The following is a 261,861-nucleotide window of genomic DNA, read 5'->3' as shown; positions in this document are numbered from 1 at the left end:
ATGCGCTCTGGTTTGGTTGTTCCAACCTCATAACTACGATTCTGAGATCCTGATGTTCTATTTTGATCACTGTTAGGACCAATTGGTCGAGCTGTTTTAGGCTTAGCTCGACGTGCTACCATTGCAGATGTCTCAACACAATCAACTTCACTATTTAAAGTATTTCTACGAACAGAGTCACGGCGTACATAAACATAGGTTTCTTCAAGATCCAATATCGGGTCTTTTATGAGAATTTCGCCACGGACTTGTTCGAATTCTGCATCCAATCCGTTTAAGAAAATATGAACACGCAGTCTTTCAACGGATTTTCTATAAGCAATCACATCATCAGGATCTTTCATTATAGTCCTGTCACGATGATCAAGTTCTTGAAAAATTTCCACAAGATCACCATAATACGTTGATAAAGGGTGACCAGTTTGTTTGGTGGAGAAATCTCTCTGATTCAATGAAAATAATTGTGATTCATCTGACCCATCATAGAAAGCTTTTTCCAGAGCATTCCATATTTCGCCCGCGGTACGCAGCCGAATATAGCGCTTCATAATATCTGGTGACATAGAGGTTAACAACCACCCCTTGACTTTTTGATTTTTAGCATACCATTTCGCATAACAGGCATCCGTTTCTTGTGGGAATGGTGTTTTTCCCATAATATATTCGAGTTTTTCTCGTCCTGCAATTTGCATCTCCATGATCTAGGACCATACATCATAGTTGACTTCGGTAAGAGTGACGCTGGTTGTAAAACCAGAGTTTTCGGATTGCACATGAATAATCGGTGTTGATTCCTTCGACATGATGGAAAAAAAGATCGGCGGGGACCAAAAAAAATATTAGTCCTATCCGTAGACTGATTCGGTCTGGTCCGCTTTGCTTTCTAAACAGCAAAATTGGTCCGGTCCGTAGACCGATTTGGTATGGTCCGGTTCACGTTATTGCGTTGGGCTGATCTTGGTCTCGGACGGACCGGGTCGCTCGGCAAATAAATAACCCGGACCTAAGTTTAAACGAACAAATTTTTTTTTTTACTGTACCTCTTCTTCGCCGAGACGCTCGACAGTGTTGCGCTGCGTCTCTTCCCCTTCGTCGACGTCGATTGGGCTGACGGTTGTTGGGAAGGCCGCCGTCAGTGCAAATTTTCTTCGTCGAGACGCACGTTGGACCGGCGCCGGTGAGGCTTTTCTCCTTCTTGTTTTTTTTTTCTTCTTCGTCGGTCGGCGAAGCTTTCTAATGGAAGGCCGAGCACTGGCTCGGCTACGATCGTCGGCGGCCTGCGGAACTTCCGAACAACTCCTTTTTTTTCGCGGTGATTCGTCGGTTGGAAGTTTTTTGATGGAAGACCGAGCAGTGGCTCGACTACGGTCATCGGCGTAAAGCTTTGTTTCGCTGCGAAACAGAGTACGTCGACTGAGATTACGGAACAGAGCTTTCGCTCTGCTCTTCGGCGATGAGAAGGAGAAGGAGATGATTCTCCCGCTCTGATACCAACTCGAAAATAATACTTCACTTTCAATCTTGATTTCTCATTCACATTATCGGCTTAAATAGCCGTTATACAAAATATACATGGAAGAATTTGAGTGATTAACAGGATTACCCCAATCACCGGATTTACAGAATATTACATGATTTCTCCTTAAGGGAAGAAATCTCTGAGTAAATCTTAACAATTAAGACTTCAAAAATTACGACGTTGGTTTCTTGATTGTACCAAATCTTCAGATCTGGATTAACCATGAACATAGCATCTACCCTAATTATAGTCTCTCTATTTATTAATGATGGGTGGGGAGGCAGGGAAAGAGGTGCCCCAGTTCCGTTTTGACACCTTTTTTGAATTAATGACAACTATTTACCAAAAATACTTCTGGGCTGGATGTTACTTCTTTCTACTGTCAAATTTGTAGTCTTCGATTAAGGACGTGATAATGTGCTAATGAAGAGTCGTAGCGCTTTCTTAATTTCACTTAACAGAGTTTATTTGAAATATGGTCGTATTTAAGACAAGGCAGCTTGATTTATGCATGAGTTGCCCGTTTATTTCTTTATCCTCTCAACTATTGCAATTTTAGAACTGGTGCAGAATCTTATAAACATCACGGTGCATACTCTGTCTTCGGGAAGAGATTGGGAATCGGAGGTAGAGATTGCTCTGGGCATCAGTCGCGAAAACAAGACCGAGGCCGATCGATTTAGAACTAAGAGATTTCTAGATTTATCACCTTAATTAACTTGGTAAATCATGTATCAGCCAAATATTTATGAAGTCCTTTGTTGTATATCCAAGAATGAAACGGTAAAAGTCGTAGTTGCCGGCCACATTGGAAGACACGAGTACATGCAAATTTTGGGGAAGAAAAGAAAAAAGGGAACAAAAGTTTGAGAAAACAGTATTTTTTATATCGATTATGTACAAGAAACAGATACAATTATGCCTGTAAATTAGGTCCGAATCAAATTCTACGATCTTAACAAAATATTTACGCTCCTATTCTACAAAAGTTTCTTTTCAATGATCGTAAGAAAAATTTTACTTTCCTATTCTTCAAGGTTGCTTTTAAGACTCTCCCTCAAGTTGGAGTGTATGTTAATCATACCTAATTTATAGTAATGTCTCAAATTGGGATGAATTCAACACATTAGTGAATAAGTCTATATAGTTTGATTGTTAGTTTATATGTATGTGATCTTAATCAAGCCTGTTTGAATTTTTTCATGAACTAAGTGACAATCAATTTCGATGTGTTAGGTTCGTTTATGAAAGACTGGGTTTGAGGCAATATATAGAGCAACTTAGTTGTCATAGTACAACATGATCGACTGAGTATGTTTAATTTTCAAGTCTTTCAAAACATTATTCAACCAAGTAATCTCACATGTAGTAGCCATAAAATGATACTTTGCTTTGTAGTTGATCGAGCTACCATTGTTTACTTCTTCGTTTTCCAAGAAATAGATTCTCCAAGAATTATACAATACTTTGTTACTGATTTTCTTATATCCTTACAACGAACCCAATATGCATCACAAAATACATTTAATTTGAGTATACTTATGGAGGATAGAAGAATACCCTGTCCTGGTGTTTGTTTCAAATATCTAAGGAGTCCATGTGCTGCTTTAGGTGCGGTGTTAGTGGGTTTTCCACAAATTTGCTTAAAACATGGATGACGTAGACCAAATCTGATCTAGTAAAGGCCAAGTAGATCAATCTTCCCACAAGACGCCTGTAAGATAAATGATCATTTTGGATGTCTCCATTAGATTGTGTAAAAGCCAAGTCTTGCTCCGTTGGGAACCTTGTAAGTTTAACTCCTAGAAATTTAGCATCTTTTAATATCTCTAAAACATATTTCTTTGGGGAGAGGGAAATCCCCTTCGAAGACCTTCCTACTTCTATGCCCAAGAAGTATTTGAGTTTACCAAGATCCTTAAGTTTGAACTGTTTGGATAATAATTGTTTCACATATTCAGTATGTTACAGATTGTTACCTGCCAAAATCATGTTATTGACATACACAATTATTGTTGTAAAACTTCATTTGTGGGATTGGACGAATAATGAATAGCCTGCCATTGATTGGTGAAAACCAACAACTTTTGGGGCTATTGAAAGGTTTAAAAAACACTGTTTAGAAATATGTTACAAGTCGTATAATGACTTGTTGAGTTTGCACACATGTATGGTTAGCTTGTAGTGTTTGAATTTCATCATGCATGGTTTTACACCATTTAGGATCCTTCAAGGCCTGCAAGAATCTAATTGGTTATTTGGTAAAGGTTAATGAGTTGGGAAAATCTTTATGAGAGGTGAATAACTGGACATAAGAATTTAATTTGAAAGAGTTCACACGGTGTGCCTGATTTTGTGATCACGCTAGAGACAAATGATTGTCTAGACCATGACGGTATGGTCGCTTAATTGGATTGATGGATAGGCGACGAGCATGAGGTGGCGTAGGAGTGGGAGAAACTATGTGATAGGAAGGAGCATTATCAACATTTGTAGGTTCATGACTTTCTAATTAAAGTGTGTTTGTGATAAGATCATCATAAAAAAAATGGAGTCTATGGGAGGAAGAATCATGTGAGTCTCATTGGCAATAGAAATGTGTTTAAAAGGGAATTCTTTTTCGACATCTTAGGATACAAACATTCAAGTTCAAGATCATATACTCTATATCTCTTTTTTCCATAAGGGTACCCAAGAAAAATGCAACGGGTTGCACACGCATCAAATTTGGATACATTTTGGGCATGAGTAGAGGCAAAACATAAATATCCAAATACTCGTAAATGTGAGTAAATAGTTATGATATTAAACAATTAGTCATAAGTATTTTACCTTGCAAAATTGGTGTAGGTATTCGATATATAAAATAAGTAGCAGTTAAAATGACTTGAAAAAACAAGGCTCGTGTCATGTTTATCAGGTGTCTATGTTTGCATTTGACTACCCCATTTTGTTGTGAGGTGTTAACACAACTCGTTTGGTGGACAACACCTTTGGACAAGTAATAGGCCTCAAGAGTGAATTCAGAACCTTGACTTTGGAAGAGAATTGGGTTTCTATCATACTAATAAAATTAGTAAGGCAAGTTTAAGTTTCATATTTGAGGTTAATCAAATAAACCCATGTACACCTAGTAAAATCATCAACTATGGTGAGAAAATATTGGGACCCAGAAATAGATGCAACTTGGTAACCCCCCAAAATATCAACATGCAACATTTCAAAAGATGATTTGGTAGAAGTTTTGCTGGAAAGAAAATGGCAATCTAGATTGTTTAGCTAAAGGGCAAACTATACAATTGTTTGTACTACAAGAGTTTTTATTTTAAAAAGGAAACAAAATAAATACTTTATTTGAAGGATACCCAAGATATTGATGCCAAAGACCAGAGGGAAAATGGACTAAATTACAAGATGATTTTTTTGGTTGATCAAGGTAGTAGAGATCCTCCCGCTCAATTCCCTTCCCAATCATCTTCCGTACATGTAACTCCTATATTGTACAAAATGAGTAAGGAACACGGTGACACAGAGAGAATGATAGGTAAATTTTCTTATGAAAATGAGGTTTAATTGAAAATTTGGGACACAAAACATTCTTAAAAACCAAACTAAAAGAGAACACCACTTGACCAACATGTGTAACATTGGCATGATAACCAATTGGTGATTCCATTGTTTTGTACTTAATAGTTTTCCAAGTTGTAAGTAATTCAAGGCAACAAACAATATGATTAGTTGCTCCAATATCGAGGATCATGTGGCTTTCTTACCTTGAGAGAAGAAGTAAAGGGTTTTACCTAAAAGTTCGTCATGGGTTGTGGAGTTATCCCCATGATTTGCCATGGAGGACTTGTTATTACTGAGCATTTGATTTGTTGTAATTGCTCCTGACAAAATGGGAAAAAGAGTTGGAGATGTCCTTCTTCTCGATTTGTTTAGTTGATTTTGCATTCTTGAACTTTCAACAAAAATCATTAGTGTGACCCTTCCACATGCAATAAGTGCACTTCAAGTGTGCCCGACAATTTGTAGCATTGTGACTATCTTTGTTACATTTTGCACACTTATAAATACCACATTTCTTGCTTGAATTCTTGACTACAAAAGTTGTTGCCTTAGGCTAAACTATGTTCCTTTTAGAGGATACATATTTTTGGCGTTAATGTTTGAGCACGAGGGAATAAACCTTGCCAATATTCAAAAATGATTCATCGTCAATATCTGTCCACGTACCGCAACTAAGGGTTTAATTAATCCCATGAGAAACTTGATCGTTTTATGTGTTTGTCGATAGGATAATTCCTTTTCATAGTTCCACAACTACAGTTTGAGATAGGACAAAGAGCATCCCTCTCGTCCGACAATCCTATGAGTTTGGTGAAATATGAGTCAACAAATATATTATTTTCAATAAAAAATAATTAGATGTTGTTTACCTGAGAAATACATTCTCACAATTCATTCCAAATTGTTTATGTTCCATCACAATAGAACACACTCGTTGCAATACCCTTGGAGATTGAACTCAATAACTAGGTTTTGACAAGATTGTCACAACGAATCCATTGTTCCAATTCATTGTTTGTATCCTTGTTTAGTCGCTTTATTGATCCATTAACAAAACCATATTTGTTCATGACTATTAGAATCATAGTCATGAAATGACTCCACGTACTATAGTTCTCCTTAGTGAGGAATTGTGAACCAACCCAGGCTGATCTGAATGGTGAAGATACAGTAGTTGATTGAGATTAGCAAGTTTAGATGTCATGCTCAAATGAGTTGGCTTTTTTGAGTTGCTATTGTTAAGTTGTAAAGCCTAATCAATTCCTTACGTTTAATCGGTACGCGGATCGACCTTTGTGGTAAGGTCGCCATGGGATTGGAAGGGGGGCAGAGCCCCCGAAAGGTCCACAATATATTGGTTGTTGTTTCATTAACGGTAGTTAGGGAATTTCACTCTTGTAAAATGATTGCTTTAGTTTTCTCTTTATAATTGGGGGTGCGTGTTATAGTCCTGGGTTAAGTACTTATGTCTTCCGCTCCTAACAGGCCGGTCTTTTGGGTAGTATTGGCTAAGTACTTAACATTTGGTATCAGAGCTAGCGCTGCATCCCGACTTCGAATCCCGACGCCCCCAAGGCGGATGCGGGTGGTCACGCGCCTGGATTGACCCAGGTTCAACCTAGCTCCGGTTGCTCTGTTGTGGTAGCCTCCGCGGTCATCGGCTTGGGGAAGGGCGGGGTACTGTTATGGTTCTGGGTTAAGTACCTATGCCTTCCGCTCCTAACAGGCCGGTCTTTTGGGTAGTATTGGCTAGGTGTTTAACAGTGTGCACCGCTATTAGGGTTTCATCATCATCACAGAGAAGCACTTTGAGTTTTAGCTTGAGAGGTTAGAAAAAAACACTTGTAAGTATGTACGATTTTTCTTTATAAACTATTTCATCTTTATAGTGGATTATTGCAGCGGTGGAAGATAGGACGTAGTCTTACCTTAAGGCGAACCTGTATAAATCTTATTGTATTTTCGTGGTTGTTTTTTCCTTTCTTCAACAATTATTATTATTGATCTCATTAGTTTGTAATTAGGGTGTATGATTTCTAACAGCTTTCATCTCCCATGGTGGGATTTTGAACGTCTGGTGCAAAGGCGAAGTAGACGAGAGAAAGAGAGGCCCAAAGCGTTGAGTTCATCTAGGGAACTAATAATGCCACTTTTATGAGCACGAATAGTCTCTCTGAAAATCCCATTAGCCTTCCTATTTATGGATTCTGGCTTCTATGCTCCATTAAAAGAGTTGTTGAAAGGTCATACAATTCTTAAGCAGCAAATGTTGAATCTTATGCTGGAACTAAGAAATGGATCGACATCGTAGATTGCAACAGTGCATCCTCGGAGCTGGAAACAAGATTATGAGGAAAGAGTCATGACAACGCCTAACCCAGGTTCATTCCCCAACAATGACACGAGAGTGATTTCTTTGTTGATCGAGAGGTTGTAGACCTTGATGGTACCATTGGTGGAGCTGAAAGCAACGACAAGGTTTGCCACAACAACAAATTTGATGGGCTAAAAAAGGGTTCAAAAGACGTGATGTCAAGGATCAATCTTTTGTGTATGATAAAGGGATAAAAAGGACGATACCCAAAACCGGCTCTGATACCATGAGACAATAGTATTTTCAATATTGATTATTTAACAAAGTTACATATTTTTCAATATTGATTATTTAACAAAGTTACATATTTTTCAATATTGATTATTTAACAAAGTTACATATTTTTCAATATTGATTATTTAACAAAGTTACATATTTATGCATGAAACAAATACAATTACACCTATAAATCAGGTCCGAATCAAATCCTCCCAATCTTAACAAAATATTGATTTTTTTTCCGACAACCTTAACAGAATTTTTACTTTCCTATTTTTCAAGATTGTCTTTAACAAAGTTGGAGAGGAAATTGTGTTAGTCTATTTTACGAGACGAGAACAAACCGCAATCAACACACGCCACTAAAAAGAGCCTTGCGCTTCGCACAAGGGAAGCATGCTGAACCTACCACTAACACAGGTAGCGTTGGTTCCGGTTGCCAAAATGTTTAATCGATACAGACGCAGCTATTTGCTTCATCCACAATGTTAAAATCTATAAAATATTGCAGTCAGATCACTGGGAAGAGTCGAGTAATTTTAACATCAATTCGGTAAAGTGAGAGTATAATACTCAGATAAAAGTCGAGTCAAGAGTCTCATGCTAAAATTAAGAATCAAGCTGCCGCACCAGCGATCAGCGGTAATAGGACGTGCCTGCAAACGCGCGTCGAGGCAGAGAATCCAACTCAGGAGGACTACCTCTTGAGAGAGTCCGTCTCCTGTCATACTCGGTGGGGATGTACCTGTCAACTTCATCAACCCTGGATTGGGTATCATACGCAGTCCGTGCCCTGCCTGCATATAGTAAATCATTTCTATCAACTACAGCACCCCTGCCTAGCTCTCCATCCAAAGGCAGCCCCCTGTTCATGCCATATCCATATATACGGCCAGTAGCAGCAGGAGATGGCTGAGCAGGCACTCTCCAAGACACTGCTTCTCCAAGACCTATGTAATCTCTATCAACTGCATGCGTCTCCCTCCGTGGGGATGGAGGATAACGTTCAGGTGAAATGGTTTCTCTCCTAGTTTGCCGAGGATATGGATCTGAAGAAGTAACACCAGGTCGGTATTGATAGTGATAACTAGGGTCCAAGCCTAGAGGAGGAGACACTTGAGGAGGTGGATGTTGACTTGGAGCAGTTGGTTCACGTCCAAGACCAAAAGCTCGATATTCTTTCTCACTCAGGACAAGTGGATTACGGGGGCGCATCACTTCTCTGTGTGATGGACCTACCTCACCTTGCACTCGAATTGATTCATGGCGGGTTGAACGATTATGCTCCATTGGATATTCTGGTGCAGTATTATAATACCTCCAGACCTCATTGACAGAATTTCCTTCCCAGGCCATTAACTCCCTGGGTAGTACTGGGTATTGGGCTTCCCCTGGTGGTCCTTGATACAGGGTTACTCTTCTGCTCTCTATCTCCGGAGGGGGCAAATGGCTTCGAGTTTGAGGTGCTTTTGAATGAATTCTTGGTACAGGCCTGAAGAGTTTGGTCAGCTTCTTCACCTGTAAGTACAATCGTATGAGGAGACTGAAATTAAAAGGTAATAGCTTTGCATGTCACTCGGGAAACGCAATCTTTGTGGATTTAGTCCGACACACCTGGTCAAACGTAAGTACGGTCCTGAATTTCTGCTTCTCATCATAGTTTTCTCTAATAGCCTTCTTAAACACACTTTCCGGCAGTGGCAAACAATCATCATGCACCTTAAACCGGACCTGCCAACACATTGCCACATATTTATACCTAAAAAAATATAAAATCAACACTAGATAAGGAAACGGGTTCCAGAAGCTTTTAAACCTGTGCAGGAAAGGATCCTTTGAAAGCCTTTGGCTCAACTTTAATACCACCAGCACCTGATGCCTTATAAATCCCATACAGCAGCTTGAGATCAAAATCATATAGGAAAAGCTTCATACCAGGTTTGATGTTCTCTACAAGTTCTTTTTGGTTCATAGGAAGACCCATGACCATATATTGGAAACAATCCGGCTTGGTCTTCCCGTTGCACATGAAAATCAATCCACCTAGTTTTTCTTTACCCTGATGCCTCTCTCCATTAGATAACTTATGGTCAGTACTACTTTGTTTCCTGCGTTCATGTGCAGTCCCAGCCTCATCCCTAGCTTTTCTCTTAGATGACATGGTATTACTGGTTTCTCGGGTCTTGTACGACCCTAGATTTTGTAAGTTCGATTTCTCTTTCATTTTCCTCCTCTTTGTGAACTTTTTGGATCTTGTGTCAGAAGCTACTACAATTTTTGAGGAGCTTTTGCCTTCTGATTTTTTTTCAATTTCTTCTTTCGCAGTATTACCTTCATCTGTCTTTGATGGACCACCATCTTTAGCTGGAATACTTTGGGTTTCTTCATTGTTTGCAGGCTTGTGGTTTTCAGAATTTGGAGCAGCCTTGGGTTCCACAGTTTCTGCATTGTTCTTCTCCTTTTTCTTTTTTAAAATTTTTTGCTTGGGCTTCAATGAGTTGGGAGTACTTTCAGATGATATGGGCTTTGGGACTTCAGTAACATGTCCAACCTTCTTCTTGCGGATTCCCTTACCCATGATTTACTTAGCTCCTAAAGAAAATGTATTTTCTGGAAGAATGGAATGAGTTGTATCAGCTATTAGTTCAAGCAACAACTGAACTAGGACATCAAAGAGATTGTTGCAATGACTGCACCTGGTTCAAGCAATGCCAATCACACAGTTGACATTAACATACTAGGATTATACCATGAAACAATACAATCGACTAAGAAAAACTCTGAATGGATGTCCAACATGACATAATCACTACAAATGAAGGCTAATATTTGCTTGTCTCAATTGATCATGTTGGCATCTGCTTAAGAACAACTCTCCCGCTTGAGAAAAGAAAGAGCCATAACACGTACAAGTAGTATCCACATGATAAAGTTAGCTAAGTAAGAACTTAGAAGAATTTGAAGCAGAATAATAAAAATATAAGATATGGCTCAAGGGGTCACACAGCCAAAATGAGGCAATATATGAATGGAACATTTGTTTGCGTTTTATGAGGAAAGGGTTCTGTCTTAATCAGTGGATAGTATGGACTTACACATCCAAGTAACATAAACTCGAAATGGAAGATAAAAAAGCTAAGAGGAAATCATGAAGCATTTTAGCAGAGCCAGCGGCTAAAACATGGGACTATATGAAACAGATGAGATAATAGCAACAATCTACCCCATATTATCAGTTCTACCAAAGCACCTTCATTAAGCGCAACAAAACCCATATTTTGCTTTTGCTACTATAAGCTTAATGAATATTTTATAAGGCAAAATCAGCCTTGGAGGTTACTAAGTTTGACATAAAGAGATGAGTTTAGCTGGGAATATCATGTTATGAAAGAATGGTTTTTGCAATTGATTGAGATTTTGGATTAAGAACTGCCTTTTGTCCACCTCCTCTGTTCTCTTCGATGGGACACGTAAAGCTCTATAGCACTTGGTCAAAGAGACCCACTTTGCTTCCTCTTCTTCAATATTGTGAAGGAAGCTATACACTTGCTATTTAAGATGGGAAAAGAGCTGGACTGGCTTAATCCAATTGCTGATCATGCTAACTCAGATGTTCTCATCCTTCAGTTCCTTAAAATAAAATCTGCTTTGTGTTTGAAGTGTGATGCAAGTAGTGAATTTGAAGGTCTTTTCACCTTTTTTGTCTCAGGGCAAAAAGTTAAGTGGGCGAAATTTTCTTTGTTTGGTTTGTTGCTCAACCCCCAACTCCTACCTTGAGCTATCTCTCTTTCACCACATTAACAACCAGGACTGTAGAAAATACTGTTTTTGAAAGATGAAGAGCAGTTTTCCTCCTCAAAAGGAAAACTAGAACCAAAAAGTAAGCTCCTTTCTCAAAAGTTTGGTGAACCCCATATCCTTTGCAGTTTATTATATCCGCCTTTGGTGTCCTTGGGTAGCAGACTACATGGAAGTTGAGCTAATATCCCGGCTGAAAATTTTCAAAGTTAGGTTCTTGGGGCCCCTTCCTATTGAATGTGATTCAATGGTGTTTCATAGGACCCCAATCTTACGGGTATACAGCAGAAAAAGAAGGACAAATCAGGTAGAAGGGGGGAATGGGACAACTCAGCACCCAGTGTGGCAGATCCATCTAGCAGCAGCAGCAACGGGACTGTCCCTTAAGGAAAATTAGTTATGGGAATAAGGAATAAAGGGGAAGAAGTTGGCAGAGAGAAGAAAGGGACAGAATAATCTGCAGAGAGGGAAGCTCCCAGACGCTCGAAGTCTGGAGAGGATCATCTTCATTGGCTCGGTGACAACAGGTAGGCCCACTGTAGCTTTGGTCTCCAACACTCTGGTATCAGAGCAAGGTCAGGCTGGGTATGGTAAGATCGAAAGATGGAAGGCCACATGGAATCAGTGGAAAAGGAGGTTTCGAAATTGAAGGGTGGAATGGAAGAACTCAAAATCGACATGAAGTCGATACGAGAGCTTCTGATGGACCTCCGGGAAGGGATGAGAACCAAGGATAAGTTATAGATGGGAGAGACATCGGCAGCTCAAGATGAGCGACGCTTCGAAGGAGGCAATCGAAGAAAAACAACCATAGAATAGAGAGGAAGGAGATTGGAGTAACCTTTTTTATTCCAATGAAGACCCATATGGCTGGTTCTACCGTGTCGACTGGTATCTTGCCGTCAACGCCATTAAAGACGAAGATAAGATCCCATCAGTCATCATTGGCCTGGAGGGAAGAGCTCTGAACTGGTTTTAGATGGTAGAAACCAGAGCTCCGATGCATACCTGGTCACGGTTCCAGTCAGCCCACCTTCAACACTTCAATCCATCGCAAGCTAAAGGTATAGAGGTTCTCCTCGCACTCTGGCAGGATGACACCGTCGCCACCTACAGGAAGCAGTCCGAGCTCCTATTAGCCTTGCTTGTTGAAGCCTCAAACAAACTTTTTATGACAACATTCATCAACAGCCTTCGAGACGATGCGCGGGCCAAGCTCTAAGTCAACCCGCCCGAATCTCTCATCTCGCTGATGGAAGCCGCCTACCAAATCAACAAGTGCAACTCGGTTTTGGGCCACACGCGTGAGTTTAAGTGGCATGGGCCTGGGCATGCAGAGACAAGGTCGATCGTGGGAAAGATTGGTCGGTCTTCATCCTGGATCTTGCTTGGCCCCGAACCGATGGGGTTTTCCCCTTCCACTCCGGCGACGACGTCCATAAGGCCCAACCACCGTTGGAAAGACATCCAACGGTGACGGCACGACGAGACTTCTCATACCGATGAGTTTCCGACACTGAAGTGCATGAGAAGAGGGAGAAGAGGCTATGCTTTCGCTGCGACGAGGAGTTCTCTCCTGGACATCATTGCAAGTTGCGACAACACCACATAATGATCGTCGCCGACAAAGAGGACCCTCTACTGGACCGTGACAATGCCCCTACCGAGGATTTGGAACCCCTATTCACAAATTGGTCACACTATCCCTCAAAGCACTTCACGGAGGCATTGCTTCCAGCCAGACATTGAAGCTAAGGGGTACTATAGGGCAGCATGACATCATCATTCTGATTAACAACTAGGCACCCCACAATTTCATCAATGCCTCCCTTGTCCAAGAGTTGTGACTCCCAATCACCCAGAGCAGACCGTTTGGAGTCAAGGTCGTCGATAGGTATTGTACTAAAGGTGAGGGGATGTGCCCAAACTTAGTCTTGAACATCCAGGGAGTGGCCATTAAATAGCATTTCCACCTGTTTGTTATGGAAGTTGTTGACATCGTTCTACGAGTGGCCTAATTGCGGTTACTAGAAGATGTCTATCTCAATTGGAAAGATCTCTCCATGACGTTCATCTTCCAGGGGAAGATGGTCTGATTTCAGGGAGACCTTGCCCTGAACAGTGTAGGGTATCGACGGAGGTCATGATCAAGATTCTGGAGAAGGAAAGACAAGGATGCCTTGTAGAGTTCTATGGTCTTTCCCATGAAACCATGGTGCGGACAGAAGCGGTGACACCAGAGTTGACCTCTCTCCTAGAGGAATTCTCATAGGCGTCCGACCCCCTCCCCCCCCCCCCCCCCCCTTGGACCAATGCCGCCCAGATAGCTTTCGAGGAGCTAAAGCAGGCCATAACCACAATGCTGGTGCTACCACTACCCGATTTCTCCAAGCCATTTGTCTTGGAGACCGATGCCTCTAGCAAGGGTATTGGGGCTGTCCTCATGCAAGAAGGGTGCCCCTTGGCATTCTTGATCAGGCCTTTTCACCCAGAGCCTGCCTGAAATCAGTTTACGAGTGGGAACTGATGGCAATCGTTTTCATTGTCCAAAAATGGAGACACAACCTTCTTGGTCGACACTTCATCATGCACACCAACCAAAAGTGCTTACGTTTCCTAACAGACCAGCGACTCATGGGGGAGGAACAACAGAAGTGGATCACCAAGCTCCTGGGGTTTGATTTCAAGATCATATACAAACCTGGTATCGACAACAAGGTTGATGATGCATTGTCACGAAAGGAGGAAACTATGGAGGTATTAGCCATATCCTTAGTTTGTTCCTCTAGACTAGAAGAGTTGGAGCAAGAAATCCACAAGGATAACGGGCTTTGCAAAATTCAGTAAGAGCAGCTACTTGACAGCAAAAGCCTCTCACCTGATCATATCGCTTGGTGTATAAGAACTGCGTGGCGTTGCCTTCCTCTGCTACTTGTATACCCTGAATCCTTGAAGAATTCCACTCTACCCCTTCTAGGGGACATTCAGGCTACTACCAGACCTACAAACGGTTGGCCAACATGGTCTACTGGATAGGCCTCAAACATGATGTGCAGAAATTCGTTACTAGCTCTAAGGTATGCCAACGAAACAAGTACAACATGCTCACTCCAGCCTCGCCCCCGTCCCCAACCAGGTATGGGAAGACATTTCCATGGACTTCCTTGGTGGACTACCAAGGGCTCACGGGGTCAACACTATCTTCATGGTTGTGGACCGGTTGACCAAGTATGGCCATTTTCTCCTCAATCACCCCTACACCGCTGTCCAAGATGCTTCATTGTTTGTCTGAGAAATCATACATCTACATGGGTTTTTGTGGGTCCATTATCTCGAATCGAGACAGGGTATTCATTAGCACCTTTTGGAAAGAGCTCTTTAAGCGATCAGGTACCCAGCTACGCATTAGCTCCGCCTACCACCCTCAAACAGACGGCCAAACCGAAGATGTCTATCCACATACCTCTGTTGTTTTCTAAAAAGTCACTCTGGACATTGGCCTAAATGGATAGCTTGGGCAGAATTCTGGTACAACACCACCTTCCACCAAGCCACAGGTATGACACCTTTTCGAGTTTTATATGGTAGGGACCCACTAACACTACTTCAGTACTCCCTTGGCACATTCACGATAAACGAAGCTGACCAACAAGTTCAAGACGACGAATGCCATCCTAGAGGAACTGAGCTCAATTTACACAAAGCTCAAGCTAGAATGAAGATACAAGTCGATACTAAATGAAGGGACATACACTTTCAAGTAGAAGATCTTGTCTATCTTAAGCTATAGCCCTACCGCCTCCGCTCCTTGGCCCGCAAACCCAATGAGAAACTCAGCCCTTGTTTCTATGGACCCTTCGAAATTCTGGCAAAAATTGGTGAACTGGCCTACCACGTTGACCTCCCATCATATGCTCGCATCCACCCCATCTTCCACATCAGCCAACTAAAAAAGCCAGCTCATCCTCCCATTTCCAGCAACCCTTGCCTCAGTGCCTCACAGATGACATGGTACTCTTTGTCCAACCCGCTCCTATCCTCAGCACCCGGCAACTCCAAGATGGCACCAATGAGGTACTTGCCCAGTGGAAGAACCTTCCTGAATTTGAGGCCACATGGGCACCTTACACCACCATTCTGACCCAGTTTCCTTCCTTCTACTTTGAGGACAAAGTGCCTCTCAATCGGGGGTGGGAATGATAGGCCCCCAATCTTACAAGTATACAACAGAAAAAGAAAGACAAAAACAGGTAGAAGATGGGGAATGGGACAACTCAGCACCCAACATGGCAAATCCACCTAGCAGCAACAAGGCAATCATTTTGTACTGATTTCGAGATCATATACAAACCCGTTACCAACAACAAGGTTGTTGATGGGTTGAAACTATGGAGGTATTAGTCATATCCTTAGTTTGTTCTTCTGGACTAGAAGAGTTGGAGCAAGATATCCATAAGGATGACGGGCTTCGCAAATTTCAGCAAGAGCCACTACTTGACAACAACAGCCACCCACCTTATCATATCGTCAAGGGGTACTTGATGTATAAGAACTACATGGTGCTGCCATCCTCCACTACTTGTATTCCCCGACTCCTTGAAGAATTCCACTCTACCCCCTCCTAGGGGCATTCAGACTACTATCAGACCTACAAATGGTTGGCCAACATGGTCTACTGGACAGGCCTCAAACGCGATGTGCTCATTGCTAGTTGTGAGGTATGCCGACGGAACAAGTACAACATGCTCAGTCTAGCCGAATTACTCCAGCCTCTCCCCGTCCCCAACCAAGTATTGGAAGACATCTTCATGGACTTCCATGGAGGACTACCAAGGGCTCATGGGGTCAACACTATCCTTGTGGTCGTGAACAGGTTGACCAAGTACAGCCATTTTCTCCTCCTCAGTCACCCCTACATCGCCATCCAGGTTGGTTCATTGTTTGTCTGAGAGGTCATACATCTACATGGGTTTTTGCAGTCCATTATCTCAGATTAAGACAAAAAATTCATTAGCACCATTTGGAAAGAGCTCTTTAAGCAATCAGGTACCCAACTACGCATGAGCATCGCCTACCACCCTCAAACAGATGGCAAGACCGAAGTGGTCAACAAATATCTATCCACATACCTCCATTGTTTTGTGAGCAGCCACCCTTGACATTGGCCTAAATGGATAGCTTGGGCGGAATTCTGGTATAACACCACCTTCCACCCAGCCATGGGCATGACACCTTTTCGAGCCTTATATGGTTGGAACTCATCGACACTACTTCGGTACTCCCTCGGCACATCACCGATATATGAAGTTGACCAAGAACTTCAAGACGGCGATGCCATCCTAGAGGAACTCAAGCTCAATTTACACAAAACTCAAGCTAGAATGAAGATACAAGTCGATATTAAACAAAGGAACTTCCAATTAGGAGATCTTGTCTATCTTAAACTACAAGCCTACCACCTTCGCTCCTCAGCCTACAAACCCAATGATAAACTCAGCCCTCGTTTCTATGGGCCCTTCAAAATTCTGGCCAAAATTGGTGAAGTGGCCTACCGCCTTGACCTCACCATCATTTGCTCGTATCCACCCCATCTTCCACGTCAGCTAACTAAAAAAGCCAGCTCATCATCCCATTTCCAGCCAACCCTTGCCTCAGTGCCTCACAGATAACATGGTACTCTCCATCCAACCCACTCATATCCTCAATACCCGACAACTCCAAGATGGCACCTATGAGGTACTTGTCCAGTGGAAGGACCTTCTTGAATTTGAGGCCACATGGGAACCTTACACCACCATTCTAACCCAGTCTCCTTCCTTCCACCTTGAGGAGAAGGTGCCTCTCAAATAAGGGGGGGATAGGCCCCCCAATCTTACGGGTATACAGCTAGAAAAAGAAGGACAAATCAGGTAGAAGAAGGGGAGGTGGGGAGGAGATTGGGGCAACTCTGCACCCAGCGTGGCAGATCCACCTAGCAACAGCAGCAACGGGACTATCCCTTATGAACAGTAAGTTAGGGGAATAAGGAATAAAGGGGGAAGAGCTGGCAGAGAGAAGAAAGGGACAGAAAAAATTGCAGAGAGGGAGGCTTCCAGACCCTCAAAGTCTGGAGAGGATCATCTTCATTGACTCAGTGACAGCAGGTAGGCCTACTGTAGCTTTAGTCTCCAACAGTGTTCAATGGTAAAAAAATTCTGTTTCAAAAACAGGTAATAAGGTACAATGGCAAGCACTAGAGAAGACAAAGAAGGTTGAGTGAGTCATCTATCAAGTTTCACTATACTTGGCCTATAATTTCCCAGATATCAGCTACCTCCATACCTTTATTATCAAGACAATCAGAGATTGAGAGCTCCTTTAGAGGATGTAATAATAGCAACTCTCCACCAATTGGCCAAGCCACTCATCACTGAAGCTACATCAGTGGCTTGTAGGGGAGATCTATTTTAGGAGAGTCTTAGTTTGGTACACTTTTTTCTTTCAACACTAACTTCACCAAGAGTGTGCTAGAGGCTCTTCTGGAGAGCCTCAAAGTCTACATTTGACAATTCTCCAAGCATCCTCTTATTGAAGGGGATTAAGCAGTCTTTATCAACTGGCTGTGTATGCCAATCAATTTCTTCAAATCTTTCATGAGATTTGAAGGTTTGTCCCATAAGAGGAAGAAGTGGACAAGACATGTTTCTCTGTTGTGCTTCTTCATAGCTTTATCCCACAATAGTAGGGTCAACCACATGAATCTCCTTTAGTGCTTAATTAGATGGCCTATTTCCCTTTCTTCAGATCTTTCTCCCCATCTCCAAGTCATTTTCAACCTTTTCTTTCCTTGTTCATCCACAACCTGAAGGTTTCTGCTTTAGGTGCACTAAGCACTCAAATGAATACACCCTGAGCCATCTCAAAAACCTCTTTTTCACCTGTTCGTGCCATACCTACATGTTCTCTTGCCACTTTGTCATGATTTCTTAGAGTATAGTTCAACTAAGGGCTTCCCTTTTTTTCAGAATAATGGCAATTCATTTTGATTACGAAAAAAGAAGAATTGAGAAAAGATATAAAGCAAGATTTTGAAAAATGAATAAAGCTAGAAAGCATAACAGAAAATAAAATAAACTACAAGCCAGAACAGAAGTAACAAAAAATCAACCTACTCAATCTATTCCATGATAATAGGAAAAGTATCACTCGCAACAAAATTTTGGAGAGAAACACCTATTCTAAGGATCCTATTAGCACTTCTGACAGCGTGAAACCACTTTTACTGGACACGCACAAAAGATGTCATAACCTCATCATAAATGACCAAAATCTCCTAGGTCGGGGTCATCCTGTTGGTACTAAATTGTCCTCTTCTAGAATTAGAGAATCATACTTTTGCCTAAAGATCCACAGACCATAAGAAAAGGACGAAAAATTCTGATGGAATGCAGTATTTTGTAGAATCAATGAACTAGAGTAGGAATAAAATATTCATTTTAAGAAATAAGAATATATTCAAAAGATAACATACATCTGTTCCGCCCTTTCTTTGAGCCAAGCCTGAAAATATTTATCTCAAAGAATTCCTACCCGAACCATCTCTAACATGGAAAGATAGCAAAAAAACACAAAAACACATCTAACCAGAAAAAATCACATGCAAGGAATGACAACAGCAACATTCTAAAACACCAGGGTAAAAACAACAGCATAAAAAAGGCAAGATTAATGACTCACTCCAAGCCAGCTCTCTTTACTAAGTTGAAATAAACACACTTCATCCATCAATCTTTTTTTTTTTTTCGAATGGCACTTTATCCATCATTCTACTTCCACTAATAGCCATAGATAAGCATATCACTTAAACACGAATAGTAAGGCAAAACTTCAACAGATCCAAATGACAGGCACCATCTCAAGACAGTACACACAGCCAAATACACTACCAACCTGCTCTCCTTTCCCAGAAACACGGACAGAAGCCTAGTTTCCAGAAGCTCCTAACCACCCATGAAAAAAAAAAAAAAAAAAAACATTCCAGTATCACTCTTACAGTAACAGGACCAAGTAAAGGCAAAGAAAAAAAAATCGCTACAAAAATTCAACAACTATAGTAAAATGCAACTATCGAACTCCATAAAAAATAAATCTACTGGGACAGCCGGCGAAGTCCAGCAAAGATAAAAGATTTAGGGTTACAACCTGAGCCGATACCTTGAACAGCAGCAAAGGGCGAAAGTTTGGCGTCAGAGAGGAACAGGGGGAGTGAATAGGAAGCTGAAGGAGAAATAGCCAAGAGGCTCGAAAACTGCAGCAGCTTAGCGAATGTTCATGGAGGAGAAATGTTCCTCTCGACGGCAGCGAACCCCGTTGGGCAGGTTCATGACTTTTATCGTTTTCGTTTTTTCTCTTATGTAGGCGCACTTAGGACCCTACTTTGAAAAGAGCTCTCCGTATTATCTCAAGAGCATGTTACTCTTCGGTTTTTGGAAGAGCCCTGCTTGAATTTATTGAAAGGACCGGCCCGGCCATCAATTCTGGTTCAGGTTCAATTAGCTTTAACTAAAATGGTTGAACCAATTGAACTTGTATTGCATTGTGGCACATAATGATTAAGATAACTTTTATGAGATTGTCATTTGAAACATATGTGGGTTTTCTTCTTGTTATTATATTAGTTTCAAAATAGGTGCAAAGGGTAAAAGACATATAACTTATGAAACCACACCATAATGTGACTTTGTTAATTTGAAAATTATATTTTCATTAACTAGAAGAACATACCCGTCTCGTTATTTCATATGCACTTCTTCATCAAGATCATCATTTAAAAATTTTCATTTTTACATTTCATGTGGTGAATATGTAAATGAAATTTCAAAGACAGAAAGGCTTTAATAGAAGCAATTCTTGTTACAAGGGCACAATTATCAAATCAATTCAATTCCTTCTTTTTGTTGGCCTAGGTGACAACTTAATAGGGGGTTTTGATTCTAAAAATTTGTGTTCATTTTAAATTAAAAAACTTTAGTCTCTTTTAAGGGGAACAAAAATGTAAAAGTATTAGTTTACTATCGATGTTCCCCTAGTCATCCTCATCACCCAATAACTCTTGTTTGAAAATTTCCCAATAACTTGGAAATTATACAAGGAATAAATGGCTCCTCTAATTGATACTTTTTAACTCAATTTTTTTTGGCAAATGAATTAATGAAAATCACATTTTGGTTATCAATTAATTAGTGAAATTGAAAAACTCAAAATAACCTAGCTAATTGTTTATTTGGCATTTTGGTTTAATCGATTAAAGGTACTTTAATTGATTAATTCCCTTGTCAATTAATTAATCTACTTTGGAAAACAAACTTTAACTTTTAAAAAGATTTCAAATCAAGTCCAGAAGGTTAACGATCTACGATAATCCATGGAGAGTTTTTGACATTTTTCAAAATCATTTAGACCTAAGACTCCTTTGCTATTCGGACTTGAATGAGTTTATTTACCTTTGATTTTAGTTGATCTCTTATGTTCTATAAAGTTCTTGAGTTCTAAATTAGACTAAGAATAAAATCTCTAGTCTTCAAATTTAGTGCAATCCACTTACCTTTCTTCTTCAAGTGGACATGTTCATTTTAGGCTTAGTAGTCTTCTTCTTGACTAGTTTTAGATTTTGTCTTTTCTCTGTACCTTTCTTTGAGCCACTTGAAGGATAAACAATTGAATTGCTTATGTACATATATTACTAGCAAAAAGTTAATGCGTTGTTATGTTCAAAACCAAGGAATTCTAGGGAATTGACTTAATTCAACACTTATTATTAAAAATGTGCCTAAAAATCAAAGCTTACAAGCTTGCAAGGTTCCATTTGGTTATGTCTTTTCTTGTGTACCCGCTTACAACCTATTAGGTCTTGTAAGACACAAACTTGAGGGGACAAGGGTGAGTGCACGGGGGCGAATAGGTTTGTGTACTTTGTTGTCAATTTTTTAATCCTTTTTGTTGGGTTATGTTTGATTCTTGTTGAAAAGAAAATATGGAAGAGTCTTACATAACTTTCATAATAAGAAGTCTTACAGAGACATAATTAATATGGTGGAGTCTTACAGGAGGAGGTCTCACAGAAAGTCATACTTAGAGGAGTTTTAGTTATATTAGGACTTATCTTTTAGTCTATATACATATTGAGGAAATCTCTATATGGTCTGAAATAATCTCCTCATGTGTGATTTGATAAATTTAGCCAAGCTCTAATACGGGTTGGATTTCATCTATGCTCAGTAGATTACTTTGTATTTATTAAAGATACACCCAAAGGGAAAGTACTTCTCGCAGTCTGTGTAGATGATATTGTCTTAACTGGCAGTGGTTCAAATGGTATTGAAAAGGCCAAAAATAATATATGTGAAGAGTTCAAAACAAAGGACCTTGGATTACTTAAATACTTTCTAGGTATTGAGGTGTTATAGTCCCAAGTATGGGATCATACTATCTCAAAGAAAATATGTCTTTGATATACTTGAGGAAACAAGAATGATTGGGTGTAGACCAACATATACCCCTATGGATTCAAATACCAAGCTATCTACAGGTTCTGGAGAAGATGTGGATATCGGAAAATATCAAAGACTTGTAGGAAAACTTATTTACCTCAATGTAACAAGACCAGATATATAATATGCAGTAAGTGTGGTAAGACAATACATGCACAAACCACAACTTACTCATTGGCAAGCTTTGGAAAAAATATTACAATATTTAAAAGGAGCTTCGATAAGAGGGCTTCTCTATAAAAACCATGGTCACTTCATCATAAAAGGGTTCTCAGATACAGACTAGGTCGGATCTTCAATTGATAGAAAATCCACTTCTAGATACTGTACAATGGTTGGAAGAAACTTTGTTACATGGAGAAGCGAGAAGCAGAATGTGGTGGCAAGGTCAAGTGCAGAAGTAGAATACAGAGCCATGACACACGCAATCAATGAGCTTCTATGGATCATATCTTTTTTTACAAAAATGGGATTCTATAAAGGAGCTTCTATGGATATACCTTGTGATAATCAAGCTGATATCCATATCACTTTGAATCCGGTCTTCCATGAAAGAAAACAAATATTGAGGTGGACTTTCACTTTATAAAGGAAAAATTCCAAGCCGACATATTATCCATCAGACATATGTCCTCACAAGGACAAGTTGCAAATATCCTTACAAAGTCAGTCACTCACAAGATCTTATCCACAATTTGTAGCAAGATGGCATTTATGATGTTTTCTTACCCCCAACTTGAGGGGGAGTGTTAGAAGATGGGCTCAAGCCCACAAGACCAAGGAGAAGGCCCACACTGTCAGAGTGGTTTCATCCACTCTTGCAGGCGGTAGCTTTTCGCACCAAACAGATCAATTTTTTGGGTGTATTGGCTAGCCGCTGTCATGGTATCAGAGTTAGACACGCCATGTCCCGCGTTCGAATCCCGTTAGAGGAGGTCAAGAATGGGCGAGGTGGGTGTCAGAGTGGTTTTGTCCACTCTTGTAGGTAGTAGCTTTCTGCACCAAATAGATCGGTCTGTTGGGTTGTATTGGATAGACGTTGTAACACAAATCCAAGAGAGGTGGCATACTGGTAAATAAGAAGTCATCTCATAAAGATGGCACAAGGATGTTAGGAATTAGACGTCATAATTCAAAACTAGCAAGAGCGATAATAATAGTCATAGAAGAAGGAAAAAAACATGAAAAAGCTTACAAGATTTATACAGGTTCGCCTCAAGGTGAAACTATGTTCTGTCTTTCGCCGTTGTAGTAATTCACTATGAAGATGAAATAGTTTACAAGAGAAATCACACACTTGAACGTATTTTTGCTCTAAACTCTCATAGTCATAACTGATGATGCTCCTTCAAATCATAAAACCCTAATAGCGGCGCCCCAAATATAAAGAGAAAACTAAGGCAACCCCCATACAAGAGTAAAATTCTCAAACTGCCCTTAATGAAACAACAATTAATATATCGTGGACCTGGCTGGGGCTCCGCCCCCCTTCCAACCCCCACGACGACCTTATCACGAAGGTCGATAAGCGTGTCGACTCAGCGTAAGACATTAATTAGGCTCCACAAATTAACAAGATTTTATCCACCATTTGTAGCAAGCTGAGCATTTATGATGTTTTAGCTTGAGGGGGAGTGTTAGAAGATGGGCTCAAGCAGATTTTATCCACCATTTGCAGCAAGCTCAGCATTTATGATGTTTTCTCACCCCTAGCTTGAGGGGGAGTGTTAGAAGATGGGCTCAAGCAGATTTTATCCACCATTTGCAGTAAGCTCAGCATTTATGATGTTTTCTCACCCCTAGCTTGAGGGGGAGTGTTAGAAGATGGGCTCAAGCCCAAACGTCCAAGATATGTGGCATGATGGTAAATAAGAAGTCATCTTATAAAGATGACACAAAGATGTAATTAGTCAAGAAAAACATGTCTATTTATGTATTTTCTTATGTAAAGTTTATAGCCCTAAGGGTATTATAGACATTGTAACATTCTCTCAAAAACTATAAATAGAGGCCCTAGGCTTGGGGTAGAGCATCAAACTCTCTCCCCTTCTCACAATTCATCCAGGCTCTCTCAGCCTATAGGTTCTCTCTCTCTCCCTTTCTTTCTTCTCTACCCGAGCTTTTTCTATTTGCCTTCTCTTCCCTTATTCTCTTTTCTTCTTCTTTTATTCTCCTCTTCCTCTTTTACTTTGTTCAAGGTTCTATTCATGGGATCCTAAATTCAACGCTAGAGAAATAGGTGATTCTAAATATCTGGAATGTGATTTTCTCCTGATAGCATCTAGATATTTAGAAGTGTTTCCTATTTCAGCCGCCATGGTCTTCAACTTCTTTAGTTTCTTCCTCTCTTTATCGAATTTGGGTTGCCAACGGAAGCCACAAAATAGACAAGTAAGTCATCTCTGATTTGTTAGCTGTTTAAAAACCTAAATTTCTCCATGATTAGCAAGGGGAAAAATCTGATCTATTAGTTGTTCAAAAACCTAAATTTATCCATGATTAGTGAAGGGGTGAAATAGCGAAAGGGAGAAATAACCCTCTGTTAAAAAAAAATCTCCATTAGACATTTATCCCTTTCTATGAGTTGTGAAGAAATTGGTGTGCGACGTTTCTGACTTTCCTATGGCAATGAGTGGTAAATATCATCTTTGTTATTATGTTCTCTGTTTTATATTAAAATTTACTTTTTTCCGTATTCTTAATATTGTGGGAGATGCTTTCCCTCTTCGAATACAATAATGGATCAATTTTCCTTTATTTTATGTATTTTATCTTAGTATTTCTTTTTGTTCATTTTTATTTTTTCTATATGCTGTGATGTAATTCTTTTTATTTTCCCTCTTCTTTCTTAATGTTATTCTCATTGTTTTCCAAAAAATGTTTAATGACTATTAATTACTGGGATTAAGATGAGGGAAGAAGAAAGATAAGAGAAGAATAAGGGAAAGAAAGGAGACTTGAGAGGAAAAAAAGCAAGGGACGCTCAACCTGTCTGCTCTACCCTCCTATTTCTTCTTATTCGTTAACTAATATTGCAACTAGACAATACATTTATGCTCTTGATTATAAAATAAATTATATAGTTATAAATACTCTTTGAGCAAAATGCCCTTACTACTTCACTACCTAATATAAACTATTTCTGGACTGTATAAGTTACAATAAGCATTATGTACTACAATGTCACAAATAACCATCTAAAATTGGATAACACCATGACACGAGTGTAGATATATTTTTTTATGCATGAAATAGAAAAACTGTTGGGTCTGGTGCAATAATGTCATCTACAAATTTGCATGATTACACACTTCAATGCAAATTGGGAGGAAACATAGGGGCCAAATACAGGATTGAACTATTTCTCCTTTTTGGGTATGAATTTATGGCATGAAAGAAGTTCTGTATGAGGCAACTTACATGGTTGAAATTTCGAGTATTATTTAAGATGACAATAGGCATTCTTGTAATTCTCATATGTACAGTAACCTCAAAGTCTACCTTTAGTACTAGTGGTAGGATAATAGACCCATATTGTTCTTCCTTGGCACCAAATATAATTCAAGTTTTGGTTTGTGGCGGTGATTGGGTTCGGGCTCTTCACGGTATCAAGAAAAATCAAAAGGTTAACTACTATTGAATAATTATTTATTATGATATTTTTGAGTAAATTTTTTAGTTCTATTTATTAAATTTTTGTTTGATGATTACAACCTAAGAAGAAGATTGTGGAGATAATTCTACCATTTACATGATTTTTTATTTTTTTTTCTCATCTTATCAATTTTAATATTTTTCATTACATTAATTAATTAGCAGTGGAAGAGTTTTTTTTTATCAGACAATAATAAGTTTTATTTTTTTGTTTTTGTCATAGGTGAAAATTTTGCTCATGCAAACAGGTACTTAGAATATTGTTTTCTAGCATGAAGAGAAAGAGGTAGAATTTATAAATTTATACTAGATTTATAGTTTTTCTTTGGGTGATTGTAAATTTGATATTGATATTTCATTTAAATTTTTGTGTTTGATTATTGAATAAAGTTTATGCATAATATTATGCAGTGTTTATGAATAATTTTATGCAAGGTTTATGTACAAAGGTCATGTCTAATTTTAAGTAAAATTTATGTATAATTTTATATAAAATTTATTTGACGTATATGTAATACAAGTTTTAAATATAAGTTGGAGCTCGAACCCAACTCAAACTCGAGTTCAAACTCAGTTAATATTATTGGGTTTGAACTTTATTTCAATTTTAAACTTGATGTTCGGTTCAGCTCAGCTCGAACTCGAATTCAAAATATTTAAATCAGAACGAGGTGTGAGTTCCTCCTACCCCCGTATGTGATAACCTCACATGGGCTAAAGTTTTTGGGGCATTAGGAGTTTTAAGCTATATTTTATGTCTGATATTTTTCAGATGGTAGCCTGATCCATCGATTCTTCCCAGCTATGGAGACCCTCTGTTCTTGGATTCATTCAGAAAGAGAGAATGGGAGTAATGCTGTCGGGCAGGCATCAAATGGGTTAAAATGATGAGCGAAAGCATGTTCCCGAAGGAGCTCAAAAGACACCTCGATGAGCGCAAGCATGTTCCCGAAGGAGCTCAAAAGACACCTCCAGGCTCCAGCTGCCGCAACTGCACGCCATTGGGAAATTCCTGGTCTTTGGCATCGGAATCATGTGGCTACGCATTGCTCTGATTGATGCCCTTGCCCATGATACCCATCTGAGACCTCTCTCTGGCTTGTTAAATCAATCAATCTTATGTAAAGGCGGCAGAGATTGAAAGAAGTGGGTTAAGAAACTCACTCCTCGTTACCTACCAGCTGTTAATTTCAGACCACGATGTTTTTAGGTGTGGAAAAGGGTGAGAGGAATGGAAAATTTTGGTTTTACCTTTTCAAATGTGTCGATCAAAATGATAATTCAGGCACGAAAAAGCATCCCTAGAGTGCTAACTAAACCCAATTTAGGAGGCACATGAAAAATTAATATTCTAATTTTTATGTAAATAATTTGCTCATTTCCATCTACCCAAAATCCTCTTCTATGGAAATCGGCATTGCGGAAAAACGGGAAAGGAAATCCGCTGAGAAGCAAATGGGGATTCAAATGGATTGGATTTTAGCCGGAGAGGAAATCAGGATTGAGAAAAACAAGGTAGAGCAACGGGAAACGGATATGAATTGTTTGGCAGTGGAAAGATGCTCCCTCTGCGACTCCGTACGTTGTTCTTCCTCTTGAATTCTTTTTTTTTCTTTTCTATTTCTGTTCTTTCTTTTATGCATCTTCCTTCTTATTCGTCTGTTGTTTTTTCTTTCTTTTCTACATCCTTCCTTCTTCCCCTTTTCTTGTTTGTTCTTGATTTTCTGTATCTCACTTCTTTCGTCGTCCCTTTTTTTAGGTGCTTTGTTTTTCCTGTTTCTCTCTATGGTGCCTTCGTCAATGCTCTCTTGATCAGATTTTATGTTCGTTTCCCTCCGGTTTTCGATTGCAACCTGAAAAAGTGGATCAAAATGGACCTTCTACTTTTACCCTCTTTCCTATTTTATATCTATTGTTCGTTGTTGTTGGCTGAATCAAATACGTTCGCCTTCATGTTCATCTGGGCAGTTTTAAATTTTTTCTTTAATAGCGAAAGAGTTTTGGGTCTCTATTTAAATTCATGTTGTTTGGAAATCGGGGATGATTGAATGAAATTGAAAAATCTTTCCTTCCTCCCTACTCTCTGCTCCTCTCTCTCTTTCTCTTCCTCCTCTCTTCTTCTTCCTTCTTCTTTTTCTCATTCCCTTTTACTCTCTTTACAATCACTACAGCAGTTTCACCCTGTCACATATCAACTCTGCTATCAGAGCCGAAGACCCTTCGATGCACCACTCCTACACCGGCCACCGGCCGATGAACCTGCCTCGACACTCATAACAGTCACCGACCACTCCGGTGTCAACCCCTTCTCTTTCTCCATTCTTCATCATTTGTCTGCGCTCATAATTGTCGTCAACGACCCCTTCCTCGGCAACCAGTTTGTCCTTGCCGAGAAAAGAGAGACGAGAGCAGTGGGAGTGCCTGAGTTGAACTCGCAATGAAAAAACACAAAAGAGGAGAAAAAAGAGAAGGTTTTGTCGTTACTGACCTTTGTTGTGCCATGCACAGCGGCCACCACGATTAGGGGTGAGTATTAGGTAGGGTTTTACGAGGAACCAAACCCCACCTGACCCGAAAAAACTGGGTTCGGATTTCTAATTTCAATTGCGGGTCGGGTGGGGAAAAAAATTCACCAGGGGGTTTGGGTCGAGAATGGGTTTTCTCAAACCCGACCCAAATCTGATCGACATATGAGAGAGATATAAAATGGGGTTGAAATGGGTCAAGTTTTATGAGGATGGGGTGGGATTGGTTCAGGTTTAAGTTAGGTTTTGGGTCGAGAATGGGTTTTCCCAAACCCGACCAAAATCTGACCCACATATGAGAGAGATGTAAAATGGGGTTGAAATGGGTCAAGTTTTATGAGGATGGGTGGGATTAGGTCAGGTTTAAGTTGGGTTTACATGGGTGGATTGCGAGGATGGTGATTAGGTGGGAGTCGGGGATCAGGTTTAGGTTCGGGTTTTGATAAACCCCATCCTTGACTTGACTTGTGTCCACCCCTAGCCACCATCGACCTGTGATGCCACCACCATCACATTTTCCACTGGTAACCCTTCTTCCCCTTCAGCAGAAGGGGACCCTCTATCACTTGCATCAAGCATCTATTTTTGTGTTGATAGCTAGCTAATTGATCAAACGCCTGATTTAACAATATTTCAATTACCACTATTAAATCACTAATATAATATAGTAATTAAAAAATAAATATAATCAACAAATAACGTCGATTTATTTTTTCCTAACTTAAGAAAAATTAAATCAATAGCATTGCCTTCCTCATGACGTCGATAAAGTACAAGGAGACAATGGCGGGCCAGCAGGCAACGACGATGGAGGTTGTGCTCCGACGGTACCCCAAAGGCAATGGTACGCCGGAGGCAACAACAACAGTATGCCGAAGGCGCTGCAACAAAGATGCTCCGACTGGATGCTTTGCGACGCGTCTCTCGTCGTCGGCCTTCGTCTCTCATTCCTCGTTTCTCGTCGCCGGCCTCCATCGCTCATCGCTCGACGAACGAAGGGATGGTGTCCCTCGTCACAGGCCGAGAGGGAGAAGAGTGCGGGAGAAGGAGACTGAGAGAGGGAAGAGTGTGGAAGAGAAAAAAAAAATCGACGAGGTTTCCACGCGTCGCTTCATCCGGATGGTTCAGAATATACTGCAAAATCCGGATTCCCGGAATTAAACCGTGGGTGTTATCTTCGGATTCATCTTATTCATCAACATGAATCGGGAGTTGGTACTTTACTAACGATGTCATGAGATGAACTGAATAATGCGGTTGAAGTTTATCTTCTAATTCAAGTTGACTAACCACCACTTAGTGGTGTCTGAACTCTTACTTGAAATTTTATTGATTTGAATCTTGACTGGTCACTAACAAGCTAATAAATAATTAACCTTAACGTATATTGAATTTGTTTGGGCTTTACTTGCTAGGATCCACTAGTACATGCATTTGTGTAGCAGGCGCATCATGTCAGGTGTTGCTTCATCTTCCGTTGTAGAAAACAAGGATGACACACTCAAGCAAATCCTAGAAAAATTAGGCACCATCAATGATAGACTCATTGCCCTAGAGACTCGGTCCTCAAAAGGGGAAAGTCATATAAGAGTTATTCTCTCCTTTTAGAAACCACACACCCTATATTCCCCTCCATGAGGGGCCTAAAGACAAAATGTTGAAACATATAAAGGTTGATGCTCCTATATTTTGATGGTCACTTAGACCCCTAGGTATTCTCCACATGGGTTTGTGAGGGACTGATTTTTTTAGTGGTACGAGCTATTTGAGGATAGAAAAGTTAGGCTCATGAAAATTAAATTGACAAGCACCACTCAACTTTTATGGGAAAATGTTAAAAGGGACATTATGAGAAGACGTGAGCCTCCTATTACTCACTGGGAGGAAAAGAAACTTAAACTCCAAACAAAATACCTTCCCCCCTCGTATTGAACCACCCTTCTAGATAAGTGGCACAATCTTAAACATGAGAATAAGTCAATCGTCGAGTACATTGCTCAATTTGATGAGTTCCAAATGTGGTGTTCAGTTATCGAGGAAAGGGCCTAAATGATGACCTTAGACGACAAATGATACTTCAGGGTGTTACTACCATGGAGGATGCTTACATACTTGCCCATAATTACGAGTTAGCTTCCAAATTTCAACCCACATGAGGGCTTGACACCCATATTATGCCTTTTAGGTCTCCATCATCAGTTTTCAAGTGCCAGGAAAGTTAATTTTAGGAGCTCCTCTTCAGAGACTTGAGTCACAATCAAGACCCTCCTACATCAGGGGTAGGAAAAGAATGGTCAAAATTCAATTCAAGGATTTAGTGCTATAAGTGTCGAGGATTTGGGCACATCACGTCCAATTGTAGCACTCGAGCCTTTCTTATCGAGATTAGGAGTATCCACTGGAAGAATAGGGAAACGTGGAGTATAAGCCCAATCCCACCGGCATTAATCTCTTAGTGAGGAGAGCATGTGACAGACCTACTCACCCCCTCTCTCACACACACATACACATACACATACACAGAGACACACAAATTGAATGTTGTCTGATGTGCGCTAACTAAACCCAAGGAATCTAACTACTAGAATTGACCTATTATCTTTCACGCTAACATCAAACATGGAGATAAGGGCTACAAAGTCATCATTGATAGCGGTAGTTGCAACAATATCATCTCATCATCTTGCATCATTGCCCACCTTGGCTTTAAGATCATTCCCCATCCTAGACTTTATCGAGTTTCATGGGTCAATAACACTTCCATTTCAGTTGAGGGTAGGTGTCTCGTTCCCCATTAAATTCCTCGAATACAAAAAAGATATCTGGCGTGATGTAATTACTATGGATGCGAGTTATATCATTTTGTGTAGGCCCTGGTTGTATGATTGAGATGCACCATTCATGGGCACTATAATATTTGCTCCTTGTTCAAAGGAAAGACCATCCACCTTAAATCACCACCACCAAAACCTGATATGTAAAATAAAGCACAATCAAGTTACCAAAGAAAATCTTGCAGTTTTTGCAATGCTAGCCCACGAAACACCGGTGAATTCCTCAATTGATTCCCCACTAGAGGTTAAGTCCATTTTATAGGAATTCTTGAATGTCTTTCCTAACGAGCTTCTAGATACACTGCCACCTATGTGTGACATCCAACACACCATAGATTTAGTGCCAAGAGCTACATTGTCGAACCTATCACATTAACAGATTAATCCCACTGAGCATGGAGAATTACAGTAGCAGAAGAATGAACTCCTTCAGAAGGGATTCATCATAGAGAACTTAGGTCCTTGTGTAGTACATGTCCTGCTCATATCGATGAAGGATGACACCAGACAAATATGTACCAAATTAAAATTCTCTACTTCCTACCACCCCCAAATTGATGGTCAAACTGAATTCGTTGATCGGAGCTTGGGGAACCTCCTTCGTTGCCTCTGCACTTGGGATTTAATTCTCCCAACAACCCAATTTACCTACAATAACTTGGTCAATTGGTCCATAGGTACGAGCTTATTTCAAGTTGTCCATGGTTATCAGTATAGGAAACCTTTGGATCTCATACTCATGTCATCTCATGCTAGGGTTTCAGAGTATGCCATTGCATTTGCATGTAGGGTTCAAGACCTACATGTTGAAACCACTAAACAAATTCAACCAAGTAAGTTCCAACATAAACTTCAGGCCAATGTGCATAAACATGATAAACAATTTAATATGAGTGACTATATCATGGTTTGGATTAGGTTTGAGTGGTTTCCTACATGATTTGCTCGAAAATTATAAGTTTGTAGTGCGAGACTTTTTAAAGTGCTAAAAAGTGTAGGTCAAAATACTTACGTTGTTGATTTGTCATTACATTAACACCAATTTTAACATTGAAAACTTGATGGCATATAAGATCACCCTCTATTTTTTATGACCCATTTTTATCACCTTTTGACTCTGCCTCATTGCCAAATACTCCTCCTCCCTTGCTTCATACCTTTTTGGATCTTGTTCCATTACCCATAGCATCAACACATAGAGAAAACATATTGATGTTATTTTGGATCGACAAGTTATATTTACCAAGAGTTGATTTATTGGAATACTATCAGCATCATCAGAAGTCTTACTTGATAGAGTCAAGTTTTCCCCAAACCAAGAAAGTTGGTGAGGACGCCCCTCATGTACCGCCGATTACGCGAGTCTATACTCGAAGACACCAGACTACAACAAGACTCACCATTTTGTGGTTGGGAAGTGAAGCATTTAATACAAATTAGTTGTTATTTTAGTTATTTATATTTTGTATTCTTTAGAAATAATTATTTTATTTGTCCAGGCTCATTTTGGTCATCAAGGGTATTTTGATATGTCCCTGGGGTTTTGGGTTTGTATTTAAACTCATGATGTTTGGAAGACTCCCTCTCTTTGTATTCCTCCTCCCCTCTTCTTCCTTCATTCTTTTTCTCCTTCCCTTTTACTCACTTCACCATGAGTACAATAGTTTCGCCCGGTCCCCCACTCATAGAGGCAATTTGGAGGATGTTTCACCTTTCATCTCCCCCACTCATAGAGGCAATTTGGGACTCTTTTACTATCAAAGTATTTTGGGCTCTTTCCCAAATAAAAAAGAAATTTATGATTAGTGTGCTTTGTAACTTAGTCACATCAAGCTTGCTTTCCTATTACAAAGACTATCAAAAAGGCTGTATTAGACTTAAAAAAAGGTTGATTAGTTTACATACTGTTTTGCACAAGTTGCTAGAAATAACTTTGTTACCCATGAGAAATCTTCATAATTCAGGTAGAAGAAACTGATATTCACAAGGTTTTGCTTATGGGCATTCCCAATCTACAATCATTAACTCAAGGTTTGGGTCAGAGAGCGATCTTTATCAAGGTATGCATCAACTAAAGCAGCTGTGAAGAAAGCCAGCAAGATTATATGTGATTAAGAGCTTCCTGTTTAGTTCTTCATGTGAAAATGGACAGTAGTTTTCATTACAATTTTTTTTTCTTTTTTCACCTTCCTACTTGTTCAAATAAAGAAACTGAGATTGAAATTGTATAGGAGAGATTTTGCAGAGTTGAGATGCATTTCTTGTAGAGACTTTTTGGCAGGTAAACCTGCGAGATGTAGAAATCATGGTTTGACAAGTAAACCTGTACTCAGCCGGCAAGTAGAAAATCACTAAGAACATCTTCCGCAAGCACTGGAAAACCCTATACATATCTTTGCAAAGGACCATCATAAACAGACATAAACACAGAAAAGGAATAAAAGCAGAAAAAAATGTACTGCAGCAAAATTTAAGTATTTTTAGCCACGGGATGAAACCGATGATCCTGTTCATTCCTGAGCCAAAGAGTAGAACGAGTTCTTTTAACGTGATCGACAAAAAGTCGATGCCTGGTATCCATGAAACAGGGAGTACACACAGAAAGGTGTTAAATAAGATTAAAAACCATATTTTGCAGCAACATGTTTCAGGTTTTCAAGTTTATTGATACGAACCTGTGGTACTCCAGCTTTTGAATGACCATTCCATTTAGCAACAACTCTGAACTATACACCTCTGCCCCTATAAAATTCAAGTCGTGCACAACTTTAGTTGCCTGACACCGATCGCATGCAGTAATAAGATATTAGTCCATATTCACCTTTCTCAAGAAGAGTCACACATGTGGTATAATCTTCTTCACATGAAACAACCAAAAGATCATCTGGCATTTTATCACATGCCATTATAGACCTTCCAATTCTTTCCACAGCCTGCTAAAGCATCGTTGGTTAAAACTTGTTCAAGGACTCTTACATGATATCATGAAGGAACAACAGGAGCTAATACTCTCATGAAAAACATAATTTCCTTTTTTATATTGAAAAGCTTGAATATGCCTAAAGTGGAGAATAGAACTAATATCACATTCTAATAAATTCGTATGCTATATATATATATATATATACAAGGGAAAGAAGGCTAGACTCAAGTCCAGCCAGGGGTGGCTGCACCCAACTTTTTCCTTTTTTAAAAGGAGAAGTTATTTACAAAATTGCTGCTAATTCTAATTTATTTGCAAGGATGCCATTATTTCACTTTTATCATATAAAATTCTAAAAAATAGACACTTGTTTAAAATCAATATCAACTATAATATATAAGACAAAAACTATATAAAATAAAAATAATTAAAATTTAAGCCTTTAATTGTTATTGTGAAATTAAAAAATGGGTGCACCAAACTTGACTTGAGTCCAGATACCATTTTCCCTATATGTGTGTGTATATAAGTATATATCTGACAGAGAGAGAGAGAGAAATGCCTGTCCACAAGCAGCTAAAACCAAGGCTGTAACAACGGCTCTGCTAGGTTTCACATTCGTTGTGATGAAAACCTTTTTACCCTGCAGCAAGGTTTTAGAATCATGAATGAAAGCAGATAAGAGATTGAGCCAATGATTAAACAAGGATTAGAGCTGTCATATCATCAGCAATACAAGTTCTGGTACTTGGCTCGAAAATGATATTGATTACCTGTAAGAGTGGACCTTGACGTGCACGGGCCAATGAAACAGACATGTTGAACCCAATTTCTCTTTCCTTTTTCTGATCTCTTAGAATGTACTTTTGTTCATCAATATAACAGCTGGCCTGTGCACAGCTCTCAAGCCACAAGTGAGTCACCACTGGTTTACCTAGGGCCATAGTTTCTAGCATGTTTCTTGTACGTACAAATTCATCTGCAATGAAGTGCGTTGCCTCTGAAGGAGAGGAAGCGACCTTAACACGCAGCCGTGCTAAAACCTACAAACAACAAATTTTCTCTGTCACCACATTTTGCATACACTGCAAAAGCAATGTAATAAATGTTGAGGAATGATTACGAACAGTTTTGCAAAAATTTAGGTCAGAATTTTGATAATCACACCTTGTACCACTCAAAGTAGGACAGGATTTGCCATCAATCTCTAGAGTTTGGGGAATTCTTTCCCCTTCCACTTGAAGCTTGAGCTACTACCTCTTCCTTATTATTTATGAATTCTTTATTCTTAATAGAAATCCTCATATGTTTAGTTCGTAACGATCATTTATTAGAGTCAAATTTGATGAATGGTTCTCATTAACAATTTGATCATCCATATTACTTTACTTGTACTGTCGTAAGATAAGACAAAACAGTAATAATCATTGCTTTTGGTGAGAAGTGTCATGTTGATCAACTAGCATTAGCAATTGGTAATTTATGTGGACAAAAAATAGGATTCCAATTTAATAAGAACCAAAATCTTTTGGTCTGCCAATGCTTGCAAAGTCTATAGCAACAGGCCACATAAGTCTCTCTTCATGATGTTTAGACTGTTAGGATGCAACATTGAGTTCGTGTGTGTGAATCTATGAATCATTACTTTTTAGCCAGTGCTCTCTAAAAGCTTATTCAATCAATGAGAGAGGGAGAAAAAAAGAAAACCTTTTTCTGCTGCTTAATTATGTCTCCTCCCAAGTGATTGCTGAACAAAACACAAACGCTACTCATTTCTCTCCTTCTCCGCACTTCTTTAAATGCAGGAACTGGTCCTACCTCATCAGTATGTAATCTGTTGAGTTCCCTCAGAAAAGGTGATTTTGATAAACCATGCTTATGCAATTGTTTTGTCGAATTATCACTTGTACAAATGGGTGAAACTGCATTTGATGAACTAGAGACTTTTTCTTTTGGAGATCTCTCAGTGTGGTCATTTTGCTTTTCATCTTTTCTGTCTTTCAGTGATCGACGAGTCCTCTTGCCTTTCGGATAGATCACTGCTTTTGAGGTCAGAAAGCTTGTATGCTGCTCATTCTTTTCCTGTGCCTCAATAGTCTGCATATCTTGGATCTTCAATATATTGGTTGCAATACTGACATCCATCAAGCAACCAATATCCTTCCCACAGTTAATATGAGAATTTTTACCCCTTTTCCCCTGATTTTTTGCTGTAGATTGCCTGGTCTGCCGCACAGCTGGTACCGTTGTCTCATTTGATGTCACTGAAGCATGACATGTAGCCATCTCTTTATTGTGGATCACTCCATCAGCTTGCCTCCTATTTTCGCCAGTAGACTTGGAGGATTTTACAGCTGATCTGGTCAAGTGCACTTTTTGCATTCCCCTCGCTTTAGTTTTTTCAGCAGGTTCCAGTTGCATATGTTTCAATCTAGAGTTGCTTGATATTGCATCATGTATCTTCCTTTGCTTTGACGGTTTCATACGTCCTTCAAAATCAGTAGTTGGTGAAGCCCTCTTCCTAACTATCCGTTTGGAACAAATCGTCTTCCTTCGTTGATCTATAATAGTGTTCCTTCTGTCTTCATCACAGTGCTCAGCAGAGGGGGCACAACATAAGGCCTCCATTGCTTCGGCAGCCAATTGCGTATCAAAACCAACTACATATGTGGCCTGTGAACCAACCACATCACAGATAGGATCTTCACTACATTGCTTATCTAGCACCTTAGATATACTCTTCTTTGCTTTTGTTTCAGTTGGCAGAACTTTATCCCCTTTTCTTGACCTGTCCAATACAAATCTCGAATCTGAACAAACTAAACCTACCAGCTTTTGATGAATTTGAGGGTCATTTCCTTCTCTCTCTTCAAAATTTAAACCAAAATCTCCTTTACCTCTGAAAGTCAGATGTTTCGATTTTCTAGGCTCAGTCTTTGATATGCGCAAGTGATCTCTGCTTCCAAGTAAAACATCTTTTCGTTTAGTGAAGAAGTCTCCTCCTCCTTCATCTTCATGACTATCAACCCAATCAAAGATTCCTGCCTCGACAACTGAGACCCCAGGATTGGCCTTTTGAGCCAAAGTTACTCGGCCCTTTAATACAGACATTGGAGACGATTTGCCCTTTACAGATTCTCTCCTAACAAGTTCACCTTCTTCAAATAACTCAATGTCATTAATTTTCAAATATTTATCCACAATATTTAACGCATTAGCTTTTGAAAGTTCTCCTGGTTCTTGTGAATCCACATAACTCAACCCTGCAAGATCATGATCACCCCTTTCTGTGTCATCCATTTCTCCAGATGGGTCCATGGCAAAGAGTTTTCTGACTGTTCCAGTTCTTGTCCTATTTCTGGGATCTTCACTAAATCTGTCCTCACTGTCCTGCCCCAATTCGCCACCCTCTGTCCCAGAAAAAGGAGGCACACCCCTTGAACTAATAACCATATTATTATTGTTAACCGTATTAAAACCGCATGGAGGGGTTTTATTATTTTCTTCAATAGGATTTGAGCCTGTGTTAGCACTTTTAGGGGTCATACTTCGAGCAGCAGCAAGACCAGAGAACCGTAGTGATGCTGAACGAACTGAAGTGAAGCTCTTTCTTGAGCATCCTAGATAAACAATGAAGGGTAGACAAACTCTTTCATTATGAACCGCCAAAAATTACAAAACAATACAGATAACATTTATAAGCACCAGTTTATGTAAAATTCACCAACATTCCACAACACGGAAATTGCATACCTTTTTTTTGTCCTGGTGACTTTTTGCATTGTAATGAAGAGGTTTGAAGTCCACCTATGAACAACAATGGCTGTACATGGTTAGTAAAATGGCATGAACCTAAGATCTTTTAAGACTTCAAACAAACATTTAGAGACTGAATCTCAATTTACTAAGCTCAAAAGCTACTTATTTAACTGGATAAAATAATCATTGCTTTTAGTTCCTTATAAGAGTACCAATTTGCAGATTCAGAAACCACAGAACATCTGATGCAGAGGGGAGGCCACAAACACTTTAGTTTCACCATTTTCATCAAAATCTGGAAATTCCCCTCGCACACCATCAAGTTCGGATATGTGTAGTCATCTTCATAAAAGCCCTGATCCACTGTAACTTATATAACAAAGACAAAATGATACATTTAAAAACCACTGGACAATGGAAGGGTTCTCAAACAAGTTGGATAGGCTCTTAAATTTCTTAAAGCATTTTTTTTTTTTTGAATGGTAATTTCTTAATGCAAATTCATGAAAGATCTGAAGGTAGTCTGGGGTATCTTTATATTAGTTTATTGTCTGGTTCTGGTTGCAGCAGCTACCCCATTCTTTCATAGTAGTCATAATGGGATAGCAACTGTTGTGCAGAATATAGATAATGATGAGACCAAGAATGAACAAAGAAAGAGTCAAGGACACCAAATCAACTTGCAGCCACGTATGGAGATGAAGAATTATGGTTCAGATATCAAATGACGACTCTGAGAATACTCCACCCTTTTATTTTGTACAGGACCAGTTCCAAAAGAAAAGGAAGGGAAAATCCTCTTCTTTAGTTTCTGCTTATTCTCTCTTTTTTCTTTTTTTCAACTGTGATAGGAGAATCCTCTTCTCTAATTATACCTAACACATATTTTGTGCAACAACATACACTTGCAGTATAGAAGCAACATTGCAAGACAATCACTGTGCCTCACCCAAATAGGAGATTCGTTAATTCATGACAACTGTTAAACTAGACAGAGTTATAAGGTAAATAACTGTAACATTTGGAGGCATAAAACTTTTAAAAGAAATGAGAGAGAGAGTGGGGGCTTGGAAGGAGTATATTCACCATCATAAATTTCAAAGAAAGTAAAATTCACGTAAGCAGTATAGCTACAACAATTGTTAATGGAGATGCACAATAAGCAGAATAGACCCAGAGCAGTCAGGTCTGACAGTAGATCAGCCATTGCATTATCCAAAATTCCAATGTTTCATAGAAAGAACCAGCGTATAGACATTAAGTATCAATATATTAGAGATGTACAGAAAGAGGAGGAATTGGCGCTTGAGTTTTTGCAAGATTGATGAGCAAATTCAGATATTTTACCAAGCCACTAAGGGCAGAAATTTTTCTAAAGTTCAAGAAAATGCTCAGCATGGTTAACTTGGTATAGTGGGCTTAGCTCAAGGAGGCTGTTAGAAGTTGTGCACTAAGCAAATTGCAATTATGGAGTCTTATTAGGATTTGCAATAGAGGAGATGTGTTAGGAGTCATACTGGCATGGTGGTGTCAAGTTTTGATCAAAACAGGAAACGTGGAGTTGTGGAGTAAAAAAAGGAGTTGCGCTTCTATTTTTGGTAGAGTCCTTATTTAGTGGAAGATTAATTCTAGGAATTATAGTTTCAATAGAAGTAATCTATTGTACCTATCATTGTATGTGTGTTTTTTAATACCAGAATGTGCAATAGAAAAACCAGAGTAAGTTTTCTCTATGTCGTGCACATTCTTTCCCCTTCTCTCTTTTCCTCTTGATCGCTCTTCCTCTTTTCATTCTTCTTCCATTTCTGCTATTGCTGGGCCAATCAATCCAGCACACACAAGCTTAGTGTCTATACACATAGGAAGACATGAGCCAAGTCAAGGTTGCATCCAACAACTTGTAATGAGTCATCAGTGGTTCTATGCCCATTTCTTTACTTGAACTTTCACCGACATAAGTAAATAGTTAACCTTGAATACGCTAGAGTACGATGTCCAAGACATTTGAATAAATTACAGTGTAAAATCATGCGAAATACCTAAACTGCAGATAAGGCAAGTAATAACATCTTGCATGACTCTTACGTATGCACACAATTTGATCATCAAGGTTACATATAGAACTGAAAATAATTGATGGCTGACAAATTAGTGATTACAATAAGTACCAGGAAGTATTTAACATGCTTAATGATCTTTGTTAAGGAATAATCCCACATGGATTAGTGACTACAAAGATCTTGAATTTATTAGTTGGGAAAGAGGTTTCCTAAGTTGATTAGTCATTTTGGGATAGGCATAGGACCCAATTTAACATGGTATCAGAGCAGGTACTCATATGTGGGCCTGCACCTAAAAACTATCTACTTGTAGAGCCACAAAAGATGACCTACACCTAAAACTATCCACTTGTAGAACCACAAAAGAGAGCCTACACCTAAACTGCCTACTCCTAAATTATTCACTTGTAGAGCCACAAAAGATGGTCTACACATGAGGGGGAGTGTTAAGGAATAGTCCCACATGGATTAGTGAGTACAAAGATCTTGAATTTATTAGTTGGGAAAGAAGTTTCCTAAGTTGACTAGTCATTTTGGAATAGGCCTTGGACCCAATTTAACAATCTTAAACAGAAAAAGGTAAAGGATTCAAACAAATAACTGAATTAATGAAGATCCTTGATAGATTTGAGGCTAACCTGAAATGTACTCTTCCTCTGCTGATGCATCAGAATCCACCAAAAAATTCTTTCTTTCTTCTTCATGCAAGCAAAGAGGAGAAATAGAACACCTTTCTAGCGAGCTGACTTCCTCACATATGTTTGTTCCGTCATAAAAATCTTTCATTATAGAAGAGGCAGCCATATCAACAGAAACCTCTTCACGTGCACTCAGCACTTCAGTTGTTCCTGTTTCTTCTTGGTCACAGTCGATGGGTACTATTTGGTTGCACTCATCTGCATAGGTCTCAAGATCTTCAACCACTTGAGTCTCGAAATCTTCCAAGACTTGGGTAGCACCTTCTAGATTATTGACTTCACCCACCAACTCAGTTTCAAATTTAAGATCTCCATCATCAAGTGGAAATGTTTCACTATATTGCACGGTAGTTTGGAATGTACCAAGATCATCAGGGTCCAGAAAGTTGGCTTCCGTCGCTACTTGCAGGACATTACATAAAGAAAGCAAGACAAAATAAGTTCACAAGGTGTGAAAAGGAGCAAAGCATCAAACACTTGCAGACTAGAATGAAGACCACCCAAATATCACGAAACGTAGACGTTGTCTTCGGTTAGAGCACACTTACAGGCATTTTTTTCATAACACCGCTAATTTGAAAGAAGATACAATTTTTTTTAAGTCAACAAATAAAAGACAATAACGGGTGCCCCAGAATGCAGACATGTACAGGGGCCATAAAAGGTCAGGATTTTATTCTATTGAAAATTTTCCTCAAGAGAAACCGAAAAGAACAAACACAGCAAGAAACGATAAGAATGTAAAAACAATAATACCTGATGGAGAATCACACTCTAAGATCTGAGTATCACCCTCTGCCTCAAGAAGAGAATTTTCAGTTTTACCATTTCTGTTCTTCTCATCCGCGATACCCATCCTTAACAAGAGCCCGCTACATTCAATGGATACGCATAAAACCCACGTTTTTGTCTAATATAATGTGGATAGAAGATAAAAAGCAGAACCCTACGGAGGAAGGAGTAGCGAAGACAATAGTGATCTCGCAAGCACAGGTCGACGAGCCGCTGAATTCGTCTGAAAAGATCGTTTTCGTTTTTGGAGGGAAAAAAACGCGGGTATGTGGAAGAGTCGTGGGAGGAACTTCGCGATACCATCGCTGAAGGGTCTCTTAGAGGAGGAAAAAAAGAAAAAAACGAAAAAAGAAAATCATTTAAAAAGAATTGCAAAACTCCACCCTGTACTTCTTGTGGCGTTAACCCACGAATGACGTGTATATAAATGATTGGCTTATTTTCTTTGATATTCTGAATCTCATTTTTCTCTGGCTTGTCATTTATCGAGAGTTATAGGAGGGGAGGGGTCCCAAATTCGAAAGGAATCCCACCCCCACACACGGGGTAGAAGCCCTTGACAACATAAGGAATAGGGAGGGACAATGCTTGACTCATCCCTAACAATGAAAGTTGGTCGTTTTTATATAACAATGTCACCCTAATTCATAATTAATAAAATTTAAATCAAAGTCTGTAACTTAGGGTTCACATTGTCCATCCACAATTTGAACCCAATTCTGAACCCCAAGTCTCACAATTTAAATATATGATAATATGTACTTATCTAATACAAAAAATCATTTGGTACAAAATATAAGAAACGGTTATCTCAACCGTTTGATCATGATCAACAATTATCAGAGCCGTTTCGCATATTTTACACCAAATAACTTTTCATATTGGATCAACCGTCTGATCATGATCAACAACTATCAGAACTGTTTCGTATATTTTACACCAAGTAATTTTTCGTATTGGATCAACCATGCATACATTCTTAACAAAAACTATAACGTATAATTTTATATACAACTTTGTTATATATCATATTTTCAAATGTGCAACTAAATAAATGTTATATTTTAAACACAATCAATAAATTTGGGTAAAAAAATATTTTTTTTAAATTACTTATTTTAATTAAAAAATAAATAACTATGATTGAGGGGGAAACCCTCTCCTTTGGCACCTTTTTTCTCTCTCAAATAATGGAGGCACCTCCCCACCCCTTAAAATGGGAGGGGAGGGCTGACCCTCTAATCCTCTTTGGTATCTCCGTTCATTACACCTAATTATTACCAACAGAGCTAGTCCCCTCAAATCAAATAGGAATTATCCCTACATGATTGGAGGAGATCTGACCCACCAAGCAGAAGAAATCAATGCTTTATATATATACTAAGAATTTGTAACCCTTACGAGAACGTGGATCCTTCCAAGCACCCAAACTCAATTGGTTCCGGTGCTCAGGAGGATAGATGAAAACATTAAAAATAAAATAAAAGAAGAACAAAGTCACCAAATGACCTAATTGATTACCATTTTCACATAAGAGCACTGGGGTTAGAGCTCCAACTATGCCAGGTTACAAAGGCATATCAAGTCAAATATGGTTGGCATGCAAAATATGACAAAATGGTCGCACCATTTCAGTTTGAGGATCTACATAATAAAGAAATAGGCAAAGATGCAGGATCAAGTTCTAAATAGCCTCTCAATTTTCCACCCCTTTCCTCTGTTAAATGAAATGCAGGAACCTGATGGGAGAATCTAAGCAATTGGCTTCGTGCTATCTCCTGTGTAGAACCAAGTTTTTTAAACACAGATCTATAACCATCCACTTTCCCCAAAACTTCAATTCTGAAACCTTCTCCAGTTTTCGCAAGGACTTGCACAAATTCAAATTCACATCCAATCAAATCAGCAAGTGACAAAACCAATCTCCAGTTTTTGTAAATGGCCCATACCTCATCTTTCCTTGGGTAAATGTTGAACCTACCTCTTTTACTGGTAGACTCGGGATGAATAAGATGGGAGAAAGTTTCTGCTGTAGTGAAGTCTCCTGAAGACTTAGTTAGCTTAAAAGTGCCGCAGCCAACTGGTAGCCCTTCTTCAGACCATCGAATCTCCTCCTCTGCCACAGGGCAAGCTTCAAACCACAGAGCCCTCACATGGAATGGTTCATCATCAACTTTCTCTATCTTAGCATAATACTTTGGAAAGCCATCTTCATCACCGTACAGTGCCCAAAATTGACCCCTCTTAAACCTATCAGCAGACCTATCTGTCTCAAAATTATGAAATTCAGAATCAGGCAAGTGGTAGATATCACCACCTTGACCAGGAGAAGAGGGACCTTCCAAGTTGTTTTCAACCTTGTTGTCAACCTGATGTTTTGGCCCATTTGCTTTACCACATCCTTTATCACCAGATGCACGATCAAAATTAACACGATCAGAATTGCGACCTCTCTTGGTGCTAGATGGACTTTCATCCACTAAAATTGGTTTCTTGTCACAGACCCCATTCACTCTCCTAGGAGAATAAACTTTTACCCCATCAGTCCCTGTTTCTTGCCTGTTCTTCTCAATTGATTCTTTCTTCCGAGGAGTCTTGGAGTTACTACACTCAGTTGAGTGTATCTTTTCTTCCAACGGTGATTTAGAGCACAAGTGCTCATCTTTGTCAGCCAAATCTTGAACCTTCTCTTTAAAACCTCTGTATAGTTCGAATTCCTTCAGACCAAGAGGCATTGAAGCAGGATCCAGTTCAAAACATCCTCCAGGAATATCTTTACCTTCCTTTCCAGTCATTCTATACGAAGGAATCTTGTGCGAAAACCTGAGGAGTTCCTGTGGTGGTATTTTAAATGATTCTGCTTTAACTGTAATTCTCTGAAACAGACTTACAAAGTCTTTCACTTTAACCAAGTATATGACTTCAACTCCAGTCTCCTCGTCAAAATCAGAAATGACTTCCACAATCTCATACTTAAATTTCTTGTGCTTTCCAGGATCAGAACTCCAGCTAATGTCCCAATCCTTATACAAAGCCCAAACATCACCCTTTCTTGGGAAAATTTTGTAGCTACCTCTGGCAACTTTCTCCCATGAAACCACATATGAGAACATGCTTTGCACGACACTGGTGTCAGAATCTCCATGTTTAAATATTCCACAAGCAATGGGCAACTCCACCTCATTCCAAGCAATTTCATCTTTATTTGTAGGATTGGGCTCCAACCATGTAAATTGGACCTTGAAATTTGGCAAAAAAACTTTCTTGATGCGTGCATAGAATCTAGGCATGCCATCATTAGTATCATAAAGGGCCCACACCTGATTAGCCTCAAATTTGCTTTCCACTCTATCCAGCTCAAAATCATAAAATTCTGGCTCTGGGTAGTCCAAAGTTTCATCTGTTTCAGCATCAGAGCTCAGTTCAATATGAGAAGTCCCTTCAGCCTTCTCTCTGAATTTCACACTTTTCCTTGTTTCTACAACTTTTTCCTCCTTTAGATTCTTCTCAACATGCTCCACATGCTCTTTTCCCTTTGAGAAAACTTCTTCAGAAGCCATGCTTAATTCCTCCTTTCCTTCCATCTTATCTCCAGAACCTGTTGAGCCGATAGGATGATTCTTGCTTGTACCCGAGTCCCCAGTTGAAGATACTCCATTACTCCTGATACCTGTCTTTGACCTTTTGGAGTTTGAAGGTTCCACAAAATCATCATCATCACTCAATTCTTCCTTATATACGACTTCCTGCTTTTGTCTTGTGGATCTACGTGGATAGTGTGTGTCACTATTTGTTGCCGAAAAATCATTCAATTCTGTAGTCTCAACTTCATTGTCTGTGCTATTAGTCTCACAGCTTTCACTAGATTCCATTGTTGCCTTCCTGCCCCTCTTTTTATTTACATTCTTTTCAGATTTCTGAGTACATGCACCAACATCAGCTTCTTGAACTTTCTTCCCATCTTTCTTGTTAGCACAGCCATCTTCTGCTACATGAGTTGTGGATGCACCTTCAGGTTCCATACTCCCTGTTTTCTTTGGGACAGGTACTGGCTCTGTAGTAACTCCAACATTTCCTTGAAGTCCCTGAGCAGGTGCGTTCCATTGATAAAAAGAATTATTTCCAGGGGGACCACCTTGGGCATTCATATCATATGCAATGAAAGGCCTCATGCAATTTTGGCAGCGCAGAGCTCGATTCAATATATTTTTGTAGTACTGATACCTAATATTACAAAAAGGACAGGCCGTCCAGAAAGCATCCAAACCTTGTTGCTGTTGTGGGGCTGCACCAGGGTACTGGCTGGGATTTAAGAATTGGTTTTGGCTGCCCGCTTGGTTAGTAAATTTGTCCTGCATACCAGATCTATTGTAAGAATTTCTGTTCGAGGGTGCAGGAGGATGGCTTGCAGCAGCAGTTCTAACACCACTTCTTCTTTTCATGTTATGTTCAGTCCTTTTTCGGGGATCCAGAAGCACTCTATGCGCTTCCCCAATTAGCTTAAAGGCAGCCTCAGCACCAGGAAAATTGTTTTTATCAGGATGAAGCAGAAGTGCAAGCTTCCGGAACTGCCTTCGAATAGTAGATTCATCAGCTGTGAGTTCTACTTGAAGTATTCCATACCAATCCATTTCATTTCCACCAGCTTTTAGCTCGGCAGAACAATGGACGTCACAGACAGAGAGCATCTGAGAAATGTTTTCAAGGTCAGGAAACAGCTGTTGTGCCTTATGTGCGATTTTGCGTGCCCCAGCAAAATCCTTGCTCTGCATCTTTCTCTCAGCTAATTCCTTAGCCCGAACTGCCTCTTCCTTGTTGCACTCCATTACCAATACAGCCCTGAATAAATTTGCCCTTACCTTCACGTGAAGAACATGAACACCAGAAGTGTCACCCTTTCACCTTTTTCTCCTAAACAAAATAGCACATTGGTGAAAGAGCACACGTTATCTGCTACCCCTTTCAAGGGTTGTAGTAACACTGGACACAAATGCAGGTTCTGTAAATTTTAAATAAGAAAAAAAATAACTATATTAGTAACTCAATGCTTCTATCAAGTAATTATTTTTTTAGTGCAAGCAAAAGTCAATATACAATAAAAGCATTACAATTTCAAGCAAAAGAAAAGGACTCAAGGTCTGGACTCAGTAACTAAACCATTTCTTCCACAAGAACCAACAGGCTTCAACCATTATCTTTTTTCTTTTTTCTTTTTTCTTTTTTTGTTTATTGAATAGTGAATTGATTTGCAATCATTTGAGGCAATAAGCAGTGAACCTCAACAACTTGGCAGACTTGAAGAGCAAATATTTTACAATGTGGCCACTAGACAGGTTGGTGTATTACATATAAGAGAATCGCTGCTACTACATTCAAAACAAGAGCTCACAGAAAGAAAGAATCAGGTAGTCCCAAGGGTAATAGGAAATTATTAGTCCAAACATTGGCAGCTAAAATTGATTGAGTGAAGAACATCAACTTCTTTTGAACCTAATAAAAGAAGCATTGTCATCCAATTCAATAAAATCCATTAAGGATTAATTCGAATAAAGTAAAAAAATATATATTAATAAAAAAAAGTGAAGATTATGATGTCTCCGTTGAGCTGACAAAGTCGATCACGTTCAAATGAAAATGTAAAGCTTTTCCAACGATAAAACAGCTTTGACGTAACAACAAGTCCAAATTCAAAATCAAAGATGCCTATCAATTTCTGACGATAGAATCGACAGCTTCAGTTACAAGAGAAATGTTTCATAGGCTCGCGGATCGAGAAAAAAACAACACTTGAAGAATGAGTAAACCCTAATCTTTTAACCTAGCTCACCTACCAAAGAGCCCACGACAAAGCAAATAATAGCTACCCTAATCTCACACGATATCACCACCCTAAACCACAACTCAAATCCCTCAAACGGGATTACGGGAAACACGTAGAATTTTCGAAATACGGAAATAACACTGCAGCCCACTGCAATACAAGCAAAACAGAAGACAAAAACAAAGCGCATACACATGCAAGCGACTCCGACACTTCCGAAACACTCTCTGGGTCCCATAAACCCTAAACGGAAACTTTAAATTTTAGAAAACCAGAAAACAGATAGAGCGAGAGAGCAGATAAATGCATATATGCAGCAACTGAGAGAAGCGAGAGTGCGTGAGAGAGCAGAATGGGAGACAGTGAGAGAGAGAGAGAGAGAGAGAGATAGATAGATAGAGAGAGAGAGAGAGAGACTTACAGGTTCAGCGAGATGGCGCGGGTTTTTTGAGTGGGAGCAGACGAACCTCCTTTTAAGAGAGGCAAAAACTGGGGGGAGAGCCAAAATTCTAGCGCGAACAATTGAGTAGATGTCGAGAAAGAAAATAACCAACGGGAAAACAAAAACAAAAAAAAGAACGAAAATAAAAGAGCGAGGGACTGACTGAGGGAGCTGTCTCTTCCTTTTTCATTAATAAATCCGCTCAAACAGTTCTTTCTTCCTGGCTTCCAGCAATGGCGAGTCGGGGAGACTTGCTAATCGCAATTTGCGAAATATGTAACCGCTTCATATCGAGTTTCATTACTGGCACCTCCCACTGGTTCCACCTCCGATTCAATAATCGTAGCCGTCTATTTTATAATCTTTTTATTCACGATCAGGATAATTTACTGCTCGATATTCGGGCCCATCAATCGATGATTAGATCATTTTATCTGGGAAACGAGCATCCCAATCAACCGATTAAGGAGTGATTAGCAATAAAATTTATGCATTTCCTTCACAAAATTTACTACATCCACAGAATAAAATGTGTATTACCTAATACATGTTTTGAACTGCATGGGATTCGCTTGAAATTGAATCGCCTTTGGCGCCGTCTGTGCAGAAGAATAAACGCTCTCGAGTATGAACTGATTAAATTTGACTATCCTGTTCACAGAACACACCTGGGCATTTTGATGTGAACACACCTGGGCATTTCATCAAACAGTTGGTGGGCAAGGTAAGTGTTAAGCGCATTTCCATGGCTAGTGCATCAAATTGCTTGTGATCTCAAGCTCTATTGAGATTGGAAAATACACAGAAGGCACTGTCTCTGAAACTTTTTACTAGGCATTGCTCACATATACATGTTAAAAAAAAAAAAAAAAAAGTGAGAACTGTGAGATAAACAAGATGTGGAATAACTAAAAGTTTTGCATGCTCTCGTGGGCATTTTTCACAGACACTTAAATGTCACTGACTGCAAGTGCACAAGGGTACAGTGTCTACAGATATGATTTTACCTCTACTTCAACAGCTTTTGTTTAGGTTAATAAAAATACATTTGGTTGGTCTTATTCAATGTAAATGGTGGGTTTGAAAATATGCCATCTAAATGGGTCCTTTATAAAAATTATCAGTTTATAAAATAGGTATTTTTGAATGTGATTTTTCTAGATAGAGTTAAATATTAAAAATATAAAATGATATATTCCAAAATGCAAAAGATAATTTACTCCTCTATCAGGAAAGAAAGCTTAATGAAAGACAAGGAGAGGATGGCTACCTCCACCAAGACCTCTCCATGCTTTCTTTGAAAGGGTATGGAACATCTAAGTACTATTCTTCAAAAAATATGGTATCTGAGAGGATGGTATTTGAAATTTATTTATTATAAATACAAGTATATATATTTTAATTTATTTTCAGTTTTATATTTTATCTTCAGTTACCATGGGTTCATCAAATCACTAAACAAGTGCCCTTGTTTAAAAGAAAAAAAAAAAAAAAGGAATAGTTATAAGGTTAATTGTAATGGATTTCAGATTCTAACTCAACGAGATAAGAACATGGTTGACTAGAAAACACTGAAAATTCAGGGTGAGGACGGTTCTGACAGGGATGACTCCACGCGTTGAACTGATTAAATTAGAGTGTTCTGTTCAAAAAGCACTTTTGTTGGGTATTTTATCAAACACTTGGTGGACATCGTAACTGTTAAGTGCATTTCCATGTCTTATGCATCAAATTGCTTCCCATCCATTGAGAAAACACAGAAAGCACTGCCTAGAAATATTTTTACAGGACATGGTTCACAAATACTTCAAGAAAAAAGTGATGACACTCTATGATTCATAAGATGTGAACGATTAAAAGTTCTGAAGCTCCCTTTGGCATTTTCACAAACACTTCTGTTACACACCCTTAAAATAACAAACTAGGACAGAGGAAACGAAACATCTTTCAGTCAATGAACACTGCAAGCGTATGAGGGTACAGAGTCTACGGTAGATCTTGAGATAAAAAAAACATTCAAATAGTTGGGTATCAACAGGTAGAAATGTAAGCAGGAAAGTTCCAAGATCAACATACCTTTGAGCCCTTGGGAGGGCTTGAAAAGCTTCCTAATGGTGACATAGGCTCAACTAATAGCCACACTTTCTTTAGTATTGCTTTGGGCTTTCCAAAGTTTATGGCTCCCAAAAAGGAACTTAAGATTGGCATTTTTTACAAAGATGATAAATTAGGGTTTTTGTCATATCTATGTTCATTAGGGAAAGGACTACTTTCGTATGACAACTAATAATTTGGACATTTTTTATGTTTCAATACAACCCTCTTATATGTTGTACATAGGGTGTCAACTTTATCCTATTTCCTGTTTTCCCCTTATCATTTATTAAATAAAATGACAATGGAACAAAAAAAATTACCAGTGATATGATATGTGTGGATTGATTTGGCTAGTAACTCTCATGAATCCCCAAAGGGTAAGTGAGAGTACTAGATGACTGAGATGATTGTATAATTACGTATGTTATCCCAAATATTGAAATATTTTCTGGATGACAGGAACATCCAATAGTGGACATAATTTTACTGAGTCCCTAAAGAAAAATATACTTGATGGGACTAATTATGTGAACTGGTCACAACGGGTTGACTTAATGCTACGAGGCTATAGGTTTGATAAAATTATTAAAATTAATTCAATAATTTTTTTGTGTAAGTTAAGGTATGTTTGATATAAAACACGAATCGAGTGTCTTTTTTAAGTATTTTGTAGTATTCTTTTAATGATTTTTTTATATATTAGAATGACATATGATTATAGAGTTTTTATAATTTTTCTTGATTTAATTAATTTTTATTTAAATTTACTTTTATTCCATTTATATACTCAGACTACTCGTTTTACCTTTTGACAAATAGGTAAATAGTATATAGAATAACTTAGTTCGTATACTAATATACCATATTAAATAAGTTATGTATAAAAGAAATGATAAATGGAATAACCTAGTCCTTTTATCAATTGGATTATATCCAAAGTTAATGGAATTATTGAACATTAGTAAATTTATATTATTTTATTAGTTCTCCTCTTCCAATTTAGATAAGGGGGGTAAACCTCCTATGTTTGTGCCTTCTTAGCTCCATTGTTTCCTGTAAAAGCAACATGAACCTTATTTAATCTACACCCTTCAACATTTTGTGGGACAAGAATTAAAGGCTAAAAAACCAGCACAAACACTAAGAAAATAGATTTTTAGCTTGGAATTTTTTTATTATGGTTTTCTATTCGTAAAAAATACACTTAAATAATTAGGTGACCAGATATTACAGTAATTTACTTTGTTATGGATGCTTTAGGATTAAAAGCACCAACATTACACAGTTTAAAACCTAAGTACTGCTGAAAACTGAATTTACTCAAGGTGCTTTGCAAAATAAAGTCTTCCTTCCTATACGATCAATAATGTGTTTCCCTGATATGATAATTGAATATTTTTCTCATTCTTCGGTTCTCAAAATTCCTTTCACTGAAGATAACTGTTGTTCCTACTATCCTAGCTATCAGGGAACACAATTCTGAGAGACTGAACTAAACCACGTCTTTGCATTGATTTAAGAGTGATACTTATACACAATTTACAACAAAAATCTCCTAATCCGAAGGGATAAATACAATTTGAAATAAAAATCTTATCTCCTAATCCGAAGGGAAGACAAGATAATCTCTTTAACAATAAATGTATTACTCTATTCTTGCATATAACCAGAAAACCTTATCAAAGGCAAAATAGCTTGACTTCTCATTTCATATCTTGGCAATTGTAATAATTTACACACAACTTCCATGCAAGGATAGGAAAGATCCTTGACTACAAATATTATGACAGAGTATTTGACTTGAATCAAATAATTTTTTGTATATTCCGATAATAAGATACAAATCACGTTTAAATATTTATAAGCAGTTTGATCGTTGGTTCGTATAAATGTCTTAATCATGCTTGCTTGAATCTTTTCACTAACTAAGTGACAATCAATTTCGATGTGCTTGGTTTGCTCATGAAAAAACGGATTTGAGGCGATGTAAAGAGCAACTTGGTTGTCACATTACAACATGACCGACTGAGTATGTATGATTTCTAAGCCCTTCAAATCATTTTTCAACCAAGTAATTTCGCAACATGTAGTAGCCATAGAACGATACTCTGCCTCGGCTATTGATCGTGTCACCGTTGTTTGCTTCTTTGTTTTCCAAGAAATGGGTAATTGTCCAAGAAATATACAATTCATTGTTACTGACCTTCTTGTGTCCCTGCAGCGAGCCCAATCTGCATCACAAAATGCATTTAATTGGAGTGTATTTGTGGAGGATAATAGAATACTGTCCTGGAGTTTGTTTCAAGTATCGAAAGACTCTATGTGTGGCCTCAAGGTGTGGTGTACGTGATTTTTCCATAAATTGACTTAGAACATGGACGACGTAGACCAGATCTGGTCTAGTAATTGTCAAGTAGATCAATCTTCTCACAAAACGCCTGTATGATGAAGGATTATTTAAGAGTTCTCTATCAGATTGTGTAAGAGCCAAATTTTGCTCCATTGGGAACCTTGTAGGTTTCGCTCTTAGAAATCCAACATCGTCTAGTATCTCTAAGGCATATTTCATTTGGGAAAGGGAAATTCCCTTTGAAGACCTTGCTACTTATGTCCAAGAAGTATTTGAGCTGACAAAGATTCTTAAGTTTGAATTGCTTGGATAATAATTGTTTTACATATTCAATTTGTTGTACATTGTTACCTGCCAAAACCATGTCATCAACATACACAAGTATTGCCGTAAAACTTCCCTAGTGGGATTGGACGAATAAAGAAAAATCTGCCTTTGATTGATGAAACCAAGTAATCTTTAGGGTTGTGCAAAACTTTAAAAAACCACTGTGTAGAGCTTCTCCGTCGTAGCGCCCACTCTATTGCAACACATCCGTTGAAGCACCTTAGTCGTAGAGCCCCGAGGTATTTTCATCTATTCAACATATGTGCACACACCCCAAGGTTTAGCCATCAACGGTTTTACATTTCAAAATTGAAATGTGTGCACACGTCGAGGCTTAGCTATCACATTTCGAAATTGAAATGTGCACATTCACCGAGGCCAAAAATTTAAACAGGGTGCCTCTATCTAAAAAATAAAAGTCGTAGTCACTTGAGGAAAATTTAAGTAATGGAGACCCCCTTTTTCATAGCCTCTACCAATCACCTGTTTCGTTACCGAATCTTGAAAAACACTAGAATCAAGGGAAAAGGTAATGGAATAATTAAACTTTTTGGTTAATTGGCTTACTTACAATAAGTTCAATGGAAACTGAGGAACAAAGAGGACATCATTAAGCTGAAGTGTAGGAGTGGTGGAGGTGGATCCCATCCACATACCTTGGTTTGGGATCCATATGCTATGGTAACAAATTTATCCAGTAAATATGGAGACAAAGAATGTAAAAGACTTACATTACTTGTGAGATGCTTGGAAGCCTTATAGTCAATTATCCAAAACGAGGAAGTGGAAGTGACAAAAATCAGACCTAAGATAGTAGTAGCAATAGTAGTAGTGGAGGAAGATGTGGATGTGGATACCATCAAAGTTTTCAATCTTGACAATAGCTCAAAATCATCCGTAGAGATTGTTTTCTTTCCTTTTTGTGACTCAATTTTCTCTTTATTTTTCCATCATTATTGACCGAGGATTGATTAGCAATAGCCCAATTCAGTTTGCCATAAAGTTTCCAACAAGTATCAACCAGATGATTTAAACCTTCACAATAAGTACACACTCTATTATCAGTCATCGAAAAGCTTGAACCAACTCTACCACCTCTAGAATTTCTACCGTGATCGCCATTGGTTGAATTTGTACCCCTATTACGAGAGTACATAGTTGAAGATATCTCAACCTGAGGTGTGGAAGAGGGGTTTGGAATATGAAGTAATGTGACACTTATATCATCAAAAGATGAAAGTATTGTAGAACTGAGAAGATGTGATTTAGCCGCCTCTAATTATGGTTTAATATTAACCAAACAAATGGTAGCTGCTAAAGTGTCCCATTGTTTTTCCTGAATTGAGATATAAATAGAGTACGACTGAGCAATTTTGCACACTTGAATGAGCCCTTTAAACCATGTCAAATGCTCATGCAAATTCTCCCCCTATTTTGTATTAAACATTGTCTGATAGACATCATATATTTTTGTCAAGTTCTCGGTACTAGAGTATGATTTGGCACAAGTGTCCCATATTTGCTTCGTTGTTTCAAGGTGGACAATATTTCATACTGATTATTAACCAACTGATAACAAGGGTGTCATCTTTGAGCCTTTTAGTATAAGAACCCTCTTCCTCATCTACAGGTGGAGACAGTTTGGTCAAATGTCCGAAGAGATCCCTAATGATAAGGAATTTCTTAACCGATTGAGACCAACTCAAATAGTTTGATAATACTCTTAAGGGTATAGTAGTGATCTTAAGCAAGTCACTCTTACCAGCCTTACTCACATAATCCTCAACCATAAATCAAATCAACTACTCAATGTCCAAAGGTAACAACCAACTTTGCATGTGAAGTGTCAAACCGAGAGAGAAGGAAGTCAAACGGAAAGTAAAAAAGTAATTTAATTCATATATGCACTTAAAACATAGATAGATCACGCCACGTGTTGGCCAATATAATCTGGAATGAATACCATATCATTCTTAATTAAGAAAGGATCTCCAAATCAAATCAAATCACTAAATATCTTGCTTAAAAATCAAGGTTTATCTAATGAAGGAAACTTTCCTTAAACGTTGCATAGTCCAACAACTTTCCTTTCCAAAAAATACTTGTGTCAATTCAAGAAGCCATCAATGAGTTCAATGGAGAAAGAACAAGAAAATCAACAATGAACAACAATCTTCTAGGAGATTTAATAAGTGCAGGTATGGCTTTGATCATTAAAAAACACGATTACAACAAAAAGATAATAAGGTTTGATCTATAAAAATGATTTTCCAAGGCTTCATAGTAGCATCAAAACATAAATTTGATCCTTTATCGAAGCTTGAATGAGTTCGAAAAAACCAAAACTAGAATGAATCATGCTCAGTCACCATCTTTTTTTTCGAGAACAGAGATCAATAATCTGATTGGAAAAAATAAAGAAAAAACTTATCTTTTGCATGAGCACGATTTGGTCAATCACGATCCTTGCTCAATAACAAACCTCCACCAAGAAGTTTGATGAAAACTTGATTTATCAACAACTTAACCTCGGGATCCTAAACTTATAGCTCTGATACCATGTTGGATTTAGGATCCCATAATGATTAATGTAAAATAACTAGGCTAGGAGAAGAAAAAATTGAAGAAGAAAAAGAAAAGAAAAGAGAGAAGAAAGAGAGAAAGAGAAGGAAAGAAAGCAGACGGTTGTGTGAGAGGGTTTGAAAAAGAGGTAAAGAGGTTTGGAGTTGTAAGTGACCTGCTTAATCCTCCCCCTTAATATCTATTTATAATAGTAAAAAGTCTCATAATTATATCAATACCCTTTACCCTAAGAAGGGTGAAAAGGGGACAAAAAAAAAAGAGATTTTTCATCAATACCACTACTTGCATATTACATCTTCCAACAAACTATATGGGAAAGACAATTGCGCTTAGGTCTTCCCATGTGAGTTTTATTCCTATATGTTAGTGGGGTTTGGAAGATTTGATAAGGGTATGAATTTTTATAGGGTTGTAATGCTATTCCAATATATATTTTTTTTGTCATTCTCAATATCTTACAAGCCTAGTTATAGGGGTACGACACGTCAACGAGAGCCTTTTCTTTACTTTTTGCTCAATGAAAATTTTTATGTTATAGGCTTTTGTTGCCAACTTTTGAAAATCCTTGGGTTTCTAAGTCTACAAGAAGTAGAGTAAGCCCCAATGTATCCCTCCAATGCCTATGTAGATCTCAGTTTTTTTTTACCAAATTGGTGCTCTATTTGAAATTAGAGCTTAAATTTCTCCAACAATTGAAGTAATCAATTACTTTTCCCCTTTTTCCCGCTTTTTGTTGGTAAGCTCGATCAAGGTAACGATAAAATATAAAACCAGTTCAAGAACTCCAGATCCCGCTATCCACTCTCAACTACCAGTTGACTCGTAATGATACTCGAACAACATCTTGAGTAGAGTTAATTATAGAGATGAGATAGAATGATATTAACAATGATTTTATTAAGAGTTTACTTAATAATAGAGCCACCAACGTCAACACTTATAACTCAAATTTAAGAAAAAAAGGTATAATTTTATATTCATACCCACCCCTTTGTATGGGTTGACTTCCTCATCTCTAAGCTCTAGAACTGAGATTTGGGTTGCACCAGTCGGTTTCAAACTCCATGTCCGGGAGTGACGTGGTAAAGGAGGAGGATAACAAATTAACAGTACGATGACAGTGAAAGGGTTCCACTTTCAACGAAAGTGAGCCTTTCACTTCCTAAATAATATTATAAAATCTGAGGTTAGGTATCTCGCAGACCCGAGTTGCTTACGAAGATTTACAGTAAATGCCACCTGAATCTCTGAAACATCTAATAAATCAGTTTGGACTTTTCGTAAATGATGCAAATCGAGAGCATTTTATGAGGCTCAAAAGATGCTCTCCTCTGATTATTAAAGCAGAGGGCGGGCGGACGAGTCCGAGGCGAAGCAAACTCATCGGAGCAAACGGCTGGTTGAAGGGAATCTCCGTGTGCTCCTTCAGCGATTCTTTTTCCGTTTCGAAATGGCGCAGATTTTCCGCAAGAACATGTTTAAACTCTCATCCGGGTCCAGGTGGGTTGATGTTGAACTTTTAAGAGTAAATAACGATTCGTAGTTTGCTTTTCTCGACTGATTTCAGCCTGTGTTCGAATGCTGAGTGGAGTCGGAATTTTGTTATCACTTCATAGTTTCCTTGCGAGGTCTTCCAAATTGTTGTCTGGGTTTGGTGTGATGTCTTAACCGTTTTCAATTCTACCTTAATTTGATTTCCTTGTCGGATTACTTACTTTTTTCACAAATGGGTTCTCTATCTTTTATCTTTTTGCCTGCATTTACTGTGAATGTCTTTTCGTCCCCTTTCTCTTTTCAACTGGTTGTGCAGCTGTTGCTGCTATCCACTTTCTCTATAAAACGTTCCCACAAAATTTCTTCGAGAGTGATTATTGAGAACTGCAAATCTCGAGACATTCAGTTTGAACAGACTGGCAAAGAATCAAACGTTTAGGAGAAGTCCAATTTCTGTACCGCTCGCTTTTGCAATCATTTCCAGAACCATTATTCATGAACTCCTGGACACGAACGATGGTGGTGGGCGCTGAAAGGCTGCGTCTTGAACAACGAGAAAGCAGCTAATATCAATTCCCGTCGTCGTTTTTCTGAGGTCGATTTTCATTTTTCATGGAGGCTGCACAGAACTTCATTGTCATATGGAATCATGAAAGTCGCCATGAAATCGGTAAACCGACCGAATAATTTAATGTTAGCATCGTTGTCGCTATCCATGTTGTATTATTTATGTATCAGTACTTCGAACAACTTCAACAACACTGACTGTTTAAAGATGACAGCGTTTGAGATATTTTATAGCCAATAATAGTAGCAAATTGTCAATCTTAAGTTCTTTAACTGTTATTTTGCTATGTCGGTTTAATTGTTAATTTTCACCAGCAGAAGTGGTTTGTTGAGGATGACACACTGCGCAGAAAATTATATGACGAGGTCGCTGACCACAAATTCCGGACGGTTGGCCGGCAAAATTGCACTGATCACCGGAGCAGCCAGCGGCATCGGAAAAGCGACAGCGACGGAATTCATTCTTAATGGAGCGAAGGTAATCATAGCCGACGTTCAGCGCGATCTTGGTGAACAAACGGCCAGAGAGCTTGGTCCAGACGCCGCCTTCTTCCACTGCGACGTCAGCAAAGAAGCTTCTGTCTCGTCAGCCATCGACTTCGCTGTCTCAAAGCACGGCCGCCTCGACATAGCCTACAACAATGCCGGGATCGGCGGTTCCACCTCGGCCGACGTCCACAACCTTGACATGTCGGATTTCGATAAAGTGATGAGCATCAACGTCCGAGGCGTGGCTGCTGGGATCAAACACGCTGCACGAGTTATGGCGCCCCGACAGTCCGGCAGCATCATATGCACGGCGAGCGTCACTGGTATCTTGGGCGGCATGGGGCCACTGCCCTATTCGACGTCCAAGTTCGCGGTGGTGGGGATGGTGAAGAATTCGGCGCCAGGCCTCGGCAGGTTTGGAATTCGAGTGAACTGCATCTCGCCGTCCGCTATCCCGACGGCCTTGGTATTGGAAGGGATGTCGGAGCTATATCCGGGTTTGGACGCCGACAAGATAAGGGAGATCGTTCACAACGCCGGAGTGCTGAAGGGGGCAGATTGCGAAGAGACTGACATAGCCAAAGCGGCGCTGTTTCTGGCATCGGATGATGCCAAGTACATCAGCGGCCATAACCTGGTGGTGGATGGTGGATTTACTTCGTTCAAGCGGCTTGCCTTCCCCTCTCCGAGTGAACTGAAGTAAGCGCTTCCGTTGCTGGTTCGAGGATCTGTACCCTGAAATACCCTTTCACAGGGTAAACTATGTCTATTCCAGTATTGTTGTTTCCCTGTTCGCAAAGAATACATGAACAGTGCACATTTGCTTCTTAACCCGTCACGAACCTGCGCTATTAATTCATCACCATTCAAATCCTGAACTGTATATATCATCATGATAGAAGATAACCATCAATTGATACACTTTTGTGCTAATCAATTTGGGAGAAGGATTACACAATACAACAAACGAGGCTGATGATTCCAGTCCAGCAATTCTTAACAATGGGATTACTAGTACAACAACAATGAACCAAGAGAAAATTTATTTTATATACCTCAAGTATTAATGGGGACTAAAATCTCTCTGGGTCCCAACATGATGGATTCCGCTTGAGTTTGCTTGTGACCGACGTGGATAGCTCAAGAAAAAACCCACCCTGTGGAATCAGGATCCAGTGTCGATGAGTGAAAGTAAACCACCTATGTGTTTCTTGTCATAATCTCTCGAATGATTTTTTCTGGTGCTGCTTGGACAAAACAATAAAAGATAGTTTTTACATATTATATTGGAAATTGGAGCATGAATAAAGGAAAATATGACACCGGTTGATAATGGCCATTGCTTATACCTGGCAAACCTGTGAATAATTCAAACTGACCCATGGCCTGCCTAATGAACATCTCCAACCCACTAACTACAGAAGCTCCAGACTCCTCTGCTTCATACAGGAGTTTAGTTACCTTTGGGGTGTAAACAGCATCGAAGACCAGAGAGTATGACTTTAGAGCATGCTGCATAAACATATCCAGAGATTTACAACGAATAGAAAAATAGGAAAAAAATATGCTGTGTCAGCAAGTGAACCAGATATAGGTTTGATAAGTCAAAGTTATGCATATGCAAGCAATTTGAGCTTGAACCCTTAAATGCTGGGAATTAAATCTACCGCAACAACCATGCTAACCTAAGTAATTCAAAAGCATTATGTAAAAAGAGTATTAGCTACCAAGTGCATGCATTTTCTAAAGTATAGTTGATCGGGGAGTGAGCCAGACCTTTGATATCGGTGACTCGTTCACATTTGGATGCATGCCTATAGATGTAGTATTTGCCAGTATCATCCCTTCTTCTGGATGGAAATCATGTAGGTCGGCAATGGAAAGAGCATCACCTCCGACCAAATCTGCTAGGGCTCTTGCTCGATCTATTAAAACCAGAAAAAAAAAAGGATTACAATCACTAGAAGCAACAATAAATATAAATAGTTCTGCACCATACTACCCATGGTTTTCTGACCTGGTGGGTCAACCCGCAATTCAATTGGGTTGAGCCGCAGCAATTTGCAATAAAGCTGGGTGGACCAGAATTTTCATAGCCCAGGAGGTGGGGTCGGATCAGGTCAGACTTGCCCCTTTCGTTTTGGGCGAGTCCCACCCCAAGTCCAGCTGACTTGGGTTGAGCTGACCAGACACAGGTTTTGACGAACCTGGGTCAGGCCCCATCCTAGGTCGGAAAGCCTTGATTCTACCCAGGGATCAAATTTGAGTAGGACTAGGACAAGCAACAGTTTGAAGCCAATGTTTAAGGTGCATCAGTAAGGCAGCAGTAGATGATGGAACTTAATTAAATACATATCAAATTTACCATAAGTACGATTTGCAATTACAACTCTTGCTCCCTTTTCTTTTGCACCATAAGCAAGCGCCTTTCCAGCCCCACCAGCTCCAATGACCACAAACAGTTTACCAGCTAAAGGTGAACCAGCAATGTCCTTGTCTGTAACCTTTGCATCTGATAAAGGATACACACATGAACAAATATCATTGTATGAATTCCGGTTAACATTTATTGCCATCATATATAGAGATATTAACAAGGTTTCAAGATATAAACCTCTTAATCCATCCTCAATGGCAGAAATAGCACCCACGTAGTCAGTGTTATAACCAATTAACTTTCCGTCACTTGGCCTCCTAATAATTGTATTCACAGCTCCTATAGACTGTACGGTTTATAAAAAGAAATTATACAAGGAAAAGAGTTGCAACATCAGACAGGACTCCCAACTCCTGCAAAAAAATAAATCAGGTCTACCTTTGCAATTGGTTCAACCTCATCACAGCATTTGGCAGCTGCCTCTTTATGAGGAATTGTGCAACTGTTGCCAAACCAAACAAGGTTATTTAGTTAAAAATACCAAAGAATAACCCTGCAACTAAATAAAAGAAAAGAGTTGTTCTCCTCAGGCTCCCTATCATATGACGGATGTGATTTAGACAACGTTCGTGGTATCATGGAAATGTAGGGTATTGGTCTCTATGGAAACAGAAACGTATGGTGAATAAGCATGGAAACTCCAACAAATCGCTGATTGTTAGGGATCGGCTCTCTCTTCTGTAATTTCTCTTGTTTATATAAATATATTTTTTTCAAAAAAAAAAAAATGGAAACTCCAACAAACAAGAGGGAAAACACACATAAACATAATGGAAACGCAAGAAACTTGAGGAAACTTATCATGAATCATTAATATCACCTAAAAGTCAATGTTATTGTATGTAGAAATTATTTGAATGTGGATCACTTAAAAATAAGGACAATATAAAATGCTTAAAAGAAACTAGTCTTTATAAATTAGTTGCATCATGATCAGAATCTTGTATAGTTCCTGAACAGAGAAAACATGACTCCCATGCACCACCTACATTATCACCGTCCTTAGCATCATCATATAAAGATCAGCCCCTTAGTAGCTTCTAAAGCCTGTTGATGACTAATTCTTGGTTTGCTTTCTCTTGGCTAACATATTAGAATCACTCACAACATCATCATCCTCATCAACATCTACATGTACATATTCCCCCTCTCCAACACTGCCTCAAATGGGCAAAAACTCCTTCCTTTCCTTGCTTCTTAATTTGGTCATTCTTTAGACCTCAAAAATGTTCCTTCATAGCCATTTTTATTTCTTTCAGACATCATTTACAAGATTTGCAATTTTTTTGGGAGTGATTCAAGCTTTGCAATTACTAAAGCCTTTTCCCATGTGTGGCTTCAATTGGGTTATATCTCCACTATTCATTATGTGGTCATACAACTTATGCTATGTTCCATTATTCATTATTCTCTTTCATATAGTTACATACCAATGTTCATCTAATCACTGATGCTGATTTTTTTTGGGTTTTAGTTTTTTTTTTTTTAATGACCACATAATGGGGGGAAGGGGGGGAGAGAGAGAGAGAGCGACGGAAAAATAGAATTATCCAGAAAAAAAAAGTAGAGGCATATAGAGAAAAATAGAAAGATGTAGAGAGAGATAATAGAGAGAAGACAGCAAACAGAAAGATAAAGAGAGAGAAAGAAGAAAGATGAGATGCAAATCATATTGTTCTATGATTCCAGTATCCATTTTATCTAAACTTTTCTACCATTCTATTGCACACTAAAATATCAATCATATTTCAGGTCCTGACTGAAAGAGAGATTGTTATAAGGATTACAAGGGTCCTTTGAAGAGATTCACCAAAAATGGGTAAAAGGGTTCCATGAAGAGATTTAAGAGTCTTCGATGTCTTAAATTTCTGATGACATTTCATCCGAGAAGCGGATTAATTTAGTTGAATTAACTGATATATTTATGTTTCAGAAAAGATAAGATGGCAATATTAAAAAAAGCACATCTAACCTAAGATCCTTCTAAAAATGAGTTGGTGAAACATTTAATCCTAGCTTATCCTATCCCAAAAGATACTGAAACTTTCATACCATCTTCTTAACCAAGCAAAAAATGAAACTTCAATTCCAACACTCAAAGAACTAGTTCAGTTTCATAGACATACTCTTTTAATTATAAGTAATTAAGTAATCTAAGAAAAATTAAAGATTATATAAATTTGGCTACTATTAATTTTGGCTACAATCTGGTTTTGACCAATCCGACTGGAACCATGTGAGCAATACAATCTGAGAAAGAGTTGTACCTGAATCCAGCAAAATCTGGAGAGGAATAGACGTTGAGAAAATTAGCTAGATCATCCACCAAGAAAGGAACATAAACAGCATTTAAACCGACTGCCCTTAGTGCTTCATTATGTAAGATTGGTCCTTTGCTATGGCCCACAGGATTTCCAATAATTCCAAATACTTTAGTCTCAGCACCAATGTGCCTGATATTATATACATTAAGCAAATCCTTGATAGTTGGTTGGCCAGGTGCTGATTCTTTTCCGGCATCTAGTGTTCCAAATGTGAGATACCCACCAAACTTCGAAGAGAGTAGTCGTGAAATCAGACCCCTCTCACTCATAACTAATCCAATCATGGGAACCTGAAAATCAAGTTGAAGTCATATGGTAAAGAAGTGGTAAAGAATTATAGAAACTGATAATACATAACCTACTGGATAATCTTTTTGCAAATATAACTGTTTCTTACTTGGCAATGCAAGTTAACAAAATTAACTTTGCTGGAAAAAAAGGATGAAATAGAATAACTTACTTGACAATGTACAATTACTTCAAACATGCGTACAACATCTGTGATGTCTGTGGCATATGTTGCAATCTTTACTATGTCAGCTCCAGTAGATTGAATCTTCACAACAAGATTGCCAATCTCCTCAACTGATGGAGTGAACTGATAGTTATGAGAGGATACAATGACCTTGACATTTTCAGGTTTCTCAGAAATTGAACCCATGAATTCATGAGCAACCTACAAGCTTGAAGAATTTGAGTTCTTAAAATATTTCTCTTGAGATTTTAGAGCATGCACTTCCAAGAACATACTGTATTAAGCGAAGACCACAATTTACATATACAAATAACAAAAGATATGCATATTAACAAGAAAAGAGCAACCTTGAGCTCAATATCAATGTAATCTGCTCCAAGCTCTATAGCTAAACGAAGCACATCAAATCTTTTAGAATCATCACCTTCATATTGACCGCCTTCCCATTTTGGCCTGGAACAATTGAAAATACAACTTAGAACACTTCATAAAAGATCAATAAGATTTGTGGGTGTTGTCTCTTGTGAATGTACTATTTCTTTAACAACTTACAAACATTCAACTCGTTGGTTGGTATGAATTCCATCAGAGTCCTAAAGCATATACCTCATTTGACACTACGTCAGGAGACACATATTTACCTGTTCAGGTTGTTTTCCTGGATAGGCTTTTAATGTAAGCAAAACTTCATCGCTAGTCTTTGTTGAAAATTTGTATAGGACAATGAGACTCCAAAGGAGGATTTAGGAAGCTCCAATTGGGTGTAAAAATATCAGATAACTATATATAAAGCTTATTAATGTAAACTCCAGAACTCGAAACTACGAATCGTTAGAAGCACAGGAAAAAAAAAATGCAAACTTAATGGAAGACATCCTAAGACATGGTTAAAAGAAATTGTACCGGAAAACAGAATTAGAGGTTACACTATCAGAAAATGACCACACTACGTACAAGGTGGCTCTCAAAACATTTCGTTCTAAATGTTCCAAATAATTGCTGTTAGAGGAACCTTAAGAACTGAAAAAGATCAGCAAACACAATGTACAAATTGAGCACAAGAAGGAAGCTGGCATTCGCATTGCCGCAGTCAGTCTCGCATCACAAAATATGGGAGTTTACCATGAAAAAATACGGAGAGTCACACTTTTTGTCACCGTCTTCAAAGCACAAATCGATGAAACGAACGAAAAATCTAAATTGATCTCAGAACTTAATCTGTAGCTATAGCGAACATCAAGTAATCGCGTTTGAAAAAATTAGCTAATCACCACATACCTGTAGGTAACCAGCGCCGGCAAAGGCCTGTCTTTGAGAAGAATTTCCAAATCTGTTGAAGGATTGAAACCAGAGAGATGATCGAGTCTGATCTCGACTATGTCGGCACCGCTGATCTTAGCGCGACCCATTTCGAGAAGCATTTTGTCAACGGTTTTCGAGATTAACGGCACACAAAGAAGGGTCGGAGTTTGCGACATCTCGTTGCTTCACACGTGAAAGTTTGAAGCTAACTGCAGCATAGAGAAATCAAAACGAAAAAAAAAATCAGAAACGAGCAAAACAGATAAGTATTCACGGAGGAACAGAAAGTACAGATTACCGAAAGACTATCCAGCGTCCTGCTGCCGAGTGGATGAGCAAGATCACCTTGAAGAAGAAAGAGGATGTAGTTGGTGAAGCGCCGCCAGCTGTGGACTCGCCTATTGCGGTGTGCATAGTATGTGATTCGCAGGCTCGCAGCCAGCTTGTCCTCCTCGGTACCGTGGACCTCCGACGGGCTGAGAGAAAGGGCGACCCAGCCTGTTGAGAAAAGTTTCACTCCTGATTTGTCATAAAAAAATTCCGAAAAACCCAAGCCCATTTGTCACTCTGACCCATTTTAATAAATTTTTTATACTTTATAAAATTTTAATTTTAATTTGAGCAGAAATTAAAATCTAAGTCATTCAATTTAAATTTAATAATTAAATACAAGTGAATGCAATAACTTAGATAGAATAAGTCCGTATTTTATATTATATTTATTGAAAAGTCGATAAATAAATACTACTCTTTTTTATTTATGTTATATTCATAGGAGAGCAATTTCATAAATAAAAACTTATTTTTAAAATAAATATTGGCTTTTTATATAAAATTAAATTTCATAAATAAATAATAAAATTGACAAGTGAAAATATCTCTTTTACGACTTTCCTTTAGCACACAGTATACATCGAAATGTTTATTCTACCTACATTCCTTCCGCTGGCATTGATTTCGACCCCTTCAACGATAAACCAGCTGGAAGTTGATGAGCAGCTGTTACTCCATTATTATCAACATCCAGTTCTTGAGAAGAAAGGAGGCTTCCTTCAGCCGAAGCTCTTCAATGGGGGAGACTCTGATCTGGGAGAAACATGCTAGGGACCATCCAGCTCTATACGCTCAGCAATTAGATTAATAGCTGCGTTTGCTGATGAGAACGCCCCGTGAAAGCTTTCCTGGTAAGAGATTGATTCTAAATCGCTCGCCATTTTCAACAGAATCTCACCTATGTCAGTTCGTCCGCCCACCAAGGATTCGTGAAAGGACTTCGCTGCAACTTTACTGATTTCTATGTTCGTCGGCTCAGGGCAGTATTCATCATCCAACCATTTGTGCAAAGTTACTCTAAGCCACTCAGATTGCTCCAGAGGCAGCAGAAACAAGGAAATAAGTGCACGTCAGAACTTGGTAATTTTCAGCTGCTAAATTGAATGTCTGGACACAAATGGAACCTATGAGAGCTCCCTTAAAAATTCAGAAACTAGTTATTACAGTTGAAGATGGTTACAACAAGTACCTCCTTTAACCCACCCATAAATCTCCAACAAAAGACTCACATCTGAACTAGCTTTTAAAAATTCTACTGGTATTGGTTCTCTTAGACAAATTCAGTTAGCCATGTCAATTGAAATTTTGCAAACAAATACTAATCAGCATAAACATAATTTTCTCAAACAGATTTCAGTAGCTCTGCCAAGTTATGAAGTAAACTTACCAATTGAAGCCATCCCCAATCCCATATTCCCAAGTATGTCTTTGGCAAGGTAATATGCTCATGACTGATGTGCATGCCAAGATGTGCTAAAACCTAAGCAAGACCTGGGCCTCAGTTTGAGGGGAAAAACAACAGAACTTCACACCGGCCTTGTGAAATCAATTACAATAGAGTGCTCCATAGAATGCTTCAGCCAGAGTCATTCTCCAGACTTGGGATTTTATTCAATGTAGAGGGTTGCCTGACTTAGCACCAGGTCTTGTCTTGGGCAGCTGATGCACCACAGTGGTTTAGATTTATGGAGTAACAAAGTAGCATGCTTCTTCTAGAGTTCGAGTAACTTTGATTTCAGCAACAACTAAGAAAACCATAATTTGAGTTCAAGGGTAAAACCTGAAGGACAGAAAGAACATGGCGAGTAGAAATTCTTTCCATTGTTCTAACCTTCTACACCATTTCAAAAAAAGAAAAAAAAGACAGAGAGAACTTGTTCTACACCAAGAAAGAGTAATAAACAAGCAAATTTTTCCAACCTAGACAAGTCCAACCTATGGAAGGAGCTAGCAAATGATAACAGGAAGAAGGAGATTCCCGATCCTAACATCATTAGGATAAAGATATCTTTAGGAGAAAGATATGGTGGTGAAGATGGAAACTTCCTCTTGATATTTATTCACTGAAACTAAATATTTATGTAAACATTTCAGTGAGCTTTGGCATCCATCGTCTTCTCATGAACTCTGGCAAAATTCTGTGGGACTGTCAATATTATCCTCACAAGCGTTTTATTGAAGTTATGCATCCAGGTTCCTCTTTAAGCTTAAACATACACACAGAGACACACCAAAAAGAAAAAAAGTTATTTATTGCTGAAAGCAATCTCCCCTCTGCCACACCTGGATCCACTATATCCAATTCCAATTTCGTTTATCTTCTGTCATATGCCTAAAAAAAAAAAAAAAAATCTGCAAGCAAAGGTGGCAGAAAGCCCTTAAAAATTTTCTCTCAAAAGCCACATAATGGATGCTTTTTTTCCAGACGAAATAGATTCTTAAAAATGTTCTTGCTTATCTAGATGAAGTAGTAAAAGAACATCCCAAGGACACGCTCTAATTCGGTTCTATTTCTGGGATAATGGGAAAGTTTTGTTGATGGATACTTGAAGAAATTTTCACTCGAGAATGTGTAAACAACAGAAATTTAAAGTACATTAGTTTAGAACCAAACATCGCAATGCAGCCTATAGCAAGTAAATGACCTCTAAATTTACTACTAAGCACGAATACCTCGAGAGCCCGAGATGGAACCAACCACTGGTTTGGCACCCTAAGATCCACAATTGGGGTTTGATGCTCTTCCTCGAAGCTCTGCGCTTTACAGCGAGCGAAATATTCCAGGATTACAGAGCGGTTCACTGCTCTACGGAAGCTGGGGAACGAAAGAGTCGGTCTCCTAGGCAGAGGTGCAATTTTACCCCTGGGAGGGAGAGGAGAAGCATTTCTGTTCGCGACGATTGCGTGCGAGAAGGCGGTTATCTGAGCTTCTGTTGCCATTATTTCCTTCCAGTGAAAAAAAGTGCGAGAAAATGTAAGAAGCAGTAACGGGAAGGGCAGCCGGGCGGCATGGATGAGCTTAGCCAATTTGCAGGGCTGTTAATGGGCGTTACATGTTTCGGATTTTCACGTCCGTTTGGAGATCAGATGATTCGATTCAAATGTCCGACCGGATATCTTAGCGGTACGAGAACCCGACACAAGTAGCATCTAAGGTGAGATCGAAATCTTGCCCCTTCAAATTGTTCAAGCATTGAATTTTGTTGCTTCCTTATAATATTAGCTAACATAGTGCAATTTGCATTGATTGATTAGTGGTGGTATGGATCATTGACATTCATCAATCATCAAATTAAAGATTGAAAGAACTTGATCACCAAATGATTGATGGCCAAGTCGAACCTCCTAATGGCTAAAGCACAGAAGTTCAGTCAAATTGTATCACAATTTCCAAAACCAAATTTTCTGTCAAAATCTGGATTGGTTATCAAGATAGATGTCTGATCTATGATCAAGATGAAGTCAATTGTATCAGGCCACCACCAAAATCAAATTAAGGAAAATGTCATTTAGATGTCATTTAAGCGCCAAGATGAAGTCAATTGTATCAGGCCACCACCAAAATCAAATTAAGGAAAATATCATTTAAATGTCATTTAAGCGCCACACATGCAGAAGAGTTGGCACATAAGTGACACATAGTGCCAACAAGAACTCCACATGGCAAAAGATTGGTCTTTCTACTTGCTACAATCTCATGGAATAAAAACTTGACTTTGTTACCTATCACAATCTCATGAAATAAGGATTTGGTTGGTCATATGTCAAAATCTCATCAAATGATGACTTGGTAAAGAGGGATTGAGAGAGAGAAAGGTAGGGTGGTTGAACCATCCTCACCCTTAAAAAAAAAATTGAATAGTAGTGTGAGAACTGGGAGGAGTATTTTCACTAACCATGTGAATTTGGACATTATGGGTTTGGATTTGATTTAAACACGTCAGCCTTGGGCACTGGACTGGTCAATTTCTAGACAGAAAGAGGTAGATTTTTTATGGAAGAGATATTTTTGCAGGACAGAACTGGTCCAAGGCTTCTGACAGAGTCGTCCCCGAGTGGTCCATCTCTAGAGGTTCCCCAGTAAATGCGTAATTTGCAGAATTCCCCGGAGATCGAGATGGGCTCGACGTCACAATCCAAGATTGAGAAATGCAATGAATAGCATCTACCGTTTATGCCGGCCGGCTCTGGATCGAGACAAGAACTTGCAAGCAAACAAACCTGAGACGAACCTTGTCTAGTAATAACTGGAACCATTCGATCAGAAAGCAGAACAATAATTTAAGCTTGAGACCAATCCATCCCCACGACCGTCTTTTGCTATGGCTCAGCTCTCTTCTGCTCTCCTCCAGGAGAGAATTTCTCGCAAGAACTCTCTCAGGAGAGTCTGCGATCTAGCCATCTTCTTCCTTCTTCTCTCCCTCCTCCTCTACCGCTACGTACACCTGGGGAGTAATGGCTACACTTGGCTCCTGGCGTTCCGATGCGAGTTGTGGTTCGCATTCATGTGGCTCTTGAACATGAATATCAACTGGAGCCCTGTTGTTTACAAAACACACCCAGAACGACTCTTGGGCAGGTAACTCAAGCGACTGTAATTTATTCCGTTTTTTTTGGCTTTTCTTTGCATATTCAAACTGTGCTTAAACCGATGTTCCATTTTTTCTCTGTTAATTGATGATACGAATTGAAAAGAGTTTCGGAGCTTCCTCCGGTGGACATGTTTGTGACCACGGCAGATGCTGCTCTCGAACCTCCCATCATCACTATCGACACTGTACTTTCTTTGTTGGCCGTGGATTACCCAGCGAACAAGCTAGCTTGCTATGTCTCAGACGACGGTGGCTCGCCGGTCACTTTTTACTCGTTACTCCAAGCAGCAGAGTTCGCCAAGCAGTGGATCCCCTTCTGCAAGAAATACAAGGTCGAGGTTCGAGCTCCTTCCGTGTACTTCTCCAGACACTCCCAGCCACCTAGAGGATGTTCAACAGATTTTTCTGGAGAATGGAGAGAAATGAAGGTGAACTCGTGTAGCTCTTCAAATCCCAGTCTGTTTACGTTTTCTTAAGAGAATCTGCAATTATGCATTAAATTTCATTAACGGGTCCTTTTTCCTATCCACGCAGGAGCAATATTATGAACTTCGCCAAAAAATTGAGGAGGCCGGCAGAAATTCAGAAGCTCTCTTGCATTTAACAAGAGAAGAACCAGAGTTCTCTAGAATTGAACGCGGCAACCACCCAAGTATCATTAAGGTACATAACTCGAGAGTTCTACGCCTAATTTGTGAATAACCTGTCGAATTGAGGGTCATGTAGGTTTTTACCAAATTTTTTAAACATAATTAGACAAATGATAAATTTTTAAACTAATTTAGAAAAATATCCAATGACATATGTGTATAGTCAAAATTAATAAATTAACTTTAACCGATTACGTCACCATGCATCATTAGACATTAGCACTCAATGTATCGATCAACACATACTCTTACACATCATCTTATAGACATACACATATTCTTACACATCATCTTATAGACATGTCATCACCCATATAAGATGCCACAACATTGTATGACAAATCATCATCCATATAGTACCATTTATTATTTATTTAAAATAAAAAAATCAAATATAATTATAGATTTTAAAAATTAAATTCATCGAAACATTTAAGGTATACAGGTGATCGTGTTTGTAAGATGACATGTCAGTTGATGTGTTGTTTGACTCAATGAGTGCGGAAATGTTATGATGAGGCGGTGATACATAATTACCGTGGGTATTTTTGTAAATATATTAAAAATTCGTTATTTGTATAATTATATTTAAAAAATTGGGTAAAAACCTAAAATTCTCAATTGAATATTCATGAGGCTGCTATCATTGCTGACGCAGGTAGTCAGAGAGAACACGGAGAATCTTCCGGACGGTGTTCCTCACTTGATTTACGTCTCGAGAGAGAAGCGGCCAAAAATCCCACATCACCACAAAGCAGGAGCCATGAATGTCCTGGTAACAACCGCCCTCTCCTGAATGTGATCATGAACTGCAAATTGCTTCGCCCAGAAATCGTTCCTAATTTAGATGATTAATTTGGTTTTTTGGATGATCAGACGAGAGTATCTGGGATCATGACGAATGCTCCGTTTATGCTGAATGTGGACTGCGACATGTTTGTCAATAATCCACAGATTATCCTCCATGCGATGTGTCTGCTGCTGGGCACCTACACTGAAACAGAGAGCGGATTTGTGCAGTGCTTTCAGGGCATCGAAGGAGCTCCCAAAGATGACCCCTTGGGGAATCAGTTCATTGTTTTGCAGGAAGTAAGTTTTTGCCTAGAACATTTGTTAGAACAGGTTCTTATGAATCGACAACTTGATAAAACAAGACATTGGTCAGATTTTTTATCAATAAAGTTTTGATAATTGAAATTCGTGTATTATCCTCAGACAAACCTGACAGGATTTGCAGGCATTCAAGGGCCATTTTACGGAGGAACTGGTTGTTTCCATAGAAGAAAAATCATTTACGGACAGCATCCTCAAAACCCAGAAAAAAATACGACAAAACTTGATTATGTGAACGGTAGACTCCAACAGTCTTTTTGGTTTTTTTCTTTTGGCAGATAGATTCTTTGTATTTCTCTCCGTTCTTAACTGAAAGCGTTTCATAGGATCAGATAAGAAAGGTGTAGCCAGAAAGTTTGGGCAATCGCCGTCATTTATGGCTTCAACAAACCAGACAATAAGTGGAATTATCGAGAAAACAAATCCACCAGACATTTCGAGCTGCATTGAAGCCGCCGTCGAGGTCGCCGATTGCCGCTACGAGTTGGGTACCAGCTGGGGAGATGAGGTGCGTAGAGTACTGCAACTGTCAATATTGAGAGCGAAATCCTTATATATAATTTTTTGTTTTTTACTTCTAATCATATTTACTCCATTTTTTTATAGGTGGGATTGGTTTACGGAGCTGCTTCTGAGGATATTTTGACAGGAATTAAGATCCACTCGATGGGTTGGAGAACAGTGGTCGTAAAGCCGAATCCCACGGCCTTTCTGTGTTGTGCTCCAACTAGTTTCGCCACTTTCATGTTGCAGCAGAAGAGATGGGCGACTGGCTTTCTGGAGACTTTCTTCCACAAGCATAGCCCAGTCCTAGGAACACTCACCAAGAAGCTCAAAGTCCGGCAATGCATAGCGTATCTGGTTATTCTGCTGTGGGCCGCTCGCTCTGTTCCAGAGCTCTGCTACTCATTGCTATCGGCATATTGTCTCCTGTGCGGCACTTCTTTCCTCCCCAAGGTGAGTCAGTATTGCGACTGTTTTAAACCAAGAGGGTTCTCGGATCTTTTAGACCTTATCTTCCTCTCTTTTGAACCAGATCACGGAGCCGGCAGTGATAATCCCGATCACTCTCTTCTTGCTTTACCAGCTCTACACGCTAGTAGAGTTCATCGCAAGCGGGCAGTCAGTCCGAGCATGGTGGAACAACGAACGCATGAGACGGATAACGTCGGCGACGTCTTGGTTGTATGGATTACTGAGCGTTTTACTCAAGCTCGTGGGTTTGTCGGAGACCCTCTTCGAACTCACGAGAAAGGAAAAGAACGATTCCGACGAGGATTCGAACGGAAATGCAGTGAAGTGGACGTTCGACTCGTCGCCGCTGTTCGTCAGTGGGACGGCGTTGGTGCTGGTGCATATAGGAGCACTGTTGGTGGCCTTGTCAAGAGTAATGGTGGGAGAAGACGTTTTAGGGACGCAGCCAGGCGAGCTATTTTGCAGTGTTTGGGTGGTGGTGAGCTTCCTGCCATTCGTGAAAGGGTTCTTTCGTGGAGGGAATTATGGGATTCCATGGTCTGTCCTCTTCAAAGCAGCAGCTTTGGCTCTTCTCTTCTTCTACTTCAGCAGAGGTCTCAAATTGTGAATGGAATTGCTTTATATCAGCATTGGTGAGCAAAAGAAATAAGCCAAGCAAAATGAAATGTGCTTAGAATTAAATGATTGTTTCCTGTGAATTTTTTTAAGTTTCGGATTTCAAGTGTGATAACGGCTGATGGATAATAATTATGTTCAGACCACTAGTTGATAGTATCCAAACTTCAATTAATGTACTAGCAAATATTTATTAATAAATTTAACATTAAGGCCCTGTTAGTGTGCAGAGATAAGTGAAACGTATTTCACTTTTGTTAGGTAAATGGAGCCAAAATGCGTTAGCATGCAACGTAAGTGCAAGGGGGAAGCGAAATACAACTTTTTAGGCATAAAGCGATGGTAAGTGAATTCAGAGGGGTCCAGCTCTGAATTCACTTACCATCTCTCAATTACATCTCGGGCTCAGGCTGTCTGGAAGGAACCTCTGTCGAACAAGGGTTTAGGAGAAAAACCATTTTCTCTCATGCTCGCTCGTGACCTTCAGCGATTTCAATCACCCTCTGTTGTGAGACTTTCGGCTTCTCTTCTCTATCGGCCTCCCTCTCGACCTCCGTCGATGAGCACGAGAGGTCGAGCCTCTGTCACAGAGCCTCTTGGCCTCCCTCTCTTCTCCCTCTCGACGTACCATCGGAGCGCCCATTGCTATAATAGTCATAATTTATATTTTTTTATATTTTAATAATTTATATTTTTTTATTTATAAAATAAATATTTTTATTTATTTAATATATTTATTTTATAATTACTATATTAAATTAGTTATTTAATAGTCATAATTAAAATATTATTAAAATAAATATTTGATAAATTATTTTGGTTTAATTATCCCATTGCTATAATTAATTAAACCAATGGTTTTAAATTTTGTGACAATATATTTTTAATTAATAATACATAAAAATATATTATGTTATTGATAAACATATATTTATTTATTATATTAAAATTTTAATTATTGTAGTAAATTAGTGGTTTTTAATGTTAAAACATATCTTACGTTATTAAAAAATAATTTATTTATTTATTATATTCACTTATGTTATTTTTTATTTTTATTTATTTATTTTTAATAATTTATTCTAGTCGCACGTAATTATTGTATTAATTTATAATAAACTATAATCAATAAGTAATATAATATAGTTTTCATTAATTAGGATATTAATATATTCTAATACTACACGTTAAATCACTTATAGGCCCTGTTAGTGCGCAACGTAAGTGAAATGTATTAACTAATATTACTTTAATTTTTTGAAAGTCAGATATATCAAAATATTTTATTTAATAAATAATCTATATGCACTTTACACCACACTTTCCATTGTGCACACTAACACAAACAAGTAATGTACATTGTACTTTACATTGTGAACACTAACACAAACAAGTATTTTACACTGCATTTTCCATTGCTCACACTAACACAAACATGTACTTTACATTCCCTCTCACTTTCCCCAGGGAAAGTACTTTACAATGTAATCCACTTTCCCTTTGCACTTACAATGTGCACTGAACGCGCACACCACCCCCCCCCCCCCCCCCCCCCAAGGTGCCAAAAGTATTGGAAAAAATGTCATAGAAGCGTTTTCTTGTTGATCAAAATTTTCTCGCATTAAGTGTCATTTTTTGGGAACTGAAAATATTTTCCTCTTGATTTATCTTACATTTAAAAAATAATTTAAAATAGGAAAATGAGTTTCCTATAGGAAAAATAAACCAAGAAGTATGGAAGTGGTTCTTCATCACTTATCTTTTACTTTTAAAATTCTTTTCAATATTTATAAGAATTAATTTATATCTAGTGTAAATACAAATATTATAACTAGTTTTCTTGTTGTTTCTTATGGGAACTCAAATATAAGAAAACTGGTCAAAGGGAAAAAAAAATTCCCATCATTTTGTTTTCCTATGGCTGCACAAATGGTCCCTTGGAAAAGTAAGTTTATTGTCTATTTCTTCTTAAATAAGAAATTCGGGTACATTTTCATTAGGGAATGGGAAACAAAGTTAGACATTAGTATCAATTATGGAAAGATCTACAAAACCCTTTTACCAAGGGAAATTAAATTTCAAGTGAATTGATAATTTGTCTCATGGACTTAATTAACACATATATAAGCTTTCTCCATTCGGATGGCATGCTAAAGAGTAGGGAAGCAACAAATTGAAGATCGTAACATCAAATTAACATTTTCATCTATTGGGTAGGGTTTTAAATTGTTCGGGCAAGAGAGAGGGTGGGATTTGGTGATGCATATAAATCCAATTTTTTTATGGCAAAATTGGATTTTTGCAAGAAGACATCCCCTCTCTCACTTTGGATGGCAAGTTGTAGGGCAAGGAGGTAGTGGATTGCATAAGACATATGTGATAATAAAATCATGTCAATATATAAAAAATGTAATAATATACAAACCATTGATTTTGAAACTAACTTAATTGAAGTCTAAAGAACATAGTTTCGTCAGAATGATTTCAAGTGATTAGCTTGCTCCCCTTCAACAAGACTGGGTCTAATAGCACGTCTCACTTGTAAGATTATGGAGGTATTTATATGTTTCCAAAAGGTCATAATCACGGATGGGATGAATCTCCCCAAGCTTGTCATTCACAAATTACTATCCTAGGCAGTCATTTATTAATGACTACCCCAGGTAACCATTCATTAATAACCCCCCTAGGTAGCCATTCACTAAAGGTTAATATGCCTTAATAAACCCCCTCTACAAGGGGATGTGCTAGTCAGTATTCCATGTACTGAACATTACAACTAACTATGCAGTTGAATATGAACCCCACACCTACAAATTCATGGTTGTTTTAAGTTTATAAAAATATATATCTGAAACAATTAATTCCAACAATCGCCAACTTGGTTTCAAAATATCAAAACTTTCAATTTTTCAAACAATGTAAAATCAAACCATGACCAAAGGCATTACATGAAATCATTCAATATATATGAGTAATTAACACAGACCTACACAAAAATATATTTCTAGGAATCTAATGTTGGAGAATCAACTCAATTAGTGCTCGTGGTCGTCAAGTTCAGCAGTATTTGTTCATAGTATACTTAGAACCTAAAGAGTTCAGGGTAAAGCTCTACACCAGATTGAGTATAAGCCACTAAGGAAATTGTACTCATTCAGTTCCATAGGCTTGAACAATTTAGTTATCCAACCCTCACTACCTATTGAGACCCTTCCATATACAAGTACCAGTGTATATTTAATGGGGAAGTTCAACATAAGGTAATCACCGTCCACAACATACTCAGAACCTAAGGAGCTCATCATAAAGCTCTATACTAATTTTAGTATTAGCCACTAAAGAGATTGTACCTTCTCAATCCCATAGGGCTAAACAATTAGATATTCAACCATCACTCCCTATTGAGACCCAACTGTCAATACCTATTGAGACCCTCTTGTATGTATACACGTATGAGTTCATACCTTACAGGAAAGTTGAACATTAAAGCAATATCTAGTAAGTATTCACAAATATAAACACATATAACACAACAATTGAAATTTACAAATTTTCAAATATACATTTGTGAAGACATTTAGATTAGTTGAGTCCCTGCAGGAGGCCCCTCCACCCAAAGAACAAAAGACCCACATAAACTTACACTCTTTCAAAGATTCAGGGAAACCTTCTTTAAGAATGAGTAAGCATCCCTAGCGAGAGCGGGACTTGATAGGTCACTCCTTTCCAATAATTCGAACAAAAAGACCAAATTAATTAAATTGCAATAAGAACAAGCCTGACACACAACGACCTCCTATTTCTTCAACATATCTCTTATAGAGTGATATTTTCCTTCAATGTAATCACCCTTGGAGATATTTTTTAGATCTTTTGTGATAGCAATATTAGAAATGTTATCACAAAATATTTGAATTCACTAGTATAAACATGAATAAATCCAACAATTTAGAACCGTTGGCACTAAGTCACTAACAATGGTTTAAACATCATTTATTTACACAAAAAGAAGATCATATCTTTTGTAGTAATTGATTAAACCCAAAATTATGAACAACGGAATAGAGCATGTTTATACGATATTTTACTAAGAGAGCCACTAGTACCGAAGAAAGAAGCAATCTTAGGCAAGTACATAAGTACTGAATTTATTAAAAAATTAATTTGTAAATGTTACCATTCTTCTCGTCTTTCTCTTATCTTTTGTGTTAAAAAATAAGAATAGGGGCATTTTAGTTATTTTACCTTGTCATTATTTATATTTTTTTATGTAATTTAGTTCTACCTATCAAAATATGTCTATGGACCAAATTTCATATAAAGAGGACACATAGAATCAAAAGTATAGAGAATTAACGTTTCCAATAAGGCGAACACGTAGAACTAGAGATCTTTAGTTTGAACAGGAGAAGTAAAGAAGAAGTACAAGAAAAATATACTTTATAATAAAGATTTCCACATGTCGTGGTACTTACATTTAATCAAAATTCATTTGACCAAAATATATGAGAAAAGGGAAAAACAAGATGAGAAAAAAGATATATATATAATAAAGATATATAATTTGTTTGAAGTAAAAAATGAAGAACCAAAACCAGATTTATAGCCGAATTTGAATACATTAGCTTCAACCAATTTATGATTCTTACTCTTTTCTCGAAAGCATTAGAATTCATCTTCTCAATGGGCCTTAGAAAAGAGATTTTTTAACTTTGATTAATCATTTCGAAATAAATTTCGACCCAATGGGCCTTAGAAAAGAGATTTTTTAACTTTGATTAATCATTTCGAGATAAATTTCGACCCAATTTTAATATTGTAACCGTTCCCTAAGGAAATTTTTTAGAGGTTCTAATTTTTTTTTTGTTTCAACTGATCCTGCATTAGAAAAAAAAAATCTGGTCCTATATCCCATCCGATGAATGAAATCATTGGGACATTATGGGTTTGGATTTGCTTTAACCGCGTACGGCCTTGGGCACTGTACTGGTCAATTACTAGGTAGAGAGAATTAGATTTTTTATGGAAGAGAAGAGACGTGCCCACATTGAAGATATTTTTGCTGGACTGAACTGGTCAGAGGCTTCTGGAAGTGAATCGTCCCCAAGTGGTTCCTCTCTGATGATTCCCCTGTAAATGCGTAATTCGCAGAATTCCCTGAGATTGAGATGAACTCGTCGTGATAATCTGATTTAAAAATCCAGCTTCCTAGATTGTGAAATATACGAATAACATTTACCGTTTATGCTTTGAAGCTCTGAATCGAGAAAAGAATTTGTCGAACTCAAAACATGTAGCTCCCACCTCGCAAGCAAACAAACATGATGAGACGAACCTTGTCCGAACCATTCGTTAAGAGAGCCAGACACTCACGTTTTCTGTCGAACAATAATTTAAGCTTGAGACCGATCCATCCCCACGACTATCTTTTGCTATGGCTCAGCTCTCTTCTGCTCTCCTCCAGGAGAGAATTTCTCGCAAGAACTCTCTCAGGAGAGTCTGCGATCTTGCCATCTTCTTCCTTCTTCTCTCCCTCCTCCTCTACCGCTACGTACACCTGGGGAGTAATGGCTACACTTGGCTCCTGGCGTTCCGATGCGAGTTGTGGTTCGCATTCATCTGGCTCTTGAACATGAATATCAACTGGAGCCCTGTTGTTTACAAAACACACCCAGAACGACTCTTGGGGAGGTAACTCAAGCGACTGTAATTTATTCCGTTTTCTTTGGCTTTTCTTTGCATATTCAAACTGGGCTTAAACCGATGTTCCATTTTTTCTCTGTTAATTGATGATACGAATTGAAAAGAGTTTCGGAGCTTCCTCCGGTGGACATGTTTGTGACCACGGCAGATGCTGCTCTCGAACCTCCCATCATCACTATCGACACTGTACTTTCTTTGTTGGCCGTGGATTACCCAGCGAACAAGCTAGCTTGCTATGTCTCAGACGACGGTGGCTCGCCGGTCACTTTTTACTCGTTACTCCAAGCAGCAGAGTTCGCCAAGCGGTGGATCCCCTTCTGCAAGAAATACAAGGTCGAGGTTCGAGCTCCTTCCGTGTACTTTTCCAGACACTCCCAACCGCCTAGACGATGTTCAACAGATTTTTCTGGAGAATGGAGAGAAACGAAGGTGAATTCGTGTAGTTCTTCAAATCCCAGTCTGTTTACGTATTCTTAAGAGAATCTGCAATTATGAATTAAATTTCATTAACGTGTTCTTTTTCCTATCCACGCAGGAGCAGTATTATGAACTTCGCCAAAAAATTGAGGAGGCCGGCAGAAATTCAGCAGCTCTCTTGCATTTAACAAGAGAACACCCAGAGTTTTCTAGAATTGAACGCGGCAACCACCCAAGTATCATTAAGGTACATAACTCAAGAGTTCTACGGCTAATTTGTGAATAACTCGTCTAGAGGATTCAATAGTCAAGAGGCTGCTATCAGTGCTTATGCCTTGTTCTAGCAGGTAGTTAGCGAGAACACGGAGAATCTTCTGGACGGCGTTCCTCACTTGATTTACATTTCGAGAGAGAAGCGGCCAAAAATCTCACATCACCACAAAGCAGGAGCCATGAATGTCCTGGTAACAACTACGGTTGCGTTGCCCTCTGCTGAATATGATCATGAACAAGGGATTTACAATTGCTTCGCCCAGAAATCGTTCCTAATTTGGATGATTGATTTGGTTTTTTGGATGATCAGACGAGAGTATCTGGGGTCATGACGAATGCTCCGTTTATGCTGAATGTGGACTGCGACATGTTTGTCAATAATCCACAGATTATCCTCCATGCGATGTGTCTACTGCTGGGCACCCACACTGAAACAGAGAGCGGATTTGTGCAGTGCTTTCAGCGCTTCCATGGAGCTCCCAAAGATGACCCCTTGGGGAATCTGTTCATTGTTTTGCAGGAAGTAAGTTTTGGTCTAGGACATTTGTTAGAACAGATTCTTATGATTCGACAACCAGATAAAACAAGACATTGGTCAGATTTTTGTTCAATAAAGTTTTGATAATTTAAATTCATGTATTATCTTCAGGCACTGGTGCCAGGATTTGCAGGCATTCAAGGACCATTTTACGGAGGAACTGGTTGCTTCCATAGAAGAAAAATCATTTACGGACAGCATCCTCAAAATCCAGAAAACAATACAACAAAACTTGATTATGTGAACGGTAGACTCCGACAGTCTTTTTGATTTTTTTCTTTTGGCTGATAGATTCTTTGTATTTTTCTCTGTTCTTAACTGTAAGCGTTTCACAGGATCAGATAAGCAAGGTGTAGCCAGAAAGTTTGGGCAATCGGCGTCATTTATGGCTTCAACAAACCGGACAATAAGTGGAATTATAGAGAAAACAAATCGACCTGACATTTCGAGCTGCTTTGAAGCCGCCATCGAGGTCGCCGATTGCTGCTACGAGTTGGGTACCAAATGGGGAGATGAGGTGCGTAGAGTGCTGCAACTGTCAATATTCAGAGAGAAATCCTTATATATATATTTTTTTCTACTTCTAATCATATTTACTCCATTTTTTATAGGTGGGATTGGTTTACGGAGCCGCTTCTGAGGATGTTTTGACAGGAATTAAGATCCACTCGATGGGTTGGAGAACAGTGGTCCTAGAGCCGAATCCCACGGCCTTTCTGGGTTGTGCTCCAACTAGTTTCGCCACTTCCATGTTGCAGCAGAAGAGATGGGCGACTGGCCTTCTTGAGACTTTCTTCCACAAGCATAGCCCAGTCCTAGGAACACTCACCAAGAAGCTCAAAGTCCGGCAATGCATGGCGTATATTGCTTTTCTGCTGTGGGCCGCTCGCTCTATTCCAGAGCTCTGCTACTCGTTGCTACCGGCATATTGTCTCCTGAGCGGCACCTCTTTCCTCCCCAACGTGAGTCTGTACTGCGACTGTTTTAAACTTTCAAGAGGGTTCTCAGATCTTTTAGACCTTATCTTCCTCTCTATCATTCTCACCCGACCGCTCATTTTGAACCAGGTCACGGAGCCGGCAGTGATAATCCCGATCACCCTCTTCTTGCTTTACCAGCTCTACACGCTAGTAGAGTTCATCGCATGCGGGCAGTCAGTCCGAGCATGGTGGAACAACGAACGCATGAGACGGATAACGTCGGCGACGTCTTGGTTGTACGGATTACTGAGCGTTTTACTCAAGCTCGTGGGTTTGTCGGAGACCCTCTTCGAACTCACGAGAAAGGAAAAGAACGATTCCTACGAGGATTCGAACGGAAATGCAGTGCAGTGGACGTTCGACTCGTCGCCGCTGTTCGTCAGTGGGACGGCGTTGGTGCTGGTGCATATAGGAGCACTGTTGGTGACCTTGTCAAGAGTAATGGTGGGAGAAGACATTTTAGGGACGCAGCTAGGCGAGCTGTTTTGCAGTGTTTGGGTGGTGGTGAGCTTCCTGCCATTCGTGAAAGGGTTCTTTCGTGGAGGGAATTATGGGATTCCATGGTCGGTCCTCTTCAAAGCAGCAGCTTTGGCTCTTCTCTTCTTCAACTTCAGCATAGGTCTCAAATTGTGAATGCAATTGCTTTATACCGGATTGGTGAGCAAAATAAATATCAGCCAAGCAAAATGAAATGTGCTTAGAATTAAATGAATGAAATCATTGAGACATTATGGGTTTAGATTGGCTTTAACGGTGTACGGCCTTGGGCACTGAACTATTTAATTACCAGTTAAAAAGAACTAACTTTTTTATGGAAGAGAAGAGGTGTGCCCTTATATAAGATATTTAAGAAAAGAATAAGAATTCAATTTATGTTGTTATTTGTTTTCACATCGTCGGGTTTAAATAGCCGATTTACATATTGTAATAATCTACACATGGAATGAAGGAGAGGGATTTACAATGATAACACAATTGCAGGGATTACAAAATTTTTAAGAGAAGGAAAGAATTTTTTTTTCATACGGGGAAGAAATCTCAATACTCCCCCTCAAGTTGGTGCATAGATATCACTCATGCCCAATTTGTTGAGATAATTGATAAAAGATCTGTAAGACACTGCCTTGATCAATACTTCGGCAAGCTGATCTTCAGATCAAACATGAGGGACTTCAATGATTCTTCCTTCTAGCTTTTCCTTGATAAAATGCCTATCAACTTCAACATGTTTACTTTTATCATGTTGGACTGGGTTGTGGGCAATATCACATGCTACCTTACTCTCACAATATAAGTTCACTGGACTTGTCTCCTTAATGTGTTGTTCTTGCATAATATTTTTTATTTATAATAATTCACATATTGCCTTGGTCATTCCCTTGTATTTAGCTTCAATTGATGATCTAGCCACCACCACTTGTTTCTTACTTCTCCAAGTGAATAGATTTCCACCTACAAATGTAAAGTATCCAGATGTAGATCGCCGATCCTCTATTGAGTCAACCCAATTGGCATCAGTACAACCTTAAATTTTCAAGTCGCCTCCCTTTTTAAATAAAATTCCTTTCCCAGGAAATGATTTCAAGTAGCGCAGGCTACGGTTGAAGACATTCATATGTTATTCACTTGAAGAGTGCATAAATTGACTAAGTACAATTAGTACATAAGCTAAATTTGGTCTGGTATGTGCAAAATACATTAACCTCTCAACTAGTCTCTAGTAATATTCCTAGTTAGCAATGACTTGATCTGAATGTGTTCCCAGTTTTAGATTTTCTTCCATGGGAGCACTGATTAAACTATGTGTTGTCATACCAGTTTCCTTCAATAAGTCCAAAGTATATTTTCGTTGAGCTAGAGAAATTCCTTCATTCGATCTTGACACTTCAATACCAAGAAAATATTTCAAGTAGCCAAGATCTTTCATTTCAAACTCTTTGGCAAGATGACTTTGTAATGCCTTCTTTCTTCTGGATCATTCCCAGTTATTATCATATCATTAACATACACAATAAGAGTTGTGAGGACCTCCTTGTTAGATTTCAGGAAGAGAGTATGATTTGAGTTGTTTTGCTTGTATCCGATGGATTTCATAAAATTTATGAACCTTCCAAACTATGCCCTCGGGGTTTGCTTCAAACCATATAGGGATTTCCTCAGTTTACATAGTTGTTTGCATCCTTTGGTTTGCATAATACATCCAGGAGGTAATTTCATACATACTTCTTCTTGGAGATCTTCGTGAAAAATGTGTTTCTAACATCAAACTAATATAAGGGTCAGTCAAGAATCACAACCAGAGATAGTAGAATCCGAACAATATTGATTTTGACCACAGGTGCGAAAGTCTCCATATAATCGATCCCGTAGGTTTGAGTATACTTTATGGCGATAAGTCTGACTTTGAACTTCTCAATAGTGTCATCAACTTTATATTTAATGGTAAATACCCACCTACATATGAATTGTGTCTGTCCTACAGGTAGGTCAACCACTTCCCACATTGAATTCTTCTGGAGGGACCTCATTTCTTCATTCATAACTTCTTTCCACTTAGGATCTTTCAAGGCGTCTTGCACACTATTAGGAATAGATATAGTAGATAATTGATTCATAAATACTTGATTTGCCTTTGACAATCTATGATAAGACACAAAATTATGCATGAGATACAGAGATTTAGAGGTGAGAAGAGGTTCATAATCGACTCTAGGTTTTCCTCTTGTGGTTCGATGAGGTAACACTCTTAGTTGAGTTTTGGAACTTACCTAAGGCTCAGACATGAACTCAGACTCAAAAAGCAATTGATCCATTGGAACATTATGAAGGGGGGAAATGTCGGTTGAGACTCTAGTTGCATCACTTCCATCTGGTCTTGTTTGTCTCCATCCGGTGAATCATGCTCATTTGTATCATTTTGATGCTCATTGCTATAATCTGAATGCTTACCACTTGTAGTATCCAAGATGTCCAAATGATGATTAAGGGTCTGAAATTCAATCATGTTCTCCCCTGAATTGAAGATTCGGGAGTGGAATAATACATGTTATCTTTGTGAAATACTACATCAAGAATGACATACAAATTGCGAGAGGGAGGATGGTAATAGTGATAACCTTTCTGATGTTGAGCATATCCAACAAAGACACACTTGAGAGCTCGGGGTTCCAATTTATTTCTCAATGGCTTATGGAGATGAACAAAGGTTACATATACAAAAACTCTAAGTGGCCGATTCGGCATAACAGGTGAACTTATCGTTTCATGAAGAAAACTCAAGGGAGTCTGAAATTTTAATGCATCAAGGGTATTCGGTTGATAATATAAGTTGCAATTGTGATGGCTTCACCCTAGTAACTAGTCGACATATGAGCTTCAAATAAGGAAACATGAACAACCTCAAGAAGGTGGCGGTTCTTTCACTCTATAACCCCATTTTCATGAGCGGTGTATAGACAAGTAGTTTGATGAGTAATACCATGATCCTCCAGATATTCTTTCAAACCTTAATTAACAAATTCTCCACCATTGTCACTGCGGAGAGTATGTATTGTAGAATGGTACTGAGTGGCTATCATTCTGTGAAATTGTTTGAACAGTGAACTAGTTTCACTTTTTTATTTCATTAAGCCAATCCAAGTCATACGGGTATGATCATCAATAAATAAAACAAATCATTGTTTATCACTAAGAGAGGTTATATTTGCTGGACCCTATACATCAGAGTGGATAATCATAAAGGGTGTTGGACTCCTATTCATGCTTATATAAAAGGCAACACAATGGCCTTTAGCCAATTCACATACCTCACACTTAAAATTTGAAATAGATAATCTAGCAAAGAGTTTTGGAAACAATTTATTTAAATAACCTTTTATGCCATAACCAAATCTCATAATCAGAGAATGCTTGAGCTAACTGATGAGAACTCTCTGGCTTCAGATCAAAGTAATAGAGTTTCCCCCTTCTAGTACTATAACCAATTATTTTTCGAGTTTGAATGTCCATAAAAACACAACGGTTAGGCCAAAAAATACAAGACAATGCAGAATGCGACTTATTTGAGCCACTGATAATAAATTATGATTGGAACAACCAATGCAGAATCAAAACTTAGATTTTTAGTGAGGGTGATGGAACCTTCTCCAATAACGTGAGTAGAAGTACCATTTGTTGTAGATACAATATGTTATTCAGATAGTTTCACAATTTTAACACGATGATTGTCAAAGGTTATATGATCAGTAACACAAGAATCAATTATCCATTTACTATATCTACTAGGAGCGGAAGTATTAGAAACCTTACCAGATGTGGCAATTAAAACCGATGCATCCTTCCGTTTGCGAGGTGCTTTAGTAGGATCTCACCATTCTGGATACCAAATAAGTTCATAGCATCTTGACTTCGTATGCCCAGTTTCACCACAGTGAGTACAAATACGCTTTGATTTTGATTCCTTTGACATGATGCAAGAAGAACGGTGATGACAAAAATAAAATCACCCAAAAAATACGAGTCCAGTTCGCTTCCTGCCTCTGGGTTGACCCGGTTTGGATCTCTAATTCTGGTCCGATCCGCTTTCTGTTCACTGGGCCGGTTTGGGTCTCTGATTCCGATCCGATCCGATCCGAGAATTGGTCTAGTCAGCAACTGGGTTGACCAGAATTTTTTCTCGGTTCAATCTGGAAATTTGATATGATCCGCTAGGTTGACCCATTTTTGGGTCTCGGTCCCGTCCAAGTCCAAGTCCGAGTCTAGATCGTGCTGGGCAGAAAATAAAGGAATAGTTGTTCCTAAGTTAAGAAGAAAAAATTAAAACAACAATCACATTCGTTTTCTCCGTTGGCAACGTTGGTGGTTTGGCGACAGTTCTATGTTTGGAAGGAAGGAAGGTGGTTCGGCGGCAGTTCATCGACTTTCGGCAGTCCCGCCGGAGTTCAGGTGATTGCGCCTCAATGTTACGACGATGACTGAGAGGGAAGAAAAAAATCGCATCTTCTTCTCATGTCACCGAAGGTGGTTCGGCTACGCTTCGTCGGCGGCTTTCGGGAATCTTGTTGGAGTTTGGCAAAGACTTCGGTGGTGGTGGCCACAAGGAGGCGGGTGCAGAGAAACTTCTCTCGTACCTCTTCGTCTTCTTCGTGGAGAGTGTGTAGCTCCTTTTTCGCTGGCAATGTTTTGGCAGGCGGTGTGTTGGAAGGTCGAGCTATGGCTTGGCTAAAGTCGACGGTGACGTCCGGAATGTCCGCGGGAGGAGGGTGACTCGGTTCGTCGTCTTCTTCATCGAGAGCACTTTTGAACAATGTTCTTACGATTGAACAAAGTAGACTTGCTCTATTTTTTTACGACTAAGAGCTCTGTTCTTCGGCGACGGGAAGGACATGAATTCTCATGCTCTGAAACCTAGTCAAGAATAAAAATTCATTTTTTGTTTTTAATTGTATTCACATCGTCGGACTTAAATAGCCGATTTAAAAATTGTAATATTCTTTACATGGAATGATTGAGAGATATTTACAGTGATTACACAATTACAGGGATTACAAGATTTTTACGAGAAGGAAAGCATATTTTTCTTCATTCGGGAAGAAATCCCAAAATTTTTGCTGGACTAGACTGGTCATAGGCTTCTGGAAGTGAACCGTCCCCAAGTGGTCCCTCTCTGATGATTCCCTTGTAAATGCGTATTTTGCATAATTCCTTGAGATCGAGATAAGCTCGACGTGATAATCTGATTTAAAAATCCAGCTTCCAAGATTGTGAAATACAACGAATAGAATTTACCATTTATGCTGTGAAGCTCTGAATCGCGACAAGAATTTTTTGAACTTAAACAATGTATCTCCCACCTCGCAAGCAAACAAACATGAGACGAACCTTGTCTAGTAATAATTGTTGGATATTAAACTTGAATGGAATCAAAGAAACATTTGAAAGGTCTATTCTCATTTAAATTGTACAAATAATATGTCATTGGAAATTTATACCTGTCTAGATTCTAATGAATCAGACCATTCATGAATTGATGTTTTCTAGAAGAAGTTATTGTCAATTTACTATAGGTTGTTCAACAAAACCAAAAATAATATGCATCCATTGATTAATGTCTTTTGATGTGATAAGATGCATCCATTGACTAATGTCTTTTTAGGTGATAAGATGCATCAATTGACTAATGTATTTTAGAGTGATAAAATTTATCTATTGATTAGTATATTTTGAGTAATATAAATACCCATGTACTCAAGCTTTGTAAATAGAGCAAACAATTGTATTAAAGAAATTCTTTTTATCTTTTGTCCCTCCTTTGTTTTTCTTCTTCCTTTCTCTTCTTCTTCCAAAAAAGTGGTATCAGAGTGAGGTTGAGAGAATGAGATCAAAGGGAGAGTCTCTTTCTTTCCAATATCCACAATTATCCAAAACCAACTATGATAGTTAGTTAATTCGAATGAATGTTATCCATGGCTCTCAAGGATTATGGGAGATAGTTGAAAAAGGTTTTGAAGAATAAGCAAAGGAAGTGGTTTTGCCAACAAATTAAAAGGAAGCTTTGGAGAAAAAGAGGAAGATGGATTAATGTACACTTACTGTCATTCATCAAGGTTTTGGATGATGACATGTTCGTGAAGGTTGCCAACGACACCAAATCCAAACAAGCATAGGATACTCTTCAAAAATTTGTCATAGGAGTTGATAGAATTAAGAAGGTACGCCTTCAAACTCTAAGGGCTAAGTTTGAATCACTTTTGATGAAGGAGAGCGAGTCTATCTCAGATTTCTTCACAAGAGTCTTGGTGGTGGTGAATCAAATGAAAAAGCTAGGAAAAAAGATTGAAAGTGTTCAAGTTGTTGAGAAGATTTTACGCTCTCTCAAAACAAAATTCAATTATGTGCTGGTAGCTATTGAAGAGTCTAAAGACTTGGAGATTATGTCCATTGATGAATTAAATGGGTCATTACAAACCCATGAGGAGGAAATGAATCGAGGCAAACAAGGGCAAGTTGAGCACGCCTTGCAAGCAAAGTTATCCCTCAAATTTAAAAGTGAAAGCACTTTGAGAGGTGGAAGAGGTCCCAGACGTGGTAGAGGTCGTGAACGTGGACGTAGTCAAAGAAGAAGTAATGATGAGCAAAATTCTATTTTTGAGAATAGAAACTAGACTTCTCAAAGAAGTCATGGAAGAGGAAGAGGAAGAGGAAGAGGAAACAATGGAGGCAACTATTGAAGAAATAATGAGGTAAGAATTGATAAATCTAAAATTGAATGTTATTCTTGTGGGAAATATGGACATTACTCATGGGAGTATCAATTCAAGAAAGTAAATGAAGAGTCAAAATTGATTGACCAAAAGGAAGAAGTTGAGGAGCCTACATTATTCCTTTGACTAAAGGAAGAGCCCGTGGGAGAAAATAGTACATGGTACTTTGATAATGGTGCTAGCAACCACATGACAGGTGATTGAAGCAAATTTGTGGAACTTGACAATAACGTAATGGGCCATGTATGTTTTGGTGACAATACAAAGGTGGAGTTTAAGGCAAATGTAAAGTCTTATTTCAAATGAAAGGTGGTGGCCACAACATTCTTCATAATGTTTATTACATTCCCAAGAAGAAAAATAATATTTTGAGTATTGGGAAATTTTTTTAGAGTGGATACAAAATCACCATGGAAGAACGCTTTCTTTGGCTTAGAGATCGAGAAGCCAATCTTATTACTAAGGTCACAATGACAAAGAATCGAATGTCTATGCTTGAAATGAATAACATTGGAGCAATGTGTTTAAAAGCTTGTGTGAAAGATCCATCTTGGATTTGGCACATGAGATTTGGTCATCGAAACTTTGGAGGACTTAGAGACATGGAAGAAAAGAATATGGTGAAGAACATTCCAAAAGTTAATCATCTCAATCAAGTATGTGAAGCGTGCTTACTTGGCAAGCATTCAAGAAAGAGTTTTCCAAAACAATCCACTAGAAGAGCCACTAGTCCACTTGAACTAATCTATGTTAATGAATGCGGTCCTATCAAGCCTCAATCTCTTGGTAAAAACTCTTACTTAATCCTTTTTATTTATGACTTTTCTTGAAAAACATGGATATATTTTTTGAAGTACAAGAGTGAGGCTTTTGATGCATTCAAAAAGTTTAAAATTCAAGTTGAGAAAGAAAATGGTTATGAGATTAAAGCACTACAAACCGATCGAGGGGGAGAATTCACTTCCAATGAATTTAATAATTTATGTGAAAGACATGGAATTCGTCGTCCTTTAACAATTCCTTGATCGCCACAACAAAATGAAGTTGCAAAGAGGAAGAATAGAACAATTCTCAACATGGCTAGAACAATGTTGAAGAGCAAGATAATGCCATAAGAATTTTGGGCAAAAGTTGTTGCTTTTGCAATCTACCTCTCAAATCAGTCACCAACAAAAAACTTAAAGAATGTAACGCCGCAAGAAGCATGGAGTGGACGGAAGCCAAGTGTGTCACACTTGCGAGTTTTTGGATCAGTAGCCTATGTTCATGTTCCAGAACAAGAGAGATCTAAGCTCGATGATAGAAACAAGAAGTTTGTGTTTATTGGTTATGACAAAAATTCAAAAGGCTACAAGGTCTTCAATCCTAGAAATAATAAAATTCTACAAGAATGTTTTCTAAGGAAGTAATCCAAGAATGTTTGAAGACTACAAGAAAACTATGACTCAAGAATTTGAAATGAGTGACATGGGCTTCATGTCTTACTATGGCAATTGAAGTAAAGCAAATGGAGGATGAAATTTTCATCTCTCAAGAGGCTTATGCAAAGGAAGTGATCAAGAAATTCAACATGGTGAATTGTAACCCCACCAATACCCCCATGGAATGTGGCATGAAACTTTCTAAAATGGACGATGGAGCAAGAGTGGACCCAACTTTATACAAAAGCTTTGTGGGAAGTTTGAGGTACTTGACTTGTACCAGACCTGATAGTTTGTTTTCAATTGGAATTGTGAATCGATTCATGAAAAATCCCTCTAAAACGCACATGAAAGTAGCTACAAGGATTCTTCATTATCTTAAAGGTACCTTTGACTATGGAATTTTTTATTCATCTTCAAATGAATTCAAGTTGGGAGGGTATTGTGATAGTGACTATGTTGGAGATATTGATGATAGAAAAATCACTATTGGGTTTGCCTTCTTTTTGGGAAATAGTGCAATTTCTTTGTGTTCCAAGAAGCAACCCATAGTCACTCTCTCAACATGTGAATCTGAATATACTGCAGCAACTTCTTCTGCCTGTCATGTAATTTGGTTAAAAAGACTATTATAGGTTCTCCATTTAGAACAAAGTGGAGCAACCAAGATTATGATAGACAACAAATCGACACTTGCTCTAGCAAAGAATCCAATGTTTCATGATCGATCCAAGCATATTGATACAAGATATCATTTCATCTGACAGTGTGTTGAAAAAATGGAAGTTGTTATGGAATAGGTGAAGTCACTTGATCAAGTTGTTGACATTGTCACAAAGCCTCTCAAATATAAAAGTTTTCATAAGCTGAGAATGTTGATCGGTGTTGCAAAGATATCAAGTTTAAGAGGGGGTGTTGGATATTAAACTTGACTGGAATCAAAGAAACATTTGAAAAGTCTATTCTCATTTAAATGGTACAAATAATTTGTCATTGGAAAGCTATGCATGTCTAGGTTCTAATGAATCAGATCATTCATGAATTTTTGTTTTCTAGAAGAAGTTATTGTCAATTTACTACAGGTTGTTCAACAAAATTAAAAAGAAAATGTAGTCATTGATTAATGTCTTTTAATGTGATAAGATGCATCCATTGACTAATGTCTTTTTTTGTGAAAAGATGCATCCATTGACTAATGTCTTTTAGAGTGATAAGATGTATCTATTGATTAATATCTTTTGAGTAATATAAATACTCATATACTCAAGCTTTGTAAATAGAGCAAGCAATTGTATTAAAGAAATTTCTTTTATCTTTTGTCTCTCCTTTGTTTTTCTTCTTCCTCTCTCTTTCTTTGAGTTGTTTGCCCACCTTTGATTCCAACAATAACCGGAACCATTCGTTCAGAGAGTCGACACTCACGCTTTCTGTCTAACAATGATTTAAGCCTCGGATCAATCCATCCCCACGACCACCTTTTTCTATGGCTCAGCTCTCTTCGGCTCTCCTCCAGGAGAGAATTTCTCGCAAGAACTCTCTCCGGAGAGTCTGCGATCTTGCCATCTTCTTCCTTCTTCTCTCTCTCCTCCTCTACCGCTACGTACACCTGGGGAATAATGGCTACACTTGGCTCCTGGCGTTCCGATGCGAGTTCTGGTTCGCATTCATGTGGCTCTTGAACATGAATATCAACTGGAGCCCTGTTGTTTACAAAACACACCCAAAACGACTCTTGGGCAGGTAACTGAAGCGACTGTAATTTATTCCATGTTCTCTGGCTTTTATTTGCATATTCAAACTGGGCTTAAACCGATGTTCCATTTTTTCTGTTAATTGATGATACGAATTGAAAAGAGTTTCGGAGCTTCCTCCGGTGGACATGTTTGTGACCACGGCAGATGCTGCTCTCGAACCTCCCATCATCACTATCGACACTGTACTTTCTTTGTTGGCCGTGGATTACCCAGCGACCAAGCTAGCTTGCTATGTCTCAGACGACGGTGGCTCGCCGGTCACTTTTTACTCGCTACTCCAAGCAGCAGAGTTCGCCAAGCTGTGGATCCCCTTCTGCAAGAAATACGAGGTCGAGGTTCGAGCTCCTTCCGTATACTTCTCCAGACACTCCCATCCGCCTAGAGGATGTTCAACAGATTTTTCTGGAGAATGGAGAGAAATGAAGGTGAATCCGTGTAGCTCTTCAAATCCCAGTCTGTTTACGTATTCTTAAGAGAATCTGCAATTATGAATTAAATTTCATTAACGTGTTCTTTTCCTATCCACGCAGGAGCAGTATTATGAACTTCGCCAAAAAATTGAGGAGGCCGGCAGAAATTCAGCAGCTCTCTTGCATTTAAAAGGAGAACACCCAGAGTTCTCTAGAATTGAACGGGGCAACCACCCAAGTATCATTAAGGTACATAACTCAAGAGTTTAGGGCTAATTTGTGAACAACCCATCTAATTGAATAGGGTCATTTAGGTTTTCACCCAACTTTTTAAACATAATAAGACAAATGGCCAATTTTTGAACTTATTTAGAAAAATACCAAACTTTAACATGTGTATAATTAAAAGTGACACATAAGCTTTGACCGATTACGTGTTACCATGTCATCATAACATATAAGCACTCAGTGAGTCAAACGACATCAACTTGTCATCTTATAGACAAGTCATCACCCATGTAGGATGCCACAATATTATATGACACAAAAACCCTCTATTTAAAATACAACGTGGCAAACCATGTCATCATCCATGTAATATATTTTATTATCGATTTTAAATATTTATAAATTAAAAAAATTATTTAAAAAAATATTTTAAAGTTTAAAAATTACATTTATCAATATATTTTAGGCTCATGTGGTGCGTAATAACATGGCATGACAATGTGTCAAATTATTTAATGACGAGGTAACCTTCATGCAGGATGACATGTTTGTAACATGACATGTCAGTTGACCTACATATCACTTTTGACTATAGACATATGCCGTTGGCCGGTCATAGTTGGGTATTTTTTTAAATATGTTCAAAATATCGTCATTTGTCTAATTACATTTAAAAAGTTGGGTAAAAACCTAAAAGTCTCGATAATTGAATATTCAAGAGGCTGCTATCAGTGCTGATGCTTTGTTCTAGCAGGTAGTTAGCGAGAACACGGAGAATCTTCCTGACGGCGTTCCTCACTTGATTTACATCTCGAGAGAGAAGAGGCCAAAAATCCCACATCACCACAAAGCAGGAGCCATGAATGTCCTGGTAACAACCGCCCTCTCCTGAATAAGATTATGAACAAAGGATTTTCAATTGGTTCGCCTAGAAATCGTTCCTAATTTAGATGATTGATTTGGTTTTTTGGATGACCAGACGAGAGTATCTGGGGTTATGACGAATGCTCCGTTTATGCTGAATGTGGACTGCGACATGTTTGTCAATAATCCACAGATTATCCTCCATGCGATGTGTCTGCTGCTAGGCACCCACACTGAAACAGAGAGCGGATTTGTGCAGTGCTTTCAGCGTTTCCATGGAGCTCCCAAAGATGACCCCTTGGGGAATCTGTTCATTGTTTCGCAGGAAGTAAGTTTTGGTCTAGAACATTTGTTAGAGCAGGTTCTTATGAATCGAAAATTTGATAAAACCAGACATTGGTCAGATTTTTGTTCAATAAAGTTTTGATAATTTAAATTCGTGTATTATCTTCAGTCAGGCTTGCCAGGATTTGCAGGCATTCAAGGACCATTTTACGGAGGAACTGGTTGCTTCCATAGAAGAAAAATCATTTACGGACAGCATCCTCAAAACCCAGAAAACAATACGACAAAACTTGATTATGTGAACGGTAGACTCCAACAGTGTTTTTGGTTTTTTTCTTTTGGCTGATAGATTCTTGTATTTTTCTCTGTTCTTAAAAAAAAGCGTTTCATAGGATCAGATAAGAAAGGTGTAGAAAGAAAGTTTGGGCAATCGCCGTCTTTTATGGCTTCAACAAACAGGACAATAAGTGGAATTATCGAGAAAACAAATCGACCAGACATTTCGAGCTGCATTGTAGCCGCCGTCGAGGTCGCCGATTGCCGCTACGAGTTGGGTACCAGCTGGGGAGATGAGGTGCGTAGAGTACTGCAACTGTCAATATTGGGAGAGAAATCCTTACATATATATTTTTTTCTACTTCTAATCATATTTACTCCATTTTGTTATAGGTGGGATTGGTTTACGGAGCCGCTTCTGAGGATGTTTTGACAGGAATTAAGATCCACTCGATGGGTTGGAGAACAGTGGTCCTAGAGCCGAATCCCACTGCCTTTCTGGGTTGTGCTCCAACTAGTTTCGCCACTTCCATGTTGCAGCAGAAGAGATGGGCGACTGGCCTTCTTGAGACTTTCTTCCACAAGCATAGCCCAGTCCTAGGAACACTCACCAAGAAGCTCAAAGTCCGGCAATGCATGGCGTATATTGTTTGTCTGCTGTGGGCCGCGCGCTCTGTTCCAGAGCTCTGCTACTCATTGTTACCGGCATATTGTCTCCTGAGCGGCACCTCTTTCCTCCCCAAAGTGAGTCAGTACTGCAACAGTTTTAAACTTTCAAGAGGGTTCTCAAATCTTTTAGACCATATCTTCCTCTCTTTCATTCTCACCCGACTGCTCTTTTTGGACCAGGTCACGGAACCGGCAGTGATAATCCCGATCACCGTCTTCTTGCTTTATCAGCTCTACACGCTAGTAGAGTTCATCGCATGCGGGCAGTCAGTCCGAGCATGGTGGAACAACGAACGCATGAGACGGATAACGTCGGCGACGTCTTGGTTGTACGGATTACTGAGCGTTTTTCTCAAGCTCGTGGGTTTATCGGAGACCCTCTTCGAACTCACGAGAAAGGAAAAGAACGATTCCGACGAGGATTCGAACGGAAATGCAGTGAAGTGGACGTTCGACTCGTCGCCGCTGTTCGTCAGTGGAACGGCGTTGGTGCTGGTGCATATAGGAGCACTGTTGGCTGCCTTATCAAGAGTAATGGTGGGAGAAGACGTCTTAGGGACGCAGCCAGGCGAGCTGTTTTGCAGTGTTTGGGTGGTGGTGAGCTTCCTGCCATTCGTGAAAGGGTTCTTTCGTGGAGGGAATTATGGGATTCCATGGTCTGTCCTCTTCAAAGCAGCAGCATTGGCTCTTCTCTTCTTCTACTTCAGCAAAGGTCTCAAATTGTGAATGGAATTGCTTTATCGCGGCATTGGTGAGCAAAAGAAATAAGCCAAGCAAAATGAAATGTGCTTAGAATTAAATGATTGTTTCTTGTCAATTTTATTATGTTTCGAATTTCAAGTGTGACATATTTTCCATTAGAGAGTCATTTAATTGGACATTGATGGATAATAATTATGGATAGCATTTTTTATTATTGATGTTCTCCTAATGGTTGTCATCACCCAAGAACCTTGCATGAGAAAATTTTCACTATCATGCTCTAGTAGTGAAGAATACGAAAATACTCTAGCTCTCTTTTAAGTCAAGTATAATCTCCAACTAGATTATCCCAATATTTTCCCAAGAGATTTTCATAGAACTAGATTCCAACTTTAGTGGGTACTCCTCGACATTCGCGGCTCTAGAATGCCAAATCTTCTAGCTTTCAAAGTACTAGAAAACCTCTTGTAGTGAAATATGGAGCTTGATGGCACGATGAATGCAAAGAATGTGAAGAAAAAATTAGAAGATTTAGGTAATTTAGAGTTTCTCTCTTTAAAAATGTTACATCAAAATTTGAAGTACATAAATATTTTTTTAGAGGTTTGGTATGACAATATAAGCTCAATGAATACATTATAAGTTTATGAGCTTATTTATAAATTTCATAGCTAAAATAGTCATTTTTGACCATTTACAAGAAACTACAAAAAGATATGATTGATCATGTGTTTGTAACAGTTATATTTTTTGTCCCTAAGCTCAATGATGGATCAGGTCATCAATCAACAATTTTTCAATATTTTACAAAACTCATTGATTGATCATGCCTTAGCGATTGATTGATCATGCACTATGTTAATTCATGATGATCGATCACGCCTATGGAATGATCAATCATATTTTATAAAATATATCGTGTGGCATTGTTCATGATCGATCAAACCTTTGTAGGATTATCAATCACGCCTACTATAAGTGTGCAAAAATGATTTACAAGCAAGATGACTAAGGGTCTTGAAGTTAAAAAATATCTAAATGCAATTAAAAAAATATGTTTGGAACACATTTAATGTCCTAATGTTTTCCTTGAATTCAAGATTGGTATAATACACAAGCATGTGATTGGAGTTTCAAGTAAAATTTATATTTGGTGAAAACTTAAAGTTATAATTTCAAAACATTTCCATAAAATGTATATGATGATTTTGAGTATAATTTTAAAATTAGAATGTCCTAAAACTCAAAAATATTACTGGATTTAATAATAGGAGTTTAGTTGTCTATTCTCCTACATGATTATAATTTTTAAGATTTTTTTAATGATGCTTAGAAGTTAATCTTAAAATCTTTGTTTGTCACCATTATGTACGCTCTTTTTCACAACAACAATTTTCAATGAATTTTTACTTCAGGTTTTGACTTGACAATCTATTGATCATCTCATAGAAGGTATGTCTCTAAAATACACTAATAACACCGTTAGAAGAACACTTTCAAGCTACCCATTTTGTTATCATCTAAACAATGGAGACTAAGATGATGTCACCAATGGCCTAATGCCCTAATATTAAGGTTTTTTTATGCCAATCAAAAAGTGTTGGAAAATGTCATAGAAACGTTTTCCTGTTGATCAAAATTTTCCCGCATTAAGTGTCGTTTTTGGGGATGAAAAACATTTTCCCATTGATTCTTCTTGATTACTCTAACATTTTAAAAAAATTTAAAAAGAGGAAAAGAGTTTCCTATAGGAAAAATAAACCAAGAAGAACTAAAGTGGTTCTTCATCACTTGCTTCTTACTTTTAACATTTTTTTAATATTAATAAAAAAATAACTTATTTCTAGTGTAAATAAAAATACTAGAACTAGTTTTCTTGTTGTTTCCTATGGTGTCACAAATAAAATAAAACTGGTCAAAGGGTAAAAGATTTTTCCATCGTTTTGTTTTCCTATGGCCACACAAATGGTCCCTTAAAAGAGTAAGCTTGTTGTGAATTTCTTCTGAAATAAAAAAATCAGGTGCATTTTCTGTACAGAGTGGGAAACAAAGTTAGGCAATACTATCAATTATGGAAAGATCTACAAAAACCTTTTACCAAGGGAAATTGAATTTCTATAATAATGTGGGAGGATTCAAAAGTAGTACTTTAGGTAGTAACTTAAATCTAAGTTTGACTTTGAAAAATGAAAAAAAAAAAATCCTAGAGAAATAAGACTACATTTGGCTTTCTTGAAATAGCATAAGAACATTAGAAAAATAAGATAGCAACTAATAGAAACTAACAACAACAACTTTTTTTCATGGGGTATAGCAAGAAAAAAATAATCTTGTAACACAATGACAAAGAGAAAGAATGTTGAATCTTTCTGAATCTTGAATACGAAAAACTTGTCGGTTTAGTGTCAACCTGATAAACCTTAATTGTATGGATTTGCATTTCATTTTTGTTGAATGTTGCATTGAGATGCTATTCCATCAACTATTCATTTTTCTAGTGTCAAGGAATGGTCTCCATCTGGTAAGAATATTCAAGTGAATCGATAATTAGTCTCATCGACTTAATTAACACATATATAAGTTTTAGGGAGGCAACAAATTGAAGATCAGAACATCAAATTAACATTTTCATCTATTGGGTAGGGTTTTAAATAGTTCAAGCAAGAGAAAGGATGGGAAATCTTGATGAATATAAATCCAAATTTCAATGGCAAAAATTGATTTTTTCAAGAAGTCATCCCCTCTCTCACTCTGGATGGCCGGCCGGAGGGCAGGGAGGTAGTGGATTGTATAAGACATATGTGATAATAAAATCATGTAAATATACAAAAAAATATAATAATATATATTCCTTTCATTTTGAAACTAACTTAATGGAATTTTAAAGGAACAGACTTTCGTAAGAATGTTTACAAGTGATTAGCTTGGTCCCTTTCAACCAAATTAGGTCTAATAGCACGTCTCACTTGTAAGATTATGGAGGTATTTATTTGTTTCCAAAGGTCACTATTAACGAATAGGATGAATCTCCCCAAGCTAATCATTCACAAAAAAACTATCCTAGGTATTCATTAAAAACTACCCTAGGAAGCCATTCATTAATAAACCATCAATTAATATCCCCCTAAGTAGCCATTCACTTAAGGTTAACATGCCTTACTACGCCACCTCTACAAGGGGATGTGTTGGCCAATATTCCATGTAATGAACATTACAACTGACTATACAGTTGGATATGAACCCCATACTTATAAATTCATGGTTATTTTTAGTTTATAAAATAAGATATATATTTGAAACAATAATTCCAACAATCTTCCACTTGGTTTCAAATTTTCAAAACTTTCAATTTTTCAAACAATGTAAAATCAAACCATGACTAAAGGCATTACAACAAAACCTTCAGTATATATGTGTAATTAACTCAGGCCTACACAAAAATATATTTCTTGGAATCTAATGTTGGAGAATCAATTCAATTAGTGCTCGTCAAGTTCAGCAGTTTCTGTTCATGGTATACTCAAAACTTAAGGACTTCAAGGTAAAGCTCTAGACCGATTGAATAATAGCCATTAAGGATATCATACTCATACAGTTCCAAAATCTTGAACAATTTAGATATCCAACTCTCACTACCTATTGAGACCCTTTCATATACATGTACCAGTGTATATCTAATAGGGAAGTTGAATATTAGGTAATCACCGTCCACTACATACTTAGAACCTAAGGAGCTCATAGTAGTAGGCTCTATACTAGTTTGAGTAGTCACTAAGGATATTGTGCCTTCTTAGTCTCATAGGACTAGACAATTAGATATCCAACCATCACTCCCTACATAGACCCAACTGTCACTCTATATTGAGACCCTATTGTGTACAATACGAGTTTATGCCTAATAGGAAAGTTGAACCTTAAGGCAATATCGAGTGAATCGTATGTAATTTACAAATTTTCAAATATACATTTGTAATGACATAATATAAAAATGAGACCATAATTACAATATCAATTCTAGTATTCTCCCACTTGTCTCATAATATATCAAAAGAAAGAACCCATCTTTGCAAAATGTATAGTGAAATTGGTTATCAGTAGACATTTTATAAGAGAATTAACTAAATTGCCACAAGAACAAATTTGACGGACAACAACCTCTTATTTCTTCAACATATCTCGTATATAGTAATATTTTCCTTCAATGCATTTACAGTAGCAGTTATTTTTTTTATCTTTTGTGATAGCAATAATAGAAGTGTTATAACAAAATATCTGAATTAACTAGTAAAAACATGAATAAAGCCAACAATTTAGAACTATTGGCACTAAATCAATAACAATCATTAAAACCATCAATAAAAAAAAACAATTGTGGTTGTTGAACCATCGTTAGTAGGAGTGGGCATCATGTCAAGTTTTACCGGGAACCCAATCCGACCTTACCCACAAAACTCATGATTAAGGTTTGTTTCTTAGAATTTATTTTTCGATCACATTATATTGAAGATCAAGATATTTTGCAAACTAAAGTTACAAACTCCAGCTTGAGGAGAGGTGTTGAAGAAGTGATATTAAAGAGTTTAAAATGAGTCTCATGCAAAACATATCTCATAAGTTTCATGGAGTCTAAGGTGAATCTTATGAAAGACAAGTCTCATGTGAGAAGCAAACAAGGAAAAAGTTATAATAAAATATCTTCCTAGTTATGTTTTGCCTCTTTATATTTTAGGTGTGATTGGGTAAATTGGGAAAGTATAATTAGTTAGTAATTAAAAAAAATTATTCTATTAATAAAGGTGTCTAGAGGAGGATAAGAAACCAACAAGTTTTCTTCCATAGAGATAGCAAAATGTGGCAAACTAAGTCTCCTCTTAATGGGATTGCAAAACATAGCAAAGCCAAAGTCTCCTCTTCATAAGGAGTGGCAATGTAAGTTTCCTTGTCATGAGCTCCATGGGATTACAAGATGTGGTAACACAAAGTCTCCTCGCCTACAAGGATTTACAATATGTTGCCTCAAATCAAAATTATCCACAGATTCACCTTTATTGGTTAACACATTTGACTTTAGGCTCAAAAGTTTCAATTTGACCCATAGTTGACTATCAATCGAAGTGTTGATTTTGGTTGATTATATTGACTAATGGTTGACTTTTCCTTGACCCTTGATCCGGATTGAGCCATTTTTCAAAATATTTGAAGAAGGTAAATACTTGATTTTAACCATTACATGGACTATAATCTCGATCATTAATTAGTACTTGTGTTAAATACCTAGCCAATATTACCCAAAAAATCGACCTGGTAAGTAGCGGAAAGCTAAGTACTTAACCCCATGATCATAACAATACTCCCACCATTATTAGCTAACATCCATAACGGAAAACCAAGTACTTAACCCTAGGATCATAACAGCAATATGGACCATTGATCATGGTTCTAAATAAGATAATCAAATTTTGACCATGTACAAGTAATAATCAAATGCTGACGTCTACAAGTAATAATCAAATTTTGATGTCTACAACAAGTAAAAATAAAAAATATTAGACAACTTTGTAGTAAAAAAATGAAGAACCAAATAAAAGTTTATAATCGAGTTTGAATACATTAGCTTCAACCAATTCAGTTCGATTCCTACTCTTTTGAACAACTAAACCAGGTTTAGGTCTAGAGTGAAACATAAACCGGACCATGTGTGATACCTTCCATTACTCGAGTGAAACATGAACCTAACCATGTGTTGGTGGGTAGAAATGGTTGGAGAATACTAAGAAATTCACATTTCTTATTCTAATTTAGGTAACATATTTATTATACAATTATATTTTTTATTATTAATAAAATAAGCTAAAATTAAATGCTTTAATTTTGTTAATCTCATTAAAGAATGGCCATGGATATCCATGAATATTGGTAAATTGAGTAAATACCATAAAGAATTATGGGAACCAGAGACAAAAATAGTTATAGTCCCCAAAATACTAAATTACATACAATTTCCCTTCTCCCCATCCTAAGGAAAGACGAAGGTCCCAAGAATAAGGCAATTTAATTGAAAAAGACCACAACATCAATATCCGTTCTTATCATTAAATCCGCATTAGAAAACGAAATTCAAAGAATAAAGCCAGGTATGTTTTCAATCCTAATATTCTAGCATATTATAAATTCTATATTAGAATTTACTATTATGGATTCTAACAAAACCCTCATGTGTTTGTTTTAGAATATCAACTCTAGCCAAATTTCTATCAACCCAAGACAAGACAACATGATTCAATTTAGAAATTATCAAGCACCATTCTGTCCGTCGCCTTTGCAGCGTTCTTCTTCTTTCCACATGAATAGACAAACCTGTTTGGTCTCATATGACTCGCCAACCCTGATATCTCATGGAGACATGGCTCAAGAAATCTACACAGACTAACAACAGTGGGTTCCAGGGATCAAGGGAACGACATCACAGCATTTGCAAGTCAACATGAAATTATGTATTAGTAATCCAGGAAACTAGCACAAGTTCACCAATTACATGCTAGACTATTCAATATACATTATTTGACATGATAATTATATATCTGTATCGAAATGCAGTGTTAAGTCCCTGTATTGAAACTCTTATGTATGCATCAAGGTGTTTCAAGATTTTCCGACAAGTCCCACGAACCTAAGCTCTTCGAAACCACTTAAAAGAGTGGTAATGAGATCAAGACTTTGATGTAGAAGAGAAACGAGTCAGGACTTATCTACTAAAATGAGTTAATAAGAGAGGATCGAAGCTTGCACTTTACATCCCGCAAGTTGATGTAGTCTCATTATCTCCAGACACTTCGATGCATTTGCCTGGTTTTGGGATCAGCGATTGGACATCCAACTTGGACACTTCCTCTCTTGGGTAGATGAATAACTTCTGCACCATTAAGCAGAACTCCCTGTTCTCCAGAATAGAATATTTGCATCAGTGAAACAGCAAAAATTGTATTTATTTGAAATTGCATTGAAGATGCAAAATTGTAAAATTGGTGCCAATATTTGACCTAAAATTGCTCAAACTAAACAATGATTTCAGACCCACAAATTTTTTAGGCTGTACCATTCGAAAGTGGAATGATATCTGCCTGGGACAATCAATAGCTGAATACATGCAAAACTGGAAACATCTAGATTTTGGATTCTTGAACAACAATGGGCGTGGCCCACGTCAACATTAGGTCATATCTGCATTGCTTGTCTGCTTTTATTTGGCTCTACCACCAGGCAGTCCCTGGTCCCTAGAATTTACTTGGTGAAGAAAATCAAAATCTATAATCTTGTAGGAGATTTAAACTTACGGCCACGGATAATCTCCAAGCAGCATAATGTCCCCTTCATCATCTGTGTATATGACCTGCCACCCCTTGCTCGGATCTACCAACTCCCCTTTGAATTCAAACATTCGGTCAAGCTCAAGAGTTAATTCATCATATCCATCAAATTTAGCAAGGTCAACAGACCTCCCAAGAGCAGTTCCCTGCTTATGGACCTGAAGCCAAAGCAAAATGTACTCCCCTAATAAGAATTCCATTAAAATAAAATAAAAAAAGTCAATTCACAAGACAAAAGACAGCAAACAGAAAAACAATACTGATTTAGGAAAATTCAGTATCTATGCAAAGCAAAAAAACATTAAAACTCCTCAACAAACAAGAAATGAGTGTCCCTCGAGATCAGGACGGTGGGAGGGGGGAGGGAAGCGGCATGGTGCATGCCTAAAAAGATCATTCCATAAACACTGACACAGCAAGTGACAGAAACTCCCCTAAAACCAAACTGTGTCTGACGACAACTGATGCATGAGCCTTTGGCTCAATCATATTTCTCAAGAAACTTAGTTACATAAGAAATAAGACAATTTAGTCAAAAACTCATGTCAGCATTTCTCACCTTGGTGCAACTCCGGGTGCTAGAGCAATTATTTTTTGCTGGTTTCTCTAGACCAGTTCCTGAACCACTTGAAGCATATGACTTTGAAGCCATTGATGGCTCTGAAACTATATCAGATTCGATAACTGCTGTATGAGACGCTGCTGCAGTTGCCATGCTTGACAGCCCATTTTCACAAGAAGTTGCAACATGTAGGGTGAAAGGTTCTGGTGGATTCGCACCAAGATCAACACCAAAAACCTTACAACCAGAACCTTCTCCCAAATGGGTAATAGACGAAGTTGCAACTGTCTTGTGCATAAGACTCTGCCATTCATGAAACCCACCAACATTTGGGACAAATCTCATGTCCTCCCCCGACCTACAAGCCGTATATGATGGAAAATAGTAATGTGGCTCTTTAGTTATAACATATAAAGATTTCTCCAAATCCAACTGGTCATTGTGGATCCAGTGTGATGCACTTGGCTGTTGGGCAATCCTCGGTTCATTATCATTGGAAGAAGATCGTGGCAAGGCCACATTTTCTTGACCTTGCAAGACCCCCTGGTGTTCATGGCCTGACAAATGCTCAGTAGAACTCTTTAACAACCCTAGAAAGACCAATCAACAAACATAAACAGAAATCTGGGAACATCAGAAGAAGAAGTAATAACTAATGGGAGAATAAGCATTTAAGAGAAGGGAATATCAGGATAACTGACCCTCCTTGGAGTAAGAAGATAGCTCAGGAGAGGGTAAGAGACTAGGGCGTGGCTTCTTGGTCCGAGGCAAAAGAGAAGCAGGCATTTGTGATGTGGGTGTAAATGGTTCAATCTTCCAAGGAGAAACTCTATCTGGTCTTGCTATGCTCGATGTTTCATCCCATTGAACCTAGCATACAGCAAAACATGAAGTGGAATGCAAGCAATATCAATCATCAGTATCTGGAAACAAATGTACATGCAGGATGAAGCATATGGCAGCTTACTTTAAGACTTCTCCATTTTGATCCAGGCCATTTTACAGGATCAAGGTCCTCGATACCAACTATTGTGCCACTAAACCTGGTCATCAATACAATATCATCGTTGAGAAATTTATTAAGTGGAAGATTATGTAAAATTCACTAAAGAAACAAAATAAAAAAGAAAGAAATTTTGGCATGCCTTTGTTCTAAACCTTCTTCACCTTCAAACCTCATCCTACACCTCATACCAATGGAATAGTTACTTCCAAGAGATTCCACGTATTGGTCATACGGAATTATGAATTCAGAAGGACTTGTCCTGAGGAACATTATTTTAGCCTTTTAGTCCAATATTAGGAGCCCACATGTAACAGCTACAAAATATTTATAGGCAATTCAGAAGACAAGTAATATTCACATTTACAATCTTACAAGAATGATGTGCTTTAGGAGAGCTGCTTACCTAGGACGGTAATAAACACTGAACATGGTCCCAGTGGAAATAGCATGAGATGCAGTTGCTAGTACACCAATCTGCATAGTGTGGCTTGATATAACAGATGTTGATGCACTCTTCAGCTGCCTCATTGCATGGCGAATCCCCACACGAAGTTCCCCATTTTCACCCCTGCATGAGATCTCTTTGAACAGAATTACACACTAAATAATGATACAAAATGTAACTTAGCAAGAAAATGTCAAAAAATAACAAGCAGTTTATGATGCAAACCTACAACAAATATTATGAGAAAAAATGGGCCTGGGCATGAGATAAAGTTTTGGTCTCAAATATATAACCGGTTAGGACTATTAATGGCAACACCAATAAATAGAATGAACCTCCAAGTGAGTGAATCAGTTATAAAATGTCAGACCAGGGCCGGGTCATGTATTACATATACATGGGTATATATAGATTAAAAAGTGAGAGGGAGAGAGACAGAGACAGAGAGTGAAAGAGAGGGAGGAAGAGAGAGACAGAACCTGAGGAAAATAAAAGCATCCCCTGCAACAAGTTTCTTCAGGCTAACAAACGTGCTCCACCCACTTGTCAGCAAATGTCGCCGTGGCTGACCTATTACATAGAAGGTTGTACATACAGAAATCAAGTCACTAACAAATCAAATTAATTCAAGAACTAATATAAGTGAATCTTTTTTTGAAGAAAAATTAACAAATCTATACTCGCAACCTTGTAGTTATCTTATTATAAGTATCTACTTTCTCTACCATTTGCCTTCAATCAATGAATAGTGACATAGAACCGATGCAGTCATGCATGTGAAACTTTTTCCTCTTTTATCTTGAATGTTGAAGCCCATGCCCTGGTGAATTTTACCTGATCATTGAGCCAAATGCCACTCACATGAAATTTTTTCCAATTGGCAACATAGAATGTCCCATAGTTCATATATATCAGTAACACCAACAAACTCCTGACTCTCTTTCTTTGTGATTGAGAGTTATATATACAGAGAAATAAAAGCCAATGATATTTACCACGAAAAATATGACGAAATCGCCACTCAACACCATGCAAATCCTTGGCCACCAGTTCTTGAGTTGGAGGCTGCTGAGACATGTCCTGTAAAAACAGATAGCCATAAAATTATTTCTCTTACATCTTAACAATATCTGAAACGAAATGCTAAAACAACAAGGGAAAAACTTATGACATTATAAATTGGAAAGACTCGGACCAGAGGTGGAAGGCAATCATCTGCATGACGCTTAAGTACAGAAAATCCCCCATGTGTGCTGGTGTCTGAAGCAGTTAGAGTCTTACAGAAAGAGTATACATGAGATCTTGGAGCCCATGGTGGCAGAGCCTCTTTCTCAGAAATTGTCTCATCTTGCTGCCAAGATTAACACATAAAGTAATACAAATTCAACAAGCAGAGCCGACATCTTTCTTTAATAAATCAAGGCAGATATCACAATTTACAATCAACTATATGCATATACGAAAACACCAATTACCTGTATCAAAGTCGAAAAGAAATGGATTTTAGAATATGATAGGACCCACCTTTTCTTCGGGAAGCAAGGTTACTTGTGCATAGACCTCGTCTGTGTCGCATTCAGCCTGCACAAAACCATCATAACTAGAACATAAATAAAACGAGCGGATTCCTCTTGCACCCAAAATCACCACAGTTGCAAAGTGCCTACGAAAAAGTAAATAAATCTAAAGCATTGGTCGAAGCGATGGAAGGTGGACCTTGAGCTGAACATAGACCACCCTACAGAGGATCTTGGAAGGCAAATTATAATTCGGCATTTGTTGACTAGTGCCTTGATTCGTATATGCCTCCACCTACAGGAAACATAATATAGATGATCCATATACAAAAACATTTTTAACTTCCTGTTAAATACTCTTTCAAACAGAGTCCCATACGAGAGAGACCTCAAACACACCTGCTCCATATGGCCCTGAGGGAAGAAGTAGACCCTCTCTCCGACGCGGGGGACGGTGACCAGTGGACCCGCACATGCATGCCAGAGTTCAGAATAGAGATCATCACTTTCACCTGAAGTGGAGCAACAAGAGGCGTGGATGTACAACATTAGCGTAGCAACATAAGAAGAGATCAACAGAGAGCGAACAAGAGAGAAGAGAGAAGATAAACTATTAGAATAACGCAGATTTTGAAAGTTTCAAATAAAACACAAGAATCAGAAACAGAGGAAATGAATGGTAGTATGGAAACCGAGAAACAGCCCGGAGAAAAGCCTCCACTACAAAGAAACAGTACATCATACAAACAAAAAAAAGTTAGCAGTTCCAAAGGAAATAAAATATTAATATAATACCTTCACATTGACCAGAGAAAGGAAAAAATAAAGATAAAGAAGCCAGACGTGCAAGAATCGAAGTCAAATGAAGAAGACGATGAAGGGCAAACAATCTCACCTTGGCTTCTAAAATGCAATGCATCTTCGCCAAATGAGGTAGCATTAGAGTCCTTAACATTGGGGCGCATCCCCTTTGATTTCAAGCCATCACCTACAGAACCCATTTAATACCCCTCCGTTTCTCAACAATCCTTCGAAGCCAGCTACCCGAAACAGAAGGGAAGATCAACTCAGAGGCAAAACAGACAAGAGGAAGTAAGAAACACACACACACATACACACCGAGAGAGAGAGAGAGAGAGAAAGAGAAATGGAGTTGAGGGTATGAACCAGGGAAAGGGAGTAGTTGAATGTTGAGGAACCCACCGCTCCGGCGCCTGGTCGTGTGAATGGAGTGTCGAACGTACGACACCTTGCGTTCCTTCATGTCAGTCGAGGATTCCTTTTTTAGAGACTGCCATTTGCTGGTTGCTCCTTCCGTTTCCCCTTCTACTTTTCACTCTCTCTAGAGGTGTTTCTGTCGCTGCTGCCTGCCACGACAACGTACAGAGTACATTACCGTAAGAGAGAGACTGTCAGCGTTAGAAAGTCAGGAGGAGAGAGAAGCCAGCCTAATCGATAGCCGGCGAAGCAAATTCGGATATTATTGACACTTTTTCACGAAAACATCGCCGAGTTTCCCCCTCTCCTCGTGACCTGCCCATGACCACATAAACGTATATAAACACATTTCGGACTTGCACTCTGTAATTGCGGATTTGGTTAATTTGCTACACTTTTCTTAGATATACAAATGGGATATTTATCAAAATATCAGATTTAAAAATATATATTTATCTAAATAACCTTATTTGTAACCAATTTTTTAAAATTTATTAAAAAATATCATTTACTTCATTATATTTATAATAATGTTATTATTTTATTTTTATTTTAAAATTATATATCTTAAATATTTATATATATTCATTTAAAGTGATAATTTACCAATTACAATACAAGAACTCGAGAACGGTTTAACTGACGAGGAGAACGGTTTAACTGACGAGGAGAGGAAGAGCATCGAGCGGCAATCGGCGAGGAAATGTAGCGAGTGAAAGCGACAAAGGGCCAGCAAATAGCAGAGTGAAAGGGACACGTCGAGGCATCATGGGGCTAAGCATTGATTATAAAGGCGGCTCGCCTCCTCTCCTCGATTACACCAACTCTCCCGTTCTCGCCGTCTCTCTCTCTCTCTCTGTCTCTTCTCTCTCCGTCACTTAACGCCGTTAAGTTCCCTCTGTCGCCTCCTGCCACGGCAGGCAGCCCAAGGAGACCACTTCTCCGCCTGCCACGTCGGGCCCACACCCCCCTTTCCCGCCTTGCCAAATGACGCGTTTGAACTGCAGCCCCATCTGTCTCTTTACGGCTTAAATTTAAGGCCTTCTGCAAAGATGCATTTTAATAACGAAAATGACCTCGTGAGATCATATGAGACGATTAGTTAGTGATTTCTTGTTAAACCAAATAATAGATTAACTAATTTTGGATAAAAAAAGGCTCGGCAGTTTTTGGCTTTCGCAGAGTGGGACCGTTTAGGAAAGTCAAATCGGACCATTCATATAACAATCGGTACCAACTAGTCCGGCAATCGTCCCGCAGAGGAAAACTGTCAAAACCCTACAAGGAGACCCACCTGAAAAGCAGGAGTGGCACCCGGTTCGTGGTGTCGAATACGGAGCACTAGGCCGTGCCGAACCGCTGGGTCCAGAAAAGTAGCTTTTTCGTTTTCTTCTTTAATTGGGTTTGTTTGTAATTTGAAGATAGGAGGGGCACTGAAGAAGGAATGACAGAGGTGCTACCTGGATGCCCGACAAACCACGCCAAATCCTCTGCGAATTTCCTTTAACTTTCCAGGATTCAACTTTTCCTACTTTTACCAATAACTGACTTCAATTTTTTTCTGCCAAAACCTTGTCCATAGAACTTGTTCCCACGTAAAACCTAGGTCCCTTATCTCATTTTACGCTGCAAAAAATATAATTATTTGTTTTTTTTACTTAATATGAGATGAAACCAAGGTTATAGCGCTAATGTGGGTTTGAGATTGTGTTTGGAGTGGAGGAGGGAAGAAACTCCTTAGTATCCTTATTCCTTCTTTTCAATTGGACGGGAAAAACCCTTATTATTCTTTATTTGTTGAAGAGCAAATATGAAAGAATCATATATCACTCATAGTAGAAAGAAGTTTGTGTAAAACCTCGGTTCTATCTTTCTTCCTTATTCATATATCGCATACAAATACACTTATTTATACAAAAATATTACAAGAAAAAAACATATATTTCGGATCTATGAAGTTATTATGGAGGACTTTTTCCTCTATTTTTACGGATCTGGAAGAAGTCATCCTCAGTATCTCACACCAACGGTCCCCCTCAAGTTGGTGCATATAAATCTCTGATGCCCAACTTGCCAAGTGAGTTGTAGAAGTTTTTACTTCATACAGCTTTTGTAAGTATGTCTGTCAACTGACCGTCAAATTTAACAAACGAGAATCAAATTATCTTTGCCTCAAGGTTTTGCTTGATGAAGTGTTGATCTACTTCCACATGTGTAGTTCGATCATACTAAACTAGGTTATGTGAAATATCAAAATAAATCCATCTCACAGTTTGGGCCAAAGCCAATTTCGGTTAATAATCTCTGAAGTCAAAGAAACTTACAAAGCCCTTTAGTCATTCCACGAAACTCAACTTCAGCACTTGATAACACTACCACCTTTTGTTTCTTACTTCTCAGAGTAACTAGGTTCCCTCCAACAAATGTAAAATTGCCTGAGGTGGATTTTGCATCTGTATAACCTTCAACCCTTAGGTGATGGTTTCTTGAAAACATGAGTCATTTTCCAAGGGAGGACTTTAGGTATCGAAGAATTTGAAGCACAACATTCATATGATCTTCACTTGGACAATGCATGAATTGGCTTACTACACTTACTGCATATGCGATGTCAGGTCGTGTATGAGAGATATATACAAGTTTCCCAACCAACCTCTAGTATCTTCCTTTGTCTGTTGGCACTTGGTCTGGGTATTTTCCAAACTTGTGATTCGGGATAATTGAGGTATATGCAGGCTTACACTCCAATAGTCCAACTTCTGATAATATATCTAGTATATATTTTCATTGGGAAAGGAATATACCTTGTTTGAACCTAGCAACTTCGATTCCCATAAAATATTTGAGTCCTCCTAAATTTTTCATCTCAAATTATACTACCAATTGCTCTTGAAGTCTTGCTATTTCTTTTGGTTCATCTCCTGTAATGATCATATCGTCTACATACACTATCAAGGTTGTTACTTTACCTCGTCGATGCTTTAAGAATAGTATATGATCTAAGTTGTTTTGTTTCAAACCATATTTTCGTATTACCAAACTCAATCTCCCAAACCATGCTCTAGGAGATTGCTTCAAGTCATATAAAGTTTGTTGGAGTTTGCACACGGTCTTGGCTTCAGAATTTGCTATATATCCTGGAGGAATATCCATGTAGATTTCTTCTTCAAGATCTCCATGGAGAAAAACATTTTTAACGTCAAATTGGTGCAGTGGTCAATCAAGATTAGCTGCAAGAGATAACAAAACTCTAACAGTATCTAATTTGGCCACTGGTGAGAATGTCTCTTGATAATCCATGTCATATGTCTGTGTATATCCTTTTGCTACTAGCCTTGCGTTGTACCGTTCAACTACTCCATCGGATTTGTATTTGATGGAGATTACCCATTTACATCTCACTATTCTTTGACCTTCAGGTAAATGAACAAAACTCCAACTCTCATTTTTCATTAACGCCTCCATTTCTTCCTTCATAGCTTGAGTCCACCTAAGGTTTTTCAAAGCTTCATCAACACTTGTGGGAATATGGTGTGAAGAGAGTTCATTTGCAAACTTCTTGAGGGGTTCAAATAGGTGGTTTGTAGACACATAGTTGGTATTAGGATATTTCGATTTGTTTTCCTTCTCTTCGGGGGAATATTTGTTCGGTGGTTTGCCCCGATTGAGCCTGACAGGTAATTCATAGCCAACAGGAATAACTGTATTATTAGAATTTTGAAGTGTGACAAGATTACTTACCTCAATTATATTCTCAAGAGATGGGTCGTTGGATATTAAGGGGAAGAGGGGTATTGCTTCATCAATTTATGAGGATATCTTATCTGGATCTGGTTCCATAGTGGTTACTATACCAGTGTCCTTAAACTAATCATATGTCATCCAATTCAGCTCTTTTTGTTGTGTCTACCCCTAAAGAGCAGAACTGGATGTAGCAGACGAGTAGTAAGATTAAGATTCAAGAAATGTGACATCCATAGTTACAAATGTGCGCTGAGTAGTTGGATTGTAGCAGCGATACCCTTTTTTATGGACCGCATATCCCAAAAACAGACACCGAATGGCACACGAAATAAGTTTCGAGTGGTGGGTCTCAGAGTTGGCGGTGGTTTCGTCCACCACTGGTCTTTGTAGAGATTAACAAACACAACACAACCAAAAATTCAAGGGGAGAGCATGAGCACTGAGGGTAATGGAACATAGTTTGAAAGGACTTGTAGGGGAGTCTTAAACTCAAGAATTTTAGAAGGCATATGGTTAATGAGGTAGGTAGCCCTAGTAACAGCATTAGGCCAATGATGGCTAGGCACTTCAGTCCCAAGTAAAAGAGCTCGAGCTGTTTCAAAAATGTGGCGATTTTTTCTCTCTACAATACCATTTTGCTAAGGAGTATGGGGGCACGAGGTTTCATGAATCAGTCTATGGTGTTGGAAATAATCACAGAACTGATGATTCACGTATTCTCCACCATTATCAGATCGAATAATTTGAATGTTGATAGAGAACTGTGTTTGGATCATCTTATGAAAAGATTGAAAGGTATGAAAGACTTCGTCTTTGTGTTTCAACAAGTAAAGCCAATTCATTCATGTACTGTCATCAACAAATATGACAAACGAACACCAGACTTAACATCTTTGGGGGAAGGACCCCACACATCAGAGTGAATTAAAGCAGAAGGAGTATCACTCTTATTCATACTTAACGGATAATTGACTCAATGACTTTTAGCTAGAATGCAAGTCTCACAGTTAAAATCCAAATCTGACAAATTCAAAAATAGATCAGGAAATATATGTTTCAAATACCCAAATGAAGGATGGCCTAACTGACGGTGCCACATCAAAATTTGTTACACTTTGAGGTCGTTCGGGTGTCGCATGTGATATGCACGACCTACGCTGAAATCTTCCATGTAATAGAGCCCCCTCCTCTTAGTACCACTCCCAATGATCTCCTTAGTAAGAATATATTGAATAAGACAAAATGTAGGGTAAATAAGAACCGCACAATTCAACTAGTCGGTAACTTTACTCATTGATAGTAACTTGTGAGAAAGACAGAGCATGAGTAGTGTATTAGATAATTGTAGAGCTGGTGATAACATCACTGTTCCAGCCCCTATTACTGGAGAGATAATTCCATTAGCTTTGGCAATGTTATTTCCCCGAGGAGTAGTGTATTGAGAAAAATCATTTCCATCAAATGTTTTATGGTCTGTTGCTCTAGAGTCAAGTATCCACGCTTTGCAATCATCCTCTCTAGTGAATCTGAGGAGAGCATTACCTGGGTCCGCATCCGTCTGAGGAGGTTGAGAGAGATCACCGTTCAAATACCCCAGTTTGTCTTTGTCTAAGATATACATCTTGACAACTTGGGATAGGTAGAATCTAGTCCAAGTCGAGTCTTGGTCTGAGTCTGGTATGAGTCGAGTCCGTTCCAAATCTGGCTCAGGTCGATTCTGGTGCAGAGTGAGTCTGGTCCGGTCTGAGTCGCTCGGCTTCGAAATTAAATGTCACTCCCTAATTTTGGGTGGGTTTAATTCTGAAGGTTCATCGTCCCTGCGATGATACCTCTGATCCCGCGAAATTTTGGGTGGGTTTAATTTTGAAGGTTCATCGTCCCTGCGATGATACCTCTGAGCCACGCGGGACGAGAGATTCTCGTTGGGCAAGCCATCGTCGACAGTGGGGAAGCTAGATTTGATTTCGAAGGTTCATCGTCCCCGCGACGCTGCCTCTGAGCCACGCGGGGCGAGAAATTTTTCGTTGTGCAGGTCATCGTCCCTGTGAGCTCCGTCGACAGTGGGAGAGGTCTCCGACTCCAAACTTAAGCCTCCATTCTCAACAATCCGTTCGTGCCGAAGAAACAACTGCACAGGAATCTCTATAGTCGGATTTTTCTCCCTGCATCGTCGCCGAAGCCGATCTCTAGTTTAGACCCGCTCTGATACCACGTAAAACCTCGGTTCTATCTTTCTTCCTTATTTATATATCGCATAAAAATATACCTATTTATACACCAAGATTATGAAAAAAAAACATATATTTCGGATCTATGAAGTTATTACGGATCTGGAAGAAGTTATTACGATGGACTTTTTCCTCTATTTTTATGGATCTGTAAGAAATCCTCCCCAATATCTCACGCCAACAATTTTACAAATAAATAATTAATATAACAAAATTTTACAAGAGTCTCACTCTAAATAGGTATTCATTGTACTCGATTTATATAATATCATTAGATTTATTCTCTCCTAAATTTCTAACACGGTTTCATAGCAAGTTGTGAGTTAACTGGATCAACCCACATAGGCAATGAAGCACTTATTGCAATGTGATCTTTTATTAGTTTAGTCTTTTATTTATCCTTTTAGTTTTTGCTATGTTCAATTTCTAGTTTCACTTTTTTGACCAACCATTTCAATCATCCTCCCTAGACTCGTCTTTATTTTACCAGTTTGGTTTGTTGGGGCGCCTCTGCCTCCTCAAGTAATCTCCTGCTACTAGCAGAACCTCTACTCAGACGATCGATTTCAAAAATCTAGACTATCAATTATGCTTAGCAACCTTTCTTGGAACAAACTGGTTGTCGTGCTCGTTGCTGTTGTTGAGCCCCGAATAAAAGTTGTCAGAAATCTGCTGCTATTTTTCTCATCGTCCAACCAAATTATTCGCCTGCGAAAGATGTTTATGTTTCTCAAGTTTCTATTCCCGCCGCTTGTGTCCCTGTTTAGGTTAAGCACGAACACCTTAATTACTCCAAATTCTGGAATGCTGAATCCCGGATAAGAAGGTGGAGTTCAGGGATCATGTTGCCTAGAAAAACAGGGATGCTTGAAATCTACACACCTGCACTATTAGATGCAAACGAGAGTTGTATTTTGTAGCTACTTTGCTTGAGACAGGACGGTGGAAGGAGTTCTCATTGAGGTGAATCCATTGAAAAGAGTCTATGGCCATAACTGCTGAGTGATCTAGCACTTACCACCACCAGCGCCACCACCACCGTTGCTACCCGATTTGAAAAAAAATCTTGCGAAAGGGACTCTGCATCTGAGAAATTGGGGATTTGGTTTTCTGGACCGTTGTTGCCAAAGTTCAGAATCCCTGAGCAGCCAAAAAGCAGTATAATCTGGTTAACGCGCTGCCTGAAGCTTTGCACTTTGGTTTTGTTTCCCCCAGCCTTTCTACTATGAATTTGATTGCAGGAGGAGCTTCAGTTTCTGCTTGTTTGACTCATCCGGCTTGTGTTCGTCTTCTATAATTGCTACAAGGTTTTGCCATTGAACTCAACTAATTCGTCCAGAATGCGCCTCTTTGCCTCTCCATTCAGGCTCCTTTTAAGTAGCAGCATATGTAATCACTTTTAACTCATTATTGTTTTTCTTTAGGTAAAACAAACATGATTATTATACGAATATATAATTTAATGTATAATTAAAATATATTAATATACTAATTAATTAAATTATATATTATATTATTTAATAATTACAGTTTATTATATATTAATATAGTAATTATGTGAGCTAATAAAATGTGCACATGATTAATTATAAAAAATAAATAAATAAACAGAAAAAATTGATCAAAACACACTATATTTTTACGTATTATTGCATCATTCAGAGGAAAAACAGCACTAGAGGCGGACGAAATCGCCTCGTCTGGACGAAAAACAATGGCTGAGAATAGGATTTACGAGTTTTTTTTTTTTTAAAAAAACATGTGTGAAGTGCACGTCCGAGTTCGTACGTTGTACGGGATAGAGCGTCGAGGGGGGGGAAATAATTTCCCCCCTCAACCTAGGTATCTGGGGGGGGGGGGTTTCTATGTGGCGCCGGTGAGAGTGGTGGCCGACTGATCTGATGGCGACATGCGGTGGTAAGGGGGTGACGACATGCAGCTGCTCTGGCTGGGGTACGACGAGGCAAGGGCGAGGCTCATGCAATCGGTGAATTATTGGGTTTTGGGTGACTTTAAAATCATGGAGCATGTGAAGGACAAATTGGTATGGACTTGTAAATTACTCTCCATATTTCCCTCATAACATTCATTTTCCTTTACTAATAATTAACCCGTTGTAAATCATATTAAATATAGAACAAACTCATGATGGGTCAATGTTAATGTATAATTAGAAGGGGTTAGTACGTCTGGAATTATTTTAAAAAAAAAATCTACTGAAGCAAAGTTTAGGGCTGCAAATGGATCAGGTTGATCTGCATTTCAAACCTCCCTTGATTTGCAAAATTCAATCAATTCATGGATACCCAACCTTATGGTATTGATATTTAGTATGTGGATGTGTCACAAACATAGCTTAACCTGAATTGATTCGATCCACAAATTAAAATGCATTAGATTGAATGTAAAATTTTAAAAACCAATCAATTCATGGATACCCAACCTTATGGTTAATAGTATAGATCTAAGTAACTATGTTTTTTTTCTATAGAGGGTTGTGTGTGGGTCATATAGCCCCTTGAACACACCTGACCAGTTTGCAGCCTAATAAAAATAGAAAAAATAAATTAAGTCTTTAGGTTTTTAATAACATAAAATAAATTAATATTTTTTTTAAATTAACTATTTAAACATATACGTTTAATTTAAATTAAAATATAAAGTAAGTTTTATATAATTCATAAATTATTTTACATCCATGAGTCGCAGAGCCTCTCTTCTCCCTCTCGGCATACTGTTGGAGCGTTGCCTTCGTCGTTGTTGCTTGTTGGCCTGCCATTGTCTCCCGCCATTATCGACACCGTGAGGAAGACGACACTGGTTTAATAAAATTAAACCAACTTCATAACTTTATTATATTTATTTTTTAAATAATTCATATTATTTATTTATTTATAAAATAATTATTTTTATTTATTAAGTATATTCAATTTGTAATTATTGTATTAAATTAGTAATTTAATAGTCGTAATTAAAATATTGTTAAAGTAAACATTTGACAAATGGTTTTGCTTTAATTATCCCATTGCTATAATTAATGAAACCAATGGTTTTAAATTTTGTGGCAATATATTATTAATTAATAATATGTAAAAATATATATTATGTTATTGATAAAATAATATTTTTTATTACTATATTAAATTAGTGATTTTTAATGTTAAAATATATCTTACGTTATTAAAAAAATAATTTATTTATTTATTATATTATCTTATGTTATTTTTTCCTTATTTATTTATTTTTATAATTTATTCTAGTCACATGTAATTATCATATTAATTTATAATAAATTTTAATCATTAAGTAATATAATATAATATTTTATTAATTAGTTTATTAATATATTTTAATACTAAAAATTAAATCACTTATAAGTGTAATAACCATGTTTATTTTGGTTAATTATTTGTTTAAGTATATGTTCTATTTAAATATATTATAAAAAATTACTCATTTTTTTTTTTATATCATATTTTTCATTTTGGGGTATTAACTCTGGAATCTGTTTTCCAATGCACTTGAACTCGTCGACACTAACACCCAAACCTAAGGATGAGTTGAAGTTGAATAAATTAGTAACCATCGTTTTTACCATTTATGGTAATTTGTTAACATTATTTGAATTCTCGTTCAAGTCATTGAGTAAAAGGGTAAAACTCAGGCAAGACCCCCGGCGTCCAATAAATGGTTATTTTTTTGTTGGGTCGGAACTGTTAATAAAAGACCTCCCGTGAAAACGATAATCCAATCCTTGCACCATTTAGAAAAAGGTATCCCCCAAAGGATAAGGAGCAGAACCTGTATTTTTTTCTCTAGCTACACTTCAATGGCGATTGTTGCCGCGAGCTATTATTTTTCCATCTTCTCCTCCACAGACGCCTCTTATTTTTATCCTGCTTTGTCTTCTGTCCATTTCGGCGCTTCTCAGAGAATTTTGTCTTCTGGAAAGGCTGCATTCTCGAGGAGAAAAGCTATTAGAAAAGCCTCCTCCCTTAAAACTACAACTGATGAGGTAATGCTTAAGATGAGGTGCTTCGAACTTTGTTCTGTTCTGTTTATTTCTTTCGCCTGCGCAGTCGATAATTTGCTGCTTCTATTAGGCGCAGTAGTGGTCGATTTGTTTCTTATAGGATCATTATGATGTACTGAATTTGGATAAAACGTCGAAAAGAGACTCGATTTTTTCAGGTTGCTTTTACCTATTATCTTTTCCTCGAATAAAGTAGAGGTGAACACCATGACGTCTATAAACTCTTAGCTTTGTTTTTCTCCCAACAGCTTGCTCTTACTCATTGCTATTCTTCAGCTCAGCCATTTAGTGTGTGAAACTCACTATTTGAACGTAACTGTCTATCTTATACTGTCAAGGAAACATCAAATATTTCTTATTCATAGTTCATATTTGCAGCTGGTTAATATTAAGTGAAAAAACTTTATAGGCGTGAATGAGTTCAAATAAATTGAACTAGGCTCTTCTAATGCCATCGAAGGAACAGTAATATTAGTTAGAGGGATTCAATTTCTTAATAAAAGGCCAGAATTCCTATTACTAGATACTGCAAGCTAAGGCTTGCATTCATATACATTGCAGGGAGACACACGCAGGCACATACATACACGACATAGCCTTTCAATTTCTATTTATGTGTTAGTACCCTTTTCTAAATTTTTTATTAAAGCATTCTAGTAGGCAGTATTCTCATGAGCACATATTGAATATTCAGATAGATGGTGTTTCGCACAAAAGGTTTTCTGATAGGGGAAGAAAAAGAAGTACCTACTCACGTTCAAGTGGTGCTAAAGAGGAGTTGCAGGGAGCTCAGTCCACAGCTTTTAAATCACTTGGCTTCTCTAAAAAGGATAAAAAGGCATCACTATATGATGTGAAAGAACAACAGGCATGATCATTTCTATCCGTTTGAGCATGTGTTTCATGATTCTTTGTACAATACCCTCAATTAACTAATCCTAATGGAGTATTTATCAGATTTATGAGACAATGTAGGTTTCTCTTAAGAGTCATGAGTTGCTAATTTAGTTTTGTTATAGTTTCTTCTGCATAACTTCCAATTCCCTATGAATAAAATTTTGTGATAGATTAATACGGATGATGTGACTTTTCAGATTAATGAACCTGGAAATCTCCAAGATACAGCTTTCCTAAATGCTGTTGTTAAGGTACTCCCTTTCCCTGTGTCATTTGAAAATGTATTAACGTCTTAATGTAATTCTGTATGCACATTATATTTTGCAATGAATTGTTTGGAATTTTCTTTCAAACATGCAAGAAACTCTTTCTTGCTCGGTGATGTTTGCACTGGCATTGAAACATTCTGTTGATGAAGCGGCCTCTATCTATCCCATATGCTGTGATCTTCTGATTTAGGCATTCTTTCCTTCTGTTGTAGATATGTTTATGTTTGAGTTCAGGGGTATTTGGTAATTTTACTAGGATATTATCGTGTGTTGATGTTCTAGTTAGCAAGATGTTAATTAGGGAAGTCTAATGATGTATGTTTTATCATTTTTATTATGGATTTATGGGTGTAAGTGGCATGAGTGTCACATTGGCAATATGATCCTTTTCTTTGTAATTCACTTAAGTTGTTTAATAAGAGAATTAGGGGTTGACCAGACACCCTAACCGGACTGGAATTAAACACAGTTTCTTTCGTCCCTCTTCTTCTCTTATTCTTCTCTTCTCCATTCTTTAATCTTTTTTCTTCCCTTAGTTTACATTGTATCAAAGCAGTGAATCCGCTCGAGGACACATTGTATTAGACCTTTACCCTTTCTTCTCAAGTTTGGCAGTTTTCTTGAGGGAAAAACTTTATTTTTTATTTTTATAATTATTTTTTATTTTTTTCTGATTGGCCTAAAGATATCTTTTCATCTCTGTGTGCTAGAACCTTCAAGGTGAGGGCATGTGCTGCAAATTAGGCAACTTTATGTGTTTTTTTGTCCCAAGAGTGTTGTTTTAAGGTCTTCTCTAAGACCTGTACTTGTGCACCTCTTCAGGTGTCACTGTCTTTTGCTTGGGTCACCAGTGTTGTGCCTGCGTCAGCATCGTGAGTTGGAAGTCATCTTGGATGCGTTGATTTGTAAATATTGGTCTTCATATGTATGTACTGAGTTCATTGAGCCCTAGGTGTACGCTGGTGTGGGGACCACAATTGGTTGTGCAATTGTAGTGATTGGAGTGATAAAGTTTGGTGTGCTAGAATTGGTAAAGATTGTGACTACTTATAGTGTCAGATTGTAATTCTTAGAGGGATATCAATGGTCGATGCTGGTGAAGTTGTTACACCTTCCAAGGGATCAAGTAATTCAGATTCTAAAGACTCCCACACCATTCACATAACCTCTACTAAGCTGAATGGGCAAAATTACATTAATTGCTCCTGATTTGTTAAAATGTTCCTTAAGGTAAAAAGAAAGCTGAAGTTTCTTAGTGGAGTTCCTCCCTCACCTTCTAATGATGACTGGGAGGTAGAAGACAGCCAAGTTATGACTTTAGTGTCAAGGAAAGTCTGAGTGATCAGTTTATGTATTGTACTACATCAAGGAGATATGAGATACACTTAAATCTATTTTTTGCAAACTAACATGTCTGGAATTTCTGATCTATTTACAAAATATTTTAGTATGTCAAGGGGTGATAAGACAGTGATCCAATACTTTATAGAGACGAGAGGTGTCTTGAAAGAGATCAGTACACTCCATCCTTTTTTTACAGATGTTGCTGAGCTTAGGAAGTAGAAAAATTAGATTCAGGTTACATGATTTCTAGATGGGTGGGGGGCAGAGTATGATCCTATCTGGGCCCAAATTCTAGCTGATGATGGGATCAAACATTAGAGAAAGCTTATAATTGAGTTCTTCATGTTGAAGGAATAGTGGGAAATGGAAAAGCCGAAGGGTTGTGATGCTGCCCTTAATATCTCCTCTCCAACTCCTCGGTCTGAATCTTCTAGAGGGCGAAGGGAGGCATTGGATGTAGGAGACATGGCAGCAATAGTGGTGGTAGAGGTAAAGGCTGTGGAAATAGAAAGTGTGTTCATTGTGGCAAGTCTAAACACTTCTCAATAAGTGCTAAGATAAAATTGGGAAACTTGCTTGGGTTAATTCTTGCATACCCGTAGAAGTTGGTGAAGTGGTTAGTAGTGAGATTGGGTCCTCTGGTACCACCCAAGAGATGCTTCAAAAGATACTTTAGCAGCTGGCAATGACCACTACTCCAACATCTTAAGCACTTCTACTCCTACAGCTAATACACAACGACAAGTTTAGGTATTTTTGCACTTTATGTATCGTCTTCTTCTTGGGTGATAGACTTTGGCCCCTCCAGCCATATTTTAGGTATGTCCTCTAGTTTTTTCAAATTTATTTCCATCTTCATCAAATAAATTGGTTACCCTAGTTGATGACTCTACTTCTTGTATCCATGGTGAGGGGAATGTTTGCCTCTCATCTAGTCCTTCATTAACTTCAGTATTGTGTGTCCAAAAATTTCTTGTCAACTTGTTGTCTATCTGTAAATTTATTAAGTCACTCAATTGCTCAGTCACATTTTTTCCTTCTTATTGTATGTTTTAGGACTTGCAGAAAAGGAGGAAGATCAGTTAGGGGCGTAAGAACAATAGGTTGTACTACCTTAATATTGTTCCTGAGAAAAAAGTTAGTTGCAATGAAATTTGCGCCCTCTCCTTACTTGTGGCATCTATGCTTGTAACATTCGTCGATAGTCAAACTACATCAATTCATCTCTACCTTTCTTCCATATACTTCATTTGAATGTCAGTCGTGTCAGCTAAAGAAGCACCATCAGAATTTGTTTCTTCTAAGTAGTCGGCAGTTCCATCCCTTTAAGTTCGCTTTGATGTATGGGGCCCATGTTCTGTCCATAAGTTTTTTGGTTTCAAATGTTTTTTAACATTTATAGATGATTATAGTCGTGTGACTTGGGTATATTTTCCTTTGATAGAAAACGAAAGTCTTGGTGTATCTATCAAATTTGATGCTGAAATAAAACCACAAGTTTGGTGCTTTCATCCATGTCTTTATTTTTTATAAAGGTCTTGATTGGCAAACAGTAATTTCTCATCCTTTTGTACTATGCATGAGATCATTCATCAAACCTCCTATGTGTATACTCAGCTGAATGGGATTGTTAAAAGAAAGAATCGACATTTGCTTAAAGTTGCTTGTACTATATTATTCCAAATGCATGTTGAGAAGTCGCTTTGGGGAGATGTTGTGCTCACCTCCTGCTATTTGATTAACAAAATGTCATCCTTTATGCTAGGTGGCTATATCCTTGTGTGTTTTGAAGCCTAGGTGTAAGCTATTTGATTTATCGCCTCAAGCTTTTTTATCTATTTGTTCTGTCTATTGTGTTTGTCCTCATATTGACAAACTGTCTCCTTGGGTTGTTTGTTGTGTTTTCCTTGGGTATTCCAGAAACTAAAAAGGTTATCAATGTTATGATACTCAGTCTAGAAGCAGAATGTAGTTGCCAGAATAAGTGTTGAAGTTGAATATCAAGCAATGACGCATGCTGTAAGTAAGCTTATATAGGTGAAATCTGTATTGCAAGAATTCGGTTTGGAGGGGAATGACCCAATGGAACTTAATTGTGATAACCAAACAATAATCTTCATTGCAAGCAATCCAATGTTCTAAGAGAGAACCAAACATGTAAGTGGATTGCCATTTTATTCATGTTGTATTAAGTGGAAAAGCGACTACTCCATATGTAAGGACCATTGACCAGATAAAAGACTTGTTTACCAAGGCCCTTGGAAAGTGTCCCTTCATTAATTTTTATTCCAAGCTGGGATTGGTGGATATATATGCCCCAGCTTGAGGGGGAGTATTAGGGTTCTGTGATATTTTGGTATTTTTACTTGGATTTTATTGTGTTTTGATGTTCTAGTTAGCTAGATATTAATTAGGAAAGTCTAATGATGTGTTTTTTAGCATTTTTATTACTGATTTATGGTTGTGAGTGGTATAAGTGTCATAAGGGCATTATGGTCTTTTTTGAATTCACTTAAGCTGTTTAATAAGAGGACAAGGGGTTGACCAGACACCCTAACGAGACTGGAATCACACACAGTCTCTTTTTGCCCCCTTCTTCTCTTTCTTCTTCCCATAGTTTACAGTTTGTTTATTTCCTCGCTAAATGGCATTGAATTGTCCATGATATATCTACTTTTCAGTAAGTAAGAGTGTCTTTGCTTCATAAAAAGTTGGTTTGGTTCAATTTGCTTTGACTAGGTTTACTGCACTCACACTGCTCCTGATTATTCCCTTCCTTGGCAAAAACAACGACAATTCACTAGTACAGGCAGGCATGTTCTTATCTATTCTTTTGACCAGTAACTTTCTTTCAGATATGCAGATTTTTCCTTTCTTTTCCACTATTTTTTTTGTTTTTTTGAAAAGGCATTTCAAATTTTCTTTATTATAGATGAGATTTGAATGTATATGTGCTAACAAGGAGAATATGATGCAGTGCCTTTATGATAGGGGATGGAAAGCTATTGACAAATGCACACTGTGTTGAACATGGTACACAGGTTTGTATTATGCAAGGAGACATGATTCTCACATAACCCCTACCGAAAATCTAGGGTTGCACCTTATGAGTATAAGTTTTTTTGGAACACTAAAATCTTAAATATGGTTGGGGCAGAACTAAATGCTCATCTGGTATAAGGTTCACCAAAAAGGCTTTTTTTTTTTTTTACTTTTTGGTGAAACACAAATACTTAACTTCTAGCCTTTTTGGTGAACATGAACCAATCTCCTCTGATTTATGTTAGGTGCTCTTCTTTCTGTTTTGGAGCATGCAACCAAGTCTCTACTGTCTCCGATTTATAAGATCTTAATACCGTTAGTGTCAAATCCTGCAAGAGGAAAAAGAAGATCTCTAGTGTTTGCTTCTCCCAAGTTTGGTTCTTTTAGTTGTTAGAAGTTGGATCTGGCTATTTCTTTTAACTTTGTGTAAAGCGGTGGAAATGGGCATAATATTTTTATTGGTGACTACTTGGGTGAGATTTCAATATATAAAGACTTGTGGAGGATGTAGGAAAATTAGCTCCACTAAGTATTCTTTATATTCATAGTAGCCAAACCCTAGATCAATGATATCTATTGTCTAGAGACTAGGAAAAGGAGTTAACCACTCAACATGTTGTGGGAAACACCCTTCTTTGATAAGCTGTCTAGAGATTCCTCTGTATTTTCTTAGGCTTTTCAAAATTTTCACCTTCTAAAACAAATGAAAAGCTTATATGAGCCTCACCTTGCTTTTTAATGTTTTCTATTAAATTATGTCAGATTTGACAAACTTTTCCAGTTACCTTTGCAATAAATGCAGGTGAAAGTAAAAAGGCGGGGTGATGACAGAAAATTTGTGGCTAAGGTATCTTCCTTTATGAAATACTGTGTTGTTTCCATAAAAGATTCTTCATCTTGTTGTTATCATTTGTTTAAATGATCATAGTGATTGTCTAAACTATTACGCCAACTCCGTCATTTCAAGTATACTAGAAGGGGCCAGACTAAGCGATACAAACCTGTTGCTAATGTGAATGGTAATTCTTGAGTTCCTCAAATCTGAAATACTAGAATTAAGTCCCTCCCCCTTTGCATATGTTTTGATTGATTGTTGGCACATAATGAAGGCCACTAAAAAGCATGGATGAAAATAGTGAGAAATGACTTGCAAAAAACTAACCTAAAAATATAATCAACAAACTAAAGAGAACAGAGGAGAAGGATTTGTGTAGCCTATCCTAACATAGTTAGGATAAGGCTCTAAAGCTTATGATGAAATATCTGTCACCATTACAAAGATTGTGTAAACTACTGGTATTTGATATTTTATGAATTGGATCTTGGGGGCTAGCCTAGACAAATCCATTGAATTCAAGGATGTACTTGCAATGAAACTCTTGCGAAACTGATGTTAGTATTTTTGTTGTGGCCCTACTCGGAACTCTTTTTCGCTGGTTTGTGCGTACATTATCTGATTCTACGGATTTCATCTCTTTAATGGTTCATCATTGGGAGATCGGTGTTGTATTGACATTGTGTCATGGAGCGTAGTGCTCAAAATTTCTTCTAAATCAATAATGGTGAAAATTAGGGCAATTCACTTAGACCTTCATATGTTTAGATGTGCCTCATATGGGGTGTTGGGTATAGGACTATGCATTGACAAGATGTCACATCACCATACAATTTTGTCTGTGTATATCACATAGGACAAATGACCACTTGATTGGATAATTGGGCCTCAAGCCCATGAACTCGATCACCTCCCGATCTCACTTCCTTTGATCTTGGTAACTGGCCCAACTTTTTGTGAGATACGTGATTCTTTGGGAGTGGCAAGAACTTTATTTGATGCATCTAGCCATTTTGGGGAATTTGTATTTTCTGCATAGTTGGGAGGTTTTTATTCTAAGAGAAACTCCTCTTAGAGGCAAAATTGTAATTTTTTAGAGAAATCAAAAGCTTAGGAAATTATTGATTATACTCAAAATTTGGATTTTTGATTCCTATAAATGGTTTTTGGACAACTATTTCAAAATTGTTTTATTAAAATTATTTTTCAAAAAAAAATTCATTTAAAACTTTATGGGCCTGTGGACTCCACTTGTTGGGTTTCATATTTGGGATCAAACTTTGTTGTTGGGGACACCTCATCTAGTTAGAATTTGAGTTTGGATTGGGAAGCTGAAATAGAGGAGGAATCCTCTTTAGAAATAAGAAGGATTGATGAACCACTGGATTCTATATACGTACATTCTGAGGTTACGCCAATCTTTAAATAGACTCTACCCTATCTCATGATAGAGGGACCTACCATCAAGAAGTAGTCGCCAAAGAAATAAGTGATCTAACTATTTTATTTTTGAAAATCTAGAAATCTTGATTAATTCTCGAAAATTCGGATTTATTATTAGGACAACAACTGATCCTATACTTGGTTAGTTAGAATATAAATCATAACCTTATGAATGCATATGAGATGATCTAAGATTTATAAAGAAAACAAATCATAAAAAGTGGCTGATATATAACCTAGTTTGTAGGGATAATAAAAACATGCTATTCACCTCTTCTTGGCTAAACAGTTGAAGTTGATGAGTTTTCAACAAATAGTGAAAACCAGTTTCACATGGTTTCAGCTGTTCTATCGTAAAAGAGGTTCAATCCTCTCTCTCTCTCTCTCTAAATACCCTTTCACTTTCTTACTGTGTGAGAACTTATCTGTGCAGATTGTGATTTTTAAAGGTTTCAAAGTTAACAACTTCCTCAGAAATCTATATGTGCAGGTATTGGCAAGAGGTGTTGAGTGTGACATTGCTCTGCTTTCAGTAGAAAGTGAGGAGTTCTGGAGAGGTGCTGAACCTCTACGTTTTGGCCGCTTGCCATGTCTTCAGGTTCGGATCTCTCTCTCTCTCTCTCTCTGGCTCTCGTATTTCATCCTGCATATATTAAAATAATAAGCTTAACACTCTTTCTTGTTATACTATTATTTCATTTTAAAGATATACTTATTATAAATTGTAACTAATGTAGTCTCTTACCTTCATTCTTTCATCTCATTTTTATTGTTTTTTGTGTCTTCATCTTTACTTATTTCTTTTTGTATTTGTTTGACATAGACATTGAAATAGCCTTGTATCTTTTTCTATTGAGCCAAGGTGAAAAAGTGATGTTCATTTAAATTATAGAATTTTAACCGCTTAAATGGTCATTCTAGTATAACTATTGAAATGTATTTGGTTTATTTGGAATGATAAGAAGAGATTTCATTAAGAAAGGGTAAGTAGAGGACCTTACTGAAGGAATGATGCTACAGTGAATAAATGAAAATAAAAGCCTCACAGAAAATGTAGCCACAACCCTGAGAATCTTTAGGTCACCCATAACAAGGTGCTATAGGGATAACCCATTACAGTCCAAGCAGCCAGCTATGTTATTAGTCTATTAGGAGTATGGGTCTGAGAGATGGTCAAAAGGTCTAAATAATTAAAAATCTTATCATAATTCTAGATGAAGTACAGCTGATGTTATCCCTCAAAATGATCTTTTGGTAAATTAACAATGAATCAGTTTTGAATGTTTGACATTGATGCCAGTAGTTTATTCATAGATTGAAGAAATAAAGAAACATCCTAGTCTATTTTTCTTCTGGCCTATGAGGATTTGCATTTCCGCTAAATTTACTTAAATGTTTTAATATTGCAGGATTCAGTTACTGTTGTAGGATACCCATTTGGAGGTGACACTATATCGGTGACAAAGGGTGTGGTGTCACGAATAGAGGTTTGATTAGTTAAATGTGACTTCTGTAGCTTCTGTTGTCTAGTTTGCTTTGGACTTCTTCTTCTTCTTCTTCTCTTTTTTTTTTTTTTTTTGGCCTTTCCTGAGATTGGTCTATCTCTGTTACAAGGTTACTTCATATGCTCACGGTTCTTCTGATTTGCTGGGTATTCAAATTGATGCCGCAATAAATCCTGGTTAGTGGGCTTATCTACTTTAAATCCTATATTCTCTATTCAGTATGTAGCAGCTTATTCCTGATCTCCTTTTTTCTTTCCGTTCCAGATTTACAATCTGGTATTCACTGAAGAAGGTTTGTTATTTTATAGGAAATAGTGGTGGTCCTGCATTCAATGATCAGGGGGAGTGCATTGGTGTTGCATTTCAGGTTGGTACCTTCCTGTAATGTGAAATCTTTCCTGTGGTTCTGCTTTTAGATTTTGGTCATCAGAGAGTCTCACAAGTTTTGCTGGTACCCTTTCCTGTAACCTATGGTTTATCTCTGCATAAATTGTCTACTGGTTATATCTGGAGAATTGGAAAATGTGCAACTTAACTATATTCAATATATATCATTGTTTTACACCTTGCCTCTCGCTATTTTAATGTTTCTCAAAGGAATGTGACTGTTTAATCATGCATGACACGGCCATTTAAGGTGCCAAAACCCCCTGGGAGTAGCATCACAACTGAATCCATGGTTCAAAATTGCACAAATTAGAAGGCAAGAGAGTTCAAACAATTGCAGACACCTGATGCGTGCTAGGAATTGATCTATAGTGTTATTTGATTGACCCTGTCATGCTAAGAACCTGTGGTCGATGGATCTGCCTTTCTTTTGCTGATGCTGCATTCTAACCCTTGGGTGGTCCTGGTTAAGATGATTAGTAGCGTGTTATTTAGACAGATTCCCACAATTATCTTCTCTTTGCTACCAAACAACTTCCTATGTGTCTGCTGTTTGTCTTTTTCCTCATACATATGATTCTCTCTCTCTCTCTCTCTCTCCCCCCTTTGCAGTTTCTTTTCAACTGTATCATGAATTATTTCCAAAAAATTGGTTCAAGGAATATGAAAGTATTTGAAGTCTGCTATTAGTTGAAAATGTTTCTTACCAAACAGTTTGTCTAGGTTTTCAGATCTGAAGAAGCAGAGAACATTGGATATGTTATTCCCACAACAGTTGTGTCTCACTTTCTGGAAGACTATGAGCGCAATGGGAAGTACACCGGTAAGCAACCAATAATCTGATAATATGTTTATTCTTGTAGTTGTCTTTGTGAAGTTAAGGTGGAGTTAACTGATGTAGACCATTTTTATGTTAACATTCAGGATTTCCATCACTTGGTGTCCTGCTTCAGAAGTTAGAAAATCCAGCTCTACGTACATGCCTAAAAGTTGAGTCCAATGAGGTATTTGAAGATAGGAATTGGTTTTTCTACAAATACAAATAAGAGTGTAGAGTTTACTCAAACACCCTCCTGGGAAGTGCTTCTTATCCACCACTCTTAACAGTACAATAGTTACAGGCACACACTTTTTCATGAACAGTGACAATTATATGAAGAAAAAAAGAGGCAGTAGGCACCCAAAGAGACAAAGAAAGGGAAATATGCTAAGGGAATTAATTGGGAGCCCTGTCTACAGCTAGAAGTTGATGACAGGCTCCCTCTTTAGCAAGGAAATTTGCAATGGAGTTAGTATACCATGGCAGGTAGGTCCATTACCTAATGCTGGACCTGTTAAGCGTTCCTTTTTCAAAGAATGGGCCCACATGTGGCAGTTGTTTGCTTCCACACAAAAGAACCCAACGCAAAAGTGGGTGAACAAATATAACCTATAGAGGAGATGCTACAACGTTTTCTTAGATTACGTGATTTTAGTCTTCTAGCAGAAGGGGATTTCGTCTTGCAAGGTGCTGTATGTTGCCAGGTCCTGGGGTTATTCTCTATGTGAAGAACACTTTTTGGTTCTTGAGTAAAGCGTTTCTTAGTTTTACTTGTATTTGTTACTCCACAAGTTCTGTGATAATATGTATCTCTTCACTCACATGGCAGGGCGTTTTGGTAAGACGAGTTGAACCTACTTCTGCAGCAAATAATGTCGTAAAGGAGGTATCTGGTCTCAAGACTTGTTTTTTAATTCCATTCCTTTGCAGCAATGCATTTATGAGTATAAATCAACAATTAATTGAAAACCCAGAGTGCCTGCTAGATGAGCCATCATTGAATTTGATGTCATTTTGATTCATTGATTGCATTTTAACTAATTTTGCCTCAAGTAGCCTGCCAGGCTGTCCGTATGTAAGAATAGTGGTGGCAGCGGAACCTGACCCAATGCCCACCCCTACAAGGGAGGTATTGAGAGCACATAATATGTGAAGGAGGATTGACCCTGTAGTGCGATAAGCATATAGTACTCAAGCAAATTAGAAGCCGGTGGTCTATTTAGCCTTTGTATATTTTTGGATGAGCATGCTATTTACTTTTTTCAAAAATTATCCAGAGTGTGAAAGAAATTTAATGCATCACATCGTAAGACCTGGAATATTGTACTCCACAGTGTCTTTTAGCTAACCAACTATCGAGTTTAAAAACTACTTTTAGTCTCTCTCTCTCTCTCTCTCTCTCTCTTTCTCTCTCAGTAAAAATTGGATATGTGTGGATGCCACCTCTGTCCACATGTTTGTCTACCATCTTTTAACATTAAGTGGATAAATATTCATCACTTTTGTCATGGAATGGCCTGAAATGAGTTCTGTAGATATTGTCTTCTACAGGGGGATGTGATTGTAAGCTTTGATGGTGTACGTATAGGTTCTGAAGGAACAGTCCCATTTCGGACATCTGAGCGTATTGCATTTCGCTACCTCATAAGCCAAAAGTAATGATCCTGCTTTGGCATGGAAACTGTATTTAGTTTTACATAATTTTTGAAGTTTGCTTATAACATTTCTATCGTATATCCCTAGTTCTACTTAGTTTTATGAAGTTGCCTGACCAAAAGTTATTTTGAACTACTTAGGTTTGCAGGTGACACAGCAGTTCTAGGTATCATAAGGAATGGGACTTACATGGAAGTTCAAGCAGTTCTTCAACCTCGTGTCCATTTGGTATTTGACTTAAAACTTTTTTCTTGAGACTGGAAATAAAGGTTCTTTATTAGTTTTATGAGTTGTCATAAAAAAAAAAAACGTTGAAGTGAACACTTTACACTCTCTTAAGGTACCATATCACATTGAAGGAGGGCAGCCTTCGTATCTAATTGTTGCTGGTTTGGTGTTTACTCCACTGTCAGAACCACTCATTGAGTAAGTCAAATGTTTAGCTCTTTAAGAAATCTGAGATCAATATGGGTTTTGCCTCTCTTTCATGTGATCGTCATTGTCAAACTGTGGCTGTGTTAATTATTTTATTATATTTCCTACTCTTGGTTACATTATGATGATCAAAACAGAGCAGGTTTGTGGATGTTTTTTCTTTTTTAACTTAAATATCATTTTCCTGGTTTTTGTCATGTGACAGGGAGGAGTGTGAAGACTCAATAGGGGTAAGCCACAAAATAAGCATGCTTATGTGTATACTTCATCCTTTATATGCTGCACTCCCTTTCAATATGAATCGAAAGTGATTGAGGTGTCCTTTTTTCTTTTACCAGTTAAAATTGTTAGCAAAAGCACGATACTCTTTGGCGAAGTTCAAAGGAGAAGAGATTGTAATCTTATCTCAGGTCAATGGATAATTCTATATTTTTCAATTCTTTTCTAATCTACTGTTAACTCTATCTGCATCCTCTCTGGCTTGCTATTTCCTGTGACCAGCATCAACTTTAAGAATAAATTTACTTGACTGTTTAAAATACATAGTGTTGACATTGTCAAAATTCACCTTCAGTTAAGCATGGAGAATAAAAAAATTGAACAATTCAACAAAGTCTTTAAATAATATATAGAGTCAGCCCAGTCAAATTTACATTTGCCATCACTTGTGGAGATTGCGCTGCTGGTTTGGAACTTCTGTGATGTACTTTATAATAAAAAAGATTAATCTTTTGTAGCTTTTTTTCTTCTAATTGCTTGTACTTAAATTATCACTGCTTATAGGTCTTAGCGAACGAGTTGAACATCGGATATGAAGACATGAGCAACCAGCAGGTAAGCAATTCTAACTTTGTGTTTATCTGAATGCAGATTTTCCTTTTGTCATTTCATATAACGTTGGAAATGACGAATTCGGCAGGTTGTGAAGTTCAACGGAGCACGAATCAGAAATATACGACATCTGGCATATCTTGTAGATTGTATGTATTACTTGATGAACCATCATGTACTTATGTTTCATTTTCTTCTTTTCCACTCTAGTCCTCACTTTTCATGCATCTGTGCAGCATGTAAAGACAAGTACCTAGTATTTGAGTTTGAGGACAACTTCCTAGCTGTGTTGGCAAGAGAATCTGCCACTGATGCCTCTTCTTGCATTCTCAAGGACTATGGAATTCCAAGCGAAAGGTCCTCTGATTTATTGGAGCCATATATTGATATGGTAGAAGACTCCCAAATAATTGATAGTGATCAAGGGGATTTCCCCGTTACAAACTTAGAAATTGGATTTGATGGGCTAGTTTGGGCATGAATCCTGTAACTGCAAGCGGGGAAATTGCGTGGGAATGCATGTATAATCTCTCATGGCAAAGTCCAAAGCTTTTGGAGAATGAAGCTCGCAGTGACCCACTTGTGGGATAAATTGAGTTACAGGCATTTTGGCAACATGTTCGCGTGGATGACAGATTCATGAAGGACTTACCAAGTTATCCAGGTAAAAAGTTGAGGTAAATTGCTATCAATTCTGGAAGCAGCTATCTTCATTGCTTTCTGGTCAATTAAATGGAATCAAGCTCCAGAAGTATTGTTTTCTGCAAAGGCAATCTATATTAGATTGAATTGAACTAATACTATTCAATCATTTACATCTAGCTTTTGTAAATGCCAAAATTGCCTTCTGCGCACATTACCACCGCCTTAAAGAAACGTTGAAACTAGCACGGGCAACTTCAGTTCGACACCTCTGTACCCTCTGCCTCTGGAATGCACAAGTACCAAATATTTTAATCTTCTATGAACTAAATAACCTGCTTCTAAAAGTGAGAAACAAGGGATGACTGACCACTCGTGTAATATAGCCAGAATAAAGGTGAAACAAAAGGAAGACAAATAAAAATAAATTTTGGTTATTAATAAGCCATTATTGATGATAAGGAAGACTGAAGTTTAATTTACTGTGGTGTGTTGGTCAAAATTTTGATACTCAAATCTGCAACAAGGATCAAGCAGTCTCTGATTAGTCTTGACCCATTTTTAATCATAGCCAAACGATTGTGTTTTAAATTATAACGTTTACTAATTCGTACTAAGAAACAAGAAACTCTTTTCTTCAATGAAAGCTGTTGGGAGCTTTCGTATTCCCTTGATAGGGACAAACCCATGCCCCCCTTATGAGGAAATAGTAGCAAAGGGAAAGGACTTTTCCTCCCCCTCACCTAGGAAACGACAAAATGGGGTACAATACGACGTAGAGAGATAGCCTCCGATAGTCATCTTTATCCATGCACTGAAAATTTACCCTAAAAATCAGTCGCAATAAGAACATGAAACCAAGGGCTCAACAATGACTTTAGTCCTTTCTACGAACACAAAAAGATCCATGGAGTAGAAACACTCGGCATATAACCAGGTAATAGCAAAGTGCCTTGACAAAAGAGAACCTTCCACTACAGATGATTAACTTTATTTATTATAGCACGAGACTGCTTCTCCACAGTAAACAAGCAATGTAACAACTGCTGCGTTCTCCACGAAAATGGATTAGATCATCCCTGAAGGCCAATAACCCCTGAAAGAGACGATTATATCAAGTCATTTCCGGCCTAAGGAAGAGATTGAAGCATGATCTAGCATCAAGTAACCAATAAAATGTCTACGAAATATACGATAGATACACTCACCACAGGCAACTCGGCCACCTGCATTTCCAGTAGTTTTGCTAAGCTCATGCCCACCTGAAAAGTGGCAGACAACGGCATCAAAATAAAGTATATCTACACACACAAAATATGTCCATAACTTCGAGCTTTTAATCTCAAGTATTTCCAAGTATACAAGGAAAAAAAAAAAAAAGAAGAATCAATCATGTTTTGAGTATTTCCCACTATACAAACTAAAAACAGTCAAGTTTTCAAAAATTTCTCCTCAGCCTTCCTGAACTTATGGTTGGGACTCAGGAGCAGATAGTAATAATATTATTTTTTAGAACACATATTTTTCCTTAACAACTCAAGAAACAATCTAAAACTGGCAATTTCACCAGATAAGCCATGCAGTTTTCACACAGATATAGATCGCATAAGTGTAGAAGTCATTTAAGATCTAGTTACCCAGATATAGAGAGGATAGTATCCCTTGTAAGCTCTACGTAACTGTAAAAAAGTTCCCCATAGAATGGGTGACTTAAAATTTAAGAAACTTCAGTTAAAGATAATTTAGTCATATGTTAATTAACATTTAAAAGTGTTTTTGTAGGTTTTTAATATTATTTTACAGTTTTTTAAATATTTATCCTCTCATACCTTATCAAGGAACCTCTTGCGCTGGAAAGAGACTTGACCCATGACTTGACATTAGAAACCCCCTCTGTGACTTGAGCCATAGGTCCAATCCACTTATACTTTAAAATTAATAAGTGTACACAAATTGGCTTAAATGCAGACAATCACGATAAATCAGTAAAAAAACAACCCTTAACCACCATGAATGAAACCACTGCAGAATGGGCATCGAGTAAATTGAAAATGTAAGATAGTGCCCCTCAGAACTTCCTATTATTACATGTTTACAGCCTCAAATCAAACCACAACAATTGATCTGGTTTAACATCAGATCACCACCAGACATGGCTAGTGGCAACTTAATTCCAAACTAACTATAGTTGCATACCAAGAAGATGAGAAAAAGCATATGCAACTTTGTTTTCCAAATAATAATTTAAAATTATCAGCGTGAAACAAATGAAGTAGGTACCCTTTCCAAGATCATCAGGATCAGCATGGACAACAACAGCTCTCCCAACAATGGAATTTGGGCCAGTGAGAGGAACCTGCAACAGAAGCAGAGATAGATAATAATTTAAAAAGGAACATAATCTACCAACCTCATAATACAGCTGGTAATGATGAGACAAATCAAATTACCTGGCTATCCACAATTGAGAATGTTACAGTACCTGAAACGTTGAAATCAACATGAAGCTGTTAATGAAATTTAAGCACAAACTAACGACTCTTATACCATTAGAAACAATATTAAAAAAACAAACTGAAGGATGAGAGAAGATATACCATCATCACCAGCGGTGACATTCCCAAGGTCACCAGCATGACGGTTTTCATCATCAGGAGCACCATGCTCTTTACCAGCAGGATTGAAGTGTGGCCCTACAGTTTTGAACAAGTTAAGCACATGAGTGTTTGCAGGCCTTCATTCTTCTCTTTACTTTTTGTTTAGTCACCGGCAAGAATCGGAAAGAAAGTGGCTAACAAGTAATAATACCAGTGGACAAGCAGCCATTGGTAGTGTCACCAAGGGCATGAACATGAAATCCATGTAGCCCAGACTGAAGACCAGAGAGAGATGCAGAGACAGTAGTTGGGCCTGGAAAAGAAGAAAGAAACAAAAAGAAACAGAAAACAAGATCAAAAAGTATCAAGAAAAATTTATACTGGATCAGTATACCACTTGCAATAGTACTATCTCCATGTCCATTGTGAACAGGGAGGTGCATCACGGATTCTTAACCACTGAACTAGTGAGTACAGTAACATCATCCCAATTTATCAGTTTAATATGTAATTGATTACCTTCTCCCTCCTGGGTGAAGTACACGGTACCACTGACACCCTCCTTTCCGGTAAGAATAGCAACCGCCTTAACCATTTTCACCTGTGATCTGACGAAAAGATTATATCAACATAAACACATAGAAACGCTCAACAAGCAGAACACATCAAAAAGAGAATAAAAAATGAATATACAATGAGAAATAGCCGATCAACTAAAAAATACCCGAGGAAAACCTAAATAAACCAAGGAATTGAAGTCGGTAATTCCAAAGTCCAACTGTCCTTAAATTAAATCATATAAGCGCCTCAAGCGCCATGAACCTCTAATCCATAAAGAGGATAAGTGATTTTTATCTAAGACAGACCGAACCAGTGCAACGAGTGAAGTCAACAAAATTTCAGCCTACACAATGAACAAAACCATACTCGAAGTTTTCAAACATACAAAACATCGATAATCGCATACCGTTCCAAAATGTAAAGAAGTGGATAGATTTAGGGACTCTTCAAGTGCGAACACAAACAACATAAAAAGGAAATGACAAACACCGATATGATCATCCAAAGCACGACATGTCATCATGCCAAAAAGAATAATCACAATAGATCGTCGAGATGCATTCAAATCTAAAAGTCATAATGTACGATTCATTTTCAAAGTACGATCAGATAAGTCAGTGCCCTCAATATCGTCGCCAAAGGACGAAGACACAGAAATCTTTTCGCAAATAATAGACAAAGTGAGAAGAATGATGCTTTACCTCAGAGCACCCCTTACAGAGAAGAATTGTGCCAGTTAGTTCTCTTGCGAATGGTTAACGCTGTTCGTCGTCACTGGTTTTTGTACGAAGAAGAGGGCAGACGAGCGGGCCCTCACCTACCTAACCTACCCTTGTACGCCCTTCTTTATTAATTTTAATTATCTTTCATTATGGAAAATATTGAAAGCCTACCGACGGCTAGGATCGTCGTTAAGTCATCGATTTCCAATCTGACGGTCCCCTGTTTTAGAGTTACAAGTAATAATCTCGGTAAGAAAATTACCAGAGTGACCTTTTCAGAATCAATCAAATTAAGAAGTTTCTAGAGTCGGCGGCAGCATGTCGCGCCGACGGCGATGGCTTATCTTTTTCTTAGGTAAGAATTAAATTCCTCGTTGGACGGGATGGTTCAATTACACGTGTATAAAGGCTTGAAGCGGCAATAAGTAGAGAAGGATGGAGTGGGAGGACCTGAATTCAAATTCAAATTTTTAGGGAATTTTTTATTTTTATACTATAAATAATAATTAAATTTTATTTCAATAAACCCACTAAATAGAAAAATATTTTTATTTAACCCCTAATTCACTAAAACTATTTGCTTAATTAAGTAAATGGTGTTAGTGAATTCTATTAAAAATTTAAAAACAAGTTATTATGATTAAAATAAACTTAATTAATAATTTTATAAAATAATATTTTAGATGAATGATGCCTGTAGTTCTAATTGCTATAATGAATTAAATTTAGCCAATAAGAGAAAAAAAGTTATACGCCGTGAGGAAGTAACTTACCAAATTCTCCTGATAAGGATTATCTTTTTTTTGTATTTATCTTTATCCCTTCGGATTTTGCAATAAGATCTTCGTGATTGTATTTATTTTATCTATTTAAAATTATTTAAATACCACTTTTAATCAATGCAAATGAGTGGTTCATTTCAACATCTGATATAGTATCAGAGCAGATCAATTAGTCTTCTGCATTTGCTGTATTCTAATTATTTTGTTTCGAAATCCTCTCTGCATGTCACTACCTCTATGCAACGCCCTCCAACAATTCTAGTTTAACCACCCGTCTGGCTTCGGTGTTTCGGCCTCCATCGCCACTTTCAAATAAAGATAAGTTATTAATTTTCTTTCAAATACCAGTCACTTTGAAATAAATATAAGTTATTATCCATTATATTAGCGACTACATCAGGCTCCAAACACACAAACAAACAATCGTGCCTTCAGTGGAGTAAATCAATTACTCATTCAACATCAATTCAAATTCTTGTTTTTCCTTCAAAAAACTCAAAAACTAGTGGTGGTTCCTCACCCCAAGTTGGGCTTAACTCTTCCTTATGATTGGTTTCATATTTATTTCTTTAAAATACACCTTTCCCTTACCCATTTCCAAAAATCCCTTTAGGCGATTAAATTGTTCATAAGTCTTAAAGGGTCGGAGAAGGAATTAGCAATTTTCAAAATTCATAAATCACCAAAACCAATTACTCTTTGAGCTTGGAAAAGTCCCACAAACAATTTATTTATGTTTGGAGAATCCGAGTACCATAAATCATAAAACAATTTGATTTAATAAAAAATAAATTAAGTAAACTACTGGTCTTGAATTACGAAAGATCAAGCTAAGTCTCGTGCAAGTCTTATATCATTCTTCCATCATATAACCATCAACTTCATAATCGATAGGTCTTCCTAACTTTGTAGGCAACCGATCTTGATCAAACTTGTAATATTTTAGTGCAAAAAAAACGAAGGTTATAATATCCTTTAAACAATTAGCTTTCACAATTTCTCATATAAAAAGCATTTGTTTTTTTATGTAATATAGAGATTAAGGGCTTGGTATCTAGTATGAATGAATGAAGAAAAAAAACCAATTAGAACTCACTTATCTTTCAATGGTTGAATATCTTCTTTCAATAACAACTTGCACGAAACCTTCAAAGGTACTTAAGCATTACTTCGATGTAGGTAGAATTTAGGACTCCTTTATATTGATCTCTAGTCACAGAGAGGGAGGAGAAGGAGAAGAATAAGAGAAGAAGTGGCAAATGAGAGAGAGTTTGGAGATTGGATTCCAAGATAAGGGAGAGGAGAGTTTTGACGAGATTGAGAAGAGAGGAGAGAACTTAATGCTCTACCTCTTAGCCAAATAACTCTATTTTTAGTTTTTACAATGCCCTTAAAGCTACAACATGACAAGAAAATATACATTAATAGACAAGTAATTACATCTTCACGACATCTCTATGAATTTTTTTTATTTACCAATATGCCACCTCTTGTAGATGTAGCCTTGAGTCCATCTTTTAACACTTCCTATGTATTTTTTTATTTTGAAACATGTAACTAGGGGTGGCATCGAGCTGAGCCGAGCCCGAACCTGCCTATGTTCGAGCCGAGCTTCGAGCCGAGCCTCATCTCGAGCCTAAAATTGTTATCGAACTCGAGCCCAACGAGTTCAAGTCGAGCTTCGAGCCGAACTCGAGCCTCAACATACATTTAAAACTTTTCAAAAAATATATACCAAATAAAATACATATAAAATTATGTATACATTTTACATAAATTTGGACATAACCTATATATATAATACATGTATAAGATTGGGCATACTTAAAATTAAGCATAATCTATATATATAATACCTGTATAAAATTCGACATGATCTCTACATAAAATTAGGCATAAACAACATACATAATACCTGCATAAATACTCCATAAAATTATTTATACATTCCATAAACACTCCAATAAATTGTTTATACATTCCATAAAATAGTTTAAACACTCCATACACTGCATAATATTATAAATTCCATACAATAATCAAATACAACAAAATTAAATGAAATATCACTATCAATTTACAATCACCCAAATAAAAACTATAAATCCATTATAAATTTACAAACTATAGTTATTTTTCTTTATGCTAGAAAATAATATACGTCCTTGCTTGAGCAAAATCTCCACCTATGACTAAAACAAAAAATAAAATTAGTTATTGTCAGATAAAAAAATACTCTTCCACTAGTTGTTACTTAATGTCATTAAAAATATTAAAATTACCATGATGAGAAAAACGTAAAAAATCATGTAGCTGGTAGCATTATCTCTACACTCTTCTTCTCAGGCTGTAATCATAAAACAAAATTTTAATAAATAAAACTAAAAAATATCGTAATAAATAATTAATCAAATAAATTCACCTTTTGATTTTTCTTTATACCGTGAAGAGTCCGAACCCAACCAGTGTCACAAATCAAAGTTTGAAATGTATTTGGTACCAAGGAAGAACTATACGAATCTAATACTTTACCACCAGCACTAAATAATGACTCCAAAGTTTATGTGGATATGAGAATTATAAGGGGGGTTAGTCTACAAACTTAAAATTTGAAGTTTATCTTCATCTACTGCTTCAAATTCATTTAATTCCTCTACATGAAATTCAATTTCAAACTTGGTGTTAGTGTGTACAAGTTCATATACATTGAAAAACAATTTCCAATGTTAGTGCCCCAAAATAAGAAAAATATAAAAAACAAGAAAACAAATAACTTATAATAGTATACTTAATTAAAACATAATATTTAAACCCCAAATTAGGTAAAACAAACATGATTACAACACAAATAAGTAATTTTAATGTATAATTAATATATTAATTAATTAAATTAGATATTATATTATTTATTGATTGCTGTTTATTATACATTAATACAATAATTACGTGAGCCAATTAACCGTGTACATGATTAATTATAAAAAATAAAAAAATAAACAGGAAAATTTGATCAAATGCTAACTTCAACACATTATATTTTTGCGTATTATTGCATCGTCCAGAAAAACAGGTTGAGAATAGGATTTGCAAGTTTTTTGTTTTTTTTATAAAAACCACACGTGCGAACTCGCATGTGTGAACTGCACGTGCGAGTTCGCACGTTGTGCTGGACGGAGCGTCGAGGGGGGAAAATAATCTCTCCCCCTTAACTTAGGTCTCCAAAATTTTAGGTGTCCGGGGGTTCCCGTTCCGGCGAGAGCGGTGGCTGGCTGATTTGACGGCGGCAGCAGGCGGTGGTAGGGGGGTGCCGACAACGGGAGATGGTCCAGAGCAGCCGCTCTAGTTGGGGTACGATGAGGTGAGGGCGACGCTACGGGAGTCGACGACGACGACGATGAGAGGCAGAGAAGGGGGAAGGATTAGGTGCGGCGGCGGCGGAAAGGGCATCGGCGGCGAGAGGGAGAAGGGAGATGGAGGCCGAGAGAGGGAATTTCGGAGGAAAAAGAGAGAAGGGAAGGAGGAGATGAAGAGAGCGAGGGCAAGAGAGAGACCGAAAAAAATTTTCGGGAGAGAAGAGAGCGAGGGTGGGAGAGAGACCGAAATTTTTTTTTCGGGAGTGAAGAGAGCAAGGGTGAGAGAGAGACTCCCGATCCCGCCGCTCGTTAAATTAACAAGTTGGCTCGCGAGCCGAACCTGGCTCTGCTCGAGCTCGGCTCGTTAACCTAAACGAGCCTATTTCTGAGTTCGAGTTCGGCTCGAGCTCGAAATATAATGAGTCGAACCGAGCCGAACACGAGCCGGCTTGGTTCGAAGTCACCCTTACATGTAACCCTAAGGTACTTAAGCATTATTTTTATAAGTTATATTTTATAATTTGTTTTTGGCCTAATCTCACTTGTAAGTTTTTTTGGCCGAGTCGATAGCGGGCGACTTGCCAGACTCGGGAATTCGAACTCCGAGTCGGGTCCCAGTCAGGAGTCCAATGACAAGTGGGCCCTCAAATTCATTTCGTTCTCCCGCCTAAAACAACAGTAGCAGTCCACTCTCTCACACCGTCATTTTGAATTCATTTTTCTTTTTCTTTTCCAGATCTGTTTTTTCTTTCACAGGGTACTCGTCTCCTTGATTTCTCACTTCTCACTTCACCCTTCTGCGCTCCCATACATCTCCCAAAGTCCAATTTTGCTTTCGGAAACCCTCAGTTATCTTCATCATGAATCACTACCACATCTACGAAGCCGTCGGGCGCGGCAAACATTCTGTAAGACTCCTCTTTCTGTGTTTGGTTTTCTTTTTTTTGTCTATTCCGTATCGGTGAGAGAACTCGGTCTCCAGCTTCAGTAAAAAACCTAAATTGATTCATCCATTCGGCAGACTGTTTACAAAGGAAGGAAGAAGAAGAGTATCGAGTATTACGCTGTCAAGAGCGTTGACAAGTCACAGAAGAGCAAAGTGTTGCAAGAAGTAAGCCGTCTGATTTTTTCCTTTTTAGCTTCAGCGATTTTTTGTTTGTCGACTGGAAATTGTTTACGTTTGATAGATGGTTGTCAGTTATCATCGGCGTTGTGTATTTGAACCACAAATAAGCTGAAAGTCTTAGAAGAAAACCACAATTTTCTTCCAAGGAGTATATTTCCTTGTCATTGTTATTAAACTCGGTATGCAGCCAATGCTTACGGCTGGACGTCGAGTTATTGAATTATAGGTCTTATCTGTCTCCTGTTAAGGTAAACTAGAAATCTGGTGGACTTGTCCTCGTTTGTCTCTGCACGCTGATCTTCTATTCTCCACATGATGAGGATAAAAGCGGTAACATCAAATTTAGAAATGGCAATGAGATTCATCATTCAGCTCCTATGCAGAAGAGAGAAATACTTATAGAGAAGTGTGGTTGTTGATCTTTTAAAGAAAAAAATAATATTTGAACTTCAATAGAATAGCTGTAACTACAAGTTAAATGCATGATGACATCTTTTTGTTTCTTATCTATGTCTACAGCTTGTATAGTTTCAGAATTTTTTCATGCAAACCAAAACTTCAATCAATTAAGCTTCTTATTTTCTGCACATCAGTTTCCGCAAAAAAATTAAAGCACAAAGTGAATGATCAACCAAGGCTTAGCCCTGTCATGTTAGATTTTGACGTAAAGATAAAACGAGCCTTACAGAATAACCAAAAAACACGGAGACAGAGCAAAAGAGTATCATTCCGCATCAAGATGCAACAATAAAATTCTGACATGTAGGTGCAATAGAAAATTTGTCTCCAGGCTGCCATGTGGATTTTTCTTTGAGTAAAATTAAAAGTATCCTTGCTTCCCAAGAAGCTCCTCTCTATTATTTGTTTTATCTACAAACATTGTTTAAAAAATCTCCTTTTTACCAGAACTCCTAGAATGATTTTGCAACTGGATATAATGATGGAAATTTCACAATTCAGACCCACTCAACTACTGCTACGGCGTTTCCTCTAACAGATGTCTAGTTCTTTGCATAGGCTGGGTAGAAAAATACACAAAGAAAATGAAGAATCACTTATACATTTACTCAACCCAAGTCTGTGCCCTCAATGTCTATATGGATTACCTTCCTTATAACCCATTATGTTTACCAGTGGGTTATCTATTTGATTGGTTTTAGTTCTATCTTCTAACCACTTGTACCCTGAGAGCAAATACTTGCATACCTGTGTTTCTTGTGTTAGCAGCATTTACTATGATATGCTGCTGACTGGTTATTTGTCTTGTTCCTGAAGTTTGCTTCCTTAGAAAGTACTGGTGTTTCATGTGAGGATGTTTCTCTCTTTTAACTGTTAAATCTTGTGAGTTGCATCTTATGTTTTGATGGATCCATGGAATAATTGTTTGTGTTATTGTTATTTAGATACAGGATGCTGTCAATTGGAAAAATGAAGATGCATTTTTACTTGTTCTCTTACTTAAGCCAGTCATTGCTTAAACTGCCTATTGTGTGCAGGTCCGAATACTTCATTCTTTGGATCATCCAAATATACTAAAGTTTTATTCATGGTAAGTTGCATCAATCTTCTATTTTAAACTGCATGAAGTAGTCAATATAATATCCTTTTTTGTTGTGCATTTCTTTCTCATAATTTGTGAATGTTGAACATTAGGCATGGAACTTCTGCACATTTATGGCTTGTCTTGGAATATTGTGTTGGTGGAGATCTCATGAGTTTATTGAAGCAGGTATTCATAACCTGGTACTGTTACTTTATAACCTGGTACTGTTAAAAAAAAAAACTTTATAGAGCCTTTGGGCTTTTCTTTACTGCAAAGGGAGCTGATTTAAGATAGCATATTCAGTTGTCTGTCATCATAATTAAGTTTGTGTATGGACTGACTATTTAAAGGAAAATGTAGTTGTTCCACTATATTTTGTTCACTATGATTAACTGTTAAGTGCCTCACTGTTTCCATTATGCCAATTGATAAAAAAATAAATACTGAACTTAACTGGGATTGAAGTGGTTAAGGAGGTCTAAAAGAAGACTGCCTTTCCAAGGTTTCTAACCAAAATGATAGAGTTGATTAGAGGAGGGGAGTAGGAGCAAATGAACATTTGTTTAATTATTATTTCAATCTAGACTGGTGAGGCAACTTTCATGGGGGCAGATGTACTTGAATTAACCAGTGTGGCTGTAGGAGTGGAAGACTACATCATGGATCCGAAAGAGGATGCAACATTCGGTTTGTGCCATGTGCTGAATTAGTTGTTGCATTTCATCAGATGCTCCAGATATTACATTCACAATAGGCTTAAGAGACTCATTAGTGCTCTCATGAACAAGGGAATTGGGCTAAGTGGGTTTACCAAAATCTTCCCAACACTTGTCAGAAAAAATGATTTGTATGGCCATTATGTGCACATTTTCTGTTTGGTCTAGTATCTCCTCAGCCTTTTCCTTTGCCTTGATTATTTTTTCCTCTGCTTCTAGTACTTTCAGCTTTGCCCCTAGATGACTCTGAGGAATCCTGAGTATTCAGTGCTGATACAGAAATGTTAGTCACATCTTTATTTTCCTGAGTTACAATAACATTCTTTGCATGCAATACTCTGCTATAAGCTATGGATAATGATTGAGCATCTTCTGAGGCCAATAGTTGTGCCCTAACAACATCAAATTTTGGCCGTAAACTATTCAGAAATTTTGCAATGTGCACCTGTCCATTATGTTTTTTTGTTTCCCTTTCATCCATAGTAAAGGGATGAGAAACACTTATCTTCAACTCACTGTAGTATTCAGTGACGGATCTCTGACCTCTCTCGAGGCTAAACATCCTAACATATGGTTCAAAAGCTCGTGACAAGTTGCTATTTTGAGCATAAACGGATTTTAAGGATTTCCACATCTCCTTAGCTATGTCACAATTCATAAATTGATTCCTTAACTTTGAATCCATGCTGTTAATACGCCAAGTCATAATTTGATTGTCCTCAACTTCCCATTCGTCATTCAAAGGAATAGGAGGGTCATTCCTAATTTTGGACTTCTTTTTAGCCTTCAAGTATAATTTGATTGATTGTGACCAATTCAGATAGTTTTGGCCATTCGGTCTCTCACAGGTAATCCTAATAGTATTCTTCCCTTCTGAATTCACAGAGCCCCTCGAAGAGGAAAAAACTTCACCAGAATCAACTATATACAATCCCAAATCAACACAAAAAAATAGCTGCTCAGGTGTTGTGGGCCCTACTTCTTAGAAAAATTAGGGTTTTACCAATTGGGAGTACCAATCTGCCCTAACATGTAAGTCACTTGTTGCTGAAGGTAGTACTCAGAAATCCCACAAATTTCTCAATGTTTAAGGCTGGTGTCAGCCAATCCAGTGATAACATAGGCAGATTAAGCCCAGTAATGCTGCATAGCAAGAAAAAGAGAGGAAATTACAATAAAGAATCCTCCGTTAGGGTATAAGTCAAGTTCTATGCACTTAGAACTGCATAAACCATGAAAAAAATCCACGGAATTAGGGCTGATGCAGGCAGATCTCAAGATGACACAAGGCAAGGGACCTATTATTGGGGTTCCACGTTGCAAAAAGAGTGATATTTCACTTAGTTAACCTTCATTGAGCTAGTAAATAGTCTCATAACTGCTCAACAGGTCGTAAGCGCCATCAACCCTAGGGTTATGGCAAAAGAAGAATGCAAAAGTTTAGATTTTTACCAATAAGTCAAGGCAAATTTCGAAAAATCCCCTCCTGTGAGGTTGCAAGCTTCAATGGAAAGATTTGGAGAAGAACAAAAGCTTCCAACCAAGATGTTGATTTCTAGGATAAAATCATAAACACAAAAGAGCTCGAGGGAAAGAGTGAAGAGATGAACTCTCTCTCTTGGGAGAGAGGAGAGAAGAAATCAAAGGAGAGAAAGAAGAGGAAAAGAGCGAGAGGTGTAAGGGCGAATTGGAGCCAAGAGGAAGAAACTTGATTGCTCTACCCCATGCCTTGAGGTTGTATTTAAAAATGTGAGAAGGTGTTTACAGTGACTATAATGCCCTTAGGGCTACATACTTCAAAAGGAAAAAGACTTAAGAGGATATACACCAGCTTGTATAATTACAATGCTATGCTATCTCTATAGAAGTTCTCCTTATTTACTAGCCATGCTACTCCTACACATGTGGGTGTCTTTTAACACATAATCTACTGCTCTGATAACATGTACAAGTGCGAAATTTAAGGTTTTGGGAAGGGAGAGTGAAAGAGAAAAAAAAAAAAGAGGAGCAAGAGTGTTGGAAAGGCTCTTCTTGGGGGTTGAGTTTGAATCCTAGTTCTTTTAATAATAGTTTTGAGAAAAATTACAGAGATGCCCCGTATCACTTAAACACTTATATCTCCCTAAATACTTATTCAAATTACATGAAAATAGGACCAGAGACAAAACTAAACACATAGAATAAGATAATGCTGCTGGACTTTCTAGTAAGTGCAAAATAACGATATTGCCCTTCACTGGACTTTCTAACATTCCGGCATCTTATTTGCCGTTTCACTATACAAATCTCCAGTTTCCTACTTAGAAAAGTTAAATTTAGCTGGAACTCTTCTACTAGGTTATGATTTAAAACTTTTACATTGACTAGAGAATGATTAATTTTCGTATTTGGTCCCTAAATGAATTTTGAGCAGATTGTTGGAGTTCCAGAAATCTGGTGTAAAACTCATCTGATCTGAGTTAACAAAGAAAATGATATGACACATTTTGTCACTAAAAACCAAAATTTAAGTTTTATCTGTCATCATTTGATCAATTTCTCAAGTTTCTTTTCATAGTAACAAGGTTTTGAGTGTAATATTGTAACTTGTAAAAAAAATTAAACATAAATGTTTCTACCTTCACTTATTTGTTTTTTCTTCACTGGTGTTTGATTTTTTGTCAATTTTGATATTCTAGAATGACTACCCTGTGTCTTTAAATGCTTCAACTATTTTTGTTGGCATTGTTTTTTTTGTTTTTTCATCCTTAATATAACTTTTGATTTGTTGTAACTCCCTCAAATGTATTTTGTTAAATTGGGTCCAAGGCCCTATCCCAAAATGACTAGCCACCTTAGGAAGCCTCTTTCTCAACTAATAAACTCAAGATATTTGTACTCACTAATCCATGTGGGACTATTCCTTAACACTCCCCTTCACGTGTAGACCCTCTTTTTGTGGTTTTACAAGTGGATAATTTAGGAGAAGCCAGTTTAGGTGTAGGCTCTCTTTTGTGGCTCTACAGGTAGATAGTTTAGGTGTAGGCCCTTTTTTGTGGTTCTACAAGTAAATAGTTTAGGTGTAGGCCCACATATGAGTACCTGCTCGGATACCATGTTAAATTGGGATGGGCCTTGGACCCAACTTAACATATTTCATTGTCATAAGATCACGTCTTTATAATTTTTTTAAACCACACGAATATCATGAATCTTGAAGTATGAGTTTTTATATTCCTTTCTTTTGTATTTTGTTATTAATTTAGTAATGCATGCCTATGTTTATGTGAACGCCTATGCATTTGGATAGAAATACATAGTTGGATCTTGACCTTGTGACTTGATGAAGACTAATTGGAGTATTTGTATTGATTCTGAGAAATAGAAAACTGAGCTAATTTAAGTTTCTCTAGTTTATAATGACTCAAATAGAGTATGCTGATCCAGCCCCATGAGTCAAGTTGCGTTGCTTGCCTCATAAAAACTGATAAATCAGAGAGCTATCTAGTGATAACTTACAATGGATGTCTGCATTGGAACATTTCCTGCATTGAAATGGAAAGTTTACATTTTTGAGAAAGATGGAAGACATTTACATGATTGTGCAGTGCCATTGTTTAAAAAGAAGAGGTAGAAAGCTAGTATAAATAATATTTCTGAAGCACAGCAAGAGTTGGTTCCATTTGGACTGTTTTCTTGTGTTTGTGATTTCTGTTTAAACAGAGTGACTAAAGTTCTTTAAAATGCCTGATGCCATAAATACCAAAAGAATTCTTTAGGTTTGTCTGAAACGATAAAATTCTCCACTTGGTGAAAGATTCTTATTTCTCCACCTTATCCATTGTACGTTCTCTTATTGGCCATAATTTTTTTTACTGTTGTAGCATATGGTCTACCATCTCCGGTATCATGTTATGTTCATCAGTAATAATCTTACTCTTTCTTTACATTGCCATCACTTAACTAGTTGTCATATCTTCTGATCTTGTCCCTAGGGCCTCAGAATAGTTGTCTATTAGTTTTGAAAGTTTACCTTTCATGTTGTATTTCCTATCCCAAATTTTGGTGCTGTCACATTAATCATCATGTAGTGACTGGCTCTACAGGACAATCAGCTTCCAGAAGAATCTATACATGACCTTGGGCGAGATCTTGTCAGAGCTCTTCAGTAATATTCCATATGCCTCTAATGTCTGCTCCTTAGATCTCTTATTTGAAATATTGTACTGAAATCAGAAAGCAATATTGTTTAGGTACTTGCATTCGAAGGGAATTATTTACTGTGACCTGAAACCATCAAACATCCTTCTGGATGAGAATGGACGCATGAAGGTATTCATCTAATTACTTAGCTGTTTGCTTGAGTTGTTTAGATTGTAATTATTTCTTATTTATTCCAAGATGTTGTTTGAAGTTATTAGGAGAAAGTTGATTTTATTTCAATAATTCCTTTCTATATGTAATTCAGCTCTGTGATTTTGGGTTAGCGAGACGACTGAGTGATATATCAGATAGTTCTACTTCCACGGTTGGTTCCTTTATCTTACCTTACCTTTGCAACTCTGCATGGTAATTTTCATAATTTTAAAATTTATTTTTTATCACTCAGCTGCCACAAGCAAAGCGCGGGACCCCCTGCTACATGGCCCCAGAACTGTTTCAAGATGGGGGTGTTCATTCTTATGCATCTGATTTCTGGGCACTTGGTTGTGCACTATATGAGTGTTATGCAGGGAGGCCTCCCTTTGTGGCAAATGAGTTCACCAAGCTTGTGAAATCTATCCTTTCAGATCAAATACCACCTCTCCCGGGTAATCCTAGCAGCTTATTTGTTGATTTGATCAGCTGTTTACTTATAAAGGATCCAGCAGAAAGGGTCCAGTGGCCTGAGCTTTGTGAACATAGGTTCTGGAGATCAAAACTCACTCCGGTGCCTTTACCTTCACAGCCTGCTTTTGATAACATGCTCCAACTCTTTGCTAAGCCCTATCTTTCAGAAAGAAATGGTGATAAACCTCTCCACCAGAGGACGCCTTCCAAATCTCGTGAAAGAGATAACAGTGGAATCCATAAGCAAGATGAGAATTCTAATAGGGGCTTTGAGACTCCAACAAAGAACTCTGCAAATGCCAAGAAGGCCCTAACTAAAACGTCTTCCAAAGTTGCTGACGAGAAGGTGAAAAATTTAGCAAATGCTATGAAGGGTGTGAACGTGCTTAGACTCTCAAGGATAGCAAAATCAAATTTGCAGAGGGAGAATGAGAAGGAAAATTACAGGAGGCCCCTACCTAAGAGCTCTGAGAATGATGCTGAAGTGAAAATTTTGAATAATGATATGGAGCTTGATTTTAGTGAGAATGTAGAGGAGGATGGGCAGGATGAATCCGATGGCACTGATAGTCCAGCATGCAATACTCCTGGAGAAAAAACTTCCTTTCACCAAACAGAAGGTGAAAGAAAAACAGAGGAGGTAATTAACAATGCAAACCAATCAGACACTCATGTGTCTGTGCTGGATGAGTCGAAAACACTTGATCAAGATTCATGCTCGGAAAATGCTGAAGTTTCTGCAACCCCTCCCAGTGTTGGATTCCAGAGAAGAACTCCCCGTGCTCAAGCAGGTGTAGAGAGTGCCAATGACCCTGATTACACCACTTCATCTAGTATTTTACAAGTTCAGTGGCATCCATCAGACCTCTCTGTCCGTCCTGTTATGCCAAGCAGGAAGGGAGAGAAATCTTCTGAGTCAATCCCCTTTCTTCCTTTTGATGCAATACCGGTTTCTGATTTTGCCAAGTTATCTTCTGAGCAGCTGGATTCTCTCATTAGCCGCATTGCATTAGTTCTAAATGGAAATTCTCCAGTTTCTGAGAAGCAAAACACGATCAGATACCTGGAGATGTTAAGTGGTAATGCTGATGCGGCAAATATATTAACTAACGGACAAGTGATGCTTGTTCTTGTCAAAATGCTTCGCCAGTCAAAAGCTTCTCTCTTGCGGGTGCAACTTGCTTCAGTGATTGGCTTGCTCATTCGACATTCTACTTTCATTGATACTGATTTGGCAAGTTCTGGAATTATGGGTGCATTGACAGATGGCCTCAGAGATAAACAGGAGAAAGTGAGGAGGTTTTCTATGGCAGCTTTGGGTGAACTGCTTTTCTATATTTCCACTCAGAGTGAGAGCAATGCTAGAGATGGCAACATCTTAGAGTCGCCATCCAAGGAAAGCCGACCCGTTTCCAGCTGGCAGGTTAGACTGTCATGATTTTTTTGCATTTAGATCTTGAAGCTTGTGTCTACAATCTTATTGATACAGTAAAATGTAAGATTTTGCACTACCTGGTTATTGGATTTTAATTTCTAAAACTCCAGTTTTTGCTGTCTTTTCAGGTTCCAAATTCACTTATAGCATTGGTATCGTCTATTTTGCGGAAAGGAGAAGATGATATGACACAGCTATATGCTTTGAGAACTATTGAGAATATTTGCAGCCAAGGAGAGGAATGGGCTGCTCGATTTAGCAGCCAGGATGTTATTGGTAATCTATGCTACATTTATAGGGCCACCGGGAAACAGGAGAGCACTAGGCTGACTGCTGGATCTTGCTTGGTACGGCTTGCTCGTTTCACCCCATCAAGTATACAATCGGTGTTAGAGAAGCTCTCTTTCAAGGATACAGCATCAATATTAGTTAGAGGTGGGCCTCGCGAGCAGCAAATCAGCTTAAACCTTTTGAACATGGCATTGCTTAGTGCTCACTTGTTCAGTAACATGGGCCGGCACCTTCTGTCCCTGATGGAGGAAAAGAACCTTGTGCCAATTCTTGTCTCTTTTATTGACCAGGGAAGTGATGTCTTGCGTGGGAAGGCACTCATCTTTGTGGCTGTACTTTGTAAACACAGCAGGAGGTGGTTGACATCTTTCTTTTGCAATGGTAGATTACTTTGTGGGGTGGATAGACTGGTGAAAGAGAAAGACAGTTATGTGCAGAAGTGTATTGAGGTTTTTGTATCACTGGTTGCTGCTGCTGTACCAACATTTCTTGAAACTGTGACTGGAGATATACAGCAAATCATGGGAGGGAAGAGGCATGGGCAACTTTCTCTTCTAAGTGGTCGAGCCAATCCAAAGACTAATTTTCATTTATTTCCGGTTATTCTTCATCTTGTTGGGAGCTCCTTATTCAAGCACAAGGTGGTTACTGGTCAGGTCTTGCAGCAGTTGACAACTTTGATCAAGTTATCGGAGACGCCTTTCCAGGTAGGAAAATCTTCAATTTAGTTAATGCCAGAGATTTATGAACTTCTGTGAAACATTTGAACTAAAGTCTGCAACCTGTGAAAGTTATTTGCCTCTGCCTTTATTTTAATTTTTTTAATCTTCCGCTTCTTCTTCTTCTTCTATGTTAGGACATGTATCCTTTGATTGTATTGTTGGCTTTATCATTTTACACAACAATAGTTCCATAACGGGGGGGGGGGGGACAATAGGTAAATAAAAACAGATCTGTCTTGTATCTGCATAGTAAGAGATTTAGGATATCCTTTACAATACTACTCCAATGTCAGTTTTTGTTGTAATTATGTTGTTGCTATTATTATTATTATTATTATTGTTATCAGGTACTATAATTTATTTTTGAAGTGACTCTTAATTCGTCAATGGAAACATAAATACAACAAGAGGGGAGATGAAAGGTCCTCAAACCCCAAGGGGCAAAGAAACCCCATCATCCGTTGCTATTTTTATTATTATTAGCTGAAAGAAATGAGGTGAAAGCTGTCTTTTGTTTTTTATAAAAGATATAAGGTGTATGCTGTCCTTGAAAGGGCTTTTTAATACGTTCAACTCCTTTATGGTTCATGGTCCTGTTTTTCTAAAGAATTTATTCTATTTGTAATTGTGCAGGGAAGAGATGATTTCCAAATAACACTTTTGCGAATTCTTGAGTCAATTACTGAGGAGCCTTCTTTTGTTTTAGATGATCCTAATATTTTTATGAGCCAAATTCTACCTAGCCTAGCTGTTCTGTACAAGGGCAACAAAGATGGAGATGCCAGATTTCTATGCCTGAAAATTCTCTTTGATGTGATGGTTGTCTTCTTAAATGAGACATATGATCCATCAGAGAAACAGAGAAAAGATGATCTGAAGTCATTATCAAATACGTATTTTCTTCCCCTTTACCCTCTTATGATAGAGGATGAAGATCCCATTCCCATTTTTGCTCAGAAGCTCTTGGTAATGCTAATTGAGTTCGACTTCGTCAAGATTTCAGATATTCTCCACCTAAAAACTGTTGCTCAGTGCTTTGAATTTCTACTTGGTGATCTTTCTGGTGCAAATGTGAGCAATGTTAAGCTTTGCCTTGCTCTGGCTTCTGCCCCTGAAATGGAAACTAAGATACTCTCTCAGTTACGAGTAGTTCGTAGGATAGGCAATCTTCTAGATTTTGTGAAGGCAAAAGGGATGGAGGATTTTCTTGAGCCTACACTTTGTCTCTGCAAAGCTTTTATTATGCAGAGTATAGGCAGCAAAACTGCAATGCTGTATTTAAATGAGCCATCTCTCTTGTCTGATTCTGCCTTCGACACAAGCTCCGGGATGGATTTGCAGAACTCTATCAAGGACATTGGTGATTTTGGCTGCAATATTGGTGTTTTCTTGGAGTTGATTGAGATGAATGAAGCACAAGAAGCAGATTTAGCCTCAGAATGTGTTCTCTTGTTGCTTAAGGCAGCTCCAAGAGAGGCCACAACTGGGCTGCTTACGAATCTCAATAAGATCAGCTCCTGTTTGAAGTTATGGTACCATGGGACCTCCTTCATGTTATTACTTCGACTGCTACATGCGGTTATCTTTTCATGCAAACAGTATGTATCGCAGCGGATGATATTGGCCATAGATCCACCTTCAATCACAGGAATTGAATCTTTAATTTCTGTTATAAAAAGTTCAAAAATTTCTGGAGTAAGAGATGCTGCAGATAAAGTTGGTCTGGAGTTGCAAAGGCTACGTCGTTATATTTGAAGCTTGTAAGGGTTGTTCAGTCTGGTTGTTCTGTCATTAAAAAATTGTTTTATGTAACGAGATTCCAGCGCACTGTTGCTATGAGCGGGTCACTGGCAGAAGTTCCTGATCCCTCTTGGAACTGAAATGTCAAAGACAGGGATAGCATGTTTTGTCGGGAAATTTGATGATGGTCAGAAGTAGACTTTTTATTTCAAAGTTCTCTTTCTCAGCTCAAAAAGGGTGGATCATCAACTTTGTGGATGGAAACATCTGTTACTGAAAGAAAGTTTAAGAGTATTGCTCCTATTTTCTGCTCGTCAGTAGTATCAGATTATTGTTTATTGCGATACTGGGATCTGTTACTTGTCTCCAGAAGTTCCCACATGCAAAGATGGCCCTCTTAAAGCATCACTTGTGGATACCAGAGGCTGCAAAGACTACCCTCTTAACACAGGTAACTTGGCAAGTTCTATGTGGTTGATATGTATTAATCTGAAGCTGATCTTTAATCAAACATGGTTTAGGTCAGCACTTATATATAATTTTCTTGTAGAATAAAAAGCATTATCACTTTGTGAATTGCCTTTCATGTGTGGCATGGGGAGTTGTAGTGAATATTCTAGTTCATCAAGTCTATTTGTTGCTTCTAATGGTAACTTTTACGCATACTTCATTTTGTGCAAATCACTGTGTCAAATCAAATAATGGACATTACAATTAGTCTAGCTAGAAAACGTGTTTCTTCTTTTTCTTAGAAATAAACCCACTTTCTCATCGAAGAGGAAGTTGACATAAACCAATTCAATTTGAGATATTAAATTTTGTGAATCTCAAAATGGTTGCTGCAATGTTGGGGAAAAGGAAGAAGCCAGCTCAAGTGGAAACATCAGTAAGCGTACAAGAGAGGGGGATTGCTGATGAAGGCCCAAGGTTTGGTAAATAGTTCCAATCAATAGTAGACAACCTATTGGAAAATTTCATGGATGAGATAAGAGGCCTCGAAGAGAGATTAGAAGAAAGGGTGACGCAAATGGAACTAACAGATGAACAATCTGAGTTTGGGGTGGCTTCGAGCCTAGCCAAGTTTGAATTTGCATATGTTCAAGTTTGGCTTGATCTGAATACTTCAAATTCGAACTCGAACTCGAGTTTGAGCTTAACTTCAAGCCTAAAATTGGAATAGAGCTTGAGCCCGGAAATTTCAATGAGTTTGAGCTGGATTTGAGCTTTAACCTATATTTATAACTATAAAAATAAAAAATTACAAAAAAAAATAAAATGAATATTATGATGAACTTAGTACCATTGAATTACAAGTTTTCGCAGAGAAGTCTAAGATTTTGCAATGGAGTATACTAAAGTACAATAACCAACTTAATAGATCTAAAAGAAAGTGCAAATACCTCTATTAATAGTGTTTATTCTATTGATAAACAACAACATTAGATGTTGAGGGACCCAAAAGTGTTGAACCATCAATTGTCTTTGAGGTTTGAGGTAAATAAAATCAACTATCAACGAACTAAAGAGGGAATTGATGAGAGCAATTAAAGGATATTCTTGTAAAAAAATTTATGATAACGAATCGGTTCATGAGCTAATAAGCCGAACTTGAAAAATCTCAAGATTGGCTTGTTATACTTAACTAACCTTATCTCAAGTTTGAGTTCGAGCCGAGTTCAAGTAAAAATTGAATTGAGCGGAGATTTTTTTGAGCCAAACTTGAATGGTTTGCAAACTGGTTTAGCTTGGTGCCACCCCTAGTGTTAGTGTCTTCTTGTGCAATAGGCCTACTTACGAGTAAATTAAAAAATGTTATGATTGTGGGAGAGAGTAGAAGGAGAAAATTGGGACTAATTTGTTGGGGCTGAACGAGGAGTAGAAGAGGAGGAGCAGAAGGAAGAGTAGAAGAAGAATAAGAAGGAAAAGAATTGGAAGGAGGAAAGAAGGAAGATTTGTGATAGAGGAAGAGATATGAGGAGGCATTGATGGTAGTCAATCAAGACTCTTGAGTTCAAATTAATTTTTTTGAAGAGAATTAAATTGTAGAAGAAAGTAAAACGAATAATTCACCGAGGGTTTATTTGGAATCCCATGGAAAAGAAAAAATAAAAAGAATTTGATTATTATTATTCCCAAAAATAGTTAGTGAAAAGGAAAATTGAATTATTATCTTATTTTCACTAACTATTTTAGAAAATAATAATAATTAAAATTTCCTTTTCTTTTCTAGGGATTCCAAACAGACCCTTAAGATCGGAAGATCGATAGAAGGAATCAATAAGTATAAAAAGACATTAAACTAGAACTGATTCCAGATCATGAAGTTGCACAAAAAAATTCAGTTGTCCTCAAGTGAAATTGCCAGGCCACCAAACACGGGTTGTTGAAGACAATTCATTTCCAGGATACATAACACTCCAAGGACTTGGATTTCTCTTTAAGGTGCTTTGTTGAACTGATAGAACAAGACAAACTTGTTTTGCCACAGCATTCAAATATGCCAACTTAAAAAAGAAAAAAAAAGGTTCGTGAGATAACACATAAGAGACAATATATTTGTATTTTTAAAACCTCTCTAGAACCTCTGAATGGGTTCTTTTATAGGCTCCTGCTGATCTTAAATTATTACTTGGAATAGTGTTAATTTTTTTTTTTATTTTAGGTCAAATGTTACTGTTGTTTTCCCATACAACAGTAAGATTCTACGAATTTTCTTGTTTAAGCATCAAATGTTTTTTTAGATATTTCATCTAAATTAGGTCATATTTGATGCGACAACCACGGAGGTGGAAATTGAACTCACGATGTGGCAGCCTGTTTTAATACCAAATGTTATGTACTTAACCAATAATATCCAAAAGATTAACTTGTTAAGAACAGAAGACATAGTTAATTTAATATAAGACGAGAGGCATATTTCCTTTCTTTTTCTTTTAATAAAGAAATATACAGTGTTTGATCATCAACCACTCCCTGTGACCTGATTCGAATAAAACAATTCCTCTCTGGTTTGTCTCTTAGCTGAACATGCCAAGCTGTGTCCTCCCGCAATCCGCCAATTCCTACCAACCGCGTGTCAATGTCCCCACTCCAATTCCCCTGTCTCTCTTCCATCCATCCCTGCGGCCTTTTGGCTTTAAAAGCGTCTCCTTCTTCTCTCTCACGTCCTCACATTGTTCGTTATCACACAGATTTGTCAGTCTTCAACACTCCGAACGATCCCATGGCCTCTGCCTCACTTCCCATTTCACTACTCTTAGCGGCAGTGCTACTCACTTTTGTCTCATCCCCCGTCGCTACTCTCTCCTCTCCCCTAAAGTTCGAAATCTCCACCATCTCCGCGGCTCCGGCGTTACACCCGGAGGTCCCGACGTCGTCGCTGTCTCTACCACCTGACATCACGCCGCTGCTTCCTTCCCCAAAGGGCGGGGACGCCGATTCTCCGAGCGGGTCGCTGCCGACGATTCCCTCCAGTCCTAGCCCTCCGAACCCGGACGCGGTTGCCTCGATAGGCCCAGGTTCGGCCCTTTCGCCCGCGGGGACTTTCGATGCCATGGCCGCCTCCAGCTCTGTCTCCACTTCCGTTCTCTCTCCCACAAGCAGCAGCGGATTCCTGTGCTCGATGGCGCTTTTCTGGGTCTTGTATATTTCTTAATGAAAATGCCATTCGTAGAATATTAATTATTTAATTGCTTCTTCCATTAGCATTTTCTTTTTGCTTTCTGATCTTCTTCGGTCTGCCCTTTTGTTTCTGGCTTCTGTATATTTGATTATTTATGTAATGAGATTATGAGAGGATATGATGGTTGAATAACGAGGCAGTAATTGAAGGAATCATAAGAGGAAAAAGTGATGTTGCTGCTGCAGTGTTTTGGATTTTTCCTCTTAGAAACGATTCATGCCTGTGACTGTACAGAAGCTGGTCATGGGCACTTCACGTGAATCTTTCCAGATCGCCTACTCCTGCGACGAGAGAATTAAACAACACAACTCCTGCATATTCATCGCCTGAGTAACGTCGTCTCCCCGTGATCTCGTCTTTCATGCAGATGGAACATTCTTCATTCTCCAAGCTTCTAGGAAATCCATTAATGAATCGTCAGAAAAACCAGAGGTGGAAGCTCCTCTTCCAGTATAATTTTTTTAGTACGAGTTTCAGAATCAGAACAATGGGTTGGAGTTAATTTTTCTGAAAACCTGCCCAGAACCTCGATCCAAACTTTAACAGAAATTACTGTTTCTTCCTCCTTTACCAGCTTGAGTCTAATTTAGTTCTGGTTCCGAAAAAGAGAAGATGGAAAGAGCGTTTTGATCGTTCCGAAAGTTAATAGCAGGACAGTACAATCAATGATCTGCTCTTCCCAACTAGTATTATAATGAGCATCCATGAAAGCCTTTGAAGGACCCAGAGCTGCATAAAATAAAACCTTGATGTAGTGATTTAAGGTACTTTCTCTCTCTTAAAAAGATTCAAACATTATTGGTTTCTCTGTCCACCAAGCTTCCTTTATGTCATGTTTGGTTTCAAGCCAATGATTTTGTAAGAAAAGGAAAATCATGGAGAGGGAAGTGGAAGCCATCATTCACTGGTTTAAACCAGAAATCTGTTATCAAGATAAGTGACAGAGAAAAAGTACATTTGTCTGCTGTCTATTTTTTTTTTAATCCAATGAGAAAAACTTGTGAAACATGGCAAAATTTATTTAGTAATGGCGTCGCCCGGACTCGAACCGGAGACCTTCAGTGTGTTAGACTGACGTGATAACCAACTACACCACGACACCCTTCTGTAAATAATAAAATCTTACATAATATAACCTCAACTAATACTTCACGAAAAATTACACTTTAACTGATGAAAGAAGATAAAAGAGCAAGAGAGCAAATTTTAGAAGGAAAAGAAGATAAAAGAGCGAGAGATCAAATTTTAGGAGGAAAAGATGAAGCGTGACAAATTTGGAGAAAAGAGGAAGAAGAAGAGGATAATGGACATATTCCAAACCCTCTCCTTAAATTCTCTATTTATAAATAAATTAATATTATAATTAAACCCTAATAAGAGTGAAAAAGAGACAAAAATCATAAACTAATTATATCAATGATACTCCAACATCAATCTCTTCACAAGCTATTCCCTTTCCTTCCGATTTAACCTAAAAACTTTAATCGATATTGATTCAATCTATAAAGAGACATTAACTATTACAAAAATTCCAATCTGATATTAATATTTGCTGTTACAATTAATCCGTATTGAATGGGTATGGTTGTTTGTTAAAATGCCAAGCTATTCCATTTGCATGGCAAGAGGCGACTAAAGAGCCTTAACAATCTAAATCATGGAATGTTGAATACGATCGAACTAATTAGCTGATGAGAATGTGGACTTTCAGGTGAAAAAGCAACAGAAGAGGTTGATATTAAACATTACAAGCCATAGCAATAAATGAATCTATGAATGAAACCTAACTGTTGTCTGAGTATTTATAAGGCCACAATAGATGGCTGGCATTTCAGGTTAAAAAACTTCACAGGAAAGCTTTCCTTCCATTTGCTGAACTGGGTGAGGCTCTTTTTCTTAGAGTCTTTGATGTGCTTCCTCAAACTAGTATTTTCCTCTTTTAAGATGTTTATGGACAAAGAAAGTTGCCTGATTACCTCTTTCTTCTCTTCATTTCTCTCACTTAGTTCAGCTTTCTGCATTCTGTTCTGTTCTTTGAGCTTATCTATTTCTTCCTTCAGTTTCCACACTTCACTGTCTCTGGCCTTCAGTGCTTCCTTTGTTGCCTGTTCTTCCTTCTTCTGCATAATTTCTGCCCATTGCTGTGTGTTCGCTTCTTTGAGTTTCTCTATTTCCTCTCTCATGTTAGATAATTGATCCTTCTCCACAGCAAAACAATGCTGTCTTCCTTCTCTTAGTCCTTCTCCGTTACCAGTAAGACACTCCACTCTTTCTATACTTGTTATTTCCTCTCCAATGTTCTGATCCACCTGGGTTTCCTCTTGATCAGGGTCATCAATCTCAGACTCCTCCGAATCAAAGGAATCAGATGAGGCCACAGAGGATTTGTCTGATGCACATTTTAGGTGCTTTGCTGAATTCTCTTTAGAGAGAGGAGACCCCAGTTGAGTTGGCACGACTCTGGCACCAGCTTCTGATTTGAGTTGGTCATACTTCTCTGCTAGTGAGCGGTGGGCACGGTAAAAATCCTCCACCATGTTTACTAGTTCCGGTCTCTTTTTGTAGTACATCTCCGCACGTTGAGCAAAGGAGTCTGCATCTTCTTCAATCAATTTGACCATCGCCTTGGTCTTCTCATCTAGCTCTGATCAATTGCATAGGCAAGTAGAGTGAAGTTTGGTGTGCAGGCAGAAATCGTAAAAAATAGCATAGCTAACTGTCAATTTTAAGAACTCTGGAACGGTGCGAACTTCAAGGAATTGTTCATGTAGAAGCCATTTAAAAACAATGAAACCTTTGAGTTTACTATTATCCAATCTCATCAAGATCATGAACTAGCTCATGGTTTTTACTACTCAAAGCTAATATATGTGTTCCATCGGCTGTCATGTACGCGGTTGAATGAGAGAAATAAACCCAAAACAGCAACTTACATTTGGTTCACAAGTTCTACTGTAATCTGGGAAAGTATCCCAGCATTGTACAGATACTCTACTTACGTATGATCAACCTCTAATACCAGGAAATCTTTGAATAGAACAGCTCAGATCAGAGCGCAAGAAACCAGTTCGACATATATCGGAGAAGCCAAATAAAGCTGCTTCTCGCAGTTAGATCCACAAGGCATCATTTGTCGAACTCAGGGCAGCATCGACTCAAAATTTACCCAACGTCAATATTTGATGGGTACAATATCACAGGTTCGTGAACATTTCAAAAATTAAAATGCCCAACTCCCCTTGTAAAGCTTAAGTCGAGTTCTTGAGCAGTGAAACAAAAAGGCGTAAAAAAGTAAAATCTTATCAGGACCAGAAACAGATTAGCAACATACCTGAAAGAGTCGATTGAAGCCATGGAGATCGTCTCGGGCTGATATGACTATCAAACCACCACGAGTAAGAGGGCTTCTTCAACAACATCATCTCCTCTTACCTGTAGTCAAAAGAAAAAAGCTACCGTAAACTTAGAGATGCACTACCTTCATCAAGTGAATATGTTCTATTTTCAGACAACGAATCATTTGATTCGATCTGATTTAGAAATTTGAAACAATATTGTATCTTCTTCCCTTGATTTCTCGCATAATGACAAAAGTCAAAGTGTGAAAGACTCGAGAAGCCAAAATTGCAGCCACTCAAAACGCTCTTTGTCAGTCACCAAATGGCGTAACGGACGCATCGGACTCGACGACGGAGTTGTCGTTTTCTGGCTTTTCAATTCTACGGCTAGGAGTCACTTGTCTCTTACCAGCCCCTACTCGGTGAAAATTCAAACATAGGCCCAATTTGAAAAGCGCTCGCAAACCAACGTCTCAGACTCGCAAACTCTAATGACCAAAATACCCTTGCTGAAATCCAGAATTGTTGCAAAACAAGTTGTACGCAAGGTCCTCAACGTTCCATGCCTAGGGCATTTTAGTCGATTTAAAATACCGGTTCCCAATCGGCCGATAACCGATCAATCGCCGGCAATCCGCCGCCGGTATAGACAAACGGCGCTCTGAACACTTTTCCGTCCTCCAAATCAAAAAGAGCAAACACGTAAAACAGTCATCAAATCCAAAACAGGAGAGCCAAGAAAAAAATGACGAAACTGGCATTTCTTCATCTCGAAGATGATCAGGTTGAGAAGAAGCAAAAAACGCAAAAGCTATAAAATAGTAAGAAACTTCTTCCGAAGCATTTTCTTTCACTGAAACTCCATCACGACGGTTACCGAAGAAGAAGAAGAGGAGGAAAACGAAAACATAAGGAAGAAGCCATACCTGTTTCCCGGCGGTGACGACTAGAGACTGATGCCGAGAGTAGATTCCTAGCTAGAGTTTCAGCTCACTCTCCCTCGCCTCAGCCGTCGCTACTGTCCACGCCTTAAATACGCAAAACGTACCTCTCCATGTTCAAATTTGTCTCTACTCTCTACTATGTACTTGTTTCTTTCACAAAGAAGCTCCACCAATTAAAATCCTACGTGTGTAAAACAATTATATGACAGAAATACCCTCCACAAATGCTCTATGTGCTAAACTAAGTCGCGGAGATGCAATGGGTAGAATTGTCCAGTGGGTTGAATCGGAATAACGATCTGTAGAACTGGCGAAAAGTTACGTGAATTCAAAGCCCTAAATTTGGGTGAGAAGAGCAGATTTGGAATCGGAGAAGGGGCAAGTTCAGGGAATCTCCATTTAATTGGTGGGTATGTTTTGTTTGATTTGTCAAATAAGGCTGTGAGGGAGGACTCGTACGCCGACCTAATCCACATTAGTGGAGCGGATCGCAGCGAGGCTGCAACGGTCGAAAATATGACAGTCGAAGCGCAGCTGTAGACACTCGTGGAGTCGTTTCAATTTGGTTTAGTAGTCGGCTTATACTTTGCAGAGACCCGATTTAATGTGAAAGATTGTACTGTGCAGCAAAAAATACCAAATTTTGATGTTGAGTGTTCGATCAACGCCTTTGCTTGATCAATGGTTAGGTTTTTATCCACCAGCCAGACATAGAGGGGAGAAAATCTCTTCCTCCCGTTCGCCGTTCCAGTCACTGGCCCTCACCTCTTCCACCTGTTCTTACTTCTCCTTTCCATCCAAACTCCTATTCCCTCACCATCTACTCCACCTCTCGGCCAACGTGACTTTGTTTCCCTCTTCCGTTACCACTTCTTTATTTACGACTTTTTATCACGATTTCTTTCCCCTTCTCTTGTTATCGATTTTTTTCTCACCCGAATTGTCCCCTCCCTCTTCCTTCCACCCAATCGACAACCTTGGAAATCACCGCTACACCTCTTCTCCATCTCACACTAGTCGCCATTTGGGTTACAGCTCCACCTCTCTTCATGTCAGGGCTGATTTTACTCGCATTCTACATTTTTAGGTCAGTGTTTTTGAGTTGATAACACTTTTCCTATCCTTTCTCTTTTATCTTTGTTCATTTTGTTTGCTATTTCTAATCTCTTTGTGATGTTTGATTCTTGAAATAGAGCTAAAAGCTTTTCTTAATGCTTATTGGAATCGCTCCATCGAGATTTTCTTTGGGGTCGATGGAATAGTATCTTTAGACAACCTTCCAAGATTACTTAAAAAGTTTATATCAACTCTTCTATAACAGAGTTTGATTATCTTCTTCGTAGGTCTGTCTATCTCTTATATCTTTATCTCATGCCAATTTTTCCTAGAATATAAATTTTCTATCAAGGGCACCGAGGAGGCTATAGTAAATTTACGGCCAAATTTAAAAATTACAAAATAAGTTAAGCGGCATTTGGAGTAAAAAATATTATTATTGGTGTGTTCTAATCCATTATTGAAATTCAATTTGGAACCTTTTCTATCATTCTTTTTTTAAAATGTATGCATAATTTTATATATAATTTATTTGACATATATTTTATATAAAGTATTAAATGTAGGTTAAACTCGAACTTGGCTAGAGTTCGAGCTCGAACTCGGTTAAAATTATTAAGCTCGAGTTTGATTACAATTTTGGGTTTGAGGCTAGGGTTAGCTCGAGCTTGAGTTCGAAATATTTAAATCAAGCTCGGCTTGAACAAGGTTCAGACTCAGTTGGATTCGATGCCACCATTATATCTAATTTTAAGTAGAGGTTATTCCTAATTTTATTTAAAATATATGAATAATTTTATATACAATTTATTTGACATGTATTTTGTGAAAAGTTTTAAATATATGTTGGACCAGGAACTCGAGACATGTAATTTTTTAAAAGTTTTAAATGAATGTTGAAGTTCGAGCTCGGTTAAAATTATTGGGCTCAAGTTCGATAACAATTTTAGGCTAGAGTTTGAGTTCGCAATATTTAAATCATGTTTGACTCAAACAAAGGCAGGTTCGGGCTAGGCACGGCTTGGTGCCACCCCTACTCTTAGTGGGTTAGCCTTTTTGACTAATATGTGTTTAAGCTGAAATTCTTTTACTTCTACTGTTAAAGCCATTTATTTGTTGCAACTTTAAGTAGATTTTGGTTAAGTTCAAAAGTGTTTGGTGCATCCTCTGATGACATAAAATAGTTATTATCATATTTGTGTAGATTTAAACACAAATCGATGCTAAATTTTACTTGTTGAGGGTTCTACATCACCTCAAAGTTCACAACCACTATGATACAAACTAACAATTATACTTTGTGTCCATCTCTTCCTCCTCTCTTCCACATGAAGTTGATAAATATATTCATTTCTTAAAACAATAAGAATGTGCCCACAAGAGATACTTTTTGACTCAAACTTCCTACAAGGATAATCGACAAGTTGTTGATGCGGATCATATGAAACTCTTTGAGGCCAATATTTTGAAGATGTGCACACCCTAATTTTTTTTACCCCATGTAATGTTGAATTATCCTCCTTTATACCTCTATTATTTGTTTCTCAATTTGTAACTTGGTATATGATGTATCATGATTTTCCTTTGAATTCAACTAATGATTTCTTTTTACTTAAGTAAAAGTCAAAAAAAGGAATTCATACTCCTTTGGGAGACCCACATTCCATATGAATATGTGTTTTTAGTATGCATTGAACCCATTGATTTCATTCAATAAAGATTTTATGTAACCAATTACTATCGTCCAACCAAAATGTTTCATTAATATATAACCAATTTGCTTCAAATTCTTATTGTGTGTCAATATTACACACAATTTGCAAAAGCACGCTGAAAACCTTATTTAGTATATGCTACATATAATAATTGTGAAAAGTATTTGGAAATACAATAGTGATTACATGATCTTGATATATATTACAATGACACAGGGGTGTGGGTTTAACATAGCACTAAGAAATTGTGGAAATAGCCAAATAAATGAATCCCCTTTTTCATCCTTTAACAACCCACAACCAAATGTAATATGCCTCTTTATCTGCCCAAAAATAGTGAGTTGACCTCTTCTCATTATCTATTTTATAGAAATAGAAAATTAAAGGATTTACTTCTTGTTGATCTTTCAAATTATCCAATAACATTTAAGCATCATAATCTTTTAATTCTTATCTCATGCCCCTCCTAAAATTCTAACATGTATACCCAAGCTTGTCATATTCTCTAGGTAATTTCTCAAAGAATGAAATAAATTTTAATGTAAAAACATTAGCATTCTTGAATGTATGAAACAAATATAATTGTCTTTTATTTGGAGCCTAAAGAACATGGTTGTGACCCTCCACAAATACACTTTCCACTTCCCATCAAAATCTTAGCGATATAATTAATGTCTTATAATTCTCTGCCTTCTCTTTTCGACGGTTTCTTCTAAATTATGATTTCTCCTTACCTATCCTTCTTTGAATATGTAAACATTCTATCATTTATTTCTTTGGTGTTCTGACAATAATTCCTTTAGGTACATTGAATCCTCCATCCCTGGCATAATTATAATAAAATATTTATACTTCTTCACTTGAGTAAAAAAAACTGGCTTTTTATCTACATTTACTATTGGATTCCACACACTACATCCACTACGATCAAAGTTGCCTCTATTCTCTAATACTTGTTAATAAATGTTTGTTTCTTCATCACAATCTATCTCTACAAAGAAACCACGTGAACACATTAAAACTAAGTCATAAAAAAAAAATAACAAAAAAAAAAAAAAATACGAACCATGGTGCAAAACCTGATGGGTACCCAAAGCTCCTCAAGTGACTTGCATCCATATTCAAAACAAGTCATTAAATATCAAAGAAATGAAAGGGAGCTGAAAATTAAAGAGAGATCAGATTTTACCACAACGAATGTGCTAAAGAGAGATGGGAGCTGTTTTAGGACCCTCTATTCATCTAAGAAAAATTTGCACAAATTCAATGAGCCATTTCAAAAGAATTGAGGAAGGTGCAAAGGTATATGTGTAAAACTAATCTCATCACTTGAAAAGTGCAAAGAGAAACATGGTCAAAATGATTGAGAATTCCCTAGGTCCTTCCTAAACCTTGACTAAGAATGATTGAGAATTCCCTAGCCACTCTTCCCAGTGTCAATCACGAGCTGATGCGGGATAAAGCGAGGGGGAGGTCACGTGTCACCCGCCCAATACTGACTGTGCAGGGAGACATGACCCGTTTAGTCAATAGGGACAACTTTAAGAGTGCCCGTGCCACAATTTGAATTTTCCAGTAACGCGCCCAATGCTAATGACACGATATATAGCCTACTCCACCATATAGTCCCAGCAACCTCACCTCGATCTCCACAAATACGACGCTACTGTTTGTTTACTTTCTTTTTGTTATTTTTTTCCCAGGAAGGTAGTACAGGAGTTCTAATGACCAAGGCCGCTGGGCTACCGTGCAGGGAGATTGGGTGGCATACATGTGTTTAATTCCGTGGTTACAACATAATAGTTGAACAAAACAGACGTGGAAAGTCTCTCTACTTCCTACAAAACCCGCCTTGATAGTTATAAAAGTAATTTGCATCTAATTTTCAGAAATAATAGACATTACTTATATCTGGCTTCTCCCTAAAACCCAATCTGCTTAACCAGCTAAAAAAGCTAGAACATTGTTTCAAGAAAGCTTTGACGGCAGCCTACCATCCATTTCAAGCACCATAAATACTGAAAATCCTTGTGATGGAAAAACTCCAGTCTACTTCACAAGTACATTATAACGACAATATAAATACGATCAAATAGGTGAGAAAGGACCGACCAAAGTAAAAGCAAGGCGATGATTTAGGGTAAAGACTAACTCTTAAGCTCATCTCTAGAGAGTGCAAAAAGAAACGGCCTCTTCTATAAGCAACTAAACGTATTACGGGGACCAGATAATTTAACCAAAAGCACCTTGTCAATGATTACTTCTTAGCTTGCCTTGCTTGCAACAAGGTCTTCGATCAGATCAGCAGCATCCTGGACGGTTGCGATCTTCTGTGCACTTTCTTCTTCTACACTGATCCCGAATGCCTCTTCCAATCCCATCACAATCTCGACCTATTTAAATGAAAAATAAAAAGCATCATTGACACGATACTTGCAAACGATTTTTTTCTCACATGCGTAGGAAACGAAAGGTGCATGATCATCAAGGAAAATAACATTCACAAGAACGGATTATTCATTTATTTTCATTTGATCCATCTGCAGATAAGCATCTGGCTTCTTTGTAACTATAAAAAACCATGAACCCAACAAAGACGCCATCTGACCATTGAGCCTAAAGCCAACTCTGGCTACACAAATTTTTACTGTGGAAAATTACTATATTTACATCACTATCATTGTCTCTGACATACTTGAGCATTATCTTCATTCTGTAATCCTTAGAAAAAAAAAAAAAAAAAGTGAAAACTGAACATGAAGAAAATATAAAAATATTTAAAGTGCAAAAATGAGCTTTTCAGCCTCTCAATATGAATATGAATATAATTCAGAGCAAACTATCCAGTGGATTATGTTAGCTTATTTAACAAATAGAAGAGCACGTTAGCGATTAAAAATCTTTATAACAACTGACAATGGTTATACTACAACATGCAATTATTTAAAATAATAGACACAAATATCCAAAATGACAATGAGGGAAAGGACAGAGACTTGAGATATTACCGTATCAAGTGAATCAGCACCAAGTTGGGCGAACTTTGATTCACCAGTGACAGAGGTATCATCAGCCAGAGCTAATTGTTTCTTAACTATTTCACAGACCTTGTTTACTGTCTCTGCTTTGGCCTGTTCAGAGTATAATAATAAAATACTTGTCAATTACGCATAGGCCAAAGAAAAGCAACACTAAATTCAATCATGCAGCCCCTTCAAGTAGCCAAAAATATTGATATGCCTAGCATGGATATGCAACAATCAAAAGTCGGTCAAAATGAAGACAGTGAATTTTTCTTTTTCTAGAAAGATAGTAAAAGCTACATATCATATTCGTAATAAAGAATTAAGTTATTTTTCAAGAAAATATCGCCTGCCTATGAGCCAAGTGCATGTGTTAGATCAATTTCAGAATATAACAGAGTCCATCTTCAAGTCAGGCAAGTATCAACTCATGTATGAAACAAGAGTGGGGTAAGGTTTGATATGAATCTGTTAAACTAAGTTTTAAATTAGCAATCCTTTAATCGTATGCAGTTGTAATTCAAGAAACACAAAAGGCAAATGTCAGCACCTTAAAATGATTTAGTGAAATGTAGTTTTTTTTTTTTTCTGAAAAGGTCCAAAATCCAATTCCTCATTGCAAGGTTCAACCATGCCACATCCACAAACTTTACAGGCACCCACAATGAAGAAATTCTATCATAAACACTAGAAATATGTAAAACTTAAATGAACGGGTAATTAAAAACACACATATAATACTGGAATTTTTGTATATCATATCATCACAGTATACATGACTATATTAGTAAGGCTATAACTCATCACAAATATGGACAATAAATTTAATGCACTTAATTAGCTGCTTCAACACTTCAGGCCCAAGTCCAATTATTTGGAAAAGGCTGGCATAGTCGATCTAGGCTCCTATATAATATGTTGTGCAACATATACAAGTCTTTATCATTGAAATAATTTCTCTGAGACTGTATACCATGCCCGAAAAAAATTGTTTACAAATACTAACAAAGTCATGAAATGCAAGGAACACAAATATAAGGATAACAACCCTTCATAAATTTCTAACGCATTGCTATGGGCTTTCTTAGATGTGCTAAATGAACATTTTCATAATCGAGAAATATGAAACAACATTCAAAAAACCAAAGCCAAGGATAGAACATACAGCACAGGACACCCGAAAGCGCATTGATTGACAGCCGGCGGATGGAAAGCTTTTCCTTAGGGAGGGAAAGGAGACTGATCTCAGACTTGAAACTGTGGTCATTACCTGTTCAACATTAAGCATCGAATTTGATTACATAAGGTTCACACGTGTAACAGATGCAAAATAACACACGACTCTACATGCAACAGTGTGGTAAAAAATGTTAACAAGCATATAGAGGTTATGATCCAAATGGGGTAACAAATTATAACAATCATATATATTATGATATAGAGCATAATTTATATGTTTATTTACCACTAAGATATCATACTATTTACCACTGCCACTTTTTTCAGCATAACCTCAGGCTGCAGCGTAAGGAAGTCCTCAGGAGAACTTGAAATATCCAGGATTCTTATGTTTATTCACTTTCACACTCTATGATAGTGATAACAGAATTTCTGGAAAATTTCCTGAAATTATTAGGATTTTAGTTTCCTATACATTACTTGAACAGGAAATCGTGGAGCAAGAATGTCTTGAATCAACCTTGATTATCGTTCAAAAAGAAAAAAAAAAAAACAATGATGTCCACGAGCTTGATAACATGGTCAGTAGCTACTCGGTGCAGACCAATAAACAAAAAAGGATTTCATAAAATAGGTAGATCTAACATCCAGCAATCGATAATCTACCGCATAATAAAAAGCATTTGACGAACACAGTCTTCCGACCACACTCGTATTCATGATCCAAGACATCGCAAAAACAAGGATGGTGAAATTTCAGATCTAAACCGAAAATAAAGTTGAATAAAAGGATCAAAGATCGTGAAGTTTACCCGCTCCTTCTGCAGGGAGCGAGAAAGAGAGGAGATCGAAACCGAGGTTCCTGTAACCGAAGCCATAGATGAAGGCGTAGAGAGAATAAAAACTGCCGACTGCGAGCGAGATCTGAGAGCTGGGACACCCCTAAAACTGCAACACAGAAGCAAAGAACACACAGAGGGCGTGAATGAACGGGGAGGCAAGAAACTGAGCTGGTATATTTATAAGGGTTGCAAGCATCGTTAGTATCGCCGAAGCTTGGGCACGGCGGGAGACTTGGGTGCGTTAATAGACCGAGAAAACCCTCTTGTTCAAGTGCAATGACAAAATTACCCTGATCTCAGATTGGCCACGTAGAGTTCCTTCTTCCAACTTCGGTGTACCTATTTCTCATCACCAATTCGACAGCTGGCTGACACGCTGTACGCCCTTTCCGCTCTAGCGCATTTAAGTGGAGCAGACACAGGATCGATGCGATCTGAGCCGTTCCTTCTATCACATAGGGATATCCAGTACGGCGTCCGATACGTGAATTGCAAAAGACGTCTCACCCGATATGAAGAGTGTATCGGTTTCATGTTAGGTATTGGATTAAATCGGTCTTTTTGTAATTAATTAATTAATTAAATAATTAAATAAATAATTATAACAAATTATAATTTAAGCCTTGCACCTAACTTTTGTACGCTTGAGTTCATTTTCGTTCTTTTCTCTACAGCCTGTTATAGCCTTAAATTTTTGTCATAGGGATCCAGACAATATCTTTAAAACATTTAGGCGCCCGTTAGTGTCTTTTCCAAAAAATACTAAAAATGTATTTCTTGATAAAAATACATTTTCAGGGACTATTTTAATATATTTTAAACAATCTCTAAAATGTAGAGTATATAAAAATAAAGTACATAAATATGTGACAAAGGTATATAATTATTTAAAACCTAAGAATATTTTTTTTAATTAATAGTAAATAAATTAATTTAAGTATCCTATACAATCTTTTGCAATTGTTAGGAAACTTTCTTTTTTCCTTTTTCTTCTTTAAGCAACTGTGACAAAGAGGACTCAATCTTGGGTTGCATCGGTGAATTTCAAAATACAATTAATTAAGGTAAAAAAGTTGTCAATTGGCATCCAAATATACGAAACAAAATTAAAAAAAAAGACCAGTTTTTCTTTCGGCATTCTTGTCCGAGAATTTCTGCATCGGGACGGGGTGATTTTTGCCTTTTAAGTGGGACCTTTGGGGTAATTTGTACATCTCTAAGCATTTTTTGAGGCAATGTTAGATGTTTAATACCTAAATTAGTAGGTTAATTTACTCCCCAATTACGTTTATTACATAAAACTTTAGCCAACAAAATAAAAAATGACATTATGAATTGGTATATTAGCATAAATAATGACTCTTTTTAAGTATCTAATAAAACTAACATTAAACTTAACCTAACTTAGGCATGAGGTAAAATATCATGCATATAAGCCAATTTACTCCTTATCCTCGCGTGTAATCATGGTCAAGTGGTTTGACTCATGAGCCTCTTAGACAAGTTGTAGCCTCAGGCATAATAATATGGTTGTAAACAAATCGCATTGGGATCGGATTGTCAGAGTGGTTCCGTCCACTCTTATCTTGGATAAGTGTATTATGTTTTTCCGTACCTAACAGATTGGTCTTTTGGGTGTATTTGTTAGCAGCTGTCATGGTATCAGAGCTGGGTACCCCACGTCCCGCTTTCAAATCCCGTGAGAGACGGTTAAGAATGGGTGGGGTGGGTGTCAGAGTAGTTTCGTCCATTCTTGTAGGCGATAGTTTTCCGCACCTAACAGATCGGTCTCTTGTGTTGTATTGGCTAGCCGCTGTCATGGTATCAGAGCTGGGCACGCCACATCCTGTGTTCGAATCACGTGGGGAGCGATAGAGAATGGGCGGGGTGGGTGTCAGAGTGGTCCCGTCCACTCTTATCTTGGATAAGTGTGTTATGCTTTCCACACCTAACAGATCGGCCTTTTGGGAGTATTGACTAGGCGCTTGACACAGATACAACAGAATCCCCATCGAATCTTATTATAGATATCAAATTCGACTCTATTAGACAATTTTCAGCTTTGAATACTATCCAAATTTGAAAACCTTAAAAAAAGGTTTATAAAACTACATTAAATCCATATACTTATAAAATATTAAAATAAGTAATTATTATTAAGAGTAATATTGTTAAATATCACCATATTATTACACATTTATTTTTTTTGTATGCGATACCACTTCGAGGTGTCTTCTAATACTTGGTGTATCATAATTTTTAATTCATATATGAGTTTTAAAAATAATTTATATGGGTAGTTCATAAACGAAGTGTTCTTTTATAATTTCTTCATAATTTTCAGATTTTTTTGGAGTTGTATCATCCAGTTAGAAATTACTCTTGTAATGGCCAGAGATATTTTTTTGGAGTTCATAATTCATCAAATATTTTTTTATAGCTTCAGTTAGGTCATTTTTCTCTCTGAGATTGTGACATTTTGAGTTGTTATACATTTAATTGCACATTACAATTTTATCTTTTATATTATTATTATTATTATTATTATTATTATTATTATTATTATTATTATTATTGTTGTTGTTGTTGTTGTTGTTGTTATTTTTGTTGTTATTAAGAGTACTAGTAATAGTCGTGTTATTATAAAAAGGCCTGAGACAAAAACATCTCCTTTTGTCTCTCCTTTTGCAACTGAGAAGCGAAAGAGAGTCCCTATTGCCTCTCCTTTGCGAGAAAGGGTTGAGGGTTTTCCACCCACTTTTCTATTTTGGCACGAAAATGTGGAATACAAATAGTGTAAGTATCCTTTTTTTTTTTTTTTTTGCATTGGGTGAGAGAAGCCCTCCCTAGGTTCTCTTCCTCTTACATTAACCAAAACTGGAGGACAAAGATTTCAAATGATGTCTAATGTTTAATGGACCCTTTTAAATGAGTTCATTAATGGATGCAATTGGGAATACAAGATCTAGTTCATCAAGACTTCCCCTTTATCTTAAAGTAAGGTATGGGTAACTATAATGTAATGAATGTAACAATCATACTATGAGCAAATTTGTGTTATTTTGATAGATTTAAACATAGGTTTGGTAAAAGCAAGAAAAATAAGAAAAAATAGAGTATGGACTTAAGTCTATATAAGTTTAGTGCACTCTGTTTTTAATTGAACCATCAAATTTAAATTGAATAACTTAAAACTTGACTTCTTTTGGTTTAAAAATTATTTTTTATCCCATACATGAGTAGCCTGAGAAGCAATAAGTAGACTTTAGTTTGCATCAAGTTGGCCTCATTTCATATTAGCTCTACTTCCATTCAAACTTTATTTTTTATTATCATCTTTTCGAAAGATATACTCTCAAAGCTCAAATAACCCTTTCTTTCCACATTTCACTCGCATTATATCTGGTTACTCTAAATTGCACTTGATCAGTTACCTCTTACTTTTAACTTTATTTTGTATTTATACAAATAATTTATTCTTAGTGCAAATACAAACACCATAACTAATTTTTCATTATTTTTTTATAGCAAGAAAATCGATCAACAAGATTTTTTTCAATAAGAAAATTAGTCACATGGAAAATGATTTTTCCACCGTTCTATTTTCCTATGGCGGCATAAATGGTCCCTAAAAATTGGGAATCAATCATAAAACAATTTTTTTGCTTCAAGAACTTGATAAGGTAATACCATCATTTTTTACGTAGTTTGTAGAATGTTATTCTAAATCATATAAAGTTAGAGTTAAGATAGTGCGTGTATGTATAGAGGGCTAATCCAATATGAAAAACCATTTAGTGCAAAACAACTATCTCAGTCGTCCGATCATGATCTGATGACTGAGATAGTTGTTGATCAATTGAGATAGTGTTTCTTATGTTTCACACCAAATAACTTTTCGTATTGGATAAACCTATATATATATTTGACGTGAGTGATGGGTTAGGCTAGCGGAAAGAGATGACAAGAGAAAGAAAGAAGGAGAGCGGGGAGAACGACCTCTCACTTCGCCATTGATGAAGATCGAACGGCTGGAATAGCCGCTTTTAATTTTTGAACAAAATTGGGTTTTTTTATTGTAGCAATGTTAGTTGCAGAGTTAACATCACAAAGCATCGTGGTGGTTGTGGCTAGCTAAAGTCCGTTAAATGCCAAATGACGCACTCATTAACCATTGATGAGTTTTAGGCGGAAGTGGTGGCCGCTCACCATCGTTAATATGGAATAATGACCCAACTACTAACCACACGAAGCAGCAAACCACCTCTCCTCACCATTGCGCCGTGGGTCCGATTTTCCCTTCTTTACCCGACACCGATGCTGCCAAATCGCTCCTGACAAAATTGGACTCCGATTAACCCGGAAACGATCGCGTCTTTGTGGTCCGAATTCTACTCGGAGACGGAACTCCCAAAGCAAACCATAATTGGGAAAAGTATTACGCATAAAGAAGCTTCCAGAGCCTTTCCCGGTTATTGATTCCGTTTCGGTGATGATGGTTTATCGGTGCCGAAATTCTCGTATCATCTACATTTTACTTCACATAAATTCTATTCTAAATAATCATTTAGAGTAATTATTGTCGATTCGCATCGGTTGACTGAATCTTTCAACGTTCGATCAGTAGAATATTATTGATCGATACTCAGAATCGAAGGTGGGCCCATATTTACGGGTATACGGTGCAAACGCGGGGAACTACGGAGAAAGGACAGGTAATTTCGTCGGAAGGCACGTGAGCAGAAAGACAACGAGAGAACAAACGAAGACCCAGTGTAAGAAAACCGCAACTGATCTCTTTATTGACGAAAATATCATTGATCTTTTTGTAAAAAGCCCAATTAAGGTTCTTTTGAACCGATATATTGAAGGGCATTTTTGGCATTTTAAAGACACTGCAGCTTTACGCTCAAATCAGACGTGCGGTGGGTACAACCGCCCGGTCGCCCACCCTCTCTCTCTCTCTCTCTCTCTCTCTCTCTCTCTCTCTCTCTCTCTCTCTTCCTTCCAAAATTTCAGACGATTAGACCAAAAATGACGTGAAACTCACTCACTCTTTGTTTTCAGAGATTTGAGTTTGCATTATCAATGCGATCAGAGGTGAGTTACTGTGGAGCGAAAATAATGGTGTGGAATACGAAACGTCTGAGTTCGGACTGCAACTATTTATTTGCCTATCTTTTTCGTTAAAATTCTTGACTGGTTTGCCTAGGGTTCGTCGCCAAAAAGCTATCTCCTCTTTCTCTGTAGCTGCACGGTTTGTGGAGACTTTGATCGTCTTTTGCCGTTTTGTCTTCCTTAAAGGCGCTTTTTTAGTGGAGTTCAGATCGGAGGGTGTCTATTTTTTTTTAAACTGTAGTCATCTTGGTTGAACTTTGGCACCATCTGTTTCTTGTTTGTCGGTTGTTTGAATTAAATTAAGAGGAGAGGATTTTGAATGGAATTTTGCCTTTTGATGTATCTCTATTTGCTTGTGCTCTGAGGATTTTTGGTCCGGATAAGGTCTTGTCTTGGTAATGTTTGGTGTGAGGAGGACATGTTTTTTTTTTCTTCTGAAATTCGTTTTTGGCCACTGAAGTAGTCTGCTCCTTGTTTCTGGTTTGAAGGTGGTGGAAACGAGTGGATCGTCTTGGATCTTTGTGTGAAGAACCATGACACCGGAGTTCTTAAGTATCCAACCAAACGAACTGAAGTTCACGTGTAAGTTCAGAACATGTTTTTTCTTTCAAATTAAGTTAACTCTATATGCTCTCTCGAGTTGATAATTTGCACCTGCTGGTGATACTCTGCTAGTGGGCTATATGGTTTGCCGATCGAATATACATAAAATGTTAGGGGGTCTGAATGGTTAGATTTGTAAATGTAGGTGAAAATATGGACTTTGAACTCTGCATGTAGATTAGATGGTGTGCTGATCAGGATGTGAAAAATGTGCGGAGGATGAAGGATTTGCATTATCGTTGTCAGTGAAGATATTCGATTACTTGAAGGCTTTAGATTTAATTTAAACTGTTAAGAATTTCTTGTAGAAAATCTTCTGATTGATGCAATTGGGCGGATTTATTTTTCTTTTTTTAAAGGTGATGATATTATTAAAAGCAAAGAAAAACAACAAGACCATTAAAGAAACGCTCCCTCTACAACAAGAGATTGCAGGGAGGTTCCTAATTTAGCATAAGAATCAACAACAGAATTCGCTGATCGGAAAACATGAGACCAAATACAAGAAATAGAAGATACAATCTCAGAAATATCTAAAAACATATTCCAATGCCGCCACGGGGGGTAAAGCACCAGCCAATCACAACTTTTGAGTCTCCTTCGATGATGAAGGGCCCACTGAATCAGTCCCAAAAGAGAATAAGGCCATAAAGGAGACCAAAGAGTTCAACAGTTGTGGAGTCAATCACACCAAGAGGCCTCGAGTAGGATAGAAGACTGGTCCCATCCGCACTACGAAAAATGAACACGCCACCATAACTTGCAAGCCCAGGACATCCAAGAGTGCTTCCATCAAAATTGAGCTTAATGACCCCATGGAGAGGGGGGCTGCCATCCAATTAGCACAGGGATTCTAGAAGGGTCAGTCATCATAGCAGTTTTGAAATTGGGCAAAATAATCTATTCATTGGGTTACTGTTACAAATAAAATGGTTAGAAAATAAGAAGCTTTAGCTTATCGCTCCACAAAATTCACGGGGTGTGTAACACGCAATTATGCCTGATCCTTCTGATATGGTGAAAATTTAGCTTGAGATGGATGTCTTTATTGACTGGTTTTTAGCTTTCTTTATTAGGGCAAAAGAGAGTTGTCAAAAATTGAGTAAAGCCTGAACTAATTTTTAGACTTACCTATAGAATTGATTCTAGAGAATGGATCATATACTTTTTTCTGATCTGGTATCATTTCTGGACTGCCCTATAAGGGACCTGAATTTGTCAGGCTCGGCCTTTTGTTCAGCTGAAGAAACATATGGAACTTTCCAACAACTCACCCTTGGCCTTCAGATGACCAGTTAAATTAAACCTTCCATCAACTCACCCTTGGCCTTCAGATGACCAGTTAAATTAAACCTTCCATCAACTTGAAAAGGGATAACAAACTGTTGGATTTGTGAGAAACTAAAAGAAAAGGGTTACAGGTTTTTCTTACAAGCAATTCAGCTATTCAATCAAGAATTTGGAAAGTGCCTTAACATTGTCTTGTTTGTTTAAGCGGAAAACAAAAGTGTATTCAATTTGTATTTGAGAGACGATACTCCTATACCTACAGCTGCACATGAAATGAGGACTTTAAAAAGTGAAAATCCACATGAGTTCAAACTTGACGTTGTCAGCGAAAATGGGCTTCCAATTACTGGGAACAGCTCATTGCTTGGTGTTCATTTTTATCTCCATGAATTAGGCCTAGCTCCCTGCTTTTAGGTAAGAATCTCGCTCCAAATTGCCAAGGGCATAGAAATGGCTACTTTTTATTTTGAATGTTGTGTCTTCATACGAAGTCAGAGGCTTTAGTCTGTTTTATCAGATCATGAAGCTAGCATTATAACATCCACTGGCAGAGCTCTGTTCAGTTTCTGACCAGCTGGGTGTTGAGTCTGAAACATAGAAATATAAAGTCAAATGTGTTTTTTTGCAGAATAGTTGTTCACCCTGGAAGCTTGTCTTGTCATTTTGAAAACTATCAATATTTTCTCCTGATAACCTTTTTCCATGTTAGAAAGTTTCTGATTCATGCCCGTGAGTATTGTCTGCCGGAGCTCTGGAGACAATCTTTTCATGGATTGCCTATTCTCAACTGTTTTCAGTCTGACGATTAAAGATTGTTTTTCCAGTTGAAGTGAAGAAGCAAAGTTCCTGCGCTGTTCAACTTGTCAACAACACCAATCAATATGTTGCATATAAGGTGGAAACTCTTCTATCATTATAACATCCTTGTTCTTGTTATTCTATATAGATAGAGTTGTCAATTCTTTGCGGATATGTAGATTCAACAAAATAATCTCATGCGTGTGTACTTTTTCATGGTGTACAGAGTTGTGCAACATTCAAGAATGTAATTTGTTCAGCATCATTTCAAAAATAAAAAAGAATGTAATTTGTTAACCTATGTGAAACAGTTGCCATGATGATAATATTGTATACGAATATATCCCTAAAACTACCAGTATTTCAGATGTGCAAGGAATGAACAAAGGAGAAAAAGACCTTTACCTATCTAAGGGAAAATTTGAATTTTCCCTCCCCTTGTGTTGAGGAAAGTATTAACTGCATAGGTGACTTTAAATGCTCATCACTTTCTTTTGCAACGATTTCCCTCATTTATGTCCATTGGTTCTGTATTTACTCTACTGTAACTCTTCATACTCATTCAGTGAAGTCTTTTGATTGGTTCTATTGTGTTGACATTATCATGATTTGTCAGAAATATTTTTTAACTATATATTTTTTTCAATTGCTCTTCTGAAGGTTTAAAGCATTCTTTTATTTGATGATGCATCTGATGGCTGAAAATATGACTTTGTATGACATTTGTGGCAGGTCAAGACTACATCTCCAAAGAAATATTGTGTGCGTCCAAATATTGGAATTGTCTTACCAAATGCAACTTGTGATTTTACAGGTTTATTTCTCTTTTTCATGAAAATTTTGTTCTAGAATTTATTGCACGAGTGATCTTTCAGGATCACTATGTTCTGCATCTTCTTCATTTGCAGATCTCATTATTTTGTCCCTTCACTTTACGTAGTTGCTCAAATGGAAGTTAATGAAGCAATATGTAGAACTTGTTTTCTTTATTTTCAATTTTTGAAGAGAGTAAATATAAATTTTGTGCCACCAATCAATCATCTCCAGACAATTTCTTGAAAATAAACAAAATTTCAAGAAAGTGGAGTCCATTTGTTGTAAAACATCTTTTGATCCACAGAGAGGTGCAATGCAAATTAGCTGACAAAACGTTGCAACCTAAAAAATTGTAGCACTGGAATCTTTGTGTAATGTTATAATTTGAACTATCAGATGGTGAAGCAATGGGAGAATATTAGTTGAGGAAAACTTTGTTGTGCAAGATGATTAGTTTCAGTCTTTTTTATTGTATCTGACTTACTTATGCAAGAATACTGAGAAGCCAATTCTTATCATTCAATGATGGAAATCATTCCGGGATATCAAAGAGATCAAAATTTGGACTCGTAAATAATGAAACTATAGCAGAAAGCAGGAAAGCAACTTTACCACTCTATACCATGATTTCTTTGTCTGATTTGGTAATACAGGATTGCCAATGAGTGCCTTCTTGAGCTTTTTGGTGTTCACTATCCGATTCTATTGTCAACTCTCTTCCTGTTTGGAAATTTCAAGCCTCCACTTTTGCCAATGAGTGCCTTCTTGAGCTTTTTGGTGTTCACTATCCGATTCTGTTGTCAACTCTCTTCCTGTTTGGAAATTTCAAGCCTCCACTTTGACCAAAATGAAATAATTAGTTAATCCAACATCTCAGTATCTTCTGTGATGTTATTTGTCTCTCTTATGTTTTTGAAGGGAGAATCACTTGCATGTCAATTTCTGTCTCTCTTTCTTTAGTTTTTACTTCTTATCTCTCTTTTTTCTCTTCTCTTCTATGATGACCATCCAGTGGGATACTGGCAAGTGAAATTTTTTATTTACACATGTGAGGGGAGTTACCCATGCTCTCTTCATTTCTCTTCTTGGCTCATGTCATATATATAAGGAAAGGAGGCTGCACTCAAGTCCAACCTTGGCTACACCTATTTTTTTTTTCCTTTGAAAAGTCATTCAAATAAGAATGTCATTACTTCCTTATGTTTATAAAGATACCATTATCTTTGATTTATCATTTAGAATTAGCAAAAATAAGAAAAATCTCAAATGAACATCAATCATGAATGCATGGGATATAAAACAAATGTACAATTAGAAGAAACCAAGTTTTAAGTCATTCAATTATAATTTGATGGTTAAACTAAAACTTAAGTGTGCCTAGCTTAAATAGAAATAGGTCCATATCTGTATATAATCTGTCTATATGTGTCTTTTTAAATTTGATATTTTACTTTTAGACCCTCATGAAAGGTTCTCATTTCTCTTTGGCATTTTCCATGCCAGCAGACAGGGGCATTAACAATTACAAATCATGGATTTAGAATTGTGTCATCTGTAGATCCTTACTTATGTATAAGTTTGAGTAAGCGTATGTGCGATTTTCATGCTTATTGCTTTGCACTATAAATGTAGTTACTATGCAAGCTCAGCGTGTAGTTCCATCAGATATGCAATGCAAGGACAAATTTCTGATTCAAAGCACAGTTGTTCCTTTTGGCTCTTCTGAAGAAGACATCACAGCCACCATTGTAAGAACTCTGTTATTGTTGTTTTTGTATTTTATTGTTGGATTTGTTTAACAGTTTCTTTCTTGTCGCTAGTTTGCAAAAGAGAGTGGCAAATTTATTCAGGAGAACAAATTGAGAGTGGTTTTTGTTAGTCCCTCGCATTCTCCAGTTCTACTGCCCATTGATGGAACCTTGAAGCTGGGGTCGGATTTTGTAGCTCCAGTGACCAAAGGAGCTGTGAGGCAGGAATCGGATTTCGTAGCTCCGGTGATTAAGGGAGCTGTGAGGCAGGAGTCTGATTTTGAAGCTCCAGTGATTAAAGGGGATGCGAAGCAGGAACCAGCTTCTGAAGCTTTGATAACCAAAGGAGCTCTGAAGCAGGAACCAGCTTCTGAAGCTTTGATAACCCAAGGAGCTCTGAAACAGGAGCCAGCTTCTGAAGCTCTGATAACCAAAGGAGCTCTGAAACAGGAGCCAGCTTCTGAAGCTCTGATAACCAAAGGAGCTCTGAAACAGGAGCCAGCTTCTGAAGCTTTGATAACCAAAGGAGCTCTGAAACAGGAACCAGCTTTTGAAGCCTTGTTGTTCAATGGATCTTCTAAGAAGGGGCCAGCTTATGAAGATTCAGTTTTCCAAGATCAGATTCCATCTGAAATTAAAGACTCTAACGTGGTAAGACTAACTTAATTATACTTTTTTGTCCTGGCTATCTGAATGCTCTGTGGCTTAGGGTGAATCCATTCCCATCCCAGCCTGTGATGGGGTGAGATTTTCAAATTGATCCATGCTTCACCACATACATCACAATCCATTGCCACCCTGCACTTCTAGAAATGGACTAATAAACTTTGTTGTGTGGTTTTAACAAAACGAAGATCATATTATTATGAATTACTAGATAAATTTTTTTCTGTAACTACTCTCTCTTGTTTGTATTCTTTTTCTTTTATACCTATTTCACTATATATGAGAACAGGCAAAGAGGTAATAAGACTCGACAGGTGGGATCAGGAAACTCCGCAACTTCCCTGAAATTCATGTGGGTTTTTCACTTTAGCCCTGACCCCGCTCTGTGTGTGATGGGAAAACCCATCTCTGCATGGAGCAGGGTCACTGTGGTTCCCTGTTGCCTCCCGTTGCCTCCCGTTGCTGTGCTGTTTGCTCAGTGGTTAGATTAGTTGCAACTTACAACAAACTACTAGGGGAACCATTCCATGCATTTTTTTTAATATTACATCTCTACAGTGGTATTCATATGTTGTATCTAATTCTCTTGCATAGGTAGATAAAAATGTTGAGGAGTTGAATTGCAAGATTCGCTATATGGAATCAGAACTGAATGAACTGGTACCTAAACTGACCGAGGTAAGTGAAAAAAACTGACCCAGGTAGTTTGATGATTATTCATGTTTCAGGATTTTGGGCTTGATGTATAGTGTATTTTTTGGACGAGTTTGTCTTGCCTGAAATATGGAGTGCCAGTTACACTTATACTGCCCAGAAATTAGTTTAGGGCCTATGCATAGGGAAGAATGTAATTGGATGAGTGACATTCAGATTGAATTTTAATGTGTTAAGACTTCCTCATCACTTGTCATGGATAGAGGTCTTTGTGTGTTTGTTCCTTCACTTTCATATATCTGATACATTAATTTATCTTTTTGTTGTTTTCCAACTTTCTAGGCCATGACACATGTCTGAAGAATATACATATAGTAATGTAGATTGATTTTGTGTAGGCTGAGAAGACAATCATCCGGTTGAGAGAAGAAAAATCTGCTACTATCCGAGAGAGGGATGTGTTGAAGCGTGAAGTGGTAAGTATGTTCTTATTGTTATTAAATTGGTTCCTCTGATTTGATGACAAAACAAAATTGGTGGAGAATGCCCACCCATGAACTAGCCGCCTCTAACGAGTTCAAGCTGCTGTATTTCGTCTCAAAACAATGCCCTTTTTATTATTCACTTGCTTCTCTTGTAGAGCCTCTAGTTCTGTTTTGATCTTATTCTTTTTTTCCCATTTTGACTTTTATAGGTGGTAATAAGAAGCAGAAAGGGTGCGAAAGTCCAAGTGGGTTTTCCCTTTCTGTTCGTCTGTTTCGTTGCCATCGTCAGTATGTACCTGGGCTATTTGCTACGTGGGTAGAAGAACTTCCCCAGACATGAGCTAACACAGATAATGCAGCTTGGATACACAGGTAGCTTAGAGTTAAAACGCCTCTTGTTTGGGCTCTGTTGGATAAAAAAAAGGTTTTGTAATCTGCTTGAGTTGAATGTAAAGAACTAAACTTTTCTAGAAAACAAGGAAGGATTTTAAGAATCTTTTTACTTTCTTTCGATATCTTTTTTTTTTTTTTTTTTCTCATGTTACTTGGTCAATTCTATTAATGTATAAATAATAATCACCCTTTATTTCTGAATATCTACCTTAGAATTTTGTTATTTTTGTTTTTTAATTCCTAAAAACTCCACTTTAATTTGTAGAAAACGTAAAGGTTGCTTCCCAGCATAACATGATTAGCTAAAGCTATTCTGTGACTCTTTTGGGAAAAGTGAGGGGAGCACAGCCTCTTCGGTAAACATCATCGTCTCTCTCTCAATCTCTTGCCCGTGCAATTGGTTTGGTAAAAGCAAATATTGATGTGTTAAAACCAAACAATAATTCTTATCCAATTACATAGGTAACTTTAACTATTACACATTTATCATTTGCTAAATGAAATATATATATATATATATATATATATATATATATATATATATATTGTCATAATAGTTCCGTTCACTCTTGTAGGCGGTAACTTTCTGTACCTAAGAGATCGGTTTATTGGGTTGTATTGGCTAGCCGTTGTCATAATATCAGAGTTGGGCACGACATGTCCAGTGTTCGAATCCTGTGAGAGGCAGTCAAGAATGGGGTGGGTGGGTGTTAGAGTGGTTTTATCCACTCTTATAGCCGGTAGCTTTTCGCACCTTACAAATCGGTCTTTTTGGTGTATTGGTTAGCCGCTGTTATGGTATCAGAGCAGGGCATGCCACGTCCCGCGTTCGAATCCTGTGAGAGGCGGTCAAGAATGGGCGAGGTGGGTGTCAGAGTGGTTCCGTACACTCTTGTAGGCGGTAGCTTTCCGCACATTACAAATCGGTCTTTTTGGTGTATTGGCTAGCCGCTGTCATGGTATTAGAGCTAGGCACGCTACGTCCCGCATGAGCGAGGTGGGTGTTAGAGTGGGCGATAGTTTTCGCACCTAAGAGATCGATATGTTGGGTTGTATTGGTTAGCCGCTATCATATATATAAGAGTTATTCAATTAAATTTTTATCTAGGTTAATATAAGTTTTACATAAAACATGATTTAATTATTTTAAAAAAATTTATATTATTCTAAAAGTTTTAGTACATGTTAAAAATGCCATTGTTTCTTACACTTATTATGTATATGAGTATATAATTATAATAATTTTAATATCCCGTAAAAATTTAAATAATTTTTACTATTGTATTTATTCACATAAAATAGTCAATATTGTATTTAATAAAATAGTCACATAAAATGATATATAGAATAGTTTAACTAAGTATAATATAAAATAATTTATTCCGCCTTTCCTTTCTGGGTACTTTCGCAATTAAATTGTGAATGACCGAATAAGAACCCTTGAACAGCAAAAGGACGAACTGCTTAATTCAAATCTCTGAAAGGTATTTGCTGCCATCATCCGTTCTTCTGGTTAGTTCTCCTTCCTTCATTTTCTCCTGCTGTATGAAGTCTAGGCTCTGCCTCTTATTCAGTACTTGCTTCTTTTAAGGTTATCCCACTCCAGGAAAAAAAACGGGGCTCTAAATCATTCCTGTTCAATTTGCGCTCTCTGCGTTTGTAGTGATGCATAAGCTCATACATTCCATTCTATCAGTATAGGATTGTGTTATCGACATAGCATAATTCGGATTTCCAGATATGTACAGAACCTGTTTGAAGAAAAGCCGGTTGTCTCCCACCTTCTTTCTTTCTGATTCTTCCCCAGATTTCACTGCCTTCCAGTCCTCTAGGTTAGGGGTTTACACTCAGGTTGCCTTCGTTTCGAACTTGAAAGTGGTTTGGCGTAAAGACCTGTACCTGGATAATGCCATCGAAAAGGATAAACAGTGGCGACTCTGCGCCAGAGTCGTGAAAGAGGTATTAAACGAGCCTGGTCAGGTCATCCCTGTCCGGTACTTGGAGAAAAGGCGAGAGAGGTTACGTCTTCCTATTAAAGTCAAAACCTTTCTCAAACGAAACCCAGGTCTTTTTGATATCTATCTCGATCGGATCAAACCCAAAACTGAGGCCGTCCCTTTTATCTGTGTCGGACATAGGCTTCACCGCTTTCTGGAAGAAGAGAAACGCATCAGAGAGGAGAATGAGCCCCTTTTAGTGGCTAAACTGTGTAAACTTTTAATGATGTCCAAGGATAAAGTGGTCAGTGCTGATAAATTGGTTCATGTTAAGAGGGATTTCGGGTTTCCTGATGATTTTTTATGTAATTTAGTTCCCAAATATCCGAACTATTTTCGGTTGGTTGGTTGTCCGGGAGAAGGAAAGTCATTCTTGGAATTAGTTTCATGGGAAGCAGATTTTGCAAAGTCAGTTATAGAATTGAGAGCTGAAGAAGAATGCCTGTTAACTGGAATTCGTGTGAGGCCTTCCTTCAATGTCAATCTTCCACCAGGTTTCTTTCTGAAGAAAGAAATGAGAGAATGGGTTAGAGACTGGATGGAACTTCCATATGTATCACCTTACACTGATGTATCTCATTTGGACCAAGCTTTGCCAGAGATGGAGAAGAGAAGTGTGGGTGTTTTTCATGAGTTGCTTTCTCTATCCATTCTCAGAAGGGTGGCTGTGCCAATATTGGGCAAGTTTAATGAAGAGTATCGGTTTTCCAATGCATTTGTTAATACTTTTACGAGGCACTCGGGGATTTTTTATGTGTCCCTAAAAGGGGGTATTAAAACAGCTATGTTGAGGGAAGCTTATGACAAGGATGAATTGATTGACAAGGATCCCTTGCTTGCAATAAAAGAAAAGTTTGTGGAAATGTTAGCAGAAGGCCACCAGGAGCAATTGGAACAGCAAAGATTGATGAAAGAACAACTCCAGAAGGAAATGAAGCAGGCAGCCATGACGAATGTTGAAACAGGCCAGGTTCCAGCTGGTGCTTCTTTTGCCACTGTGGAGTCTCCTGCATCTATTCAACATATGTAGCTTTTAAACCTTCTTATTCTGCCTTCTTGATCATATCGATGTTTGGTTTCTCCAATAAGTTGCCTTTCACCTAGTATGTTCCTTCGGCAGCTTTACTGGTGAGCTTTATACTGTCACATGGAAGATCTCCTTGATGCTCAACTATGTTAAGAGTAATCTATGCATATATGGCTGATTCTATTGCCCAAAGCATAAAAAAAGGATACCCTCTTTCCAGATGCACCAGGGGAATTTCACTGTCTAATCGGTGTAAATTGTCTCTTAAATCAAATTTAGGTTGTACTTGAGCTCTGTTGTCTTCCAATCATCACCATAAGACGACTGGTATTTTATGACTAGGCTGGATGAAGACCCTCCTTGCCCCTTGCAGTAAACACAAGAATAAACTCGGATAGTTGGTACAAAATTTGCAAGCACCTTGTCCAGTGAAACAGACAGACCAAATTGTGCTCATTTCATTTCTTTCTCCTTGACTTCTGTTCTTTGGCTTATCTCAGCGGCAACTGCAAATCCTAAGGCAGTCTTCTGGCAAAAATTCCTTTGGTGTAAAATGGTGTATTTTGTAATGGGAATCGACTGGAGCACTGGAACTGGCTTAGCATAGAAGAGGAGAACCACTACATGAAGAGATTCCCTTGCTCATATTAATTGTGGCGAAGTACTGCTGAGGGACCAGAATAGCAGCCAGTGGGACTGCCAAGCCAATTCACAAGGAACGAAGAGAAGGAAAAGAAGCCATCTGCAGGAGATCAATCTACCATAAAATGGCCGACTGTGTTTAAATTATATTTTGAAAAAAAAAAGTGTATTTGGATGTTGTTCTCTCTCTTTCGTTTCTGTAATTTATATATAAAAAAAATCATATTTTAAAATGTCTTTAAGAATCAAATTAACTGATCTGATATTTGGTGATCAGGATACATCATTCATAAAAAAGATTAGACGAAATTGTAATATGAAACTAATGAAACTTCTAATGTGTTCAGCCATACAAATTACAAGAAAAGAACACAACTAAAAACTCACCCAACAAAAAGTAACGTTACATATGCATCAGGAGACTCGGAAAAAAATGTGTATACTATCAACCCATTTGCACTCATCGACGAGAATATGGCAGTGAAGCCGTATAAACATCACCAATACTACTTTGCAAATAAAAAATGACTTACATAAACAGAGCAAATTACAAGCCCAAAGCCTCACTCAAAATACATTAGCTTCCGTGGTGATGACTGTCACGGCCAAGCAGTAACACTGCACAGGGAACCAAATTTAAGGAATATGGAGAACACAACACTGGTTGCAAATCTTTTCCTTTTCTCAAGCATCCCAGCCATTTTGGACACTCCGTTCTGTTGGCGACCCGGGCACAAATGGAGCAAAACCTCGTCCTCCAAACATAGGCCTCATGAAAGTATCATCGAACCTGCGCCAGTAATGATGTACTGTGTGTGTGGGGGTTTGCAGTAGCATGCGAAGACTTGTAGGGCGTGGGATGTCCCTTGTATCAACTTCAGACCCCTGCCCATTGCCAAGAAGCGGAGAAAGAAAGGATTTTGGACTTCCAGGATCCGAAGAAACACTACTCGTACGCTTCAAACTACAAGGAAGTAAAAGCCTTATCAAAGGCTTGGTCAACAGGCCAAACACCTAAAACAAAAAAAAATCCGGCGCCTCAGTACAGCATTTAGAAAATTAAGCTGACAAAATTGTTAATATGGAGCAATAATATTAGGTATACTGTTGATAAACTCAGGTAAGCGATTGCATAAAATAATAGACTGATACAGGATGAACGCTTCTTCTAATTCTATTTGGACATAGATGCAGTAACAAGAGAAGAGGCATCTTACCACTGTGCTGAAAAGAACAACAGTTATGGTGCTTGTGATCATGATTGCATTGCCACGCAGTTGTGTATGACCAGACCGAGTAAACTGCAAAATGCAAAACATGTAGCTTTGTAAGGCAAAGGAATTCCAAACTCTTCATTGGTTGGTATCAACTGATCAGACATAATTTAAAATTCTCCAAAAATTGGAGTACAATCCTAAAATGGAAGAATGCTAGGCTTACATGGATGTTTGGAAAGTATTTCAGTAAGGATGCGAACTTTCAAATTTTACCTGATTATAAGCGAGTGCCATTGACACAGCACCCCGCATTAGGCCCGCCCACCAAATAATAATCTGCAAATGCAGTTTTGATTACCTGACAGATTATTGGATGGAGGAATTGTTTAATAATTTTTCAAAGAAAAAAAAAATCCTACCTGCTGCCTGAACCCAATTTTTTCAGTTGGGTTTTTTTTCATCAGATTGGATAGAAATGATAGGGGGAAAACAAATGCTGCTCTCCCAATCAGAACCAAGGCAAGCAATACTGCACTTACAGCACAAGATTTTCCGGGACTGCAGAAGAAAAAAGATCATGTTCAACAGCCATGTAAATACAGTTAACAAATAACCTTTTAGGAAGTCATGTTGTATAGCAAAAATATAAAAGGAGTGATTTTATAAGTTAACACTAGAGGCAAATTAACCATCTCATAGACCCAAATACTGATCTTTTATGAGCAAAAATTCTTTCTTTGAGCAAATGGAACACTTCTATGAAGGTAAACAGAACAGGATGAAACAGATGCTATTACCTGCTTTTGACAAACCTCCACTTCTCTATATCCAAAGCATCCATGCCTACGTATAGGAAGATAAACAACTCCGCAATAAAGGACAGTGTTGCAAATGCATGCCTGTAGTAATCAACAAAAAAAATTAATTGTACAGTATGACACAAGACCAAAAAAGAGAAGAAAGAAAATGAAAACCAAAGGCACATTAAAATTTGAACAGAAACAATGGCTGTTCAACATACTTGGTGGTAACTCTTGAACTCTCGGTCACATTATGCCAGGTATAGTGAGACATCACAATGCCACAAAAGAACACAGTAAGAATTGCACTCAGATAGAACAGCTGCAAAATATGTAGACAGAAGTCACATTGAATAGAAGATTGCAAGAAAGAGAGTTAATGGAGCCAAACATAGAATAGAAGCAAATCATACTTCGGCCAGCATATATGAGAGATATGCCATGAGTATCATAAGTGCAACTTCACGATCAGTGGAATGCCTGGAAGAGAAAATTTTCAAATAAGCAGACAAACCAAGGACAAGGAGAATAGTTCTGGAAATTCATTATGCAGGCAATGCTTTACTGAAGCAATTAACCACAGGAAAAAAGAAAAAAATACTGCCTTTCCCTTTTTTTTTTTTTTTTGAAAAAGGCAAATTTCATTCAAGGCAAGCCAAGAACAAAAACAACAACAATCAAAGGAGCACCCCCTTTACAAGAAGTGATTGGAGGGAGGCTCCCTGCTTATCTAGGGAGTAAGCTTAGGAATTAGCTGACCTTGGAACATGAAACCAAGAACAATTAAACAAGGAGCACACCTTTGCAACAATTTTGAGTAACAGAAAATAAAGTGTAGAAGATTGCTCATTCAATTCATATGGCACTTGACTTGCTGATGCTCGGTGTGGGGAAGAAGCATAGCAGGATAGAGAAACAAGTAAATAATTGAAAAATAAAAGAAAGGAGAAAGGATAGGCCACTAATCTGTCATCACATCTGCAACTCAAAACTGAAATTCAATTCAATTGCAAGCTTTATTTTGTCTTGATATATTAAATGCAGGATCCCAATCCTAGCAGGAAAAGGACTATCCTTTGAAATAATGATACTTATACATGGGAAGTGCCCCTAGTAGTTTTTGTAGAACCAATTCTTCCCTGTAATGTTTTTTTTGGGGGTCTGACTGGGGGTAAATCTGAAGGGGCCAAGTAGCATAAATCAAGGTGCCTCTTGGATCTGGTGCAAACAGCTATTTTAAAAGTGTTAAGTTAAAAAGATTGAAGTCCATGAGGCTGTATCTGTTCCTTCTCATGTTTTTCCATTGAGTCTCTTTTTTTCCTCTCGTTAAAAGTGACCAGTAATTAGCAAACTAACCACAAGCTTTCCAAATCCGTATAAATCAAATAATGATCAGAATTTGAGAAATCGTTGAGGGGAAAAATAAAGTTTTTAAATATTACATGACAAAAGAATGCCAAAATGATGAAAAGTTCTGCTGCTGACAAACCTTCCAAAGTAGAGTTTTTTTATGATGAATGCACTGAAGAGGCCCATCTGAAAAAAAGAGATTCAATGTTAAATAAACTTCGGTGTCCTCCATCAGAAAGACAGAGAGAGAAGGAACAGAGGAGAGAGAAAGAAAGAAGAGAGAAGATAGAGAGGAGAAAGAAAGAGAGAGAGAGAGAGAGAGAGAGAGAGAGAGAGAGAGACTTACAACCACTCCCAGTAAGGTGCTTGTAAAAAATAGATACAAGAAGTTGCCTAATAACTGCAATGCAGTATTGGAATTGATGTGACTGAGATCAAAGTTCTGAACTGCATTGAAGAGTACAACTGAAGTGGCATCATTGACAACACCTTCCCCGAAGACAAGACTGTAAAGAAGAGGTGTCTCATCCTGGTTAAGCACCTGCAAGATAGAACGAATAATTAGTCGCAATTTTATTCTATTTATGGAACAATTGAGCAGTTCAATTTTGAAATCTTCCATACCTGCAAGGTACAAACAGAGTCTGTTGCTGAAAAAATTGCCCCAATTGCTGCCACATATTGGAGTTGAAAAGAAATAAGTACAGAAGAATATAAACAACGAAGCACAACAAAGAAGATATATTGCGGAGTCAGAGCAGAAAAAAGGGGACAGTAGATGTTGAACGATACCAAGATAATCTCCAATATCAAGGAGGCCTACATCCATCTTCTTAAATATTTCTGTAGCACCTGAAATAAGAAACAACAAGTCAAGAAATGTAGACTGTGAACAGATGCAATCTTGCCCTTATTCATGAGAATGAAAGGAGGAAAAGCTCAGAATCCACATGTGACAGTGATGGAAACAACATACGAACGCTCTATAATGTCACCTACGTACAATATAATTTTTATCCTCTTTCCAGTTTTATGCGTAGTAGTCTTAAGAAAAGAAAAAGGGTATGACTAAAACAACGTGCAGAGAAATAGTCAATAACCTACCAAATGAAATGATAGCGAATGATATCAATGTGCCAACAGCAGCAAATAGCATGATCGTCATAAAGTTGCGGAAAAATTGCTTCTTTTTAACCTGGAACCTGACAGCAAAAGAAACACAAAATGTCAAACCTGTCCTACAAATTTTGGATTACCTGTAATTTAAAATATTTCCCAAAGAGAATAGAGAAGCATTATTAGCCATTACAAGTAAGGTAGATGAATAAAATCAATCAGAAGAACGTTTAACGTAAAACATGAAAAAACAGAACGCCCTTCTACTCTTCAAATGCTTCATGATAAGAGCTGAGCATGAACAAAATGTTAACAGTGGACACAAAATAACAAAATGACTTACAAGTAAACTTAAGGAAAGAGGTTTTCTTAATGAAAAGAATAAACATGAAGTTTCTAAAAGACAGAAGAAAATTTCATAGGGCAAACCAAATTCTAGTTGTTTACAGAGAAAGAAATTTGGAGGCAGTGAATGGAACGATTGATACTCCAGAATTTCACCATGCATGCTACTACACTGGCTAGATAGCTCTAAAGAAAATTACGTTCCATTGACTAGACTCAAAGGGAAAGTAATAACAGTTTGGACAAGCATCATTAATAAAGACATTAAAACAAGCGTGCATTACAGAAAGACATCGAGAAGATTCAAAACTACAATAAGAATAGAAGATGAAGAAGCGTCAATAAATGCATGACATACCCGGCATTAAAAATAATGGGTGGAAGAAGATATATAAAGAAAAGATCTTCACTGAAGACTAGGATATGAGAACTTCTGCCTCCTGACGTGAGCAGAATAACAACTCCTGTGCAGATACCCTGTTGTCAAGACACAAATCAAGAGGGTTACTTCAAACCTTGACCACTGTCTCGTTCAGAAAGTTATAGCAGGTACCAGTACAGGTGGAAGAAGAAAACTCACGATAGCTAAGGCTGTGGTAGACTCGTTCATCCATCTGTTCTCTTCCAGCAAGTGGCCAATTACAATACAGGCACATAACAGCGCCACAAACAAATTGATTGAAACAACAGAAGCGTGATCCGATGTGGTAGAAAGCGCCTTCAACCTCACCAAAAGTGATCCCAAGTCGGGTCCCATGTTTCTCACCTCAATCAGATAACGGCCTCAATACAACTTGAAAATTGGTAAGATATTGCGAAGTGCAGGAGAGAGATTAAATTGTATTCCAACTACTCGCTAATGAGCTCCTCATTCGGAGCAGCTTCTATTCTTCAAAACTGTCATCCTTAAGATCTCATCATCATATCGAAAACAGACGCATATCGTCCTCTCATAAAATACGACGACCCCGGGACTGATTCCGAGCACGACCGAAGGCTTAAAATCCCCAGCACCGAGTTCCAACTCCGAATAGCCCGATTTCCAAATCAGAACATGAACCTACGGACGCGATCACACTTTCATCAATCAGGGCACAGAATTTTGATCAATTGTCGTGATTTACGGAAAAAAGCTTCAAACCAGGTAATACGAATCCGATTCTCCACTTCCAGAGTTAAGAACAACCAGAAACAGGGGAGGGTTCACTATTCCGACCCCTCCTACAACACACAACCATCTAATGCCCTGGAGGCCCCCCAAATGAAGAAAACAAAAGGCGGTTTCGCTCCGAGATCGAGAAACGAAGTCTTGAAAACAAACTCCCAAAAATACAACGAGAAATCCCACACAAACACCCCAGTCCTCGAACTAGGAAAATCGAGTGGAAAAAGAGGACCAGACGACCAGACGATCGTAGTAAAAATCAAATGTTCAAGAATCCTGCTCCCATTCAACAAAACATACCTCACACAGAAAATTCAACCGAGAAGAGAGAGAAACAAGGAGATTGCAGAAAGAGACGGGGCCCAGTGTCATGCAAAGCGGCCTCAGCGGAGGGGAGACAACCGAGAAAGAAAAGATTCACGAAGGAAATGAGAGAAAGACTGGAACTTCAGCGGGAGAATTTTGAGGGAAGGCGCTGATTGTGTTTTTAACTAATCAATGCCACACAAGATAAGCCCCCGCTTTTTGTGGAAACTACGAACCCCACTTTTTTCTGTTTTTTTTTTAAACATTTTCCAAACTACCCCCAGTCTTTTTATACAAATTCCTCTCAGATGGCGCAGCTCATCAAATGCATTAAATTAACTTTTTCTCCTTTTCTAGAATGTAGGAGCCGATTCGTAGTCATGGGGGTAATATCGTAAGTTCACTTCTCGCTGTAAAAACCTGTTCGGTTACCGTTAGAGACGCAACCGGAGTTTTTAGCACTTAAGTGTACCAAGTTTGTGGTGAACCGGGAAATCCATTAAGGATAAGATTGTATCCAAATCGCGACACTTACAAGTGGGTCAGATACATACAATGGAGCCATGTTAAGTTGTTGCGAGACAATTGACATGAAAGGAAGCTTCGTTCTGGTTGCATATTTGCAGCCAGAAACTCTGTTTTCAATTCAAAACAATTGGCTACACCTCCGCCTGCATCAAATGCAGATCTCGTCTGCAACTCCTATCCCCTGCAAGTTGTTGAATTGGATGGCCGAGGAAGAAGATCGGGTGGCACTGAACCAGGCCTCACACGGGAGTTGTGGACGAGAAAGAAATTTCAGAAATTAGAAGAGAGAGAGAGAGAGAGAGAGAGAGAGAGAGAGAGAGAAAGGCCTGCTTGACATACCTGGAAGTAGATCCGTTCTCTGGTTATTTAAAACCTCAACTGTTTTCGTCTATATTTCTTTTTCTGTCGCCTTCTCGGTTAGGCGAAGACAATCATAATTGTCCAGGAACTAGGAACTAAATTGTAAATGAAACTTGAGACATTCTTCACTATGCATTACAATAATAGGAAATTCTGCTCAAGATGAGATGACTGAAATCTGGCGACAGGAATAAAACAGAAATAGAAGCTCGTTTTGGTCTTTCTGTATGGAGAGGCAGCACGGCAGCGATTTCCCAAATTTTGGTGGTGTTTGACACGCAAGGGATTTCCCGTGAGGAGTGAAGCATTCTGTGGCTGCTAATCGTGCCATCTTTCATTTGATTTGTGGGTGAGCTCATTTTTCTCTAACCGGTTCGTCTTCACGGGCTCTGAGTCCAAAACCCTGTACTCATTCTCCGAATCTCTAATGATCTTGTTGACTACTCACGGGGAGGAGGGTGTAAAAGAGGAAGAAAAATCATCTACTTTTACTCTCCTTTTTCTTAAAAAGAAACTCTTTTCACCGTGCCCGCAGCACGCCGAGTGATGAGAGAGGTCATATGTTTTAAATTAAATGACTGAAATGCCCTTCTATTGGTTGGTGGGTCCCACTGATTGGGGATTTGTAATAGCCTGGAAGGTTCTAGAAGGGAGAGTAGAAAAGTGGAGCCCGCGGTGACGTGCACATGCGGCGTGGTGGCAAGTGATATGATAGCCACAGAGCGGTGTGTCTTCTTCGTGGCCTACTTCTCACTTCTGATTTTGTAGGCACACTAGGGCCCATGCCCTTTTTCGTGATTATCTCCTTTTTTTATTTTTTATAAATAATGGCTTATTAGGTGATTGGGGAGGCTTTTGTCCCTTCTCTTTTAATCCCCATGAACCCTATTTATTTATAATTTTTATGTGTAGACAAATTTGTTTTATTTATTTTGGTATTATGTTAAACTTGGGTTGCACTCTATTTTTAATATGATTAACCAAAGTTGTGAATCAAATTATTTATAATTTGAGTATAATCAATAACTTTTTCCGAGTTAATTAATTTCTTAAAATTATGATGTTGTCCTGAAGATGAGTTTTTTCTTGAAATAAAATTTATACACTAGGCTCCCAAGACACATGGTTAATGTGACACCCACCTCTCAATAGTCGATCGATAAAGGGATGAATTTCATTGAATCAGATAATACATGTATAAATCGATGAAAAAGTGTTCTTAATAATATCACATAGTAAAATGTTAGCACCATATACATGTGAATTAATTTTCTTTACTAGATTTGTTCAAATAGCTGAATCTAACAACTCTTTGTGGTCATAGATTTGGGTTTTTTGTTTGTCTCACTTCATGTCTAGTGGACTATTTATGCTCGTAAGATGGACATAAGGTTCCAATGCCAGTACATATATACTGGCATAGCACACATGACAAGTTTTTATTCGTATTAATAAGACTACCCTTTATTTGTTGATTTTTATGACCAACATATAAACACAAAATATCTCAAGGGAAGAAGAGAAAAGATGAATTCAAGCTCTTGGAAGAGAGGAGATAAGAAAACATAACGAGAAAAAGAAGAGGAAGAGAGAGAGAGGCTTAAGGACGATTTTGAACCAAGAAGAATAAGCTTTAATGCTATATCCTTATTCCTTGAGATTGTATTTATAGTTTAGTGAAGAATGACTACAATGTACTTAGGCTATATGCTTAAAAAGAAGAAAAGACGTAAAAATACATACACCATCTTGCATAATTAGAATTCTATGTCATCTTTATGAGAATTCTCATTATTTACTAATCATGCCAAAATGTTACTAAAACTTTAATATAAATCATAACATTGTTATAATAAATATTTATGTGGGCTCATTTTTCTTTGAGTAGATCACATCATTGAGAGGTGAGAGAACGAGAAAGAGGAAGACAATAAAAGAAAAACCAGAAGTTGGTCTCGATCCTGATCCATTATTTTGTTCCCTCTCTGATAACCCTTTTGCTGATTCATTGGATTGCATAGTTTAGAAGCTTAACCTCTTCAGTCAGCTAGGTCATATGCCTCCTCTTCATCTTTTTGTGACGAAAAAAAAGAAAAGAAAGGAAGATAGGATTCTACTTTAGGGGCGAGGGGGGGGGGGGGGGGGGGGGGGGTTTATTAGCGTAGACAAGTTCATGTTCGAAATCTTCAAAATAGGGTATTAGTGTGGACAAATTCATCTTTATCTTCATCTTCAAAATTTAAAACTATTAGCGTAGACAAGTTCATGTTCGAAATCTTCAAAATAGGGTATTAGTGTGGACAAATTCATCTTTATCTTCATCTTCAAAATTTAAAACCATTAATTTTATTAATTATAAAAATAAATTAATTAAACCAAGTGTTTGACTTAACAATATTTTAATTATCACTATTAAATCACTAATACAATAGAGTAAATAAAAAATAGATTAGATTAATGAATAAAAAAGTATTATATTAATAACATAAGATAGATTTTTTACATGGGTATTAATTCATAATATATTTTCATAAAATTAAAAGTAATTAATTAATCGAATGCATACTTTAATTATATTTTATTTTCCGGAGACTTAAATATGAAGTTTAATATAGTAATAAAATTGATATAGTGCTGGGTTGCGTCAGGCGCTGAACTGGCGCCACATCAATACAACTTGTACACAAACTCGAAAGTAGGGTCTGTATGCCGACGTCTCCATCTGTGCCCAAGTAGCATTCGTGATAGCTATGTCCACCCTATGGACGCCCAAAACTGGAGCTTATTTTATTTTATTTTATTTTTTATTTTTTAGTTGGCCTGGTCCGAGTTGGCTTGGGTTGATTCGGTTCAGTAAGCCTAGTCCGGCATGCAACTCAGTATACTGCGCTGATTAAATTTTCCTAACTTAGGAAAATTGTAATCGGAAGCCTCTTCCTCCTTTTGCGGAAATTTAGCCGACGTGTCGTTGCCGTTGTGCTGCTGAGATGGAAGTTGAGCGAAAATGTCACCGACGAAGTCTCCTGCTTCTCCAGTGGCGAATCGCAGCTCGATGGGGCTTCGCCGTGTGGAGAGTTTCCGAGACAGAAGGCTCTTGAAAACCTGTTAAGCTCTGTTTCTCAGCCCCCCAGAATAGAGAACCCTTGCGGAAATTTCGCCGACGGAGTCTCTTGCTTCTTCGGTGGCGAATCGCAGTCCGTTGGGGCTTCGTCGCTTGGAGAGTTTTCGAGACAGAGGGCAGGAGAGAGGGAGAAAAAAAAAAAAAACGAGGACGCACGAGAGAGGGAAAAAAAAACGGAAGCCCGTGCGCGTCCTTCATGTCAAAAAAGATCAAATATGACCTTCTTTGAGATAAAGAAATTTAAATCGTGGAGATGAATGACCACTTCATCCCCTGTATCCAGATGAATGTCATATGCACTCCGCTAACAACTTCATCTATTGAAGGACGTCATGCGGTTGAAGTTAACTAACCCCCCTTTATTATATTAGCTAGTCGCGTTCATTAACATGGAGCACAACGGTGCCGTGCTGTTTACACGAGAATGTATAATTTGGTGTCGGCATTTACCTGGAATTGCATTTGCTTGCTTTATTTTGGTTTCATTTTCGTTACATTTGGGCTTCCGTATGATCATGAATCAATTATCTACCTCAGTGTGATTAGAGCCTTTTAGCCTTTTTTGGTACGGTCTCAAGAACGGCGCATGTGCGTGCAGTTGCTGTATACATACATAGTTGCGAGCCACAGCCATGTTCCAACGGCTTTCACTGTGCTTTCCTTCCTTGCTCTCTCTCCGTTACAAGGAGAGAAGAGACGAGAAAAGGAGAAGCTCCGATTGATAAGAAATTTTTTGGTTGGTTATTGGGATTCCTTGTATATTCCCCTCTTCCGTGCGTTTCTCTGATCTCAACGTCGAACCAACGGACGGTTTGATTACGTTTTGTTGAAGAGGCGTGAGCGTTTGGATCTGCTTCTGGTTTCTGATTACTTCTTGGCGCTCATCGTTGGTTTTTTGTGAGGCTTTGCATTATTGGGGGAATTCGCACTTTTGGGATTGTGGTAAGGTACCGCACCGTTTTTCTGAAAAATCTCTTGTGGTTTAACTTACTACTACTGCCATTCCTGTGCTACCTAGTCGAGTTACGTGTTTAAGCTGTATCATTGTTGAGCGAGAAGATTTTCAATTTCGGTTTGTATTGGTTTCTTCGACTTGATGGTTGCTCCTGAAATTTCAAATGTTCGTGTTGTTTATCTTGTTACTTCTGTTATTTTTATGTTGGAGCAGTATTTGTTGTGGAAGGCGTTGCTTAGTGTCTGTTGACATGGTCGTTTTTGCTCGAATTTGTTTGTTGGTCCTTTAATCGCCCCATCTCGGCAATCCTTTTCTTTCATCTTGTGCATTATGCGTATGTATTTCCATTCACCTCTGAAGGTTCGGCTACGAGGCATTAAAATCTTCTTCGTTATTGCAGAATCGTAGACATGTAGTCCTGTAAACAACCTTCAAGGAAGCTACAGAGCATATTTTACTCTCTGATTGTGCTCTTCTCTGAAGGTATTGTTATAATTCAACACACACACACACATATATGTATGCATGTATGTATATAGTGTCTCCTGAAGTATTTTGTTTTTTATTTTATTTTGTGAAGGGTTGATGAGCTCAATTTTTTTAGTGAGTCATATTTTACATTGCATTATTTCAACCCTGCTTGAGATGAGATCCAACATTTGTTAATCCTCTTTATCTAAAAATATATTGATAATTAAGTTCTGGTGTTTATAATATATTGTTCTCTATGACACACAAAAAGGGGACAGTATAATGTCATCACCTATACGTGTACATATGCTTCAGCCAAATGGCTCAAACAATCGAAACCTCGCCTTTCGTTATTTGGTTCTTAACAGTGTTCAGTTGTGCAAAGTTAACTCATGGGCTGAATTGATAACTGAGCTGGGTATATCGTGTTTCACTGTGCAATTTATGCATGGTTTGTCTGTGAACATGCAATTGGTACTCCAGATCCTTCTAAAAGAGAGGGATTTCTCTAAAATTTGAGATGGACCTTACAGCTCTAAAATTTTCATGGATCCTACAACTCAAGAGTTTCAGTAGACAACAATGTGCTATGGTCATCTCCATGTTGGTTATCTAGGATATGGATACTGTCCTTGATAGAGAGACTTCTTCATCAATAGCTTTCACTTCTGCTGCACACCCTGCAACTGCACACTTGCCATCTTGTGCGAATGGGAAATTTCCTTCCAAATTGTGGACATGATTGAAGAGGAACTTTTTTGTTACTTTCTCAAATTTACTCTGCCTTTTCTAATTTGGAACCTTGCATCCATGTTCTCTTTATGTTCCTGAAACTGTTTGGGTAATTAAGTTCTTATTTTATCTGTTTAATTAACCTGTCAAAAAGAGAAAAAAGAATTCTGTTGGAGTAGTGAAACAGAAGGAAGTGATTGTACTGTTTCAGTTTGTCTTCAAGTTTTATATATTGGATCCGTCTCATAGTTATGCTTGTCTTCAGATTTCATTTTATGTTAGCCTAGTGAGGGCGGAAAGGCAGCCATGGTGAGGCCTCTTGCTGTAGGAGGTTATTCTGAAGTAACAACAGGTATTTAAAAGTTCTTTAAAATTTATTGATGTTGTTGAGATATATTAGCTGAAAATTCAACATTCCTTGGATGCGAGTTGCAGAGAATGGCTAGACTCCAAAAAAGCATGCTAAAAAACAGCTGGAGTATGGCTTGTGGCATGCAGCCAATTTAGTTTTCTTATTGTAGATATTGACAAAAGGTCAGAATAGTTTGTTGCATTTGTGGCTTCAGAAGATTACGAAAGTGAAAAATTTGCTGCCCACTTAACAATCTGTGGAATCAGACGCCCTTATGTTACGAATTCAGATTCAGTGAGCAAACTGCACCTGCACTATTTTTGGTCCAAGTGATTAGTGGTTTACCTTCCTTCTGTCATAGAAAACCAAGCATAAAAACAACTTGAAAGGAAAAATTGGATTTCAATGGATTCCCTCTTGTTCTTTTTGCTAGATCTTGAATTGTAAATGCCAGCAACACCTTGACAAAGAACTTATGTCAGCTTTAGGAATGATTATAGTAGCACTCGATAGGCCATTGACACTAATAATAACCGTTGGGCCTGGCCAGGTAATTGACGACCTGCTGCTCAGATTGAACTCTAGGAGTCAGACCCGTCAGTCCAAACACCACATCCCAAAAACTGGCTCCCATTCCAACTTCCACTAAGTAAACAAACACCCACCACCACCATATCTACTCCCCCCTCCCCCCCCAAATTCTATGTCCCACTCCTCTTGTCATCATGAAGTCAAATGCTAGCCTCCATGCCGAGTCCTCCAATCGGCCCACCTCCACCCCAATCAAATACACAAATCCAAGGCCCAGAAAAACACTTTGGTCGAGTCTTGCGAATCCACAAATCTCCCCACTGGCTGTCGACCTACCCCTGTCCTTGGGCGACCTATCTTGTCCCACAGTGAGCGCTCCCGGTGATTCATTATGGCCTTCTAGCCTGAACGCCACAACTATCCTCCTCACGAATGGGACATGATGATGGAAAAGGCCGCAGACTTCTCTGAATACTATGACGGCCGACTATGCTATGAAGAGGAGCCTGCACCATTTTCCCTGATCCTCCTGATATGATCATCCTTTCATGAAATATTAAGGGAATTGGGTCGTGCTCTAAATGAGCTAGGTTAAAGCAATCCTTTTTGAATGTAAACCGTCTATTGTAATTTTTCAAGAAACAAAAAAGCAATCCCTTGATAATTCTGTTATCCGTGAACTTTGGTACTCCCCGAAACCGGAATGGGCTACTATGGATGCTGTTGGTCATGGCGGCAATATCCTCATCATTTGGAACCCTAATATTGTTGAAGCCATCCTCACTGTCCCGACCTCGTTCTCCATTGCAATTCATTTCCTGGGACACTCTTGGGCTCTCGCAGGCATATTCCCTACTCGTCATCATGATCGTGCCAATTTTTGGGAAGAACTTCCTCACCTTGTCCAACTCTGAAATTTACCTTGGATCCTCGTCGGGGATTTTAACGCCATTCAACTGTGCTGCGAAAAATCACCTCCACCATGCGGGCTTTCACTGAGCTCATCAGATGCCTCGAACTCTCGAAAATTCCTCTATCTGGTAAGGAGTTCACTTGGTCCAATGGGCAGTCTACCCCCATTCTCTCCAAGCTGGAGAGATTCCTTGCTAACCCCAATTGGCTCCAACTATATGGGAATTCTTTTGGGCAAGTCCTCAACCGTGCTTGCTCAGACCACTTGCCAATTCAAATAAACACTCACCCTCCTTCCTGGGGCCGCTCTCCCTTTCGTTTTGAGAACTCCTAGCTTCATGATGGTAGTTTTGCTACTAATCTCACCAGCTGGTGGGAAGAAATCCGAAATAATCCCAAACCCGGTTGGTCTCTTCTGATAAAGTTGAAGGCTCTGAAAGTCAAGATTCACAATTGGTCCAACAACGGTCATGCTGGTGCTGCTGCTCGGAAAGACTCTGTTCAACCGGATGTCGGAGCTCGATCTTCTAGAGGAGTAAATGTCTCTTTCTTCTCCTGAGTTAATTCTTTGAAATCAATTGAATCATTTAATGCTGCTCTCAGAATTGCTAACTTGACCACTGCTGAGCTCTTTGGTCTCCTTCACGGCTTGCGAATTTTTTAGAACCGCTTCAGTGGTCACCTTATCGTGGAGGGAGACTCCAAGTTTGTCATCGGATAGTGCTCCACCTCATCCTTCCCCTCATGGCGTCATTGGCAGATTTTTCTTGATATTTTGGACATTGTATTCACCATTTCTTGTACTTAGTCTCATGTACTTAAATCAGCCAATTCGGTTGTTGATTTGTGTGCTAAATTAGCCCCCCACCCCTTCAATCTCTTGTTGTTAGGGGAGGTCTCCCTTGATGTATCTTCTCTTTCTTTGCAATAAAATTATCAACATTTCAAAATATAAAATAAAAGCGTAATGAAACTATTCATTGGAAGTAGCGGGCCCGATTCTGCTGGTTGACCGATGGTGATGGAAACACCAAGTTTTTCCACGCCATTGCCTCGGCCAGAAGGAGAGCTAATCGTATCACCTCCCTCTGCAGTGGAGATCAGGTGATCATGGATAACCTCTTTATATGTAATATTCTTGTTAAGTATTTTACAGATCTTTGTGTGCTAAACTTGGCCCTCCCCTTCAATCTCTTGTTGTTAGGGGAGGCCTCCCTTAATGTATCTTCCCTTTCTTTGAAATAAAATTATCATCATTTAAAAAAAAGTAATTATAGATCTTTATTATGAGGAGTCTTTCAACCGGCCTGTTCTTCACCAACTCCAGTTCTGCGGCATTGTCAGTTTGGATGCTCATTGGTTGGAATGCCCATTCATCTCCATTGAAATCGACCTGACTGCTCTCGGGATGCCGAAGGATCAGGGCCCAGGGCCAGATGGCTATAACGGGGAGTTCTTCAAACACCACTGGGAGATCATCCGGAATGACATCTGTGCATTCATCAACAACTTCCATATGAGTGGAATCTCGCATTGAGCCCAAAAAAACCAACTCGGTTCACCCCCAAAGTTTCAGGTCAATTAGCCTCACCACTAGCTCATACAAGATTATTGCTCGTATTCTTGCCAATCGTCTCCGTGCCATCATCCAGCAAATCATCAACCCTTGTCAAAGTGTCTTCATCAAAGGCCATAACATTCTGGATTCGGCAATGGCAACACGTGAAGTCTTGGATTCCTTCCGGAGAGCCAATCTCCCCAGAATCGTCATCAAGCTCGATTTCAAAAAAGCATTTGACCGGGTTAATTGGAAGCTGCTTGACCACCTCTTCGGCCAAGTGGGATTTGGCACTCGCTGGTGTTTTTGGATGCGAAGCTGCATTTGGAATGCTTCATTCTCTCTCCTAGTCAACGAAAAATCTTGCGGGCACTTCCGAGGTTCACGAGGGATTAGACAGGGTGACCCATTGTCCCTCTGTCTCTTTTTTTTTTTTTTTTGAAATGATACTGAATTTTCTTAAGACAAAAGCTCAAACGAGCAGATTACAAAGGGGGGAAGCCTTCCCAAACAATGAAAGATTGTTGGGAGGTTCCGAATTTTGCCAATTTGTTAGCCAAAGAATTGACTGATCTATGAATGAGATTCCAATTATAATGAATAGATGACACAATGTCAGTAATACAATCAGTGATCGGCCAGTGGCGCCAGGGAGGGAGCTATCTTTAGAACACCAACTGATGACAGTCTTTGAATCTCCTTCAATAAGCAACTTGCCATGGAGACGGTCCTTGAAGATTTGAAGGCCGAGTAGAAGAGCACTCACTTTAGCAGTATTTGAATCAGTAATGCCTACCGGCCCAACATAAGATATGATAGGGTCTCCACTGCTATCTCTAAAAACACCACCTGCTCCAGCCGACCTAGGACAACCTAAAGCACTACCATCAAAATTGAATTTGATGCAGTCGCAAGGGGGAGGATCCTAGGTGGCCATAACCGGAGTCCTATAGGGGCCTGCCATATGTGCGATCAAAATCCAATTTTCCCGAAGGGAAACACCCGATAGAGAGGCGAACTCCTTCCTGATATGTAACCAGCTCAAGATAAGGCCCACTACATGAGAAACCGTATTGTCCGGGGTGCTAGCTTTAGAGTTGAATCTTCGGTTATTTCGCTTGAGCCATAGGCACCATGGGACATGCGTAAGGTATGCCAAGAGAATTAACTTGCCCAACCTAGGAAGACGAATCCCCATAACCATCTCATATGTACCGAAAAGGTCTTGGTGTAACCCAATTTGGAGTCCAATCTTTTGAAATATCTTCATCCAAACTTGCCAAGAAAACCCACAATGTAAGAGAACTTGCTGAACTGTCTCATCGCACACACCACAAAGGGGACAAGTATGATCAGGGCGGTGAAGCCTCTTTTATGGAGGTTGTCCCTCTTTCTTTTCACTCTCATTGCCGAGTACCTGTCTTCCATGGTTCAATGTGCCAAAGAGTCTGGTTGGCTTAGTGCCATCTTTGTTGATCTCAACCAAGATCAAGTCATGCTCTTTGGTGAGGGCACAATGGACCAAGTAGCTCACATTAAAGCTTTACTTAATGTCTTCGAACTCTCCTCCGAGCAAAAACTGAGTTGGGCTAAGTCTTCCATCTCTGGGTTCAACATTGACCAGGATGTCTTGACTCCAATGGCCGACTATTTGGGATGTAAAATTGCTAACCCCCCACACCTACCTGGGTCTTCCGTTGACCTTCGATACCCCTTCTAAAAGTAGTTGGCACCCTGTGATTAAGCGGCTGGAGGGGTGTCTAGCCACCTAGTGGAGTAAATTCCTCTCCAAGGCTGGTAAACTCACCCTCAGAAAATCCTGCCTCCACGACATCCCCAGTTATTTCCTATCTCTCTATCTTTGCCCCGCCTCCGTCAGAAACCATTTAGAAGGTCTCAAAAGGAGATTTCTATGGGTTGGGCCCAATGGAGAAAGAAAATATCACCCCGTCAAGTGGGTTGATGTGTGGCAACCAATGCATCTTGGTGGGCTCGGTATACGAGTCATTGCTAAGACAAACTCAGCCTACCTCATCAAATGGATTTGGAGATTCAACTCGTCTCCAAACTTGATCTGGAGGGCCCTAGTTGCCGCCAAAGCTAACAAGATGAATGGTTGGTGAACTGAAGGTCGTTGTGGCTATCTCTTGTCACCTATTTGAATGGAAATTTTACTCCTGCTTCCCACTATTCGGGGAATGGGCGTTTCACAAAGTTCTAGTCGGATAGGTGGCGGGGGGACAAACCTCTGGACAAATGTTTGGGCCCCATCTTGATCCTTTCTAGACTCCAAAATGCTCCCATTGCGAACTTATGGTCTGATTCTGGACGATGGAACCTTAATCTCTGTAGAGCTCTCACGGACTTTGAAGCTTTATTGGCCTCTAGCCTCCTCTCATGCCTTGCAAACGTTAAAATTTGCGAACATATTATGGATACCCTTATTTGGACTCCCTGTCATTCACCACAACTTCTGCCTACAATCTTCTTCATGTCGTCAACACCTCTCAACCTCACCACCCTGCGGCCCTAGCCTAATCCTTGCTCGCTCCTCCCCGTTCAAAGTTTTTTACCTGGTGTGCATGCAAAAAAAAAATCCTCACTTCTGACACCTTCATTAGGTTGGGAACTCATGTGCGAGCTCCAACCTGCCTCCTTTGTTGCAACTCCCCCAAATTCGCCACCCATATCCTCCTCCATTGCCAATTTGCCCAAGCTATATGGGCCAATCTCCTCAACCGAATCAGAATTCAATTCTGTCTGCCACAACTTGCCATCCATGATCCACTCCATCACCAATTTTCGTCTTCCGAAGCTTGGAAAAATGCTCATCTCCAGTTGTGTGGGTCACATTCCTTAGGTTCTCTGGAAAGAGAGAAATAACCAGAAATTCCAGTTCAAGACCTTTCTAATTGAGGTGCTTGCTAAGAACATTACTGACCAGGTCTCCGTTGGCTCCTGATGAAGAAGGAATTCATCCACCTCAGTAGCTCTGATTTCAGGGGGAATTGGCGTCTGATTGCCACCATGACTAGGCTATCTCACGCCCAGACTATGACAATGTGGTCCCCCCCCTAGGTCACTTCAAGTTGAACTTTGACGGCAGTGCCTTTGGCTGCCTTGGGTTTGTTGCCTCTAGTATTATCCACGACGATAATACTGCCTCCTATACTCCTTTGCTGGCCCATTGGGTATCTCTGATTCTACAAACGCAGAGCTTGCGGGGCTGTTTTAGGGCCTCTTGATCTTCCGGTACCGTCTCGCTGGGCCCCTCATCATCGAAGGTGACTTCAAGATTGTCATTGACAGGTGCGAGAAGCAAATCCGCATCCCTTGGCGGCATTGGGATACTTTTTTTGAAATCTGTAATTTATCTTCTTACCTAAATTGTAAATAGACCCGCACTCCCAGATCCGCCAATCACTTGGCGGACTTCCATGCTAAAAGGCGTTCATCCCTCCAATGCTTTGTTGTGGAGGATGGCCCATCATGTTAGGTTATATCTATCCTCTTATTTTTGAATAATTTTTTTCAAATTCCATATAAAAAAAGTGTAAAGAACCCATGCTAATTATATGAGCCACTTCCTTACTCGGTGATGACTTGTGTTTTTTTAGGTGATGCAGACCATGAAAAGTTAGCTGCTCTAGCCATTTACAGAGACTTACTAGAGGCAGATGAACCCAACATGCTTGGTGAAGAAGGTAACTAAATTATTTCTTCATAAATCTGTTTGAATTACTGCTTATCTCTTCTTAAAGCTGTCACTGTTACTCCTTGTAATCTCTGTTTTTTTTTAAGCAGCAAATCTCAAGGGACATAAAGTTCTCAATTACAAGAATAGATAGTTGAACCCTAGACTTAGCCAAATCATTAGCGAGATGATTGGCTGATTGACACATGGCTCCAGCTTACATCAAATTCCAAGCAAAGGTGAAGAACTTCACCAAGAAAATATCTAAGCCACAAAGATGGCATTGAGGAACCAGTGCCGCAGGAGATGACAGTGGATGAGCCTCCTTCAAACTAATAGTGGAGCATGAAACTGCTGAATATAAATTTGGAGACGAATTTTGGCCTCCAAAGCATCCACACTACCAATAGCAGTGGAGACTGTTATTCCTTGTAATCTTAAAAGTCCCTTATCTGCGTTATATTACATCTGATCCAATCATTTTAAAAACTGGACTAGTCATCAGACAAATGGTTTGAGCAGTTCTGGTTCAACTGTGCTCGACACCAACTGTTTTTTTTTTTTTTTTTAGAAATAGTGCTGAGTTGTATTAAAAGTCTCAAAAGAGCAAGAATACAAGGCTCGACACCAACTAATGATGTCACAAATCGATTATATATATTCAATAGTAGAAACTTTATCCCACATAAATTAATGTTGGGAAAAATTCTATGGTTATTAGTTGGGTGATGGCATCCTAACTTTGACTAGTCATTTTAGGAGTACCTAGTATCAGAGTTAGATGTTTTTTTTATTGAGCATAGTTTGCATTTCGTCTATTTGTAACTTGTTTGTGTTATTCTAGACACTTAGGCTCTTTATCTGTTGTGCAGGCTTGGATGTGTGGCACATGTTTTTGGGAATAATCTTACATAGATTAATGTCAGGAAAAATCTGTGCTTTTTATTTAGGAAAGAGGTCTCTTAACTTCGGTTAGTCATTTTGGGATGGACTTAGACCCAAACAGATTTCATTATTTAATAAAACAAAAGATTGGTGTAGTTTTATTTCTTTTAGTATGAAAATGTGGCCTTGGGTATTTAAATTGAATTAATACATTTTGTAGGTCTTTTATTACATATAATATGTTTTTTCTAATAGTAATAGCTGAGGGAACGTTAAAAGGTGGATTCTTTCAGCAAAGCAAACAAGGGATTCAAGATTGTCGGAAGCTTTGATTGGAATGGGCAAGCTTTCTGTTTAAAATTCATATTGTTTCATTGGGAGCCTCAATATGCTGAGAAATATAGCTCAATTCCTAGCGATATCATTTAATAATAATTCTTTTTGGGAAAATATCACCCTATTCATTGGATGGGCTAGCCTTTTCATATGGATTATTTAAAGAAGGAGATTTGAGAGAGAAAGAGGAAGAAAAGGTTGAGAGAAGAGAGGAAGAAGCAGCCTAGGCTGCATTGGAGTTCATGCCAGAAAAGCATGAGCTCCCCCCTTTTATTTAACCCTTAAGTGATTGTTAAGTTCTTTTGTGGCTCTACAAGTAGATAGTTTTTAGGTGCAGGCCCACATATGAGTACCTGATTTGATACCATGTTAAGTTGGGTCCAAGGTCCTATCCCAAAATGACTAGTCAACTTAGGAAACCTCTTTCTGACTAATAAACTCAAGATCTTTGTACTCAGTAATCCATGTGGGACTATTTATTAACAGTGATAATTACAAGAAAGGACAAAAATGCTGTAGTTACAAAAAACTCCTATAACTCATAGAATACAACTCTGATTTGAATGAAACTTGAAACATAAGAGGTTTAATGAAATTATCTATCTAACAGAACTATGCTTAGATAAATTTGAATATGGAAAACAATCTAAATACCCTCAGACTGGTATTTTAACAGATTAAAAATGATAAATTGTATAATGGTTCAGACAAACTCCATATCTTTATCGTGAGCATTAGGAAGTCAATAGTTTTGATAAGTATCAAACTTCCTGTTTGAGCCTAATTTTTGTGACTTGAGTTTAGTTTGGTAGGAGGGCCGGTCTTGTACTTTCTGAAGGTTGAACTCCACAAAATCTGATAAACTGAGGATTTTTGGGAAATCATTTGATAGCATTCAAAAATCCTTATGCCTAAGGGCTAGAGTTACAGCCCACCCACCTTGTATTGGTGCAAATTGTTAGATTTTTAAATATTTTTGATCTGTTGATTAATGTTATTTTCTAATTTGCTCTCTAATGGAATCTCTAAGCTACTTTTCACATTCTCTGTTTGCAGATATGCATGTATTCGATTGCAAGCCACTGACGGATCCTTTGCATTTGGTAATGTAGAAAATTTTCAATTTTTTAAATTATTTCGTTCTATTTGGGCATTCTGCCCTACTTTCAAACTTTCTGTTGAAAGCTTTTAAGCCCTCCCTTATGTCATTTATTGAGGTCTTTTATGTACCTCTTTCGTTTGTTGTACTATGTTTCTGCTATTTCAGCATCATTCTTCACCTTGTGGATCCATAAATGATTAGATACATTGTATAATTAGGTTGGAAAATGGGGCAAGATACCTTAGCAATTCATGTCAAGCTACGGTTATTTATTTTTTATTTAAATTTGCTACTATCCATGCACTTCAGTCATTTAATTTTGATATTTGTGTTGAAGGTCTGTTGCAATGCTTGTAAGAAGCCTATTAAAGACAGTCAATATGCTTCTCATGCAGGTCTGAGCTTATTTATGGTCTTATCTTTCATAAGTTTGGTTGTTGTGATAATTCTAATTTGTCACCTTGGCGTCATTGGGAGTTATTTGATGAAATCTGTAAGTTAATTTCTGCTTTACAATGTATGTGGAAACATATTCCAAGATCGGCTAATCATTTAGCCGATGCTCAAGCGAAAAAGGGCGTTTCCCTCCAACATCTTGTTGTGGAGGAAATGTCTTTATAGTTTCAAGGTTTGTAATCTTTCTTTAGTAATACATTCACACTTTTTTCTCAAAAAAAAGTGCCGCATATCTTAAATATCTACTAGAAATTTTGCCAACATTTTTTAGGACTATTAGCTTTGGATAGTTTATAAAGATTCATGTCTCAGCTATCTCTCTGTTTAATTATATCAGTTCTGCTTAGACAATAGTTGTGGAAACTGTCAGAGAACCGATGAGCTCCTTGCACTAGTAGCTGACCTCATGTACTGCTCATGACTGTGCTAGGAGTGCATTTTCTACTTAAAGGCTGTTCTTATAAAACTTATTATCGTGTCTGTAGAAATTGCAAGAGAAATTTTCAACACTTTGAACTAGGACATCATGTGCCACTCATGTGGATGGGTGTCCTAAAGAAAGTGTGAGGTATCTGGAATCAGTTGCATGTGGAAGTTTACTCCTTAAAGTGTGAAAGCATTGAAAATTAATGTAAAGTTTGATAAAAAAATTAACAAGAAAATGGTCTATTAACAACAGTGAAGTGCTTTTAATGCTTCACTCAACTGTAAGCCCAACTCAAGAAATTTGAAGCAATTATGTGATTGGTGATGATGTAGATAGAAGATCTCAATAGTGTAGAGTTTCTCAGACGTTCATAAAAGAGTTATAAGATTCATATTATTGTTTTTACTTATTATCATTATGCTATTCAAAACCGTGAAGTTGGGTCCAAGACCCATCCCTAAATGATTAGCTTACTTAGGAAGCCTCTGTCCTAACTAATAAACTCAAGATCTTTATACTCACTAATCCATGTGGGACTATTCCTTAACACTCCCCCTCACATGTAGGCCCTCTTTTGTGGCTCTACAAGTGGATAATTTAGGTGTAGGCCCTCTTTTGTGGCTCTACAAGTGGATAATTTAGGTGTAGGCCCTCTTTTGTGGCTCTTCAAATAGATAATTTAGGTGGAGACCCACATATGAGTACCTGCTCTGATACTATGTGAAGTTGGGTCCAAGGCCCATCCTAAAATGACTAGCCAACTTAGGAAGCCTCTTTCCCAACTAATAAACTCAAGATCTTTGTACTCACTAATCCATGTGGGACTATTCTTTAACAAAAACAAAAGAAATATTATTGTCATCACCAATAGTGGTGATGGTGATGGTGATGGTGATGATATATATAGAAGATCTCAATAGAGTCGAGTTTCTCAGACTTTCATAAAAGAGTAATGATATCCCTAATATTACTTTTTCTTATTCTCGTCATGCTATTCAAAACAAAAGAAATGATATTATCATCACCATTTGATGGCTAACCTTAATTTCTTGCCAACTACCATCATTTCTGAATTTCTGGTTCTTGACCCTGGAGGCAATTGGGTAACTTAAATATTTTCTTTAATTAGCGATGATTTTTTTTAAATATGAGGAGATGGATAGAAGCCCCGTTCGTGAGATACAATAAATATTTTTTTTTTGCTACTAAGTGGGTGTTTGGTGAGTTTCAATTCAACCATACTGCAAATAAACTTCGAGAAAGGTGTTTCGAACTTATTTTCACTTATTGCTTGCTGTGTAAGTGTAGTCTCTTTACTGAGTCTTCATCCATCATTACCTAAAATTTTATCACTAAAAAAAGAATATTTCTAAAAAAAGATATCTTTAAAAAAAGAAATATGGTTTTGGACTGAAAAGCTAAAGTTTTTTTTATTTTCTACAGAGCGATGCAGATCACTAAATTTTGCAGGAGAGATTGGATTGGGGCTTGATGGTGGTACTGGGCACAAAAAGCCTCCTAGAAAAGGGAGGAAAAAAATGCAAACAGTTCATGATAGTATCCTGTATGCTCGCATGCAAACAGGCTCAGTTTTGATTAATTTTGGTTTGTTTCTGATGTGCCATTGTAGTTTTCTCTTTATATACTTTAAAATCCTGTTATCATGTTTGAGATTTGCATTGTTAAATTAATAGAATTACTTTCTTTTTCTTTCTTTCTTTAATGTTGATCACAAAAACACATGAGATTACCAGCACTAGTGAGCCCAAGACCTTACCTTAATAAACCCGTCATGTGGACATGAGCCAAAGACCAGTCAACCAGTGTTACACTTGGTACCTGTGCCATTTTAGCATTTTGGTTACCACCTGCATCTAGAAAACGATCATTTGAGGTGGAAATTTGATGCTACCATGAGAACATCGAGGACCTTGTGAGTTTTTTCTATGCATTCGATAAAATGAGAGATCATTGGCTCAGCATGGTGGTTTAATTTGAGGTGGAAAGCCTTCTCAAGGGAGTAACCCAAAGTTCAGAAAATGACAAGAAAATTAGAATAAGAACTTACGTATTATGGGTAAATTTTGAAGAAATTTAGTAGGGGTTCTCATAGCTATTGAGAAAAGTGGCAACATATAGAGGCCCACAAAAGTGAAGAAAAAAAGATAAATTTTCATAGACAAGCTAACCTTAAGACATGAAGAACAATCAACAGACTTGGGTTGTGATTTGCTTTTTTTTTTTTGAAATGGTGCTGATTTTTATTAAGACAAAAGCTCAAAAGAGTAATTTACAAAGGAGGGAAACCTTCCCAAACAATGAGAGATTGTTGGAAAGTTCCGAATTTTGCCAATTTATCAGCCAAAGAGTTGGCTGATCTAGGAATGAGATTCCAATTACAATGAATAGAAGATACAATGTCAATAATACTATCAGTGATTGGCCAGTGGCACCAAGAGGGGAACTGTCTTTGGAACACCAACTAATAACAGTCTTCAAGTTGCCTTCAATGATTAACTTCCCATGGAGACGATCCCTGAAGATTTGAAGGCCGAACAGCAGAGCACTAACTTCAACAATATTAGAATCGGCAATGCCCACCAGACGAGCATAAGAAAGAATAGGGTCTCCATTGTGACCTCTGAACACACCGCCTGCTCCTGACGGCCCAGGACAGCCAATAGCACTACCATCAAAATTGAGTTTAATGCAGTCGCAAGGGGGAGGATCCTAGATGGCCATACTCGGAGTTCTCCAGGGGCCAGACATATGGGTGATCAAGCTCCAATTTTCCCGAAGGGAAACGCCCGATAGAGCGGAAAATTCCTTCTTTGTATGAAGCCAGCTCGAGATGAGGGCGACGACATGAGAAACCGTGTTGTCTGAGGTGAAAGCTTTGGAGTTGAATCTCCGGTTGTTCTGCTTGAGCCAAATGCACCATGGAATATGCACAAGATAAGCCGAAAGTATTAACTTGCCCAACCGAGGGAGGTGAATCCCTCGAATCATCTCAAAGGTGCCAAAGAGGTCCTCATGTAGCCCCACTTGGAGCCCAATCTTCTGAAAAATTTTCATCCAGATTTGCCACGAAAAACCATAGTATAAAAGGACATGCTAGACTGTCTCATCACACTTACCACAAAAGGGGCAAGAAAGAACAGGGGCGGTGAAGCCTCTTCTATGAAAGTTGTCAGAAGTAAGAATCTGTTCTCTGATGGCCGACCACATGAAAAATTTGATTTTGCTTGGCACTGAGAGTTTCCAAGCCAGATTTGCCCTGTGCTCATGAATACTGTAGTCTTGTTTTTTGATATGAGAGTAAGCAGAAATAACAGTGAATTAGTGTTGGGCTTCCAAATTAGCTGATCAACTGAATGCTCCCAGATAATAGTACTGCCGAGTCTGGTAAGGAGAGAGAAAAAAGCCAACGATTCCTCATCATTTAGTCCCCGTCGGAATGGGAGACTCCACGACTAATCACTCCATGAATTAGCCACAAAGCAAGAGAGGTCTTTAGCCACCCTATGCAGCCCCAGGAAGTCCTCTGAGAGGGATTGGGGGCCACACCATTCATCCGACCAGAAGAGAAGTGTCCTTCCATTGCCCATATGAAACAAAGTAGCATCTCTAAATTTTGGAAGGAGGACTTGAAAATTGATTTCCATGTCGGGGATTGGAGGCGAGTGGCGCCACCCTCTCTTTACCAAGCACCCGAAAATTGAAGGTAGAATTTAACCATATTCCTCTATAAACTGTTATGCTTGTTGTTGAAATTCCAAATCCATTTGAGCATAAGAGCTTTGTTCATTTCCCTTGTAGGCCAGATGCCCAATCCACCCTTGTTTATGAGGCATGCAAATATCCTTCCAACTAACCAAATGGTATTTGAAGGTGTCTTTTGATCCTCTCCAGAGAAATCGCCGACAGATGGTGTCAATTTTGGAGCAAACGGAGGCCGGACAGTGCATGTATGATAGCAGATAATTTGGCAGTCCTACCAGACAAGACTTGAGGAGAGTGAGACGCCCCGCTATAGATATGAGCTTACCCCTCCAAGTGGCTAGTCTCTTTTCAAATTTCTTAATGAGGGGGAGTCCAAGATATGTAGCTGGCACATTTCCCACAGAGCATCCCAAGTAGTCTGCCATATCCTGAAACCCAGCTAGATCAATGTGGTAGCCAAGAAGAGTGTTTTTTCCCTAGTTTATGTTCTGACCGGAAGCCAATTCAAATAATCCAAAAACAACACGCAGTTTTTTTATATAATCCACAGTACCAATTCCAAAGCAAATAGTATCGTCCGCAAACTGGAGGATCGGAATATCAAAGGCTGTGCAATTTGTCGTGGAGAGGAGTCATCCCATGTTCTTGGCCGAGTAGATCAAGGAGGATAGATATTCTGCTACCACGTTGAAGAGCAAGGGGGAAAGGGGGTCTCCCTGTCTGATTCCCCTGGTTCCCTTAAAATACCCACAAACTATTCTGTTGAGAAGGACGAAGTAGCTTGCAGAGGAGATGCAACTTTGGATGTAGAAGCACCATTTTTCCCCAAATCCCATCTTCCCCAGGAGGGTGTCCAAAAACTTTCAGTTAACTCTGTCAATTGCCTTTTCGAAGTCAAGCTTGAGGATGAATTTGGGGAACTTGAAGACCTTGAAATGATGACTAAGTTCATGACATGCCATGGCCAAATCAAGAATGTTTCTTCCCTTAATAAAAACACTCTGGCCATGGTGAATAGCAATAGGGAGGACTGCCCTGAGTCGACTAGCAAGAAGGCGCGCAATTACCTTATATGCACTGGTGGTGAGACTGATCGGCCAGAAGTCGGATGGGAGCTCTGCCCCATCTTTTTTAGGGATGTGGGCATTGAAAGAGGCTCCAATGCTCCTATATTTGATGCCATGCTGATAAAAGGAGGGGGTCATGCCAGAAATGTCGTCTCTAATGAAGGGCCAACAACGACGATAAAATTCCCCGTTGAATCCATCCGAGCCCGGAGCGCGATTCAAAGGATGACCAAGGGCTGCAATTTCAATTTTCTGACTGGAAAGGGGAGCTTGATGAGGCTAGCTGCAGCTGATGGAATAACTTGGAGGTTAACCCTTTGGAAGAAGGGGCGGACGGGCTGGTGATCAGAGTATAAATCTGCAAAAAAATTCACCAGTGAGTAAAAAATAAGGGTTCGGTCCGAGGTGGTCTCACCGTTGACGCTGGGCATGCTGATGCGGTTGACCCTTCTTCGTGCAGAGGCGATTGCATGGAAGAATTTAGTATTAGCATCCCCGTCGGAGAGCCATTTGAATCTTGCACGTTGCTTCCAGTGCACTAGGTTGATGTGGGCGAAGGACTGCAATTGCCCTTGAAGGGCATACCTCTGAGAGACTTTTGGAGAAGAGAGACCTCTAGACTCCTCAAATTTGAGAGCGGCTGTCTGAGCAAGGGCATTAGCTCTCACAGCCAAGGAAGAGGCCTTCTTTTTGGAGTCCCAGGACCGTAGCAACGGTTTCAACATCCTGCTTTGACACCATGTTGAAGTAAGTTAACTGAAATTATGAGATATCTTCCCAACTAATAAGAATATGATATTTTTAAACTAAAATCAATGTAACACTATTCACCAGCCATGTGTGTAAGCAACTAGCTTGATATGCATACATGTTTTTTTTTTTTTTTTCTTTTCATTTAAAGGGTTGGAAGGCCAAGCAAATTACAAGGCAGAGGAGAGGGGTCCCTAACAATGAGGAATTGGAAGGAAACCCTATTAAGCAATAGAGTCAGCCAAAGAGTTGGCTGATCTTAATACAATCAATTATGTTAGAAGCAATGTCTAAGGCTTCAAAGAATAGACGTCTTAGCCTTCAAAGGGGGAGGGAACCGTTGGCACACCAATTAATGCCAACAAGGGAGTCTCCTTCAACCACAATGTGGCCCTTAAACCCTTTTTTTGAATAGCTTGAGGCCTTGCATGAGGTACTGAAAATTCGGCAAAAGTGGAGTCAGCCCGCCCCTAAGGACCAGCATAGCCTGATTTTGTGCGCAACAAAGTGTCTCCATATAGACACCCTGAACCGATTAAATTTCCAGCACCATTTAGCAAGGAGAGCTTCATTCATTGGTCTAATTGGGAGGATGCCAAGTCCTCCCTGAGTTTTGTGCTTAAGGACCTCCGACTACTTGACCAAATTTTTGAACCTGTTTCTAAGCATTTCAAGAGGCAGTTTCTCATGATTCTTCAATTTTCTTAGAGATACTCACCAAGCAGCCAAGCAAGGATAGGTAATATGATGGGATACCCGTGACGCTGGACTTTATGAGGGTTAATCTTCCCGCTTTGGACGGGAGCCTTCCTTTCCACGTTGCTAATCCTTTTTCCATTCTCTCTAAGATCAGATTCCTGAGGATTTTATCAGGTGTTGCTGTTACATCTGGCTTAAGAAATTTAAATAGAAGGAGGGTAATAAATAAATAAGTAAGAAGAAGGGATTAGCTAGGAAATATGGAGCACTAGGAGTACTTTGTAGAATAAGGGACATACATGGGTGTTTTAGTAACTATCAAAAGGAAAGGGCAAGAAAGGAGAAAATCGAGAGAAAGGGAGGAAGAAAATGGGGAGTCTTCAAGCTGCCCTAGAGCAACAAAAAAAAAATACGACGAAGGGAGAGGGAGCTCGACGAAGGAAAGAGGGGAAGAAGAGGAACAAAAGCGGAAGTTTAGGAGAAGAAAAACAAGAAGAGAAGGAGGTAAGTTTGTTCATACGTCTTCTCTCCCCTTCCTTTTAGTTTCTTCTCTTGTCATGCCCTCCTATGGTTCTCTAGAAAGAGAACTTCAGATATATATATATATTTTTTACTTAGGTGGGGTTATTGATGCCGAATCTGACTTTTTTTGCTCAATACAGCTGGAAGATTTGAGTTTGTGTTGTTAAATTGTAACTGTGGAATTTATGTTCCTCTTTTACAAATTTTCTTTTCGGTTAAGTCTTATGGGATATTGAGATACTGGGAGGTGATACTAGGAAAATGTTGTTGTATGAGTCACACGCACTTGAAGATTGAAGCATATTCAAATGCAGACTAGGCGGAATCCAAATTGAATCTGAAATCTACTACAAGCTATTGTGTATTTGTTGGTGGATATTTAATCAGCTGTAAGCGTAAGAAACTGAATGTGGTAGCCGACCCTAGTACAGAAGCCAAATACTTGGCACATACAGTTAGTAGCCACGTCATTGTTACAAGAATTGAACTTTCCCATTACAGAGGCTATGACCATGCATTGCGGTAATTAAGTTGCAATTTCCTTTGCTAGTAATCCCATAGTCCATGAACAAACTAAGCATGTAGAAGTTGATTGTCACTTTATTCGTGATGCAGTGATGAGTAGTCCAATGGTCACTCCCTATGTTCAATATGCATATTAGCTTGGTGATATACTCACTAAGGCCTTGGGCAAAAGAGAATTCGGGTTTTTTTGTAACAAGTTAGGGCTTCTCAATATATGCGCTCCAACTTGTGGGGAGTGTTGGAATTCATGTTAAAGAGTATTTTGGTCATTTTGCTCTTCTAGTATTATATCCTTCTAGAAGCAGTAGTTAATTAGGTATTATTTTTGTGAAGTTGGGTCCTGGGCCCTTCCCAAAATGACTAACCAATTTAGGAAGTTTTTTTTTTCCAACTAATAAACCCATGATCTTTATACTCACTAATCTATGGGGGATTATTCTTTATTTTTTATTTTTTTATGAAATGTGATTTTATTAAGAGAGCAAAAAAAGAGATTGCAAGGAGGCTCCTTGCTTGACTAAAGCATCAACCACAAAATTTGCTGATCTCGGAATGAGAGACCAAAAACGGTAAAAAAGATTGACAATATCCAAAATTTCAAAAAAGGCATCCCAATGGCGCCACGGAGGTGAAGAGGCATTCTCATACCAGCCGATCACCACCTTGGAGACTCCCTCGATCAGGATTGGCCTGGAGCAATGATCGCGAAAAACACGAAGCCCATTAAGAAAGCTTTGTAGCTCGGTCGTCGTGGAGTCCGCAATACTGAGAGGGCTGAAGAAGGAAACGATCTGGTTCCCATGAGAGTCACGTATCACGCTGCCGAAACCCGCTAAGCTAGGGTTACCTAGAGAAGATCCGTCAAAATTCAACTTTAAGGACACTAGCAGGTGGCAGGGTCTACTCATAGATAATGGGGGACTTCGAAGAAGTGTGGAGTTGGGCAAGGCACCTCCAATTATTTCTGATGGACAATCCCGATAAGGGGGAGAAGGCTTTTCGAGAGTGAAGCCAAGTAGCAATTTGCCTGAGATGGTTTCAACGGCTCTTATCTTGAGTGCTGAATTTGGCATTGAATCTCCTTTGATTGCGCTCTAGCCAAAGACCCCAGGGGATGAATGCGGAGAAGGTAGAGATCATCAAATTTCCAAGACCGGGGATAGGAGTCCCTGCAAGTAGGGGTGGCATCGAGCCGAGCCGAGCGGAGTCCGAACTTGCCTATGTTCGAGCCAAGCCTAGGCTCGAGCGCGCACGCACGGGGGGGGGGGGGGGGGGAGGGGAGAAATTATTTCTCCCCTTAACTTAGGTATTCTGTTGGTTCTGGTTTTCCGCCGAGACGAGGAACGATGTCGACGGAAACAAAGGCGAAGGCAGATGAGGGGGAAGACATCAAGTGGCGGCGGCAGAAAGCGGCCGGCGAGGAGGCGGCCACAATAGTGGCTAGAGGGGCTCGGCGGTGACGAGGGGAGGAAGATTTTGCCCCCCTCGCTCTCACTCCCGCTCTGCTCGGCGCTCCGGTCACTACTCCCCCGAATCCACGCCACTCGTTAAATTAACGAGCCGGCTCGCGAGCTTTCAAGCCGAACCTTGATTCGGTCAAGCTCGACTCGTTAATTTAAATGAGTCGATCCCGGATCTCGAACTCGGCTCGAGATTCGGATATACCGAATCGAACCGTGCCGGAATCGAGCCGAGCTCGAGCCGCTCAGTTTGAAGCCACCCTTACCTGCAAGCATTCAGCAAGTGGTGGCCAAGTCGTCAGGGAAGCAGATATGGAGCCCAATTCTGCTAAATATCGACGTCCAAATCCCCTAGGAGATTAATACTCCCCCTCACGTGTAGGCCCTCTTTTATGGCTCTACATGTAGATAATTTGGGAGGAGGCTCACGTTTGAGTACCTGCTCTGATACCATGTGAAGTTGGGTGTGGGGCCCATCCCAAAATGACTAGCCAAGTTAGGAAACCTCTTTTCCAACTAATAAATCCAAAATTTTTGTACTTGCTAATTCATGTGGGACTATTCTTTAACAATTTTAGTAGCATAAGGTTCAATTTTCACAATGTTCTGAGTAGTATTTAGTAAGTTATGAGAGTTTAAGTGATGATGGGTATTTTTTTAACTTTCATTAGCTTTCACTGAAGTTGTAATTAAATAGAAAAGAGTTCGTTTTTCTCCCCCATTGAGTGCTGGATAGACGCACTCTTCTCCTCCCTTTTCTCTGTTATTCTTCTTTTTCTCTCCTTTTATCCTACAAGTTTATATTTTTACATATCATAACATTTTTATTTCTAAGCTTGAATCTGGATGGGACTGCCATTTGTATTTGAAGTGATCCTCAAGGTTTGAATCCTTAATCATCTCCTAGACAAAGGTACAACTCTTGGAGAGCAAGAAAGATCTGAATCCGTAGATGGGGATGATGAAACTGCTGCTTCTGAGTCAAACATGGAAGATCATGGCATTGCTTGTTCACTCTCCAGGGATTCAAAGCGTAATTTTTCAGCATCTCGTACGTTCTCTTTTTTATTTTCTGAAATTGTTTTGTTCAGAGATTTCTACTATTGATTATTTGCTGAGAACCTGCTACTGTTGTCAGGAAAACCCCTCTCTAGATAATCAAGGAATGTAAAAATCTGGTGATTGGAGGGGATTTGCTAGGAAAAGATATCAAACCACCCCTAGAGACTATTTTATATTAAAAAATAAATCCTTCGATTTAACTAAATGCATTTATATCTAAAAAAATATGCCATATTTATATTACTCCCAGGCCCTAAAGACTTCTATATTACTAATGTCCTAGTTATTTATGAAATGGAAGTTGTTCCACTGAGCTGTTTGTTGAAAGAGAAATAAACGGTTGTTTCTTGCCAATTTTCCTGGAATATCCAATCTCTTTTGGCTGTTGAAGTTTATGAGGAAAATGGGCTAATTTTTGCCTTTTCCTTGCATAAATGCTTTTTCTGGGGAATAGGGCAGCTGGGGCTGAAAAGTTCTCTTTCAAGGTAGATATCCAGCTCTCCTCTATGTTTGAAGGCTAATAAGCAATTCTTCACAGCTCCTTTTGTTACTGATGGAGATTCTATGGTGGTTATTAGTTGGCTCACAAAACATGGCACATCCACCATGGCCGTTACTTCATGTCTATGATTTGATTTTTTCTCTTTGTATGGGTGTGACTTTTATTAGGATTCATGTTTTATGCAGAAATAACTATATTATTAATTCTGTAACATGGCTGGGGGTTGATTTACAAGAGATTATTAGGGTGATTCATTCCATTTAGATACAGGATGTTTTTTTTTTTTTATAATTTTGGGCTGCTTCGTGCCGTTCTTTTGTACTCTTGTATTTTCTCTCTTTAGTTGAATTTTCTCACTTTATTCAAAAATTATTATTTCCTGGAGCTTTTTTTAACATATTATTCCCTGTGAATCTTTCAATTTTTTTGGGATCCTCTGTGGTTTTTCTTACAATATTTTCTTTTTCAAATCATGAGACCTTAGATGTTAACAAACTGGATTGAAGTGAGGCAAATTTAGGCACGATTTGCAAAACTTGACACTGGGCTGTTCTCCTACCCGCTCTTTGAAACAATAATGCTTCCTAATCCTGTCCTACACGTAGAGTGAAACCTCAGCTTGTGCTTCCCCCCTAACCACACAATCACACCAAATTATATGAAGTTATATTTCAATTTAACAAATAATACTTTTTCTTTCTTATAAGAGAATTATGAAACAGTGCATTTCTAACTGCATATTTAAAAATAAGGATACTATTAAGGGATTCAACACCTTAAAAGTTATACTAATTAAAGAACTATATTTTTAGAAAATAGAAGTTAGATTTAAAACTTATACTAATTAAAGAATTACGCTCTTAGAACATAGTGGTTGAATCAGACTGGAGAGAAGGAAGTTCTGCTTGCCAAACAGCTAGGAATAGGATTACGTTTGCTGTTTGATCCCTAAACAATTTTATTTCATTAAGTGATTAATACATAATTTCGGAAATACTTTTTAAAAGCAGAATACTTACTTTTACTGGCTGTAGAACACTACTTTTTAACTTAATAGAACAAGTTAAATATTTTTCATTTGGGTTAAGTTTTGCAGAACATGACATTATTTTGTTCTGCAACCCTAAACTAAAGGGGTGGGTTGGGGAATCCATATCTGATTCTACTTGATGTCCAACTTAGTCATGACACTTTATTTTCTGTTTTCTGGTTCTTATTTATAATTTATTTTTATTTTATAGCATTTTTATTAGTACTGTTACTATTGTTATTGTCATTATAAATGTGAATAATCGTTCGAATCCTGAGCTTTAACTCTCTCATATCATTTCTTGTTCTTAAGGAACCTCAACACCTATAGATGGGTCTCTAGGAGCGGATGGCTCTGTCATTAGTGGAAGCACAAATCATTCAGCAGGTGCAATGTCTTCTTCCAAAAAACGTAATAAGTTGTATGTTCACTTTCCCTCTTACATGATCATCTGAAATTCTCTGGACATCTGAATATTATGGAATATGAAAAATCATGATTCAAAAATCCAAATCTTAGGTTTTCCATGTCTCTCGTATTTCAATACATTGAGTTCATGATGTGTTGCACTGCAAAGTGCATTGATTATTCACCACCATTTTAGCCCTTTATTATGTCTATAATCAGTTCCATGCTATCTACATATCATTGAGGGTCTGTTTTTGGCCTTGCAGGGTGGCTGTTGACCCCTTCCCACAATCCAATGGTATAGACAGAGTATGTGGTGTAGTGACAGAGGCTGCACCAAGTTGTCAAGAGACAAGTAATTGTTGAGTAACACCCAACCTTTTCAAATTTATTGAGTTCAAGTTATACAAAGAACCTTATGACAATTTATTGGACTATCATCAATTAAAGGTTTATTTGGGCCATTTCAAGAAAGGTTTCATTTCAAGTTTTAGTTCAAATGACACATTATAGTTGTTCATTGTTAATTCAGAATATTTTAGCAAATGTGGCTTTTCCAACCATCCCAAAGATATTTTGATTGAGATTGCTCATGTACCAGATCCTGGTCAAGTAGAGCAGATCTCAGATGACGTAATTATCAGCTACTAACTTGGGATAATCATTATCCTTGGGACTGGTGACAGGAAGGAGAAAAACTTGTGATATAGTTGTCAAATGTCAAAAATCTTGTCCAGCTGTTAAACATCATACTTTGTTGCTTGGATTGTTCTCAAGCAGAAAACCTTTCATGGGCTGGGAAAAGTAGAGGGTTCTGATGCTTCGAGATCCTAGTGCAACACTTTTCAATATTAACTATTTCCTTTATGTTGCATATGATTTGATCTTGCAGTTTACATCAATTTTACATGTCTTTTTTTCTTTTCCTCTGTGTGTGTGTCTGTGTTTTTGAATATTGAAATAATAATCTAATTAGAAGACGAAAGAGTAAGGGGAATGGTAGAAGGCTCTTAAAATGGGAGCCTGTTCACCAAGACATACAGATCTATACGTAAAGCTTAAGAAGAATGGAGTTCCCTTCCTAAAGAAGTTGAAAGTGAACTCTATTTTTTAGCATGAGTGGGTGTTTAGTAATTTGCTTCCTCAGGATTTTGAAGTACTTATTTGAAAGATTTTACCTGGCCCTTAGATTTCAGTAAAGATTTGAATTTTGGTATGATTTCAGGATATAGAAGTTATTGTTAAAAGGTTAGACCCAAACACAGAGAACCAAAGCCTAACTTGTTAAATGTATGTTAAAAAAAGATATTCCTTTTCTATTGAGAAGTTGTTTGCTTCATAATAAGAGATTGATAAATACACACAAATAATTTTCTTATGGTTTTGCTGTACAATATATGCATACTGTACATTTTTCCTGATATCTCCTGATATGGGCCGAATTCAATCCGTGAGAAAAATTGAGAAGTAGAGAAATAGAGAGTGAAAAGTCAGATTGTGTTCATTCAAGAGAAACTTGCTCTCCTAACTCTAAATTATAAATAATTACTTACATCAACGACAATTATATAAGACCCTAATACATAAATTGCCCTCAAAGCATATGAAAGTAAAATTATAGTAAGAAGCTACTATATCATTTTGTTCCCCTTCAAAGATTGTCATCACGGTTAACAACTGATGCAAAATGGAGCCACAATAAATCTTTGAAACATGGAGGTCGGGGCACGATTATAAGCACTGACGGATGAGTCTTTATCCTCCACCAACATTTTGTTCCATATTCGGCTTTATTTTTTAGAGATAGGTTTGTTTGCGTTGGCCTCTCCAAAGAAAAAAAAGGGACATTGTTGAAGAGCATATATAGAATAGTCTTACATGATTCTCACAGTAAAAAGTCTCATAGAGCCAGAATTAATATGATGGAGTCTTACAGAAGTCTCACAAGAAGATGTCTCATTGAAGAGGTTCAATTAAAGGTGTTTTAGTTATTTTAGTCTTCTATTTATGTTCAGTTGTTTAATTGTTCTATGACTTATCTTTTAATATTTAACTTTGGGTGTAACTGGGATAATGGTAGTTTAGTTGTAATTGGATTCTACTTTTTCCTCTATTATAAATAGAGGCTCATTGTACTCAAATTACAACAAGTTACTGAAATATTTCTCTTTTCTAGAAATTAAACATGGTTTCAGAGCGGGTTCTGTGAGTTGACTTAGTCAACCCACAGAGATAATGTGATCCTTTTCTGATTTAATCATCTCTAGTAGTTTAGGTTCGTATTCTATCTTTTTTCTTTCTTTCATGTCTTAGTACCCGTTGTTTTCTTGGCATTCGTACCTTCATGTGAACTTTTCATGTTGAAAATTATATATTGACGGAAAGATCTTCGAGTCTACTTTCCAATGCAAAAAGAAGTTTGGCAATTTGAGTTTTCTACAAAGAAAAATTGATATTTGAAACAACAAAAGTCAAACTGCAAGAGAGGTTTGAGCAGTAGCAAAAACCTTCAACTTTCGAAGCGTTTTATGCCATCAAGAATGAGACTTTATATGGAGAATTATATGTCAAAAGATAGTTTGTAAGTCTATTTTTTTACCTATTAAAGCAATTCTCAATTTGAGTTTTCTCGAGGGAGATCAATATCGGAAGAGTCAATGATCATGCTGGCCAAAGAAAGAAGAAAACACTCAGTTCCGCCAGATTATAAAGTCCAAAATCCACTAGATTCTCTCTCTCAAAAGAAGTATATTTTATTAAAAAAAATTATACTTGAATGAAAGGTATCAGAGTCTAGTTTCAGAAGGAGAAAATTTTATGTCAAATCTAATCTATATGTGAGGAGATATTCACATCGGAGTAGGCAACCATCAAGCTACAAAATGAAGAAAATAAAGATGTCATAATAGATTCAAGAACTAAGTTTTTTATGTCAAATTAGGTATTAAATTAAAACTCTTTTGAGTCTAGTTTTTTAAGAAATAAACGGTTTGTGATTCTGATCTATATTGTGGGAGATATTGATATCAAAAGTACTAAAGGTCAGGTATTAAATTAAAGCTCTTTTGAGTCTAGTTTTTTAAGAAATAAACGGTTTGTGATTCTGATCTATATTGTGGGAGATATTGATATTGGAAGTACTAAAGGTTTGTTATGCCGAAAATCTCTCATTTTTCCTATTTTCTCTCCTATTATCTCTCCATGCATTGACATGAATTGAGTTTCTTTTCTCCTAGATTCCTAGTTTTTAGCCAAATTTCTCTTCTAATCAGAGAGTTTTGGTCAGAATTAATCACTCCATGATGTGCTTGTTCAAGGTATGCAAAAGTTTCCTACTTTGATGTTTTCAAGTTTTGCGTTTTTGTTACTTGGTTGTGTATCTTATGCATTGTCAACTTCGAAAATTGTGGTCACCCCCCCTCCCTCCTCCCCCCCAAAAAATGTTATACTTAGTCAAATTTATTGAGTTCTATCTTTGTAGTCTCCCCTAGTTTTTTTTTTTTTTTTTAAAAGCCATATTATAGATTCGTTTGGAAGTATGAGTGTTGTATAGTCACCTCCTTCCGGTTAAAGTTGTTTTCCAATAGTATTGCTTCAGTTTATCTTCTTGTGTTTTCATCACTTCAGAGTTATCCCTAGACCCACTACCTAAAAAGTATAAGAGTGTATCCAACATCCAGCTTGAGTCAAGTCTTTTATCCTTCACCCAAGAGGTGATTTGTGTTTGAGCTACCCTTGAAACGTGAGTTGTCTCTTTGTTAAGCCCTAAAGTTGGGCCGTTTTTCCGGCTTTAAAATTGAGCGGAGTGTGTTTCAGGCTATGACTATTTTGACTGGTGTATGGAGCTTTGTCGTACGGCTAGGAGTAATTTTCTTCTCCCATATTGTGTTATGTCCAAGTTGGGTCTCTATGTCCTTTTTATCCCCAGCTTGAGGGGGAGAAGTAGAAGAATAAGTACAAGAAAGAGGTTTGCACATGTTGTGGTAATTTTTATGTGACCAAAATATTCAACAAAGGGGGAGAACAAATGATGAAGATTTAACATATATGAAAAATTTTTAGCCACTGAAGATTGAAGACCAAAAATCTTTTTCATTGCAAGTTGAAGTTATAGACTCCACCTTGAGGGGGAGTACTGAAGAACAAATATGCAATAGTCTTACATGACTCTCACAATAAGAAGTTTTACAAAGGTAGAATGAATATGGTAGAGTCTTATAGGAGTCTCACAAGAGGTCTCATAGAAGAGTCTCAGTTAAAGGTGTTTTAGTTATGTTAGTCTTCTATTTATATTCAGTTGATCAATTGTTTAAGGACTTATCTTTTAGTGTTTTAACTTTGGGTGTAACTGGGATAAGGGTAGTTTAGTTGTAATTGGATTCTACTTGTTTCCTCTATTATAAATAAAAGTTCATTGTACTCAAATTACAACAAGTTAGTGAAGTATTTCTCTTTTACAGAAATTCAATAGACATGAACATTTTTCTACCTTGATTTTGAAGCATATATTTCATCTTTTACCCTATACTTGTTGCTGCATACCATTTTTGTAAAATGAGATGAGAGAAGAGATTGAAGGAGGAAGAAAGCAAGAAGAGAGAGAGAGAGAGATAGAGGAGGCTTGTTGAGAGCCAACTTGATGGGGAAGAAGTCAACCCCCATCTCTATTTTATCTAGCCTCTTAAGATGTATTACAAAAAGACTAAACTCCCCCTAACATAGGGAGGTGTACATAAGAGCCTAAAAAAAATCTAAAAATGACATATTAACTACCCCAACTCCATACCATAAATTTGGGACCTCCTAGCTACATTGAAATGACTAAAATACCCCTAACTTTTAATACATCCCTTCAAGTTGGGGTGTATATATCCAACAATACCTTCTCTTGGGGGATTTGGATGTCGATTCTTAGCAAAATTGGGTTCTATCTCTGCTTCCCTGAGGACTTGGCTGCCACCTGCCGAATGCTTGCCGGGACTCCTATCCCCAGTCTTGGAAAATTGATGATCTCTGCTTTATCCACATTTATCCCCTGGGGTCTTTGGCTGGAGCGCAATCAAAGAAGATTCAATGCCAAATTTACTACTCAAGATAAGAGTCATTGAAACCATCTCAGGCAATATTACTACTTGGCTTCACTCTTGAAAAACCTTCTCCACTTTCTCAGGATCATCCATCAGAAATAATTGGAGGAGCCTAGCCTAGTTCCACATCTCTTCGAAGCCCCCTGTCATCTGCGAATGGACCCGCCTCCTGCTTGATTCCTTAAGTTGAATTTTGATGGACCTTCTCTTGGTAATCTTGGCTTAGCCGGTTTCGGTGGCGTGATTCGTGATTCTCTTGGGAACCAGATCGTCTCCTTCTCCGGGCCTCTCGGTATTGTAGACTCCATGACGGCTGAGCTTCAAAGTCTTCTTAATGGGCTTCATGTTTTTCGTGATCATTGCTCCAGGCCGATCCTGATTGAGGGAGACTCTAAGGTGGTGATCGGTTGGTGCGAGAATGCATCTTCGCCTCCATGGCGCCATTGGGATGCCTTTTTTGAAATTTTGGATATTGTCAATCTTTTTTATTGTTTTTGGTCTCTCATTCCGAGATCAGCAAATTCTATGGTTAATGCTTTAGCCAAGCAAGGAGCCTCCTTGCAATCTCTTATTGTCAGGAGTTAGCTCCTTTTTGCTCTCTTAATAAAATCACAATTCATATAAAAAAAATATATCAAACAATCCCAGCTTGTATAGAAGTTAGGTTTTTTAAAGATATCCCCTATCTGCTCAGTGGTCCTTATATATGGGGTAATTAGCTTGCCACTAATCACTGCATCTTTCACAAAATGTAGATCAACTTCAATATGTTTTGTCGTCTCATGGGAAACATGATTACTAGTAATGAAAATAGATTTGATTATCACTCTTAAGCTCACCATAGGCTCTTCAACTACAATTTTAAACTTCTTCAACACATAATGAATCCACATGAGCTCATTCTTTGTGTGAACCATTGATTGATATTCCAGCTCAGCTCTGGACCTTGCTACCACATTTTTTTCTTGCTTTTGCACATAATAAAATTTCCTCCAACAAATGTACAACACCATAGAGTAGATTTCCTATCAAGTTTTGGCCCAACACAATCTGCATCGAATATCCTTCAATCTTAAGATGATCATGTGGAGTATAAAATAGTCCTTTGTCTGGAGTTCCCTTCAAATATTTTAAGATTCTCTCAGCTGCTTCAAGATGAACTCTGCATGGAGATTCTATAAATTGACTTACCACCATAAAAGGAAAAGCAATATCAGGTCTTGTAACTGTCATATATATCAATTGTCCAACTAGTCTTCTATACATAGTCATGTCTTTCAGTTATGGGGTGTTCTCATCCCATAAGTTATGATCAACCTCCATAGGAGTATTTACTGGTATGACTCCTGAAAGCCCATACTCTCATAGTTATCAGTAATATACTTCTTATGGGAAAGTACTAACCCTTACTTGCTTTTAGCAACTTCAATCCCCAAAAAATATTTTAGAGATCCAAGATCCTAGGCTTAGAAGTGGCTGCTCAGATAGGTTTTCATTTCTTCAATCCCCTAATAATTACTAATTGACATCACAATGTCATCTACATACACCACAAGAATCACAGCCCCGGATGAAGAAGTGATGACAATGGCTCCTATATACACCACAAGGTAGGCTTTCATTTCTTCAATCCCCTAAGAATTACTAATTGACATCACAATGTCATCTACATACACCACAAGAATCACAACCCCGAATGAAGAAGTGATCACAATGGCTCCTAACAAATCCAAATGTTGTGACAACCTTACTCATCTTATCAAATTGGGCCCGAGGACTCCATTTCAACCCATAGATAAATTTATGCAACTTGCAAACTTTGCCATTCTCCCCTTGAGCGACATACCCATATACACCTCCTCCTGAAGATCACCATCAAGAAAAAAGAATTTTTTATATCTGGCTGAAAGAAGGGCCATTTCTTAAAAGTAAAATCTGGACTGTAGTCATTTGGGCTACCTGAGAAAAAGTATCAAATACATCCATTGTTAAGCACCAATCCAATACTACCCAAAAGACTGGCCTGTTAGGAGCGGAAGACATAGGTACTTATCCCAGGCCCATAACTAGGATGTCCCATAGCATCACACCCCCCCTTCGAGAGTTGATGACCACGGCGGCGCAACGACACAGGCCCGACCCGAGTTTTTATCATATGGCCTACCTGTATTTTAATCCAACCTTTGCGTGCGACGCAACGACACTGGCCCGACCTGGGTTTTTATCTTACGGCCTACCAGTATTTAAATCCAGCCTCTGCACCGTTGCCGGGAATCGAACTCGCGACCGAGGGTCGGCTCTGATACCAAATGTTAAGCACCTAGCCAATACTACCCAAAAGACCGGCCTGTTAGGAGTTGAAGACATAGGTACTTAACTGAGGCCCATAACCAGGGTGTCCCATAACATCCACACTATATATTTGGGTGTAAGCCTTAGCCACCAGTCGTGCCTTATATCTTTCAATTATCCTATTAGCATTATATTTGATAGTATACACCCAAGCACTCAAAGGGTAGCATTTGTAGGAGGTTTGAACAAGGTCCATATCTTCCTAGTCAATAAGTCATCCCTTTCATCATTCATAGGTTTCTTCCACTCATGCAAACACAAGGTATCTTGCGCTCTAGTAGGAATAGAAACACTGGATAGGGAAGTAGCAAAAGACCGAAATGAATGAGACAAATTAAGGAAAGAAACATACTTTGAAATAGAATGACAAGTACCTTTTCTTATGGCAATGCGAAGATGCAAATCATTGAACATGGGGTCTACAAGCTTAGAGGAAAATGATCCAACCATGTTAGGGGGCCATAGAGGAGCCTTGATGTTGCAATCCACTTTGTGGGCTGTTGTCTATTTACCTTTCTGCACCAATATACCTATAATGCGGATAAGTCAAGACGGTGGAAGGTACAATAGGACTGTCTATAACTGGAATAGGAATAAGGGACTCAGCAGCCACTATAGGATGAGATGAAATCTCAGAAGATAACACTAAAAATGGTGTAGTCTCAAAAAAAATGTTGTCTGTTGAAATGTAAGTTATCTAGTTAACAGGATCATAAGATCTATAACATTTTTTATTATGAGGTAACCAAGAAAAATACACTCTATAGCCCGAGGAGAAAACTTGTCAGTGTGTGGACCAAACGAATGAACAAAATTCAAGGAACAAACAACGTGGGTGTGACTTCAAATATGGAACATCTGGTTTGAAAACTTGCAATGAAATTTTTCCGCCCAACCCAGAGGATAACATTCTATTAATTAAGTAGCAAGAGGTTAGAATTGCGTCTCACCATTACAGCTTAGGGACATTCATCTGAAATAATATAGTACGAGCAATTTCTAACAAATGACAAGTTTTCCATTCTGCAACTCCATTTTGTTGTGGGGTATAAATACATGATGATTGATGAATAATCCCATGAGATGAACAAAATGATGAGAATTTTCTATTAAAAAATTCAAGACCATTATCAAAACGAAACACATGAATTGAAGCACCAAATTGAGTGTTTATTTCATTGAAAATTTTGACAAATACATCAAAGACTTTAAACTTCTCCCTAAGGAGATACATCCAAGTAACTCTATTACTGTAATCTATAGAAGTCAAAAAATAATGAAAACCAAACTAAATGGGAGTCAGATAGGAACTATAGACATCAGAATGGACTAACTCAAACGGAGTTGTTCCATGGCTGCTACTCAATGAAAAGAACTCTTGTGATGCTTCCTAAGTTGGCATGAATGACACTGAAAAGAAATATCTAAAGAAAGAGGAGGAAGAAACTCATGCAACTTTAATGAGATAGATGTCCCAACAGTAGATGCCAGAAGTAAGGTGTCACAACAACAACACTTAGCGCAGTCTGTGGACTAGATTGAGTAGCATTTAGATGGTAGAGGCCTCCCCTTTCATGTCCAGAACCAATCATCCTCCTTGTTTGCACATCTTGAAAATGTAACGACTTAGTAATTTGATTCACAGACAGTAAGTTAATAGGAAATTTAGGAACATATAATACAAATGATAAGAAAAGACAATGAGTCGGTTGAACTACTATTCCACCTATAACAGAGGAAGACCCATTTGCTAATGTCACAGACTTACTCGAGGAAATAGAGATAAATCCGGTAAACTGGGATGACGTATCTAACATATGGGCTGAAGCCGTAGAAACAAGTAGTGCAGACATACCTTGCATAGCTAGAGTAGCATGAGTAGAAGATGATGTACTAACCATAGTAGGAGCACTCATAGGTATAATAGCAAGTTTGTCCCAAACAATGAAATAACTATTGAATTTCATCTTGTGGACTAGTAGTTGATTCCTCTGCACTTCTAATGTAAAGTACTAAGTGGGAGTCCTCGATCTAAGACAGTCCAATAAATCTGGCAACTTGTATTTGTCCACCTTTTCTTGCAGTTTGACAAGATCAGTGGTGAAGGGATGAAGTACTGTTACTACTTTGCAACACCTCACACATCTTAGTAAAGTACTTTGTCACAGTTTTCTTTTCCCTGCTCATGCTGAAGAACTTAACATATTTCTTTCAAAAAAAACTTAATATATAGCTCATACACATGAGACAAGTAGCTTTTTTGATAACAGATAAGACTCCAGCGTCTTCCATATGTCCTTAACAGTTCACAACTGATTAGTTGGTTACTAACATGAGGCTGCATAGAGTTAAATATGCATGTCTGTACTTGATGATCCTCAGCCTCCCAATCTTATGTAATTTGACCCAGCGGATCCTCATTAATATACTTAACTTTTCTTTTGGCAATCAGAATGTTCTTAACAGCTCAAGATCAATTCAGGTAATTCGTCTCATCTAACTTCATAGAGGTTATCTGATTATAATTTTTTATTTTCTACACTTTCAGTAGACCTCGTAGGAGAAATAACTTCTCCAGAATCAACTATATTCACCCTCATAACCAGCTACCTAACACAAATGTAGTGACACAAGAAGTCTCTTAAAACACATCTTTTGACAAACATCTGGCAGATCCAATATAATATTCTCTGATATGTGAGCCTTGATATGTAGTATTCCCTTTTTTGAATACTAATTGAACCAATTTAGGAGATAGGACAGCAAACTGGGCCCAAAAGTTAATATGCGTAGGAAGCCTGTGTCTATGTTCGGTGACATAGGTAGTAATTCTTCATGAACACAATTCGATCCTCATAGGATCATATAATCACATAGTAATTGCTTGTAAATAGAAGTATAAGCCATTAACCCTTAGGTTAAGGTACAATAGAAAGAAAAGACGAACTCGGTGGGGAAGAAGTTGACCTCCATCTCTATTTTATTTAGCCCTTACATAGGGACGTGTAAGTAATAGCCAAAAAAAAATCTGAAAATTTCATATTAACGACCCCAACTCCATACTATAAATCTAGGACCTTCGGGCTACATTATTACAGATTTACCGTCACTATGAAATGGCTAAGACACCCCTGACTTCTAACAATTTTTCTACAAGCAGTAACTGTCATGACAAAAATGTGATTTGAATCCATGCCCTTTTTGGACCTGTTGCTGTCTAACTTTTAAAGTTCAATTTTTTAGTAACTTCTGTTTATCCGTTATTATACACTTCTTAAACTGTTATGCACCACCAACATATTTGAGATCTCTAAATGTAATTGTAAACAAAACCAGGTTCTCCATTACCTCTTGCAACCAAAATATACCACTCAAAAAGAAATCATCTCCGCTCTGCTATTGGACATCTTTATAATGAGGCATTGCAAAAAGAGCTTGGCTTTGGTTCCCTAGGGACCAAACAAGGCGATTCCACACCCTCTTCTCTGTCTGCATCTGCTGATCTGCATGGGGCAAGGAAGGATGATATGGATTCACATAAGGTTTGTCTGTCTTCTTTGTTCCCCCATTTATACCCTTTTATATTCTTTACTGAAGTCCTCTTCCTTTCATGTTAACATAATAAATGCTTCTGTGTTAGAAGTAGAACTTTGGTTATGGGACATATTGTTAATTTTGGTTGGCATTACCTTCTTCCTTTTTTATGTAGAATATGCTCTCTCGTTTTGAATTTATTATCACAAATCACTGAAAGGTCAGGCAAGTTGTTTCCGTATGGGATGCCCATAGTCGACCACTTATGCAAACTCATCAAATTTTAGGAAATTTTATTATCATATATGCATTTGGTTACTTGTTTCTTGTGTTTGTAGGCTTAATGGTGCGAAGAACTAATTGTAGCTTGTTATTTACATATTTGATTCTCCTCAGAGTTGAATTCCGGCCTTGATTATGTTTATGAATATTACACAATATTGGCAACAGAATTATTTTTATGTCATTTTCAAAAAAAAAAAAAAAAAAAAAATTTTTAAATGCTATCACTTAACAACAATTTTCCTACATTTTCATGTCATGATTATTAAGAGTCATTCATGGATCATTTCTTTGTGATGATTGAGGGTTATTTATTATTATATATTTTTTTTGAAATGATGCTGAATTTTATTACGAGAGAGCTCAAACGAGCAAATTACAAGGGGGGAAGCCTTCCCAAACAATGAAAAATTGCTGGAAGGTTCCGAATTTTGACAATTTATCAGCCAAAGAATTGGCTGATCTGGGAACGAGGTTCCAATTACAATGAATGGATGACACAATGCCAACAATACAATCAGTGGTTGGCCAGTGGTGCCAAGGGGGGGAGCTATCTTTGGAACACCAACTGATGACAGTCTTTGAGTCTCCTTCGATAAGCAACCTGCCATGAAGACGCTCTTTGAATATTTGGAGGTCGAATAGAAGAGCACTCACTTCAGCAGTATTTGAGTTAGCAATACCCACCGGCTTAACATAGGATAGAATAGGGGCTCCATTGCTATCTCTGAAAACACCACCAGCTTCAGCCGGCCCAGGACAGCCTAAAGCACTGCCATCAAAATTGAGTTTGATGCAGTTGCAAGGGGGCGGATCCCAAGTGGCCATAACCGGATTCTTGCAGGGGCCCGCCATATGAGCAATCAAACCCCAATTTTCTCGAAGGGAAACACCCAATAGAGAGGCAAACTCCTTCCTAGTATGTAACGAACTCGAGATAAGGCCCATTGCCTGAGAAGCTGTATTATCCAGGAATGCTTAAAAAATGGATTTGCATGTTTTAAACATGTTAAAGATGCAAATCACCTATGGATCCAAAGCTTTTGAAGAGAATAACAAACGCTCATTAAATTCTCAAGTGAACCTGCGGTGGGATATTCACCCCAGTCAAACAAGCCATTATTTTGCCCATCTACAAAAAGCTGACCCAACGATCATGGATGATTGTAAAGTGATTTATCATGCGTAACGGGCTATAGTACCCTAAGAAATGACTTATGGATTGGGAGTCAAGACTCAGTTAAAAATCCCTGCCTCCCCCTTTTTTTCGACGATTGCAAAACCTGATATATAAAAACTAAGAAGAGCTTACAATCCCTAAAAAGCCTTGGAGTTGAATCTCCGGTTATTTCGCTTGAGTCATAGGCACCGTGAGACATGCGCAAGACATGCCAAGAGAATTATCCTGCCTAACCTAGGAAGGCGGATCCCCATAACCATCTCATAGGTGCCAAAAAGGTCTTGATGAAGCTATTTGAGGGTTATCTTTTTAGAACATTAATTTGGGAACTAGTGAACCTTAGAATCTATGATTGACTAAATGCTTTATAGGATTAACATAAAGAATACATTCCTTATTGCAATTGGTGCAATTACCCCTTGTATGCTATTTGGCTTGTTCCGAGCTTGGGGCTGGACTTTTAGCTGACCCAGTCAGTCAGGCTCAACTGTGACCTTCAGTTGTAAATACATACATGAAATGTAATAATTATGGATAAAAAGAAAGAGTTGACTTCATTTAACAGGAAAAGCTGACTCAGACTACTCGTTTGCATTGTACATGTGATGGTCCATCTAGACAAAGTAAATCGACGTTTGTCTTTCAAAAAAAAGAAATTTTTACTTGAACCCTTGTCCCTGAGTATTCAATCTGACCTGACTCTACCTGATTCATAGTCAAATTTGGACACCAGTTTTGGTGTGATCATGTCACTGCCTTGATGCTGAAAATGTTGGTCAAATCAATAAAACCAAGTTGCCATCCACTAATAGCATCAACTTTTATTGCCCACTGCATCCTGGGTAAAGGGACCTGCGAGTGACAGAAGATTGGGCAAAATTGAGGTTCAAAACACTGTCAGTTTTTGCTTCTCAGACTATCTTTTATGTGAATGAAGAGATGGCACCAAATTTATGGTTTCCTCGAAGGCATGGTCTCCCAACGTTTATGATATTTTTAAATTTTGTCACCTGTTAACTTAAGATACTGCCCCAGTTTCTTTACATTTTCTTCTTGTAAGACAGAGTGATGCAGGTACAATCTCTGTTCTGAGAAAACCAGATCAGATTTTAGCACGAAGTTCAGAATTATGTTTGGGGGCCTCGGGGGGATATCCAGCAGTAGCTGTAAGCGTTTCCAACCAGTTCCAAGCTGCTGATGCTGCTCCCAAGGGAACCATGAAAACAAGATATCTTGCAACTGCATACTCTTTCCCTGGAAACTCTGGTAGTTACAGCTTTGGCATATTTCCTTATCATGCTATCTTCCATTCTCTGCAAAATAAAATTCTTGCTGATTTCTGTGAAATGAATGTGCATAAAAAAAAAAAAAAAAAAAAGATGATTATTATACCCTGTATGTGTAAATACTTTTGGTTCGAAGCCAATCTGGTGATAATGTCTTGGGGCTAACAAACAGAAAAAGATAGTAATAAAATCATAAGGGACGTAAGTGAGGTTTGGGTAAAGTCATGAGGAAAAAAAAAAGAGAAGAATAAGTTGGAAACAGAGAGATTACAGAGAACTGTGAAGATTAAGAGGCAAAGGGAAGGAGGGAGAGTATCTTAGCTAGACTGCTTAACCTTGAACTCTTTGTATTTTTTATAATTTTAACTCTAATAAAGAATATTCAAGTTTAGGGTGGCAATGGGTTGGGTCAACCTGAAGCCATCTAGAATTTGGTTGAACCAATCTGGTTCTTTTATTAAATAAGTCAAAAGTACGGACCTAAATCCTGGAGATTATGGGAAAATCAGAATTAAAATTTACAAAATAATTGTGACAAACATAGAGGAACTCTATTAAATGAGAGAGATTAGTTCCACTACAAGATACCAAATATATTACTATATAAAGCTTCTTTGGATTTTGCTCAATTTTCATGGTAGAAGAACAGAAAGAGGGATTAGGTTTTCTATGTATAGAAAAACTCAGTAGTTATTAAACTTAAATACATGAGTTTTAATAGAGTTCTAGACAATTATAATAAGTTTTTTTATATATGTAGAAATTGCATTTGATTTATTTCTATGTCAAAATATGTTTAGTATAGTTACAATTTTTTACTGTTGTAGACTTCTAATGAAAATTTTCTTATTAATGATTCTATCACTAATTATACAAATACTATTGAAAGCATAATTAGTACTGCAGTAGCTATTTATTAAGGGAAAGCAGACTTAGATCTTATATTCACCATATTGTGTTCATTTCTTACTGTATTTCTTTTTCTTTATCAAAAGAGGGGGTATTTTTACTTGATAGGTTCACAGATTGTGCCTATACCCAAACCCAATTCAATTATTCAGCGGATCACCACCTCTAACCTTTCCCCAAGCTGTTTATTGCTCAGGTAGGTTTTGGGTTAGATGACTCTGGTTCGGTTGTGTTTATTAGGTTGGGTCCATTTTGCCACCTACCTAGCAAGAGGGTAAATCTGTATCTAACTGCTACTTTTGTACTTCTGAACAACAAAAATATTTTAAGAAAATAATGAACAGAGAGTAGACTTGACCACTATAAAGAAAGAAATGGTTCCAGACCTCAAATATAAGAAAATGTAAGAAAAAGAAGACCCTGAACAAGGAATATGTTGTGAACCTCATTGAAAGCATATATTCAATATATATGTTTCTGTAAGCAAACATCCTTTTATAGTTCTGTTTCTTTTGCTCTTCGTGCTCTTAGATATTCTCTTCTGAATCTCTCATCATTTAAAATATAAAAAAAAGTAAAGTGTCGACTTTCATGTTCTTTTGATCTTACAGAGAATAATCTAGTGCTTAGTACTCTTTTCTTTATACCTTATTGTTATGGGTTGTTAGTGGTAGTTTCCGTTGTTATATTCCCTACAATGAAATGTTTTCTGTGGGTAAGTGGTATTCTGGTTTTGTAGGCACGACATTGGGATCTGTACAGCAGCCTAATGGAAGTGTTTCGGTTATATGAGGACATGCAACATTTTCATTTAGGGCAAGATCCATAATATTTTTTGTTCATTCTAGCCTTTCTTCTTGATATCCATTTAATTGGATCTGCTGAAGTCCATTTTCCTAAAACCCAACATGAAAAAATACTGAAATGGTTACCAAGAGCTGTATTTATAATTTTATTTATAGGTAAGACAGTCTTTTATTTTTTTCTTCTTAGTTCCATTACCAGATACAGCAGAACTCACTCTATCCGGGTGCTTCTTGATCCTTTTTTACCAGCAAGAGTTCACTTTTCTGTTCTCGTTTTCTGTCTTTTTCTTTTCTCTCCCCTTTACACAGCCGAAGGGATGGGTTAACTTCTATTGAAACCTGAAGCATGCAATCTGAAGACCATACTTAATAAGTCCGTGGGCTGCTTATCTACTAACTTTTTCTATAATCTTCCTGGACATCATTGTTAAACTTCGAAAACGTGTGTCTACCTGCTCCGAAACGACAAGAACGAGCTTGCTGGAAACGACTAATGATAAAAATTGGAGCTTTTCAAAGGAGTGGGTGCTGGTCATTGACGATACACCCGATCTATGATTGATATATGTATTGTGTTAATCAACCTATACGGGATTTCAAGGGTCTTAAATCCTATAGATGATACCAAAACTTCCACTTCTTTCGTCACTTTCTTGCCGCTGGCGGACATGAATCTTTCCCAACCTGTCAATCTGCAAGCTTCAATTGAACTGAACATGGAAGCTTCCCCTCGAAGACTCACCATCTTTCTCATGGCACATTAAAGACGTTGCACGATTCCACCCCAAATCCGGTCCACCCCATTAGACAATAAGCAGAGTGGGGGGCACATATCCCTGTAAGAGACAGCAACTACAGGGGCTTTATTCCCAGAGGCGTTGACAGCCTTATCGGAAAGAGAGATGCCACCAAACTTTACCCGAAACCTGTAGACAAGATTATAGAGAATTGCTAACAAGTCTGCCCGGTGCTTCTTATGAAATCTTATCTTGGGTCAATTCAGCTTAGCCTGAATGAATCACCAACAGATACTATGATCCTCCTTTTGTTTTCCAATTGCTACACGGGAATCCGTTGAAACCAACCACGACGAGTCCACTTAGATGTAACATTGGAGAAAACAAAACGGGGAGCGGCGAAGGTGAAGCGTTTTTTTTTTTTTTTTTCAATAAAGACAACCAACCACGACGAGTCCACTTAGATGTAACATTGGAGAAAACAAAACGGGGAGCGGCGAAGGTGAAGCGTTTTTTTTTTTTTTTTCAATAAAGACAAGCACTGGTTATCTTTTGGGATTCCTTTTCCTTTTAATGCTTATTTTATACTCTTGCGTATTATCTGTTTGTTTAAATGCTCCCGAGAAGGGGCAAAGCCCTGCCGGGCAGCCATCATCATCACCATCATCCACTGCACAGTGCACACCTCCTTGTGGTGAGGTTCTTTCAGTCAATTCCATTCCCATCGGCTGAAACAATAAACAACTAAGCAAGCTCGGGAATCTTGTATGGGGGAACGGGAGAGATATCTCAGAGGCAATCTTGCAGGGTCTTTGCGTGATAATCTCCAGATGCCGTAAGCAAAAACACTAGTTTAAAGCTGCAGCAACAGAAGTGAAAATGTGTGAAGCAACAGAAAAGTGGGATTCTTAGCTTAATTAAGAAAAAACCGAACCCGAATTCCGAAGCATATCATATGATGATTCTGTAAGCTTTAAATTACTTGGGACAGACGCCGTGATCCTTACTAATCGACTGGTTCGGTAAAATAATGGCGTCAGTGGCCTGCACGTGTTGAAGGGGAGCGCAGCGTACTTGGACAAATCAGTGAAGACACAGAGACCCACAAGAGCTGTAGTGGACGCAGGACGAAGGTGGATGGCACTGTCTGGAACACTGCTTTCGTGGGTTCCATCTTCGAGTGAATTATTGAGTTTCCTTTAACTTTTCCAGCGCCATCGGATTGAATAGGCCATGGCCTCGCCTTTTCTCCGCGTTAATTATTAACTGCTTGAACAGAATTAGCGGAACATCACTCCAAACTGTGTTTATTTTACACACAGAAAGGAAACTAAATTTTTCAGTACAGATTACACTATTTCTCTGTAGTTGGAGGTAGTTTTCATCAACCTTTGCTTTTATGTGACTTTAATGCATTTTAATGAACTCTGTGAGTTCAATTTGAAACAAAAATAACGCTTTTTCACTTCAATTTGTTGCTGCAAATAATAACTCAATTGGCCTTATTTTACAAGTCAATTAGGTGGGAGCAATCTTACCCAACTTCTCTCTCTGGAAAAGCCACCCAAGTCTGGTGTCTTTTTTGTTCCCTCTTCTTCTACACTTCACATCATGGTTGATTATTGTCGACAACAGCACCAGACGGGTTTGCCTCCAACTGGATTCATATCTCTTCAATACTGCTTGCACGGCTTCCAGCTTCGTCGCCATTAAGAGCTGGGAAAAGGCAACTACCAGATTTCCTGAGACGATAATTGGGAGACGGAACTGTTCATATAATTGCATTTGCATGCTTCGATTCAGCTTAGAAAACCCAAATAAGCTTAATGATTCCATCACGATTAAAATCACAGTAGTAGAGAGATAATAACTATAAATTTTCTAGTTTTGGTCCAGTCTAATCAATTCATTATCATGGTTTAAAACGGGGAAAAAAGAGTGGTTGGTTGTGTTATTGTAGAGGATTTGGTTAGAGTTTGGGTAGGGAGCAGGCAGAGGTCCCATTTATTAACAAGGATGAGTTGGTCACATCTATTGCCACATTAATATTAAAAAGGATTGATTGGTTTCCTTGTCATGGTTTAGAGGTACATTCATATACCAAAAAGCCCACCATGTGAACTCCCATACCCTTTAGCCAACACTTGCCCCTCCCTCTAATAAATCTTTTAAATGATTAAATCCCCACCACTCACATTTGTTCATTACATCTACACATCTGGACATAATCGAGCATCATAAGAGTCAATTTGTTTCAGAAACTCTTAGAAGTCTTCACCAAATCTACACCAATAGAAGTCACATTTCTAGAATAGTTGACCAATGCAAATTGGCCCATTTTGATCAACCTTCCACGGCAATCTACTCCTTTTCTTTCTAGATTGTTCAAATCAACTCATATGTCTCCATGATTTTCTCTCTTGACCACCAATCTTTTCACCTTAAGCTTTACATGTTCATTGCACACACCTTAATCTTGGAAAATGTAGGAAGAAGAAGATAAAAGCGCTGCGTGGCATTCGTGTAAATTTTGTTTATAACAGTGGCATTTTTCAGGTATCCATGGGTTTCACCGTTGCCCGCGGACAAAGGCGTAGAAGCATCGTGGAGGCGACGGCCCATCAGATTTTTTGTTTTTTCAGATAATGATAAACAAGGTGATTAAACAGAATTCCTTATTGTCTATTTCTCGGAGGAAAAAAAGCCCCCAGTGCCGGCAGAGAGAGAGAGAGAGAGAGAGAGAGAGAGAGAGCGAGCGAGGGACAATTTATCAACCACCCGCCCAAAAGCGCTAATTTCTGTCATTTTTATGGAGTTTTGTTCTGTACATAGAAGATTTTTTTTCTCAGGCCAATCTTCGCTTTCTGAGAAATAAACGTGCCGTCTGTGCTCGGTGGATTTGTCGCAATGTTCGTCGTTTTGGGCTTCATCGGAGCTTTCAATTGATGTGATTTTTAGGTCTTCTTGGGTAATATAGTCTGTGATTTTATTTTTCTCTCTCTTCAACCTTTGAGGATTTGGGGATCTGATAAATGAGACCAATGTTTTAGTGTTCCTTTTATTTAAAGCAGCGGATTCCTTGGAGCTTATCTTAAGTCGGTTCGCTTGGAAGCCTTGAAGCAACGGATCGCTGAATATTTCTCTCACTCTTTAGTGATATGAATCCTGTCGGGTTCGGCTCATATGGATGCGCTAGACTCTGGGGGTTCTGAACTTCTCAGCTAATCTTCTTCTATCTCAAACCTGTTGTTATCTCTGGTGGTTCGTGATTTTTTGCTGGCTCTTATGATTATTTGTCAGTGGGGTTTGTTTGTTTGTTTGTTTGAGGATTTGAAGCTCAAACTGGAAAGGTATTCAGTGTGCAAAATGGCTATTAGTCGCTCAAACGACTGTGAGAAACATCTTAGAGCATTATGTCGTTTTGGAAGGTCTAAGGATTTATAGACGGATCAAGGAAGGAAGGATTTTTATGCAACTGAGGGGTACGCTTCACGACATGAAAGGAGAAACCGGAAGCATTTCAAGGAAGGGGATTGACGTGAAGATTGGCTACAGCCTGAAGTCGAGATCTCATCGTGTAGTCCATGACAACGCGACGCCTGTGATTGATGGTTTAAAGCAGAGTTGCTGGGCTAATATGCCGCCGGAGCTCTTGAGGGATGTGCTTATGAGGTTAGAGGCGTCAGAGAGCTCGTGGCCCCCGCGGAAGCATGTTGTTGCTTGTGCTGGAGTTTGCAGGAGTTGGAGGGATATCACAAAAGAGATCGTCAAGACCCCTGAAATATCAGGGACGTTGACTTTCCCAATCTCGCTAAAGCAGGTTGGAGCTTTTAGGTTTTCCTCGAAATCATTTTATTTCATTCGTTTGCGCCGATATATGTATTTTTGCTGCATCTGCATTTTCATATTTGGTTTCTAAGTTTCTTCTCTATTGTGCTCAACTCATCTGCATTGCTTCCTTCTTTCTCTTCCTTCTTCTGTTTGGTTCTCATCTGTTACCTTTCGGAATCTTGTCATACAAGAGACTGGAATCGTTTCTCCTAATCGATGCACCTAATATTTAGATGCATTCTGCCACTGTTAGGGATATGATTGATCTCCGAAAAATCTCTACTCACCGACCTCTGTATAACTTCACTATAACCCCCTTAAGAAGTGTAAATGATTATGTAAATTGATCAAGGCTGCTAAAATGACACTGTTGTCTGTCAGATTTATAGTTAATGAGCATATTACTTTGAAAACAGTGCAAATTCTTTTATAGAAAAGCTGAAAATCATCATTGGCAGATTCCTCATTAACTTCTGCTCATCATTTCCTGTGAATTGATTCAGTCACAAATAGAAGGGTCGTTGGAACTAGGATCCCAGACACTGCAGGCAAACTTTCGTCAGCTTTGAATTTGATATGTTGAAGATTCAACGATTCTCATGTTGTCAAGAAAACTAGGATCCCAGACACTGCAAGAAACTTTCGTCGGCTTTGAATTTGATAAGTTGAAGATTCAACCATTGTCAAGAAATTCAATTCTCATGTTGTCAAGAAATTCATTTCTTGAGTTTCACTAAGAAGATGCTATTATGCTGTGGTTGTGTGTTAAAGTAGGATAAAAACTGACGTGCTAAGGTCACAGAGCCTATTGTATTCGCATTCCTTCTTTGTTTATACATGCTAAATCATCTTTGTTCATTTTGGTGGGATTCATGGGAGGATAGTTACAACAGGCAAAGTTATTATTGTTCTATCTGAAGCCTGGAATTGCAAAGCAATTTCTCTTAGTCTGCCAATTTTTGTTCTTTTTTCTTGAAAACTGGTAAGTTTCAAAAGAAAAAAGAGATATGAGATTAAGAGGGGAAGAAACATTCATGCCCAAGCTGTTCAAATTTGAGTTTTTGTTTAAATTTCATTATATACTTTTCTAAATCATCATACTATATTGCAGCCTGGCCCAAAGGACACTCTTGTCCAATGTTTTATAAAGCGGAATAGAGCAACTCAAACTTACCATCTTTTTCTGGGATTGACTCAAGGTATGTTTTGTTTATCTATCAAGTTTCACTACTGGTTTGCTTCTATAACACTTTCCATGTGCGCCCATGTTTTCTTAAAGCTGATTATCATCGACTGTTTCATTGAATAGCTCTAACTGATAATGGGAAGTTCCTGCTTGCTGCCCGCAAGTGTCGACGCCCCACATGCACTGACTACATCATTTCTCTTGATGCTGATGACATGTCAAAAGGGAGCAACACGTACATAGGAAAGTTGCGGTGAGTATCAATACATAGGAAAGCTTTCATATAACATTCTTAATTAATGTAGATGTTACAAAAATGAAGCTGTGATGAGTATCAGTCAATTTTCATCCTCATCATTTTGTGTTTTAGTACCTTATAGGGTTTTGCTGCCGTAAAAGAATTAAATTAAGTGCTCTTTTGACAGGACTTCATGCCAAGATTGAAGTCATATATCACAATTAAAACAATTAGACTGGAAGGGGTTTAAGCTCCACAGATTACATTTTATCTGGGGACTTGAAATAATGCATTATTTCATCATTTAAAGCTTCTTCCTAGTGTTTTTGTAGAATGTCTAGGGTATGAAGCGAGTCTCTCACATGACTGCTTTTAGAATCTTACTCAGTTGTGGTTTTGGTGTCTGGTGGAAGGCCATTACTGGCTTTAATTGTCTTTCAAGTTAGATAAGAGGAATGTTTCTGAAGATATTCAAAAATATTTTAGTATTGAACGATTGGATTAGAGTAAGCGCTTTTTTCTCTTTTTGGTCTATGGAGCTTTTGAATATGGTTAACCTTGGAGAAACAAACTGCATTTGTACGTAAAATATCTTATCCCGTGTATAGTGAAGTCGTGCTTTGTCATAATACTTTAAATCAACATAACTGGTGGGTATTAGATACATGTGAAGGAAAACACAGCAAAAATCAGAACTCGTCCTCCATGTCCTCATGATGATCTTGCCTTTGTTGGACAGGTCAAACTTTTTGGCGACCAAGTTCACAGTATATGATGCACAGCCACCACATGCCGGAGCTGCAGTTTCAAAAAGTCGTTCCACTCGCCTGGCAGCCTTGAGACAAGTCTCCCCTAGAGTCCCTGCCGGCAACTACCCAGTTGCTCATATTGCTTATGAGTTGAATGTTTTAGGATCCAGGTGAGCCTCTTTTCTAGAAGGTGCCGTGTTTGTTAAGACATTTCCTACGATGCTTACAGTATTAGAAAGCTAAGTGCAAATGACTTTTTTTAATTGACAGTTGGTTTCCAAGTATTGCACCTCAGAAATTATTATGGCCTCATTGTGCACCTTGCAAACTGTTTTACACAATAGTTTTTATTTTTAATTTTTTATTAGCCCATTTTCTGAAGTAGTAAAAAAATGCTATGGACTTTCTCACAAAAAAAATGATATGGTGGACTTTCTGCTATTTTCTTTTGTTAGACATTTCCATACTTTTCTTGCTATTAGGAGAGCATATTTAGATTGATTAAAACTCAATGCTTATACATTCGCTGTTAAAAAAAAGCAGGGGCCCAAGGAGGATGCAGTGTATCATGGATTCTATACCTGCCTCTGCAATCCAGCCTGGGGGAGTTGCTCCGACCCAGACAGAATTTCCTCTCAGCAGTCTTGATTCCTTCTCGCTCCCATTCTTTAGATCGAAGTCCACTCGCTCAGAAAGTCAAATATCTGGACCTTTGACTGGTGTTCAGAGAGAGGGAGCTCTGGTGTTGAAAAACAAGGCTCCAAGGTGGCATGAGCAGCTCCAATGCTGGTGCCTGAATTTTCGAGGAAGAGTCACTGTGGCATCCGTGAAGAACTTTCAGCTGGTAGCTTCACCAGAAAATGGGCCAGCTGGGCAGGAGCACGAGAAGGTCCTACTCCAATTTGGAAAGGTTGGGAAGGACTTGTTCACCATGGATTATCGCTATCCAATCTCAGCTTTCCAGGCGTTTGCTATCTGTCTAAGCAGCTTTGATACCAAGATTGCTTGTGAATGAAGCAACCGGTAAAAGCCTTTCCTTTTCTTAGAGCTGTATCTGATTGGTTAGTATTGTTATTGGCAACTAGAATTCAATTCTTATATCAAATTGTTTGGCCATTTGATTCCCACCAACAGACTATAGGACTTTGGTTTCCTTTATGAATCTGTTTGTCCACCTCTTAGAAGTCAACTCTGATGATTAAACCTATTTAGCTAGAGACTAAAGCTTTTGAATTTGAATTTTGAACTTTGTTTCATGCAAAGCACAGAAAAGGTTTCTGAGTGTTCTAATATTTTCAAGCTTTTCATCATTTTATTTTGCCCCATTTCGCCTGGATATTTGTATATTGTAGTCGGTCAATCATGTTCAGGTGTCATAAGTAGCTGGATTGTGTATGCCTCACGTTCTTTTTATTCCTCACTCTTTGGCTTTACCTAGTAACGTGACCTTGCATATCCTTTGCTCCATTTCAGTTTCTTGAGCAAATCCTGAGAAGAAGCCTGCAACTGAAAGCATGCCCATTCTATACACATTGCAGATAAGAAAATATTTCATTGGGTAAAGCACAAGGATTCAGGAAGAAGAAGTGCAAAAGCAGTCAGTTGCATTTGGGTTTGACCACAATCTGGTTGTCAAAGCCTACCTCTTGGTATAAAAATTTTCTGCTGTATATTTTTGAATTGTGTACATAGTTCTTCTAAAGAAGATTGTGTTATCAGTGAGTAGGCGTTTTCTATGTATTCTGATCAACAAATTTGAACCTTTAAAATTACTCAGGAAATGAACAGAAAGGCTGAGTTTACAAGTGTGACTTGCAGGGCCTCTGTCATTTTCCTTTTGCTTCTTCCTTGAAAAGACGATACGTGGCTCCCTATTTGTTTCACTTTTTGTTGAGTTGCACATTTGTATTTTCTGCTGCCAGGCGCTTGCTTGTAGTTTTCTGTATTCTCACTACAATTCTCAAAGAAATGGCCTGCATGTTAGTGCCCACATGATAACTTGTCTGAAGCTATTGTTGGGTTACTGTAGCGTAACAAGTTGTGACCAGAGGGAAAGCTACCCGACTAGGTGGGAATATATTCTGTCTGGGAGCAATTGTTTGCTAGTGGTGACCCGAATGTATCAACTTACATCCAGTGCCATTGTCAATCTCAGCTGGGTTTAAGAAGCTAGTGGGAGGTCCTTCACCCACTTGGTTGGTAGACGAAAGGTCAAGAGGGATGATATTCCAAAAGAAGAGAAACAGCAATAGAAACAGAAGCAGAGGGGCTGAGGCTGACCTCTAGGTTGGTAGACGCTTTGTCATTGAAGATGCTTGTGTTGTCAAAAGTGGTTTTGGATGTGACTGCGGTGGTCGCGGAGACTCTGTTACCACCACTATTTACGATATTTTCCCGGGCTACGGTGACCAATCACTGGCTTCTCTTAGGTCTGTCCGTCCGGAACAATTTGGATGTTCATAGGTTCCTCTACTAAGGGGGCATTGAGTTAGGCGGAGCCCGGATCTGTCTATCTTCGATTGTGTTCGAGCCGAGCCCGAATTTGTCCATGTTTGAGCCGAATTTGATTTAAATTTATTGAGTTCGAGCCGAGCTTTCAGTTCAGTTTTAGCTTCAACATATATTTAAAATTTTTCAGAAAATATATATATAATTATGTATACATATTATATAAAATTGGGCATAACCTTTACATAAAATTGAGCATAACCTTTACATAGAATTGGGCATAACCTATATATATATATATATAATACATATATAAGATTGGGTATGACCTCTACTTAAAATTGAGCATAATCTATGTATATAATACATATATATCAAATTTGGCATGACCTCTACTTAAAATTGGGCATAATCTATATACATTATACCTGCATAAACACTCCATAAACGCTCCATAAAATTATCTATACATTCTATAAACACTTCATGAAATTGTTTATACACTCCATAAAATAGTCCAAACACTCCATACACTACATAACATTATGAATAAACTTCATACAATAATCAAACACAACAAAATTAAATGAAATATCAATATCAATTTACAATCACCCAAGTAAAAACTATATATCCTTTAAATAAAATCCTATTACTATTAGTGATTTATTAGAAAATTACAAGAAATATTCTAAATTTTTCTTAGGAAAGTTAAATGGACTTCTTATTGCCTTTTTTAGGAAAATAAATAAAAATTAATAATCAATCTAATATATTATTATACTTATCGATACATTTTTAATCAAATAAAATGTCAAACACAAAATTACAATGAAAATTGCTTTATGCTAAAAGTATTACAATATCAACTATTAAATACTTATTCAAAAATTTCTATACAGTTTTTTACCCCATCTTGGCCAGAAGATCTTACTTAGAAAATTATATAATTTGTTAATAAGAATTTTCAATTAGAAAAATGTTTACAAAAAACATGAGATACTAATAGTTCATCGAAACTTATTTCTATAAAATGTATTTTTAATTTGTTCAAGAGCTACGAGGAAGAAGAGTTTAAGGAAAAAGTTTTTTTTTTTTTTTACTTTACGATATCGCACGTGCAAAATCATCTACGTGCGGGGGAGGGGGAGATTATTTCTCCCCTAATTTCTCCCTTGAACTTACTGGTTCTGGTTTTTCGTCGAGACGACGCGGAGGGAAGGGGGTTACGATGCCGGGGAGGACCTGTCGTTAGGGATAACGACGACGGTGGCAACGACGAGGAGAGGAAGAAATCGAACGGACGACCACAAAAGTGGCCGATAAGCAACTGTCGACGACGATAGAGGCGGTGACAACAGCGAACAGGAGGGGCTCGACGGTGGTGAGGGGAGGAAAAAATCCCATCCCCCCCTGCTCTAGATCCCGACTCACCTCAAGCTGGCTCGCGAGCCGACGAATTGAACCTGGCTTCGGTCTATCTCGGCTCGTTAATTTAAACGAGTTGATTTCAGAGCTCGAGCTTGAGAGAACGAATCGAACCGAGCCGGCACTAAGCCGAACTCGAGCCACTCGCGAGCCGAATCGGTTCGAAGCCACCCCTATCTACCATGTCCTAGTTCTCCCCGACTGTTCAAGTTGAGCCCTTGAAATCAAAGTGCATCCATCAACAAAAAGATTAAAAAAACACGCAAGTAACGAGCTTTTGGATCAAAGTTTCCCTCCGGTATTTATTGTTGCATATTTGTCTTTGTCATTTTTTCTTGTGAAGTTGGTCTAAGCCCATCCCAAAATGATTAGCCCACTTAGAAAACTTTTTTTTTTTCTAATTAATAAATTCTAATTGAATTTGGTGTGGGGTTCACTTGACTATGCAATCATAAAAATTTGAGGAAAGTGTTTCTCTTTGGTTAATTGATGCTCTAGTGTATTGAATTGTGGTGTTGATATTTAATGACAAATTCCAATAGACGAGTTATTGTCCAAAGGACTGCTAAGAGTAGGGGTGACATCGAGCCGAGTCGAGCCCGAACCTGCCTATGTTCGAGCCGAGTTTGATTTAAATATTTCGAACTCGAGCTCGAGCCGAGCACGACCTCTAGCCTAAAATTGTTATCAAGCTCGAGCCCAATAATTTTAACCGAGTTCGAGCTTCAAAATACATTTAAAACTTTTCAAAAAATACTTATCAAATAAATTGTATATAAAATTATGTATACATTTTACATAAAATTGGGCATGACTTCTACATAAAATTGGGCATAACCTATGTATATAATACCTGTGTAAAATTAGGCATGACCTCTACTTAAAATTGGGCATAATCTATGTATATAATACCTGTATAAAATTGGGCATGACCTCTACTTAAAATTGGACATAATCTATATACATAATACCTACATAAAATTGTCTATTCATTCCATAAACACTCCATGAACTTTTCTATACACTCCATACACTCATATTCTGAACATATTAGTCCAAGTTGGTCTTGTTCAGATTAAGGATATTATTGAGAATGTGTATGAGAGTGTCAAATTCATAAATCTGTTTGAGGCTAGATTTCGCACTTTTTTCTGAAATTATACAACAACTAGAACTAGGTAAAAAGAGGTTGGTTATTGATTGTCCAACTCGTTGGAACTCCACTTATGACTTGTTGTTTTCTGCATTAAAAATCAAAGATTCATTCTCTAGATTTAAAGTTAGAGAACAATCTATGATTATTTGCCAAGTCTTAATGAATGGGAAAAGGTTGAAATGGTGTGTGAGATTCTAGAAGTTTTTAATGTAGTTACTAATATAATTTCTAGGAGTGACTACCCTACTTCTAATTTGTACCTTAGTGAGGTATATAGGGTAAAAGAAGTTATAAATTTTCATTCTATAAATGAAAATGTTTTCATTAGGACAATGGTTAGTAGAATGAAAGAGAAATTTGAGAAGTACTGGGGTGAATGCAATTTATTGATGGTTGTTGCTTCAGTTTTGGATCTAAGGGTCAAATTAAGGTTGATCAAAATATGTTTTCCAGAGATATATTATGAGGAGGAAGCTACGATGAATATAAACTTAGTTCGATGCACCTTATATGAGATCTATGATGAATATGTATCCTTATATAATGTGGATATTAGAAATGAAGAGATGACTTCAAGTACTAGCTCTATGGGTGTTTCCACAAGTCGTAGCTCATATTCTTCATCAAGTCCAGGTTGGTCAAGGTTAATGAATTATGTAAAACAAGTGGAAGTAGTTAATTCACTAAGTTCATAATTGGAAAATTATCTTGCAAAAGGTGTGTATATTTGCGAAAACTTCACAATATGATTTTGATAGTTTATAATGGTGGAAAATAAATCATATGAAATTTCGAGTATTATCTAAAATGGCAGGAGACATCCTTATGATTCTCAAATCCACAGTAGCTTCGGAGTCTACATTTAGTGCTGGTGGTAGAGTAATAGACTCATATCGTTCTTCTTTGGCACCAAATACAGTTCAAGCTTTAATTTGTGATAGTGATTGGGTTCGGACTCTTCACGGTATCAAGAAAAATCAAAAGATGAATTTCTTTGATTAATTATTTATTATGATATTTTTTAGTATATTTTTTAGTTTTATTTATTAAAATTTTGTTTTATGATTACAGTCTGAGAAGAAGTGTAGAGATAATGCTACCAGTTACATGATTTTTCATGTTTTTCTCATTATGGTAATTTTAATATTTTTAACTACATTAAGTAACTAGTAGTGGAAGAGTATTTTTTTATCTGACAATAATTAATTTTATTTTTTTATTTTTGCCATTGGTGGAGATTTTGCTCATGCAGGGACATATATTATTTTCTAGCATGAAGATAAATAACTATAGTTTATAAATTTATAACGGATTTATAGTTTTTATTTGGGTGATTGTAAATTGATATTGATATTTTATTTAATTTTGTTGTGTTTGATTATTGTATGGAGTTTATTCATAATATTATGCAGTGTATGTTATCAACTGAGATACTAATACTTTATTTTCGATTTCCTAATCTTTCAAACACTTGTAAATAACATTTGCTATATCAACGCCACGAGGAGGAGAAGAAACATGCACAAAACTCAAGACTAATTTTTGTAGCTTCCAATTACTGTCAATAAAATGCCCAATAATAACCATTATTCAATCTTTTGATTTTAGGACTTCCAAATATCCGTGGTAAGACTAATCTTGCTAATCTCTTTTAATAAAAATTTTAATTTCTTTTTCTTTGCCTCGTACACCTCCATACACTCCTTAATGGTCTTACGAGATATTTTCTCATAATTCACATTTGCCATCTTCATTACAAAATTAAATCTCCTCTCTTCTACTATCATGAATGGATGTTCATGTATAGGAATCCAATGAGCAATGAGTACTCTCATTTTAGCTTGATCATATTTGCCTCCAAAATCCATAAAAGGAAGTCCAAATGGACTCTAATCAACATTAGATCCCACTCCCACTGGTTGAAAGTTAATGGTTTTTTTTTCTCATTGCCACTTTTCTACTAGGACAACGTTTCAAATGTCGACTCATATGTGTGGTCACTCCACTACTAATAACACTCAAATTGATTTTACAATGAACACATTAAGCCTTTTTTGTACCATTAAGTGAGACTTCTTTGAATTCTAACCACACATGAAACCTTTTTTTGTCTTTTTGAAGTATGTGTAGAGTCACTTTCATCCTCATTTAGGGTACTTCCATCTGGGCCCACTTCTATTACATTAATAGTTCTAGAGAGTAGTGACTCTCGTGGAGTTGAGTCACTATCTATAGCCACACTAGAACTAGTGTTAATTATTGATGTCAATTGAGGAGGAGGTGTTGACATTCTTACTTCTACAAAAAAACAAAATTACAAATTAAAAGCATAAAGAAAGAAAACAATCCAAACAACAAAGATCCTACACATAATTTAAGATACTTATTAGCAATAAGGAGAACAATGCCTACGAAGATTAAAAATTCTAGGTAGAACACTTTAATGACATTGACAGAAAAAGGCAAAACAAGATTATCAAAACTGCTAAAGTAGGAACTTGTATGTACCTCCTTAGGGAGGTTTCTACATTAACTATAACTTTAGAACACAATATCCTACAATAAAATTACCCAAATACCCCTGTCCTTTAACATTCTTATATCTTTAAAAACATCATATGAGGTAGTCATTATTCTGTTATTTCTGGATGATTTATTTTTCAATGACTGTTTTTCTCAATGTCTCTCTCTCTCTCTTTCTCTCTCTCTCTCTCTCCCTCTCTCTTTCACATGCACACACTTCTCCTTTCCCTCTTCTTTCTTCTCAATCTCACTTTTTCTCTTATTCTTCTCTTCCTAGAAAGAGTAATATGTCTCTCTCTCTCTCTCTCTTGCACACACTTCTCCTTTCCCTCTTCTTGCTTCTCAATCTCACTTTTTCTCTTAGTCTTCTCTTCTCAGAAAGAGTAATGGAAGGGGTTAATGTAGAAGTCGAAAGAAATACGCACAATGCCGAAACATTAATTCAAATCACTTAATCAAAGATAAATAATGGAATACAGAAGATAAAAATGAAAAAAAATCAACATTTCACTTACAGCAATAGAAAGAGTGTTCGGGGATATTTCCAAAAGCCTTTCAAGTAAAAGAATGAAGGAGCATTGCTACACTTCCATGAGATGGGAAAGGGATCATAAGGAAGTAGAGAAATTCAAGATTTTGCTGGTTTCGAATTGCTCCATTCCACGCCTTACTGTGCTCAAGCAAACAGGCATGACTAATAAAGTGAAACGAGAGCTAGAGCTTTTGTAGGGTTAGGTCGGCAACGAAAAAAATAGAAGATTAAATAAAACATCTAACCTCCTTTCGTCGGACCGTCACTTTCTTCGGCGAGGAAGAACTTCGGATGAATAAATCAAAGAGGAAGAAGATAAAAGATGAAGTAATCACAGACAAAGAAATCGAAGAGGGAGAGGGAGAACGAGGGATATGAAGACCAAAATCCCTCATTTTCGATGAACCGTCGCTTGATGAATAGTGATTCTAATCTCTAATCCATGATTTCCGCTAGAAAATAGTGCTACCATGCCAGAGGAGAAGGAATGGAAGAGTTGGTCCTGCAGTCCCGCGACGCGACACTCTTCTCCTGACTCCCCGAGTCCCGACTCCCCCAAATCCCCCGAATCCTGGGCCGCTCGTTAAATTAAAGAGCCAGCTCGTGAGCTTTCTAACCTAACCTTCGTTCAGTTGAGGTTGGCTCTTTAATTTAAACGACCTTATCCCGGATCTCGAACTTGGTTCAAGATCCAGGTATATCGAATCGAATCGAGCCGGAACCGAGCCAAGCTAGAGCCGCTCATGAACCGGCTCAGTTTGATGCCACCCTTAGCTGAGAGGTCAGATGTGAAATTCTCTCAGTCTATTCATATAACTATGATCCAATTGAATGGATCGAATTATGTAAACCGGTCTAGATCAGTTTTGATGTAATTGAGGGCCAGAAGAATGACAAAATATATAAACGATGTGTCAGAGTGGTTCCATCCACTCTTGTAGGCGGTAGCTTTCTGCACCTAATAGATCGGTCTGTTGGGTAGTATTGGCTAGCCGCTGTCATGGTATTAGAGCTGGGCACACCACGTCCCGCGTTCGAATCGCATGAGAGGCGGTCAGGAATGGGCGGGGTGGGTGTCACAGTGGTTCCGTTCACTCTTGTAGGCGGTAGCTTTCCGCACCTAACATATCGATCTTTTGGGTGTATTGGCTAGCTGTTGTCATGATGATCCCTCGATACTTGTTACTGAAGATAATTTAGTAGTGACCTGGTTGGTCGACAGTATGGAATCCAGATTTAGTTCTTAGATTTTGAGTTGCAGCATTGCTAAGGTAATGTGGACTATATTGGCTTCCATTTTGTTTCAAGAAAGTATTTTGTCAAGGATCTATGAGTTATATTGAAATTCTTTAATATGAAGCGTGGAGGTAGATCAGTGACATATTATTTCACTAAGATGAGGGGAGTACTACAAGAGATTAGTACATTCCATCATTTTATCACGAATGTTGAAGACATTCGTAAGAAAGAAAATTAGATCCAAGTGGCCTGGTTTTTGGATGGTTTGGGGCATGAGTATGATGCTATTAGAGCCCAGTTGTTGGTCAATGAGTATGTGACCACTCGTGATCAAGTCTTTAACAAAAATTTTCGAGCTAAAAGAGCAGTTATAAATAAGAATGAGTTAGGTGGAACCCTCTCAGAAGCAAGTGTTTTTAACCTTCAATCTTCTACTAGTAAGCCTGATGGTCAGTTTAATGGTGGTAATAATAGAAGTAGAGGTCGCTCTTAACAAAACCTATGGCCATGGCCGAAATAATCGGGGGGATCGAAAATGTGTTTATTATGATAGGATTAATCATATTTCTGAGAAATGTTGGGACAAATTTGGTAAACCTACTTGAGCCAACTCTATAGTCACATATAATGATGCCTCCTCACACACTGGATCCGATGAGGAAATTTAGCAGTTATTACAGCAACTGGATCAACTAATTGCTTGATCTATTGCTTCTTACACTACCGAGACTCCACCTTCTTCCTCAGTGAGTACCACAATGGCTAATACATGTATGAATGCACTGAATGTGTCTCATTCACCCCTTAGATCATTAATTCAGGAGCCTATACACACATGTTAGGTATGCCCTCCCTATTTCAGTCCATTAGTCCACCTCATTCATATCATCGAGTTACTTTAGTTGATGGATCTACCTCTCCCATTCAGGTGGATGGTATAGTTCACACTACTCCACAAATATCCTCAGATTCTCTTTTATTTATTTCAAAGTTTCCAATTAATCTCTTGTCTATGAGTCATATAACTAAATCCTTAAACTGTTCACTAACCTTTTATCCTAATTCTTGTGTTTTCCAGGACTTGCAGACAAAGAGGACGATTGGTTCAGGACATCTATCACCAGCTAAGTTGCGTCAGTCTTGTCCTTCTCCACCAACCAATATTTCATTTGATTGCAAATTCTGTCAACTAAGAAATCATCGTCGCTCTAATTTCCTAGTTAGTTTTAGTCAAAGCACCAAGTTGTTTGAATTAGCCCACTCTGATGTATGGGGTCTATGTCGGATTCCTAGCCCATTTGGTTTTAAGTATTTTGTGTTGTTTATTGATGATTTCGGAGAGTCAATTGGGTGTATCTCCTACGGGAGAAATCCAAAGTATTTGATGTATTCATCAATTTTTTCAATGAAATAAAAAATCAATTTGGTGCCTACGTTCATGTACTTTGTACTGACAATGGTTTGGAATATCTTAACCATAAATTTTTAGTATTTTGTGCTTCTAATGGTATTACTCATCAAACATCCTGCCCTTATACACCACAACAAAATGGGTGGTTAAAAGTAAAAATAAACATCTCCTTGAGGTTACAAGGACACTATTACTTCATATGAATGTTCCTAAATCTTTTTGGGGAGATGAGGTTTTAGCTTCGTGCTACTTGGTTAATCATATGCTCTCATATGTTTTGAGTGGTCAAGTTCCTCTTCAGGTTTTAAATCCTAATTGTAAATTGTTTGGTGTGGTTCCTCATATTTTTGGATGTACCAGTTTTGTTCATATGTTTGGAACTTCGGTCAATAAGTTATCAACTCAGTCAACCAAACGTGTTTTTATGGGCTATTCTTGTAGACACAAGGGTACAAATGTTATGATCATATTCGACGGAAAACATACGTGTTAGCTGATGTGACAACATACTCCATATTTTTCATTATCTACTGAGCTTCTATATTACCTGAATCTTCTTCAAATAGTCTTGTTCCTATTGCAGTTTTGGATGTACTAGCGTCATCGAGTTTTTCATTGCTTTTCCACATTTACAGTCATCGCTCTAGTATTCCTGTAGTGCCTCCAACAATTACATCTATAGAACTCTCTTCTCATGATCCACCGACTTCCTCATTGCTTGCAGATCCTGTTGTCTCTGATTTGGACCGGCCTATTAGTCTATGAAAAGGTAAATGATCTTGTACTACTCATCCGATATCCAAATATGTGTCTCTTGATTTTTTTGTCCCCATCCTTCAAGTCTTCGTTCTATGTTGGAAACCTTTTGCTCTCCAAAATGGAAACAATCTATGGATGATGAGATGAGTGCTTTAGTGTCTCAGGGAATATGGTGCCTATGTGATCCACCGACAAGAGTAACTATTGTGAGGTGTTGTTGGGTGTATACTATCAAATATAATATTGATGACTCTATTGAAATAGACAAAGCTCAACTAGTAGCGGAAGGGTATACGCAAATTGTTGGAGTTGATGTCTTTGAGACATTCTTTCCTGTGGCCCGACTTACTTCTGTACATATTTTAATATTTGTGGTTGTTAATAAAGGTTGGCCTCTCTTTCAACTTGATGTGAATAATGTATTTCTATATGGTGATCTACATGAGAAAATGTATATGGAGGAACCTCTTGGGTATGTTGCTCAATGGGAGATAGGAAATATGTGTAAGTTGCAGAAGGCTAGTAATTTTGGGATGGGTCTTGACCCAACTTCACACTTCTTTTATGGTTTCTACACCTATGCTATTTGCTATTTTTATTGTTTTTGTTTGCTACAAATATGTTGTTTGTTATCTTACGATTACTTATAGTTGATTTTACCAAAATAATTGATTACAAATTTTAATTGTCTAAATATCCAACTTTCAAATTTAATAGTCAAAATACTCCATTATGAGTCAAGTCTTTTGCCAATTTGGAATGTTCAACATGCCAACTCAACTAAGATTGCCTCACGTGAAGATTTTTTTTTTTTAACCTTGATCATTTCTTCCTCATGTATTTTAATTAAAACCTTTCATTGATTAAAATAATTTTTTTAAAAATATTTTTTATTTTATGTATTTTATAGTATCATTTAAAACTATTTTAAAAAAATCTCATTTGTTGGTACCAAGTTTTATTACCTAGCATTTTATTATAATAAAAATATAAATTTACATATGGTAGAGGCTTAGTCCAATTATAAACTCGGACTGGATCAACAAGTTGAAACAAGTTCAAAGGACTTGATCTCCTATTTAGGTCATATAAGATAAAATATTGTGGAAGCACAAAAATTCAATTGTTGTAGCAGGGTTTGCTACAACTGAGTTTGGTCAAATGGGTTAGCTCTCTCCTAAGTGAACCGGTTGAAATGGCCAACAAGGCAATAGTTCCTCCCCATCGACCCCAAAGAAGAACCAAATAGGGGTGACAACCTTACTCCCCGATCATACCTTGACCCTATCCCAACATAATTTATGTATATACCATTTTTAAAAAAAAATATATATTTTAAAAAAAGCTTCTTTAATTCTTAGAATTTTTTTGATTTTTTATAATATTACATGAATGGTAGATTGGTCCATGGGCCAAAGCAAGAATGAGTCGAGGATACAAGGACGATCGAGGACAAGTTACGTGAGAGGAGATTGACATGAGGTCGGAGTTTCGTGGATGGGATTTTTTTTTAGGTTTTTTTGTCACAAAACCATAAATACAATAATAAGTAAAAAAAAGTCACCTTGATTCTTAGAATTGTGACTAATCTGAGTATGAAAAAATATTACATAATAAATATGAGAAATAACATAATTTGTTCATCATTTATGATTTATTATTAAAAAAATATTATAAAATAAAAAAATTGTTAATCACTTTATTAAAAAAATAAAAAAAATAAAAAATAAAAACACATCAAGAGATATAAAATGGAAATAAAGTGGTGATGTTCTTGTATCCATCAAGAGCCATATTTCTTTTTCATAAAACCTTCATTTTCCCATGACATTGTTTAAGATTCTAACAACCCAAAGATGATAAAAATAAAAAAGATTAATTTAATAACATCTTATAAGAGAACTAAAATGGAGTAAGTCTAACTACAAAAAATGACAACCAATATTCTTCTTGAAAACATTTTCATTTCAGATTTCATGAAAATATGTCTATCTTCCTATTGAGGCATGGCACAAAAAATAAAAATATAATCTTTATGTATCATGTTCTCATTATTACTAACACAACACACATCATCTATCTCAGTTTAATAATCCATTACCATTATCGTGTTCTCTCCCTCCTACACCCTACTCCCTACAGGGTGAAGGAGCAAGCAAGCAAGATAGTGTTCATTTTTAATGCAATTTTAAAAAAAATTTAAATAACAGTATATCCATCATTTTATATGATTTTAATCTCCCAAGCAACTGAAGAACAAGATTAAAGTGATTGTATCAGCAAATACTTCACAACTTGGAGAGTTATTTGAAAGTTACATTGAAAAGGTCATTAATGCTAACCTTCATTTAAGTCAAGAGAATACATGAGCATGTCAGTTCTATAATCTCTTTCCTTCACTTCTTTTAGTCTTCCTTCCAAACTGTTTCACTCCCTTTTGCAAGGAACAAATCCAACTTTTCCTCTTCAGCTCTTATAGCTGGAAAATCTCTATGGTGATCATGCTATCTTCCCCTAATCGAAGTAATTTGAATCTTTAAAATAAACTCGATGATGAAGTTTGTTAATAAATAGACTCACATGGATTAGTAAGTACAAAAATCTTGAGTTTATTAGTTGTTAAGGAATAGTCCCACATGGATAATAAACCAAATTCATACAGGTTTATAACCCCAGAATACTCCAAGAAATTATATCGGTATCCATACTGGGCGATATTTTTCAAAATTTCAGGTATATGATACATGTACACGACGTAAGGTTTATCTGTAATTTCATGTCCATTTTGGGCATGCCAAAACAAGTAAAACCACTACGAAGATCTCCTTTTGGTTTCTAGGTTGCACTTAAAGTAGAAATTGAGCTCGAAAGATCACCAATTTGTCCATAACCAGCAAGCTATTCAAGTACAACTCATCAAACGTTGTCAAGATAAATGCATAATCAAAATGAAGCATTTTAGCTTAAACTCGATTGGACACATATTAATGTATTCTCTCGATTACGAGATCTCTTTTGGCTTGTACAGATTTCTCTACACTCATCAAGATTCCTTCACCTGCTCTATATATCTCCATCCTCCAAACCTTTTGATGTGTGCATCCATTCACCTCTCTCAAAGGTTTCCTTCTCCCAAGTTTTGCAGAAGGTACGCATCAACTTGCTTTGACCCTTTAGCATCATCACCTTTGCATTTCATTTCAAGTTAAAAAGCTTTTGGATTACATCAGTGAGATTTTTGATTTTTCATCAAGTCTTGTTTCATGTCTTTAGTCAAGTTTTTCCCCCCATGAAAGAGTGATGTTTATGATCTGTTTTATTGCATATCGCAAATACATTTAGTAGTAGTAGTAGTTGTTGTTGTTGTTGTTGTTGTTGTTATTGTTGTTGTTGTTGTTGTTGTTGTTATTGTCATTGTTGTTATTGTTGTTATTATTATTGGTCCATGGTCGATTATTCTTTTGCTCCGCTTGGTGTATTTGTTGAATGTTTTAGTCTATGAAGATTAAGTTTATGAGTTGGGTATCTTGCTCCTACTATTGAGTTAATGTTAGTTAAAAAAAATCAATAATTGAATAACCGCCTTTTATCTTTATAAAAGGATTTGATTAACTCCGAGTGATGCTTGTGTAATTCTATTTTCTAGAAAAAGTGGTATCATTTAATTAATGAAAGCACTTCAAAAAGCTATTTCCCAGATAAAAACTATATTTTTATGGTAAAAATAGAGATTTTTTTTAGATAATAAGTCAAGTTCTTCAATAAATACTTATTCTTTATTTTTTCCATTTCAATAAAAAGTTTACCCATCCATAAGGCTATGTTTGGAACGTTGAAAATGGAGAGAAAAGAAAATGAAGAGAAAGAAAGAGAAATAAAAGAAAAAGAAAAAAAAAGTTTATTTTCTCTTGTTTGGATGCCCATGGAAAATGAGAGAGAAAATGGAAGAGAAATATAGTTTTTATTGTTTGGATACACGTTGAAGAAAAAGAAAGAAAATTACAAATATTTTAAAATTTTGATGGTTAAGAGTTTCTCTCAAGTTTCTATTCTTTTGTTTTCTCCCTAAATTTCATCATTTTGTGAAAGAAAATTTATTAACTAAGAGAAAAACTGATTTTCTCTATTATTTTATTTTTCCTTAATGATTCTCTACTGTCAAACAACAGAAAATAACTTTCTCTTCTTTTTTCTTTTCTGTGGGTTCCAAACAGACCCTAAGAGTTATCAATGCTCTTGCTTTTTCATTTCATACTCTTTTGTAGATATAATCTTTTGCTTATATCACCCCAACTGCTTAATGTCTTCCTAATCTAAATTCATATGTATGATGGTCGATGATGTCATTCACAATTTCAAGTATACATATGAAATATAAAAAAAATTGAATATCCCCACATAAAGGCTTAGATTTACCCTTTTGGTATCTATTACCATCTTGACATAGTTGATTTTTTTTGCCTTTTCTTACCCTTTATAAAACATAATGGATGACTGTGGAGAAGTTGGAGTTGAATGATATAGATATAGATAGAGATAGAGATAAATAAGATAAGAAATTGACATATGTAGATGCAAAGTGAAGGAAGCTTCTCAGATGAGATGAAGCTGTAGAGGATGAGCCAAAGTGTTCTATTCATCTTCTCTTTATAATCTGAACTCAGTAAATACTGAAATGGAAGTGAAGTAAAACATTCTTATATGTAGAAAATACTCGTAACATGGGTTTCCATACTCAATTCATGTGTAATCAGGCAGCCAGTTTTGAGTTTCAAGAAGCAATGGAGCAGGCAGGAGAAAACGTTAGCGAGCAACGACCGTGGGGTGATCTTTGTGGTGATATTTTACTGGGGATCTTGTCGTTCCTACCTTTTATGGATCGTCTTAGCTTCAGAGCCGTTTGCACCTTGTGGCGTGCTGCCGCTCGGCAAGCAGTGGCGGAAGAGCAACATCAAGACCAGCCCCCCTGGCTAATGTTCACCACCGAAGGCAGCGACGCCAACAAGAAACAACTGCTCGATCACAGAAACAGAAAGCTTTACACCATAGAGTGGCCGGAGATGGAGGGGGCCAGGTGCGTCGCTTCCAAACACGGGTGGTTGCTCTACCATTCGCCTCTCGATTCCCGTGTATTCTTCTTCAATCCCTTCTCCAAGGCCACGATCGAGCTCCCTTACATCGAGAGCCTTTGGCCGGCCAGTTTCGATGGCCATCCTACTCAAGATGACTGCATCATCATCGGCATTTTTAAATGTCTACCCCACGAAGTCATCATCTGTTACTGCGGTCGTGGAGACGATTGCTGGACCCTGAGCAGATGCAAAACCTTCTGGCAATGGGACTCTTTCACGCATGCAGCCTCCTGCAATCACCAGTTCTGCTTCATGGACGCGAAAGGGAAACTATTCGTGTTCAATTTTCTGTTTTTCTCCACCATGGAGTGCCGAGGCCCTCCCTTGAATTTTGACTCTTACAGAGTGGCCTACTTGCTCTCGTCTCACTGGAGAATTTTTGCTGGTTTCGTCAACGTCGACACTGGGTCCATCGGTGTTTTCGTAATGCGAGGTGGACAGTGGCACTGGATGATGGGAGCCTTGCAAGGGGAGATCTTTTACCTGGGTCGTACTGCCTCTCTCGCCTTCGACAGCACACCCGATGAGAAGAATGTTTTATACTTTGATACTCTGGTGGCAGATGGGTCCTCATGTCCGGAATACAGGATGGGACAGGACCGATCTTTGACTGATTTTGGGGGATTTGAAAATTCCCGCTGCAAGGACGCTATGTGGATCGAACCTCGCTGGATTGAGCCTTCTCCACTACACAACTGGCTATTAGTTCGCCATAAATTCGGAGACGAAGAAGCTAAAAGTAATAAGCATGATGAAGATGAGAACGATGATGAAGATGAGGGTGATGAAGATGAGAACGACGATGAAGATGAGAACGACGATGAACATGAGTAGAGGTGATAGGAGTTTCACCCGTCTGTGTTCCATAGAAACAAATAGCGGCTTCGTACAAATAGAAGAAGTCTTGTAAGAGGGGAAAGTAAGTTCTAACTGGTCGACTATTACTATGGTAATACATGTTGGAAAAATATATGGCGTCTATAATACCTAGTTGTTTCTTAATGTGTTTATTTACATAAGGTGGGAGAAATTGTTTATGCAGTCTGCATCTGTAAATCCTTACCCTTTTCTGAACTTGCACGAGAAGAGATGGTGTCCAGTCCTGGCAGATCGTCTAAATGTAATTCCCACTGGGTGAGGCTCCTGACGAACTCGGTAAACGAAGGAAAATGCTCGGGGGAGAAGAAATAAGCTCCCATCCTCTGATATGTAAATGAATCCACCAAGGTCGAAGAAATTAATTTGTTCTTGATATTCCCAAAGCTGCCAGAAGCTCGAGAAACCGAAGAAGAATTCTCGCCGAAAATCTCAACCCCGTGCCTTTCACATGCTCTTATGATCTGAGAAGCCAAGGAATCGGGGCTTGACTGTGATCCCTGAGCCACATTTTGGTCCGAGAGTTCCATTCCTGGCAGGATCATTTTACACGAGCTCTTGGCAAACATCTCTGCAACGGCCTCATACCCATCCCTGTTGGCCGTGTTGTAGTAACCGGCAGTTAGCTCGGCGGGGCGGGTACGAGTGTTGTACCAGGCATGCAGGAGTGGGATTTTACCAGACACTATCACGGGGGAACTACTGAATGTGGAAGAAGCAAGGGAAAGCAGCCGGCAGCCATGGGATAAGAGCTGGTTGGAGTACCAAGAGAGGAAGAAATCTCCGTAAGGAGTCTCCCAAGAGCCTCCGTTCACCCTGCAAAATCCGTTTGATTCTGGTGACTCATTGTAAGTAGGAGCATCATGCGGACCGGATAGGCCCCAGTAGTGATTTCCTGAAGAGTCCGCTTGTTGTTTGAGCTGGCTGAGCATGTGTTTATCGTAGCACTGGAATTCTCCCACGCCGGAAAACTGGAAACTTTTTGCTGATGATGGGAATGACGGGTAACGAAGCTCGCCATTCGGTCCCAGGCTCACCGAGATATCCTGATAGATTAAATTAATGTAAGATTCAACTTCGTAGGTCGAAAGGTAAGTAGTTATCTATTCAAGGGCGAGACGCAGTGTTTGCTTACCGTGATGGTGGAGCCCATGAAAGCAGAGAATGAAGATTGAAAGCTCTGGAGGAATCCCTCATAAACTTGCATTGGAGTCCTCCCGTCGAACACTGGAAGATCATCCACCGACAGGGACAAACACCCTTTATAACGCCTTCCAGATCGATCCGTGAAAAAGATATCAGGTTGGGCTTCTCCAATCTGAGAAACCCATTGCGGGAGTGGAATAGTGGGATCAGCAGAGGCATGGAAACAGAGAGAGACTCTTAGTTTGAGGCCTGCACTGCGGATCATCTGGGCGAGTGCGAGGTAGGACGACCAATCATATTCTCCCTGGGTTTCTTTCTCTGCTATCCCCCACCAGACTGGAAGCTCTACTCCTTCCACGCCCAAGAGCTTCAGCGCCTTTAACCCTGCTGCTATTGCCTTTGTATGATTAAGGTTGTTGCAGTCCGAGACAGAATCTATTGGAAGACCAACGAATAAACGAACACGATCAACCTGCAACCAGACCCTATTTGTCACTATTTCCGTTGCATTTGATTACTAATTACTGAAACTTTCCTCTGCCATCACCATCTGGCAACTGTATTATTGTATAGAGCAAATTCCTTACAACCAGAACAAGTAAATCACAAAAGAGTAGTAAGTTTATATGGGTAAGTGACTTATCGACCATGCAAGATTGGTTTACCCAAAATTAGATTATATTTGAATTCTATATAATAGAAGCAAAAAAATTATAGCCTTTCCCTGACGTAGGCAAAATGAAAATTAAAAACTACAGAAAGTGTATGCTTAGTGGGGAACAACAGTTACAGAAAAGCAGTTTGTTCTGCTACTATCACAATCATACAGAGATCCAAAGAGGGAATCTATTCTGATATAAGAAAAGATAGCAGACAGCACAGAGAGTAATCAAAATGAAATTAAAAACTGAATTCCATGGCGCGTTGCCCAACCTATTTAAGTCTATCTCAACTTGAAGCACCTCTTTACCTTATGAATCAATATGTGCCTGGTATTATAGCTATAGAGTCATTATCCCCACTTGTTATGAGAGATCAGATAGAAAACCCTAGTTTACAAACAGTCACTTGTGAAAAGCACATGAAGAAAAAAATTACGTGGGGATTCTTCTTCCCTGAAAACAAATACGTTCTTCAGCTAAGGTGATAACGTTCTGGCTTGGGAAATAGGGACAGGAAAACCAACCAAGATGCTACAGTCTAAACCGTCCGATTACGGGCCATAGGTTCTTGTAGATAAGTAACAAGCCGCGGTAATTACAAAGGAGACAGCAGACGAGGCAAATAAACGGAATCATGCAGTTTGCCCAAAAACAGGAAAAGAAAGGGAGAAATTAATAACTAACAGCTGGACAGGTGACGAAGAATTAATGAAACTTACAGGGTTTTTTGGCGTTTTCTTGCGCTCTGAGGCTTCAGAAGTTTGGATCTCCGATCTAATCGTCTTCAAAGCCACACGAAGGGGCCTCCTTCTCAATTCCCTTCTCAGGCCATAACAGATTCGATTCGATGTCGCGGAGATCTGCCACGACTTACAAAACCCAATCTTTGGAAGAGAAACTTCCGATTTTGCGACATTCGTCTGCGAGCATCCGACCGCCAAGATCTCCATACGAACTCGAAATCAAAACAAAAACAGATCTAATCCCAATAATCAAACAGAGCACCCGAGCCGAAAAGCTCCGTAGATGCACAATCTCCGCAAGATTAAAAAAAAAGAAAAAAAAAAAAAAAAAAAAGAGGAAGATGCGTGCAGATTCAAGCACCGAAAACTAACAATCTAAAAAAGAGGAATACGCAACACACTCGAACAAAAACCCCAAAACCAAGAGAGGTTTAGAATTTTATAACAAGAACAAGAAGAATTTCAAACAAGAGCGAGAAGAATTTCAAACAAGAGCTACAGAATTTGTGCAGAATTGCGTTGAATTAAAAGGCAAGGAGATTCAAACTAGAAAGTCTCCAAAGGCGAATAAATTAGCGTTAAGGCCGGAAGCTATCTAATACTTTTTATAGGCATACGATGAACGCGCTTTTAGGAGAAAATAACGTCACATGCTTGACGCGTGTCACGCCGACTGAAGCTTCTTCCTCTCCGCCGCGTAAATAAGAAATTTTATTATCTTGGCGCTTCGCAGGATTTAAGTGGCACCGGGAATCTTCGTACGACATTAACGTAATAAAAGAACAATCGTAAGGGTGATTTCGGTAAATCGGCATGAAATATAAGTGGATCAGAGTTGCGACTCGGATCTGTCGTGTAGATGACAAGGATGAGTTGACGTTGGTCGGCCGACGATATAGACTGGTGGTGGGCCCTTTTGTTGGTCGACTGCCAAATTGCAGATGCACATTCAGGGAGATGAGTCAGATGGTACACGCGGGTGCGAGTAATTCGAGAATGCTGAGTCATCTTCGTGGAAACGGATAGCGACCGAAACAGTTGCGGACCGTCCGAGATTCGAGATTCAAATCAAAATCGCATTTTGTTTGGATAAGATGCAGGAGGTTTGGCCGAGCTTCTAGGGACACCGAAACGTGTGTTTCGGATAAGAGCTTTATCAAGATAATGCCCCACCCCCTCTTGTCCGATTTGTACTCCGGCAACGCGATAAGAAGCCGGACGATTTCCTTGGATAGGTTCGTGTCTGTTGCTGATAAAGGCGGTTCCGTTTCCATATTTATTATTCAGGTTCTTTCCGGCTGCCTGATTGTCGATTCTCTGTTGCTCGTCTTGTGTTTACAGTGATGGAGGTGATTGAAATGGTTACGGCACTGGGTGTCCTCCGCCGCACGACTTCGTATTTTATATTCTGAATCGTTTCAATGCACGAAGCTGAGTGAGAGATTGAAGAAGACACAGAGTGGCCAACAATTTTGAACAGGAATCAGGTTTCGAGAAGAGTGAGATATATTATCTTATATTATTTATATGATGAAAGAGATAAACATCGAACAAGTAGCAGGATTTTTTGAAGGCGCAGCAACAATGGCTTAGAAGTTAGAAGGGCCTCGGTGGTCCGCCCGGTCCTCCTGGTCCTGGAGGTCCACCGAAGAATGGACCGCAGCAGTCGTGTAGCAAGAAGCAGCAGCAGAGGAAGTAAAAGCTGAAAAACACCCAAACAATGGCGTTACATGATCAGAGCTTATCTGAGCAGAAAGTGATATGAAGGTGAAACACCACACTTACCATGAAGATAAAAGATTGCCCAAGCCACCAAAAAAGGGACCCAGTCCGGGGCCACCAGGCCCTGGCCCCGGTGCAGGTCCGGCACCCCCCGCCCACATTCTATCTCTTATCAACCCTCAGATGCTTGCGAACTCTCTTGTCAAAGGGAGCAAAGGAGCAGAAACCGCCACTTGAACAAATCCCTCGCGTACTGTTGCTGTGTTTATATAGCTGAACCTCTCATTAAGGCTTTCTGGTTCAAGTGCGTCTCTGCTGCCTAACTCTCACATGTTCAACTGCTCTTCTCAGCCCAGTACATTACCATCCCTTCAGAAGTAAAAAACTTTTCCGTTTTATCCAGGCTTCAGACGAGATCATCCCTACCACCTATTTTTCTCCATCTAACACATGTTTCTTCTTAACGGGCATTTCTGGCAATTTGACGGGAAGCAGTACCAGACAAACCGATAGTTAAAACGGAGAGAGAAGAAATTAACAAGATAAGGCAACCTAAGGAGCCGAAAGAAAAACAATCGAGTAGGGTTATTACAGTGAAAGTGACGTGCAAGGAAATGGAAAGTAAATGACGTTTTCATGTAAACAAGAAAATGAGATATTTTTTATAATATAGTTAAATATATAATAAACTTAAACAAATATGATTATTTTTATAATAAGTAATTTAAGATAATATTAAAATATATTAACATAATAATTAATTAAATAAGATATTT

General features: G+C 38.0%; 22 protein-coding genes and 1 non-coding gene across 50 annotated transcripts; 11 read left to right on the top strand and 12 right to left on the bottom strand.

Annotated features, from left to right (window-relative positions):
* Positions 1 to 8,108: 8,108 nt before the first annotated feature.
* LOC137955299 (uncharacterized) lies at positions 8,109 to 19,832 on the bottom strand. Of its 11 annotated transcripts, none has more exons than XM_068802178.1 (6): positions 19,662 to 19,832; positions 19,410 to 19,459; positions 18,991 to 19,060; positions 9,499 to 10,378; positions 9,297 to 9,413; positions 8,109 to 9,200 (listed from the first exon to the last, which is right to left on the bottom strand). In XM_068802178.1, exons 4-6 carry the CDS (start codon positions 10,258 to 10,260, stop codon positions 8,319 to 8,321), a joined length of 1,761 nt encoding a protein of 586 aa, XP_068658279.1. In that variant the 5' UTR covers positions 10,261 to 10,378; positions 18,991 to 19,060; positions 19,410 to 19,459; positions 19,662 to 19,832; the 3' UTR covers positions 8,109 to 8,318. The 11 variants fall into 11 exon arrangements, with proteins under 11 accessions (XP_068658279.1, XP_068658288.1, XP_068658281.1 ...); XM_068802187.1 differs by having other exon boundaries at positions 9,499 to 10,292; XM_068802180.1 differs by having other exon boundaries at positions 19,674 to 19,832.
* A 13,447-nt stretch (positions 19,833 to 33,279) lies between these two features.
* Positions 33,280 to 41,525, bottom strand: LOC137956667 (uncharacterized). 2 transcript variants are annotated; one of them, XM_068804245.1, is made up of 9 exons: positions 41,219 to 41,525; positions 40,403 to 40,864; positions 37,699 to 37,752; positions 35,653 to 37,565; positions 34,719 to 34,988; positions 34,508 to 34,588; positions 33,844 to 33,955; positions 33,698 to 33,764; positions 33,280 to 33,592 (listed from the first exon to the last, which is right to left on the bottom strand). In XM_068804245.1, exons 1-9 carry the CDS (start codon positions 41,316 to 41,318, stop codon positions 33,493 to 33,495), a joined length of 3,159 nt encoding a protein of 1,052 aa, XP_068660346.1. In that variant the 5' UTR covers positions 41,319 to 41,525; the 3' UTR covers positions 33,280 to 33,492. The 2 variants fall into 2 exon arrangements, with proteins under 2 accessions (XP_068660346.1, XP_068660347.1); XM_068804246.1 differs by having other exon boundaries at positions 40,403 to 40,861.
* Positions 41,526 to 42,654: 1,129 nt separating this feature from the next.
* On the bottom strand, positions 42,655 to 47,798 carry LOC137956791 (uncharacterized). Of its 2 annotated transcripts, none has more exons than XM_068804415.1 (2): positions 47,497 to 47,798; positions 42,655 to 46,253 (listed from the first exon to the last, which is right to left on the bottom strand). In XM_068804415.1, the coding sequence occupies exon 2, from the start codon at positions 46,078 to 46,080 to the stop codon at positions 42,886 to 42,888; it is 3,195 nt and encodes a 1,064-aa protein (XP_068660516.1). In that variant the 5' UTR covers positions 46,081 to 46,253; positions 47,497 to 47,798; the 3' UTR covers positions 42,655 to 42,885. The 2 variants fall into 2 exon arrangements, with proteins under 2 accessions (XP_068660516.1, XP_068660517.1); XM_068804416.1 differs by having other exon boundaries at positions 42,655 to 46,165.
* An 8,387-nt stretch (positions 47,799 to 56,185) lies between these two features.
* Positions 56,186 to 58,315, top strand: LOC137955356 (zerumbone synthase-like). The gene is made up of 2 exons (XM_068802261.1): positions 56,186 to 56,374; positions 57,254 to 58,315. The coding sequence occupies exons 1-2, from the start codon at positions 56,325 to 56,327 to the stop codon at positions 58,125 to 58,127; spliced, it is 924 nt and encodes a 307-aa protein (XP_068658362.1). The 5' UTR covers positions 56,186 to 56,324; the 3' UTR covers positions 58,128 to 58,315.
* LOC137955355 (bifunctional 3-dehydroquinate dehydratase/shikimate dehydrogenase, chloroplastic) lies at positions 58,260 to 64,948 on the bottom strand. 2 transcript variants are annotated; one of them, XM_068802259.1, is made up of 12 exons: positions 64,898 to 64,948; positions 64,261 to 64,460; positions 63,939 to 64,171; positions 63,008 to 63,113; positions 62,646 to 62,861; positions 62,129 to 62,475; positions 60,240 to 60,303; positions 60,039 to 60,147; positions 59,790 to 59,936; positions 59,201 to 59,349; positions 58,774 to 58,936; positions 58,260 to 58,668 (listed from the first exon to the last, which is right to left on the bottom strand). In XM_068802259.1, the coding sequence occupies exons 3-12, from the start codon at positions 64,136 to 64,138 to the stop codon at positions 58,625 to 58,627; spliced, it is 1,545 nt and encodes a 514-aa protein (XP_068658360.1). In that variant the 5' UTR covers positions 64,139 to 64,171; positions 64,261 to 64,460; positions 64,898 to 64,948; the 3' UTR covers positions 58,260 to 58,624. The 2 variants fall into 2 exon arrangements, with proteins under 2 accessions (XP_068658360.1, XP_068658361.1); XM_068802260.1 differs by having other exon boundaries at positions 62,646 to 62,770; positions 63,085 to 63,113.
* A 113-nt stretch (positions 64,949 to 65,061) lies between these two features.
* LOC137955357 (uncharacterized) lies at positions 65,062 to 67,283 on the bottom strand. Of its 2 annotated transcripts, none has more exons than XM_068802262.1 (2): positions 66,969 to 67,283; positions 65,062 to 65,329 (listed from the first exon to the last, which is right to left on the bottom strand). In XM_068802262.1, exons 1-2 carry the CDS (start codon positions 67,233 to 67,235, stop codon positions 65,063 to 65,065), a joined length of 534 nt encoding a protein of 177 aa, XP_068658363.1. In that variant the 5' UTR covers positions 67,236 to 67,283; the 3' UTR covers position 65,062. The 2 variants fall into 2 exon arrangements, 1 of the variants encoding a protein (XP_068658363.1); XR_011113145.1 differs by having other exon boundaries at positions 65,238 to 65,954; positions 66,969 to 67,057.
* Positions 67,284 to 68,563: 1,280 nt separating this feature from the next.
* Positions 68,564 to 72,306, top strand: LOC137955681 (cellulose synthase-like protein H1). Of its 2 annotated transcripts, none has more exons than XM_068802741.1 (9): positions 68,564 to 68,874; positions 68,991 to 69,315; positions 69,422 to 69,550; positions 70,196 to 70,312; positions 70,414 to 70,626; positions 70,753 to 70,888; positions 70,983 to 71,158; positions 71,257 to 71,607; positions 71,687 to 72,306. In XM_068802741.1, the coding sequence occupies exons 1-9, from the start codon at positions 68,618 to 68,620 to the stop codon at positions 72,230 to 72,232; spliced, it is 2,250 nt and encodes a 749-aa protein (XP_068658842.1). In that variant the 5' UTR covers positions 68,564 to 68,617; the 3' UTR covers positions 72,233 to 72,306. The 2 variants fall into 2 exon arrangements, with proteins under 2 accessions (XP_068658842.1, XP_068658841.1); XM_068802740.1 differs by having other exon boundaries at positions 70,977 to 71,158.
* Positions 72,307 to 77,664: 5,358 nt separating this feature from the next.
* LOC137955680 (cellulose synthase-like protein H1) lies at positions 77,665 to 80,893 on the top strand. 2 transcript variants are annotated; one of them, XM_068802739.1, is made up of 9 exons: positions 77,665 to 77,934; positions 78,051 to 78,375; positions 78,482 to 78,610; positions 78,711 to 78,827; positions 78,947 to 79,159; positions 79,286 to 79,421; positions 79,516 to 79,691; positions 79,786 to 80,136; positions 80,242 to 80,893. In XM_068802739.1, the coding sequence occupies exons 1-9, from the start codon at positions 77,678 to 77,680 to the stop codon at positions 80,785 to 80,787; spliced, it is 2,250 nt and encodes a 749-aa protein (XP_068658840.1). In that variant the 5' UTR covers positions 77,665 to 77,677; the 3' UTR covers positions 80,788 to 80,893. The 2 variants fall into 2 exon arrangements, with proteins under 2 accessions (XP_068658840.1, XP_068658839.1); XM_068802738.1 differs by having other exon boundaries at positions 79,510 to 79,691.
* Positions 80,894 to 90,320: 9,427 nt separating this feature from the next.
* Positions 90,321 to 94,049, top strand: LOC137957108 (cellulose synthase-like protein H1). Its single transcript, XM_068804827.1, has 9 exons — positions 90,321 to 90,577; positions 90,692 to 91,016; positions 91,122 to 91,250; positions 91,984 to 92,100; positions 92,209 to 92,425; positions 92,552 to 92,698; positions 92,777 to 92,952; positions 93,048 to 93,398; positions 93,504 to 94,049. The coding sequence occupies exons 1-9, from the start codon at positions 90,321 to 90,323 to the stop codon at positions 94,047 to 94,049; spliced, it is 2,265 nt and encodes a 754-aa protein (XP_068660928.1).
* Positions 94,050 to 100,505: 6,456 nt separating this feature from the next.
* On the bottom strand, positions 100,506 to 106,237 carry LOC137954810 (auxin response factor 2-like). Of its 3 annotated transcripts, none has more exons than XM_068801711.1 (15): positions 106,090 to 106,237; positions 105,818 to 105,962; positions 105,322 to 105,434; positions 105,122 to 105,217; positions 104,930 to 104,986; positions 104,601 to 104,756; positions 104,401 to 104,485; positions 103,885 to 103,975; positions 103,364 to 103,528; positions 103,100 to 103,219; positions 102,922 to 102,997; positions 102,656 to 102,824; positions 101,952 to 102,544; positions 101,360 to 101,550; positions 100,506 to 100,960 (listed from the first exon to the last, which is right to left on the bottom strand). In XM_068801711.1, the coding sequence occupies exons 2-15, from the start codon at positions 105,921 to 105,923 to the stop codon at positions 100,816 to 100,818; spliced, it is 2,163 nt and encodes a 720-aa protein (XP_068657812.1). In that variant the 5' UTR covers positions 105,924 to 105,962; positions 106,090 to 106,237; the 3' UTR covers positions 100,506 to 100,815. The 3 variants fall into 3 exon arrangements, with proteins under 3 accessions (XP_068657812.1, XP_068657814.1, XP_068657815.1); XM_068801713.1 differs by having other exon boundaries at positions 106,126 to 106,237; XM_068801714.1 differs by lacking the exon at positions 106,090 to 106,237 and having other exon boundaries at positions 105,311 to 105,434; positions 105,818 to 105,903.
* A 9,642-nt stretch (positions 106,238 to 115,879) lies between these two features.
* Positions 115,880 to 130,498, top strand: LOC137956433 (protease Do-like 2, chloroplastic). The gene is made up of 21 exons (XM_068803928.1): positions 115,880 to 116,127; positions 116,840 to 117,013; positions 117,240 to 117,293; positions 121,395 to 121,468; positions 121,633 to 121,696; positions 122,500 to 122,544; positions 124,466 to 124,573; positions 125,385 to 125,462; positions 125,590 to 125,656; positions 125,789 to 125,847; positions 126,591 to 126,690; positions 126,792 to 126,871; positions 127,517 to 127,573; positions 128,239 to 128,342; positions 128,484 to 128,571; positions 128,684 to 128,769; positions 128,984 to 129,008; positions 129,117 to 129,188; positions 129,562 to 129,612; positions 129,698 to 129,758; positions 129,846 to 130,498. The coding sequence occupies exons 1-21, from the start codon at positions 115,942 to 115,944 to the stop codon at positions 130,088 to 130,090; spliced, it is 1,878 nt and encodes a 625-aa protein (XP_068660029.1). The 5' UTR covers positions 115,880 to 115,941; the 3' UTR covers positions 130,091 to 130,498.
* Positions 130,499 to 131,116: 618 nt separating this feature from the next.
* On the bottom strand, positions 131,117 to 134,218 carry LOC137956100 (superoxide dismutase [Cu-Zn]). 2 transcript variants are annotated; one of them, XM_068803430.1, is made up of 8 exons: positions 134,111 to 134,218; positions 133,368 to 133,456; positions 133,060 to 133,161; positions 132,849 to 132,944; positions 132,702 to 132,733; positions 132,532 to 132,607; positions 131,460 to 131,513; positions 131,117 to 131,347 (listed from the first exon to the last, which is right to left on the bottom strand). In XM_068803430.1, exons 2-8 carry the CDS (start codon positions 133,441 to 133,443, stop codon positions 131,325 to 131,327), a joined length of 459 nt encoding a protein of 152 aa, XP_068659531.1. In that variant the 5' UTR covers positions 133,444 to 133,456; positions 134,111 to 134,218; the 3' UTR covers positions 131,117 to 131,324. The 2 variants fall into 2 exon arrangements, with proteins under 2 accessions (XP_068659531.1, XP_068659533.1); XM_068803432.1 differs by having other exon boundaries at positions 133,368 to 133,449; positions 134,111 to 134,207.
* A 4,816-nt stretch (positions 134,219 to 139,034) lies between these two features.
* LOC137956486 (serine/threonine-protein kinase RUNKEL) lies at positions 139,035 to 151,295 on the top strand. The gene is made up of 10 exons (XM_068804010.1): positions 139,035 to 139,174; positions 139,288 to 139,377; positions 140,889 to 140,941; positions 141,046 to 141,121; positions 145,737 to 145,798; positions 145,884 to 145,962; positions 146,099 to 146,158; positions 146,240 to 147,883; positions 148,024 to 148,893; positions 149,542 to 151,295. The coding sequence occupies exons 1-10, from the start codon at positions 139,127 to 139,129 to the stop codon at positions 150,661 to 150,663; spliced, it is 4,104 nt and encodes a 1,367-aa protein (XP_068660111.1). The 5' UTR covers positions 139,035 to 139,126; the 3' UTR covers positions 150,664 to 151,295.
* A 4,063-nt stretch (positions 151,296 to 155,358) lies between these two features.
* Positions 155,359 to 155,432, bottom strand: TRNAV-AAC (transfer RNA valine (anticodon AAC)). Its single transcript has one exon. It is a non-coding gene; the product is annotated as a tRNA-Val (tRNA).
* Positions 155,433 to 156,016: 584 nt separating this feature from the next.
* Positions 156,017 to 158,667, bottom strand: LOC137956460 (protein NETWORKED 3C-like). The gene is made up of 3 exons (XM_068803970.1): positions 158,595 to 158,667; positions 157,662 to 157,762; positions 156,017 to 156,974 (listed from the first exon to the last, which is right to left on the bottom strand). The coding sequence occupies exons 2-3, from the start codon at positions 157,750 to 157,752 to the stop codon at positions 156,133 to 156,135; spliced, it is 933 nt and encodes a 310-aa protein (XP_068660071.1). The 5' UTR covers positions 157,753 to 157,762; positions 158,595 to 158,667; the 3' UTR covers positions 156,017 to 156,132.
* Positions 158,668 to 163,346: 4,679 nt separating this feature from the next.
* LOC137955645 (acyl carrier protein 1, chloroplastic-like) lies at positions 163,347 to 166,617 on the bottom strand. The gene is made up of 4 exons (XM_068802677.1): positions 166,398 to 166,617; positions 165,572 to 165,676; positions 164,392 to 164,514; positions 163,347 to 163,776 (listed from the first exon to the last, which is right to left on the bottom strand). The coding sequence occupies exons 1-4, from the start codon at positions 166,461 to 166,463 to the stop codon at positions 163,648 to 163,650; spliced, it is 423 nt and encodes a 140-aa protein (XP_068658778.1). The 5' UTR covers positions 166,464 to 166,617; the 3' UTR covers positions 163,347 to 163,647.
* Positions 166,618 to 171,420: 4,803 nt separating this feature from the next.
* Positions 171,421 to 179,203, top strand: LOC137956847 (vesicle-associated protein 1-2-like). Of its 6 annotated transcripts, none has more exons than XM_068804491.1 (9): positions 171,421 to 171,527; positions 172,034 to 172,127; positions 174,263 to 174,333; positions 174,969 to 175,050; positions 176,718 to 176,800; positions 176,873 to 177,451; positions 178,061 to 178,144; positions 178,519 to 178,596; positions 178,815 to 179,203. In XM_068804491.1, exons 2-9 carry the CDS (start codon positions 172,079 to 172,081, stop codon positions 178,923 to 178,925), a joined length of 1,137 nt encoding a protein of 378 aa, XP_068660592.1. In that variant the 5' UTR covers positions 171,421 to 171,527; positions 172,034 to 172,078; the 3' UTR covers positions 178,926 to 179,203. The 6 variants fall into 6 exon arrangements, with proteins under 6 accessions (XP_068660592.1, XP_068660587.1, XP_068660593.1 ...); XM_068804486.1 differs by having other exon boundaries at positions 176,685 to 176,800; XM_068804487.1 differs by lacking the exon at positions 171,421 to 171,527 and adding an exon at positions 171,567 to 171,684 and having other exon boundaries at positions 176,685 to 176,800.
* Positions 179,204 to 180,530: 1,327 nt separating this feature from the next.
* LOC137956594 (protein WHAT'S THIS FACTOR 1 homolog, chloroplastic) lies at positions 180,531 to 182,832 on the top strand. Its single transcript, XM_068804143.1, has one exon. The coding sequence runs from the start codon at positions 180,739 to 180,741 to the stop codon at positions 182,023 to 182,025; it is 1,287 nt and encodes a 428-aa protein (XP_068660244.1). The 5' UTR covers positions 180,531 to 180,738; the 3' UTR covers positions 182,026 to 182,832.
* A 272-nt stretch (positions 182,833 to 183,104) lies between these two features.
* On the bottom strand, positions 183,105 to 189,196 carry LOC137956846 (sodium/hydrogen exchanger 1-like). Its single transcript, XM_068804485.1, has 14 exons — positions 188,073 to 189,196; positions 187,851 to 187,969; positions 187,136 to 187,233; positions 186,824 to 186,883; positions 186,656 to 186,702; positions 186,378 to 186,572; positions 186,171 to 186,217; positions 185,095 to 185,161; positions 184,903 to 185,003; positions 184,679 to 184,780; positions 184,301 to 184,439; positions 184,155 to 184,217; positions 183,882 to 183,965; positions 183,105 to 183,678 (listed from the first exon to the last, which is right to left on the bottom strand). Exons 1-14 carry the CDS (start codon positions 188,247 to 188,249, stop codon positions 183,349 to 183,351), a joined length of 1,629 nt encoding a protein of 542 aa, XP_068660586.1. The 5' UTR covers positions 188,250 to 189,196; the 3' UTR covers positions 183,105 to 183,348.
* Positions 189,197 to 193,517: 4,321 nt separating this feature from the next.
* On the top strand, positions 193,518 to 232,804 carry LOC137955905 (uncharacterized). 3 transcript variants are annotated; one of them, XM_068803114.1, is made up of 13 exons: positions 193,518 to 193,914; positions 194,328 to 194,410; positions 195,396 to 195,482; positions 202,101 to 202,187; positions 204,455 to 204,501; positions 204,838 to 204,895; positions 206,827 to 206,940; positions 215,037 to 215,180; positions 217,036 to 217,144; positions 217,398 to 217,492; positions 227,907 to 228,112; positions 230,631 to 230,832; positions 232,501 to 232,804. In XM_068803114.1, exons 3-13 carry the CDS (start codon positions 195,437 to 195,439, stop codon positions 232,551 to 232,553), a joined length of 1,161 nt encoding a protein of 386 aa, XP_068659215.1. In that variant the 5' UTR covers positions 193,518 to 193,914; positions 194,328 to 194,410; positions 195,396 to 195,436; the 3' UTR covers positions 232,554 to 232,804. The 3 variants fall into 3 exon arrangements, with proteins under 3 accessions (XP_068659215.1, XP_068659216.1, XP_068659217.1); XM_068803115.1 differs by having other exon boundaries at positions 193,518 to 193,919; XM_068803116.1 differs by having other exon boundaries at positions 193,519 to 193,914; positions 217,398 to 217,486.
* Positions 232,805 to 236,005: 3,201 nt separating this feature from the next.
* LOC137955500 (tubby-like F-box protein 3) lies at positions 236,006 to 241,298 on the top strand. Of its 2 annotated transcripts, none has more exons than XM_068802469.1 (7): positions 236,006 to 236,272; positions 236,376 to 237,124; positions 238,247 to 238,334; positions 238,445 to 238,574; positions 239,299 to 239,478; positions 239,852 to 240,331; positions 240,782 to 241,298. In XM_068802469.1, the coding sequence occupies exons 2-6, from the start codon at positions 236,774 to 236,776 to the stop codon at positions 240,321 to 240,323; spliced, it is 1,221 nt and encodes a 406-aa protein (XP_068658570.1). In that variant the 5' UTR covers positions 236,006 to 236,272; positions 236,376 to 236,773; the 3' UTR covers positions 240,324 to 240,331; positions 240,782 to 241,298. The 2 variants fall into 2 exon arrangements, with proteins under 2 accessions (XP_068658570.1, XP_068658569.1); XM_068802468.1 differs by having other exon boundaries at positions 236,355 to 237,124.
* Positions 241,299 to 255,525: 14,227 nt separating this feature from the next.
* LOC137957100 (F-box protein At4g00893-like) lies at positions 255,526 to 256,770 on the top strand. The gene has a single exon (XM_068804812.1). It carries the CDS (start codon positions 255,526 to 255,528, stop codon positions 256,768 to 256,770), a length of 1,245 nt encoding a protein of 414 aa, XP_068660913.1.
* On the bottom strand, positions 256,764 to 259,990 carry LOC137956306 (inactive beta-amylase 9-like). The gene is made up of 3 exons (XM_068803751.1): positions 259,340 to 259,990; positions 257,948 to 258,430; positions 256,764 to 257,858 (listed from the first exon to the last, which is right to left on the bottom strand). The coding sequence occupies exons 1-3, from the start codon at positions 259,568 to 259,570 to the stop codon at positions 256,971 to 256,973; spliced, it is 1,602 nt and encodes a 533-aa protein (XP_068659852.1). The 5' UTR covers positions 259,571 to 259,990; the 3' UTR covers positions 256,764 to 256,970.
* Positions 259,991 to 261,861: the final 1,871 nt, after the last annotated feature.

Source organism: Aristolochia californica, unplaced genomic scaffold (assembly GCF_029961685.1).
Source record: "Aristolochia californica isolate CCGP_79_NKW_82.1479 unplaced genomic scaffold, dmAriCali1.0.hap1 SCAF_2, whole genome shotgun sequence".
NCBI lineage: Eukaryota > Viridiplantae > Streptophyta > Magnoliopsida > Piperales > Aristolochiaceae > Aristolochia > Aristolochia californica.
Note: the sequence above shows the minus strand (reverse complement) of the source record. Positions and strands in the feature narration are given on the sequence as shown.

Excerpts from the sequence above, each read along its gene's own strand:
- LOC137955299 (XM_068802178.1), bottom strand. The coding sequence starts at position 10,260 with ATGGGTAAGGGAATCCGCAAGAAGAAGGTTGGACATGTTACTGAAGTC. Across the intron at positions 9,414-9,498 it reads AAGGATCCTTTCCTGCACAG|GTCCGGTTTAAGGTGCATGA; the intron begins GTTTAAAAGCTT and ends ATGTGTTGGCAG. Across the intron at positions 9,201-9,296 it reads CCGTACTTACGTTTGACCAG|GTGAAGAAGCTGACCAAACT; the intron begins GTGTGTCGGACT and ends TTGTACTTACAG.
- LOC137956667 (XM_068804245.1), bottom strand. The coding sequence starts at position 41,318 with ATGGGTATCGCGGATGAGAAGAACAGAAATGGTAAAACTGAAAATTCT. Across the intron at positions 34,989-35,652 it reads TAATTAAGCAGCAGAAAAAG|GTTTTAGCACGGCTGCGTGT; the intron begins GTTTTCTTTTTT and ends TGTTGTTTGTAG. Across the intron at positions 34,589-34,718 it reads GTCAAGGTCCACTCTTACAG|GGTAAAAAGGTTTTCATCAC; the intron begins GTAATCAATATC and ends ACCTTGCTGCAG.
- LOC137956791 (XM_068804415.1), bottom strand. The coding sequence starts at position 46,080 with ATGGAGTGCAACAAGGAAGAGGCAGTTCGGGCTAAGGAATTAGCTGAG.
- LOC137955356 (XM_068802261.1), top strand. The coding sequence starts at position 56,325 with ATGGCGCAGATTTTCCGCAAGAACATGTTTAAACTCTCATCCGGGTCC. Across the intron at positions 56,375-57,253 it reads AAACTCTCATCCGGGTCCAG|AAGTGGTTTGTTGAGGATGA; the intron begins GTGGGTTGATGT and ends TTTCACCAGCAG.
- LOC137955355 (XM_068802259.1), bottom strand. The coding sequence starts at position 64,138 with ATGTCGCAAACTCCGACCCTTCTTTGTGTGCCGTTAATCTCGAAAACC. Across the intron at positions 63,114-63,938 it reads CCGGCGCTGGTTACCTACAG|GCCAAAATGGGAAGGCGGTC; the intron begins GTATGTGGTGAT and ends CAATTGTTCCAG. Across the intron at positions 60,304-62,128 it reads CCAGATTTTGCTGGATTCAG|TTGCACAATTCCTCATAAAG; the intron begins GTACAACTCTTT and ends GTTTGGCAACAG.
- LOC137955357 (XM_068802262.1), bottom strand. The coding sequence starts at position 67,235 with ATGGCAACAGAAGCTCAGATAACCGCCTTCTCGCACGCAATCGTCGCG. Across the intron at positions 65,330-66,968 it reads TTCCATCTCGGGCTCTCGAG|CAATCTGAGTGGCTTAGAGT; the intron begins GTATTCGTGCTT and ends CTGCCTCTGGAG.
- LOC137955681 (XM_068802740.1), top strand. The coding sequence starts at position 68,618 with ATGGCTCAGCTCTCTTCTGCTCTCCTCCAGGAGAGAATTTCTCGCAAG. Across the intron at positions 69,316-69,421 it reads GAGAATGGAGAGAAATGAAG|GAGCAATATTATGAACTTCG; the intron begins GTGAACTCGTGT and ends CTATCCACGCAG. Across the intron at positions 70,889-70,976 it reads AAAACTTGATTATGTGAACG|GATCAGATAAGAAAGGTGTA; the intron begins GTAGACTCCAAC and ends AGCGTTTCATAG.
- LOC137955680 (XM_068802738.1), top strand. The coding sequence starts at position 77,678 with ATGGCTCAGCTCTCTTCTGCTCTCCTCCAGGAGAGAATTTCTCGCAAG. Across the intron at positions 77,935-78,050 it reads CCAGAACGACTCTTGGGGAG|AGTTTCGGAGCTTCCTCCGG; the intron begins GTAACTCAAGCG and ends CGAATTGAAAAG. Across the intron at positions 80,137-80,241 it reads GCACCTCTTTCCTCCCCAAC|GTCACGGAGCCGGCAGTGAT; the intron begins GTGAGTCTGTAC and ends ATTTTGAACCAG.
- LOC137957108 (XM_068804827.1), top strand. The coding sequence starts at position 90,321 with ATGGCTCAGCTCTCTTCGGCTCTCCTCCAGGAGAGAATTTCTCGCAAG. Across the intron at positions 91,251-91,983 it reads ACCACCCAAGTATCATTAAG|GTAGTTAGCGAGAACACGGA; the intron begins GTACATAACTCA and ends TTGTTCTAGCAG. Across the intron at positions 92,426-92,551 it reads CATTGTTTCGCAGGAAGTAA|GCTTGCCAGGATTTGCAGGC; the intron begins GTTTTGGTCTAG and ends ATCTTCAGTCAG.
- LOC137954810 (XM_068801711.1), bottom strand. The coding sequence starts at position 105,923 with ATGGGTTCTGTAGGTGATGGCTTGAAATCAAAGGGGATGCGCCCCAAT. Across the intron at positions 103,529-103,884 it reads GATGCTTTTATTTTCCTCAG|GGGTGAAAATGGGGAACTTC; the intron begins GTTCTGTCTCTC and ends GATCTCATGCAG. Across the intron at positions 102,825-102,921 it reads CAAAATGGAGAAGTCTTAAA|GTTCAATGGGATGAAACATC; the intron begins GTAAGCTGCCAT and ends GCTGTATGCTAG.
- LOC137956433 (XM_068803928.1), top strand. The coding sequence starts at position 115,942 with ATGGCGATTGTTGCCGCGAGCTATTATTTTTCCATCTTCTCCTCCACA. Across the intron at positions 117,294-121,394 it reads TCCTAAATGCTGTTGTTAAG|GTTTACTGCACTCACACTGC; the intron begins GTACTCCCTTTC and ends TGCTTTGACTAG. Across the intron at positions 125,657-125,788 it reads TGATGCCGCAATAAATCCTG|GAAATAGTGGTGGTCCTGCA; the intron begins GTTAGTGGGCTT and ends GTTATTTTATAG.
- LOC137956100 (XM_068803430.1), bottom strand. The coding sequence starts at position 133,443 with ATGGTTAAGGCGGTTGCTATTCTTACCGGAAAGGAGGGTGTCAGTGGT. Across the intron at positions 132,734-132,848 it reads TGTCACCGCTGGTGATGATG|GTACTGTAACATTCTCAATT; the intron begins GTATATCTTCTC and ends TCAACGTTTCAG. Across the intron at positions 131,514-132,531 it reads TCCTGATGATCTTGGAAAGG|GTGGGCATGAGCTTAGCAAA; the intron begins GTACCTACTTCA and ends GCCACTTTTCAG.
- LOC137956486 (XM_068804010.1), top strand. The coding sequence starts at position 139,127 with ATGAATCACTACCACATCTACGAAGCCGTCGGGCGCGGCAAACATTCT. Across the intron at positions 145,963-146,098 it reads ATGAGAATGGACGCATGAAG|CTCTGTGATTTTGGGTTAGC; the intron begins GTATTCATCTAA and ends TATGTAATTCAG. Across the intron at positions 147,884-148,023 it reads GACCCGTTTCCAGCTGGCAG|GTTCCAAATTCACTTATAGC; the intron begins GTTAGACTGTCA and ends CTGTCTTTTCAG.
- LOC137956460 (XM_068803970.1), bottom strand. The coding sequence starts at position 157,752 with ATGATGTTGTTGAAGAAGCCCTCTTACTCGTGGTGGTTTGATAGTCAT. Across the intron at positions 156,975-157,661 it reads GCTTCAATCGACTCTTTCAG|AGCTAGATGAGAAGACCAAG; the intron begins GTATGTTGCTAA and ends GCAATTGATCAG.
- LOC137955645 (XM_068802677.1), bottom strand. The coding sequence starts at position 166,463 with ATGGCTTCGGTTACAGGAACCTCGGTTTCGATCTCCTCTCTTTCTCGC. Across the intron at positions 164,515-165,571 it reads GCTTTCGGGTGTCCTGTGCT|GCCAAAGCAGAGACAGTAAA; the intron begins GTATGTTCTATC and ends TACTCTGAACAG. Across the intron at positions 163,777-164,391 it reads GTGCTGATTCACTTGATACG|GTCGAGATTGTGATGGGATT; the intron begins GTAATATCTCAA and ends TCATTTAAATAG.
- LOC137956847 (XM_068804486.1), top strand. The coding sequence starts at position 172,079 with ATGACACCGGAGTTCTTAAGTATCCAACCAAACGAACTGAAGTTCACG. Across the intron at positions 176,801-176,872 it reads AAGACATCACAGCCACCATT|TTTGCAAAAGAGAGTGGCAA; the intron begins GTAAGAACTCTG and ends TCTTGTCGCTAG. Across the intron at positions 177,452-178,060 it reads AAATTAAAGACTCTAACGTG|GTAGATAAAAATGTTGAGGA; the intron begins GTAAGACTAACT and ends TCTCTTGCATAG.
- LOC137956594 (XM_068804143.1), top strand. The coding sequence starts at position 180,739 with ATGTACAGAACCTGTTTGAAGAAAAGCCGGTTGTCTCCCACCTTCTTT.
- LOC137956846 (XM_068804485.1), bottom strand. The coding sequence starts at position 188,249 with ATGGGACCCGACTTGGGATCACTTTTGGTGAGGTTGAAGGCGCTTTCT. Across the intron at positions 185,162-186,170 it reads AAAAAACTCTACTTTGGAAG|GCATTCCACTGATCGTGAAG; the intron begins GTTTGTCAGCAG and ends TTTCTCTTCCAG. Across the intron at positions 184,781-184,902 it reads AGTTCAAGAGTTACCACCAA|GCATGCATTTGCAACACTGT; the intron begins GTATGTTGAACA and ends TGATTACTACAG.
- LOC137955905 (XM_068803114.1), top strand. The coding sequence starts at position 195,437 with ATGGTGAGGCCTCTTGCTGTAGGAGGTTATTCTGAAGTAACAACAG. Across the intron at positions 195,483-202,100 it reads TTATTCTGAAGTAACAACAG|GTGATGCAGACCATGAAAAG; the intron begins GTATTTAAAAGT and ends GTGTTTTTTTAG. Across the intron at positions 217,145-217,397 it reads TCCAAAAAACGTAATAAGTT|GGTGGCTGTTGACCCCTTCC; the intron begins GTATGTTCACTT and ends TTGGCCTTGCAG.
- LOC137955500 (XM_068802469.1), top strand. The coding sequence starts at position 236,774 with ATGCAACTGAGGGGTACGCTTCACGACATGAAAGGAGAAACCGGAAGC. Across the intron at positions 238,335-238,444 it reads TTTTCTGGGATTGACTCAAG|CTCTAACTGATAATGGGAAG; the intron begins GTATGTTTTGTT and ends TTCATTGAATAG. Across the intron at positions 239,479-239,851 it reads TTGAATGTTTTAGGATCCAG|GGGCCCAAGGAGGATGCAGT; the intron begins GTGAGCCTCTTT and ends AAAAAAAAGCAG.
- LOC137957100 (XM_068804812.1), top strand. The coding sequence starts at position 255,526 with ATGGGTTTCCATACTCAATTCATGTGTAATCAGGCAGCCAGTTTTGAG.
- LOC137956306 (XM_068803751.1), bottom strand. The coding sequence starts at position 259,570 with ATGGAGATCTTGGCGGTCGGATGCTCGCAGACGAATGTCGCAAAATCG. Across the intron at positions 258,431-259,339 it reads AGAAAACGCCAAAAAACCCT|GTTGATCGTGTTCGTTTATT; the intron begins GTAAGTTTCATT and ends GTCTGGTTGCAG. Across the intron at positions 257,859-257,947 it reads TCATGGGCTCCACCATCACG|GATATCTCGGTGAGCCTGGG; the intron begins GTAAGCAAACAC and ends TTAATCTATCAG.